The 288358-nt window shown below is 41.5% G+C and overlaps 9 protein-coding genes and 1 non-coding gene across 31 annotated transcripts; 6 read left to right on the forward strand and 4 right to left on the reverse strand.

Annotated features, from left to right (window-relative positions):
* Positions 1-4340: 4340 nt before the first annotated feature.
* Positions 4341-12279, reverse strand: nyx (nyctalopin). The gene is made up of 5 exons (XM_086144905.1): positions 12147-12279; positions 11906-11970; positions 10204-10490; positions 8539-8843; positions 4341-6134 (listed from the first exon to the last, which is right to left on the reverse strand). Exons 2-5 carry the CDS (start codon positions 11925-11927, stop codon positions 5330-5332), a joined length of 1419 nt encoding a protein of 472 aa, XP_086001031.1. The 5' UTR covers positions 11928-11970; positions 12147-12279; the 3' UTR covers positions 4341-5329.
* Positions 11486-11591, forward strand: LOC147234490 (U6 spliceosomal RNA). The gene has a single exon (XR_015106087.1). It is a non-coding gene; the product is annotated as a U6 spliceosomal RNA (small nuclear RNA).
* A 2081-nt stretch (positions 12280-14360) lies between the features above and the next one.
* On the reverse strand, positions 14361-28218 carry ddx3xa (DEAD-box helicase 3 X-linked a). 6 transcript variants are annotated; one of them, XR_015106019.1, is made up of 20 exons: positions 27875-28217; positions 27116-27167; positions 26454-26501; positions 25652-25711; positions 22799-22906; positions 22277-22412; positions 21720-21824; positions 21540-21639; positions 21305-21440; positions 21059-21156; positions 20875-20973; positions 20621-20781; positions 20403-20547; positions 20177-20321; positions 18390-18571; positions 18026-18143; positions 17802-17955; positions 17392-17513; positions 17164-17300; positions 14361-17060 (listed from the first exon to the last, which is right to left on the reverse strand). XR_015106019.1 is itself a non-coding variant. In XM_086144926.1 (20 exons), the coding sequence occupies exons 1-20, from the start codon at positions 27917-27919 to the stop codon at positions 17215-17217; spliced, it is 2151 nt and encodes a 716-aa protein (XP_086001052.1). In that variant the 5' UTR covers positions 27920-28218; the 3' UTR covers positions 14361-17214. The 6 variants fall into 6 exon arrangements, 5 of the variants coding, with proteins under 5 accessions (XP_086001052.1, XP_086001054.1, XP_086001053.1 ...); XM_086144926.1 differs by adding an exon at positions 19896-19946 and having other exon boundaries at positions 14361-17300; positions 27875-28218; XM_086144928.1 differs by lacking the exon at positions 25652-25711 and adding an exon at positions 19896-19946 and having other exon boundaries at positions 14361-17300.
* Positions 28219-34977: 6759 nt separating this feature from the next.
* On the forward strand, positions 34978-38575 carry rpl8 (ribosomal protein L8). The gene is made up of 6 exons (XM_086144906.1): positions 34978-35023; positions 35485-35628; positions 35730-35871; positions 37125-37343; positions 37608-37723; positions 38377-38575. The coding sequence occupies exons 2-6, from the start codon at positions 35491-35493 to the stop codon at positions 38533-38535; spliced, it is 774 nt and encodes a 257-aa protein (XP_086001032.1). The 5' UTR covers positions 34978-35023; positions 35485-35490; the 3' UTR covers positions 38536-38575.
* Positions 38576-39970: 1395 nt separating this feature from the next.
* On the reverse strand, positions 39971-81743 carry usp9 (ubiquitin specific peptidase 9). 4 transcript variants are annotated; one of them, XR_015106016.1, is made up of 48 exons: positions 81501-81743; positions 73787-74055; positions 70897-71039; positions 70110-70189; positions 68481-68593; positions 68057-68275; positions 66375-66490; positions 66032-66283; positions 65696-65831; positions 65459-65611; positions 65115-65219; positions 64825-65031; positions 64587-64723; positions 60496-60629; positions 60313-60403; positions 59386-59499; positions 59070-59298; positions 58185-58280; positions 57883-58094; positions 57119-57359; positions 56866-57015; positions 56459-56579; positions 56218-56348; positions 55590-55868; positions 55346-55471; positions 54954-55091; positions 54570-54736; positions 54337-54445; positions 54079-54225; positions 53803-53949; positions 53502-53709; positions 53189-53409; positions 52891-53078; positions 52619-52792; positions 52381-52522; positions 51425-52181; positions 49307-49430; positions 49183-49222; positions 48997-49043; positions 48744-48873; positions 48454-48639; positions 47429-47649; positions 47248-47336; positions 47006-47162; positions 46568-46780; positions 43785-43814; positions 42596-42694; positions 39971-42069 (listed from the first exon to the last, which is right to left on the reverse strand). XR_015106016.1 is itself a non-coding variant. In XM_086144908.1 (48 exons), exons 3-48 carry the CDS (start codon positions 73886-73888, stop codon positions 41833-41835), a joined length of 7797 nt encoding a protein of 2598 aa, XP_086001034.1. In that variant the 5' UTR covers positions 73889-73934; positions 74018-74055; positions 81501-81635; the 3' UTR covers positions 39971-41832. The 4 variants fall into 4 exon arrangements, 3 of the variants coding, with proteins under 3 accessions (XP_086001034.1, XP_086001033.1, XP_086001036.1); XM_086144908.1 differs by having other exon boundaries at positions 48997-49222; positions 73787-73934; positions 74018-74055; positions 81501-81635; XM_086144907.1 differs by having other exon boundaries at positions 48997-49222.
* Positions 81744-84948: 3205 nt separating this feature from the next.
* med14 (mediator complex subunit 14) lies at positions 84949-99683 on the forward strand. 3 transcript variants are annotated; one of them, XM_086144911.1, is made up of 29 exons: positions 84949-85399; positions 85867-85893; positions 85997-86102; positions 86215-86388; positions 87132-87261; positions 87374-87502; positions 87739-87846; positions 88602-88734; positions 89515-89665; positions 89751-89862; positions 90077-90202; positions 90546-90624; positions 90991-91150; positions 91233-91427; positions 91758-91892; positions 92069-92145; positions 92229-92407; positions 92951-93097; positions 93481-93725; positions 93939-94208; positions 94688-94925; positions 95423-95545; positions 95766-95942; positions 96172-96410; positions 96514-96693; positions 96847-96954; positions 97189-97314; positions 98632-98821; positions 98935-99683. In XM_086144911.1, the coding sequence occupies exons 1-29, from the start codon at positions 85224-85226 to the stop codon at positions 99006-99008; spliced, it is 4314 nt and encodes a 1437-aa protein (XP_086001037.1). In that variant the 5' UTR covers positions 84949-85223; the 3' UTR covers positions 99009-99683. The 3 variants fall into 3 exon arrangements, with proteins under 3 accessions (XP_086001037.1, XP_086001038.1, XP_086001039.1); XM_086144912.1 differs by having other exon boundaries at positions 84950-85399; positions 92247-92407; XM_086144913.1 differs by lacking the exon at positions 95423-95545 and having other exon boundaries at positions 84951-85399.
* Positions 99684-99891: 208 nt separating this feature from the next.
* LOC147234495 (uncharacterized) lies at positions 99892-103727 on the forward strand. 2 transcript variants are annotated; one of them, XM_086144533.1, is made up of 8 exons: positions 99895-100314; positions 100446-100564; positions 101395-101455; positions 101531-101598; positions 101775-101877; positions 102880-102998; positions 103068-103213; positions 103282-103727. In XM_086144533.1, the coding sequence occupies exons 1-8, from the start codon at positions 100254-100256 to the stop codon at positions 103388-103390; spliced, it is 786 nt and encodes a 261-aa protein (XP_086000659.1). In that variant the 5' UTR covers positions 99895-100253; the 3' UTR covers positions 103391-103727. The 2 variants fall into 2 exon arrangements, with proteins under 2 accessions (XP_086000658.1, XP_086000659.1); XM_086144532.1 differs by having other exon boundaries at positions 99892-100314; positions 101395-101598.
* Positions 103728-109409: 5682 nt separating this feature from the next.
* Positions 109410-127381, forward strand: LOC147234496 (cohesin subunit SA-2). 8 transcript variants are annotated; one of them, XR_015106018.1, is made up of 35 exons: positions 109410-109525; positions 109607-109760; positions 109869-109952; positions 110033-110120; positions 110643-110807; positions 111578-111674; positions 111791-111867; positions 111953-112024; positions 112212-112416; positions 112507-112658; positions 112750-112823; positions 112903-113026; positions 113138-113236; positions 113675-113754; positions 113942-114049; positions 114130-114250; positions 115439-115556; positions 117001-117104; positions 117721-117816; positions 117906-117992; positions 118648-118848; positions 120266-120342; positions 120986-121073; positions 121172-121252; positions 121616-121708; positions 121794-121968; positions 123408-123482; positions 124489-124625; positions 125280-125381; positions 125458-125609; positions 125682-125810; positions 125887-126077; positions 126158-126224; positions 126296-126497; positions 126581-127381. XR_015106018.1 is itself a non-coding variant. In XM_086144919.1 (34 exons), the coding sequence occupies exons 3-34, from the start codon at positions 109915-109917 to the stop codon at positions 126417-126419; spliced, it is 3597 nt and encodes a 1198-aa protein (XP_086001045.1). In that variant the 5' UTR covers positions 109410-109525; positions 109607-109760; positions 109869-109914; the 3' UTR covers positions 126420-127381. The 8 variants fall into 8 exon arrangements, 7 of the variants coding, with proteins under 7 accessions (XP_086001045.1, XP_086001040.1, XP_086001042.1 ...); XM_086144919.1 differs by having other exon boundaries at positions 126296-127381; XM_086144914.1 differs by having other exon boundaries at positions 126158-127381.
* Positions 127382-127414: 33 nt separating this feature from the next.
* ppp2r3b (protein phosphatase 2, regulatory subunit B'', beta) lies at positions 127415-149056 on the reverse strand. Of its 4 annotated transcripts, none has more exons than XM_086144921.1 (14): positions 148249-148557; positions 147812-148174; positions 135512-135697; positions 135018-135121; positions 134286-134388; positions 133010-133084; positions 132836-132922; positions 132569-132722; positions 132056-132104; positions 131846-131935; positions 131592-131767; positions 130593-130705; positions 130403-130509; positions 127415-128434 (listed from the first exon to the last, which is right to left on the reverse strand). In XM_086144921.1, the coding sequence occupies exons 1-14, from the start codon at positions 148318-148320 to the stop codon at positions 128296-128298; spliced, it is 1818 nt and encodes a 605-aa protein (XP_086001047.1). In that variant the 5' UTR covers positions 148321-148557; the 3' UTR covers positions 127415-128295. The 4 variants fall into 4 exon arrangements, with proteins under 4 accessions (XP_086001047.1, XP_086001050.1, XP_086001049.1 ...); XM_086144923.1 differs by lacking the exon at positions 148249-148557 and adding an exon at positions 148883-149056 and having other exon boundaries at positions 127416-128434; positions 147812-148194; XM_086144924.1 differs by lacking the exon at positions 148249-148557 and having other exon boundaries at positions 147812-148219.
* Positions 149057-241178: 92122 nt separating this feature from the next.
* shox (shox homeobox) lies at positions 241179-248763 on the forward strand. Its single transcript, XM_086144932.1, is given in 7 exon segments — positions 241179-241628; positions 242983-243191; positions 245569-245626; positions 245780-245889; positions 247839-247931; positions 247933-248052; positions 248424-248763. Coding segments are annotated over 7 exon segments (927 nt in total). The 5' UTR covers positions 241179-241381; the 3' UTR covers positions 248514-248763.
* Positions 248764-288358: the final 39595 nt, after the last annotated feature.

Consider the following 288358-nt stretch of genomic DNA (forward strand, 5'->3'; position numbering starts at 1 on the left):
CGTACACACACACACTGCATAACCTAACTTGCTGCCAACCTGATCTGGGGCATCAGCGCAGTAAAAAGTCCTGAAAGAGAAACGTTTTTACCTGTTTCTTGAAGGTTGAGAGGGATGATGCTAGTCTTGTTGCTTCTGGGAGTTTGTTCCACCACTGAGGTAGTAGAACTGAGAACAGTTTTGCCTGAGATCGCTTAGAGCGAGCAGAAGGTACTGCTAATAGGTTTGTATTAGAGGAACGCAGCTCTCTGCCGGGAACATAAGGTCTTATCATTTCGGTCAGATAGATCCTGGCAGCTACTGGTAGCCAGTGCAACCGTGTTAAAGGTTGCCGACCCCTGGACTGTGTGGTGCCGGGAGGAAAGACGCGAAGCCGTGGACGAGTTCAAACTTTATTTACCAGACACCAATAACCGAATGTGAACTTTCATGGACCACAGCGCCCCCCGACCTAAACCAACCCCCAGCCCCCGGTCCCGTGGGGTGAGAGGCGATGCTCCTTAGTGTCACCCACAAGGTGACAGTAATAAATGTAAATGTCAGCTGATTCTCCGATTCCTTTTAATAACCGAAAAATCTCGGTGTGAATAGAAATCAGACAGCAATTTTCTCTCCTTTCTCGATGACCCTCATCTTCTTTGTGTTGACAAGGGAAAACGACAGCAGCTCTGTTTGGGTTCCAGTCGATAAACGTGCACTCAGCTGAACTCGCCCCACCGATGCATTTTGTGATTTCAATCAATTCAAGTGAGTGATTAGAAAGAAGCAGAGCCGGGCCACCTATTGCATAATCCCATAACATCAACGTCCGAAAACTAGGCAGTTGTTGAGTAGGAACAGTGTGTTTTATCATGTTTGGATTTTAAAAAGCACCACAAACACCGCTCAAACACAGATCCCTCATTTCTGCAGCCCCGACTGTAACACAAGGGAACTGGAAAGCTGGCATGCTACGTCATTTGAGAGTCCTGCTGTGAAAAAGAGGAGATTGAATGTTGCAAGGACACGGGAGGCGGCTGTGTTTGTGGAAGGCGCGTTCAGGTTAAACTCGGGGGATTGTAATTACCTTGGACAAAATCACTTAGACTTTCATTTAGTCTTTTATAAATACTTTGAATCTTGAATGTTTTGGTTGCCGGTGAAACGGAATGAAACAACATCCACTTGAAGTCGTACGAGGCCAAGCCTAATGGCTCTCTGGCCTTTTTTATGAGCAGCCCAATATTCTGAGAATCTTCTTCGTTGTCTTCTCCTTTTGGCTTTTCCCTTCAGGGAACCCTATTCTCTGTATGCTCCTCTCTCACACCAACTACCTTCATATCCTCTCTCACAACGTCCATAAATCTTCTCTTTGGTCTTCCTCCAGACCTCCTGCCTGGCAGCTCCAATTCCAGCATCCGTCTACAAATATATTCACTATCCCTTCTCTGTACATGACCCAACCGTCTCAGTCTGGCTTCTCAGACCTTCTCTCCAAAACATCTAACATGTGTTGTTCCTCTGATCCTATCTATCCTGGTCACAACAGATTAAAATGTCATCCGCAAACATCATGGTCCATGGGGATTCCTTTCTAACCTCATCTGTCAGCCTGTCTATCACCCCTGCAAACAAGAAGGGGCTCAGAGCTGATCCCTGATGGAGTCCCACCTCCATCTTGAACTTCTCTGTTACCCCTACAGCACACCGCACCACTGTCTCAGAGATAGCATACATGTCCTGCACCGGTCTAACATACTTCTCTGCTACTCCGGACTTCCTCATACAATACCAGACTTCCTCTCTTGGCACCCTATCACATGCTTTTTCTAGGTCTACAAAAACACAATGCAGCCCCCTCTGACCTTCTCTGACCTTCTCTATTAGCATTCTCAAAGCAAATACTGCATCTGTAGTACTCATTACATGAAGCCATACTCCTCTTCACAAATGCTGACTTCTCCTCTCAGTCTAGTTTCAACTACTCTTTCCCATAACTTCATTGTATGGCTCATCAACTTTATCCCTTTATAGTTGCCGCAATTCTGCACATCCCCCTTATTCTTAAAAATAGCCACCATCACACTTCGTCTCCAATCTTCAGGCATCTTCTCACTCTCTAAGATCCTGTTGAGTAATCTAGTCAGAAACTCTCCTAGACACTTCCACACCTCTACAGGTATATCATGAGGACCGAGTGCCTTTCCACTCTTCATCCTCTTCAATGCCTTCCTCACTTCACTTTTACTAATCTCTGCTACTTTGTGGTCTACAATAGTCACCTCTTCTACCCTTGCCTGTTTTCATGTTCCACATTCATCAGCTCTTCAAAGTAACCAGGCATACAAGTCATCATACACATCAGCTTCCACCGCTTTGTCCTCTGCTCTACCTTTGTCCTCTTGATCTTCCTCGTCACCAGAGTCATCCTACAAACCACCATCCTATGCTGTCTGGCTACCCTCTCACCTACAACTACTTTGCAGACACAGATCTCGTTCAGGTTACCTCTTCTCTACAAGATGTAGTCTACCTGCGTGCTCCCATCTCTGCTCTAATAAGTTACTCTATGTTCCTTTCTTTTCTAGAAAAAGGTGTTCACTACAGCCATTTCCATCCTTTTTTTGCAAACTCTACCACCATCTGTTCCTCTGTATTCCTATCCTGTACACCAAATCTGCCCATCACTTCTTCATCCCATCTATTGCCTGCATCAAGTCTGCACCAATTAGCAATCTCAAATCTCTGGGGATATTCTGCATCACTTTATCTCACTCATTCTAGAACTTCTACTTCACCTCAAACTCACATCCCACCTGCGAGGCATAGCCACTAACAACATTGAGCATCACACATCCAATTTCCAGTTTCAGACTCATCGGTCTATCTGACATTCTTTTCACCTCCAGAACATTCCTAACAAACTCCTCCTTCAAGATAACTCCTACTCCATTTCTCTTCCTTTCAGTACCATGATAGTACAACATAAAGCCTGCTCATAACCTTCTAGCCTTACTACCTTTCCCCCTGGTCTCCTGGAAACGCCTTCCTTCTCTGCATCATGTCGACCAACTCTCTACCTTTACCTGTCATCGTCCCGATATTCAAAGTCCTACTCTCAGTCCCAGACTCTTGCCTTTCGTCTTCTCTCTCTGCTTCCGAACTCGCCTTCCTCCTCTCCTTTGACCTACAGCAGTCCGCTTTCCATTGGTACCCTGTAGGTCATCGGTACAAATGGCGATTGTTGTTAACCCGGGTCTTGACCGATATGGGTTAGGTATTATCTGATTGTTAGGTTTGATTCGCATGTTTGCTTTTGGCAAAAATTTTACGCCGGATGCCCTTCCTGACGCAACCCTCTCCATTTATCCAGGCTGGAGACCGACTCAGGGAGAAACTGTACCGCGCCGCCCTGAGGCTGCATTCCAAGCGTTGTGAGAATAAATATCTGCAAAATCATTGAAATAAAAAGTGGTGCAAAATGCTCATAGCACCAGAATCCAGTGACATTAGGATTAAAACCAGGGGCAGTTTCTGTCTTGATTTCACCACTTAAAGTCCCCAGTTCATTTACCGGCACAATGTTAGATTATGGAAAAACAATTTGCGATTAAACTGGCCGTCTACGCAGGTAACACAAGTGTCAACAAAAAGTGTAAAAGTGAAATTTAAAAATCTGGTCACTGGAGCCTCCATGCTAAAGAAAAATAACTGAGGAGCTAAAACAACCAAGAACCTTGACGTGTTCTTTATTCAGCTGAAGGGAACAGGAAGTGAGAGACGTTCTCTTCATCCTGGTCACTAGACATCATATTTTTCTACTTGATATGTCACACGTTGATATCGGAGACCAAATGAAGTAACTGATGAGTTCATTTCAAGAGGAAATTTGAGCGCGGAATCCATTAATGTGTGTTTTCTAAAAAGTAAGTCAATTAATAAAACCTGATGTAAGGGTGAAAATAAATAAATTGAAAAATAGTTACTGCCTCCTTATCAGTAAATTAATCATTTCTTGTGAATTACAGGAGTTGGATGATAAAATGTTCCATTAGGTCCCAAATTAAATGGCTTTTCAAAGGAGATTTACCAGGAAATGAGCAGGCTAAACTACTGATATTGTAAACACATATTCCTGCAGATATAAAGAGCCACAGGAGAAATCTGGCAAAGGAGATCCAGTGGTCTTTAGGCCATAATCCCTGACTGAAAGGGCTGGCGTGCAGATTAACGGCAGTTCACTGATCAAGCAGGTCGACCGTTCCATCCGTCCTGAAAGGAGTCACCGAACAGCCGCACAGACATTTGACAGCGTGGTTTTATTTAGAAAAATAGTCGACGGGAGAGACCGAGCACGTAACCAGAGTATTCTCTCCGGGACAGGAGTGACGGTTGGTGATGTGGCTGCAATAATACTAACCTACAGAGATCACTGAGCGGCAAGCTGAACATAATGAACAGAAAAGGCTGTTTGTGTGCAGGAATGGTCGTTACAAGCAACACTGGAGTGTAAAGAAAATATTTTTTTATTTTTTTCTGCTCTGCTTTTCACTCAAGAGTCACATTTATGTCATCACAGATTCCTCGTCCGGCCCTCCGGATGTGCTCTAACTAACCCCCTCCAACCCCAACCTCTCTGCCATCTGACATATGGCCGTCACACCACATGCACAGAGACGGATCATGTCTATAAAGGGTGGGTGGGGGTTTCCATCCATAGGAGGCAGAAGCACGTTGTCACAAACACAAGCAACAACGACTCCAAGCCACATGCAATAAGAAGATTAATGCATTTACGGAAAGAAAAAAAAAAAAAAAGCTGCAAACCTACATTTAGAGCTGAATGAAAAATGAGCGGAGGACATCTGTTTCTAGGGAAATGCTCATCTCCCAGAATTTCACACAGTAATACTAAAAAAAAAAAAAAAAAAAATCTTTTGTAGCGGACGATGGATATTACATAATACTAATTAATTTGAGTACTATGCGACAAAACGTGGAAGTTCACATATACTGTACATTTTCATTACAGTTTAAACTCAACACAAGCCCATACGGCGTAATCTGGCTACCATGAGACGAGATCACAGATGATTCGCCCGAGCGGCTCTGATGTCCATCTCTTGTTCATCTCTCGTATTCAAAACCAAAAATTTGGAAACGTGTCCGACCCCCACGGAGAGAAAAGTCCGGAAATCTTTTTGGCAGAAGGTTCGCGCGTGAGTACCGACTCGGTTTTTTTCGGCTAAACCTTTGCGACCGACGGAGCTCTTCCCGCCGTCTGTGTTCAAAGGAAGCGAAATCCACGCCGGGAAATCTCATGTGCAAAAGAAAAAAAAAAGGCGCACCTTCATTCGTACCGATCGGTGAAACCGAAGAGGAGCAGCGGCAGGAGGGCGCAGAGGAACGGCCGGCTGAACCGTTCGTGTCGCCCCTCGACCCCGGCAGAGAGCTGCCCCTCTTCCACCTCCATCAGGGTTCCATTCCTGAGGCTCTCCGTTCCGTTCCCCATTTCCTCCCGGAGCTCCTGCTGCAGCAGCTTGGAAATGAGGCTGTTGAAGCGGTTCTCTGTGGTGGAAGCCACGTCCGAGGAGGCGGTGGTCAGGTTCAGCTCGGCCGGATCCACGCACGTACCGTTCAGCTTGGCGAAGACCACCTCGCTGAGATCCAGCCCAGCCACGGAGGAGGGGGAGGCGCAGGGGATGTCGCGCACCAGCTTGTAGCTCTCCATCCACTCCTTCAACCACTCCAGGGAGCAGTCACACTCCCAGGGGTTTTTGAAGAGGTAGAGGCGACCCAGGAAGTAGATAGGCTGGAACACCGGAAAGGGCAGGGTGGTGAGGTTGTTGCTATTCAGGTGAAGCGTGATCAGGCTGGTCAGGTTCTCGAAAGTTCCCTCCTCGATGTACAGCAGTTGGTTCCGGTCCAGGTAAAGAATTTCCAGCTCCACCAGGTCACTGAACCAGGTCTTGGATACGTTTGTCAGCTGGTTCCCTCCGAGGTTGAGCATCTTGAGGCGGCTGAGGCCCCTGAAGGCGAGCCGAGGAAGGTCGGTCAGCAGGTTGTCGTTGAGGTAGAAGTTCTCCAGCCGAACGAGGTCTTGAAAGGCTTGGTCGTGGATCACGTTGATGCGGTTCTCTTGGAGGTTCAGGTACCTGAGATGAGGAAGAACAAATTGAATCTTTCCGGAGCAAACAATCACAAATCTTCCCGAGGTGTGACGGCCAGCTACGTGTTCACACATTTACATCTGAGAGTGAAATAAACTTGAAGCCGCTCCTGTTTCAATTTCCACAGGGCGCCTTTCCGTGTGGCGTCTGCGTGGGTTTCCTCCAGGTTCTCCGGTTTCCTCCCACAGTCCCAAAAAAGGCACGGGGTTAATCAGAATAAAATGCCAAGATGTGTGAAGGAGCGAGTGAACGGTTGTCTGTCTCTATATGTGGCCCTCAGGGTCGACCTCGCCTCTCCTAAAATGACAGCCGGGAAAAGCTTCAGCATCCTTGTGACCCTGAGTTCAGGAAAAAGCAGTAGATCAAATGTGCCCAATACGTCGATCGTGATCTACCGGTCGATCGCAAAGGTAATGTGGGTAGCGACCGCAAAGATCGCATGGCATTAAAAGGTAGACATCAGTCTATCTTCCTCACTATGAAATTTGTCACTTGACTGAGTCAGTCTGTCCGATCTGACCTTTTCTGACACAGGTGTCACCGCACGTGTGCACATAACGGCGCCATCTAGCAAGCTAGCTAGCGAGTTAGCGTCCAATTTATGTCTTCTAAACTTATGGGTATAAAATGAGCAGGGGAGCTGGACAGAGTAAAAGGACTAAAATGAAACCCTTCCATACAGAATGGGAGGTTGATTTTTTTTTTTTACTATGTCATTTCAAAGCGCGTTTGCCTCATCTGCCGATCTACCCAAAAAAAGTAATGTGGAGCGGCATTTTCAGACCGCTCATAAAAATTACGACGACGTTTTCCCTCCGAAAAGTCAGCTGAGAAGGAGAAAGGTGAAGGAACTAAAATCCCAGCTGTCAGGACGGCGGTCAGTTTTCTCACAACTAACTTCAACTATGCTACTGACTCCATTCAAGTCATCAGAATAAGGTATTTACCAAAAAAAAGTACTCTGTTGTAGTGTGCTATAAGGGTTCATGCAGTAATGCAAGATCCACAAATATTTATTGCATTAAGTATACTCAGTAGATATATCAATAAATATATATTCAGCATTTTTAGTGGAGATAGATCATTTTCACGTAGTCATTTGAAAAGACCCCTGCTGTAGATAAAGGATGGGAGGATCCAGCCGATAGAACAAGAAGGTCACCTGTCAATCACAGGGACAACCGTTCACACAACTTAAAGTCTTCAGTCAACCAAGTTAAAACATTATACTTGCATCCAGTAAGCAATCCCAGCACCCCAAACTAGCAAATGTCAAATGAACAATATCAGCTGGTCGATTGGGTTTTTTTTAGCCTGACTCGAGTCGTATTCGTCCCGCCGTGACCGAAACATGAGGTGAGACACATCACGCCAACATTTCAACAGCACGGCATGACTGGGATTTGTGTACAATATGAGATGAGGGGAGAAGTAGGCACACAGAATTGAACATGGTGTAACTCCGTGAGAGATCACCAGGTGTGCCGTGGAAAAATGCCCACTTTCACCTGATTGGTCCGAAAATTATTTATCCAAAGCAAATAATGTGTCTTCCTATGTCTATGTGGGCAGCGTGCCTATTCGATGGCAACGGGTAGTGAATTAACCTGTGCATCTGCGTATCAGAGTGATTAGTGACGCTTTGCGTGATACATTTTTAAAATAAAAAGTACTTGTATCTGCGTAAACAAACAGGCAGCAATGTTGAAAACTACCAAGACGAGTGAGAAAGCAGTGAAAGCTTGCTAAAAAGTTGCTGAACTCATCTCTAAATCCAAACAGCCACACACCGTAGCAAAACATTAATACTCACTAAACTCACTAAACCAAGCTTACTGTTCTGTCTATTTCCTGTGCATCTTGTATTTGCGAGTGTTATTTGCAGTCCCTATGTCCTCTATTGTAAGGCGCTTTGGATAAAAGCGTCTGCCAAATGTAATGTAATGTAATGTAATACTAGCTGCCGGCAAAATCATTATTGAAGAAATGCTCGGCTCTCGCGTTGATAAAGAAATAGCCCAAGTTCTCTCAAATAATACCATTTCCAGACATTATTGATGACATGTCTTCAGACATTGTAAAAAGTGTTCTGGAAAAGTTGCACATCAGTGGGAAATTTGCATCGCAACTTGATGAATCTACAGATATTAGATACATTGGATTCCACACTAAGTAAATCGAGACTACGGTTTCATTCTAATCCGTTAAAAAATGTTTTTGACATATTTATTTGGTGGAGTGCCGTGTGATTTTTCTAATGTAAAATATGTGGCTCAAAAAACATTGGGAAACACTGGTGTAACTGATGTCACTTCAAAAGTTTGAACATTTCAGAAAAGGCACACAAGGCTGTAGTGACCAGTTGGTTGCCAGTATGTAGAAACCCCACCTGAGGCTGCCAAGTCCCAGCAGCGAGTTGTAGGCCACCGCCTCAATCTTGTTCCTCTCCAGGTAAATGTGGGTCAGGTTCTCCATGCCTCTGATAGCTCCCGGAATCCTGCGGAAGTTGTTTTGGAAACAGAACAGCTCCTTCAGAGCCGTTTGCTCGATGAAGATCCGGTCGGGGATGTTGAAGAGGTTACAGTCCGACAAGTCCAGGCGCACCAGCCTCTTCAGCCCCGTGAAGGTTCGTGTGTGCAGGTAGCTGATGTACTCATTGTGCGCCATCTTGAGCTCCACCAGGTTGGCGAGGCCCTGCAGAACAAGGGACCCAGAGATAGTGGAGAAGGATGGAGAAGGAACTGGGGCAAAGGGGAAAGACGTACGGGTGGAAAACAACTGCACACCTGGAAGACCCGATCGCGCCTCTTATGAATATTCATGTAACAACTGTATGTAACACAGGGAAAGAAGGGTGCTTTTTGCTGGGTGTTCCGAGCATAAGACCCGTTTTCTTCAGGCGCAAGGAAAACAGCACAACTCCTGTATTAGATGATTTTGTATCAGGGATTTTTGAAGAAACTTTGCTTAATAGGCACATCTCTAAATTGATCCATCTCGTCTCGAATCGTCTCACTCCGGCCCGATTCCCACGACTTCAGGTTTGATGTTCTTTTTTTGACCGTTTCATAGAAACATACTGCTTGATTTTGTCTAAGCAATAAAACACTGATTTCCAAAGGTTTCAAAAGGATACAGGCTGTTGTCTTGGCACTAAATCGTTCTTTCGTCTCCCGCTCTTTGTCTTCAATGGAAACATGTTCCTCATGAAGCTGCTACGAGTTGCTACTATGTCGTATGTATGTTTGAATCAGCAACTGCCTTTACGAAGGCTGGGTGGTGCAGTGGTTAGTGTTTCTGCTTTGCAGAAAGAAAGCCTCTGATTCAATTCTGATTCTTGTCTGTTTTCTCCTACAGTCCAAAAATATACAGGAGGTTCAAAGAGGACCCTAAATTTTTTAATGTGAATGAATGGATTTTTGTCTCTATATGTGGCCCTGTGATCAAGTGGTGAACCCCTCTTACCCAATAAAAGCGAGTATAGGCTCACAGGATAAGAGGTATGCACAATGAATGAATTATAAAAACTATAAAATTACTTTCGAAGCTACCTGGCATCCTTTTGAACTTGTGATGTTTGACCGAAATCTCGAGAGGGAGCTGCAGGCTCGATCGCAATGTGGCGAAAGACGCTGCCCGCTGATATTGACAACAAACTGATCGGAACATTTTCTTCAAGCAAATAAATAAAGGAGATCGAGTGAGAATTAGGAATTTGGACCGACGGCGATCACCGGTAAGAAGGCGAGAAGGTAGTCTGGAAATTAGAAATTAAATATACGCCACGGTGTGCATCTGGGGCTGTGGACAAATGGGTTTTCTTCAGCAGTAAATTAAACAACAGGACCGTTTTATTATCATGGTGCCATTTTCTTCTTGCTGTGTGACGACGATCGACACGCCTTCTGCTACACATTCACATTTAAAAGAGTTTGGAGGACTGTTTAAACATGAACATTTTAATAGAAAACGGACGGTGGAAGACATAATGTATAGACACTTTAAATAGCATCAGATCGCGTTTGGGAGCAGATGTCAGTAGGGGGAGGCTGACCTTGAAGGCTCCGGGAGTGATGAAGGAGATGTTGTTGTGATCCAGGGAGAGTGACTTGAGGGAGGGCAGGGTCCCAAAGGCCCTCTCTGACAGGAACTTGAGTCGGTTCTTGTCCAGGTTGATGGCGGCGGCCTCGCAGGGGAATTCCCTGGGCAACTCGGCGAGGCTGGAGCGATCACACAGCACGGTGCAGCTCTTCTCCTGGGTGCAGGAGCAGGATGCCGGGCAGGCCCTCACGCAGGCCCAGCGGGCCAGGGTCGCCCCCGGCAGCAGGCACAGCACAGAGACTGGAGGCCGGCAGAGGAGAACAAATCAACAGACGCCATCGGACGCGGGCTAGTAGCTCAAGTATCCACAAAATCATAATTGGCTCCAAAACTCTATCTTCGATCTAAGGTCACGTTAACACGCCATCGATTCCCGGAGAAAAATGCGCTCTGAATCCAATGAGGACCAAACTGTTCCTCCAAAACCAGCAAAATCCACACGGCAGCAATAAAAGCAGAGCAGAAAACGATATATTTTTTTACAATTTAATAAAGGAGACACTGGAAGGAAGTATGGAATTGTCCACCTTACTGTAACATCAGTAAAAATATAAAGGCAAAACTATTTTAATCTTGGTTTTATGGCAACGCATTAAGTGTCCCGTTGAGCAATCCAACGCCTGACAGAGATTTTTTTTTTTAATGAAACCTCCTTCCAGCTTTCGGTGAAATTTCTCCAACGATAATGAATCCTTGGTCGGACGTTTTTCCACAAGTATGTGTATTCGATGAAAACGCGCCAGAACAGGGTGTGTTCGAAAGGGGGGTGAGAGAGGGACCACGGAAAGAGCCCGGTGTCAAACGCAAACAAGCATATTGAAGTTGTGTTGACAAACAAATCCAAACATAATTATCCCGGGCGCCATTAAGCTGCATTTTTTAGAGCTTCTGAAGTCCATCTCTTTTACGGCCGCTTCACGATTCTGTGTCGATAAATAAGGCGAAGCTGCGGCGCTTGAAGGTGAAACGCCTGCTCTGCTGAAGTTGGCAGAGCAGCGATTGGATGTTTGAGTCACGTTGAACGTCTCCACCAGCTGCCGGTGAAATGGTGATGTGATTAAGAAAGCACAGCTTTCATCAGAGATTAGCCACACAACAATAGGTACTGTCTGCGCCCAGGATTTCACCCCCCGCTCTGCTCCCCTCCGCTAGAGTTTGTGCGGCCTCTTGCTTTAATCGCTTCTTCTGCTGTTTTCGGACTTGTAAATTCAACTGATCCTTAAAATGCGCAACTGGTGTCGGTTCTCTGACACATATACTGAAATTGGAACGATACAGAGAAGGTTAACATGGCCTCTGCGCAAGGATGACATGCAAATTTGTGAAGCGTTCCTTATTTTTTGACAAATAGGCACCCATCAAAAAATATTTGGAGAGTTGAGGATATTATCTCTATTTGACTGTGGTAGATGTTTTTTTTTTTTCACTTGCTATTGAGGAAATAAGTGAATTGCTAAATGAATGGTGGAAACAATTATACCTATAAAAAATATTGTATAATGTGTATCTTGTCATGAGGTTTTATAAGAATGTGTGTGACTCTGTCAAGGAACTTGTTCTAATAAATGTTCTAAAAAAAAAAAAAAGCGCAACAAGATTTTTAACGTGAGAATTGATTTTTTTTTTTTTTGTAAGAGTGTAAGGGTGAAACTGACCGGTGAAAGTGATGACAGTCATTACTGTGGTTGCTCATCTGGAACATGCCAGGATTACCAGAGGTCTGCAAAGGCATGAAAAAGCATGAATTAAATGGAAATTGCTAGTTGCTGGATGTGGTGTTGATGGAGTTTGAGTTGATTATGAGTTAAAAAAACAAAAAACAAAAACACAAATGATGGAACAGAGATGATCCTTGGTTCTTTATTCACATCAGAGAAAAACAAAAGAGTCTCATACCTGTCGGTCTCTCCAGACAGCACCATCCATGTGTGTTACAACTCACAGACCAAACACCGGCGTGTGTGTCCATCCTGCCGTCCCATATCGGTCTGAACTCTACACCTCCAGAGGGATAACTGACCAAGATTACTGTTCCATGCTGCCTGACATTGCTGGCCAGTCAAAACGTATAAGCTTCTACACTTCAGACCCCATCCCCTTTGCTGAGTGTGTGTTCTATGAGCACACACACACACACACACACACACACACACACACACACCAAAAAGCCATCACTTAATGGCAGTCAAATCCCCTGGATGGAGTGATGGAGAGAGGGCTAGATGGAGATGGGTGGTTGGCAGGATTACAGAAGCACAGCCAAGCTCTCAGATCAAACAGCCCAGGGTGAGCAGTAACTTAGAAACACACAACACTCGGATTACACCCAACCAAACGTTCACACACACACACACACACACACACACACACACACAAGCACAGCATGGAGACAGACAAACTTACCAGAAATGCAGATGTTGAAATGGATTAGGGGATGAGCAGGCCATCAGTGGTGTGATGTGATGGGAGAGCCGATCAATACAATTTGTTAAACTAGATTACTCTACTTTAGGACCACCATGTATGACCGTCTCCCTGTGTGTGTGTGTGTGTGCGTGTGTGTGTGTGTGGACTCTTGACTTGGTTGTCCTTAAAACCTTTTTTTTTTTTTTCAATATGACACAGAAATTACACAACAGGGCTTTAATGGGTGTCACATCATGGGTCGTTATGAAACAGCCAGCACTTTATGGCCCTTTTTTTTCAGGCTGACATGAAAATCCCACCAAAATTGGGGTGAAAAATCACAGCATGAAGAGCGTAACCACTGACTCGCCTTCTAAAAAGCCTCCACAGATGGTCAAATGCAGACCATCTTTACAGACAAAAAAAAAAAGCAGGTCAGGATGTTGATCATTTTAAACTCATTCCAGTCTGAAAGAGGTTTGACCCAACTTACTTGGGCACATCTGGTTACCATGACAACAGACCTCGGGATTCAGTTTTATGGAGAATTTCCACTCATCTGGCCCCCCGCTGCAATTCAAGTCAGGTTCCAGGGATTTTCTCATCTTCAGTTACCACAGCATCGGCCAGCTGACATTTTGATTTGAGGGTTTCCCTCCTTTCACCTTTCTCCCTGGGAGGCGGTGAAACGGTCAGTCAGCAGAAGCACTGAAACGGATGAAGCAGGACGGCTCAAAGCGTTCCTGAGGATCACCAGAACCTTCGGTCACTGCTGAGCCAAAGACATCAGCGCTGTTGGATTGATCTCCACTAAAAGAACCATTCCCCTATTTTTCATCCATTTATTGTTTTGCCTTCAACTTGGTTCTTTTAGTTTAACCTGTACCTGCATCCTGCCAGATTGCTGGATTTCACGTTTTCTGGCATTTCAACAAGACTGCAGTTCCTGTTCCATAAACTCCACCCTGAGAATTCAAATGTACGGGCATTTTTCCTTCCAGACGATGGATTTCCAACCTTTGACCATCCCATAACTAGCAACAGGCTCGCTCACTGGTACAGTCAAGGGATCACAATCAAATACGCATTCTTTGAACTGGAAGCACTTTTTAGTCGCTGAAAATGTGTGCGCTCTACAAGGCCATTCTCCAGAACACAAATGTGTCATAGCATTTCCAACATTCATGACCCATAATGTGGTTCAGACAACTCAAGTGAGTCTTTTGGGAAATGATGGAAAGAGATTTTCAGATATTTCCTTTCCCTGGCTGGGAGATGGGTCTGTGGTCTCCGTGATAATGAAAAGAATTCAGTGTAATCACCGCAGCAGAAATCACAAAGATTTCTACAGTCTTCAGTCTTATTTTTGTAGAACATGATCCCTCCAGGTAATACTTGAAGTTGACTTTAAAACAGGTACATTGTGAAACACTGGAGTTTTAGTTCATGAGCTGCTGCTGTCATTTTCACCTCAGCAAAACTCAAAGACATTGAGATCACAGAGAAGAAGACGATGGAAACGGCTGAATTTACAAATGAAATCTTTATATATTTCTTTTAAAGAACTTAAGCCTTCCAATGTGACAGTTTTAATGTGGCTGCCTGTCTGCCCTGCGTCACACAAGGCCACAGGCCGCTCGCTACAGGCCTTCGTCAGCACAACTACAGTAAACATCAGGAAACATGCTGGATTTTTCCAGGTACTTTGCATTCAAACATTTTATTTTGGTAAAATCATACAATCGCACAGCTGAGTATTTCCCATGCTGCACAGTAGCCTATTAGCTAATACAGAAAGCAAAGTCTACATCTAAAGAGCTCTAGGGTTCTCTGTTGGACGTGGAACAAGTCTCAGGTTCTGCTTTGCAACAGCGGGGCAGAAAGGACAGCGGTGACCCCCAAACAGCTTTGACAAGTGCCAGGGGAGAAGCGCTGAGGACAAACTCCACATTCAAGGAGAACTCCAGAGTTGTAATATATGCAAATACAACAATGACAATAAACCACATGTTTTGTTTCTTTTTAGGATTGCCATGTGCCAGACATTCACTGGAGAAAAATAATCAGGTCAAATTAGAGTAAAGAAAAAATGCACACCATTGGAGAATCTGCACACTTCTGCACTGATATGCTTAGGAAATTTGCTCTTTTGACAGCTTTATTCCAAACCTTGGCATGTTTGTTCAGTTTCATTTCAAATTTTGTTCACCAATTGATATAATCTAATAGATGAGAGGCCCTGAGGAGGCCCTTGAAACAGCTGTGGATATTATTTACCGAGTCAAATGTATCTTAAACATTAAAAAGCTCACACTACCCCGAAATATATAAATTTCACGCATACAGGTGACATTCAACATTCAAGTGCCAGTGTTTTTTGTACTGTCTTTTGGTCAAGTTTCTGAAACTTTCAAAGAATCACTTTGAGGCTTACAAAAATAAATATTTGTCAAAAATGCTTAATAAATTACACAAAACTAGCAGCAAAAGTAGAATCTAGAAATCTGTGCAAATGGCTAAATTCCCAACTGCTAAATCCCCTGGTCCCAAATAAATCCTGGTTTAAACGTTGAGAACCCTTCCCCTTTGTAAACAAGCTGCGTTTTTCCACAATCTCCTCACACACAATATTTGGAAGCTTAAGGACACATATCCAAGACATCTATATAAAACTCTAGATGTGCAATAAAAGAACTTTTGTAAAACTTGATGGGCACGACATACAAGGGTCTACACACCTAAATCAAGTAGCACCATTCAGTCTCAGGTTCTCAACACTATCAGTGCATCCGCTTTTAGTTACTTTTTCTTTAAAAAAACAAAACAAAAAAAAAATTTTATGGTTTCAAGGCACAACACACCTGATGAGAAAATCGAAGCATTGAGGTGAAATGCTCCATCTCTCCTCCCCTCGATGGCTGCTCCTCTTTGAGAGGATAAGCCTGCTCTGGCTTTGTGAAGCCAAAGAATATTTTTTTTTTTCTTTCAAAATACATGACTGAGCAGATAGAACTTCCAGAGGCTCAGCCAGTACTTAAAATGTTCCAAAAAGAAGTGGATGCTCCCCTATCTTTGGCCACCTCCAGTTACACTAAGCAGCAATGGAATACAAAGCTACTGACAACAGCAGTGCACTGAAAACTGTGCCCCACATCTACACGCACCCCATCACCCCAGTAGTCAAGAGTGCTGCTCTACCCCGCTCAGTTCCTGTTCAATAGATAAACCTCAGTGATCGTCCTCCTGCCTATCTTAGAGATGAACCACGCCTCCAACGCAGCTTGAAAAGAGAAAATGTTTGTAATTAAGTTAAGCCTGCGACTCAGTACACATGTCCTTTCTCCTTGACCAAAAAACAAAACACTTGCAAGCGTAGAATACCATGTGGGCCTCGCGGTGGTCAAGTTCATTCAGTTAACACCAACGCCACGCTATGCCCCCTGATGCTGTGGTCCTTGATGCAGCCACTTTGAACTTCTTTCAAGATGGCAAACACTGTTGTGATACATACTTTAATCATAATAATAATAATAATAATAAAAAAGGACTCAATTTTTTCCGTTTTGTACACACCTGCACCAAAAAGAAAGAAAAAAGGCTCAAGTAAAAATAAACACCGCCCACTTTATGTAGCTAGCACATGATACATACTAGCTGCCATAACACTGTCAAGTCAATTGAAAAACGTGGAGTTTGTTCCAGCGCTGAATATTCTTGGTTAAACCTCAGCCACCGTTGGCACTGAGCTTAATGACATCTGTGTTTAGGAATAGGAATGGCTATTTCAAAGACTACATTTCCATAAAAAAAAAAAAAAAAAGGAGCCAGTCCAGGATAGAGTGAGCAAAAAAAAAAAAAAAAAGAAAAAAAAAGTGTAACATTGTCCCTTCTGATTAAAATACGGATAATTCAGAGTGGCCCAGTGGCTCCATTAGCTGTTTGACTATAGAAAAGGCTACATGATGTTTCTGCAATAAATTTGAAATTCAAATGGAGTCATGACTCTCCAGCCACAACACCTCAGTGTTTGCCAAGGTTTGAGTAAGTCTAAACATTGTTTTAACCTTTCTAATATTTTTTTTCCACCAAATAAAACAGTTTGTAAAATAAATTTGGAGGTCTTGGCCATGTTCATCTGGTGAAATAAAAAACACAGATTTCCTGTTTAAATTCAAAAGGCAGAGTACGTCGACATACAAATGATCCTCAGGTTATTAAATTGGGGGTTGGTTTGTTTTGTTTTTTTTTTCCCACAAAAAGAACAAAAATACTTCGAACAATGTAAGTCCGAGGTTGCTATCGGACAATGCATGTCAGCATCCATGCTCACTCTGAGGTGTGCGAAATCTCTGCAATCTCCATCCAGTGCTTTGCACGTGCTGGTGACCTTCCTTTTGCATCGTGCTGCACCACCATGTTGAGAGAAGTGAATGGCAGAGAACCAGGGTTGATAATGTGCTGTGTGTCCGTGAAGCTACACAGGGAGGGTTGTTATAGTCTGGCTTACGTTAACATGTGGTTTCAGCTGGGTTGGCATGGCAACCTACTCCTATGTTGACTAGTTTCCCCACCAATCCACACTACCAGAGTGGCTGTAATTGCCTCCGTAGCCATCGTTGCCATAAAAGTTGCCACCAAAGCCCCCTGATGAAGAAAGGGTCAGTCAGCCAACAGTGACAAGACTCACACACACACCTAAATGTGCCACATATTTCAAAATGTACCAGGCTCTTACCTCCACCAAAGCCACGGTTCCCTCCATGGCTTCCAGGGTTCCGACCTGTGCGGCTGCTGCTGAAGTTTCCAGAGCCTCCGGGTGTCTGACGGTAGTCTCTAGCTCCAAATCCACCAGAGAACCTTGAGGACATCATGTTGGTTTACAATAAAAGAACTGGAAAACCATATACTTGCTTGTCTTTTGATTGCGAAATGATTTGTTTTCTGCAAAACCAATTGTAGCCATTGCAGTAAAAAAAAAAAAAAAAAAAATAGTAGAAATAAGTGCTGTATCACAAATGATTCAAAATGGTGTTCATTCTGTGCATGTACCTCAGATGTCACAGCTAAATATATCAGTGCTCAACATTAAAATGGTGCTGGGACCCACATTCCAAGCATCTAACCTCAAAGTGTGAGTGAGATTACCTCTTAGAGCGGCCACGGCTGCTGCTCTTGTGCTGGTGCTCATAGGCCAGGCTCTCAAGCCAGGAGGGAACCTCCTGCTTGGCCTCCACCAAAATATCCAGCAAGTCTTTGGTTATGTTGCTGTTTTTGTCGTTAAAGAACGACGTGGCCAGACCTGTTGAAAACAGCATGGGGGTAAAACCAACCCTGATTTTAATAATATTTATCTATATAAAAACACATACCAAGGTTTCCCACGCGCCCCGTACGGCCAATACGGTGAACGTATTCCTCAATGTCACTGGGCAAATCAAAGTTTATAACATGCTTCACATTGGAGATGTCCAAACCTCTAGCAGCCACCTATTATGGAGGAAAAGAAATTGATATTAATAAAAGAACAGCAGGATGGTGAAGTATTCTGTGCCATGTACAAATACATTCTTCTGACTGATAATTTCAACCAGTATTGGTAGGAATGGTTAGAACGTGAGCTTCTGATACAAAATGCAAATGTAGCGCAGCTCCCTTTGCAACAATGTGCCCCTGATATACTGAGATCTAGGTTACTGTAAGGGACAGATTGTTTGTTTCTTCTGGATTACATACAGCTGTGGCCACCAAGATGGGGCAGCGTCCAGAACGGAACTGATGCAGAGCCTCCTCTCTGTCTCTCTGGGATCGATCTCCATGAATGCTGGTGCAAGCATAACCCTCACGGTACAGGAAGTCTTCCAAGGCATCTGCCCCTTTCTTGGTTTCCACAAAGACTAGAGTCAAGGAATCTTTTCCTGTACAAATATGTATGAGATAGAAGAAGGCAAGATCAGAAGCTGGAAGACCATTTGAATACCAAAAATTGAATTTAATGGAAATAAGGGTCTGTATGAATTACTGGAGTGATACAAGACAGGAGTAGGGACATAAACAGTCAGCAGTTGCAAAATCGTGAAGTAAAAATAACCAAAATGACGGCACAGGCTGAAAAGAAAAGCTTTACATTTACTGACAACCATTACTTGCCCATGGCTGCTGAATAACACAAACTTGATAATGTAACAATTCAGGTGTCAAAACAGTAATGGCTATCAGAATAAAAGCATAGAGAATTAAAAATAAAAAATAAAATAAAAAAAATGGATGAAGGATAATGGGGTAGGGTACAGGTAATTCACAAACATATTCGCAGGTAATAAAATGTCCCAAAGCATTGGCACAAGCTGGGGAAGGACCACTTTCCAATTTCCAACCTCTCCTTATCACTCAAAGATATCGTTAACAGACACATAGTTTGCAAATCCCAGTCTCATTACATCTAAGACGGGGCAGGATTTGTGTTTCGAGACTTTTCCTGTTCTCGTTTACATTGGGCTGCCTCCTGTATTAACAGCTGTGCTGGGTACAATGGACACTACAAAAAAACCAAGTCATCTTGCAGGAATCAAGTAGTTAATAAATACAGGACCTGTGCATTACATGGTAAACCAGTAATTACACACTCAGTGCCACAAACATTGTCCATTATGGAGTAATCCGGTCTATGACTACACAATCAGCCATATTCTGGACACTAATCAAAACAGACTGTGCCATTAAAATGGTCCGTGGCATCTAACTCATGGAAGCTAAGAGGTCATTCCATGACACCCAGCCAGCATTGGTGACCTTTGTGTAAGCATTCAAAACAAAAATTGGCTAGGCTTTAAAAAAAAAAAAAAAAAAAAAAAAGAATTCCCCTGTTGATACAGGAGACCATACTACCTCATACGGTTTAAAATCAGTTTCCCATTTGTGGAATTAGGCATGACTTTTACAGGCTGATCCTTTACTTAATTTATCTAAGGTCATGCTGCTGTGTACTTTAAATTGATTTAATTTTTAACCTTGAGTTATTCATTCTGACCCTCTTCAATTTCACTGATGGACTTCAGCGTGCCAAGTTCAGGATAATGTACAATATAATGTAACATTTGCCTTGCACTGCAAAGTCTTAGAGTAAATAAAAACAGAACTGAGGCAGCACGTCAGCTGGGGAGCAAAGGGACAGGATGAGCTGTGGGATGTGATGTTTCTGGCTTGTGGGTCAGAAAGAAGTTATTGGATATTCACACTTACCTGGCTTCTCTGGAGTCTCTGTCACATTTTCCTGAACCTCACTGGGAATAACTAAGATAAAACCAAACCGGCCAGTAAATGTAAGCCTGCACAACTTTCAAAGCTTCAGATAAACGGGTTTATACAGACCACAAGAGAAGCAAACTGCTTTATTCACCATTTTTAATGATGTTGCACAGTCTATTTTAGCATGGCATGGGGCAGACTGACAAACACAAGATGATTGTTCACAGCCTGATGAGACCTACAAGGAAGGAAACCCCTGAATCAGCGTATCTTACCTGTAGCATTGAGTAGGTCCAGGAGGAAAGACCTCTTGTCAGTCTCTTCTACCCAGACCACCTTCTGTGTGATGTTCTCTGAAGTGGAACCAACACGGCCAACAGCCAAGAAAATGTAGTCCTCCAAAAAGTCACGAGCCAGGATCTAGACACAAGTTATAGGTGATGAGTATACATTTATGATTAATCTACAGCAGATTATTTTGGTAACACTACGCAAGAATACTTGGATCTCTTTAGGGAAGGTAGCGCTGAACATCATTGTCTGACGAACGCCTTTAGGCGGCATCGTATCTTGCTCCACAATACGTCTGATCTGTGGTTCAAAGCCCATGTCCAACATACGGTCGGCTTCATCAAGAACCAAGTAGCTGCAGAGGAACAACATTAGTTATATGCAGTGCAGAACCCTTAAAAAGTAAGACATCTTTGCATTGTACTGACTTGCAGAAGTCAAGACCAATCTTGCCCCTTTCCATCATGTCTACCAGGCGCCCAGGAGTTGCAACCAGAAGGTGACAGCCTCTCTCCAAGTCTCTGATCTGCTGTCCAATATCAGCACCCCCATACACCACACAGGGACGTACACGAGAGCGATACGCAAACTGGAATCGCAACAGGAGAACAACTTTTAATTTTTTGGCCAGAAATAGTAATCAATGTTCTCCAGGGAAAAAACTGGAGTGCCAAGTGCTCACCTTTCTCGCCTCATCATAAATCTGCAGGGCCAGCTCTCTGGTTGGCGCTAGGACGAGTGAAAGTGGATACTGCTTACGACGTCCATACCTGCCATTGTCCTGTGTGTTAATTACATTTGTATTAGCAAAGTTACATGCAAATCCAGGAGATCCTCTGCTGATATTCGATCTTCGTGCCAAATACCTGTCCACTGTTCTTGGCAGCTTGAAGAGCATCTCCTGGTCCCTCTGTGTAGATCTGACTCAGCACAGGCAACAAGAAGGCAGCAGTCTTTCCAGAGCCTAACAACATACACATTTGTAAACAGGTACTTGGGGAACAAAAAACATGCAGCCAAAGCTAATACATCAGCCCCTCTTTCAGAATTGAGTCACACAAAGTCTTGTAGATAGACTGAGGACTTTTAGTCGTGACAGGAAGAGGACTCACCAGTCTGGGCACAAGCCATTAAGTCTCTCTTGGTTTTGATGATGGGAATAGCATGTTTCTGAACTGGAGTAGGACGAGTATAGCGGCTCAGGGTGATGTTCCCCATGATTATCTCCCCCATGTCCACATCATGAAACTATAGCAGTTGAAATGATGGTTAGCTATGTTCTGTTAAAACTGTATTAGAGGCAAAATCCTTCAAATAATATGCAAGTGTAGCAAACTGCATACATACACTCTCAATGTGTGGTGGGCAGTTGCTTCCAGTGGCCTCCACTGGAATATCATCATATTTCTCAAAATTTATCCCAGTGTTGCTCCCAGAGAACAGCTCACTAGTGAAAATGGATTGCAAACATTCAGGCACAATATATATATTTGCCAGTTCTATTGTAATTACAAGAGACTAGCTTACTGTTCAAGGCGCTCATTGGGGGCAGTAGGCTTGGACCAGTCTTCATCTCTGCCTTCCTCCACCCACCGGCTGTTTCCTCCACTCGAAAATCCACTACGCTCGTATCTGTACATATGTAACACGTAAATATTACGCACAGAAATCCATAACTGCAGGTCTTATTTCATTACTACAGTCTCAGAGCCTTGCTAAGTCAGTGGCTAAATGCAGTTTCCACTGCAAGAAAAATTATTAATAAAACCATAACATAAACGACAGCCACAAGGTTACTAACTGAGCAAAGCCAACAAGCTGAAAGGGTCCAATACTGAAGGACAGCAAATTAAAAAAAAAGATTTGTTAGCATATCGTGATCAGCACTTGGCCTTTAAAAAAATGAAGCCAAAGACATATATTCAATTGACTACATTACTTTTTCAACAGGTTTAAGATCATTAGCTTAGTAAACACCCCCCCACAAAAAAAACAAACAAAAAACATCTAACTCATTGAGCCTTGTGAGGCAAAGAAGACGTCTGAACTTGTTTGAACATTAAATATGAAAAATTCCCCCTTACCTCCCTCTTGGGCCTGCTCCACGATCATTGAAGAAGGAAGACTTTGACCTGTCAGAACGTCCTCCAAAGCTGCTGAAGGCAGCGTCCCTCTGAGGTCCTCCCCAATTGGAATCTTTGCTGTCGTAATTGCCAAACCCTGAAAATGGACCAAGAAACCTTCACTAAAAATACTTTTCATCAAGCTTACACTACTACCAGCAACAGAGAATGGTTTTCCTATACCCATAATAAAAAAAAAAATAAATAAAAAAAAAAAAAAAGAGTTGTTTAAATGAGCTATTCAATCTTGAATTTATCATCCAATGGGATTCTCAAATGCTAACTGAGGACTGCATGTGAACAGTGCTGACCTTGTATCATCTACATGAACAAGGGTGGGGATAGGTCCAAGTAAACGTCTGTAATTCTACACAGTGAGCGACAGTGAGGTTTTAAGGCAAGACAGGTTTTCCACATCTGCATTTTGATATGGCAGATTTAACAAGCCTCCACCACTGTTAATATGGTAGGCACTATGCCCACCTCTATCGTTGCGAGGGGGTCCACGCCCTCCGAAGCCCCCATTTGTGCGGCCGTCGTGGTAACCATTCATAAATCCATTGCTGCGTCCACCATCCCATCCAGGTGAATCTTCATTGGGGGTAGGGGTAGATAAAAAGTAAAAATTAAAAAATTAAAAAAATAGATTGAGGAAAGCACTTTTATTAAACAAATAAAATGGGTGTTTTTTTTTTCCAGTGCTAAGCTTGTTTTAGTTCAATTTATGGAGAAATTGAATGCAAGCAAACAAAACTGAACCTGGCCGGCAAGCTTGCACAATTACCACAATGATACACATTGGCAAATTTACAAAATGGTACATAACATAATGGTATGATGATAGCAATGTTCATATCAGGTTGTATTAATAGTCATCAGATTTATGCAAAAAAGGTTATTCTCTGGGTTGTTCTTTTCATGAGAGGATCCACTGGGCTCTGTCTCTGCTTTGAGGAGAACATCGACCACAACAATTGGCCCAGCTTTGAACAATGGCAGTATCATCAAGCCCATCAGTGACAGCAGTTTTCAGTGCTGGCTGAGTATGAAGCTATTGCAGGTTGGGTTGATTTATGACTGATGGTTAACTGTGCGGTATCAGGACTAGGTGGGTTCACAGAAACTTTGCAGCAAAGGGCAAAGCAGCGGCTCAGATTTATGTGCCCACTACAGGAACTGTTCCATTGAGGCTCATTTATTCTGTACCAGCATAAATAGGTGTTTGCTTGGATCATTGTGCTCGTTCAAGTAAGCACAAAGGAGAGGCCTTGTAGTGTCAGAGACACACCTATCTATGTGCTGTGGTCTGAGCTGGCTCAAGTTAGCAAACTACTGCCTTAGAACTGCACTTATTGCTGTCTTTTCATACATGCAACAAAGGAAACTGAAGGTGCACCCTTCGGCCCAAACGTTTGACAGTTATAAATAATATACTTGCAAATCCAAAAGTTTGTTTGAATTTAGTGACTCAGACCAGTATCAAAATGGTGTGCGATCTCCAAACATGGCAAAGCACACCATGCAGCACTGTCAAGAATCTGTCTACGATGGTGATGCAAATTCATGTCACAAGAAGTTATCAGCAGACTCACATTACAATTGGAAATCCATTTCTGTTTACACTGTGGGCGAATTATAAATCTAATGACTCAACAACACTATTAGATCAAAGTTCTACCAGGGTATATGCTCACAGTATAATATGACTCTGGACATTCTCCAGCAACCCCCTTACAACCTGCTAGAAGCATAAACCCATGATCAAGTTTTTACTGATCTTTTCATCCAAAAATGCCCAAGTCATTTATGCTTTGCTGAAATTCTGTTTAACAACCATAACAGGAGCGTGACACAAATTGATGAGAAGTTTGCCTGGGTGAAATAAGTTGGAATCTTAATTCCTTCAAGATTTAGAGGCCTTGGCAAAGTGAAAGATTTGAAAGAACAAAATTGCTTTGAACTGTTTCACCAAACTATGGGAGCTTTCACATCCATTTTCCTCATTCTGACCAGACCAATAGATCTACCACGTTGCAGAAAACTCAAATCAATGCAACTTCAAAATAGTAATTCAGGAATAATTCAACAAGAAATAAAATTGCATTATCTGGAATGAAAGATAATTCAGGCACATTATTAAAATCAGTTTACTAAAAGATGAACATGCCCAATAGCTTTAAATATATTTGTCCGCTTTTGAATGCCATAAGATACATAAATGCCCCTTTGTACAGACTATACAGGTTATTAGTATTCCATCATGTACCAGAGAGGATTTTACAAGCAGAAAGTTGTACACAACTGCACCATTATCCTTCATAATTCTAAGTCATGGGAGAATTTTCAAATAAACTGTTACTATCAATAGCTGGAGCAAAGGGTGGTATCAACAGAGAACTGTTTAAAAGAGACAAGAGGTAATGATTTACCAGAATTATGTAGTGGGAGGCATGTGCATGAAATAAAATACTCTTTCAAACTACATGTAAAACATAGGTGATGTTACCCCCGCCCCTGAGATACTGTATTAGTAAAAAAAGTCAAACTAGGATTCTGTGCATTATCTTATACCGCATCTTCACCATGCACCAAAGCCTACAAGCTTTGTCAAATATTGTGTTAGGTCCTAATACACTAGTTCTTCTCATAGATGCAGCAACAACGCAGGACCTAGACTGAATTCTGGTAGGTGCCTAAATGCACTTCACAGCTGCCAACAAATAGATGGCATAGCATGCAAGTAGCAGTCAAGGTATACCACTTCTGTTTCGCCAACCCCCACTGTAGGCATGGTAAAAGGCAAGCTCTTGAGAGACCAATCTTGGGTAACCTGAGCAAAGGTAGGGAAGCAGGCTATAAAAAGACACTCGTAATTCCTGTCTCATGCAATATGAGTGTTGAGCTTGACTTAACACTTAGTTACCAAGGCTTATATTCATCCCATTTTGAAGTATAGTTATTTCTGTGTCCTTGATTGCGGGTACTGCTTCTACAAACTTGGGGCACATTTGAGGAGAAATGTGGATTTGAATGTACAGCGGAAGAATTAAGTCTACTCCAATTACATTATGCGTCAGTAGAGGAAATAAAGACAAAAATGTTATGTCAATCGTCCGCCCATACCTTCACATTATAATATGTCAAATTAATTTGACTGCAAGCATTCCAGCAGAAAAGCACATGAATTAACCATGAGCCCATTATTCAATTTTATGATGCGTTTTGGTCTAATCTGACCCTTTTCCCTTCAAACTGGCTTTGCCGGTGTTAAAATGGCTATTTCATGCATCTTGAAATGCAAGTTGCCCTCAGCGAAAGCAGACAGAAGGGACTTACAGAGATTTACTGGTGCCACTGAATAACCGCACTGTCTACCAGCGGAATAAGCATTTCCTGCTGTGGAATAAGAAAACAGTAAAAACGAGAAAAACGTCAAGTGTGTAATTACACAGAACACCAATATCCCAAAATTTAAAATAATAAATTGAGTGTGCCATGCACAACATAAGTATTGATATAGGACTATAAGATGCCGAAGAAAGTGGAAGTAACAAAAAAATAGTTGGGCTTCACAACAGCTTTATCATGACTACGAAGATAAAGTCAATTCTTGTACTAGCACCCCTGCCCCCATCTCTACCCTTCATCAAAGCAATAAATAGCTAGCACTTCTCTTGTTCACACAAGACATTGCACCAACAAACTAACCATGAAAATGCCATGCATGAATAAACACACCAGATTTACAAAACCTGAATCCGCAATTTCAATACGGTCACATTACGTGACTTAGGGGCAATTTGTGGTTACATTTCTGAGTCACAGCTTCTTGCTTTACACGGATATGGAAAACAATGGTTTGACACAGTTGTCTCAATCTGTGCATCATTGACGAAGCAAATGGTACTAAAGCTGGATGGACTTGTTTTTCGAGAAAAACAAAATAAACATAATTTCATTACGTACTACAGTGGGATATATAGACCAAAATGACCTGGATCGAGCCGAACAATAATTTTCTCAGTTGTGCTTGCTTTTACCATGCTCAGATGGGTTTTTCCAAATCAAGATCACATTGTGTCAAACCTGCCTTGATAGTTTGACTGTAGCTTTAGGGTGTATTTTGGGTTTAACTTACCATTTTTGGAAGCTTCTCTGTTTCTCAAGTGAGGTGGAATGTAGCGTCCTAGGAGGAGGGAAAAACTGTCACATAAGCAGAGTACTCTAAATAAGATGTATCTAGGTGAATTTAGCATGTGCTACAGGCTACAATATGAATATATACCAACAAAAGGCTTCTAAATTTACCATAATACAACACTGTCACTGGTTCATGTTGAAATCATGTAATTACCAGACTCTATTATAACTTGCGTTTTTTTTCTTCTAGTATCACGAATATTGACACTCAATAAAATAAGACAATTTGTCCATTTTGGACATAGATCCCAATTACAAATTATACTATACTGAGATCTACTCATCAAAGCATTGGGCAATATGTGGACATAGTCAAGCTAACTAGTTCCAAAAATTGTGATTTTATCGGTCTCCAATGGCTTTGGCCCACTTTCTAGAAACACGCGAATGTTCTATGGCGCCTTTCTTTTAAAATAAATTCATTCTTAAGAAAAAAAACAGAACAGAAGGTTCACCGTGTTCTTTCTTGAATAAGATTTGTATGATAAAGGGTTGACTGGACCGATGGGTGGAAAAAAAACACTCTCGAGTTAAGATCTCAAGTAGCGAAAAGTTAAGACACCAGACTGCAGGATGGAAAATAATCTAAAGATTACTTACTGCCGGTTCCTCCGCCTTGTCCCTCAGCAGAGTTCAAGTCTAGGGCAGCAAGCTACGAAGAAGGTTTTACGTCAGTTAGTATATGTTAAACGCCAACATTAGCATTACGATGCAAGGAGGTGACATTAGCCTTTGACGGTTTCGAGCTAGTCGCCGGTAAAATGTTGACGAATAATAAAAAATAAAAAAAAACTGTTAACCTTCACATTTAAATTAACAGTTGATTCCATTGTTGGATTTTGAACCACTTCAATTAATTACTGGTTCTCAAACGTCAAATTAAATGTGTCGACGAAACCCGCTGCCAACATTTTTTCCTGCGCCACGTTTCAGGCCTAACACTAGCCGGCTAGCGTTAACTTAAGCTAACGTTAAACACCGGCAAGGAGACCAATGTTAGCTGTATGCCTTGAGATAACGATGACGTTCGTATACGTAAATAATTAGAGCGTGCGATAACTTGGTATTTGATGGGAGCTTCTCGGTACTCGCTGGCCAATTTCCAATAAATATGTGTTTGTTTTTTTCCATGACTTCGGTCGGTCGCTAGTCCACCAGAGACGAGCTCCGCCATCACAATCTTCAATGCAGCGACATCACCACCTCCATTTTACCAGCCGTGGTGGTAGCTTTGCTAAAGCTGCCAACGAGGCTTCTTCGGTTTTGGGTCGAACTCTTATCCGTCGCGGGTTTTAAATTCAAAACATAAATATTCACTATGACAAAGAGATAATATTAAATATAAAAAAAAAAACTCACCTGCTGATCTAGACCGTGTGGATTATCAACGACCACATGACTCATAACTAAAGAGAAGTGGGGGATTATTTCTGAAGAGAAAGGATTTTCTTTGTTAGCACGATCGAGCTATGCTGTTACTACTTTCTGTACAAATTACAACTACAACCGATTGTAACCCGTAAACCTGACGAGGAAACTGAGTTTACTTAAAATAATCAAAACGATGACGTTTTATATAAATATAAATTCCGTTCAAGTTTCCAAATGAAGTGTGCTCCCGGTAAGCTTGACCGTGGTGGAATGAAACTGAGTGCTCAGGTAACGCGAGATATTGCCTCCTGTCTACCAGCAATGCGCTCGAAAATTATCGCGATACTTCATTTAATCCCTGATTGGTATGGCCCTGCGGGAGGAAAAGCGGTTATACGAAACATCGGGGGTGGTGCTTGTGCCTGCTGGTCCCTTTAAGTGTAATTCGATCTCAGAAACTCCATTCCTGCGTGTACGTACTCCAATTACTCACTTATATCAACATCAAAATGGTGATGTGGCGTTTGGCCTAATGTTTTTTAGCGACATGTTTTTTTATAATGCCACTTTTGTACTCTTATTATCTCTCTGCCCCCCTCCCCCCAGCCCGTGTGTGTGTGTGTGTGTGTGTGTGTGTGTGTGTGTGTGTGTGTGTGTGTGTGTGTGTGTGTGTGTGGTATGATATCACAGCTTCCCTTGTCCCTGTAATGCTACCGCCTGTCCTTGTGACATCACAGCTTCTCCATTCATATTGTGGGGGAGGCATTCCATAGAGACCCCAACTTCACCACCACCCCTTGCAGTTTTGCACACCCCAATGTCAAGTTTCGCAATCATTTGGTTTCAAATGCTATTTGTAAGGTCAAGCAGTCAAGCATTAGCGTGACCAAAACCTTCCTGCTTCACTTGATAGGCACCACCCCCAATCTCACCCTGCATTATATTCCAGAAAGGTCTGTGGAGACCATATGTCGATGGGATAAGGTACTTATTTTCCTTCTGGCTTTTTCCTTCAGGGGTCGCCACAGTGAATCAACCTATTCTCTGGACCCTTCTCTCTCACAAGGTACAACAGAGGTAATTAGAGAAAAATCAACAAAGAACATTTAGAAACAATAGCTCTGACTAAAACCAAGCAACGCACCCTTTTATATCCTCAAGATGGGGTGTGGAGTTAATGACACTCATCTTGTCCAAATACACGACTATGATTAGCTAAGTTTGGGAAAATGAAAAAAGGTCAGCACACTTGTAAAAGAAACCTGACTTAGTGCGTCACTCTTATTCATCATCATTGAATGCCTTGCACAGTCACATGATGCTGCTGCACAAACAAGCAAAGCGACAAGACATGCTCCATTTGTTGCTTAACCTGTTACCAGACTGAGTGTGAGGTAACATCAGTCACATCGTTATTTAAATTCTGAAGCAAAGGTGTTTTTCTACACCCAATTCCCATCTGTTCTACTGCTTTGCCTAGATAGATAGATAGATAGATAGATAGATAGATAGATAGATAGATAGATAGATAGATAGATAGATAGATAGATAGATGTTTTGTACAATTTATTCTTGTTTTCCTTTTTGCTTTTCTTTCAGGGGTCACCACAGCGAATCAACCTTCTCCATCTAACTCTATTCCCTGTATCCTCCTTCATATCCTCACTCACTACGTCCATAAATCTTCTCCTTGGTCTTCCCGGAGACCTCCTGCCTGGCAGCTCCAATTCCAGCATCCGTCTACAAATATATTCACTATCCCTTCTCTGTACATGACCCGACCGTCTCAGTCTGGCTTCTCTGACCTTCTCTCCAAAACATCTAGCATGCGTTGTGACACTGATAGACTCTGATCCTATCCATCCTGGTCACTCCCAAAGAGAACCTTATCATCTTCATCTCTACGACCTTTAGCACTGTATCCTGTCTTTTCGTTATTGTTACTTTTTCTAGGCCATACAGCATCGCTGGTCTCAACACTTTCTTGTATACCTTTCCTTTCATTCTGGCTGTTAGTCTTCTATCACATAGTACCCCTGACACTCATTCCAACCTGCTTGAACCCGTCTTTTCACCTCTTTTCCACACTCTCTTTTTCTCTGGACTGTTGACCCAAAGTACCTGAAATCCTCCAGCTTCTTGATCTCCACTCCCTGTTGCATCACCGCTCCACCTGGGTTCCTCTTATTCACACACATATACTCTGTCTTGCTGCAAACTTCATTCCTCTCCTTTCCAGTGCATACCTCCACCTCTCTAGATTTTCCTCAACCTGTTCCCTGCTCTCACTACAAATCAAAATATCATCTGCAAACATCATGGTTCATGGAGATTCCTGTCTCACCTCATCTGTCAGCCTGTCCATCACCACTGCAAACAAGAAGGGGCTCAGAGCTGATCCCTGATGGAGTCCCACTTCCACCTTCTCTGTCACCCCCACAGCACACCACTGTCTCAGAGAGCATACATGTCCTGCACTCGTCTAACATACTTCGCTGCCACTTCAGACTTTCTCATACCAAAGTTCCTCTCTTGGCACTCTGTCATATGCGTTTTCTAGGTCTACAAAAACACAATTCAGCTCCCTCTGGCCTTCTCTGTACTTCCCTATTAGCATTCTCAAAGCAAATGCTCCATCTGTAGTACTCTCTTTAGGCATGAAGCCATACTGCTGTTCACAAATGCTGACTTCTCCTCTCAGTCTAGTTTCCACTACTCTTTCCCATAACTTCATTGTATGGCTCATCAACTTTATCCCTCTATAGTTGCCGCAGCTCTGCACGTCCCCCTTATTCTTAAAAATAGGCACCATCCCACTTCGTCTCCAATCTTCAGGCATCGTCTCACTCTCAAAGACCCTGTTGAATAATCTAGTCAGAAACTCTACCACAGCCTCTCCTAGACACTACCACACCTCCATAGGTATATCATCAAGACAAACTGCCTTTCCACTCTTCAGTACCTTCCTCACTTCACATTTACTAATCTCTGCAACTTTGTGGTCTGCAATAGTCACCTTTTCTACCCTTGCCTCTCTTTCATGATACACATTCATCCGCTCTTCAAAGTACTCTTTCCATCTTCCTGTCATTCCTCGGGCATCTGTCAATACATTTCCCTCTCTATTCTTAATCAGCCGGACCTGTTGTACATACTTTCCATCTAACTGGTTTCTCTGTGTGCATTGTATTTCTCCCTGCAGTTCCTCATTCCATACGTCTCATTATCTACTTTCCTTCCAGGTGATACACCAAGTTCTCTCCTACCTGTCTCCCTGATAACATCAGCTGTAGTTTTCCAATCATCTGGAAGCTCTCCCTGACAACCCAGAGCCTTTCTCAACTCCTCCCTGAAAACCATACAACACTCCTCCCTTTTCAGCTTCCACCACTTTGTCCTCTGCTCTACCTTTGTCCTCTTGATCTTCCTTGTCACCAGAGTTATCTAACTGTACAAACCACCGTCCTATGTTGTCTGGCGACACTCTCAGCTACAACTACTTTGCAGTCACTGATCTCTTTCAGGTTACCTCATCTTTACAAGATGTAGTCTACCTCCATACTCCTACCTCTGCTCTAATAAGTTGCCCTTTGTTCCTGTCTGTTCTGGAAAAAAAAAGATTTCACTACAGCCGTTTCCATCCTTTTTCTGCAAAGTGTAGCACCATCTGTCCCTCTGCGTTCCTTTCCTGTATACCAAATCTGCCCATCACTTCTTCATCCCATCTATTGCCTGCACCAAGTCTGCACCAATTGCCAATCCCAAATCTCTGGGGAAATTCTGTATCGCCTCATCTAACTCATTCTAGAACTTCTACTTCTCCTCAAACTCACATTGCACCTGCGAGGCATAGCCATTAACAACACTGAGCATCACACCTCCAATTTCCAGTTTCAGACTCATAGGTCTATCTGACAGTCTTTTCACCTCCATAACATTCCTAACAAACTCCTCCTTCAAGATAACTCCTACTCTACTTCTCTTCTTGTCAGTACCATGAGAGTACAACATAAAGCCTGCTCCTAAGCTTCTATCCTTACTACCTTTCCACCTGGTCTCCTGGACACACAGTATATCCACCTTCCGTCTCTGCATCATGTCGACCAACTCCCTACCTTTACCTGTCAACGTCTCGTTATTCAAAGTCCCTACTCTCAGTCCCAGACTCTCGCCTTTCTTCTTCTCTCTCTGTTTCCGAACATGCCTTCCTCCTCTCCTTCTTTGACCTACAGTAGCCCAGTTTCCATTGGTACCCTGTAGGTCATCGGTACCAGTGGCGGTCGTTGTTAACCTGGGCCTCAACTGATCTGGAATGGTCTGATTGTTAGGTCTGATTTGCATTTTTGTTTTTTGCAAAAGTTATATGCCAGTTGCCCTTCCTCTGCATTTATCCGCGTTTGGAATAGGCTCAGGGAGACACTGGCCCATCCCCACCTGAGGCTGCATTTTATCTCCATCTGCTGGTAAATATGTTTATTTCATGGCAATTCACAGTAGCATTGATAGACAGGATATATATATACCTATAGATACCTATAGATGGATAGATAGATCATCTTTTCCTTTCCTTCAGGGGTCTGGTCTTACCACTGTACCTTTCCTCTCATTCTGGCCTGATACTCTTTTATCATACATTACTCATTACTTTCCTGGTTTTTCATCTCTTTTCCACCCTCTCTGTTGCTCAGAACTGGTAACCCCAAGTGCTCCACCTTCTTTATCTTTACCCTACTTATTCACGCAGAAAGTTTTATGTCGTGTTGCAACTAACCTTCATTCCTCTCCTTTCATTCCTCTTCTTTACCTTTTGATTTTTTACTTTCTCTTCTCTGCTCTCACTGCAGAGCACAATGTCTGTCATCTGCAAAATATCATGGTCCATGGAGATTCCTGTCTAACCTCATCTGTCAGCCTGTCCATCACCACTGCAAACAAGATTGGGCTCAGAGCTGATCCCTGATGTTGTGCCACCTCCACCTTGAACTTCTCTGTCACACCCACAGCCCACTTCCCCAATGTCTCACAGCTGATATACGTGACCTGCACAAGTCTAACATACCTCTTTGCCACTCCAGACTTCTTCATACATACCATACTCCTCTCTTGGCACCCTGCTGTAAGTCTACAACGTTTATAATGCCTATACAATCATAGATGTATATGTGAATAATATCTCTGTGTGTACATTTTAATATGCAAAGTAGCAAAACATATAATTCTGGGTCTTCTGGACAAACAGGGACTTATAGACATTTACTGTTGCTTCTGAATAACTGCGCTGTCAACCAGCAGAATAAGCATTTCCTGCTGTGGAATAGGAAAACAGTAAAAACAAGAAAACGTCAAGTGAGCAATAACAGGGAAAACCAAAATTCCAAAATATCTTCAAAATGCAAAATTATTTGTAGAAGTGTTTGCCAGGCACAACACAAGTATTAATATAGGCCTTTAAGATGCTGAAGAAAGTTGAGGAAACGGGGGGAACCACCTGATGTTTGCCTTTCACAACAACTTCATCTTGGCCACAAAAACAGTGATGTATTTGCCATTATTACTCCCAGACAGAAATTAATGTAACATGTACCCTGACAGTATATGCTCTAAATGCTCTGAATTGTGTAATCTAAATATATCACTTTAATGATCACTCATTATTGACAATTGACTGGGAAAAGTATTTTGATCACAGTTCTGTTCTGTTCTGTTCTGTTCAAGTTTATTTGATTTTTCTATAAAAAAGAAAATATTTTTTGTTCTTCTTATTTTAAAGCAATTTAACCTTTAAAGTGTTTTAAACGTTTAAAATTCAGTGCAAACTGTCCTGAATGAGGAAAAAAGTGCTGACATTGAGACACCAAACTTAAATGTCCTGTGATAAATGGGAAAAAATACACTATTATGCGGACAATAACTAAGAAATAACATTTTGTAGAATAGAATAGAAGAACAGAATAGAATATTCCTTTAATTGTCTCAAAGAGGGGAACTTTCAACCGTACACAGCAGAAAAGTGGACAGTGCAAGAAAAGTTATCAAAAACAGAAGACCTAAGAATAAGCAATAAATACTTTTAACAATATATATAGACAGGTAGGGCTTGTATTGACAAGCTGCACCTAAACAATGACAATATATAAACAGTATAAACATGTGCAAAAGTTGCATCTAGCAGGGAACAACAGCAATACCTGTCATGGACACCTGTGGTGTCCAAGTGAGTGGATGTGTTGGACAGCGAATGAATAGACACTTGAGTAGATGAATGCATGAATGAATGAATGAATGAATGAATGTGAAGTCTATTGAGAGCAGAGCTGGGTGTTAAATAGTCAAACAGCAGCTGGCAGGAAGGACCTGCAGAATCCCTCCTTGGTTTTTCCTGTGTTTAGCAGGAGGCAGTTACGCATCCACAGAGTCCACAAGGTTCGGTATCAGCTCCCTGTATTCTCTGTCATCTTTGTCGTTGATGAGTCCAGCGATGGCAGAGTCATCAGAGAACTTCTGCAGGTGGAGGTTGTTCGAAATGCACATGAAGTCCACAGTGTAGTGGGTGAACAGGAAAGGAGCCAAGACTGTTAACTGTAATTGTATTACTAATTAATATGATTGAATTTGATCATGATTTTAATGATAGATTAGAATGATTTGACTGTTTTAATTATTGTAATAGCTATACATGACAAAGCATAAAAAATAAAGTGAAATAAATGTGGTTACTTCACCACATTAGGAACAACTTAATGATATCTTAAAAAAAATTACATCAGAAAATGCACAACAATGAAAGTTAGCACATGTGGAAATTTCAAAATAACGCGCTTACTGCTGAATTACATGCTGTCTGTAGTTATTTTTTTTATTTTCATTTTTTGTTTTGCTTGTATTATTTCTGATAAACAGTCATATTACATAGCATATTTAGCTTTTTCTTCTAATAACTTTCAGTCAATTGACTGTTTTGCAAATACATATTTTTTCATTTTTTTGCTTTGCAAAATAATGATTGATGATAATTAATATGGGTAATAATTTAAAATCGCATTTATCATACAAATCCCATCAACCACTTCGCGAGTTCTCCGGAAGAAAACCTCTACTTTTCCCCTTCCACTTCCTCTTTCCGTCAACGGAGTATAGGTATGGACATCGGTTCTTCATTCTCGTTCACGAATCCACTTTAAATCACGATTTAATGAAGTCATCCAAGCGAAGTTGACATCTTTAAACGTACAAAATATGTTTATCCATTAAATCACATTAAAATTTTAATCGTTTGTCGAGTTAGTCGAAGTATGTATTCTTAGTAAGCTTATGGATATCATGGCGGTGGACAATGCTAACCGGCAAGGGCGCAAATTTACACAGAATATTATCTACCTTACAGTAACGTGTCGTCTTACGAAGTTATCAAAGTAGTATGGCGATGCTTTTTAGATAGAAAGTGAAGTGCTTAATAGAGGTACTTGGGAAAAATCAAGACTGCCAATAACCATTTAATACTGTTAGCCAAAGCTAGCTAGCTAGCCCAACCGGTAGCACTCGAGCCGAAGTTAGCATTCATGTCATCATACCGGTGACCGTGCTTGTTTGTTTTTCAGTCCACGATGGGTCGTGTCATCAGGGGACAGAGAAAAGGTGCAGGCTCCGTATTTAAAGCCCACGTCAAGCACAGGAAAGGTGCTGCTAAACTCCGTCACATTGACTTCGCTGAACGTCATGGCTACATCAAGGGGATCGTGAAGGTAAAAACTGCACCGATCGACCACAGTAGCTGTGGACATTTTCTTGTTGTTGGGAGACAGTATTTTTCGTGACATTCGTGTCTTCTGCTTTATCCTGCCAGGATATCATCCACGACCCTGGCCGTGGCGCCCCCCTGGCCAAAGTAGCCTTCCGGGACCCGTATCGCTTCAAGAAGAGGACAGAATTGTTTATTGCAGCTGAGGGTATCCACACCGGGCAGTTCATCTACTGTGGCAAGAAGGGTAAGATGCTGGTCCTTTGCTGTTTAGATGGCTATCACAATAGTGAACCAAAACTTTTTGTCTGTGTCAACGCTTTGGCATTGTATGTGTGAATGGCTGGATGAACGAAACATAGAATAGAGGTTGAAGTATATACCAAATGTAGTCATCACAGTGAAAATGCCTCGGACAGTATTAGTCTTTTAAATGGAATAGCAGTTACGTTTATGTTCACGTAGCACATCTTCTTTTTGTAAACACAGTTTATAAATGGGTGAGCAGTGATTTGCAGATACTTGGACTACTTACAAAGGCCAGCTTGTCTTGCAGCAATCATCAAAGAAAGTTGATAAAAACCTCTATCTGGTTTCGCAACAAATTGCACAAATGTCTGGTTGGCATTTATGCCGATCCAAGGTAGAAATTGATATTATTCCATCATGCTTGCAGAAGGCTTTGAAAATTTTAGATTAATCATAAGGTACAAGTTCTATCCAAATTGCCCGTTTCAATTTGTCTACAAAGTTGCAGAAGTGAGTATAATCAGTTATTAATATGCTGAAAATCTAAAATGGTATTCCTGTCATGTATGTTATCAATGTTGGGTTAAGATGGAACTGTCTTCCTACAGACAAGTGAAGACATGAACTGAATATCTCTCTGACCCCCTTGTGGGATTTTCCTCAAATTTAAGTATGAATTTTTGGCCATCATCTCTGCATGCAGAAAGTCCATTTGGCTGTTACAGTTTGATTGACATGGTGTTAGTTCTTCAACAAAGTCCAGGCTGCTACATGGCAGGACGTTGTCCAGCAACTACCATGGGTAGAGACTAGTTGCCTGCCTAAGAAGCAGGGACATGTACAATGTAAAATATTGGGGCCAAACTCATTTTACCTGTGTGTGGATAAAACACCACATCCATGCAGATATTACAGTCTACTGGAAATACTGCTTTAAAATGTGAAAGTATAGATCCAATCTATTGGCAGTCATAATCAGACATTTGAGTCCTCCCTCATAGATGTCTCATATGTGAGATAAAAGTGTTGTATGCCACTTAACTTACCAGTCAGTGCTTTGCTGAACACTTGATTGGTAATTACCTGAAATGTAAACATGGCATCTAAAAAGTACTTCCTATTTCTAATTAACACAATGTTGTTAAAATACTTAATGCTGGTTCTTCATCCCGATTGTAACATTACTGAGTAACAATGGTGTCAGAGTAAGGTGAATGTATACCACTTGACCAACCTTGTAATCCCCTTCAGCCCAGCTCAACATTGGCAATGTCCTGCCCGTTGGCACAATGCCTGAAGGAACCATCATCTGCTGCCTGGAGGAGAAGCCTGGTGACAGAGGCAAGCTGGCCCGCGCTTCAGGAAACTATGCCACAGTCATCTCCCACAACCCAGAGACCAAGAAGTCCAGAGTCAAGCTGCCATCGGGTTCCAAGAAAGTCATCTCATCCGCCAACAGAGCAGTTGTTGGTGAGGCTCATCACTGCCGTAACAAATGATTGGTCTTTTTTGCTTGAATCTTTGGAGATAGATTTTATGTCTAAAGCCTTAACCCTCTCAGGCTCAAATTAAGTTATAGTTGCAGGAAAAATCTGATATTTGGCTGTCGCAAATCTGCAACATCTGCCTGGAGAAGGTTAAGGTCATGACATGGCCATGGAAAGAATGGTGTTAATGGTAGAAGTTTTAATGATGGCCGTCCGTGTTTTGACTGTTTTGCACTGTTTATCGAAGGTGTGGTTGCTGGAGGTGGTCGTATCGACAAGCCCATCCTGAAGGCTGGTCGTGCCTACCACAAGTACAAGGCCAAGAGGAACTGCTGGCCACGTGTCCGTGGTGTGGCTATGAATGTAAGCGTAAATAAGATTATTATGGCAGCATTGAAAAGCTGGCTACATGTTGTCAGCATGGTAAAGGGAATTAATTGAAGAGGAAGATAATACAATGGGCGAGGGTATCGTTCTTTCTTTTGGTCCTGTTGATGCTCTTGGATTTAGGTTTTGACATCAGGCCGAGGATCAGTCCCTTTCTCCAGAAAGTTGTACGTGTAGATGAGATCAAGACCAATGTTTTGGCATCAAATGATTCAGATGAAAGCTGCCTGTTTGAATTCATTGTAGGATTCACTGAAGTGCTGCCCAGAGTCCAGTCATTCTAGCTCCTGTTTGCATGTTTGGTTGCTGGGATAGACTCCAAAGAAACCAAATGATCTGCATCTCTTAAGCTTAACTGATGCATTGATGATTCTATCACATACTTTTTTTCATTGACTTCGTAATGTGTAGAATACCTTACTTTTGGAGTTGGACGGTTGGGGACAGATAGGTGCCTAAGTGAAAGGTGCTGTGCTGACAATGTGTCAACCTCTGCATCTGGACATGTGTTGATAAGAGAACACAGGCTGTTTTAAAACATGACTCCAGAAAAGAAGCTTCAAAGTGAAAGAACGTGTAGGCAGGGATCTTTGTGAATGTTATAACTAATAGTCTTTCCCTCTCCACAGCCCGTTGAGCATCCCTTCGGTGGTGGTAACCATCAGCACATTGGCAAACCCTCAACAATTAGGAGAGATGCACCTCCTGGTCGCAAGGTCGGTCTTATCGCTGCCCGTCGTACTGGCAGACTGCGAGGAACAAAGACCGTCCAGGAGAAGGAGAACTAATCTTGGCTTTCTTGATAATAAAACTTGTTCCAAAAGAAAACCTCCATGCGCTTTATTTATTGGTTACAGGTGTATCCTAATATTGTAGTGGTGATGTGGAAAGAAATAATTTTTTAAGTTGACAATGAATGCACATGAAGAAAGACACAGACACTGGTGTATTAGTGGTTCGGGAGCTGACAATATTTGGCTTGTGGCTCTTCAGAAGTCATCTGCCAGCTTGACCCTAGTAGACTTACTATGGCCAAATAAGCACTGGTGACTTAAACATTTTGTAGCTATTTGTAGTAATTTCTATTGTTTTTTGTGCCCATGTGATCCATGCAGTGTGCTACACATGAGCTGGTCAGCTGCTATTAGCTTCATAGTTTGTTTAAAATAAAACCAAAGTAATATGAAAAGTGCAGTCACCAACAGGCTGCTGTTAACCCTGCGAACCATCTATAGAAACATGACTCCACAGTAATGGATTTCAAACTACCCATTCAGCAGCTATTGGCAGTCACATAACGTCAGGACCCTTAAATAAACTGGTAATTGACTGACGTGAGTAAAGCTATTTGGATCATTTTTCTGCTGGTTTGAACATGAAAGAAATCATGGATCATCAGGATTTCATTTAGAGCTCCCTTTTAGTGTGGGAATAGGTGTAAAGCTCTAACACTTCCATGCAACTTGACACCAGCTTTACACTAAAACTACCTTGAGACAAGTTGTCTGAAGGTTTCAAGTCATCCAGGTGCATTGTCAGAACTTATGACAACTGGACTTAGTTTTTTTCCTTGATAGAGAAAATAAGTCTAGCTGCTACAAGATTTGAAAACCACTGCACAAGATGTGAAGCTATTTGGCAGGTCAAGGAGCTGAATGCATCGTCCAATCAAACCTCAATACCTGAAAAGGCATCAGTCCCAGCATGTTCAACATTAAGCTTAATAGTTTAGCATTTTTATTTTTTAAAACATTTTCAAAAACAAATATAAAACAAACAATTTGCATGTTAATGTTATGGAGATAAAACAATGTTAGTTCTATTCTGTGTTGGTATTTTCAAGATTAAACAGCCTCCTTTTCTTTTTACCTGTATGAAAGCGAAGCCTCCATGAACACCTCTTGAGGTTTCAACAGATCCTGAGTTGGTACAGCCTTGCTTTTCAATTGTCCTGGTGTGTTGTGCCTGTAGGGAGTGCTCTTAGTCAGTGAAGTGATAATACGCCCTCTGCCTCATTTATCAGGAAGCAGAAGAGTCAGGGACACTTTTTTTTCTTTTAACATTTGCCTCCACAATTCTTCGACCCCCTGCACCCCCAGGGGTGTTCTTGAGGGAAACAAATAGTATAAAGAATTTATAGAAATTCAATTCACACACACCATTTACACTTGAGATCTTCACACGGATTCACACTAAGGCTGTAAAGTAAAAATGACACACAGACAAGATTCCATGTTCTTTATTTGCTAAGGGCGCAATGCTTTTTTTTTGTTATATTTCTGTGCACAAAAAACCTCACAAAGTGAAAGTCCACATCGCGACTGTAGCTCCAGAATTCAACGTCACACCATGGCCAAAACAAAAGTCGGCAAAAAACAGGGCGCAGAACTCTGTACAGTCATTATCTTCTTTAAAAATAACACAAGGACAAAAATGTTCCTCTTAAATCAAATTCTATTTTTAGTGAAATACAACAAAATAAATTCTATAAAATAAGAGCAAAATATTTAAATATACGGTGGGCAGAATATTTTCATTTGCAGGAGTATTTGGTATGTTTAGACAAAAATTTTTTTTCAAAAAATACACGCATTCAAGTTACCAATTAAATACAGTATTTACTGATGTTTACCTTTTACTCCTACAGAATTACAAGTTATCTCAAGTTGCAACATGACTAACCAGCCGCTATTCTTACGGTACAACCCTGCTGTGGATCCTGTTCTCCGAGAAGCGAGATAGTCGGGGTCCTGCCACTGCTCAGGAGCGGTTGCTCCATCCTGAGCCGCAGCAAGATGTCGGGCAACAAGTCTGTCTAGAAGGCTCTACTGAAAAGACAGAAGCAAACCACAGTCTACAGCCCAGTGCAGCAATTCTGTTGCATGAGTTTCATTTTTCAGAATTCCTATAGATGAAAGCTTAGCTGTCTATCCCACCGAAACAGTGCCGAATGTGAAGTTGGAGGATTAAATGTGCAATTGAAAAGCCACTTATTCATACATTGGTTCAAAATATTGCCCTCATTGTAGATAAGAGTAGATGGAGTAGAAAAAAAAAAAAAGAAAACATCATCATCAACAACAAAAACAAAAAAAAAAAAAAGAAAAGAAAAATAAAACCTAAGGGTAACGCCCCTCTGGAGATGTGGATTAAGAACAGCTTTAAGTTGTTATGAACACAAGTCGTCTTCCCTTGGGCTACACTATTCTGGTGAGAAGCCATGCTAAATGTTACAGCATATTAACTGGAGCTTCGAAAAGGGTTGAATTCATTACCAGAACAAACAAAAAAGAAAGGCAATGAGTTTCAGAACAATGTTGCATCACTGCTTTTTCACATCAAACACCGTAAAAGTCCACCCAACCATTCCATATCTCACACTAAAACCAACCACAGCTCGTGAGTTGATCTGGCAGGGGTCATCAGTTGCCAAGGAGCTTAAGAATAATAATAATAATAACAATAATAATAATAATTAATAATAATATAATTATGATAATAACAATGCGTCCTTCTGCAGTTGAATGACCAGTAACCATCCGATGGTAGAACAAACTTTACTGTTGAGCATGGGTGATAAAACAAAGAGGAGTTGTCTTCTTACAGTTTTTTGGGGCCTTTTATTTATAATATCCATTTTGTTTTTCATAACATCTGCAACATCTCCCAACAGCAAACCACAAGAGTTATGCTACTGAGGGATTTGAACAGTCAAAAACATTAACATACTATGTACACCTTTTCGTCGTGTAGACAAGCGCATCAGCATCGTCGTCTCTTTTCATCGCATTATCATGTGTCTCTATTAGGAATCGTATCTATTCCCTCCACTCTGCAGTCGCCAGCAGGCCCCCGCCTTGTGGTCAGGCAGCCCCAGGCCAGGGAAGAGCGCCTCCTGTGGGCCAACAGAGAAGGAATGGCCTGAGGAGGGGATGGGAGCCTGGCTCTGCCCTGCCCTGGGAGCAGAGAATGTAAGAGAGACAGAGAGAGAGAGTGGCCTAGAGAGTAGCTCTGTCGACCAAAGGATGAGAGGAAGGAGAGCGGGACGATGAAGGCTCGAGGCACAGCAGACGGGTAAGGGGTTGTTATTCCTTAGGTGGGGCGGGCGCTGGGGTTGAGGTGGGGGTAGGGGCGACCTCCTCCGTACTCTCCCAGTTCTCTTGTGCTCGCGGGCCGGGGCCGGGACCGGGCGCGGTAGCAGGGCCTTGGCTCGGGGTCTGTGTTGGCCCCGGAGTCGGAGCCGAGGCGGGACCAGGACGCTGGGGGTTGTTCATGTGCTGAGCAGCTGGCCCAGTGTATGGCTGTCCGTGGGGGTGGTTGTTCTGTCGAGGAGAAGTGGATGTCAGATTGTGTCTGCGCGTGGCAAGTCTGAGGATATTGGAGGTCATTCATGTACTTTGACACATCAGAGTGACATATTCGATCTATCCTTTTGTCAAACTCTGACTCCGAGTGCCAAACATTGCTTCCCTTTGTGGGAGGGCAGATTTCTTTTTCTATATTTTCATGGCTAAACAACATGGCTAAACTTTTTTTTAGATCTCTTCGGACATTCGGGTTCTCTGTAATACGGTCAAAATTGAATCCCCTGAATAGCCTCAAGACGTCACTAGTTCCCACAAGTGCAATGACAAGATGGGTGCTTTCTGTGTTTCCCAATCACAAACTGACAAACTATGTCATGAAGCAGTTTTAGACGCTGAGTTTTAAAGCGTTTCTCTGTCTCTTGCCCTGCTTAACACAAAGAGCAGAACCATCTTTTTGTCTTCAACACAAGCGGTATGACAATAAAAAAGTAAAATGAGAAAAATACCTCAAAATAAAGGTAAGGTTATATGACTGACACACCTGCTGAAATTGAGTCGTTCCAGGAGAATGTGGATAGAGGGAGGTGTCCTCAGGTGGGGATGAGTCTTGATCATCAGGTGCTTCCTGTTCATCTGGCTCCTATTATGGTCAGATCAATGAATTTTTTTTGTAAACTCGGTATACAGCTCAAGTCTCACTCACAAATACACTGAAATTTCAAAGCTATAAAAAGGTGTACATAGTAAACAAACAGATGTTTGGCATTCCAGTAAGACACACTATAGTTTGTATGACAATATTAAAGATGTGGGCCTATTTTATGCCTGACTATCTATACCTAAAAAGCATTCTCAGGCCATTCTGACGCTGCATGTGAACATCTCTCCAGTGGAGGCTATTTCAGTGTTCCATCACTAATTATCATGCCATATTTTGTGCAGTACAAGCTTAAAGAGACAACTTGTTCAGTGAAAAATATTGTACGTAAACATCTCAATCTGTCAATACATTAATGTTAGTTATTTTTTGTGCCTCTAGTTATACATTTCTTGATTACTAATCTAAAGATGTATATGAAGTTACAAATTATTTTTGACAGACCAAAATAAATTCACAAAATCTATGAGGCCAATTTGGTCTTCATATTGTGAGAATATCAAGAGTTTAATTTTGTAATTCTTACATTACTTCATATTTATGTTGGCGTGAGCTAGCGTACAGCTACCAAATTCTAATTCTGGTGCCGGTCCCCAATTAGAATGAGGAAATTGTCATTAATGTTAAAAAGAGCATTATACTAGATTAACACTAAATTAATATAATTAAAAAAGTCTGGTAACAAGACCGAAATCCGTTTAAGACCACATATTCCCTGATAGTTTATCGTAGAATGATTCCCATGTCATCCAGGGATACAGTGGTAATAAACTTACAATAATTTGTTACTGTTTAAACAGAACTCAACAACAGCTGTCCAGCATTAATTTAAACCTTATATTTCAAACAACATAAGAAAAATAGAAAGATGGGAACAACTACGGTAATTCAACTTTTCTACAATTACGATATTACCTGACGAACAACATCAAACTGGAAATAGTTCAGTTCGAAATAAAGAAGTGTTAATTGTTTTGGAGACCTTGAAAGTAGCCTCTAGTAATTACATTCTTGCTAATTTAGTGTTTTATTTTATTTCCTTCCTTCATGTTGTGGTGCCTGGAATACTGACCTTCCCTGGGCTTTCCTGAGTACACTTGAGCTGTGTATGAAATATTACAGGAGAAGTGTGTCACTTGACTGGATTTTCAACATAAACACATTACATGTGACTTATTTTTAGTGAGAACACAAAATCACATTAACAGACAATGTTCACTGCAGCCACGAATCAATGCAAAGCCAATTCAGTTTGCTCAACGAAACATATGGGGCATTTTCCAAATAATGTCAAAAGTGTCATTGCAAACTCAATTTTGTTTTGAAGTTTATAGCTCACATTTTGCTCAGTGGCTGTGGGCGGATATGACATTTCAGATGTTCTTTGAAATAATGGGCCCATGTACTAGCCATTTGGCATTAGTTTTTTCAACTTATGGGGATGTGGTGGGGTTTTAATTCCCTAAATTTTGAGCAGTTACGTTCAGATTATATATTTCTACGTCTTATCAAACAACCCTGCAACAATCCACAGAAAAAAAAGGGTTTCAAAGGCAACCATGGCCATTAATGCATGTATTTTCTGTTAAATAGCCACTTGCAGAATAGATATGGGGGAAACGATTTTGCAAAATACATTATAAAATTAGTTTGTGTGCATGAATGCTTTTTTCTTTTTTTTTCCTTCGGTTTACAAAACACTAAAGTGTATGCAAGAGGGAGTCCCAACTTAGATTGATATTAATTGTAAAATCTATAAATATGAATTCAAATGGTAGTTTTGATACTGACATGGGCATGACTGGCCATAGCCCTATAAACAAGCTTCCTGGGGATCCTGAAACAGATCAGGACCAATAGTGGCAGGGATTAAGAAGGGACAGAAAATTGAATCAAATTATTATTAAAAAAAAAAAAAAAAAAAAAAAAAAAAAAAAAAAAGGTTGTTAACTGATATGGGTCTTTTATGAAAAAAAATAAATAAATAAAAAAATAAATATATATATATATATATATATATATATATATATATATATATATATATATATATATATATATATATATATATATATATATATATTAAAAAAATATATACACACACACACACACACACACCCCCACGCTCGCACACACACACAACCAGTTGTCTAGTGCATGCTACAAGTCTGTTACTTACCAAGAGCAGAAATAATGGCCAATGAACAGCGTGTGTGAGGAATCATTCAACTGCCTTATACACTAACTAGAGAACTTTTTCTTCTATTTTTTTCCCCACTACTTTTGTCCTGGTGCCTTGTTGAGGCAGACCATCTTGTACTAATATGAAAATGGCAAGACAAGGTTGCATCCTCAGGGATTTAACTTGCTTGTTACTCTTATATTTTCAAGGAGTGTGCAAAGGAAGATTTTACAAGTGTGATCCAAAATTCCTTACTGAAATAATACTTCTATTTATTTATTATTTAAATTTATTTAGATAATTGATACTGAAAATTTGCTAATTCTAAACCTATGATGACATGATCCATTAGGGAAAAGACATCATTGCGTAGGGGGATTCTCTCACTTTGTTGGAGACAGAGGATGCTTCAGTGCCACATAAAACCAGGTGATATAATTCTGTCCTGGAAATATTAGTACCTAACCAGCAAATAAAAAGGTTGGTCCTGTCTATCACTTTGCCCACATTGACATCTCAACTGATGGACCATCATTACTGGCCTATGCAAATTTGCATTGCTTGTGAAACATAACTGAGTTAAGGGGTATAAGGATAAGATAACTGAGGTGGAAAACATGCAGAGCAGACACAATTGGAGTCAATCGGCTCCGTTCAATGTGTTTAGATTCATTAAAACATTTTCAAAAAATATCTATCAATTTTATAAATCATTTTAAGAATTAATTTAGATAATAGAACAAAATATCTGTCAATTTTTCCAAAATAATAAAAATCAGTTAGCAGTATTAAAAAGGATTGAAAGACGGGCTATTAAACTTGAGAATATATTCATACATATATATGTGTTGGACAAACTGTTTTGTTTGCAACAGAATTTAAATCAATCAACTTAGTGCTCTATTTGTTCAAAAGTTGCCATTTTTAAATTATTATTTTTTCTTTAAGTTACTGCATTATATATATGCACGCACACACACACCCACACACGCGCACACATGCACACACCGTAACTAGAAGTGGAGCAGCTCACAAACTGAACCGTTTTGTTCACGTCATGTTATAAGGTCAAGGCTTGGGAGGGGTTTTGACATCTTACTGTATTATTGTGTGGGCCGAGAACATTCAGTAAATATGGTCTTCCTTAAATTTGTTAGAGGGAATATTACAGAGCTGTGCAAGCACTTAAATCACATGCTGAAATCAGACGATGTCCTTGCCTGGAAGACTATACATTTATTAAAGCGAATGCCCTAAATGTTTTCTGTCTGAATATGAAAGTCAAAGCTGTTTTTAATTCCTACTCAACTCCACTCGTTGCCAGCCATGTATCATATTGTATTATAAGAAAACTGTCGCCATAAGCTTTTTCCATCATTGTCATGGTAACAACCCATGAGGCTCAAATCTACACTAAAGAATTCCAGTGGACTTTGCCGTATCCACTTGTTATCTCTACTGGATGGAAGCTTTGGTCAAGGAATTGTCGGTGCACAGCTTTTCTGTTAACTTTTACTATATTATCTAAATTAGTGCACACCACAACAGCCTTTTTTGAAATAAGTCAAATATAAATACATTAAGTTGGAACTGTTCTTTATCGAGGGTATGTGTGTGTGTGTGTGTGTGTTTGTGCATACATGCTCTCATATAAAGATCGGTGTCAGTGTTATTACCTCCTCAGGACAAAGTTCACACGCCTTGGCGAGTGTCATACGTGCGCTGTGTGAACGCTCCAGGAAATAGCCATTTGAGGTCTCGTTGCTCTGAACTGGAGGTGACCAGTTGTTGTAGGTGTACTGTGGGTTTCCAGTGTATGGCCGCCTCTCTAATTCGTCCCCTAACCACTCCACTGCCCACGTCCACTTTCGCTTTAGGTCACCATTACTCTGCAGGCACAAAAAGGAAGTGTAATATTAGCAAATTATGTACAGTTTGTTTTTTTTCCATCCTCCTCTTTAGTTATGTAAAAAAAATGTCTACAGTCATTAAAAGGCTCAAGTCTATGTCAGTGGAAGATCTTCTAGTTTTACATAAACGGATGACCTCTACATTGATTATAAGCTTATATCCAGATTTCCAGAGGAGAAACAGCTTGAAATGAGTAGGTTTACCTGTAGTATCTGATAAGCAACAGAACAGTTGCTGAATAGGGCCACCATGCACTTGATGCATTGGTAGGCCCGTTTCTGATAGTGGTTTTTAGACCGCTGGATGGTGTCAAAAAGCCCGTCTCTGTCATCGGGAATGCCCTTCAGCACATTGTGGATCCTGCAAAACAAAACGGGAAAAAAAACGTTACATTTGTTAAACAAAAAAACAAACCAGTATTTACACATGGATGAATCAATCTGACCTGTGCGTCTGCCAGGAGTCCTCAATTAGTAGAATCTGTAGCAGCAAGTCCAAATAAGGCCTCAGCTCATATGTGTAGGAGTACGCCACCTGCATATTCAAGCGTATTAAATATAAAATTTGACACATCCTTCATTTATTCACAAAAATATGAAAGTAATGATAAAGATGGTGGTTTTTACCTGCCAGAGCAGCTCACTAAGGACAGTGGAGGAGAACTGGGGGTTTTCCCAGCAGCTGAAGCGAAGCAACTTTACTGTTTCTTCAGAGTTGCTACAGTCTTCAATGATTTTCTTCACGTAGCTGGTCCTCACAAACAGAATCTCTGCGACAAGCTGCTGCACAGGCATTACTGGGGCTGTCAGGTTGGGGTCTCCGTACGGGTTGGGGAGAGGGGGGTTACCTATAGAAAGAAAGGAAGACGAGACAAGACTTTCAATAAAATAATCCCCCCTCAAAAAATGGAGTCATCAGATAACCTCTAAAAGCCCTCAGCTCAGAGCTCTGCCAACACAGCAGAAGCATCAGAGTGGCTGCACTGTCAGTCACTAGATCCTGAGCAAGGATGAAAAATCATCATTGGGCTTTATGGGTACTCAAGAATCTACAAAGTGGCATATTTTTGTCATAATAGGTAGAAAAAAAATGCAAAATTGTGAGCAGCGCGGGCGGTGCGTGGCGCAGTGGTTAGCACTTCAGCCTCACAGCAAGAAGAACCCTGGTTCGATTCCAACTAGGGGCCCTTTCTGTATGGAGCTTCCATGTTCTCCCCATGTTTGCATGCGTTTTTCCGTTTTCCTCCCACAGTCCAAAAACATGCAGCAGGTTAATTGGAAAAAATTGGGAAAAATTGCCCCAAATGAACAAGTGACTGAATGATTTTTTGTCTATATATGTTGCCCGGCGAGTGACTGGTAGCCAGCCCAAGGTGGTCCCTGCCTCTTGCCCGATGACAGCTGGGACAGGATGAACGCAAGACGATGGATGGATGATTTACAAGTGTAGCATATTTGTGTGCTTTTATGTAACAGTATGGTGTGCAACTACTTCCTGGTTCAGAAATCATAAGCATTTTTATTTGGGAGTCATGACAGGAAAAGGTTGATGACCATGATGTAATGATAAGCTTCTGCTCAGTTAAGGCAGAGGAACAAAACAAATAAATAAGATTTTTCACAATCCGTTTGACTGAAATGACAAAACTCACCATTGATAGAGGACTGCATGCGTGAGGACACATCACAGCAGCGGACCAGTTGGGAGACAACAGTGTACAGCTTGCCCAGCTCAGCATACTGGTACTTGATGGGAGGGCCGGGACCCTCGTCCAAAGCAACCAACATGAATGTGGCAGGGACATTCAACTTCAGCAGCTGGGTCTTTTCTGCCAGACCTGTGAAAGAAGAATAAATCTATAAAACCTGCCTCTTCAGCCTTAAAAGCTGGAGTGAGGAACAGATGTTGATGACAGGTGGGAGGCTGCTGCATGCTGCTTACCCAGATTGGCGTACATCACAAAGAGATTGAAGTACTGTTGCAGGTGACGGCCATGTTCAGAGACCTCTCTTCTGAGTAAGTTGAGTACAGCCCTCAACAGGTGGTCACTTAAACTAAGGTTATCACAACCCTAATAAACAAAGATGGAAACCAGAGGAATCATACATCAGTAGCAAAAACATGAAGATAAAACTGCTTAATTGTGTCATCTTATGCAAAGCTAAATTTGCAGCTGCTGGAAACCAGTACCAACCTGAGCAGAGGATCCAGGTGAGGCGGTGGGGGAGGGGCAGGGGCCGTCTTGGAGGGAGAAGTGAGCAATAAAGACAATAAGCTTGGCAAACGCACCACGGACCTCAGCGCTCGGGCACTCAAGCAGGTACTCAGAGAACCGGTTCGGGTACGCAAACAGAACGTTGTGTGCAAACCAAAAGCGTACATTCTTACTGTGTCTCAGCAGGATGCAGAGGGCGTCATACCTAAAGCAAAGAATGTTTTTTTTTTAGAAAGGTGGTGAAGAGAGTGGGTGTAAGAAAAGTGGGACAAACACTGAGGCAACTTACCAGTCACTGGCAGGACCCCTTACTACTTTCTTGGTATGAAAACCTGTGCTGAAGAGAAATCTAGCAGCTAGCTGAGCACTTATCATAGCAATCTCCTCTGCCTCTGGCAGAAGATGGTCTTGTCCTGATAAAAACAGAGAAAACATTACCATAATGATTTTCATGTGATGCATGTTTTTTTAACCACTTAAACATGAAATAACAATAACCTGGAACTATACACAAATTAAACCTAACCCAGATCCAAGTGTAAAAGTAGCAGCACAATGCCATTTTTGGTATTTGGTCTGAAAGCATTAAAACAGTGTTATCGTTGTAAACATTTTGAAATGGCTGACTAATTTAACTATAATGCTGTGACATTTAAACCTCAATGCACTTGGATTTTAAAGACATATTAGTGGATTTGCCATCACAGTAAAAACAGTAAAAACACAACTGTTTAAATCAGCCCCAACATTTACATCTGTCCTTGCAGTAGATTTCATTGGTATAGATACCTGAATTTGGAGTAACATTTTATTTTTCTTTGAAACATTACGGGGTCTCTAGTCTATCAGTAATGCACTGGAGAAGTGAAATTCCTGGCAGCTTAACCATGAATTCTTTCCAAATGAACATGGCAATGTGCATTATCATCACCGTAATGCTCTACACAACCAGGTCCCACATGAGCGATAAAATAATGATCATAGGCAGCTACCTAATCTTTCAGAGTGATGCTATGAAATTCACAGTAGATATAATAGCTAATTCATCTCTGTGAAAGGGATAAGAGAAGTGGTACTGAAGGTCATGGTAGATGATTTTGTATGATTTTCTTTATCTCCATCAGCCCCCATGCCTCTAATGTTGTCACCCAAAGTCATGCATACACGGGATTAGTGCATGGACAAGGCGCTATTGCTGCATTCGGAACATTCTTTGGACTATGGTAAAATGTTTATACATATTTTATGTGTATCAAAATAACCCACACATTTCAAATATGTATTGAACTTTGATATTAATTTGGGGAATAATAGGGACGCAAAATTGCTAACAAAAGTTGAACAACAGTATTGTTTAGCTTGTCGGTTATCGAGATCAGCCCGTGACAAGTAGCAAACGAGCACTCTCTTGTGAGATAAGCAGATCCTCCCTTTTTTAGGGCAAAGTCTATCTTAAAATGATAGTAAGTCACAATGCATGGAATGACTGAAAAATACATTCATATCAAATTGCAAAATTTCTTTGAAGATTTCCAACCTTCCCCAAAATAGTTAATTCAAGGACAATGTACAATGCATGAGCAAATTTTGTTTTAGATGCTTCAGACTCTTTGAGACAGGCTTTACCTTTTTGTATGAATATTATGTGAAGTCAAATGTGAATTTAACCATGAAGCTACACAGTATGTTGTCACTCAATGGGCAACATAGATTTTAAGACTGGCTGTACTTTTTACACAGTGGAACAGGTGCACCCCTTGTTACAGTGAAAAGCTGCTCTATAATGCTTCTTAAAACGGCAAAGACACCATTCATTTTGCATTAGAAGTACAAAATAACCATGTATACTATACTGTGTAAGTATTAAATATGGATGGCATATCTTAAAAATCATGCTTTGATAATGGGTATTTACTAACCTTCCCTATACTATCTACATTGCACCAGGTTGTTTTAATTACCGTAATTTCCAGACTATGAAGGGCACCTCAATATAAGCCACGTCGGCAAGCCGATCGCTAACTTGGGCTTCCTCCTGCGCACTAAAATCGTTAAAGTAGTCTTCTTTGGTGTCTGAGTTGAACGGACTCAGAATTTCACGGTCATTTCATCGGTCCGATGTGACAAGGATAAATGTTTATTTTAGAGACGTGAAGCTCGTTAGCCCCCCCAACTCAAATCCATATATTAGCCGCATCGTTGTTAAAGTGAAAAAAGTCGCGGCTTATCATCTGGAAATTACGGTAGTTTTTCAAGAATACATCTGACTTCTACTACAGACTGAACAGACTACCTGTCAAGACTACAATTTGTACTTCCTTTATGTCATAAAATAAATAAAGACAGTGTTTATTATGATTTGTAAAGCATAAACTGTGTTAAGAATGTGCACACAAAGCATGCATACCTGGAGGAGGGTTTAAATAGACACTGTTACAGGTCAGAAGTTTCTTAATGAACTGGAAATATTCCAGGCTGTATTGCATTCGGTTGTGCATGAATTGGACGTTCTGCTTGCGGACGCTGCATTCGATGACACCAGGCATCTTGACTTGATGTGGCTTTGTGGTGGAGATTGTCAACTCTGAGATGTATTTGACAAGCTCACTGTCCTTGTCTAATGAGTCCATGCGCTCATAGAATAGAATGTAGGCATTCCACCAACGCTTCTGCCTCCGATAAGACATCCGTTTCATCATATGATCGAACACTTCGCCCATGTATTCGCCTCCAAAGCACTGGTTCTTCATCTCCTCCTCGTCGTCCATCTTGCACTCAGTCACATCGCCATCATCAAACTTATACCATCGGTTCTTCTCACCATCCCCACCATTCCTTTGGATGATGTAAGAGTAGTAGTGTCCGCCACTGGCCTGGCCGGAGTGGACCAGCACCCCCACCAAACGATACTTGGAGCTTCCAGGGGGTGTCGGCTCCGAGGGCTCGTTCTGCTGGATTACCTGGTTCTCTGGGTTAACATCATCCCCCTCTAACTTAGCCACACCAGCTACGGTGTATGGCTCCATGTCCAGTTCCCTGGGAAATTCAAAGTAGTCATTGAACTTGATGGCACACTCTCTCTCCCAGTCGTAGTCGAAGCGTTTGAGTTGAATGGCCAGGACAGGTGGCAGCTTCTTGATCAGCAGGCGCTTCACAGTGTCCACCTAATGAGGATGGAAGAAATTGCAGATGACCCATTAAACACAGGAATGATTTTCAATGCCACTGAGCAAAAAACAAAAGAAATAAGGTACATACTGTATCAGTGAATTACAAGACAGGGTGTCCCTTATGTAATATTTCTCATGGCACTAAGTATCTCATAACATCGATGGAAAGAAAACATAGGAGCTCCATTCTCACCTTCTTATTACACTTTTCACAGTGATAGGCATTGGCTCCCTCCAGCAGATCTCCTTTAACATATTGTTCCATGGAGTCCAACAGGTTTTGGTGATTTCTGATGTCTACATTAAGTGTTGTGAAGGACTCTTCACACTCGTATCTGAAAAGAAGACCATTATTTGTTAAGAAAAACTGAATATAACTTGCGATCAGATACTGTGAAAATTAAGTTGGTAGTTGGGAGGGATACACTTACCTATGAGGGCAACCCTGGCAGATCTTCTGATCAGCAAACGACCCTCCCAGAACCTTACTGAGCATAGCAGGATGACCCAGGGCTTTCAGAGCTTCGTCCAGACTGTCCACCAAAGAATTAAAAAACTCCAGAGCATCATGCTGTTCCCTCAGATTAACTGGTTCACCCCATAACCTAAAAAGGTCCAATGAGATGAAGCACAGGAAAGGGAGGTAAATTACCTTCTGTCTTAATCATAAAGCCAATCAAGATGACAGATTTTTTTTAAATACCTGAATTGTTTCCAGAATCCTCTTGGGACATAGTACTGCAGTCTGGATGCAGCCAGGTGGCCAAAGATGACTTGCAGGTGACGCAATACCCCAATGTTGTACTCCTTTCTGTCTTCTGACTTACCAGCTGGTTTATCATCAAACTGGTGGTGGTAACTGAACACCTCATCACGAGGATCCACATTACTCTGAGGAGATACAAGGTAGAGAAGAACCTAAAATTGCAGAAGAACCTAGAGATGGTTATTACATGCACTCATTCAACCCAAACCTTAACTTTTAAACCAAAACCCTGTACCTCATTCTCCTGCTTCTCATCCCCAGACATATCATCATCCACATCAGTGCCTGTGCCCTCGATGGCCAAAATGCCATTTCGGATTGGAGGGATCATGTACAGCTGCTGAATGACAGAGTTCATGTAACAAGTGGCTCCTGCATTCTTTAGCCCTACAAAGCCTTTATTAGGACGTGGTCCAACTGGAGGTAAGTACTCCCACTCTGTTAATGTTTCGCAACCTAACAGGAGAAAGAAGAAAAACCTTTAATCTCGACATGCCACGCAAAAAGAAGAGGAATCACCAATCGATGCCACACTGGCGTCTACATACCCAAGTAGTACATGTCAGTTAGAGTGTCAACTATTTGTTTGAGGTTGCGGACACAGCCAACAGCCAGTGCCACCAGGAGCTCAAAACCAGCATTAATGGAAGCAGGGGTGCTACACACGGGGATGGCTTGCTCTGTGGGGAACTCCCCACTTTTCATGTACTGAAGGTAAACATTTGATGCTGGAAAAATGAAGTCATCAATCAGCTCCTAATGAGAGAAAGACATAAAATTGTGGTAAGAAAATGTGGATTCCAAAAGAGAAACATTAAAAATAAGAAGAAAAGTTCAGATTAGTTGTACCTTAATGAGGTTTGCTCCCCCCTTCTCACAGCCGATGTAATACTTCTTCTCTGGTGTCTGGAAGGCTAGAAGCTCTTTGGTGACCCCGAGGTGGCCTTCCAAGATGGTTTCCTCCACACCTGTTTCCCCTGTCCTCTTAACTTCATCCTAAAGAACATACACATTATATTTCATCGATTCCTCCCAAACTCAGTTGTGAGAGCCAAAAGATATCTCAAATGAAGACACATTTTTTATCTCGTCAGTCAGATAGCTTTTATACATAAGGCTTTTTACCCTTATCCTCTTCAGCCAGTCAATCTCATTGTTGAGCAGCACCTCAGCATTTGGGAGGTTAATGTTGCTATTGTAAGCATAGTTCAGGAGATGTCTGAGCAAAGTGAAATAGTCCCCTGCATATTTGGCCCGCTCCTTGGCTGTAGTCTGGACATGAAAGTGATTCATTTACACATATAGCAATGTACTGACACCTAAAATTCATCAGTAAAAATTGTGAAGAAGGTTGTCTTCATAAAAACAAGTCAGATCACTCACTCCAAGCACAGTGAAGAGGAGGGTGATGAAGAACAAGAGGGGCCGATGACCCATACAGCACCTGGTTGCCATCAGGAAAAACTGTTCTTGGGCAATCTGACGTACAGATCTGTTTTGGCACAACATGATATTTGGTTAGAGCTATCAAAAAAAAAAATATAGATTGACCTAACTCCTCAGCTTCAAATTATTTATGCTTCAGCACGTGTTGTGACAGACACTGGTGTCCTTACTTGCTATGGCAGTGAAGTAGCAAATCAATAATGAAGGTCTGCCAAGCCTTCTCTTTGCTGAGCGTGTCCAGAGCCGTGGGCATGAGGGCAAAACACAACGTCATCACCTCCAGGGCCTCACAACACACCTGCTCATCTTCCCCATCTGGCTCCTTGGCTGCATTTGTCTGACAGAGGAGGAATGAAAAAAATATCACTTAACAATAGCCTTTAGTTTTAAACGTACGATTTCTGTTAATTTGATCAGGACAACTCATTTGGTTATGCCAAGGTAAAAAAAATGATTGTTTAAAAATATAGTTTAAGCTAATCAAGTTCAAGCACTTATTCTAAAATATGGTATGGAGGAAAAAACACATTTACAGATAGCAAACAAGTATTTACCTTCTCATATATCTTGCTGATTTCTTCATTAGAACTGAAGACTAACTGCACTGTACCACAGCCTGATGCCCAAACTATTTTCTGTACTGCTCGGATCACACAAATGTCAGGGATGTACTTTGATGCCTGGAAAAAATTCTGGTAAAAACAAGAAATGTGCAATGAAAAAATAATTGCATAAATAAGTTATAAATTCAACTTATTCATTCATTGTTTATGCAGGAAGACATTTCTTTTTAAATTCTTTACTAAAAAGTGTACTAGTGTTGAAGTGCAGACATTTCCACTCAGTTTTTTCTTGAGACATTTACTCTAAATTACAAGAGATTCATTCAACCGTATTAATCTTTAAAACCTTTGCAAAATGCAATGCATTCATTTTTATCAGTTACCTCATCAGAAATTTGCTGAGCTAGGCGGATGGCAACATTGCGCAGCATACATTCCGAAGCAGGGTTAGGGATATTTTGCAATGCACTCTGAAGGACCAGTGCCTGATCATGTGTGGCTTGATTGATCTGTAGATAACATAGAACAGTGAAAGGAAGGTGTGGCAGATAATAAACATGCCCGCAAAAGTACCTGATATAAAACAGTTTTGGGAACCAATTCTCTGTCAGTTGTGTGTGTTCTAACCGGAGAAACTGGAATATTTCCTTCGGCGTTGGGCTGGCAGGCCTCGGCAACTGCCTTCACATGCCCAAAGCCAATGGCTGTAAGGAGGAGTTTGGCAATTTTCAATGCATTGAGGTAAGCACCGCGCCGTGTCTCCATATCTGCTGATGGCAGAAAATTGTTGCGGGTGAGCATGCTCAACACCAGAGGCAACCCGCCACTCTTTAAAAAGTTGTACTGGAAGTCGCTGGCATCCTCCCCAAGAGTGGCACTGGCTGGCATCAGCAAAGCATACACAACCTAGGACATGGGTAAGAACAGTTATTTCAAATATATTCCACACTGATTTAACCACTTCAGCCTCACTGGTGTGAAGAATCTCTATCAAAAATGTCCTTACAAAGACAGGATTATTACCTCCATAAAACAAAAACAAATACTGCAAACCACCTCATAGATCAACACACTAAATTACAGAAGCTAGCTTCTTAACATCATCATTATCATCGTATGAATAGATACTAAAAAAATAACATGCTTTACCTTATTTGATTTTAAAAAGTGACCAGTCTGACTAATAATAAATATTAATACCCATACACCCACATTTAAAGTCAAGCAAAATAGGGCAGCAAAAAATAAGACACACCTCGATAAGGTAGAGGACTTGAGAGGGTGAGGGGCCGAAGAAGCGTGAGTCCAGCGACGGACTTAGGCTGTTCTCACCAAGCTTGGCATGGTCTAGACACACAGCTCGCAGATTCTCCACAGTGGTGTTATCTGAAGTGATAATGCAAGACAAACTTTAAAAGTCAAATTACTATAAGGGTAGCTGTACATTTGCATCTAATGGCAGCTGCAATGTAACAAAAGTACAGATGCATGAGTACCAGGAGGCATGAGTTTCATTAGAACTCTGGCTCCATCTCGGAGTAAAGGCATGTTAAGGTTGCAGCCCAGGTCAGCCACTTGCCACAGGAAGGAGATGTAGCGAAGATGCAATGACATTATCTGCAAAACAGACAAAGGCACGTTTAAGCCACTCATATCTCGCAACACCATGCCCCTCGATAGTAGATTGGCCGGTTATCGTACAAATTACTAAGCTAAGTACAGCTTTTTGGACTAAGTAAATTGTGAAATTATGGGTTCCACATAAACTGTTAGATGACGGGTCCAAAGTACTAATGCCTATTTTTGTAAAATAATGAACAAAACATTCATCAGTATTACATAATCCATTATTCATGTTAAATGAACTGAATTGAAATGTTAAGTATCACACGGCTACACTCACCACACCAGGAAGGCAGCTCTCAACTTCAGGATTAGGACCATCGCTGTAGTGGTTTCCATGGTTACCAGGAGAACCAGTAGATGAGTCAGAGGAGCTGTCTGGGCTTGAGGGCATGTTTGCACTCACTTGGGTCAGCTTGGCTGTGATCAGCTACAAAATACAGAAATAAAAACAAATGTAAATGGGGGGGGGGGAGGGTGAATAGCATCCTTATTCAGATCATTTCTTGCATTACTAAAAAAGAAAAAGTTACCGTTTTGTCCTTCAGATTCAGTTGTCCGATCAGCTTCCTGTCATCAGCTGGGTCAACAACCTCCCCTCCAATAAAGAGCTCTATCTTGGTGTGTGCTGCATTAGCTTTAATTCGGTTCAAAATACCACGCCTGACCGAGCCAATTGTGTCATTGGTGTGAGACCAGATATCCAAGTCATCAACTTGACGGCCTTGGTTTGGAAACCGGACAATCAGTGTAATATGCTTCCCTCTGAAAGCTCTGGAAAAAAAAAGAACAGACTGAAGTAAACTAACAGACATGAATGAAATCTTGTAAATGGCATCGGCTTATTCTAGATGATGCCCTCTCTTAGCACACCTGCTCATTAAAAACATTACACTGGACATCATCGAAGTCAAATACATTTTAATGGTCCACTCTGCATTCTTGGCATTGCAAGCAAATACAATTCAGTACTACTTTTGACTTTTGATTCAAACTTTTGAAAGCACATGCTTTCAAACTATCTGCTCTCATAGTCAGTTCTCTTTACAATCCTAAAGAACCACCATTGACTATGATGCACAATTTTCATGCAGCACTGTGACCCTGACAAGCTAGCCACACAGCAGTTTTTTTAAAAAGAAATTGACCAGTAATGTATACACAAACAACTTGTGATCCACAGGGAGCTTCTAGTGCAGCATGAAACAAGAATGTAGCTGAAGAGTCAAACTTTCCAAAAAAATACACAAAACGCATGACTAAAAGGCAAATGGTAAGTGATGTAGTGCTATATTACCTTGACATGGGCAGTATAGTCCTCTCCTCATGGTAATCACTGTCACATTCATTGATGTACTCTTTCAGGACAGTGAGAACTCGCACCATTCGGATAGCTTCCTGACGTGCACAGTTAATACTGTCCTTGTCACCATCCAAGACACATAAGGTGTCATACGATGCCTTCAGACGGTCAAAACATGACTGGATAAAATCTTCATGAATTTCCACCTGTAGGGAAATCAAATAGAACAAGTTTTTTTTTTTTAATTTAGAAGACCAGTTCAACAGCTTTAACAGAAGAAAGAATAATCTCAGTACCTGGTTGACTTGTAATTTTGGTCCGAGATTGGTGTAGATCTCTTTCAGCAGGTCTATGGCTCGACTGGCTATGTCGTCACTTCCTTGAATGACAACCTGGGAAAACAATTTGCAGTATTTAAAATGTAATAATTACTGACATCAAAATATTTTGCCTTTTTGAAACATTAATGACAGATTAATCCTTTTCAAGGCCAAACAGTTTGGGCGTCTTTGAACTGGTGAACCTTTGCTTCAACATAATCAAGGAAGCAGATGATCTGAACTATTCAATGATAAATTTATTGTTTCTGACATTTAGTACCTCACTGGAAAGACAGACAAAATTAAAAGCTTTTTTGCACCATCATATGACAAGAATAACCTGTAGCTTTCTTTCTCTAAGCTAGCTGGTGATTAACATTACTTTTTTTGCACCCTTTGGGATAGACTGGAAAAAAGGCATATTGGAGGAATATGATACATAGAACCAATTGAACTTCAATCTTCAGCACTGACTAATAATAAAACTTTAAACATAACATGTCCAAATATGGTGGTAAGATCCCTCCAAACAATCAGCATTGTGCCAAAAGCTGATGAAGTCAGAAATTGGCTGAAAAGTGAATTTGTTATAATTTTTTCTTTACTTTTATCATCAAAATGTGTTATAATCTGAAGAGCAAAGTGCATTCACATACTAGCCCTTGTACCTTCAGAGATAAGGCTGTTTATTAATTATCTAAACCGTGACCGAGGAGGCAAATTTTGCTTTTATATCTACTTAAAAATTGCACATGAAACAATGCAACAGGGAAGCAAAAGAATTCCAAAGCTCTTGATATTTCTCTAATTCCGATTAACAATGATGTGTTTATGTATGCCTATTTGAGAAAATCCCCTCACCCTCCAGAGGTAGTCCAAGCCTATTAGTTCTAGGTCATCCATCATGTAGGCCCTACGCTTTGCCACCAGTTTTGCCTCCCTGCAGTTGACAGCCTTGAAGAACCTCTCAAAGCACTTCATGCCATTCTCTGTCAACAGAGATGGATCCAACTGCAAAACATTGTTCTCAAAGAAATCCTTGTTGATGTCTGGGTCCAGGTCAGGCTCATCACCCATTAGTTTGGAGTACCTGAAACAAATATTTAAAGGGTTAATTAGCAAAAGGAAAATCAGTCATTCCTGTCATTGTGAACACGAGATCTAATTAAGTCAGTACCATTTGAAGCAGGCCTCACGGTCACAGAGAAAGACCGCATTCTCAGCCAGACACTTCCAGATTTGCTTGGCCTGAGGGGCACACAGCCACAGCTGGCCATCTTTTAGAAGGAACCTGATAAATACACAAAACAGACTCACACTTTACCTTTGTCCATGTTAGAGCCCTTTCTTTCGATACACCCAAAACCACGTTCACCAATGTTAGAGGATTCAGATGTTGCTTATCTTTACAGTTTTCACTGGCCAGTAATGTCACCTTTCACCTTTCAACTTTTACTGTGGAAAAACTAAGTAATAAATTGCATCCTAGTTGCAAAACCATTTGAGTATGAAAACCTATGAATGAAATGAAGAAAAACCAACCAGAGAACTCCCTTGTAAATGGTCTCTACTTATGTAGTGGTTGCACACCTTATAGTTTCAAAGTGCTTTACACATGATTATATCAACTCGTGCACACACTCACGCCGATGGTGGCAGAGCTGCAATGCAAGATGCGAACAAGACCATCAGGGTCTTCTGATTAACCTTCTGAATAGTGAGGAGCACGCTCTACCAACTGAACCAAAGCCGTCTCTACCTTTGGCGTTTTTCTGATTCTCCTTACATGAGAATGTAGACATTTTTCCTCAACTGAACATGACTATTTCACATTTACATATTTTCATCATTTCCTGTCATTAGTGAATGAGGCTGTAGCATAATTTACCAAATTTATCCTGAAAATGGCCAGACATCGTAACTTTATTAGAAGCTGCCTAAAGCAAAACATAGATGTATAACCCATTTAATCAACCAACAATGCAAATGGCATGTTTAACAGTTACATGTTATTATATTTACTTTGAGTAACTTTAAGTGGCTTACTTTAGTAAGCTTGAGCACCCGTCCTTGAATACATTTCAGTGTAAAGGTAATGATTTACCTCAGGAAGTTGAGTCTTTCTTGTACTTCCTGGACATGGCTGTAGCGGCTTCCTGGCCTGACAGTCTGAGGGTCAAATTCTGCCTGTTCTTCTACAAAAGTACATATGAAACCAGGCACACTTTAGACAGTGTTACTGTTTTAGATTCAATCGATGACATAAGTGATGTACGCCATGATGTACCTTTTGAGAACTGCCTCATTGTCTCCATGTAGGAAGAGAGGTTCTCAGCCACCAATGTGACCAGAGCATGGTTATGTTGCAGCTGGTTGATTAGGTCATGCCGGTAAAATACATGAGGGCTTCTCTGGGTTTGACTGAAAACAGAAGACAAGGGTGATTGACGTAAGGAATCGAACAAAATATAAATGAAGATGCAAGAAAGAATGAAAACCTATGCAAGACTGAAGGAGATATTACTTACTTTTTGTGTGAACAGAAAAAAAATTACAGAAAATATAGTATGACTCAGACAACATTAACATAACGAAGAATAAAGAAATAAGGTTCCTGGTGAATATTTGTGTTTGTGTAATAGTACGGTAAGTCATAAAATAACTAGCAGAAGATGTCATATCAATAGGGGTTATTTCCTGCCTTGCCTCCACAGAAAATAGATGTTATGGCAAGAAAAATCAATTCAAGATATATGGCAATTTATATCTTTAGAGTCATCAAAGGGTTCCAGACTATTATTTTCAAATGAATGCTCATCGCTGAAGAGATACTCATGGCTGAAAACTGAAGGAACACCCGCACAGAATGTCAAGGACATAACATAAATTACAGTCATCGACTTAATATAAAAATCAAGAATCATTTTTTGGATTTCTCAATCTTTACAACAGACAACTGATAAAAAGATTACAAATTCAGAGTACAACAGAAAGGTTACAAATTTCAACTGTTGCAGTAAAATGGCCACATTTTATCCTCGTGACACAGATTATTATTTTTGTGAACCTGGCATTTACTATACCTTTGCACAGGAAATTTTGATGGAGAGAGATTATTTAATTTTTCTCTTGCAGAAACACTAAGGACCTCATGTTATAACATTTAATGGCACTAATTTCGAAACCTGTTACAAAGTATGGTTACAGGTATATAGTCTGAAGCACTGCATTACATGGGCGGGAGACTGGTGGCAATGTAGAACATAGATTATTAATTAGATTTTACCTATGAAACTACTCACTGGAACTCCAGCCTATGACTGTTCAATGGTTACATTATGCTGAATTGGTATAATGACTATACTCCAAAAGCAAATCTACAATGTCATAGAATGTCCCTTTGTCCTTATTCAATACAAAATAAATATAGGTTACAATGACAACTGTCTTAATATGTGGGATCAAGGCATGAAATACCCTTGATATTTGCATTTGAGCTGAAAGGAACTGGCATCAGGAAAAAAAGGGGCTCCATCTCAAAAGACCTTATATTGAATTCTGTGGTCTATCGTCCCAAATTAAAATAGTATTCTGTGATGCACTCTAGCTACAGCTTAATATTTGGAAAAAAAAAAGACATGTAATTAAGGTGTGCTGGGGAACCCCTCTCTCCCCCCATTAACCATTCACTGCTGATCCTGGGATCAATTCGAAAAAATAGTGACATCCATTTCATGGGATTACCAAAGTTCTAGTGCTAACACTGAACATAGATGCCCATACAAGAACTGAATGAACAAATATAAACATTAAGAACATAATTTTTACCTAAAGTGATTTCCCACCTATTCTCACTTAAACTGAACTCATTTTGACCATTCCATACCAGATAATAGTTCCCGCTTACAACAGCAACAAACTGAAATTTCTTGAAAAAACTGTTTTTTAATATACTGTATACTTGTTATGATGGATTAGGAAAACATTGCTGTTACAACCCTTGGCAACCAAAAAAAGCAAGTGCAAGTAGAGTGGAATTGAATGTTCCCCTGCAGCCCCAAGTGTAGTACTACATGCATAACTATAGAGACAGAGCATGTCCCCCCGCCCCAACACACACTGGATAAAACAATCTACTACTTTCCTTAGTTTAGTGTAGCCTCGAGTTCTTTCATTGTCAAAAAGGTCTGCTTGCAAAAGTAGGAAATGCATAAGAGCCAGTAGTGAATGCTTTGCTCTCAGACAAAGAAAAGAAGCCAGATCCAAGCTGCCAAACCAAATAACCTTAGTATTTAGAATACAGCGACTGGCAGAATGTTAAAACTCATTAAACATGTTCACCAACATTTCATCAGAGAAAGCTCTAATCTGTAATCTGGACAATTTACCCTAATCAAGCATTATGACACTATTACATTTGGAAATTTGATAAACCTATGCAATAACATAATTGTCTTTTCTTTTATGCAATGTCAGTATAACATTCACAAGATGTTAATCCATTGTTAAATGGAACTGAGTGCCATCTGTATGTATCTGATACCCTTCATAATCTGCTTCCTTGGTGAAATTTAGAGATCTACTGACTGGCACTCTCTTGGACGACTCATTTAGAATTTGTGTACACATGATTTGCCAATAATCAATTTAACAATTTTCCTTTAAACTATACTAGCATAAGACATTTCAGCTAGATTATAGATATTATCGGATTCAGTTAGATATTCTGTGAGATTTCTTAGTTGATTTTAAACTTGAGTTTGAAAGTTGTATGACAATTGTTTTCTTACAACTGCTATAGCCATGCTCTGCTCCTGAGTTTGTTTGTTTGTTAACTGAGCTTTTAGTTCTTGAAAATTAAAACAAATAGATAAATAAAACATGGTTGTGATGAAATTGTGTACCTGATCTCCACTTACAGTCATTGTAACTGAAAATGATTTTGGTCATAACCAAGTTGACAGGTGCATCCCCAGTGAAATATTGTTTTCAACTTGCTTAGGGAACTTTTCATTGTTCATCATTTAAGTACAGATTGTTTTCCTCTCCAGGGGGTGCAGTTTTCAGAGATAGACATGTGGCACTCTGTCTCTATGAGTTAATATATTAACTGAACCACATGTGCCGGACTTTAAATGAGGAATCAGTCATTTGAGATGAAACCCAAAAGCAGATTAAAGACAGAAATTAATATTTTATAGCAGTTGTTATAAACATGTCAGAGAGAGAGAGCAAGAGAGGGGGTGAGAGAGAGCGAGAGAGAGAGAGAGCGAGAGAGTCAGAGAATTGATGTAACACAGAAGTAGGTAGAACCCTGGAATTAGCACACAACTTACCCCACTAAGTTCGTTTGTATGTTTGTATGCATTTTCTTTCTGAAAAACAACAGGCATGTATACTACATGTTTTCTACAGGGGCTGTAAAATACTACTTCAAATTAAAGTCATGAGTAGTACTGAAAAATGAAACTAAAATCAATCTAGCAATTGCTTTGATTTAGCCTTGTAACTTGATTTATCAAAAAATCTAAGCTGAAGTATTAGTTACTAAAGCTATAGGAAAACTTGAGAGGCCAAAATAGCATGATTATACTGGGTGACATTTTGAGAAATCTTAAGTGATACCATAAGTTCTTTTCATGGAGGAAAAAGGGTCTGTCTTAGAGAGGAAAAAAGTGTGTTATTTGTATGGATTTTAGCACTGACTTTATATGAGGTGATCTATGTTGCAGCTTATAGAGCCTTTTTTTTTTCTTGTGACGGTGCAACTGTCATACATATTTCCATCTCTGAATTCTTGCAGTGACAAGTTCAAGACATACAATATAAGCACTTTACAAGCATAAGAGACTAAAACCTTGCAAATTGGAAACTATTTCCAAAGAAGAATTTCACCAATTTAGGATTGGAGTAAAAATGAATTCAACATAATCCAGAAATGATTTTCTTGGATCAAGATGACCCTTGGGTGAATACTCATTTGGAGATACCTTTGTGACATATGTGCTATAACTTTTGTGCCAAGGTATCAATTAGAATAACACAAAGGCTTACAGTTGTTTTGGTAAACATATATTGAAGAGCAAAAGTCTAGAGTATCAGAACAGCTACAATGGTCATAGGGAGAGCCAGACCACAGACAACCCATTTTAGTTGGTTAGCGCTAGATTAGTGCCCTGGGATGAGACAAAATCTATTTGGTAGCTGTGTGAAATTGCTGAGAATTAAGTATTAAAACAGATAGACAGACTCCTGCCATTGTCCATGACAGTCAGTCAAGTAGGTGGTTATTTGGACTATTTTTCTTTTTTTATGGACACTTGTATAAAAAATAGTGAGTGTGCTCCTGTGAAAAGAAATAGACATGAATGACTTTACCTAAGATTCTGAGGGGCTTCTCCAAAGAGGCTACAGATCTCTCGGATTTGCTTCAGGGCTGGGATGACCCATTTGTCATTGGTTCGTAGCTCTTCTATGAAACGATCTATCCATTGGATCTTTTGTGTGTCTCTGTCCTATGAACGACATGAACCAAACAGTGTAAGTTTAACCACATGTTATTTAGCGTCCTATTTTCCTCTAAACACACATGTCAACAATTTCACCAAAAACCCACCTGGGAGCAACTGTAATCCAGTATTTTTATGTGAGCACTAAGAGCTTGGTCCATTATGTCAACAGGGACATCATCACTGTGTGCAAGGTTCCACAGTAGATTGAGGACCTTGTGAGCCATCACCCCATCCTTGTCGTCCTCTGCCAGACGTCGGATAAGCTCAAGCAGCTTTTCACGCTGCTTCTTGCTAGCATTGGTCCAGCTTGCCTACACAAGATGGAAAATCAATGAATGAAAATGTACAAATAGGATATAACTTGGAAGCGGTAAAAATTTTAATTCAAGCTCACCTTGAAACAGTCGAAAAGGTGATCAAGCTGCTCGGGTGAGAAATCCCATGCCAGCTTGGCTAAGAGGTCATGAACATTCTTAACGATGGCCTCGTGTTTGCCAGCCTGAACGTAAACATAGACAGCAAAGATTTTGACCAAAAACACCATCAGTAACTGACTTGAGGTCCCCATAAATGTCCCCCATTATGATATGTTTGTGGCATGATCTGTAGATAGGAAAATGTGTCCCTGCTGTGCAACATGCCCTCTGTTAGGTCAAAGTAACGTAAGTTACGTGGTAAAAATATCTAAATAAAAAAGGTAAACACACTGTCCTATTGAAACATTTAGTTGTGACGCACCTGTGCAGCCCAGATATTGTCCAGATCCTGCATTGTGAGAGCTTTTTCTTTGATGACGAACCGAAGGATCTTCTCCAATTTCTCAACATATTGTGGCTGGTGCAAGCTGTCCCTTAGGACAATAGACAGGATGTGGTTCTGTTGGATCCACTCCTTTGAAAGAATTCAAAAAGGTCAATTGTTAAACAGCGTAAATAAAGCTCTCCCATATAGAAAATAAATCAGGTTGGAGCTTACCGCCATGCGTTCTGCAGTCAGCCATTCATCCTCTTCAGGGTTGTGGCGATGAGTGTAGTAGGACACGCTGGAGATCACCTTGTTTACTTCATTTAGTGCATTCATTTTGCCATTAAAAGAAGAAATTTGCAATAACCTGGTAATGAAAAAGAATCTCATTTATTTACTTTAAACTGACTGATGGTCAGATTACAATGATGTAAATAAGTGAATTCAATTGTGATGGAGAAGAAAAAAAAAGCAAGCAGCATAATGAGACTATGTCAAATGAATTAATAAAAAAAAAAAAAAAAAAAGTCATTACTATCATTCACGTAGAAAAAAAAATCCTCTCACCTAAGAATCATTTTTAACCTAAAAATCTCTAAATTCTTCACAGTCTCCTCCTGCCCTGGTACACGAGAAGCCAGATTCTTAAGAGACTTGATTATCATGGACAGTGCGTCATTTTTGGCTTCATTCTTGGCCTCTTTCTTAAGTTCCTCATCTGTGAGATTCTCCAAAAACTGAGGAACCATTTCGATGACTGGAAGGAAGTACTTCTTTACTGTGTGCAATGTGAGGAACTCATAACACTGGCCAAAAGGCCTGAAATGAAAAGAGCAAAATATCAGCACACAGAAACCAATGAGAACACATATATTTTAAGTATATTGTGTAGCTTTAGAAAACAGCTCACTTGATAAGTGCTGCGATGATCTGGACGTTCAGTGCTTGGCCACTCATGAAGCGATCGTGCAACATTTGAAACCCGTTTAACGTGCCAAATTTGTTTATCAAATCCACCAACCAGCCCTGTAATTAGAAACAAAAAACATTTAGCTTCAAAACTCAATGTATTATACCCGCAACTATCAATACCTGAAAAAAGCTGAGAATTCTTATTGAACGATGACAACCTTGAGAAAAACTAAACTGCTCTTTGCATTTCCTTGTAGAGCACACAGCTGAATAGGAACAGAGAACCCATACCTTTGATGTGACATTCATTGACATTACTGCAAAGTAAAAAAAGCTGCATTTCATCTTGACTGTAAGTTTTGCTGTCTCATGGTTTTATTACGGAAAATTAAATGGAAAATACATTGCTGTTGTCACTTCTAGCTCAGTTTTCCTTTTGGAAAGTACAGGATGTTAAGTGGCATTGGAATTGAGACAGGTTTCATTCAGAACTTTGGCAAATTTCAGTGGTAGATCCCTTTTCTGATTCAAAATAAAAAGATGTCAAAGCACTGACCCCTAAAAACATCATCAGCAAATAAAATGTCGATTGTTAATTTTCCTCTGATATAAAAATGTCCCCTTCCCCAATTTCTTTCACCAACAAGTGACAAATAATGCTTGAAAGAGGCGCAGTATTAGCTCAAGGAGATTACCCTTTCACCAAACAATATCTTATCAATCATTATCAGTGGCGTAAAACATTTGCATTCATTTTAAATATCGAGGGATGGAAGTTTTGTACCCCAACAAAATTCATAGTAAACCCTTGAGTAGAACCGGGCCCATTGCCAATAGAGGCAGACAGGGAAGCTGCGCTGTAGTGCTGCTCATACTGACCCCATGCCCACACTGTATTCATCACTCTTCCACTAGAAAATCCCTATTCTCTGGTGTATACACCTTCTCTTTTATGCAAGCTGCTATCCAATACAGACACTAAGTGTCTCGTTGAATTTTGTTCCATATTTTTCATTTTTCTATTCCAGAGATGAGATTCTTTTTTTTTTTTGGTACAATGGCCCTTAGGGTAGGACTAAACTGACACTCTGGAATCAATTTAAGAGAAAATAATAGCTCTTACTAACATGTCTAGTGTCTAAATCTAATATGTACTATGGATCAAAACACGTACAGATGAAGTAAGTCACACGTAATATAGACAAGAGGCGGAAGGAACAAACTACGGAACACTATGCTTTATAACTCAACCTTGCCGACTGGAATGTTCTTTGCAGAGGTAAACTGGCAAGGACATGACAATGCTCATCAAAAGAAGCAATGCATTAAGACGTTGAAAAATATGCTGCAAAGATCATATTTGATGGGCCATCACTAAATAACAGTGTGTCCTCTGTTTTTTTTTTAATGTTAGCTGTCGTAGCTGCGAACACAACAGGTTCAATAAGTGAATTGCTGACCTGTGCATAGTGCATGAGGCCAGCCAGAACAAAAATCTATGCTTCAAATTACACTTTGATGTAAGTAATGGTTCATACAGCCCAACTATGATTGCCGTGACATGTGCATCACAAAGTCACATTTTAGTAAAAGGTTCTAGAAGGACAGCTGAACAAACAACAGAGTGAGCGTAAAAACATTTCATGGGCTTGAAATGATATATCTTGTAGGGCAAGTCACCTTAGGTGAGCGTGGGTCCGGTGGTCTGGCGTAGAGCTCATCGTCAGGCAACTGTGCACCAGCAGGGACAGTCTCAGATGGCCTTGTGCCATTGTAGATGTGGAACTTGCATTGGGGATTTGTAGCCATTGCCAGCAGCTCCAGTAGGGGGAACCAGTCTTGAGAGAGCTTGGCCACACACAACTCCACCAACCGATGTGTATTATTGATGATACATCTCTGAAAAAGGGTTTAAGAATGATGTTTTAACATTTGCCTATCAAAAATGGCAGGGAAACAAGAGTTGACAAACTTTAATAGGAAAACTGGACAAATTGACTCAATGTTTTTTTAAAGAAATGTAAAAAGGTTTTTTTCCCATGATAGGAAAACAATGTTTTTCTCTCTTAGATTAAATCGTTGTACCACAATAAAAATTACTCACATGAATCTCAAACTTCCAACCACTGACCGCCTCATCAGTCAGGATCTTTGTAAAGGAGATGGTCAGGCCATCTCGAAAAAACCTCTGACATGCCTCACACTTCACATCCAGTCCTGCAAGGAAACATCCCTCTTTAGTGCAGTGGTGTCTTGAGTCATATTATGGCTACATTCCTTTTAGAACTTTTCAAGAACATAAACAATGACATAATGCTTTGGCAACATCATGTTCTAAGGGAACTGCTGCTGAAAAGCTGAGGCTGAAATATATGTGAAAGGAGTATCTCAGAGTGGCCATCTAATCATTGTAGAATATGTGATGGTTTACTCCAGTCAAATGGAACATTATTTTTGTGTACGAAACAAGATAACATAAAATGATTTCAAATTTAAAAACATTTTTCAACTGAACCATATATTGAACTAATTTCCATCTCCAGTTACAGTCAGCTAAGGGATGACCTGGACTGACACAGATGGCCAGAAATAATGAGAAAATGGTGCTCCTCAAAGTTCTGTGCATATAACAAGTAATCAAAATGCAACATCCTTATTCCCATGCTATCGCTCATAGATGTTGACTCTGGCTCTAGCACTGGTGCTAGCTTAATGCTGGAACAACGATGTTTTTATGTCAATATTTGAATAAAAATAAACAAATAACATTGGCACAGTCACTCTTGTTTCCCGTGGTTCGTCTCATCTTGTGCAAAGTTAGCTAATGCACTGTCATCTTTGTAATGCTTCCATTAAAGGCATATTCTTTTTACCAAATATATTTAACGTTTTTCATAACTTGTGTTTTTTGTTTAATCCAATTTTCTGCATATATATTTGTGTTGTGTCTTATGTGTGCCACCAATCTCACCCAATTTGACAGACAGACAGACAGACAGATAGATAGACAGATAGATAGATAGATAAAAACATTACCAAGGTCACTTTTGCATGACTACTTAAATAGCCTCCGGTAGGAACATGAGCAAATGCGAGGTGTCCCCCTCCCAATGAATTTTAATAATTTATTTTGCCATTCAGACCTGCCACCCAAAACTTCTTAGCTCTCAGCTCAGATTAATGTTAATGCTTTCTACAGCTGTGTGACCAACAGTACACAACAACACTGGATGCCTTTATATCTAAAGGTTTTTTTTAACATTATGGGGACTTACTCAAATACAACATTGTTGTAACAAGTTGAAGGGGCAAACTATTGGCTTTATTGGCTAGTTTTTGGAAAACACTGGATATCAAATTAATCTAACCACATGCATGCTGTCGTCATGAGTATCAAGCAAATATTACAGCCCAATGACTGACATTCACAGTGACGAGAGAACTTCTTTTTTTTACATCATATAGATCATGAGTTCATGAATGTGTAAAATGCTTGTTACATAACATCCATTCCAAATCCACTTTGCCCTTTGCAATAGGTATTTTTAAGGGGTTAGATCAGAACATCCGAAAGGTTCAGGGGAGAGAGGGCCACAAAACTAAAAGGTTTCCACAGTAAATTTACTCTGGAAACTTTGTGAGCAATACCCTAAAAATGTACCTGTATGAATTATTCAATATTGAATTATAATTGTACCTGGTTGCTGAAATTAAACATGGTGTAGATTTATACCTTTTTTACTCAGGTCTATAGCAGCTTCCAAGAGGACTTCCAATTCTCCTTTTGGCAAAACTGGAACAACCCAACGAGGCCTGGGAGATAGAAAGCCACAGTCAGCAGGAAAACCAGGGCATGCATATTTTCCTAGTCATGTATAGACCAACAAGCCCAATTTAACTTCATATATAAAACATTCTATTTTTTAGGGCAATGTTATACTTTCTTTAGGTATTAAATCCTTGGAAAATGTGGCAAAAAGCTTTAATGATCATAATAGAATTAATTGGATGGATAAATCAATAAATGACTGATCACCTACATCCAAACATTTAAATCATGAACAAACAAATAAAAAAAAAAGTTTACAGATTATTAATAGGTGAATACTTTTATATCACAGTTTATATCAGAATGTGAGAAAACAAAAACAATATTCAAATCGCTTAATAATATCCGTAAAAACAGTCAGTTAGGAAACATTTTATTTTATAAAAAAATTCCCATAAATACTTGGATTCCACCATTAAAACTCCCTATACAAATAAAGGTGCTTAGTCAGGTCGGTTTTAATCTGGGCTAAATGAATGAGAAAATCAACTATTTCTGATTCTTTCAAAGGGAGAAGATACCAAGTGCCTTATATTTAGTAAACAACGGAATATAAATATGCATCCATCAGCAATTTACTACAGCCATTCTGTAATGGTTTGTTCACCCTTGCAATGCGAATTGAATTGCTACCTTTTTTGCTTTGCACTGAATTTACAATGACCTGGTGTGCATGCTCTGCCAGCAATACCTGTTGATCATGTCATCTAGCTTTGCTAGGTCAGTGTGGGGGAAGGCAGGCTCTTCCTCTTCCAGCTGAGGGGGCCCATCCCCCTGGGTTTCATCTGGTGGGCTCACCGGAGAGTTCTCATTAGATGAGTTGGGAGATGAAGTCTGGAAAACACACACACGCACGCACACATACACATACACAAAAACAAAATAAGATAAATATATAGAGTACAGAAGAAGAAAAAAAATTATACATCTGATACAACAGTTACAGAACAGTTACTGCTTTTAATCAGTTCCTGTGTGCAGGTAAAATGGACAAGGGCAGAAGAACACATCTGAAAAATGAAAATGTATTCAAAAGCCCTGAATTGTGACATGGATAAGTTAAAATGCATTCATTTTGATAACATTTAACCTCCATGTTATGAATTTGCATGTAACGCACTCTGTGGCCAACGCTGACCGTTATAGGGAAGCTATAACAAAGCTTGATAAAACAAAATAAACAAACAAAAACACAATACTAAAATGCTAAAGCACGGACTGTATCCTCAAAATCCTCAAGAAATTCCTCTAGATTAAGTTTTATCACTGTCTGTATCTCAGTAGCTATCGTTCCATGTAATGTGTACGTTTAAATATACTTTGTAAAGCTAAAATCAAAACTACTCAAGTGTTTGTGTTATGGATCCACTGATCCAACGTGTCTGCGCCATGTCATGTTAATATAACCAAGACCAAAACCTGGCCATAATGTCTGAAGATGGCTGTTGTAACTGCACTTTTAAATTACAAATACTGCCATGGTTTTACTCATGTGAACAGAAACAGTAGCATGAGCCAAAATGCAAACTACCATTTAAATATGGACGTTACAAGGTTTTTAAAAGTTATAGCTTTGTAGCTAAAAATTAGGTTATTGAAGACAACCATGAAGGTTTTCAAAGGGTTCAATACTTACCTTCAGTCTAATGCACATGCTGAAACTAGCAAGAGTATCGAACAGCTGATGTCCTGCTGCTATGTTCAATGATGCTAAGTGTGTTACAAATGCTGCTCCTCATGGTTTGCCCAAAGTATAGGGAGGGTCCATCACTAAGTTGAATAGACTTGTAAATCATTTTTTGCTTGATTAAATTTGTAACTTCCAAGAGTTGGTTTGGATAGTGATAAGTCTATGTCTCTTCTACATTTGGCATCCATGGAGCTGCATTACTGTCTTTTTCCCAAAAATAAACATAAAGGCAAACTGGAAACAAAAAAAAGGAAACTTTTCATCAAAGAAAAATTACAAAAATGTTGTTTTAGATGGGACGATGAAAGTCAGAATTTAAAGGTAGTGTTCATCGTTTGACATCGATATTCTATAATTAAAGCCTGAATTCCAAGATTAAAGTAAGAATTTTAGAAGGAGAAAAGGGGGGGGTTGAATTCTCACATTCAAGTTCTTTTCTCAAAATGTTAAATTTTCACATGTATATGCAGGACCAACATGTGAACAGAGCAAAATTCAAATCATCATGTCAGGCTCAAAAAAACAAAAAAAACAAAAGAAATCAAAAAATTTTAATCAGCATCTAAGCAACCAAAAAATTAATTCCTTGGAAGCTGTATTAACAAGCAGATCAAAAATGAACATAATGAACACATAAAACCAATTGATTGACTGTTCAATTGCAAAAAACAGAATAGAAATACTTAATCATCCCTGGAAATTCTTGTGTCAAAAAAAACAAAACAACTATGCACTTTGAATTTTGAAAACAAATATCTTGAGAAAACCTTGTAAATACGGAAGCATATAACGACCATAATTTAAATAAAAACTTAAATACGTAGATGAGTGTAATGCATGCATTTGCAGATATAAATAGGAATTTGTGGCCAATATTTGCTCATGTGAACACTTCAACAGCTTATAACATAGGAAATGTACTTTGGAAAGTATTCTTAATATTTTTGTTTTTTCATCTCTGTAAAACGTGACTTTCTATAATAATTTCATTGCTTTCTCAGTGTACACAAAACAGCTGAGAAGATGATGTATCCATGGAGGAAGAGATGAAAACAAAATGCATGCCAGTTGGGTTATACATTTTAGTGTGTATAATCAACAGTAGTGGGGTAAGCAGCTGTGAATCTGTGTGATACACATAGAACTGAGAGATGCACAAGTGAGAAATATGAAATGTGGGGGTGTGTAGTGAAGGCTCCTTCTGCTTGGCTGACCTACATAGGCAGCTTGCCTCTCACATCTCATCACAGCTCATCAACACAGGCATCCACATGCACAAAGACACACACATCCTTTATCCATCACTCAGGAGGCTCTGTTCATTGATGCTTCGCTTTCACTCTTTTCCGCTCCCTCCTCCCGCACTATCCAACCTCTTGGGCATCTGTTAGGTACTAGCAACCAATATCTGTTAAAAAAACTGCAATGCAGTGTCTGAACCAGAGTAAAATAAAAAAAAAAAAAAAAAAGAGTAAAATCAAATATAATACGTTTCCTACAACGTGAATTGATTAAATAGTGTTTACTTTCTGACAACAGAAATAAAGACATTAATGAGGGGAAAACAGACACTGCAGTGCATTGGAGATTGAAAAATAAAGAATAGATATGCCTTCTTCATGACAGGGATAAGCACTTAACTCCAGCAGTGCTTTTATGTTTTTATTACCCCAGCATCATACATCGCCTTATGACCTTATGGGATTTTTTTTTTCAGATTTTGAAAAGATGTGGTCCTCGGCCTCCCTATCTAGAGATGTACACAACTGTTTTAAACAAACACAAAAAAAGCCTTGGACAGCAGAAGAAATAGACAAGTGAAAATTATGAAAGAAAATGATGGTGGATATCTAAAAAATAAATAAAATATTTAAAGAAATATCATTCTGACCTGATTTTGTGGTAATGGAGGTTGGCCCTGAGCATCAGGTGCCTGGCCTTGGCCCTGACTGTCATTGCCCCCCACCGGAGAGCCACGCGTGGTGGCAGTCATGCTGGCCACAGGGCAGATTTTGGCAATCTTGGCCTCTTAGGAAGCGCTGGCCAAGAAGGAAATTACAGCCACCTCAGCTGCAGAGCAGAGGGAAGAGACTCCAAACACAAGAGAGTGGGACACAAGCACCTGGAGATCTGGATGTGCTGCTGAGACCATTGCATAACCTGGAGATGGCAAGAGAGGAAAAGGTTAGAACAGACAGCCGACTGGTCAAATTTCTTGAAATAAACACCCAACCTATTTTCAAAGCCTCTTGATATTATGAACAATCCTGAGAAGAAAATTAGCAAATAAAAGTTCTGTAATTTTCTGTTTTGCCTTGTAAGCAACACAACAAAGCATCCTGGGCAGTCAATCAGCAGAGCGCTCTAGTACAAATGGGATGACAAAGATTGCTCTAATTCAAATTTTTGTTGGATCCAAAAAAAATCAAGAGCAATAAAAGGTTTCCTCCTGGCTTATCACTTCTTCAACGTCATGTCAGTAACTGAACTATTCAAAATCATTCCAATTGATCACTGACATACTTTACAATGTCTACCAATATTTCAAACAGGAATATTCATTTTAAACACAAAGGAAATGTAAACAAGTGATCTGATGGTTAATTCAATTCACACTTGGCTGAATATGTGATGCCGTTTTCCTTTTAAGAGCCAAACAAGGTTATTACATTATACATAACTTAATTGTTTGAAGCAGACTATGGAAAAATTGTTGTTGTTTTTTTGTTTGTTTTTTTAATGAGAAATGCTCTCTCAAGCTTTTCTGAATTAGAACTGTTAGCTCTGTGGGGAAGCATCTTTGAAAAATCAATGTAATTCGGATGGTATACAGGAGCATCTTTTTTTCTTGCATTAGTATAACTGGTAGCTATCAGCAGTATATTGAAATACTTCTCAGTATTTTTTGGTGTGTCCCTTATCTATGACAACGTTATGTCATGACCAGTTGCTCAGAGTATGAAGCTTGATTGCTAACTGAGTTGTGCCCTTTGTCTTTCTGTATTTATTTTTGTTTCAAAGTATTTTACTGAAATGGCAAAAATGAAGCAGTGTGAGAAAGAGAGGGCTTGGCTGCGCTGTCACACACTATGCTGGAGTGTGTACTTGCTTGCCACTTCAGAAAGAAAAAAAAAATACATCTGGAAAAAAGAAGGTACCAAAAAAATTGTTTTTTAAATTTGAAGCTCTGCGTACATTTAGCCTCCCAAAAGCAAATGTCAAAGTCAACTGTATGTTCAATTCTGCCATATGTTTCACATACACAGAGGATTGAAATTGCGTTGCTCTCAACGCAGTTGTAAAAAAAAAATTAAAAAAAAAAAACAACATAAATATCACAGTGTTGGTGTCTAGCACTGCCGTCTTTTCCTGTTTCTATTTTGCTGTTTTGTATTAGCTGAAACTGGATGAGCAAGAAGTAGCTTGCGAAAGTATTCTAAACTTTGGCCAAGCCCCAGCACATTAACTCGTACACCTAAACAGCAAATCTTGTCACTATCTTTTCAACTTTGACTTTACACTGTATAAAATACAAACTATGTTAACTTGTGTTTTCTGAAATTGTCGAAGAATTCTATTTTAACATTTTGTAACCATTATCTTCTGTTGCCAACAATTTTTCTCCTTGTTTCAATAGCACCTCATTGATCTTCCCAGGAGGAAAAAGGCCTAAGAACAGTTTGCCTACTTCTACAACACTGGAGAGAGCCTCTTTCCTAATTGAGCTTTGATTAAATCAAATACTCAAATAACTCATGCTAACTTTTGCTTTTAATTCTCTAAACGCAAGAGCAGAACATTGTCGTTTCATGTCATCCGGAATGCTGTAACTGAATGAGAAAGTGAAACTATAGGCTAACCATAACAAAATAATGTTTCCTTTTGTTAGGGTGGTGATGTTGATTCATTGGACAGCAAAACGGATTATAAATCTTGCAAGAGCTTCTCAGCAAATCCAGATGCATTGTTGTCAACAAGAAATCAAACACCAAGTCTAGCTAAGGGCGCCAAACACACACACCATATGGAGGCTATTTGCATTAATGCTACAGTGACACAGTAGTAGTTTATAAAACTTGGACTACTATTTATTTGCTGTCTCGAAGCAATGCTTACTTTTTTCAACATTTCTACCTGCCAACTTCCATATTCTGTGTTCACCTGTTCAACTCGGTCCCTTTTTACGCACACATTTCTCATACACTATAAGCAAAATGGTTAGGTATACCATTTTACCATCTTTCCATGTGAGGGCTGATCAATTTCTTCTGCTTGATATGCAAATACGTAATGCTAGAGAAGCCCATATGAAGTCTCATGAACTAGATTTTGGGCAATACTGTCTTTCCAACACATTCAATCAGACCACATTCAGAACCATGTCCTAGTTGCCAAATTAATATATAGTCGCATATAAGATAAAGGTACAGTAACTAAAGCTCAGCAGAACATTCTACCGGACCTTTGGGACCAGTAGAAGGCCAGTACATTCATATTGGCTCTTATTCTTACACACGAGTCATACTCATGGACTGCATGCTTGTGACAAATGTTCAAATACATCAATAAGTGTGACAGTCCAGTTTCCTTCAATTTAAAAATAATAAGAAAAAAACAACAACACAATGTCTTGCTAGAGACAAAACACCAGTCCATTTCTTTGAATATATTATTTTGAATGGTTATGTGATTATGATACCAAACACAGGATATTATTGTATTATATCTGATTGGTATTAACTAATTACATAAACAAATCCCCAGGATTTTCTCCACCATATCCATGTCAGTATGAAAATGGTAAATGAAATGTGAACCATTGAATCTGTGCAGAAAAGCAAACCCGTTTCCTAAAAATTAGCAGAGGAGAGGTGATAGGAGCAAACTTTAAGAAATGGGGATGAAGCGACACATTCACATTTATCACCACATCTACAAAAATTTTAAGCCTATGGGAAAAAAAGTACAAATGCATTCATTTTCCGAGTGTTGTCTCTTGTCGGTCTGTCTGTTCCGAAATGATTAATGAGTTACTGCTTTTGCAAATCAACAATCTTTTTACATGGTGGATACTTTAGATGTACTTCTAGTAGATGTACTTTAGATCCAGCTGTTGTTCCTTTAGAAAATTTATTGAGAGGAGGAACAAATAATACAGAGCATTTTGATTCGCCACTTGAGATGCACCGTTCCTTTTCAGACTTAATGAACTTTAAATCATTCAATCACAGGGTAATAGCACTAAATCCAGGTTTGAACACACTGAGTGTATTACCACCTAATCAACCAGAACACAATTGGCAGTGGTCTGGTTCATATAAGGTAACATCTCTATACAAGTGTGAATGCAAACACTGCCAGAGCCACATCACAGAACGTGTGCTCCCGATTACATTAATTTTAGCCAAAATACTCTCCAACCAAAGCCAGAGTAATACTATGTAAACTGTAAATGGCCTTAAGAGTTTGTCAAGGAGTGCGTCAAATAACACGTGATAGAGCAAGTCTATTATTTCTCCCTCTTCCCCCTTAGGCAGTGTCCAAGTTGCTACATCTCAAGGAAACAAACAACTTGAGAAAAGTGACTGTCTCACATTATAATTAAATATGATCACATGCAATCGATCACCCCTCTATCTCTTCTGTAATCACCCACTCCAATATTGTCTGCATTTTCCAAATAAATGTATGTACTGTCAACACTATCTACAGGAAAAACAGGATAATAAAATGGAAAATTGTGTTTAAATCTTATTTCACATGCTAAAATAAATTTAAATAAACACTGTGGCTGAATTCACAAGGTTTATTTTTTTACTGGTAAAAATAATAAAGGTGTTGGTTTGTATGCTGACTATCAGTGGAAATGTATCTAGTGACATACAGGACTTACTACAGGTTAAAGCTGTTTACTTGTGATTGAGTACATATTCTTACCCCAGGACTGAAAAGGATATTTGTCTTGACGTTTTAATTTTTAGAAAAGAAAAAAAACAGTTTGTTCAATAAACTATTGGTCCACTTCTTTTCAAGCAACCTTTGAATCATCTCTGAGCTGCCATTACTTTGCAGCAAATGTTGGGGTTCGCCAACTCCATTAAAGTCGGAGAGATTCTCCCATTACATTATTACAAGAAATGTACTGTTCATTGCACTGTTGCTTATTTCTGCAGGCTTTTCCATTTTTAAAACAAATACTATCTAGTAACTAATCGAATTGGCTGCGATAGTCACGTTTCATCAGATAACTATAATGTTTTAAGACATTAATTGATAGACTTTCTTAACCAATAGAAAAATTTGACCAGCTGATCTTAAACAGCTGAGAAGAAAAATCAAAAGGTACAACATCAATATTCCCTCTGCATACAGGAAATTTAGTAAGTGGTCAAAGTTTACTTCTCAACACACTCTGTATCTGGTGAGATTACCAACAGATTTCCATCAAGCTAAAATTGGAAAAACGGAAAAAAAAAAAAGTGTGTGTTCCAATATCGTGTAGCCATGATGCTTTCATAACACTGATAGTTTGTAGGGCGGTGTTCCAATTTTTTTAGAGTCTACTATCAGGCTATGGTAGTCTACTTATATTTCATCAGTTGTATTATAGTTTAGTTGCAATCAGTTGTATTATAGTTTGGTTGCAGCAATATTTACAGACAAACGAAGGATAACTTCTACAAAACGTGGTCACATATTGACGAAATATATAGTGTTCGAAGTATGGGAGGCTGTGGAAATGGAGGACAGAATGACTCAGAGCAGCAGAACTTTCTATCCAAACAGACATTTCCTAAAATCTGATGTTCTTACATCAGAGATGAGGACAACACAAACAGAACATTCATTCATTTAGTCATTCATTATCTATACTGCTTATCCTGCATGCTGGGTTGTGGGGGAGCTGGCGCAAATCCCAGCTGATACTGGGCACAAGGCACGGTACACCCCGGACCAGTGGCTAGTAAATCAAAGGGCCACATATAAAGATGTTCAACCATTCACACCTACAGATAATTAGTCTTTAATCAGTCTACTATGTTTCTAGACTCTGGAATTAGGCCAGAGAACCTGGACAGGCATATGGAGAACACGAGGACTCCGCATCACACAGCTAAAACACTACTCTTATGAGGGGTGCTGCAGGTATTCGTGGTGTCTGGACACAACTAAAAATGGGTGAAGGCCAAAATGCAAAGTTTATTGAGCGAGAAAATATTGGTCCAGCCCTAACAACTTTCCAGATGTACACAACATTGTGCTTGGTGAAAAAGATTCAATATTGTGAACATATTAAAACAACAGACCTAATTTGAACAATGAGGATGACTATGAGCAAAATATGAATACTATGGATATATTTTTTCAGAAATTAAGTGCAGTCTCTGTGCTTTAGTATACAACTGCTTAGGCGTACCACGTTACTCGATTAATTTATCTTTATCACCAATAATGACAAAATTGGTAATGCTGTTTCTAACTTATTTGAACATCTAAGGTGGGAAGTAGCCATCTCGTGTCCAGCTACATTGGAAGCATTTGATGATTGCGTCAAAACAAACTACCTGTTTCAAAGACACTTTATTAATCACCCTTTCGAACAAAAAAGTAAAATCTTAATCTATTTGACAATGACAGAGAAAATCTATTTTCCACAGGTCATCGCGATCCTTGTTTTTCTTTGTCTCTAAATGCAATTCTCCACTGATTTTACAATAAAAAAGTATTTGAAATGTTTCCGTAAAAAACAATTAGAGGTGGTCTGCAATACAAACAAATCAGAGATACTCAGACAGCCCAAAATTTGAGAATCTAAATGTCAATGAGAACAACAACGACGGCTGTTCTGCATTCTGGAAGTCTTGAGATCGACATGAATTATTATACGTCTTAAAGTATTTAACACAGAAGTGCTGCTTTGTTTTGTTTTTTCCTTATTATGTTTTAGAATGTAGGCTTTACATATATCTGTAGCAATACATTGTGTTGCAAACTGTATCACCCTGAAATATTGATATATATTTTTAGTAGGATTCTCCTTATTTAAGAGTAGACTATCTGCATTCACTGGCCCACAGGTGACCATCAACACAGCTAATATCAGGACTGGGGTGGGAACTGTCATTACATATACTAAAATAAAAAAAATATTGCCAAAGCCTTTGCACAACGAAACGCTGTGTTTATATTCGAAACCATCAGTGAAACCACTCGCTGGCTAACGAGCAACGAACAGAGATACGGTTACTTTCAGGACGCGTTAACAGTGCTGTCCTATATGCTGTAATGTCTGAGAGGAAGAAATGGTAACATTAGGTTAAACTGCGGCCTTTAAGACAGAACCGGTTCTATTGTACATTTAAAAACAGGACGAACTAAGAAATCGACAATGTCGCGCTGTATTGTATTGTAACGAAAACATATCAGTTACTCTGTGACATTACACAGTTATCATTAACAGTAGTCCCGTCAATTACCGCTAACAGCTACTGCTTTGGGTAGTTAACGCCTGCTATTTGCTAGCTGCGGACACTATCGTTAGGTTAGCTAGCCTACAAGGCACCCAGACAGCAGAGCAGTAAGGCCTTGTCGTTCAATGCCCATTACGCTGAGACATGCAGGCCTCGGTCAGGCCTGACATAATAACGTTATATACCCAGAGAACACTTGCAAGGTGACTGTCAAGTTTAAGCATATAAATTGTGCAATACCTAAAACAAATAATCCCGATATTCGCCAGCGTAACGTCTGTCCAGCTATAACCCCGTGTCACAATTTATAATGGCCAATGGTCGTGCTAAAGTGCTAACAAGGAGTAATCGGTTAGTGTTAGCTAGCTTACGCGCAAGTAAATACCCGAATGAGCATTGAGCTAACGTTTCTATTTTGACAAGCGGCTGGCTGATATGACTCAACAATTACATTTTCTTGAATATAAGGTTCTCTTGTGCATCGGACAAACGGCAACTGGGATTGTGACACTCTTAGGCGTTTCGATCAGTTAACCTACCTAGCTATTTTTAAAACCGTAATATATGTAAGTGACAGAGGACTCGGCTATTTCCTGACATTCACTATATCATCTAACACTCACTGAACTAAACTCACAAGTTATTATAACTTAACTTATGGACACCGCGAGTAAGATATTTGGTGCCAAAATGGCAGATACTGACAAGAGAGTAAGTTAACGCTATTATCCACTATTACTTGGTGTATATCGATGATCACATTATTTCAGTAACTTGTAAACATGAAACGTTAGGCGAAAAAAAGGTTTCGTCCCAGCTAGTAGACAGTGCCGACTATTTGAGGGTGCTAGCGCTAGCCTGACTTCAGTGAGTCCAACCGGTACAGCTAAGCAGACTAAACAAAATGAGCCCATAAATTGCAGTTTAATCGCATTGACATTGCCATAGATTTAAAAATATGAAGCTAAACGAGACAGAAAACGGCGTGTGGATACCATAGGTAACCCAAATGCAACAATGATAGTTACCTTGCACCCACCAGCAGCTGACGCTGGTAATGTTAGTAGCTGTAACGTTAGCCAGCTAACAATCCCTATAATGGTAGCGTACCGAGCTAGTTAGCGAACAACTCACCAGGAATTTGATATGACTTCCCCCTCTATCCACTGGCTACGTCCAGCCTTGAACGATTGTGTCGTCGTATATTACATAAACGTGGCCTAAATTGGTGACACTTTCGCAGGGAACAAACCTGTTACTAGAAAGATCTAATTCCTACGTTTTGACTCTGCTTCTGGGTGTTTTTCCTGCGTCACCGGCGCGGTAACAGCCCCCTGACTCTATCTAGTCCGATTTCTGGGGCTTGTCACTTCGGTCCTAGCAGTCAGTCACAACTTGAATCACTTCAACATGGCGGAAGCGCAGTCGGATGCAAATGCTGTCCAGTAAAATAGGCCAGACATGTGTGTGAACTCCAACAATCCGCGTTGTCTAGAAGCGAGTTAGCGCCGCGACTGAGAGCAGCCCAGTAAACACAACATCAGCTGAATGGAAAGGGCATAAACCGGTTTCAATTCCGCCAAGTGAGTCCGGCTCCGGGATATCCGGTTCCACAGTTTCACTCGCGCCAAATATACGCAAGTTTGCGGACTAGAACGTCCACCCACCCATCCATCGCAGTGGAGTCTGGGAGCTTTTCTTTTCCTCAAATTTTAAAATGATCATATTTTCCTCAAAATTATAGCATTAGAATCATAGGGCATTGCCATCTAAACTGGTTGAATAACATAGTTCTGAAATATCTCTGGCCGGATGGCAACACTCCACATTCACATCCTTTCTTTGATACTGTCTGTTCATAATGTTATGGAGATCAGTGTCAATTGTGAGCTTCCAAAATTTTTAAAATGTACTCTTGGTCACGGTAAAATAGTAACTGCATATATAATTACCAGGCTGCAAAATATTGACGCCGGCAAAAATTTTGCCTCATCATGTGACTTTGCCTTTTCATCATGGAAGTCAAAATGCATAGAACTTGAAATCGAAGTGTATTACCGCAAGACCAAAAACATTGCAACAAATACTCAGAGGATTATTAGATTAAACATTAAAAGGTGGAAAGTCTTGCCTTTATCATGGTGGGGAAGAGCTGTGGTTATTCAAATTAATTAGTTAGTTCTTCATCATCTATGCCTCTTAAGTTTCCCCTTCCTGCTGGTTTACGGAAATGTATAATGTATTCTGTGACTTTGGGTAGAGGAACATCAAACTAGAATCAGGTAAAATAAAATAAGCCACAATTCAGAGATAGCAAAAGGCCTGGCTACTTAAAAATACTAAAAGCATACATTTAACAATAGTTCCTTGTTTGACCTATAATGATGACAAATACTGTCAAATGGCTTAACAAGAGAATTATAGAGGATTACAAATCGTCATCTTAATCACTTTGATAATAAGAAGTACTGTTCCACAGTTACAATCCAAATGTGAATTGTTTTTCCTTGGTAACATTTTGGTCACTGTGAGTGAATTGAAAATATTGTCTGCCCTGGAAGTTCTCAAAAGGCATAAACAGGAAACAAGAGAGACTGGGAGGATATGCTCGTGAAACTGCTGCCAGGCGAGCTTCAGTGATGTAAATGTTATCATGTACTGCTGCTTTGGTTAAGAGTTTGAAAGAAATGAAAATGAAAGGGTTTTTTTTTAATCACTGGGCTAAAGATTCCCAAGATCAGAAAATGAGATAAGATAAGATAAGATAAGATAAGATAAGATAAGATAAGATAAGATAAACTTTACAGACCCCCATAGGGGGAATTCTTTGAATAGGGGAAATAATTTACTACGACTAATATTAATATTTTAAAATAATTTAAGACCTAACTTACAGTCTGTTCATGTCATTTGAAGTGACACTGTGTCAGTGTATTTTACAATAATCTAAAACCCATGTACCAATTGTAATTACCATAACAATTTACATAGACCTATCACTGTTTGCCTGTGGTGCCCAAATATAACTACACCATGGGCTTAGACAAGTCAAGAGGCTATATGTTGCTTGGGAGGTCAATGATAAATTCTCACCGGTCAGAAATTAACCAAGTAGGTTTTTCACTGACAGAAATGATACAAAGGAGCACCATACTCTTACCTGCCAAATAGATGTTAATGATTAAGGCTAAATGGCGAAACACTGGGCCCTTTATTCTGAGCCCCTGCTGTATGTACTCCTCTGACTAGGCTGCTCAACAGGGAATAACAACATCACTGAAGATACACCAGGAGAGGAGAAATTTAAGCCTTGATTTAGAGTGCAAACGGAGAAATGTAATGCAGTTCCCACTGCAAGCAATGAAATCTTTTTAACAGAGAGGATGGTCAGCCAAATAATGGCTCAGTTGAGCTACTTTGATATATTTCCTTTACAATCCTTGTTCCTTCGTATTTGTGAATGCACAACTCACTCAAGCCCGTTGAGGCCCCAAAGATAGAGGGTGCCTATGGACAACAGCAGGAACTGACATTAGTCCCTATAAGACTTCGGTTTCGCATTTCTCATCACATGTCGTTTCTGATAGTCTGTTCATACGTTCAAATACTGTACCTGCGTATACTTCCAGATGCTTCAAATAAAGCACTGAAAAAAAAGTCTGAAGAAAATAAAGAGTCGTTTTTCGTTTGACGGACTGAAATGAGAGTATTCTGCCCATCTTTTCCATTTTTTTTTAAACAGATTGTTTGAGATGAGAGGAAAATCTTCAGGGGAAGACATCTGTTTCACTCAGACTTAAAGTATACCTCCCTAAAGAGACAGCAAAACAGCAGCTAGAGCAATACAGGAATGTGGTCACATGCAGCCGTCACATTTTATTGTCATTCTGTATAAGGATATCACTGCTATGGTTGCAGGTGAGCTCAGTCCAAAGACATGATCGATTGAAATAGGCTGCATCATTTTAAAATATATTCCAAAAGGGCCTGGTGGGAGTATCATGAGGCCCCTGGATGTGAGGGATCATACGGGGAAATGCAGATCAAATTTCCAACGATAGAAGTATACAAAATGAATCTTATTATATAATAATCTCATGAGCCACTATTTGGATGTTTCAAATGAAAGACCTCATAAAGCAGAGGCTTGCCAGATTTCCCAATTATGACACAATAATTGTAGATTAATAAGCATATCTCAGGAAATGACGGAGGAGAAAGAGTAATATCAGCTGAATTAATTGTCATTACGAAAAATTTGTTGCCTGAATTTTATGAGGAATCTGGGGGCGGGGGAGTAGTAGTCGGTTTGACTTGTTGCATTCGAAATAATACAGTGATGTAATGCAACGAGCCTTCTGACTATAGACGTTGCTTTTCGTTGGCCCGTTGCTATTCATTGGGTGAACGATTCTAGTGTAAAAATGCTTGACGGTTTTTACGAACCCGCCACTGTAACGTACAGTTAAATAAACAGAACCCAGTTGTATCATTTAACCCCCACAAACAAACTGCGGAGTCAGTTATCTGGCGAAGGAAGCCCCGCTCCTCCAGACTCTGGTTTGGGTTTTCTCCCCCGCCGGCGGAACCGTCATCATACTCGACAGCAAAGATGGCGGCAGAGCGGCGTTGAGTCCTCTCCGTAAAGCGTAACACAATTCGCTCTATTTGTTGCGTTTCCCGCTGAATTCGCAACCCTAGTCCATGCCAAGATACTTGAGGAAGAAATGTAACGTTTTAGGGTTCGCGAAGAATATTTTCACGAGGAGTTATCATTTACAACCCGATAGTCTTCCGTTGTCGCGCTGGGTTGTTTAATAGCCGTACTAGCTAACGAGCCTTTGCCGTCATTGTAAAATGGCTCCAGTGCAGATTGGCTCTGATGGGCAACTCGTCCCCCTCGGAGGTCCGGTGGTCTCGGGTCCCCAACCCCCGCCGGCCGGTGCTCCGGCCACACATGGGATCCGACTGAGCCTGCTCATCGACTTTCTTCTTCAAAGAACCTACCATGAAATCACCCTGCTGGCCGAGCTGTAAGGATCACAAAGTGTTATAATTTAGGCCTCGGCGCTAACTAGGATACCTGGCGAGCTAATTTGCTAACCCCGGTGAATGAGGATGCTACCTATCTAGCATTCACTCCAAAGTGGTGTGCTCTTCTGAGAAAATCACCGTTGGGTTTTAAAAGAGAGCTATTTCACGTGAATGCCGATGGGAAAGTGTCAACGTTGAAAGTTTTAACAAAGTTGGTCCTCCTAATAAGTCTGGGATGAGGGGGCGTCACTTTACCGGTAAACAGCGTTAACTTGCTGACGATTGAAACGTCACCGGTTATGGGTCGGAAGAAACTGATTAAGTTGGTACTCTGGGTTTAAAATGATAATGATGATGATGCTTGAATCCCTTTTACAGCTGAAAACACGAGCAAGCATTTATTTAGTTTTAGAATGAAGATCGACAACAGTGGCACTAATTCATTATTTATATGTTCTTTTTCCAGCCTTCCAAGAAAAACAGATATGGAAAGGTTAGTTTCTACTATCATTATTGTGTGCTTTTGCTCAGCTTGCCTTTCATTGTCTTGTTTGACTCTGAATTGTTTCAAACTTTTTATTATGTTTATTTTTCAGGAAAATGGAGATCGTTCAGTTTGCAAGTCGTACCCGGCAACTTTTTGTACGCCTTTTAGCCCTTGTGAAGTGGGCCAGCAATGCAGGGAAGGTTGAGAAGTGTGCGGTGCGTGCAACTTTATTAAATTGTATTTCTGCCTTGGTAGAAGAGTATTGATGTTTATTGAGGTAGATTTTAATGATGTTCAACTGCTGTCATTTGGTCCCCGTGGTAATAGATGATCTCCAGCTTTTTGGATCAGCAGACCATTTTATTTGTGGACACAGCTGATAGACTAGCATCGCTCGCCAGAGATGCGCTGGTACATGCACGTTTACCAAGCTTCGCTATCCCCTTTGCCATCGATGTGCTCACCACAGGGTCATACCCACGCTTGCCTACCTGCATACGAGTAAGTCCAATTTTGAATCTTTGTTCATTGTCTTCCATGGTGGTTATTATGGAATAAGTAAACATGGTAACCAATACCGTGATCAATAACATATCAAAGTGGTTTTTGTTTGACAATATCCAGTAAATTTAAACACCCAGTGTATATCTCCTAATGTTCATTATCAGAATTCCTCCATGATTAATATCCAGTTCGGGAAAATGATTTGGAACTGAGCGGAAAAAACATTTCAAGCTTTCTAAAAACAGATATCACATATTAGTGAAATATTAATGTCACTAATATAATTTGTGCACAACATTATGTTTTGCACGCTGCAAATACACCCACACATCAGCTCACCGAAGCTGCCGACTAGACAACAGTCATGTAACTTTGCAAGTAATTGGCTATATCTCTTTTCAGTGTAATGAAGGTTGTGTTTTGAAAGTATTTCTCAGTTTTGATTGAAAGCTATGCTTTTTACTGAGAACAACAATAACAGAATTTCCATTTTTTTCCCCAACTAATATGCACACATATTAATCAACAAAACTGTTGTAATGTAGGAACAATTTGTCTAAACATGCTGAAAGGTTTTGTTACATATTGTATGCTTCATTCAGCCTATTAACTTTTTGTGGTGGTATAATTTCACTATCTGCATTTTATATAAACCTGGTGTAATTTTGAAGTTATAATATTGGATACAATTACGTTATGTTTTATCACCCTTTTCTGTTTGTTTTGTGTTCTCTGCAAAGGATAAAATCATTCCACCAGATCCCATCACCAAAGCTGAAAAACAGGCTACACTGAACCAGCTTAATCAGATTCTACGGCACCGCCTCGTAACCACAGATTTACCTCCTCAGTTAGCTAACCTCACAGTTGGTAAGCAGTTAAACTACTATGCAGTTAGCTAATTGCTCTAGTTACAACTTCACCATTGTTTTTTCGTTTCACTGAAACTGTGTTTCCTTTCCATCGTTTGCCTGTAATTTAGCTAATGGGCGTGTTAAGTTTCGTGTGGAAGGAGAATTTGAGGCAACTTTGACAGTGATGGGGGATGACCCCGATATTCCCTGGAGATTGTTGAAATTGGAGATCTTGGTGGAGGACAAAGAAACTGGTGGTAAGTCACATGCCTCTGTTCCAAACCAGAATTGACCCTTCTATGCAAATATTATCGTCAAAACCAGTGTTAGCACTCGTGACTCAGTCCATCTAGCCTTCATAGCAATGTCAAAAAATGCTCAAGCAGTGATGTGAAAGTCAAATATTAGATATAATAAATAGTATCATTGTTAAAGTTTGTGTTTGACGTTTACGATCAAATCTTTTATCATGTATTTTAACCTCTACCAACAGATGGGCGAGCCTTAGTACACAGTTTGCAGGTGAACTTCATCCATGAGTTGGTCCAGGCACGTCTGTGTGCGGATGAAAAACCACTACAGGATATGTACAACTGCTTGCGTATCCTTTCTCTGTCTGTCAATGCGCATTCACTGACATTTTGTGAATGTCCTGACATCCGCCTCCTGGATCTTGTCCCAAGTTGCCATGAGCTACTGCAGTCGGGCAGGAGTGTGTTTCAAAGCATATAGAGTATTGACTGGTCAAGCAGATGAGTGTGGCATTCCAATTAGAAACACAGCTGCAGAACTGCATCTTTCTTAGATCCCTCCTTATTCTCCTATTACTCTACAACCTTTTTGTATATGACAAGAAAACAACAGCACTGTTCCAACAATACGTGCCATATACATATGTATAGTTATGGTGATGTAGTTCAGCATCTAATGATAATTTACTATGGGAAATTGACAGCTGCCTTACAGTTTCTCCAAGTGTACTATCATGCCTTGTTGAGGGCTTTTGCTTTCTCTGTGGTTGTGACATTAATGTCACATTAAGACAAAGAACAACTTTTAAACAATCAAGCTAGCCTGAAATATCCTAATCAAGCATGCAACATGAGCATGCTTGCTCATCAGCACATCCCAGCTCTGTTCCTCTTCCCCAGCAACGTTAGCAGTGCTACTTACCATGTCAAAGACCAGTCTGTGTGGGGCACAAATGCCCCTTTTACCAACAAAGTACAGAGAGAGATATGTGCGTGAGAGTGTTTTGAATGCTAATGTGAATGATGTGTATGATACTGTTATTTCTTTTCATGCGCCCCTTAGTATTTTCCCACACCATGTCTTCCTTAACAACATTGTTTCTAGACTCCTTTTGTTTGTCACTGCAGCTGGAGGTGCTCCACTCTCAGACTTTGATGCTGATCAGAGAGCGGTGGGGAGACCTGGTGCAGGAGGAGAGATATGTGCCTGCAAAATACCTCACCCTCACTGTCTGGAAGTAAGGCTTTTGGAGATGTTTTCTGTTAATCATTGAAATTAATATATTTACTTTCATTGTAAACACAAAGTGCACCCAAAGGGCTGCACTGTAAGGACTGGGTGTAACACCCAGTCCTTACTACCAAATTGTTGACATCTAGTTCCTCTTCAATTGCAAAAAGATGGATGATTTCATGTTTTTTAAACCACTAACAGTGTCCTGGAATAGAAATGTAAACTTAACAAATGGTCTATGTCAACGTCGGTGTGCATTAATGATAAATAAAGAAATCTGTCAAGAACCCACCTGAAATTATTTACATTGAATCTCTTTCTGTCGGTGTGTGACAGGTATGTGTATGTGTGTATACATGTGCATGACAGTGGTTACTCAACAATCGAAAAAGCCATTATACTATACAATAGATGCTTTTTAGTCATTTCTACTAATTATAACTGTTGTGAACTTTTCTATTTGCCTGTCTCCCTTTGTAACTATATGTTTACGTACTTAATTGTTGTTGAGATTGAGCTTGTTTACACTTAATATTTATCTTTTCTTATGCAGTTAAAAAAAAGAAAACGAATATGCATGTATGTGGGTAATTCTTGTGCATTTTGTCATGTATGCAAGTACCCTTACCCAAATTCATAAATATTGATTAAATAAATAAATGTCTTCTTAAATGAACGTGGACTGTGCAGGATGAATGCAATAGATAATAAATCAACTCAAACGTTTATCTGTTTGGAGTTTTCATACCAGTTCCCTCTGTGTTCTTTTTCCTTATCTCTTCAGCCAGCAGGTGCTGGGCAGAAAAACAGGGACAGCATCAGTACATAAAGTCACTATCAAGATTGATGAATCTGATGCATCTAAACCACTTCAAATATCTCACGAACCTCCTCTACCATCATGTGACTCCAAATTAATGGAGAGAGCTATGAAGGTGAGTTTCAAATATGTTTCAAGTGTTGTATAGATCACATTACAATTTCACTGAATAATATCATGGACTTATTCTCATATTTTAGATTGACCATCTGTCAGTGGAGAAGCTATTGATTGACAGCGTGCATGCCCGGTCTCACCAGAAGTTACAGGAATTAAAGGCCATTCTAAAAACCAGCAACCCAAGTGACAACTGTATGTATTTATTTTGCTTTATTTTTATGAGAATTAACACCTACGTTACACTGAACTATGGAAGTGAGATTTCTTACAGTCTTAGTTATAATGTGTTGCCTTTCACACATTAACAGTGATCTTCAGTCTGTTACTGTTCGATAACCATGTATTTTGGTCATCTGCAAAATGCAAACAAGTGATACATTTGTTTTTGTACATTTGTTTTTTCCAGCGTTCATTGAGACTGCTTTACCAACTCTTGTTATTCCAATACTTGAGCCATGTGGTCGTTCAGAGTGCCTACATATATTTGTGGACCTGCATTCTGGAATGTTCCAGCCTATGCTGTACGGACTAGGTAAGTTGTGGGAAACCTAAATTGTGTGATAAGTAGCAATATTGACATTTTATTAACAAGTCAATTTGCCTATCCTTGTTTTGATGCCCTGCACAAACATATCAGCTGGATTTTAGAGAGCAAAAATAATTATTCTCTTAAACCAAGGGCCATTTCTCTGCCCCCTTTGAGACTGCTGCTCCAATTGCTCCCTCTCCAGTTAACTTTTTAGATATGAACTCAGCATCCTGCTATTTGATTCAATAAGTAATATTTTGCATGGTCATGTATAATTTAAATGACAAAAAATTGAATCAGGTAAACACTGACTTGTCATTCAACATCTTTTATGGATCTATTCTAGATCAGACAATGCTGGATGACATTGAAAAGACCATCAACGATGATATGAAGCGCATTATATCCTGGCTTCAACAACTGAAGTGAGTTCGGGTCCTTTCTGTTAGGAGTAGTCATAGACATTAAACACTGGCAATATGTAATCATAGTTTACTGAATAAATTTATTCACAGCTATTAAAAAGAAGTGCCAGCTCAGTCGGAGTGGTGTAAATAGTCATCTGTGTGAACATGTGATGCCTGGTTCGAGTGTTATAAACCTTATCTGTTGCAATAGCTGTGATCTCTTCTAAGCTCTCATCACTATTAAGCATAATGCATGTGCATGTAAGATGAGATGGCAGAGCCATGTTATGCCAGTCAACAGACTGAGATTAATCAGCTAGGAGCTGGGAGAATTTGCAACTTCTCTGTCAATAAGTCATCGGCTCTTTCTTTCACTTTCTCTAGATTCTGGTTGGGGGAGCAACGCTGTCGACAGTCTGTGAAGCACCTGCCTACTGTGTGCACTGATGTCCTTCACCTCTCCAACTCTTCTTCTCACCCTGTTGGCAACTTGGCCAAGCACAAACTCTTCATCAAGCTCACGCGTCTTCCACAGTACTACATTGTGAGTTTAATAACAGTATGCTGCGCCACAACATGATTTAAGTGTTTTAACAGTCATTATCAAATTGGTTGTTTTTATTTAGGTGGTGGAAATGCTTGAAGTGCCTAGCAATCCCACAGCATTGCAGTACAAGTACTCCTTCCTGTCTGTATGTCATTTGGAAGGAGAGGATGGTCCCATGTGTGCACAGCTGCTTCAACATTTCAAGCCCAACCTGGAGCAGCTTGTCCAGGACACGACATCCGGAAAAGGTGCCCGGCCCGGATCCAAAAGGAAGGTCAGTGGTGGTTATGCAGTGGGTATATAGAAAGAATTATGTTATTAATGTTAAGATGATTAATGGATATGATTCTGGACTGGGTAAAAAGTTGGATTAGGCAGTTGCAACTTCAAAAGACTGAGATAAATGTTTTAGTTACCCTTAAAGATTTAAATTTTCATCTATCACTGACAGAGCATGCTGGAATAATTTTGCAAAATACTGTGTATACCATAAATGTATTGGGGTATTTGTGCTAGCAGCTAGATAAGTGGTTTAGTTAAATTACTTTTATGAATTAATTTTTTTTTTTTTTTTTTTTTTTTGTCCACTTTTGTCTCTTTATAGATATCTGGGGATCAGGCGGACTCAGAGCCAAAGAAGCCAAAACGGTCTGGGGAAATGTGTGCATTCAATAAAGAATTGGCTCACCTTGTGGCAATGTGTGATACAAACATGCCCTTCATTGGCCTCAGAACAGAGGTAAGTGACTAATTGCTTCCTTTAAGTCATTTCTACATAACAGCAAAATAAAACGTTAAGTTTCAGGGTAAGAGGTTGGCACCTCAGGGTCTGGAGTTCTGTCATATGTTGTCTAACTATTTGATAGACATGTTAGACATTTTGATGTCGAACGAGGTTTGTTTGTCTTGGTGCAGTTGTCCAACATGGAGATTCCAAACCAGGGTGTCCAAGTGGAAGGGGATGGCAGTAGTCATGCCATACGTCTGCTAAAGTAATAAACACAGTCGTCCTCAAACATTTATTTAGACAACCAGTCTCATTCTTAATTGGGAAATACTGAAATAAAAAAAAAAGATGTATTCCTTTCTGTAGGATTCCTCCCTGTAAAGGAGTAGGAGAGGAAACCAGGAGAGCTTTAGAGCGCTCCCTGCTGGACTGTACCCTTCGCCTGCAGGGCAGGAACAACCGAACATGGGTGGCTGAACTGATTCTGGCCAACTGCCCACTCAGTAGCACCAACAGCAAGGAGCAAGGTATATACAGCTTCTAAAGAAAGTGTTCTCACTTCATGTACAGGACTGTCTCAGAAAATTAGAATATTGTGATAAAATTCTTTATCCTCTGTAATGCATTTAAACAAACAAAAATTACTTTTTCATGATATTCTAATATTTTGAGATATAATTTTGAGTTTTCTTAAGATGTAAGCCATAATCAGCAATATTACAAGTATAAAAGGCTTGCAATATTTCAGTTGATTTGTAATGAATCCAGAATGTATGACATTTTTGTTTTTGTAATTGCATTACAGAAGATAAAGAACTTTATCACGATAGTCTGATTTTCTGTAACAGTCCTGTATAAGCCTTAAGACATCCTCCAGAATCTTTATATTGCCTGTCAGAAAATAATTAATTTACAAGGTAATAGTTACCTAGAAAAAGACAAAAGAAAACTTGAAGTTGTGATTATATTTTTTTTCATATAATTTCATCATATGTCATTGTTTATCCAAGTTTTCTCATAAATAAGGAATGAGTCTTTGCTTCCATAAGTGAACTGAATTCTGTCAACAGCCTCTACACGACATGTGTATCTTACTTATGAAAACCCTCTGTCGGAGCCGGTGGGTGGCCGGAAAGTGGTGGAAATGTTCCTGAAGGATTGGAATGCAATCAGCCAGCTTTACCAGTGTGTCCTCAACTTCTCACGGTCACTGCCAGGTAAAAGTAAACCTCGTAGAAACCAGAGATCCAGTTTAGGTCCTAAAATGGGGTGTCATGAGACCTTTTTTGCAATTATGTTGAAGATACGTTGAGACACATTAAATTACACATTTGTGTATTTTTTGTAACATGCAAGCTTTCTTTCATTTTGTTGCACATGAAATTTCCCTAGCGAACAATAGGACCATCATTTGTAAATTATAATTACCTTTTCAAATTTGATGCACTTAGTTGAGCATTAGCCATATACGTCTCTGCTCACAGTTTGCATGAAGTCTTGATTCAAGGCTTTTAACAGTGTCACAGTGCTAGATTGTGAATTTCAAATGGGATGGAAGCATGTGATATTGTGGTTTGACAATGACTTTTTTTTCTTTCAGAGATGCCATCTTACTTGAGCCTGTTCTCAGAGGTGCGGTTGTATAACTTCCGCAAACTGGTGTTGTGCTATGGCACCAGCAAAGGAAGCTCTGTCACCATCCAGTGGAATTCGAACAGCCAGCGTTTCCATCTTGCACTTGGTACTGTGGGGCCCAACTCAGGCTGCTCCAACTGCCACAATATCATCCTCCACCAGCTACAGGAGATGTTCAACAAAAACCCAAATGTAATGCAGCTGCTTCAGGTAAACACAGTTATTTTAAACCATCCCAACCAGCTTCCTAAAAGACAGTGGAGCAGGAGCTTTAGCTTTGGCTTAACATTTACTAAAGAACCTGATAGGTGAGGTGATTAAATTATGCTACGTTATATTACTACAACACACCCTTAATACTCAATTTTTAATTTTTTTTTTCTGTTGAATTTCTTGGGTAACATCTCAATGTCATTTCTGTAGGTGCTTTTTGACACACAGGCCCCACTGAACGCAATCAACAAGCTACCAACAGTGCCCATGCTGGGCTTGACCCAGCGGACCAATACTGCCTACCAATGTTTCTCTATACTACCCCAGTCACCTACTCATATACGGTTAGCGTTTAGAAACATGTACTGCATTGACATCTATTGTCGCAGCCGTGGGGTGGTAGCCATCAGAGATGGAGCATACAGTCTTTTTGACAACACTAAGATTGTAGAAGGCTTCTATCCTGCGCCAGGTCTCAAGGTAAACTACACATAAAGGCAACAAAGTATTTCACTCTGTTTATTTTGGGAGCATGACCGTTTTTGTTTAAAGACCTTAGCAAATACATTTGTTGGCTTTTTCCTATTACTCTTTTGCTTCAATGGTTTTTATTTTATTGTAAAATTATTTTCCTTTAGATCAGATTCTACACAGTACGCAACCTCTACTGTTTAAATTGTGGATTTCACTTCCACAATTTCAAAGATTTCCCTTCTTACAAAAGATTTAACTTCTTACAAAACGGTTTCTAAAGACTAACACACTGCAACATGGCCTGTAATGTTTTTCTTCTTTGTATTATCTGTGACATCATCTGGTATTAGGCTCTTTCATGACAGACATGTAGCACAATACAACTGAGGGACAGAATATATTGATATATAATGGAGATATCCAACCCTAGATTACATTCTGAGTATTATATTGTCAAGTAATTGCCATCTCATTGCCCATTCTAGACATTCCTCAACATGTTTGTAGACAGCAATCAAGATGCTCGAAGGCGCTCTGTCAATGAGGATGACAACCCTCCATCACCTGTGAGTGTGGACGTGATGGACAGTCTAATAAGCCAGTTGCCAGCTCCGCAGCAGCCGCAGACAATGAGGGGTGTATACCCTCCCCTCACCTCACCTCCTCCAAACTACCATACCAATGTAACTCCCTCACCGTCCATGATGCCCACACAGTCACCAGGTAAAAGCAGTGTTTGCTGTTTCCAAGCGTGTGAATGTGTTCTGTTTGTTTTAAATGTGCTTGCCAGCTTGTCATATAGCATTTTGACCAATTAATCTTTTTTTTTTTTTGTTTGTTTTTTTGGGACATTAGTGTCATCAGTGGCCCTGCTGACATCTGTATTTGTTACATGAGCAAATTACGCCCATGTCAGAGAACAAGGAACCATGTGTGCCCATTTTAATTTTGTTGAACCATTAGATCGTTGTGTTTCTCATGCAAAATCCACATCAGAAGCAGGAGGGAACGATGCATGTATCTTGTCCCACTCCTACCATTCTTTCATCTCAACCCACCAGCTAGAGACGACAGCCCCTCTGCCCAGCTTTAGCATGTGTGTTGAAGAGCGAGTGAGTGAGCGTGTGTGAACTTGTCAAACTCAAGAGTCTGACGAGATACTGTGTATGTGTGTGTTTGTATATACGTGTATGTTTGTGTGTGTATATGTGTGTGTCCAGGGACCATCCATGCCTCTGGCTCCCCAAGTGGAGCACTGAGAGCACCCTCTCCTTTCGGCCCTACCCCGTCTCCATCTTCTCTGGGCATAGCCATGGGCCAGACCAGCTTTGCCAGTCCCCATGGTAAGCAGCGTGGTGGCCAGTCTATTAAAATCAGGTGGTTACGCTGGTCTGCTGGGCAAGGGCTGGATGGGGCATCGTAGAGGTTATTCTAGAGCTGCACTCAAACATTTGACAAATTACCTGAAACAATGGGCACACAGTGGTGGTGAATTCAAGCGAAGTGGTTTTATTTGGTGGTTGTAGTGCAATTCGAGTCTGATGGCTTTCTCTCTCACTCTAGGTGCTCTGGACCCAAGCTCTCCATATGCCATTATGTCTCCCAGCCATAGGGGCCAGTGGCCAGGCTCACCCCAGGTCTCAGGTCCTTCTCCTGGGGCAAGAATCCATGGCATGTCCCCTGGTAACCCTTCACTGCACTCGCCTATTCCTGACCCTCATTCTCCACGTGCTGGAACCAGTAAGTTCTACATGAGGATTTACAGTGACTTCAGCTGAGCGGTGCTTATCTACATCCCTTTTTCTCGGTCAGCTTAACATCTGGGGGATGATTCTGCTTTCATTTGTTGTTCGGGTGATGTGGCCCGTTGGGACAAGTTCTACAGGCCCATCCCAGTACTTGCTCATGTGTGGGAAGTATACCTCTGATAAACGCTGTTAAACACTTTTGGACTTGTTCCTTTATCTAGGTTCACAAGTTACGCCTACGAGTATGCCTCCACCCCGCAAGCTACCTCAGCGCCCTTGGGCTGCCTCCATTCCAACAATCCTCACCCACAATGCCCTGCACGTGCTTCTGCTTCCCTCACCTACTCCCTGCTTGGTCCCTGGCCTGGCGGGGAGCTACCTCTGCTCCCCATTGGAGCGCTTCCTGGGTTCAGTAATCATGAGACGTCATTTGCAGAGAATCATTCAGCAGGAGGCCAATGTAAGCATTGCTTCAATCCTCATTTGGAAAAAGAATGGTGTCATCTCTTTTTTCTAATATTATTTGTTTACGCATGCCCCCTCTACTGTCAATCTCCAACAAGTTATCTATTGTGAACTCCAACGAGCCCGGGGTGATCATGTTCAAGACGGAGATGCTCAAGTGTCGTGTGGCCCTGAACCCAAAGAACTACCAGACACTACAGCTCAAAGTCACCCCAGAAAATACAAACCCCTGGTCCCAGGAGGAGCTTCAGGTGCTGGAGAAATTCTTTGAGACACGGGTAGGTAAAAGCAGGCCACAATAATTGTCAAAGTCTTTAATCATTCAGACACATCACTGAAGAATGAGGGCAATTTTATGACAGAAGATGTCATTAGTTGTAGTTTTTGAACACCCACTTCCCCACAGTTAATCCACTGTCCTTTTGTCCAAGGTCGCTGGCCCCCCCTTCAAATCCAACACTTTGAACGCCTTCACAAAGCTGCTTGGAGCACCCACTAACATCCTTCGGGACTGTGTACGAATCATGAAGCTGGAACTGGTAAGCCTTTGGTTCTACAAGGAGTGGCGACATGTCTGATTATGTTTCTGGATGGACCTATGTATAAATGTCTTCTTGCCTAGTAGTATCTCCCCTACCCAGTAAGCCTGTTCTCTTGAATGGGAGCAGTGCTGTCTGGTACGGGCCAAATTTGGCCTGACTAGACAGTTCCAATCTCACGGGGGAAAAAAGCAATCTACCATCTACCTGCATTCTCTCTCTCCCTCCCTGCAGTTCCCAGACCAAGCTGCGCAGCTAAAGTGGAATGTCCAATTCTGTCTCACCATCCCACCCAGCGCCCCTCCCATTGCTCCTCCAGGAACCATTGCTGTAGTGCTCAAGTCCAAGATGCTCTTCTTTGTAAGTTTTAGCTTAGCTTTGTTTTTTTGTTTAATTTATTTTCCTCAAGCCATGTAGGTCAATGTAAGTTATTGAAGTAGCACATCTCAATTAAGTTTCAGATCCAAAATCACAAAGTGGGCTTCAGCAGTGGTCATCCTAACAGATATATACCGGAAACTTCCTACAGTTTGCTTGAAATTAGAAGGCATGTCTTCAATAAGACAAATAAGACAAATAAAATCCAGTTGCCGTGATCAGATTTGACAACAGTAATTATATGTAGAGTCCTGAGACCAATATGTAGAGGCCAATAACATCATCTTGAGGTAAAAACCCATGTCAAAATCTTATTATGGCAACTGGTCTTGATTTTTTTTTTCCCTCAAAGATGTTTCACCTATTTTCCAAGAGGCTTCTTCAGTTCAGTTCTTCTTCAGATAGAAAGTTTAATCAAGCAAATTAGTTAAATAGCTTATAATCCCTCATTTAGTTGTAAGAATAAAGAGTGAAGGGCAGTGAGGGGGTTAGCAAAGAATTCTCAGGTGTAGCCATAGAGGTAGCGTAATCAGACATTTAAAAAAAATTCAATTTAAACACAAATTAGACAGGTCTGCCCCAGTGCAGACCCCAGGTTTGCACTCAAAACTTAAAGGATCAAAAGAGTGAACTTTTTTTATACCTGTTTTCTTTCCAGTGCCAGGCTATATCTCTGCACATCCATTATATAATACAGGTAAAAAGAGCTAGTGACTGATCTTTAGACAACAACAATCGTTGTAAATCAGGGAATGAGCTTTTAAAGCCTTTTGAATGGTAATGAATCATTAGCACTTTCAGATCATTATCTTCCTTCATGTCAGCCAGTCTAACAAGGGAGGTAAACATTGAATGGCAGTGAATGAGTTCATGGATTAGCTTCCCTACAGAACAATTCTCAGTTTTGGCTGTGAAAATTCAGCTGTAGCCTTCATACACAGCTCAGTTGGCACTGTCCGACAATATTTGCAGTCCTAAGAACCTCAATCATGTGTTTAATGTCCTTGGTAGAATTATGTTGCCAGGCAAGCCTCAGCCTAAAACATTTCCGAGGACTCTCATCCACCATCCAGGCCAGATTCACTTGAAAACAAAGTCATAAAAGAGGAATTACTCAAACGTGGCTTAAAACAAAATAAAGTTTTGTTTTGTTTTTTTCATGTTATATTTCTTGCTGACCTTTTTACATGTTTTTTTTCTGTTCTTTCCCATTCACTTTGTCTCAGCCATGTATAGTATCTGTTGGCAAACCCTGTGAACCACCTGACCTCTGTATGTGTTTTGTGCTTTGTCCTACAGTTGCAGCTGACCCAGCGTACCACCGTATCTCAGGAGCCTGTTAGCATCATTGTACCGATTGTGTATGACATGGCCACCGGCCTCACTCAGCAGGCTGACATTCCCAGACAGCACAGCTCTTCTGGGGCCGCAGCATTAATGGTTTCTAATATCCTGAAAAGGTTCAATGAGCTGCACCCTGCCAGACAAGGTGAGGCACTGAAGAACCTTACTTAATCATTTACTGTACAGAAAGAGATCGTGACAAAATATTTGTAAATGATGATATGGTTGACAGTGGATTCTTTTTCCCCTCCTTTTCAGGCGAGTGCACGATATTTGCCTCAGTTCATGAGCTGATGGTGAATCTCACATTACCCCCTGGCACGCGACAGTAAATGGATCACAAACTGAGACTCAGAGGGACAGGTGTTAAAAGTGAGAAGAAGGACAACCCCGATCCTACAATGTCGGCCATGAGTCCTCTTTGCTTCAGCCATGGGACTTTTGACTTGATGTACACTTGCTATTACTAAAGGAAGTAAAATATGCGCAGATGTGGACCATGTTTACTTTTGTCTGACACACAAGATTAGTCTATGCTATATTTTGTGGATAGAGTCGACCGATGCAAAAGGTTATAAATGTTATTTTTTTCCTTCTTGTGCACTTGTAAACAGGATGATTTATTGAAATTAAGGTTGTTTACAAAAATATAATATGTACATTGTTGTATATTTGAGTGTTGAAAAGAATCAGGTGAGTTAGATTTTTTTGCTTGAAATTTATCTCCTTTTTGTTTGTTTATTTTATAGCGCCATACTGATGTTTCGACAGTATCAGGAGCTATATTCTTTAGCACACTATTTAAATGTCCTCTCGCCTTCATTTTGTTAAAAGCTCTGCATTTTATTTCAAGCCTTTCACTTTGGATACTGTAAAACTGTGACAAACTTTATAAGCCAGTTGTATTTTAGTAAAATGCATTTTGAGTCCTGAATGGAGGATTTGAGACATTCTGTCTTGACTTTGCTATTTAATAAAATCAGGCCTTGAGTTGGTTTGTGCCTCCAAGATCGTCCACTCATACTTCAAAATCGGTCACATGAACACAAGCAGCCAAAAATGTGTGTAAATGTAACTAAATATTTTTTTTGAATTTACTCTTAAATATATCCATAAAAATTACAAGCATAATATCGCCCTCAAATGTAGTCACCTACAATATTTATATCGTTTTTTCCTCATCCCTATTAAGTGACCCCCCCCATCCTGAAATGATGACATCATCCTAAGACGCCCAGCCGTTTGTTAGGGCGTCGGCGTCGCTCCGCTCCATCCAGCTGTCCGTGGATCTCCACAGCTTCATGGATCCACGGAGGACACGCATCCGGCTTGCACCCACGACCGCAAACACCCTTCGACTGAGGGGGACATAAACGCACCGCGGGCAACATATATCCGGCCGATCGTCGGACACGCAAACGCGTTAAGCGACATCCCCCGACGTTCCATCTGCCTCCCCGGCCGCCTGCGTGTGTGTCCGCGGTGTCAAACACACACTTTTTGTCTTCGTATGGCTTTCATATCGGCGCGGTGGAAACAGGGGACGTGTGTGTGAGTCAGCCGGTGTGAGAACGGATATGGCAGGATACAGATCGGAGCCGCTCTGCCAGCCCTGCGTCTACCATCAGGCTTTTAAAGGTCAGTCACATGCGTTTTTTCTTGCAGGTTGCGTTTCAAACCGCATGCGAGGGAAGGTAAATACGGTTCTGGACCGCTCCCCTCCCGGTTCTCGGTGTGCATGTAAGTTGATCGGCCTGTTCTGTGATCAGTGGAGCTACAGGTGAGAAGACCCCTGATGCCGGTCCAGTTGAGTCCGGAGCAGGTGGGTCTGGAGATGCTCTGTCTGTGCGGGCAACTGGATCTCCTCATCAGGGCCCAGACGCAGCAGGTAGGGTCACCTGAGAGTCAAACCCGCCGTTTAATTGTCATTGTCCTAAAGGTGCCTTCATTTGATCATTGGTGTTTCATCAATTAAGAAAAGTTGATTTTCTACTCCACTTTTACAGCAATGAAATCAAAGATACCGTATTTCAGTGGTCCCCAAACTACGGCCCGGGGGCCGCATACGACCCACATTTTGCCCGGCCCCTGAACAATATCAGAGATGCATTTTTTTTTTAATTATGGCCACGTAATTGTGACTTGGACACGTGTAGAACGTAACATTCTATCCTACCCTTTTGCAGTCTGTGCCTTATCTGAAACCCCTCCCTCAAAAAAAAAAAAAACAATCCTGGACACACCCCTGTCAAATAACACTGAATTATGGCGAAAAGATTAGGTAAGAGAAAAATAGATTTAGAATGCAGGGTATTTAACCTGCAGTGGAAAAATTATTAATTTTTTGTTCAATTCAAAGAAAAGGCTGTTTGTCTCGTCTGTCAAGAGATGAGACAAAGACATTATTCGTTAATAATGTTATTATCAATTTTCTGTTTTTTTTTTTTCCTGTCAAGATCCCAGAAATGGTTCATTTTTGGTTATGTGTAGCGTTCTGGAAAACATTAAAAGTTTACGTTTAGACACCTTGTCACATTTTTTGTTACAAACTGTCCCGGCCCCCCATCAGAGAAGGGAAAAGTTATTTGGCCCTCACAGGAAAAAGTTGGGGGACCCCTGCCGTATATTCATAAAGGCAACAATTAGTTAAAAATGAGAAAGAGATTTCTTGAATGGCTCCCTAAGTCTGTTTGCCAGTTTGGTCTTTGTTTGTCACAGTTCCAGGAGCAGCTGGGACAAGGCTGCAGCCCTGAGGAGTCAGACACTTTCCAAACTCAAGGTGACTGTGACAACACATCATGCCGGCTTTCCATCCGCGTTACTACAACATTTATATCTTTTCTTTCCTGTGTAGGAACAGAAATTCTGGACCAGATGCTGCAGTGCCTTGAACATCTACCAAAGCCCATGCCACAGCTGGAGGTCACACATTTTGCTTTGAAAATGAATAAGTAAATATATTGAAATTAGGTCGCAACGAGGTGCCAGATGGATTATCACAGATATATAAGCACATAACTAACCTTCTTTTAAGAATTATTGTTACTGCGTGCTGTAATGGTACAGTAAAACAGATGTGTGTGTGTTTCATATTTCAGGACTATCTGGACATGGTAGGTCTGTCCGTCATGTTTCCCCGTGTTGAGGTGTTTCTTATTCAAGGCAGCCCTGTGGAAATGCTGGAAAGGCCGCCGATGGACGGTGAGTCATCCAAATGACCCCCCCCCCCCCCCTCCGATAAAGCTGCTCTTTAATTCTTAAAAGGATCCCTTTTTTTGAATTTCAAAATATTCTGGAAAAGAGAAACAATCTTGTGCTATAAGACCGCGTATATATAAAATCGAATGGTCTCATTTGAAAATTTGATTTATTTTTATAGATTTTACAGATCTATGATGATGTTTTTCACTCCTTGCAAATTAATGTATTTGCCTGAACATTGAAGCACACGCTCTCAGTACAGTAGATGCTTCTGTTATTTAGAAAATGTCATTTGAATGAGAATTTTGTTGGTTTCAGGTCTGGTGTTTCTCTTTGATTCCTGACTGGATTTGTATTTGGAACTAAAATGTTGTAGGTTATTAATAATACTTGATGTTAATAGTCATCCATTGCAGCAGGTTTGTTGAACTGGCCTGTATGCCTGATATCAGCCAGTGTATCCATATTGTGATTTATAGCTGGTTCAATCCCGATGGGAGGGGGGGCTTTTTGTGTGTGCATGTTCTGTTTTTTTTACACCAGAAAACCCACGTTTCTGCCCCGTGGGAGAAAACCAGAGCGCCCCGGAGGAAAGCCCTTGCAGAAATATGGGTTTCCTCCCAGGTTTTCTGGTCACCTCCCACAGTCCAAAAACATGTTTGTCGCAGGTTCATCGAAGGCGCTAAATTTCCTAGAGGTGTGAATGAGAAAGTTTGTGTCCATCGTTGCCCCCGTGATCGAACGATGACCGGTTCCGGGGGAACCCCGCCTCTTGCCGGTATAGGCTGCAGCCCAAAAATAAAACCAAAAACCCTTAATGAGATAATTTAAATGAGCAGTTTTTTGCTTTTGTCCTGTACACATGGAAACCCTATAACCCGAAGAGACACAAAAACATCTCAAGGAGGGTTTTCGAATCCCCTTCTGTTTATCAGACAAGAAACTCGCATAATCCTCACAGATTCAGAACCCAGAGAATTGAAGCCGACGCTTCTCTTGCAGATTATTTCTGCCACATCGCCAAACTGAACCAGCTCCTGGTGCTCAGCCAGCAGTTAGAGGAAGACATCAGGCACCTCGGGAGCCACAAATACATCGCCCACCAACTCTCGGTCATATATGTAAGTCGAATATATGTAACACGTCTTTGTTGCATCGCTGCGCTTTAATAATATTCGTTTTCTACATAGCAAGTCCTCAGCTCTTTCAGAGGAATTCAGGTCTTCTCTGAAATAAAGAAAGACATTGAGGCCAACTTCAAGCAAATGAAACAGTCTCTGGTCACGGAGGGGAGCTCAAGACATGAACCTCAGCTGGCTGCTCACTATATCAGTTGGTGAGTCATATTTAACAGATACCGAGCTCAGTAATAACCCTGTAATAATTATGTTATTCTCCACACAGGATATTAGAAGTAACTCACAATCTGACATCAGTTGTGTTGTCGCTACCGGAGGAGCTAACAGACGACCTGCACCAGGCCGTGAGCTTCGTGTCACAATTCCTCTCTTGACTCGTCTCGAGCGACATTTCCGAATACGTGAATTTTGATTTCGTAAAGGACCACGTGGCTCAGAAATTGTCTTTCTTTCTGACTGAACTGTTGTCATCATGGCAGTGAAATGGTGCTAAAAACAATGACTTGACTGATTGGCGATGGGATTAGAGACTGTATTACTTCTACAGATGCCGTAGTTTTTATAATATATTTCTGAATTTGGTCCATATCAGTGTATGGTGAGTCAGCTGTTTGGAAATGAATGTCAGATTGTATCATAATCTTTGCACTAATGTTAAAATGATCATTGTTTGTTTTTAGCCCAAGTGGGACAATAAAATTGACTGAAATAGGAGGATGAACCTTCCCATTTTTCTTGGTTTTGAGATAGCAGGTCGAGATGGCCCAATACGGCTGTTCAGCAATAATACGCGCGGACTTTTCTAATCCAGTGATTGAAAATGAAAAGACGAGCCGGTGGTTTTAGAATATTAACTGAAAGCAAAAGTGAAACTTTTAAAAACAGTGTTGTGAGACAAATTACATTCATCAGTTGCAAAATAATCCATGGCATTATCACTGGTAATTAGGCTCTATTTGTCATAACCACACACAGGGTCCACAAAGTAAAGTTAAAAGAATAATTTGCTCTTGACCTGGCTTACAAACAGAATTTAAATGTTATTCTACTCTACAGAACTAAAAGAAACAAAATATTAAAATTAGCGATTCCATCCAGGGGGCGGTCGTGTTTTTCCTTTATACACATTCAGCTTAGTGTTCTCTTAGAAATAATGACAGGTATCCATCCATTTTCCGCTGCTTGTCCGAGAAGAGGCCCAGACTTCCCTCTCTCCAGCCACGTGGACCAACTCTTCTATCCCCAAGGCGTTCCCAGGCCAGCCTCAAGATGCGGGTCCTCCCCGTCGTTTCCTCCCAGACGGACATGCCTGGAATATCTCCCCTTTCGAGGCGTTCAAGATGCATCCTGACCAGATGCCCGAGCCACCTCACCTGACTCCTCTCTATGCGGAGGAGCAAGACTCTTCTCTGATCGCCTCCCGGATGGCCAAACTTCTCACCCTATTTTTAAGGGAGAGTCCGGCCACCCTGTGGAGAAAACTAATTTCAGCCACTTGCATCTGCAATCTTGTTCTTTCAGTCATCACTTACAGCTCGTGGCCATAGATGAAGGTAGGAACGTAGATCGACCGGTAAATTGAGAGCTTTGCCTTCCGGCTCAGCTCCTTCCTCACTGTGACAGGATGCATCACTGTCACTGGGATGCATCACTGGCATTCAACCTGTTACCGGTTGAGCACCATGGTCTCCGATATGGAGGTGCCAATCCTCATTCTGGCTGCTTCACATTCATCTGCGAACAGCTCCAGTCAGAGCTGCAGATCGTGGACTGATGAGGCCAACAGAATCACATCATCTGCAAAAAGCAGAGACTCGACCCAACGGCCACCCAACTGGATCCCTTCCCCCAAGCTGCACCTGGAAATTCTGTCAATAAAAGTTTATGAACAGAATTGGTGACAAAGGGTCCAACTCTCATCGGAAACAAATCCAACAGGCGACGGGGCCCAAGGTCCAACACCGGTCATACAGAGACCAAACAGGAAGTATAATGAGGTTCGATACCCTATATTCCCGGAGCATCCTCCACAGGATTGACCGCGGGACACGGTTGAATGCCTTCTCCAGATCCACAAAAGACATGTAAACTGATCAGGCAAACTCCCATGCCCCCTAAAGGACCCTTGCAAAGGCTATAGAGCTGGTCCACTGTCCCACAACCGGGATGGAAACCACACTGCTCCTCCTTTTTTTTGAAAGAGTTGATCACCGTCCCCCGGTCTGCAGAGGCATGTCAGCCAGGACAACCCTACAACATCCAGGACCTTGAGGAACCCAGGGCGGACCTCATCCACCTCCAGGGCCCCGCTATTGAAGAGCTTTCTGACTGCTTCAACAACTTCAGCCCTGGAAATGGGGGTGTCCACTCCTGTGTCCCCTCTGGCTCTGCTTCCTCATTGGAAGGCGTTCTGACGAGATACAGGAGGTCTCGGGAGTATTCCTTCCACCGATCTACAATGTCTCAACTTGGGATAAGCAGTGCCCCGCTCCCGTTGTACAGAGTGTTGATGAAGAACTGCTTACCCCTCCTGAGCTGCCGGACGGTGGACCAGAATCTTCCCCAAACCCTCTGAAAGTTGTTCTCCATGGTCTCCACGAACTCCTCCTACGCCTGAGTTTTTGCCTTGGAGACCACCGAAGCCGCATGCTGCATGGCCTGCCGTTGCCTGTCAGCTTCCTCTGGAACCCCACAGACTAGAAAGGCCCGATAGGACTCCTTCTTCAATTTCAGTTCTCACCCGCTGGTGGACCCCAGCGGTGAGGGATGCCAATCCGACAGGCACTGACCGCCCTAAGGCTGCAGTTCCCTCATTCCTCTCCTTTCCAGAGCATACCTTCCCCTCTCTAGATTTTCCTCAACCTGTTCTCTGCTCTCACTGCACGTCACAATGTCATCCGCAAATATCATGGTCTATGGAGATTCCTGTCTAACCTCATCTGTCAGCCTGTCCATCACCACTGCAAACAAGAAGGGGCTCAGAGCTGATCCCTGATGGAGTCCCACCTTCACCTTGAACTTCTCCCTCACCCCTACAGCACACCTCACCACTGTCTCAGACAAGCATACATGTCCTGCACCAGTCTAACATACTTCTCTACTACCCCAGATTTCCTGATACAATACCAGAGTTCCTCTCTTTGCACCCTGTCATATGCTTTTTCTAGGTCTACAAAAAGACAATGCAGCTCCCTCTGGCCTTCTCTGTACTTCCCCATTAGCATTCTCAAAGCAAATGCTGCATCTGTAGTACTTAGAATAGTTTCAAATGATTTGCAGTATTTTTTGTTGAGCACTAATTTTGAACAACTTGTTTATTTAAGGAAAAGTTCCAGAAAAAAAGGGTTGGAATTTTTATTTATTTTTTGTATTGTGGTTTCTGAACACTACCTAAAAGTTTTTTTGTTGCCATTGAATTCTTTGTGGGAAAATAATATTTTGTTCATTAAGTATTTTCTATTTAAGCATAAACTAATTATGCCTTGGGTTTTGACTATTTAATAATTAAAAAAAGGAAACATCACATAAACACTAAAGAGTTGTGAAAATTTGGTGTGATTTAACAATTCGATTATGCATCCCACTTACAGTTGGAAGAGTATCATTCTCGATATTGGCGATACCATCCCTGTATTTACTTGGTATCGCGTCAATACCAAAACATATAATTAAGATATATAGTGAGGCATTCCTTACGTGGTGGAAGCTATACTTATACAAACAAAGATACAGTATATGGCCAAAATTATTGGCTCACCCATCCAAATACTCAGAATCAGCTGTTCTAATCACTTCCATGGCCACAGATGTATACAATCAAGCCCCTCGGCATGCAAACTGTTTTTACAAACATTTGTGAAAGAATGGGTCGCTCTCAGGAGTTCAGTGAAGTCCAGCATTGAACTGTGATAGGAAATTTCCTCGCTCCTAAATGTCCCACAAATCAACTGTCAGCTGTATTATAAGAACATGGACGTGTTTGGGAATGACAGCAACTCAGCTACGAAGTGGTAGGCCATGTAAACTGATGGAACAGGGTCGGCGGATGGTGAAGCGCATAGTGCGAAGAGGTTGCCAACTTTATGCAGAGTCAATCACTACAGACCTCCAAACTTCATTTGTCAAGAACAGTGCACTGAGAGCTTCATATAATGGGTTTCTATGGCGGAGCAGCTGCATCCAAGCCACACATCACCAAGTGCAATGCAAAGGGTCGGATGCAGCCATGTACAGCACGCCGCCGCTGGATTCTAGGGCAGTGGAGATGCGTTATCTGGAGTGACGAATCACGCTTCTCCATTTGGCAATCTGATGGACAAGTGTGGCAGTTGCCAGGAGAACGGTCATGTCTGACTGCATTGTGCCAAGTGTGAAGTTTGGTAGAGTGGGGGTTGTGGTGTTATGGTGTGTTCTTCAGGAGCTGGGCTTGGTCCCTTAGAACCAGTGAAAGGAACTCTGAAAGCTTCAGCAAACCAAGACATTTTGGACAATTCCATGCTACCAACTTTGTGGGTGCAGTTTGGAGCTGGTCTCTTCCTATTCCACCATGACCATGCACAAAGCAAGGTCCATAAAGACATGGATGACAGTCTGGTGTGGATGAACTTGACTGGCCTGCACGGAGTCCTGACCTCAACCTGATAAAACACCTTTGGGATGAATAAGAACTGATACTGAGTTTTCTCTATATTCATAGCTATGTTATTTCGACTACTCACATGAAGACAGCCAGACGTTTGAGCACAAATGGCCTTCATCCTTAAACAGGAACCTACCCCCATAATCGTAAATTCAAATGAGCATAATTGTGCTGTATGTAGATCAGTGGTAGAGCGCATGGGTTCAATCCCCGGCACCTCCACTGTAAGTCGCTTTAGATAAAAGCTAATGACTGTAACATCTTCGAACAGGAACCTACGCCCATGAATGTAAACAGGAATTACCTTCCCCTACATATGATCCTGTCAACAAGGCCAGTAACACATTGACACAATACACATTCACACGATAAAAAGCCGTGCAAGGAGGAACTCAATGGGATTCTCTAAATCTTGCCTCCAAAGAGCGAGTTGAGTCTCCCCCTCTGCAGAGCTCAAAAGAATAGTCGCTTGTCTGTGTTATTTCTTATGACAACCTCACTCTCCTCTTTACAGGCTTCAACTTAGAATAGCCTGAATTAGAATTACTCTCTAACACTGGGAGCCAGGCCTTTTCATCCAACATCAGTGTGTGAGTGCACAAAAGCACTTCTACGGGAAGAATGGTCAAAAATTCCCATAAACACTGGAGAACAGTGGAGAGTGCGGAAAAGAGGTCAAGAGACGGGTTCAAGCAGGTTGGAATGAGTGGAGAAAAGTGTCAGGGGTACTATGTGATAGAAAACTGTCAGCCAGAATGAAAGGAAAGGTGGACAAGACAGTGGTGAGACCAGCGATGCTGTATGGACTGGAAACAGTTACAATGATGAAAGACAGGAGGCAGAGCTAGAGGATACAGAGATGAAGATGCTAAGGTTCTCTTTGGGAGTGACCAGGATGGATAGGATCAGGAATGAGTCTATCAGAGGAACAGCACATGTTAGATGTTTTGGAGAGGTCAGAGAAGCCAGACTGAGATGGTTCAGTCATGTACAAAGGAGGGATTGTTAAAATATTGGTAGACAGATAATGGAATTGGAGCTGCCAGGCAGGAGGTCTAGTGGAAGACCAAAGAGAAGATTTATGGATGTAGTGAGAGACGATATGATGGTAGTTGGTGTGAGCGAGGAGGATACAGAGAATAGGGTCAGATTGAGAAGGTTGATTTGCTGTGGCGACCCCTGAAGGGAAAAGCCAAAAGGAAAGAAGAAGAGGAAGATTTGAAACTATCGTAATCTCTGCATCGTGGCTTTCACTTCAAATGTCGACGCTTCATTCGCGACAACTTGATACGACTGTGCTTGACATCACTACTTTTACGTTTTCCCATCCTCCTGCTCCAAACCCTGTCAAAGCCGGACCACATCCTGTTTATACAAGGCTGCAGTCCAGTGATCAGCAAAGGGCCGTACAGTGACAGTGAATATAAGGTATAGGGCCGCCCTATACTTTATAATCTGGGGTCGCAACACTATTTTTTGCAAGTCCAATGTGTGTGTGGGAAATCTAACACACAAAAAAAAACAAAATGTATCGGCATCAGCGCGCTTGTTTTTGCTTTTGAAAAAAAAAAAAAAAAAAAAAAACAAGTGAAAAAAAAAATAAACAAAGTATAAACTCGACGATGTTTCTTTCCAAATCAACGTCACGTGGACGTAACACAAGACGCCGGAGGCGGGACAATCTGTGATTGGCATACGTCACAAGCCAATCCCGCGTTTCGTCTCTACCTTCTCAGCCAATCAGAGCGTGTTTAGTTGTCCGGCGCCTTGACTGTGAGAGTCACGGTAAATTGTGAGGAAACGTTTGGAAATATTTGCATTATTTTGGTTGTGGAAGTTGTCAGCTTCGGAAACAGACGTGACTGAAAGGGTGAGACTCACACACGGAGCGCCGGCTAAAATGTCCAATTCGCTAAATTAAATATTCCGATAATTTCTTTTGTCATTTCAGTATCGGGGAAAATATGTCACGTTCCAGTGATAGTAGAGTCGTTTAAGTGTGTTTCCAAATCGCAGGGGACCGAGCGTCCCCCCACCTCCTGCCGGAGTGTCCTTGAGCAGCCCCGGGACTCCACGCCTGCCCCTCCCGGGAAAGAATCACCCGAGTAGGTCCCCCCCGCCCCCCTGAATCCCTCTCCAGTGATCGCAGCAACAACAAAAGCCAACACTCCCCGGTTTTTGCGTGTTTTGAATGGAAATCGGTGACTTCCCAGATGCAGAGACACACACCTGAGTCCCGCACACACCTCAGAGCAGGAGATGATCTCGGAGCCCTCAGCGGGGCCGTCGGAGCAGAGGTGACCCGACACTGCAACACACCGACAGGATGTGGTTGATCGTTAACACACCCTCTCTTATTTTGGTTTTTCTTCCTCAGCAAACATTCCCGAGAAGAAACAAACTCCTCAGGATCTTCCGGACACTCAGAGGAGGAGTCGGGGAATGAGAACAGACAGAAGAGGGTGGTATGAGAATGAAGCTTCATGTGGTGATCCAGTCTCACTGTTTCCCCATAATCTTGCTCAGATGCTGCTTGATATTTGTGTTTTTTTTTTTGGTTCAACACATAGATCGGATAAGATCAAGGAAAAAGTAGTGAAATATGGTGCCTTAGCTGCACTCATACATTTTAATTAGACCATTTGGGGTATGTATCTTGTCATTTTCTTTTAACTATCTGCCAAATTTCAGCTGATGCTGTGTGATATTTTTTTTTCTTCAGTTTTCCTCGTGATTTTTAATCGTTTGAATTGTGGTTTTGCGTGTTTTTTTTTAAACATCCCTTTTGTTCATTTTTTCAGATAACCATGAGGTAGTTTTAAAGTCATTGTTCATCTTCTTTTTATAATGGCATTATAACTTAGTTTGTGAAAACAGCGGGTCCTAAAAAGTTCTTCTCCTGTGGTTTTGAAAGCTATTTCATTCATCCAATTTGATTGAAACATATGATGTGTCCTGACATCCCTCTCTGTTCTATTATTAAACAGAGAAAGAGGAAAAGAGCACACAAGGGTTCAGAGAATGACAAGAGCAAAAATACCAAAGTCAGCTGCCGCAGTGGTAAGAGAGGATGTGGTGGTCAGAGTAAACAGAAGCAGGTGGAGGCTGTCACCCTGTTTGAGGTGATCACCATGGGGAAAAGTGCCATGAAGGTATGATACGCCTCCATAACGGACACCTACAGCCGACAAGATTATGCCTAAATAGAAAAAATGAGACCTGTTACCGGTGACGATGTTTCCTCTCATCCCCTCAGCCGGAATCACCACATCTACCAGTTTGCATTGCTCGTAAAAATCATCCTGAGGGGGAAACACATTTAAATCAATGGCCCTCCTGGGTTATGTTTTTATATTTTTCATTTTGACTAATTGAACACAATTTGAATTGATCGGCACTTTTATCATATTTGTTCATGTCATTTAATGATGCTGTGTTGGCACCTCAGTGAGAGGATGGGGTTTGCTCTTTCCATGTGGTGGTGAGGGCTGCAAAGTCACCTAAATACAGTCTTGAAGTAAAATAATTATGATATATATATATTAGAAAGCAGGTACCAGATATAAGGATAAAAAGATTGAAAAACATGATTTATTCTTAATAATTATAATGGCATTTGCATATACATTGTGCTTTTGTATAAGCAGATATGTTGGTATCATGTCAATTAATGTAGTTAAAGCTGTTACTAGTTAGTAGTAATAGTTTTGTCTGTACTTTGTCCTGCAATGTAATTGTATCCTGCTGTTCCTTGGTTTAAAGGCAGATGTCACAGTTGTGTTTATGAAAGCATCTCAGTATACCTGCTTGGACGACAAAATGTTTTTTGTGTTGTTGATGTTTATGATTATGAACTTTTATGTATGTAGAGATAAACTTGAAAACTGAGAATTGTCAAAAAAAACTTGCGGTTTCTGAACAGTCAGTGATCGATGATTGGATCGAAGCGTATCAGATGGACAGAGACTCCTCTCTCCTTGATCTCATCAGTTTCTTCATCCAGTGCGCCGGGTGCAAGGGTAAGAAACCAAGAACACAACACACACACACACACACACACACACACACACACACACACACACACACACACGTGTGCATGTATTCACTTATTACAAGTTACCTCCTGTGTGTCCAGGTGTGGTCACAGCAGAGATGTGTCAAAGCAAAGAGGACAGTGATGTCAGGAGTATGATGGTGGAGAAGTTGGATGAAGTATGTGAGAGTTCTCTCTTCCATTGTCTCTTAATGTTGGATCACCTGTCAAACTGCTAAAATTGTATGATACCATGTTTTCCAGGACACTGGTCTGCAGTACAAGAAGTTTCTTGCTTTTCCCTGGATCCTCACTGTCACGTGGCCCGTGGACTCAGTCAGTTGTCTTTTTATCTTTTGTTCAGTTTGAGTCAAATGAATTTAATTTGATCAAATCCTCAATCTGCTTTGCAATCAAAATCCATAATTCTTTTCCCAGCACTTTCTTATTCTGCACTTTAGTTTGTTGCATGAAATTGCTTTGATTTGATTTTTATTTCCCGTCTCTCTCTCTTTAAATGCAGGACAGTGTGGAGTATCCTCTAACACAGTCTGGACAGAGTGGCCGCTGGTTCCACTCTGAGTTCTGTGACTTCGTAGCGGTGCTGGTGTTTCAGTGTCAGCACAGCATCATCTTTGACAGCTACCTGATGAACACACTCATTTCGCTGCTGTCCGAGCTGTCTAGTTCTTACATACGCGCCTTCAGGCACACCTGCACACTAGCAGGTAAGGGGTGTATCTCCTCCACACGTACAGATAAGTACATTCAATACATCAATTCGTACCCTGGGCTTTTATTCGCATCTTCCTTGTAAGCGGTGAAGCTACTCAGCTCCCTGGTTGGTGTGGCCCTGAGCCTGAGTGCCGGCATTGAAAACAGTCAGAAGCTGTACAACGTGCAGAAGATGAAGACAGTGAGACAGAAAAGCACAACTCAACTAGACAGAATACAGCGGAATATCACTGAGGTAAGATCTACTCAGCCTGCCGCTCGTATCGAGAAAAGTCAAATCTTCTCTCATAGGTTTGACCGATATCTATTTTTCTCCCTTGTTTAAGCTGCAGGAGAAGAAGGCAGAAGTAGAAAGCATGATGGATGCCATTTTCAAAGGAATTTTTGTCAATAGATATCGGTACACACAATATTTATGATAATATTAACTCAAAGTCAATTTTCAGAGGGAGCTGATTTCTCTCCGTGTGTCCACACAGTGATGTGCTTCCAGAAATCCGATCTATTTGTATGGAGGAGTTGGCTACGTGGATGAAAAGCTACAGCTCCATGTTTCTCAATGATAGCTACCTGAAACACATTGGCTGGATGATGCACGACAAGGTACACATCAGATTATTGTGTAACTGTGTATGAAGTCGACAGCAATAGATTTAGGCCCATTTTACTCACAAAATACTCAAAAATAATTTTTACTGATGTATATTCTTTCAGATACCAGATGTGCGCCTCAAGTGTGTGTTAGGCCTCCAGAGTTTATATGGAGATCCTTTCCTCCTGCCGAAACTAGACCTGTTCACCTGCCGATTCAAGGTAACTAAATTTTCGTAAAGCTCGATTTAAAAGTCTGACAACAAGCGGAAACTCGAACTTGAAATCCAGGTAACAGGCATCAACCATGGAATATCACCGGTTCAGTTTTTTTAATAGGTAATAAAACTGAACAATCCAGAATCCACAAAATTATCAGCTGAGTTATCCTCAATAGTGTTACTCCAGGTTTCAATGCAGCTAGGTAAATCTAAATCTCCAGGTCTCAGCTAACTTTTCACGCTCTTTACAGTGACTATTTTTGCACAAATTAACTAACAAACAACCTAAATGAGGCACTATGTTATTAAATGTAACATAGTGCAGAATCACTGACAACTCAAAAGCATATTAAGGTCAAGTAAGGCTTCTATTGGACCCCAAAATACTACCAATATTTTTGAGACTGTACATATCATTTATGTGACGTGTGTTTGCCAGGATCGGATAATCTCCATGGCTCTCGATAAGGACAGCGAAGTGGCATTGCAGACCATGAAGCTGCTGGTAATAATCTCCAAGTGAGTTGCTGCCAGTTTGTTTACGTTTTGTATTTTCTAGGCTGGTAACCAGGCCCCACCCCCGAGATGTTTCCTGTCGCCTTTTTGTCACTGTTGCTTCCCGTTTGTCATCCCTGGGGCCATCGCACTCTTAACTTGGGACCATTTTGTGTCTCAGTCATTCCCTTCATTCTGTCTGCCTGCTCAGAACATGTGATGAGGTTCTTGGCCCCGACGACTACAAGCAACTCCTTCAGTTTGTTTACTCCTCACAGCGCCCTCTGGCAGCCACTGCGGGAGAGTTGCTTTTCTCAAGGTGGGTAAAGTTGAGTAATTCGGGGGGAAAAAATGCTGTGGGAAAAAAACAACTTGCTTATTTATTTTGGTCACTCTCAGGCTTCTCAATGCCAAGGCCTTGGTTTCTGAAAGTCCAGACGGCCAAACTGAGGAGGAGGTTCATAAACAGCAAACAGTTGTTAGACTGAAGGCTCTGCTGCAGTTCTACCTGGATTCCAAGGTGAAATATGCCCCCTCCTCGTCAAAAGCACAGGTTTTGACAACATTTTGAGGAGTCCACAAGACTTTTTTTAACCGTAGTATTTGTCCCAGACTTTCTGATCCACAGTTGCCATTGTATCTCTTTATAAAATCTTTCTCATAGAAATATGTAAGCATAAGGCCAGTAATTCCTATTGCAACACACTCCATCAGGGATCAGCTTTGAGCACCTTCTTGTTTGCAGTGGTGATGGACAGGCTGAGAGATGAGGTTAGGTGGAAAAAATCTAGAGAGGTGGAAGTATGCTCTGCAAAGGAGAGGAATGAAAGTTACCTCATGTTTGGGAATGAGAGGAACCTGAATGGAACAGTGAGGCTACATGGAATGGAGATTTAAAGGTGGAGGATTTTAAGAATTTGGGGTCAACAGTCCGGACAATGAAGAGTGCAGAAAAGAGGTGAAGAAACACATTCAAGCAGGTTCGAAAAGGTGGAGAGAAGTATTCAGGTAGTGTGTGATAAAAGGGTTTCAGCCAGAATGAAAGGAAAGGTGTACAAAACAGAGACTGGCGATGCTGGCTGGTTTGGAGACAGCAGAGCTGAAGGTAGCAGATATGAAAATGTTGAGGTTCTCTTTGGGAGTGACAAGGATGGATAGGATCAGGAATGAGCCAATCAGAGAGACAAAACATGCTCGATGTTTTGGAGGTAATGTCAGAGAGGCCTCATTGAGATGGTTTGGTCACTTACAGAGGTAAGATAGTTAATTTATTGGTAGAAGGATGCTGGGGTTTGAACTGCAAGGCAGGAGGTCTAGGGGAACACCAAAGAGAAGATTTATGGATGTAGTGACAGAAGACATGAAGTTAGTTGGTGTGAGAGAAGAGAATACAGAAAATAGGGTTCGGGTGAGGAGGTTGATTCGCTGTGGCGACCCCTGAAGGGAGTAACCGAAAAGAGGAAGAAGGATTAAAATGATCCATATCTTCAAAATTAAATCCTGCCTGGAAAAATGGTGGTGGTGTTTGTGTGAGAGGCAGCCTTACAGAGAGCCCGTTTCTCTTTCTGTGGTTGCCATCATTTCATTACTGCTAATCCCTCTGTTTTTCTGAGAACATCCTGACACACTGGAGGATATGACTTTGTTCATATCATCCTCAGGCCAGCACGGCTGTCGATATAAAACTAACAGGTATGTGTCCCCGCAGATGCACGAGCACGTTGTGTATCTCGTGGACAGTCTGTGGGACTGCGGGGGAGCGCTGCTGAAGGACTGGGCTACCCTCACGTCGATATTGCTGCAGGAGCCTTGCTCACACAGCTCAGGTCAGAAAATGTGTGCATCGGTGGTGATGAGGTTATAAATTAATCTTGGAAATGATAAGGGATTGTTTGAAATTCAGTGCAAATTTAAACTTCACACAATGATAGGGTTGATTTCCCATGTGGGGCAAAATTTCCGTCTGTCAGTGGTACACGCTATGTGTTCTCCATGTGACATATAAAGTAGCCCAAGGGCAAAATCCAGTCCGTTTTGCTTTTTTTTATCTGGCCCGCCAAACTATTTTAATAATCACTTTCAATCAATATTGAATTTAGAAACTCCTTATTTTTTCCTTTTGTTTAAGTTTTTATGGATGATTACATACAAAATAATGTTGGTACATTTATATGATCATTAAGGATTTGAAAGTTGAAATAATATGCCAAAAAATGTTAATATTTCAAATGCAATTTTCATTTTGTTCAATATATATGATACCTAGTTGGCCCGCGCATAAAAATTAAATAAGAAATGTGGCCCACCAGCCCACCCCTGTGTTAAAGTATCATTGTTGTAAATTATTTTTGCTAAGCAATCACTTCTTGGTAATAAAGGGTTTAACCCTCAACCATTATCAACTTTTTTTCTAATGCACATATCAGACACATTTAAATTAATGTTAATTGAGTTTATAATTTACAACTCTATTTCTTATTACTGTAATTTCCGGACTATTGAGGGCACCTGAATATAAGCCGCACTGTCTAACAATAACTAAATAAATGTATGTGTATGTGTACATATTTAGCGCTTGTCTTATAAGCTGCAGTTGTCCACGTTGTAACATGAGATGTTCACACAGAAAGGTGTTACACAGAACCATTTTTTTAAACTTTTAATTTAATACATGCCGGTAACGTCCACAAATAGATCCTGGAAATACTTTCTTCCGAACAGTACCTGTAACACAGCTAATGAAAAAGATTAATAACTAATAACGAAAGAAAAAGTCCATCCATCCCCGCCTTGTCCTACTCCAGTTGATAGCTATCTTTGTTTTCATCCTGCGCACTAAAAGCATTAAAGTTTTCTTCTTCAGTGACGGAATTGAACGGCCTCAGAATTTCACGGTAATTTCATTGGTCCGATGTGACGAGGTTAAATGTTCCGGCGGCACGAACCTCATTAGCCCCCCAAAAAAATCCATAAACTAGCCGCATCGTTGTTGAAGCTGCAGCGTTCAAAGCGTGTGGAAAAAAAGTAGTGGCTTATAGTCCGGAAATTACGGTTTTTAGAGGGCGAACGGTCTAATGTGTGTGTGCGTTCCTGTGATTGGCGGCTTTTTGCTCAGTGTCAACTATGACTGACTGAATGAATGAATGGATGTATGTTGAACCAAGCTAAAATGATTTTTCCACTGCCAGTTATAATATTTCAAATAGCTCAGTGTGCGTTAAGCACTGCATCCTCGGGAGAAACAGCGGCACATCATGTTTGTGTGTTTAGGTTTTACTGGGACGGAACAAACAGTGCTTGTGGAGATCTTGGCGGCTTCTGCGCGTCAGGCCTCAGAGGGACCAGCACTAGCGGGCAGGAGTGGAGCTAAAAAGGTTGGTTTAGGTCCGGTTATTTAGGAAATCCATAAATAGCTGAGACCTATTTGTAACACTGACCTGAGAACGGGACATAGAGTGGATTACCATCAACAGTTCATTGTCATCATAATGTGATTTAAAGTGACAGAACGTTCAAGTTCTTTGACACAGCTGGACACTCATGAAAAATGAAGGTACGAGATTAAGAATAGTGTCTAAATATTTCAAGAGTACACAGGCACGTGCCCGATATGTATTACGGATGAAATATTATACCGCTTAACTTCAGCTTTCATGTTGTGTAATGGAATCAGCAAAGTGGCCTACGCGCCATTCGTAGCAGTTCTGCTAAAGCTGAAGGACTACTTTTCAGTGGAACCATGTGAACGGACTGTAGTTCAAGGATTCAGCACAGGCAGGACACCAAGAGGTACCAGGGGTAGATTGGTGTTCAGGCCAGTGAGAGAGGCTGTCCTGGTGCAACCTTTGGAGTATAATTCACTCTGGGAATGTCTCCATAGTCAATATTAACACAGGCACAGGTGCTGTGGAGGCTTTGGGAATACCAGTGTGTTCTGTAATAATATAAAGCAGCAGAATTACAGTCCATAGCACTATATGTCTGATCCAGCAGGTGATGAGTGCAAGAGAAAGGAAAGTTCAGATTGAAGACTGTACAAGACTCACTGAGCACCTCCTCGTAGTGCTTCCTCAACTTCTCTCCAAGGTACCTCATCCATTAATACCGTGGTCTCCTTTTATCGCCTTTATCTCTGAAATTAATATCTTGGGCCGTCCCGATACTTTCCATCGCAGTTCTCGGGTAACATGGATGCTCTTGCCGACCTCATGAAGATTCCCCAGTATTTCCTGCCAGAAAGTCCCAAGGCTGAACTCACTCAGGTTCGCATCAAGCTTCTTGAACCCTCGTATACTCAACACGTTAAGTGTAATTAAAATGATATGTGAAATGACACAGCCCTTATCTTGTATCTTTAAATTTCCATGCCAGTCCAAAAACGAAAATTGGATAATCTAACTGTAAGAGATGGGTGATTACTTGGCTACGCCTCATGCATATTTTGATTCAATTTTCATACGTTTAATTACATTTTTGTCTACATTAATGCATGCCTACAGCTCTTACTTGTTCTATCTTTACTGTCCTTGCTGCTGTTGACACCTTGAATTTCCCTACTGTGGGACTAATAAAGGATTAAACTTATCTTATTCCATAGAAGCTCAAATTAGAGCACAGTACAGATAGGATGCTGTAATTGAGCATGTTTTACCGGCCATGCAGGGGATATACCCTCAGGGTTTTTGCTATTATTATAGTTGATCTATTCATTACTTGCAAGGATTTGTTTCTTCATTTACTCTGCTTCTTCATCTTCAAATATGATCATGGTTACTTTTGTTCTTTTCTGTCACGCTAATAATGTGAAAAAGGGACGAGAATTAAAAAAAACACTAGAGGAGCTGTCATTTAACTTTTTCAAAAAAAAAAAAAAAAAAAATCACCATTGCTCATGTTAAGTCTTCTCCCCTCCCTCAGGCGTTAACCATCCTGCTGGAAGAGATGAAATCTGTACTGGACCTCCATTCGGGCCCAGCTATTCTGGAGGCGGCGGCCCGCACGTACCTCAGCCTGTGTGTGGAGGAGACCGCCTGGTGCGTCGTGGCTCGGCCTGCCAGGGACTCCCTGGTTCAGCTCTGGGTGGACCAGCTGACTGCGCTGCTGAAGGACACGCTCCAGGTGAGGTTATACTGTGTGCAGACAGCCCACCATGGAAACACGTTCAATTGGAATTGCTCTGCTTGAATAACTGCACTAAGGAACAGAGTTTGAAGTGCACAATTAAGAAACGAGTTAGAAAATTCAAATGTAATAACCTTGAAGGGATGTGTGATACTATCAAGCTGAAATTTCAGTTCTCTGTATATATTTAAATCGCTGTCCCAGTTCACGTTTGCTCTTCAATTACTGTTCATTAATAGAAAAACCTCAACGGACTAAACCTTGCAAAAGGCCCATCCAAAAGAAAATTTGGTGTATTATGCAGGCGTTTTAAACACAGAGGCCGGAGAGCTTGTCCTTGTCCCGATATTTGTCAGTCTGACGGTGTGACATGCTTAATCCCACAAAGTTCCAAATAATGATGAAAAAAGGAGAATGCAAGTTTCGTCATTGTTGTGACCCCCCATTTTTCTCAATGAAATATATTTCATGGCTTTTATGGCTCTCCCAGTCAAAAAGGTTCCTGACCCCTGTAATAGATGGATGGTTGGTTCAGAATGACACATATTTTTGATTGGAGGTGACATTCAAACACACATTCAATGTCAAGTGGTACTCTTTCGATTATAAAAATGATTCCGTTTATCAAACTTTAAAATGGCAATGTTCGGCCCCCAGCATAGGATCATAAAACGCCCTGCACTAAAATATTCACAGCACCTGAAAGAAGCCTGGAGAACTTCTGAGGCTCCTTCAATGATTCTTGGAGCAACTATTGAAAAATGCAATCACTTTTGGATGAAAGCTGTCACTTTACAACACAAACATCGGTTGGGAATTTTCAAGTCTTTTGGGAATTTTTTATGACGAGGGATTTAAAAGGTTGCACCAAATTACCTGGATCAAATTTATAACCCTAAGCTGATATCAAATATTGAAATGTTCATTTTGTAATTTGGTGCAACAGCACTGCTTAGTTGGCGATTGTTGAGCTGTTCTGTTTCTTGTTACCTTCATAGCTGCTGATAGTTGTAATACAGTTTTTGATGTTGCAATACTACTGAGTACGGCTAATATGTACTCAAATTCTCCTTTCCAGATAAGTAACTGAGTTCAGTGGTGACCTGGTTTGAGATGTAATGAAGCAACATGAAAAAAAAAAAAAAAAAAAAAAAATGTATTCTGCCGGTCCAATTCGGGACCCGAGAAAATAATTTTTACCGTGATTTCAGCAGCCACGTCCCCGAAAGCCTCTCAGTTATTCTTCTTTATTTGGGGATTATTATCCGTCAAAGTTGACCAGGTCATGCAGGACATCTGTGACAGTTTGTCTTTTCATTTTTTTTCGCATAGCTCAACTTTTGATACGAAACATCCATGAAAGTAAGAGCTGAGGTGACTTGACACGATGGCATACTTTTTTTTTCTCTTTCAGGGCGACGTTTTTTGTGCGGATGAGGTGGAAACCGGGAAAATCGTGTCCACGCTGAGGAAACTCCGAGCTTTTCACAAGTAAGCTTTAACACAGTGGTCCCCAAACTATGCGCTGCCTCCACATTTTGCCCGGCACCTAAACAATACCAGAGATGCATTATAATTTTTTTTTTCATTCTGGCCACATAATTGTGACTTGTACATGAATAGAACGTAACATTCTATCCCACCCTTCTGCTGTCTGTGCAAAAATCTAAAACAAAATCCTGGACACACTTTTGTCAAATAACATGGAATAATGGCGAAAATATTAGGTAAGAGAAAAATAGATTCAGAATGCAGGGTATTTAACCTGCAGTGGACAAATTATTATTTTTTTTGATCAATTCAAAGAAAGGGCTCTTTGTCTCATCAGTCAAGAGATGAGAAAAAGACGTTATTTGTTAATAATGTTATTATTTATTTTCTGATTTTCCTGTCAAGACCCCAGAAAGGGTTCATTTTTGGTTATGGGTGGCTTTCTGGAAAACAATAAACGTTTACGTTTAGACACCTCTGCGATCGTCACATTTTTTGTTACAAACCGGCCCGGCCCCCCGTCAGAGAAGGGAAAAGTTATTTGGCCCTTGCAGGAAAAAAGTTTGGGGACCCCTGCTTTAACAGCTCCTCGCGAAGCCCAAAACTGTCTGCATTCACTGACCATGTGCTGTCGCTGCGTTAGCTGCCACGATCTGTCCCAGTGGAACGTGTTTGAGTTGCTGTCGCCGCTGCTGCCGGTGGAGGGCGGCGCGGGAGGAGCCCCATCCGAGGTACAGCACCGAGTCCAATACTTGGATCGATAGCTAATCCGTGACGCCGATTCCGTGTCTGCTCAGTGTCTTCCCACTCTGTCCGTGTTTGACCAAAGGTGCTGCTGGAAGTGTTAAGGTGTCTGTGTTACTCCATGTTCTGGTCGCTCAGCACGAGCGGTGAAACCTTGACGTCCAGGGTGAGTCACGATGGCTCCTCTCCACCCACACTTTTTGAATAAATTACCAAACAGATTATGCCGAGCCGGGCTGTCAGCAGGTTCTTGAAGAACCGTGAGACTTACGGGATGGTCTTCATCCACCCAGTAAGTAGATGAACAAAATTAAATAGCAGTGATGATGAGAAAGACACCTCCTTGTTTTTCAGTCCAACATAAACATAGCTGTTGATCCACGTGCTAATGTCATCTCCCACAATCTGAACAATCAGGCGGGACAACTGCTGACGGAAGCATCATTGGGGCCTCCTCAGAGATCGCATGTCAGTGTGTTTCGTGCGTGTGTTTGTGTGTTTTGTGTGTGTGTGTGTTTGTGTGTGATAGGATAAGGCTCTAGCTCAGAGGTTGCAGCTACGTCTGTTCAATGACCGAAGTCACCGCTGTCTCTCCCACCCGGATCCTGGCGTGAGGCAGCAGGTCAGACACCAGAAGACATGGATGTTCAGACAACACACACACACACACACACACTCACAACTTCCCTCTCCTTTTCTTCTTCTAGGCTTTCCTCGGGGTCTGTGATGTTCTGACTGCCCACTCCTACCAGATCCTCGTGTGGAACCCAGCCTCCCACGGCCCCCTGCTCTACACCCCCAGTCCCAAACTGCAGATGGCGCTGTTGGCCTTCGTATGCTTGAACGTGTTTGCTGGTCCGGCCGGCCAAAGCCAGAGTCGGGGTGAGCCTTCGTCTGCCTTTGCGCTCTCCTCTCTTCTGTGTTTGGCTGATTTAGATGTTTACTGTCTTGTTTGAGCTTGAAACAGGACACTCGTGAGAACTTTGTGTGTGTGTGTGTGTGTGCGTGTGCGTGTGTGTGCGTGTGTGTGCGTGCGTGTGTGTATGTGTGTGTGTGTATATGTGTGTTTGTTTGCTGCTATGGGTTCGATGAAGATGCAGAGGGATTGAAGCCACTAAAATTAGTATTTGTGAGTTAGATTCCAAATAGGTCATATCAGGAAAATTCAGACAAGTCAGAACAATGGAGGTCAAAGGTGTGCCAAAATCAGTGTATATATATATATATATATATACACAGACATGTAAAGAATTAACTTAAAAATATATATTGCAGTTACAATACATTTAAATATTTTATTTGGTAAGAATATTATTAAAAACTAGCTGTTGATTAAGGGAGTGCCTGATAAATATTATCACATCTGCTTTCTTTTTTAAGCCCACCTCCCAAAGCTAATTGGCTTTGTTTTTTTTTATTCTTTTATTTGATTGTCAATTTTTGCACATTTTTGGCCATGCCAGTTTTCACACATTGCTCTTCCCCCCTTACATTTAATTAAATCTAAAATACAATGCGCTATGGATATTGTGGTGTATTTCGGTGCAACCTGTCATTCACAGCAATCATGGCAGAATATCAGGAAAATGAACACAGTATGCTGTGACTCGTATGCCAGGTTGCGCTGTCGTCCCACACACACACTCACACACACACAAACACAGAGCTAAGCTGCAGCACAGACTGTGGTCACTGAAAACTAAAAATATCCCCCTATTTTGTCTGCAGTTGTATTTTTTCATGTATTAAGAGAGGAAACCGTTGAAAAATGCTGATCTCAAAACGCTGTGCGGTCGCTAATCATCGCTGAGCATTTTCAGGATATGACTCATTTAACGGACACAAAGTTGCTTTATTGTCACATATTTGCTTTTTTATAATTAGAAGCAATATATTTATAACCCCCTACAAATTCTTACATATCATTATCTTGTTCTTGAAATTGTAATGAGTGATGAATACTAATTTGCTTTTATTATTGTAAATGAAGAAACTGGGCCAATAAGCAAACCGTGAGATGAAGAGAGGTGAACGTTTCTATGATCCTTGATTATATGTTATTTTTTCATTTAATTGGCACAGTGTGTGATCACTTACAAAAATATATGGGATTATTTTTAAGTAATTCATTAAGTAATAATAACATAATACGCATACTAATTCGTCAACTTGCTAAATTATTCCGTAGTTGTTCTTCCCCTAAATTAAAAAATCGACTATCCCTGTCTTTGACAAAAAAAAAAACTGTAACTATTAAATCTTGATACTTGAAACGTATATTAAGACACATTGCTTTTATTCACTTGAAGCTTGTTTTTTAGGAAGGCAAACCGCCGCGACCACACGGCCCCTAATTCCTCCAGAGGAGACCCCTGAGAAGGTCGTCTATGTGGAAGGTAAACTGCCAGTTAATGACCCTAATGCAAATAATCCTGCGGGCTGAGGGGGAAGCACACTGTCCATTTATTCCTTCCCCCGTCTCTGCAGGGCCGTCCGTGGTCGCTCTTGCACCCGCCATTTGGACTTTGTCTTAGATATATCGATCCGGAGACTCTGTTCGTGTTTGTTAAATCCTTCGCACGTACCTAGAAAGTTCGCAGGACCTTTAGGAAACCCCGATATTCCGTCCAGTAGACGGCGCTCTCACTCTGCCGGCCCGCAGCTTTCCGGGAGCGAAAGCCGCTCCGGTTCTGAACATGTCGGTTTTTTAAAAAACGCACAGCCACGCGGTTAATATCCAGCCGCACAGCTGAAAGGAGGCCTGTGGGAAACAAGTCAGACGTGCACATCGAGGTTGGCCGGTGAAAGGCAACTCATGGATTGGCTCCGGTCGGGCACAAGTAACACACCTTTATTATCTCCGCGATCGCTCCTGCTTTAACTCACATATTGTGTCCAAAATATGAGGCGGTCCAGAGAAGTCAATAACGGCCCTGCTGGGAATCCTTTAAATGTCCAAACAAATACAATGTAGGATTATTGGTTTGTGAACATGTAATAAAAACCCATTGCTTTATTGGATTTGCCTGGTAACAATTTTGATTTATAGACAGTGTTTTCTATTAGCTGCTGGATCAGAGAGCGGCGGGGGGGCCGGGGCACGGAGTTAAAATATAAAATCAGGGCAATCTCTTTCCGTGAGAAAATTCCATTAACTGCGGCTCACCTCCGAGCCCGTTTTATTAGCCTTGTGAATGATTGAAGCCACATGGTGTCACAACCATAACTCCGCTTTTATGTTATTTTTTTGATTTCCACCTGCTAAAGCCATTGTTCCGAAACGAACTAAAACACGTCGCCGCCCCGCCTTTTCTTCCTCGACTCAGTCAGATTCCTCGTGATTGATCGCTCCTCTTAACTTTTCCTTTCCGCCGCACTCCCTCCTCCATCCGGACCCTTCAGCCGGTGAACCCTCAGAGGTGGAGAGGCTGGAGGACCTTCACCGACGGAGAACCCTGCTGGCGGCCTACTGCAAGCTGATAGTGCAGGGCGTGCTGGAGATGAGCCTGGCGGCCGAGATCTTCATGTACTACGTGAAGGTAACGTCTCTGGAAAATGAGCGAAAACCACTCGAGCTTTTCCCCGGTGCTTGCAGTCGTGCCGACGAGTTCACGAGTTCACGCTCCAACCAGTGAAATGCTAAACTAGACTTTTACTGTTGTATTATGAAAGCTGGTAACAACATATTTTGTCAGATTGTTTAAATTCTTGCTAAATTTGTAACAAGCATAAAACGACTTGAAAATCTGTGTACGATTTTCAAACGGTTTAGGAGAAAATACCATAGTTAGGAATAAATCACGACACCTCCTTAAATCCATAAGTCATCATAAAACTTTGAATTCCCTTTTGATATGACCTTTACATACCCAAATGTTTCCAGAAATCATTTGAAAGTGATCTAAGATCGTTTTGAAGTTAACCCCCTTGTAATCAATTTGAAAAAGTGAACCTAATATGAACGCAGAATTGCCAAAAAAGGCAAACTTCATCTCAGATAATATATCAGGCAAACGTTATATCAAATAAAATCAGAAAGTTGACCATTTCAGTGTATGAAAAAGGGCCGATGGTTTGAAGTCTTAACTATTTAATGGTTTTTAGAAGGGTTTGTGTTGTTACGCTGTGAGAAGTCAGAAGGCCGCTGCCGACCTTTCAACAGTGAGGCTGGTGTGTGTTCGTCCTGTCCGCAGTTCTACAACGACTTTGGAGATATCATCAAGGAAACAATTTGCAGAACCAGGCAGGTGGACAAGATGGAAAGTGCGCGGACTCTCGTTGTCTGCCTGCAGCAGGTACACACACACACACACACACACACGAGCACACTCGCTGTGAGGCACTGAGGTGGTTTTCCCCTTTGTCCCCCAGCTGTTCGTGCGCCTTCAGCGGGAGCAGGGGGACGAGGAGAGGCCTCACACGGGGGTCCAGACCTTCACCAGCATCAAGGAGCTTGCCAGGCGCTTTGCCCTCACGTTCGGGGACGTCGTCAAGTTCCGTGAGAGCGTCGTCCTGATCCACAGGTCGGCCGCTCTCCACCGCCACACCATATTGTTTTTGTGCTCCGGCATCAGCTGTCGCATGTGTTTGTGCAGGAACGGCATAGACTTCGTGTTCCAGGGCTTCAGCCAGTCCTCGGAAACGCCGACCCCGCCGCACCTCTCCTTCCTCGCTATACTGGCCGAATTCTCCTGCAAGCTGCTAAAACCCGACAAGAGGACGGTGTAAGGTGGCGCTTGTTTGCAAGCCGGTACCGAACCGCTTGCTGTCCTTCCTCACGGAATGGCTCTCCGTCCCCAGGTTCTCCCTCTTGCAGAGGAATAACGCGGAGAATGTTGTCAACCTCAGAGACGAGTGCTGGCAGCCCCTTTGCTACTACCGTTCATCTCTGTTGGCCGCGGCCGAGGGGGAGGACGGCGCGTCCTGCATCAGCTCTGACAGGAAGCCTGGCCCACCTGCTCGCTCACCCCTCCTCAAACAAAAGCTAGAGGGTAGCATAGAAAAAACAAAAGCACACACCTATACTGGAGTTATTTTAAGGTCAATAATGCAAATACTCTTGTTTTCATAGGGAGCAAATCTCTGGCCCAACTCGAGTCCAAAGGCACAAAATCTCAGCAACTCTGCTTCAGTCCCAGGTGCGGCTCAGGCAAGATCCCCTCATTCCTGCACCTCACATTCATTCCTCTGTCCTCCTCTGACTCCGCAGCCGTCAGGAGAAGACCCCCCACGCCGAGACATTCTCTTTCCCCGTCGACCCACTGGCAAGAAGAGTGACCGTCCTCGGTGCCGGTGTGGAGGAGGGCGATGACAACGTTGAGGTGGAAGTGTGAGAACCACCGCTCATTTTCCCGGACCGCTATTCCAATTTACGATATTTTTGAGATACAGACACCCGTCTCTTGGAAAATGTAAATTGTCCTCTAAGGTCAACAGGTCCGACGAAAGAATGAGTTTAATCCCTTTTTCAAGTTTTGTTCAACTCCACTTCCAGGCTGTGGGTCACAGCGGGGAAGGCTACGATGAGCCTGGAAACACCAGATGACGTTCCTGATGAACACTGGCGCTGTACAAAATACAGAGTACACCCACAGCATGCAACACATCGCAGTAAACATTATACTGACATGATACCAAAACTAGAGCACCGTATGTGTTAATATGCGGCAGAAATCGAACGCCGATTAAGTGAATTTCGAGTTTCAGACATTCGATAGAAGGGTTGATGCGCCACTGCGGGTTCAACACTTTAATACTCTTATGGATAAATTATTTAGATGAATGAAACCAAGCATGTCAGAAAGGCTGGGAAAAACAAACAAAAACACAAGCGCTTTATACGCCTCAAGTAAAGGAGGACCAAAACTGTTGCCTGTATTTATATATATTTATTTATACACCACTTACGTGTGGTAGCCAGCTGTTTTGGTGCGTTAATGCGGGGCGGCGGGGGGGGTTATAAATTGGGATCTTAAAATATATTTAACCATCTTATTCTCTGAATGTCCATCATGTCACCATAGATGGTCTGCACATCTATTAGCTCTCCCGTTAGGAAATGCTGCTCATGTATTTTGTCCTAACATTGACCTACTTATACAGAATTATGTACAAATACTGATCACTTGCACAAGTTTTCTTATCGTAGGTCATTTCTGTGTTCCAAACCCATTTATGCAAGTAAAAAGATCATTTTGTTAAAAGCTCATCTCACTTTTTCCTTTCCTTCATCAGTTTACAGCAGCAGCGACTGCAAGATTACAAAGCGGCGATAATAAAATTGTTCCATAACAAACTTTTCAAATAACTAAAGCTTTATTATTTATTTAAAGAGAGGCAAAAAAACATTACATTTTTTCTCTCCACATATTACATAGAAAATAATTTGTCTTAAAAACTTGCCCAAATCATTTACATCACAGCAAGCACAAATATGTACAGTCATTTATAAATTCATCTCTAATAATAACTTAGGAGCCACCTCATGCATGCAGTAATGACACAGACCGGGGTGTGTGTGTGTGTGTGTGTGTGTGTGTGTGTGTGTGTGTGTGTGTGTGTGTGCTTGAGAGCTGCAGGTTAAAAACCAGCTTGTCTGTCCGGCATTTACAGTAACATTTTATTAAACCATGTGATTGAATTGATATTCTCGAAAGGAAACTTCAGTTCTAATTAATGGAATGTAAAATTTACAATGACTTTTTTTAATGCTAGTTAAAATGGGAAAGAAAACTTAGAGTCGAGCTCTTTTTAATTTTAAAACGACCGGAGGTTGAAGGTAAAACTGACATTCAGCGGAGGCCGCGCTCGTCTTGCGTCTGCCGGACGTAGGTCGTTTGGTGTGAGGCGAGTGTTCATGTGGGAATGGAGTAAAGGTTTTGGTGTACCGAGATGTGACATCATCACATCAGCTGCGGTGACAAGAGGGGAACAGTAAAGTGCAAAGAATAACCAGCCGGCGCCATCTGGTTCTGAACGAGAGATCCATGATTCCCGTCGGGCATCTGATGGCGCCGGTCATCTCTCCGTCGGTTTCGTGCTGCCTCGGTGCTGAAGCGGGTCCAAGGTGGTGGGAAGGCAACCGGCCCTGGACGTGTGACTCTTGGTCTTTGGCAACCGGGCCGGTGTCGCTGCTGTTCTGGGTTCTGTTTGTGGGAGCGGAAGGTGATCAGCAGGCGTCTTGAGAAAATGCTCTTAGGTTCCGGTTAATCAGTTGAAGTCCTCTTCGTATTCAAACTCGTCCAGGTCCAGGGTGCAGTGAGGACTCGGGATCTCAAAGAAGTGCCTCTTTGTCGGACTCAGCTCGGTAGAGATGAGCTGCCCCAGGGGGCTCAGAGGAGTATCAAACCTAGAGGAAGACGAAGAAGCTCAGTAACGGCCAGGTGTTTTACCGACGTCAAACTGTAATTTTTTTTTTTTTTTTTCTCTTTAAGCGATCGAGCGGTCACACACATTCCAGAGAACGGCCTTCGGGAAGAACGAGATCCAGGAAACGTGATTAGATGAGAAGATCAATACCAGTGAGCAGGAAATATATGGCTGCAGCTACTGGGCTACTTATTTAATTCCAGAAGGGTTAAAGGGAGTCTCCTTTGGCTTCCTGGCAAACGTAAGGTGACAGGAAGTGACGGCACTGAGGAAATAATCGGGCACCTTTAGTCGTTTGAGTCAGAAAGTACCTAAGTATTTCGAGATACCTCAGTATTTGAGTCTACTTTGCACTTAAGTTAAACTTTCAATTCAGGGCTTTTCTTTGTAACCGGATCTATTTTCAGACTACATTTTAACTTGTTCTGAAAGGCAAAGTTTGCTGTCATTGTCTCCTTACCTCGGTACTGACAAACATTTTTGGGTTTCAGGACGCACTCTCAAGTCACAGGAAAATAATGTTCTAAATCCTCCTAAGATCTGAAGTCACCGTGGCCTGATTTTCAAACTTAAAAAAAAAAACCAATCAGACATAAACATCCAATGGCTCCTTGTTCATCCGGTAAAAATCATGTCTCTGAAAACCCCATTACACTTAAGGTCGATGTAGGCCACACATGTAGATTTCCCACATGTATGTGCGACACGAAAGGACGTCGGCCAAAGCCGGCCAATATCTGTGGACCCAGGGTTCATATTCACTCCTTTCACAGACTTCAGCAGCACCACTCAAGCAGGGCGAAGGCGTTTTAAGTTGTTTTTCCCGGTTATACTGTTTGAAAATAGGACAATTTTGACTTCAGTTGTTTGTTAGGGAGCAGCAACAGTGTTTTCCTGTGAAACTTCAGGAGCATTTCTTTAACAAAGGACTCGCTCTCTCTTTCTCCGTATGGAGATGAGTAAATTATGCCTGATTTTTATTTTTTTAAGCTAAGCTACACTGGCTAATGGCTATACTGGTATTGAAGAACTCATCAAACTCTCAGCATGAGAGAGGATAATGTTTCAGGGGAGATTTTCAACAAACCAGGGAACTGGAAAGGACGAAGGAGAACCACATGAAAGCATGAAAAGAAGTGGTGGTGCAGGAGGAGTTCTTTTCGATTAATTTTTCTTCCTTTTTTTAAAGAAATTATTTTAGAGGACAGAATTGAAAAAGAAGCCAGCCGATTCAAAAACGGCATTCCGGCTCTGCAACATGGAAACGTTGATATGATGCAGCGTCGGACGAATAAACAACTCCCGTTGTCAACAGTATGCTCACGTTGGTGGGGGGGTGGAGGAGCGGCAGTGGGTGAAGGCATGGAAAAAAAAAAACTTTTTGTGCCCAGAGTGTCTTACCTGCTCTGGTAGGAGGCCTTTAGTCTAGAAGTCAGTGGTGTTCCTAAAACGCCACACAACAAACCTGTCAGCAGCCTCATCTGACACTCAGACTGACACCTATAGGTTTCGCTGCTGTGACTCTCCATTGAGTAAGGCCTGGGGGGGCTTCTGGACCTTTTTTTGGGGGGGGTCGAGGTTGGACCAAATGTGCTTGTGAGTTATGATTACAAACGTGATGACGTCGGGAGTGACGGACAAGCTGAGGTCCGGGCACGCAGACGTGAGCGGTTTGCGAGAGAGAATTCGTACGACAAGTAGCTCTCCGCGTCACATTAACGGATTTGAGTACGGCTCCGACTGATCACATGTCTTTTAGTTCACTTTCTAGCTCCGCATGGCTGAGATGAAAAATACAAATTAATTAGAAAGTAAGGAAAATAATTACTTGACTGTTCTTAAGTAATAACGAATACATAAGACTTTTTTATTTGAGCGGTGTGATGATTTGAGGTCCGGGTTCGAGCTGCGCTGACACCTGAAGGTCCAGGAGGAAATTGCCACTTACACATCGTTGCACTGGTCATTTGCAGCCTCCTCAGCCATTAAGATGTCGTACTCCTCTGCCGCGTATTTCTCCCAGTCAGACATCTCCTGGCCGTCCGTCTCTATCTCCTTTTAAAACACAACAATATCACATGATTTAAAGTTGTCGAACCCTGCGAGCGTACCCCGTTCAAAGCCCGGCCTGCCCTTACGACGGAGAAAGGGTCCCTCTGCTCGTGGTCCAGGTACTTCTCGATGTTGAAGAAGGTGTCGAAGAAGATGTGGGACAGCTTGCACCTCTTGAGGTCCCGCAGTGTGATCTTCCCTGTACCCGATAGAACACACTGGGTCACGACACACACTCGCGCAGCAGGGGAGGATTTGCAGCGCGGTTGCCGAGATTCTTTAATATTTTGTTCGCGAACGTTGCGGGTTTGCGAAAAGACAAATCCCTTCTCGTCGGAATTGTTTTCAGTCATTTGTTAGTCCAATTTTGAATGACGTCAAACTCAAATCAGCACAGGACAAACAATCGCGCTTCAATATTCAAAACTGATCTTCCACATTAGAGGCTGCCCGCTGGCGTGCACAGCTTAAGGCATGTGATCTGCTTATGATGAAGCCAATGTGCTTCCAATTTGATGAAACTACTCTGAGCCCAATGGCGGGAGTGAAAGGAGCACAAGATGCTGGTGTATCATAACGCAGGTGACGCAAACTTCACCAGGTTTGTTTGCGTAAACAGCGCAACTCATTGGATCCGTGTATTACGGGAACTTCTTATCAGCTGTATAATCTCTATCTGTGGCCGCTCGGCTCTACTAGAGTTCCGAAATTCCTCAAAAATGGATTCTGCTGCAAGGAGCGATTGTTTGGGGGAAAAAAAAAAAAAAAACTCAGCCTGAAATAGAGGCGAAGCCGAGAAGGATCGCGTTACACAGCTCTGGTCGACTTGGGCCTGCGCTCGTGCTGCGATCGCAAGCTAACGCTTTTGCTCTCACATGGAAACGGAGCTTTTCGTTGGCAGGGAGGTGACAGGTTGAAGGGGCTCGTTGACATTAAGACAACAGCGGCCGCTTTTCACGGATGCTTCCGACTGACGGGCTTGAATAGTTCTTCCAATAGGTGATTGTTGTCTGGTCCTGAACATGCGCAGTCTGGCCTGACCTGGTGTGTGTCTAAATGTGCAATGGTGTATAAAAAGGTCTGACCTTTGACCTCAGGCTTGACAAGGTCAAGCATCTGGCAGAGGCAGTCTTCAAAAGGCAGGGGCTCAATTGCCATGGACTCCAGCTTCCGACACTGTTCCTCATAGAAGTACTCCAGCTCGTACATGCTGAGCACGCCGTCGCCGTCCAGGTCCATGCAGCGGAACCAGTACTCTATGCTGGACATGCAAAAGATTAAAAATGAAACTGCGCATTTACCCCGGAGGTGAGGGGGGGGGTCTGGCTGTCTAAGATACCTGGTGTCGGTCTTCTTGTCCTCCTCGGAGAGCAAGAACCACACAAAGTCGGCGTAACTCAGCCGGCCCTCCTTATAGACCCGTCTATCTCTGACGACGAAACGAAGACCGCAATCAGCGAGGAAAAACATGATGCGTGTCTGGTCTTTCAAAAAAATCACATCAAATAATGAAGAGTGTGAAGAGTAAACTAAGACATTGGTCGCTTACCTTGTTACTGTTCCTGAGAATATTCTCTCGATCATTTTACGGGAAATGGCTGGAAAACAATCAGGAGCAGATTACTTTCAGCTCTTTGCTGTACACACCCTCTGAGCTGAAAATCCGCTGTAGCCCATGTCCCTTTTTTTATCCTGACAACGCTGTAAAATTGTCCTGCCGTTGTTTTTGACCGTCTAGTGATAGAAATCACTCCAGATGTAATGTCTTCTGAGCAAAATACATATGCTGCTGTCTTACTGATCTTGCGCGTGTGTGTGTGTGTATGTGAAGTAAATAATGAGGAAATAACATCTGCAAATACTTTTTATTGCTCCACGGCCTACCGATTGCTTCAGGAAGGCCCCGGAGCAGTTCACTTCCATAACTATCATCTATGCATATCTCAAACCTCTAGTGTCATTTTTATAAAAGAAATGAGACAAACTCATTTAAATTGGAATATGTGATGAGGACGTGTGTCTCTCTAATACTGTGTGTGTGTGTCTGTGTGTGTTTGCGCACCTTGGTCATTATGTTGTGCCAAGTCCTTCTGGTCTATGGAGAGATCATGGTCGGTGTCCAGCTCCCAGAACTTACAGTAGATAACATAGAAATGCTCGTAGGAGAAGAAATCTGTCAGCTGGTTCACATCTTCTTGCTCCAGCAACGCCACATGCTGGCAGAGAGAGAGAAAAAAAAAAAGGAGTTGCCATTTGTGATAAAATTCAATATTGCATACATGTTAAATTAAAGGGAGTTTAGTAAAATGCATAAAAAAAAGACAAATACCTGAAGGAAGTTGCTTTTCCTGAGCTCATTACAAGTTACTTTTCCAGTCCATGACCGGTTCACATTGTAAAATATCCTTTGAATGACCTGAAAAGAACACAACCCTATCATTATTAAGTACGAAACACGTAAACGCTAACTAACCACGATGTTTAGTTTGCTGTGGCAGGTTACCGTGGTGATGTATCGTGAATGAAAGTCCGGAGCCTCTTTCAGAAAGACCAGGCTTGGGTGCGAGTTCACTATATCCTAAGAACAACCAATTACATCAGGTCAAGAATAATAAAAGATGAAAAAAAGTCTACACTTTCATTTAAATTCAGAAATGACTGTCAGTGAGGAATTGAAGGGATGTTTGTGATGTTTTCTACATCTGTTCTCATCTGGGCTGGGCTACATCTATTTACTGGTGTCTGTCGACATGAATTTCAGCAAAGGCTTTTAAAGCTCCTGCCCAAAAGGAAAAAAAAAAAAAAAAAAAAAATCCTATACATCCTATTCAAGGTTATTGAGTTCAAATGCTTCTTTTTAATGCCGCGAAAAAACTGGCTGAACTTGTTTTAAGATGGGCTTAATTCCCTCTTGCTGACGGTGAGGTTGTGTAAAGCAGGACATGTCGACGTGATTTTTACCGAATTTCTCCCTTGTCTCGTGCGATAAAGTCCCCTTTTGTTTCTGCCCCATTTTAGCCCCCTTCTCTTTTTTTTTAGCTGCAGGGACGGGGGGGACGGGGGAACGGGTGACATTAATGCTAAGGCAGCAAAGAAATTAATAGCCCTTATTTCAGGGCAGCGGCTGTGCCTTTTGCCTCTTACGGAGAGAAATTAAAATCATAGAGAAACATAAATCACTGGGCACAGGAAACAGGCAGCGACAGTCAAATGTACTCTGCTGCAATCCCCCTTTCATTCATCAAAACAGTCAAAAGTGATTGGCCCGGTGGAGAGAACACAAATTAAACGGCGTGTGCCACCGGGCTTCTCTGCTAGCGGGGGAAAAGCGTTTGCCTTCGACCAGCTGACAGTGCCAGGTAGGAAATTAATTGGGTTGTAGGCGGGGGGACAGTGGAAGGGACAGCGTGATGGGTGAATGACAACGCAGGCAATAATTCTCGATGGTAAGAAACAATAAACACTAATTAGTTTTTCTATTAATAAGAAAAAAAACAAAAAAAGGAAGAAAGCAGAGTGATCTCCATCTATGTGTTTGCTGCTATTAGTGTTGATTTGCAGGAGATGCTTTCAATCACACTAGATAAGTGTCTGCACTCTAAATGCACTCTTCTATGTTATACAGCCAACCGTATATCAGTCGGCTACAACATGAAAGAGCAGCGCTTTGGCGGGACAGGCCAGAAATTAAGACCAGCTCGAGCGACTCGGGCCGATACGATTCTGCCATCCCCGGCTGCCAAGTCCGGCCCACTCCCTGGGTGTGCTGCAGCCGGTACCTGCAGGAATGGAATAAAGTCATCTTGTTCCAGGTAATTACAGCCAGGCTTGGCCAAGAGATGCACAAATTTAGAAGCGTCATCGTGACAGGTCTGCAGAATTCTGAGGGGGGGGGAGAGAGAGAGAGAGAGAGAGAAAAGAGAGAACAGATGGTTTGCAAGGTTACTCCCTCATTTGCTCTTGTGTTTCTTATGCCTTTTTTTTTTTTTTTTTATGATTCTCTCAAGAACATGTGTTTGAAAAGGGTTCCTTGAAAACGAGTTAAGCGCAGGTATGATACATTGCGAAATTAGGACCCTGACACGTTGCTGGGTAATTAAGCGTGGGATCTTCTAGGAGCAACAGGGGGGAAAGCCAAGCATCTGTTGTGGCTTCTCATCTAAGGACGGCTCTGCAATGAGCTTGAGTCAAACGCCGGGCCTGCGCGGCACACAAATCACACAAATCCAGGAGCGTGCCTCGAGCGCACAACGGTATTCACAGCTAGCCGCAAGAGCTCTATGGTATTCTTTCATTTTTGCACATAAAGACGCTGAATGGATGTTTTGGGGTTTCGGGAACGGTTTTCTATTACCATACAAATGTTTGCGAGGCCTTCGTGATCGGTCATTTCTTTTACGTGATCTAATCTAGAGAGTCATAATGGGAGATGTTGTTCGGAGGAGATTGTAAGGGCCTTCTGAGTGACTGCGCCAGTGTCTGACTGAAATTTAGAGGCCCCTTTGTCTTACTTTCTCCACATAGCCACGAACTTGTGAACGGACACGAAGCCCGTCCTGTCGCCTCCAGCCAAGCAGAACAAAGGGACTTTCCAGTAGAGGGGACACTCACAGGCCTGGGGGTGCCGTGGCAGGGAGAATGGTATATTTGGTGTGGTCGGAAAGAAGAAAAACAGACAAAAAGGAAGAAAAAAAAAAATTAGAAACTGAAAACTTTACGGTTTACATGCAAGTTTAAATGTCGGAAAAAAAAAAAAAACACGAGACAATGACTCATGTCAGCGATGCATCATTTAAAGGCTTTCTCAAGGAAATCTATCCGCTTTTTCTCGGTGCGCTCGGGTTCCCTGCAAACCGCTGTAGACATTCCTCGGGGAGATGGAGATAATATTTTCCGTGGGATTTGAAATGAGCAAACAGTTTTTCAAGCCAGGATCTAAATAGCACTAATGAAAATAATTTGTTGGGTGGCAGCTGAACCTCGGCGCTGCAAATCACTTTCTCACCTTGGCAACCTGCCCCATGTCCTCAATGGTGGCCCTTTCATTTGGGAATTGGGAAAATATTTTCTCAATTTTGGAAATGAGGCTGTCAATGTTGAGGCTGATTTGGGGCCGGCCCCGTGGGAAGTAGAACTTGGGAATGGTTTCGCTCAGTGCAGTGGTGACGGGCTCCTCTGTCCTCACCTGCGCCTGAGGAAAATACAGAGGAGAAATCTGTTAGCCGGCGATGCTAGGAAATGCTAGCCCCCCCCTGTACTTTATACATTACAGCATGTGAAAGTATTTGCCTTCTGAGAAAACGTAGAATTATATGTTTAATCCGCATTAATATAGATTACTCAGCGGAATTGAATATTATCCATTCATCTGTGACAGCTATCTCTGCGTGATCGTCATCCCGTTCGAAACGACCGCCCGGTCCTAACTGAGTCCAATTACGACCTGTCAGCTGACGTCTTTATATCAAATGGATGACTGGCCGTAAATGTGGTCTGCCGAAGGAAACCATGATTCAAATCGTAATGTTTGTATCTGTCACATATAATTCTGTCATTCATTTATCAAGAGCTCGGAATTTGAGGAAAGTAAAGGACATAATAACTAGATGGTAGTAAAAGGAAGGACTGAGGGCGTTCAACAGTAACTTCTTCTTTGTCTTTGTGTGGACATGAATAAATAACAGCCATTACTCATCTTAGTTGAGTTAAGCAAATGAACTACAGGGTGCTTTGTTTTTGTTTCTGAGAGGAAACACAGTGCGAAAAGTGAGGAACTAAAACACGACCAGAGAGCTTAAAAAACATGTCGGGTATTACACTTTTGAGAATATCTTGGGCAATTAATCATGAAAAATATCACTCAAACAATTTAACATGATGCAATGCAACAGCTGTGTCACAAAGTTTTTGGCCTTTTAAGAAAGTCATATATCCGGGTCGGAGAGGTGATGAATTACACTTGATTATTTTCAGGGTTGACGCTGGCAGTGTTAATGGACTGTGCTGTATTTTACCAGAGTGTTTTAAATAGTTCCATCCCAAAGCCTCATACTAAAGTGGCACAATAAAAAAAGTTTAATCAAACAGTATAATTATACATTTAGTAGTGTAAAGCACACTAGTTTGACTTCACTTTTACAACTAACGTAAGATCTACTTTGGGACGATGACAACGAAACAAACAAACAAAAAAAAAGTGCAATTTCATGTTCGGCTACAAAGCTATTATATGTATGTTAAGTTGCTTTTGAACACTTGGGTGTCACTGATGAAGTAGCCAGGGTACTTATACATCATATATTTACATTTCAATTGACACAAAAGCTCAACACAGCCTTTCAGTGATTGTGTTAAAACTGCAGAGGTGGACATACTCCAGACTATCATAATACAAAAAAGTTAAATTAATCAAATAAGTGAATATACTTGTACATTCCACTATCCGGCTCGACAGCAGGAAAAGTTTGTGACAGTAATAGCATTAACAATAGCACCTCCCTGTCATGACTGCTGGCTATCGTGCTAAAGTTTTACGCGAGGCGGCGCAGGCTTCCAGGAAGTTCTGGGCGGAGACTGGAGTGCCTTTGCAACCTATCTGCTCTTAACACTCAAACTACTAAAAGCTCCAGTCTTCCATGTGTTCCCCAAATCCCCCCCTTCAGCTGGAACCCTCCTGGATCTCTTCTGCCTCTGGGTTCACCTTCGATTCCGACTGACTCAGCTTTGACGGTCCCGGCGGCAGCATAAACGGACAAGTAGTGGAACTGACAACCCCCAGAGGAATAAGGAGATCATTAATGCTACAAATGACTTCAAGAGGCGAGATCCTGTTCCCATGGTCATCAAGTTGGTCTTTTTTAGCGGATTTTAGCTGGCCTTGACAAACGACCGTAACGATGATGACATTTGTGACTTAAAACTAAGGCGAAATAGGGAAGGCGACTGTAATTTGGTTTTAAGTTTGTTCCCCCGGTGCAGACAAACAGTAATTGCCACTGACAGGCCCTGAGATAAGAGCATGTTCAGCATGTGTTCTATGCATGTATGTTTCTTAAGTATGAAGCGTAGACAGGAGGTACAGTAGGGGTTTGGATTATTGAATACAGGCCAAGCGACAGAGCTTTTTATCCCCGTGCTCTCCATCTGTCACGCTTCATTCTTACTAAGTCTAATGAATGTCAAAATGCCACACTCCGGTAGCATGGATGTCAAAGCTTGGACATATCTGTATTCCCTTTAATTACACTAAGCAAGGACCCAAAATGAGAGGTTTTAAGTTTCGAGTGTGAGACCTTCGCCAGCATGTGTTGTTGAACTAATAAGAGTCTTCTTCTCGGCTGAGGTTTCTACAGCGGTTGGCGCCCCTCGGTGCTCAGTGCTGTCAACCTTCGCTTTCAAGTCCAGTTGTCCTTAAAATGCAAAATATACATTTCATCCCCGTATCCCTGACTCTGTATCCCAATTTGCTCATCGAGGTCCGTCTTTCACCTGCTTAATAAAGGAACATGCTCCGCTGATTCAGCCTCAGCGCAAAATATTCTCAGAGATCTGAGGGATGAAAAGACTCTGCCGAAATATCTGTTTCCAGTCCAAAAACCTGCTTATTACTGCTTTTAGTTTTTGTGTCCCTCTACTTCAAATGATTCTTGCAATCTTTGAACAGAATGCAAATGTCACTCGTTGACTGCGTCAGTGTAATTACCCCATGCTATGTTCTTCCCCTCTGACATTTAAAATCCTGTTGATTTCCACTGCCTATGTAGTGACTGCTTCTTTTGCCATTATGTCTGCTTTATTTCCAATTATGCCAGTAGAAGTAGGAGCGTATGCAGGAATAGATTTTTTCTCTGCCAAACAACTGTTGAGTAGGTAAACAATTCCTCAGAGCAGATTCTGATGCCCCCAGGATGTAGTCTTAATGACTCTGGGAGCAGATATAGTACTACAACTGCTTAATGCTTTGCTGCAGTCTGTTCTGTTCACTCCATTCTAATGACATCTGCACTGCAAACACACTCAGATAATCACATCATTGTGCATCAGTTGACAGCCAGGGACAACTGCAGCCTGGACCCTTGTTTGAAGCTACTCTGATCTAACAGGAAAGATCAGTATGTGGTCTTTGTTTTTAAACTGTCTATAGCTATAAAATACAGAGACTACATCTGAAGTCAGATCTTTTTTTTTTTAATGGGATTTTATGTTGCTTTGTCAAAATATGGATTTACTGAAGCCTGAACAGGTCTCACAGGCAACTTTTTTGCGACTAATTTCTCGAACAATTGCTAAATTTTGAGCCCCCTCACTTTCCCAGCATGGCTGAGGCTGCTCTTTAACTGGCTGGCAGATGTTTTACCCTCCTCCATTTTTTCCTGTAATTGGCCACCAATGGCCTTCGCCACAAATTCAACGACATTGCATTTGCACCGAGTTGAAGTCACATGCTTGGGAGTTCTGACTGCTACTGAGCTGAAAAATCTCCAGACCCGCAATGTAGGTCGGGCTGCTGAACTAAACACTTCACTTCTATAGTCTGTCATCAATTAATGAGGCCATATAAATATGCTGCAAAATGATAAATATTAGTTTACTGTCTTTTCTCTTTATTCTTCCTGCTCAAAGAAACATATAACTCTGGATAGCTCCTACCCTTCTGCCAGGAATCTCCCCTGTTTTCAGACTTTGGTAAAGGTACAACGTGATATGAATTTTTCAGATGTGGTAAGGAGAGGAATAGACAGAACAAAGTGCTTTTCTTTAATAAAATCTATTTGTTATGTGTTACAATGTTTCGTTCTCCATTGAGAGCACTAAATAGATCCACTATGTCATGTCCCCTCCAGTCCTCCTCAACCCACAACATATCTATCTCAGTCGTGTTTCCATGTATAATACATTCCTTTCTCAAGTCTTCAATAGAAATTTCAAACCGGTGAGTGATGCGATAATATGAATTCCACACTATCCATTCAACCACTATCGGTCGCTTATCCTGCAAACAGTGTCGTGGGGATGCTGATAATCACGCCCACTTGTTCTATCCTGGTTCACCCTAAAATCCCAGACTGACGGTATGGTGTAAGACGCCAATATTTGATCCAATACTGGTTCATTTCCTGAAGGAACGTCCATCGGTGGATCAATCCCATCATTTAAACAAACTCCGATGGTTTATTCAAGAGCTCCTAAGTAAATTACCAGTGGCTGTTCCATCCCACCTCCATTCATTGTTGTGGGAAAAAAGCAGGCTTCACACAATTGCCCAACTTCCCCTGTCCTGTACTTTTATCTTCTCAAGCTTTCAAAGGGCCGGGCTTTTAAAGAGTTTGGGTATTTCATAACCAACAGCTCTTTCCATTATGCCTGAGCTGTCACTGATAAGAAAAACCTTGCTTGATAAGTTAGTCTAACTGACAAGAGGTACATTGCTTTGGTCCTACATTTCCACAGATCTAAAAAGAAAAAAAAATGAAAAAGTATCTTCTATCTAAATTGATAATACCATTACTCTTAATCAAGTTCTTGTTGATCGCTAAGACCAGCGCACACTAGCTCAGAAGACTGTGCATTATAGTCTCTGTCAAATGTGACTCCGAAGCACTATTGTTTCAGCAAATCCTGATTTGTGAAGTCTAATTGTCCCGCCATGCTTGGAATCATGCTCAACAGTGAAGATATTTTTATAATGACACATAAAAAGCCGGAATGCGTCGAGAGCCACAAGGGCTGTTGTACTGCACAAATAGCTGGTAAAAACAGAGTAAGCAGCTTTGGTCTCAATTGTCATCTCATAGCCAAATACTATTTCTGTGACTCAATAATTCACAGAGTGGTTGATTTTCCACAGCCTTTAGTAATCAAACAAATACATACTCCAAATCCTGGATTTCTCTCCAACTACCCTCTTTTTGTACCTTTGGGCAAAAATGATCAAAACACTAAGAATTGAGATGAGAGTAACTTCTCCGCGCACTTGTTTTAGCGGTGATAGCTATGAAATGCAATGCACTGTGTCAATGGAAATCTGCTAATTTTAACACAATAAATTGTACTAATCCTCCGCTGTTGTCTGTACTGTGTGGTGTCAGCTATGGCTATAAAAGGACAGAACCATCTTCTGTTGCCCTGCCCTGCACCGTCCCCTCTGTCTTGCTTCATGCTAACCACTAAAAGAGCTCTTGAGCACAGCCACTAAGCCCCATGACATTTTACACATTCCCAGTGATGTGGTCTGGAAGGGTACAGTAAAGCGCCTGTACACAACATACCACACAAGGTGAAGCATCATCCAACAACTGTGCCTCACGTCTATTTTCTCTGTTCCACCGACAGATGTAATTCAACAGTGAATTCAACCTTTCACATAGCATTGCAATATGTGAAAACACTTGTTTCACATATGCTAAGAGAAAGTGATGCAGCTTCCTTTTTGCAATGTGTGTTGAGGACCAGGTGAAACCATAGTTTTGGATGGAAACATCTCCAAGAGTATGTGGGTAAGAAATAAGATTAAAATTGCAGTAGTTCACAGAGAGAGGCACCGCAATACCATCAAAATGCCGAGACAAAATATGCAATTACTAAGTCACAATAACCCACTTCTCGGATGAGAAAGTTAAGCATGTGAGGTTGACACTCAAACACCTGCCTGTCCTTGTTGGAAGGCTCGGAGCCTTTTCTTGAATCGGGAGGGCAAAACAAAGTCGCAGCCACGTGCCAGGAGAGCCAACTCCTTTCTCAGGTCAGGATCCTGACGCAGGGACAGCTCCCTCATCCTCATCCTTGCACTGGACACGATGGAGAACACATGTAAACCAGGCACAATACAGTCCAGAGTTATCCAGTTAACTGCACAAAGTTGCAGTCAGTGCTGTGTGAGCAGGAGACAGCCGTGGTTGTAGAAGTTCTCTGTAGTCCAGTGGTTGTCCTCTGTCAGAGTGAGAGCCTCTTAATGCAAGGCAGCAGCTGCTACTGTGACTCCCTCTCCCATTTCAGTTCGGGTCGCGCAATCTTAACTCTGCCTGCTGCTCACTTCAAGCTGGGACAGAACAAGCACATACGCACAAACACATATACACCACAGGGTCAGGGAGCCCTTGCCTCCGAGCTGCTGGGGAGATAAGGAATGACAGGGTGTGTGCGTGTGTGTGTGTGTGTGTATGTGAGAGACTCACTTAGCATGGGATGGGAGGGGTGTGAGCAATGGATCTGCCCTTTCCAGTTTACATTCCTCTGTGTTCATGTGAGGTTATGTAAAGACACCAACCTGTTGTAGCAACTTGCAACAGCCGCAGAGGCCAACTGAAGGATGCACCTAAATACCATCATGAAACCACTACTGATGTTCATCCAGTTCCCATCTGAAAAAGCTCCCAAATGACCAAATCCACAAAACCTCAATGATTCCTACAAACTAGACTCTTAGTGTTCGGATGGCACATGCAGACACTGTACTAATGGGCAAACTTCATAAACCCCAAAAGGATGTAATAGAAGCCATGTGTTTCTTGGAGGAAAGGGGGGGGGGCGGGCATGTCAAATTCAGAGAATGATGTCTGAACCGGTGTGTGCCTATTAAAAGCACGGGCAAGCACTGTTTGGGCAATTCAAGAAACTAGATCTGGAGAAACACGGGAGTACCTTCAGCAAACACCCACTTCCGGTTGCCGCTGTGCTGGAGTGACGGCAATTACATCAATTCTCGATAAGATAGCTGATCTAACACATATTATTGCTTACTGGCAATCCCTTTGCCCAGGAAAGGCCTATTGTCGGTGTATTTTTTTTTTCCTTAACGCTAATAAAAAAGAAACAGCATTCATCAGAAGTCACAAATAATATACATAAACCGCTATTTTCCAAATGATCCTGTTATTGTATACAGGATTCGAAAACAAACTATTTTTAGATGACAGGCTCTGAAGGCCTACAGTCTCACTTTTTCTGCACAAACCTAGTTCCTATTATCCCCCACAAAATACACTGCACACACTTGATAAGCTCTACGAATGACGACTTTCCACTCAGGTTGTCCTTTGGTACTATAAATCAATTTAAAGCAAACGTGGAGAAAAAGCACAAGTGAAAAAACAAAAAACAAACCAGTAGATCATGAGACCTTCTAATCACATACACGTGAGCGACAGTACGATGTTGCTTTACGCGGAAAACACACAAAAATGTTGCAACGAGTTTTTTTTTTTAATGAAATTTCCATTTAAAAAAAAAAAAAGGACAAGATTGTGTAAGCATGATCACTGTAAGAAGAATATTGTTCTTTGATCCCGAGATACGATTTAGTGAGAAATTCTGTCAAATTACATCCACGTTTTAACAAGCAAAGACAAAAGATGAGAACTTAATTTGAACCCTGCAAAAGCTGCTAAATTTGATTTGTACATCAATGTGTGTCTAGTCATACTCCCTTCATTACAAAACATGTGAGATGTGTAAACGGCCCGATCATGAAACAACCTGCACGGCAGAGAGGAGCCACAAAGCACAGAGCTATTACACAACAGTGGGGTGAACCAGAATATATTTACCCTAAAGGCATCAGACACTTGTGAATACAGGCATATATAACATCCCACAAATACCGTAGTTTTTAGACTTCAGTAATATGCACAGCTGGCTCAGTCCATCAGACAGGAGTGAAGGGAAAGCCACAATTGGCTCATGAAACCACTTGTGCTGAAAAATCCAGAAAGCTCCAGCTCAAGCTGCAATCTGATGTCTGAGACAGGGATTTGGGATACATGTAGGCCAAAATTAGGTCTGATTGAAGGACAGCATGGTTGACTTGGGGAAGGTCAACAATCAGAACATGACATGAAGCATTAAGTAGTTAAAATACAGCCAGTCTCAAAGTTATTGATAAATAATCTTTGTAACCAATTACACAACTGCAATTTTCTCAGTGCTAATAAATATTTTAAATGCAGTGGTATTTTTATGCATAGTTAGTATTTCTTTGTTTAATGTTTCCAAGGCACTGGCACAACATGTAGATTAAGTGACAAAAGTATGCAACTATATATGTGACACTCACCGCCACTGACCAAGACCCCTGCTTTAAATAGCTTCAATGTTGCCCAATCAAGAACATAATAGGGGGTCATCCTCAGAAATAACTTAGGAAAAGCGAGCAGAGATTGAAAAATATATTTTTACACGTGTAAAGTTTGTAAAGTTGCGTTACTAAAATCTTTGTTAACTACTGTGCTCAAAACAGACACGCAATTGTAGTGTGGGTTTTCACAACACGGTTCAACTGAAAGCCAAACCTTCATGGGGAAGTAATATGGAATGGGGACAGTATCAATAAAAGTTTGCAACTATACAGTCTGAAAAATGACAAACTCATGGGAGGTGGTTTCAAAATAAAATACACAGCTAAAGAATGTGCTGCCACACCTCTAACTGGCAGCGTTGCGGGTATTTAATGCCAACACAAGGGAACGAAGGCTATCTATATCAGTGTCTGATGTCAAAGTCAGCCCAGCTGCTCCTGACTGCATCACCACGAAATGAATCAAATTTTTAAGTAATCCTCTAAAGAATGCATCTGTATGGGGGAATTTATGTTGTTACCTTAAAATAGAAGGATCACTTTAAATAACCTTGCAATCCTTATAATAGTGAGTGACATGCGGCCGCCACATGTCACGGCCCATTACGGCAAAACAGGCAATCTTTCCAACAATTGCTGTGAATCAATCAGGAGTCACAGTGTTAATCTGTGTGAGGGGCTGAGAGGGATTTTATTTCAGATTCTCCATGCTCACAGACACAAAGTGAAACTCATTCGCATTCCACATTGAGAACACACATGCATCCGTCTTTCTACACCACATTGAAACACTCATGCCAACAATGAATAATTTAAAATTAACTTAAAATTACTGGAAAGCGCTTGTAAAAAAAACAGAAAACAAACAAACATAAATTCTATCCACTATCCCATTCTGCAACACAGAATGCTGCAACACTTGACACAACATGCACAAGACTATTGCATTTTGAACAATCATATTATGTCCTGTTTCAGATCTCAAACATAAGCAGATTAAACCCAAGAAGTAATCAAATCCAAATGATCACCTATAAGATAATCTTTTATAACCTTCCTCTTGGCCGGGCAGTTTTAATTACATGAATCATTTCTCATTAGGTAAAAAGAAGATACTACCTGGACTTGGGTTTCTATCTGGACCACATAATGGTAAATTTTTCAAATTTCCTACTGTTGAATTTACTAGATCTTAATTAAACTCATGGGCATTTAAATTTGCATATCAAAATAAATGAATGTGGAAAAACAAGACTGTCACATGACAGAAACGGTTTGACAATTAAACTGGACATTTGACTGCTATTAGCTCTCATGACCAAATCGATTTTTAAACATTTTTCGCTGTTGCATCACAAACAAGCGACATTCAATACATAAGCACCATAATGCAATACCAATGTTGCAATGTTCACATTCATAATCATAATTATAACAATGTTTACACTCTTCTAAGAGCACATATCCTAATGCACTGCGGACAGCAAAGTAGGAATTTCACTGTAAAAGGAAACTTGTTTCTACACTGTAAATGCGACAATAAACACTTTGAATCTCTTGTATCTTTTCTCCATATAACCAAATCTTCTTGATCTTAACCTGTCACTCTAATCGTAATCAAAAACTTTATTGTTTGATGTGTTTTACTGTGCTCAATCTAGAAATGACCACCTTTTACTATTAAATTTTAATGTTACAATGAACAGAGGATTGGAATATTCGATCACAAATGTGACAATATGTAAAGTTGCATTATATGTTTCAATTTTAGCTCGATGGTACTACTGAAATATTTCTTAATCACATCAAACCAGCAATACAACACTGTTAACTGCAAGTGTAGTTTTGAATTGGCACTCCAGTAAACATGTACCGTGTGAGGCGACATACTATTTGCTCTTAAGACAGGAAAACTGTGCGTCATAATTTGCTATATTGAAAAGCAGCCCATATTATGTTTCAACATACTGTATATCCCTGTCCTGAGGACATACAAAGCTTGGAAAGGCCTTCTTCTCTTTTGCTCCTTTGTGATCACACCAGTGACCACTTGAACACCTCCTCATGACTGTCTTTCCTATGTCATCGACATGTATTCGGAGAGGTTTCTAAAAGCATGTGCCTCCAGCTGTCTAGCTCTCTCACTGTCATCACACTCAGTGAGTGGCCCAAACCAACCACGAGCACAGGCTTTATCATGGCAGGGGGAGTCCCTGCACAAACAAACTAAACATTTCCCGCCTCAGTGGAGTTTTCAGCTTAATTTCTAATGCAACCTAAAACATTTAGGTTAAAGCAAAAAAAAAAATCTCTTCTCATCTCCAGAAACCCCTGTCGAATTACGATAAGATCGACAACTCACAAGCACAAAAGGGAAAACGAGGGACAAGAAAGTTGAAGACACACCCACTCATACCACACTAATTCATGGGTGAGGCTTCAACATTTGGAAAGTATTAGAATAATAATCACTACATATGCCACTGCCCACAGACATTGAGCCTCCACTGTAATAGCACGCTGAAGCCCGTCTTTGACTCCACATGCTATTCAGCAGCCTCTTGTGGCCACATTGAGAAAAATACCCCAAAGAATACAGAAGACAAAGTGCAAAACAATAGAAATTAACAGCTGAGAAATTATATATAGATTAAACCCAATGCTAACATAGTCAAGAAAGTTGGTGATGAATGCCTGTAAGGAAAAAAATGTCTCACAGAGGAAAAAAAAAAAAGTTATTATGCATAAATATAATAATAATAATTTAGACTTTATTAATACCTCTAGAGGATATTTGTTCCCTGCATTTAAACCATCATGGATGAACCATGAGCAGTTGGCTGCTGACCATTAGCACCAGAGGAGCAGTTAGGGGTTCAGTGTCTTGCTCAACAACACTTTGACACACTAGGAGAAGCCGGGAATCCAACCAGTATTGTTTCGTTCCAGAGACAACTACGCTACCTGCTACGTCACGCCGCCCCAATCTATAATTTTCACAAAAAACATTAGCTGTTATTCATGTCGATACAGACCCGAGAATGAATAATAAGATAATTAGAATGTTTATGATTTAGAAGAATATTTTATTGCCACAATTACAACTAATTTCTCTAATTATTGTAATTATCAATGAAATTGTTTATTATTTTGTCTATTTAATTTAGTAGACTGGATACAAAATGTCAAAATGCCAAATATGGGCCTCAAGTCCAAGATTAGCCCCCCAAATATACCAATTTTAAAAAGTACTGAACACAATAACATAGGAAAGAAGTGACATATTAAAATTGCCGACCTACAATTTAATGGTTTTGTTTTTAAAACCTTGCTCATAATCAAATTGGTTATTAAAATATTTGCTGATTGGTTCATTAAAAGTTGACACCAAAATGGAGTGGCTGTTGCAGTGCTATTATTCTCGATACCTCTTTCATATTGAGGTGCCACAGCGCTGATATTCAAACTTGAGATTTATCCAATATATTAAACTACTAGTGCAAGAAAGAGCAACTTACTACACATGCAATTGAGCAACATTTTATTTTTGTATAAGGTCAGTGACGTCAACAGCAATTTTTAAAAGGTCACCCTCTCCGAAAACACATAATGTTAAGACATTGCTACTAAATAGCGACGCAGTTATTGTTGTCAAGGGTGTAATTACCACAGTGTTCAGAAATGTAGCTAATTGTAGGCTTGTATTGTTGTATTGCATCATCTAGTTCAAGTGTTAATGGTATAGCCTAATTATTGTGCAATGCGCTATGTGGAGTTTACTAAAATACAAGACACACATTTCAAGTTGTATGTTTTTGGGGATCTGAGAGTTTACTTTATTTACACAGAAAACACTTACAAATGATATCCCATCATTATTGCTCTTAAGATGTAATGGCTGTTTTCTTCTTTTTATATCACATCCCAAATTTCAGAACATCACCTTATGGTGTCACCTTTTCTTTTTTCATCAAGAAGGTCAAATACATGCAATTAAATAATTTGCTGTATTTTACAAGAACAAGAAGAAGACGTCGTGAGAGAGGATATGAAGGTAGTTGGTGTGAGAGAGGAGGATACAGAGAATAGGGTTAGATGGAGAAAGTTGACTTGCTGTGGCGACCCCTGACGGGAAAAAGCCGAAAGAAGAAGAGGAAGAAGAGGAAGAAGAAGAAGAAGAAGAAGAAGAAGAAGAAGAAGAAGAAGAAGAAGAAGAAGCTGTATTTTGTTTACCTTTTTGCTGCTGATAGATCTCCGGAGTATCCTGCCATTGGGTCCCGTCCCTCTCCCACCAATACCTGACGGCAGGGTGCTGGGCGAAGGGGGGTTGGATATCGTGCTGAATGGAGTAGGCCTCTTCTCTGCAAGATTCTTTTGGGATGCCACATTATTGTTGTCGATGAATGACCCATTCTCCTTGGCATCACCGCTGCCTACTTCACTTTGCTGTCCACTTTTGATGAGGTCGAGGTGATATTTCAAAAGTGTTTGGGTGGCAGGATCACTTAACCAGTTGAGAAAGAGTTCATCCACCTTCATTTGAAGAACTGGCTGAAGAACTGGTTGCGTCGACGGCATTGTTGTGCAGGATGTCGCCTACAAGATGTGAGAAGAACCTGTGGAGTCATGGGAAATGATTTCAAACGTTTATTAAGGTGAATGCTAATTACCGATTGATCACCGTGTGTCCTTAAGAATAATCTGAAGGTTTGAAATCCATCGGCTGTACAAATTGTAGCCATGACAGCACTTAAATGCAATGATAATTCGCGTAGTCAGCTGCAGATGATCCACGTAGGGACCAGTCCACCGCCGTCTCATCGCGTCAGGACACGGTAAAAACCGGCAGCCCCACGTTCACTGTACCCATTTATAACAACAGATTGATCCGCATTCCCAGCACACTGTCTGTGAATATGGTGGATGTAACTTGTTAGAAACGCAGACACAGTTAGATATCGACAACCGCTGCGCTCTGGTGTCAGCCACTAGCCACACCAAACAGCGTCACTGACGTTATTGAATTTTAGCGCGAACAGTCAATGCTCTGAAGCCTCGAGGCACAAGTAAACATAAACCGAGATCGACCCACTGTAGGTCCAGCTGTACCCTTTACAGTCTTTATAACTGTTACATCCGACTATATACACTATAATAATTGTCAAAGAGCTATAAGGTGGCAGCGTAAAGACCCGGTGCGCAATGCAACGGTTTGTCTGTAAGCACCAAGTGGTCGTCAGTTCGGGTAACTAAGCTACAATAGCTTTAGCAAGCTAATATTAGCATGTATAGTAAGGTACTAACCTTGGGATGAATTGAAGCCGATGCCGTGTTTGTTGATATAATTCGGTATTATTGTCTTCATTGACGACTGCGAGGCTGATGAAGGCATGCTATTTTCAATGCGAATCACATAGTGTATACTGTTTTACCGGTGTTCTTCACTGAGCATTCAAAGTGCAACTTTTTAAGATCGCGTTCCCCTGGTAACCACACGTGATCACGCGAGATCTTCAACAGGATGAGAAGTGCGGAGAGGCTGGTCCTTCCTCACAGAGAGAGTTTTCACATGTATGTATACAATTACCCATCTGTTGTTCTCTGATTCATTCAGTCAAACCATTCCCTCCCCCGAGAGGACTCCGAAAACTCCCCTCTGTCTATGATAATTATAAAGATGTAGCTTGATTTGCCAGAACAAGAGAGTCCTCGTACAAGAGCCATTTCTTTTTGATTTAGACGTCCTATGTGTTTAACATCACTCGGAACACACAATTAATCTTTGAATGAACATAGCAGTATTTTCCTAAAAGCATTACGTATCATGAAATTAATGGTTAATGCGTTTGTTCTTTTAGTTTCATGAGGTTGTTTGCAGACTTTAACAGTTATATTCCTGAATCAAGAATTTGTTTTTACTCTGTGCTGAGTCTGAGAATACAAGGGTATCACAAATATTCTGAAGGCGATCCAACTCCGAGCATATGGCTCCAAGGTAAATTTTGGAAAGTCAAGCCTTCACCTCACAAATAATCGACTGACCCTTATAGAGTTATAATTCTTAAGAAGGCCATTTCAACTTTGATATGAAGAATATTGCGTACTTCTAGGTTCTGTAAGTGGGAATATATGCATACACATTAACACATTCATGGAGGGAATAATTTAACTCATTTACAGCAAGAAAAAAAATCAACTATAGACAAAATTGTAAGCTAAAACGGGAACTCAGGTATTACTTGATCAAACAAGCTTAGCAATACTTGATCAAGTCTAGTCTTTGGCTATACTATGTCAAATACTATACTGTCATATATTCTATGTTCCATATTGTTGTTGTAATCAGCTAAAGATAGTGGCCTTATACTTCCGGGTTAGGAAATGTTTAAAGTGGTTGAAACCCCAACTTCCATGACCCAGTAGATATTTGACTGAGAGTTGGAAGGGCGAGCATGGAGGAGGGACCTCTCAGAAAATATCCAGAAGCTCTGCAAGACTTAGAATGTAATCTCTTTCAAAACTAGAGCAGCTCGTCTCGAAACTTGCCCACTGGGAATTGGGCGATGGCTTGGCTTACAGTTGTGCTGGCTGAATCACCCTGATCCTGGCGTTTCTCCATTGGCTCCCTGTTTTTTTTGTGGTATTTTTTTTGCTCATTTGTGCTGGAATAATTGTTGAATTCCTTTGATTTCTATTGCTCTTATAAATAGCATTTATATATTGCTCATATAAATGGTGCAGTACAAATCTTTATATTTTTTATTTATTTTTTTCAGTGAATGTGTTTTTTTTTACTGCTTTTATTTCTGTTATTCATTTAATATTATTTCCTGTCTCTTCTTTATTAATTCTTTTAAACTCTTTTATTTTAATACATTCATGATTTTTTTTGTCTCTGTCAAAGCCTCAGACTGAATCTCCTGTATCTGGTCATGCTTCTGTTTGAGTTCATTCTCTGTTTGTTACTGTTATTGTTCTAAATGTAATCCATATTTCCCCATTAATTTGACCATATTATAAGATTCAATATCCAAATTTCAAGCTGGTCTTTACCCCATTGCTAATTTCCAGGAAACCAGTCCTGTGCGTTCAATTAAGACTCTTACGAACTTGATCCCGACTCTCTCTGCATGAATAAAAACATTACATCTGTGCCTAATTCGACTCTCTTCTCTCCTCTTAACCTTCTCAGAGCAGCCAGGCAGAGCACATGGTGCGTATTGAGCTGGACATCCTTATTGATTACTATGGGGAGGAGTGGTCCCAGACAGTGAGGCTCCCACACTACATGCTCTACATAAAAAGCAAGTACCGCAAGGTCAACTTAAATAATGGACACCATATTGGACACTTAAAAAAAAAAAGGATTGTTTTTTACAAGAAACTTTTGGCATCTCTTCATCTCATACTAAAAACTTCAGTTATGAAGTTTTTAACTCCATACCAGTGTTTCCAACTTTTCAACTCTGATCTCCCAAAAAAAGGTGCCAGAGACCCACATCCCCCAACAATCTCCAGAGGGATTTGATGCAAACATGCACATGTGGACTTCCAACATTTGTTCAAAAAAAGGATGAATAGGCTTTTTCTAAACATTCTAAAATGTTATTATATTTTCTGGAAATACTCTCACAAGCCCCACTTGGAAAACCCCTGATAAAATGCATATTAAAGAGACAGAAAGGCGCTTGACTTTCTCTTATGTGGTGAATATTTGACATGTGCGTTTGCGAAATAGATTTCTGATGCCAAATAATTCATTACTTTAAATGGAAGTATTAAACAATCGTAGCCAGTGTTGGACTTAAGTATGAGTGGGAAAAAAATATCAGAAAATTGCATTAATTGTTTTATTACGCCAATAAATAATAGAACATATTTTCATTTTTAATATTTAATGTAATTATGAACTGTCCTATCTATCTATCTATCTATCTATCTATCTATCTATCTATCTATCTATCTATCTATCTATCTATCTATCTATCTATCTATCTATCTATCTATCTATCTATCTAGAGATTAGATGTTGTTTTTTGCCAACATTGCTGTTGGTTTAGGTACTACAAACGATTAAAATATGTTGCGCGGATCTTCATTTTCCGTTGTGTTGACTTAAATACAAAAAAATACAGGGAGAGTTCAAGAAGTAAATTCTAGTAATTGAGAAGAGTTACAAATCACTTTCAGAAAATGTAAGAAGATATCTGAAATTGATATTTTTAAAAGTAATGACCCTGGTTTTTGGATAACTCTATTTTAAAAAGGAATCATCATGTATTTACGCATTCAGATAATTTCAGTTCTATTCAAGCCATTGCAGGCGGGAGCAGTGTGATGATCTATGCTTTTTTTCTAGAGATGATTTGAAAGTAAAAAAAAAAAAAAAGTTGATTATAATGAAGACCATCTTAAGGAAACAAAAATGACCTGACATGAACTTTATAGACGTGTTCCTCTTAAAGTAGCACGAAGGACATGAGGGACACTAATAAGCTTACACATCTAACCCATTAATCAGAGGGCCTGTAGTCGAGTGCCTGTGGAGCCAATTAATTGTGGTTACATGGTAGTGGAATTATTGACTGATTTGTCCTTATTGCATCCCTTGACAACGCTAGTAAATAAAATGTGAAACATTCCGAGTTGTTTGAGGCGCAGCACGTAAAGCAAAGGCTCTTTGTTCTTCTGAGAGCGTTTTTTTTTTTTTTACACGTGTATTAAATCCTAATCAATATCAGAAATGGGGAGATAAAAAGTGAAGGTCTCCAAACTTGAAACTTAGCAACTTTTCAAAGTTCAATTACAGTTTACAAATATGATTCTACCCAAAGCTTTAAGCATGTTGTTTTTTCATGCCTTGAAGGACATTTCAAAGGTTTGGCCGAGGCAGAAACCACAGGGGTACAGCTGCTTAGCGTAGGAAAGTGTTAGTGAAGAGTTCATGTATGCAGCTCTGCCTTACTGCTGTCAGCTGTGTTATACGGGTCCTCTGTGAGGAAGAGGAAAAGCAATCTGCACTAATTAGGTGAGTGCGTAAAGTCGAAAGCATTGTGTTGTATTACTTTTTGCTATTTTGGTTGTTAATTACCGTTGTTGATATTCAAAGTAAAATAATATTCTCTACTTCTCTGAAATATCGCAATATTGCCGTATACAATTGCTACTCTTCAATGTGGAATTCAAGTGACAAAGTGGAATGTATATATACATATAAAGCTTTATCACATAAAGCAGAATACTTTTATACAGGACACACACTCGAGATATTAGCACATTATTTAAATAAAGAATAGTGAATATCTTCTGCTGGGTACATATGGATTTTTATTTACATATTACCCTGATTTTGTTTTTAAGCCCACTATTAAGTTTTGATCTTGACACTTTTGCAACCCATTCGCAAACAACACCGTCTACATCCGCTCAGATGAAAAGAAAAAAAAAGTTGCAACAAAACAAAATTGCATTCCATATCCTTTTGTTCCCAAATATTCCTGTCCATATTCCTAACATATTGTGTTTGTCCAAAATTAACTTGAAACAATTTAAACTTTTTTTTTTTTTTCCAAATCACTGAGTGTGCCACTATTTAGTCCCCCCTCATCCCCCCTGAGGTTACTCACAGGTACGTTGATCCAAGCACCTTAAATAACCCTCCACAAATGTGGTTGTGGTTTCAAGTTCTCATTCTATTCATGTTAACTCAGACTAACTGGATTGGACACTGGAAACCTAAATGGGATGAGTATTCAGAGAGGGGTTATTTTACATTGAAATATTAGGAACGTCATGAAATGTGGTATTTATTCACTAATTAGTCCAAGCTGTACCACAGCTTTTTACTTCTAACTACTACTTCTTGCTGACCAGGTGACATTTCTGCAGAAAAATCTGAAAGACCATATATTGAACACATATTAAGCTTATTGTCAAAAATGAGTGTTTTTATGCCTTATATTTATCTTTTTTGGTCATCTCTTCATGTCGAAGACAGGAACTTGGTATTAGTTTCAGAAAATGAAGGGTCATTTTAGACTGTTTAACTTCTCTGTTACACTTGCCAATATATTGTTTCTTTGCCCAGAAATAATAAGGGTATTACAATTGACTGTTCTTTTCAATCTGGAAAATGTTTCCAATTTATCAAATCTGTATTTAAAATCTCCTCTTATTGACACACACACACACACACACACACACACACACACACACACACACTACCTTACGTGATTAGATAAATGGGATTTTTAAATGTGTTGTATTTTTTTTATAGCTTTTTAAACAACATATTTTAATTCTTTATATTTAGTTTTATCTTGGTCTTGTCTGTCAAATGTAGCCGTTTTAAAAAAAACAGAAGACAGTTCCATGTGTCCCTAACATGTACGTGAGGTATGTGCTCTGAGACAATAAAAGCACTTCAGCACCAGAATCTGTTTTCATCCCATACATGGCGATATAAAGTTGCGCTTTCACATTTCTAAGGAAACAATCTGAGTTGATGACCTTTTTGTTTTTTTGTTTTTGTTTTTCGTATTAAGGAAATAAATTTGTCAAAGCCCGCAAACCAAATCCCCAAAATACATCCAGGTTCTGCCTTGAATTTGAATTAATACCCACTGTGTAAACAACACAAAAAAAAAAATAAAGCAAGAATTAAAATAATAATCTTATAAAATTCACATTTGATCCTCGGCTCTAGGATGTTTCTGCATTCAAAACATATTCCATCTCGCCGTACAAGTCAGAATGAGTTGGTGGGGAAACAAAAGACGTACATGTTACTGCTCGCAACAGACCGACTTTGAATTTTTAAGAAATTTGCACACATGGTACACCTGATGTACATGATGAACCACAATACACTTCAACTGAATCTTTTATTTTCTTATTTCCACTGTTGATTGTGCACAGTACACAGCATTTCTTCAAAGTTACATTAAGAGCCGAGCCAGATTCATAGATATTCGTCTGGTTTCCAATAATAGCCAGACGTAGTTGAAATAACTGCTAGCATAAAGCCATAATCTTATAATAATGTTGCTGGTCTTGCGATATTTTTGACTGGGGAACGCTTTGATCTAGGTCTTAAACATCATCTGTTTGATATGGCTTTCAAATGAACTGTGGTATGAGCCTAACTTTCCGCCTCCCAAAATGGCATCGGGTAGCGATGAGCCTTCTCATAGCTCTTTCATGGCTACACTGTAAACACGCTACATTGTTTTTATTCTTTAAGAAAATCAAGGACCGAGAATCAAACTGTCTTAAGTCAACATTTAAATTCCTAATACGCTGTGCAAAATGGAGTAGTAGAGGAGACTTCTTTCATTAGGCACTTCACAAAAGCTCTGAAGTTTGCTCCTTCTGTCTGAGATGACTTGAAAAGAGAAACAATACCTCTGCCTACTGAGGTCTTTGGAGATTTTCTCTCTTATCACATATTAATGAAAGAGGTGGCACATATAAAGTGGGGAGAACTTCAGCAGGAAAACCTGGTTACGAGGAAGAAAAAACACTTTTATACGCAGCGCAGATACAAGACAGACACGTTCGCTTTCTCCAGGATATGCGTTTCTCAAGACTTCGGGGCTTGGTTTCACTCAAACCGCAAAGAGATGCGGTACATTTTGTCACTGGCGTGTGTAGAAAAACTAAGAGTTGCCTGTAGAGGGCAGACTGCACCTGATGTGCATCTCCGACGAACCTTTCCGTTCTCCTTCCATGACTAGAAATCACACGACCCCCCCTCCTCCGCATTATAATCACCCACACAGTCAGCACTGAGTTCAGGTGAGTTAAGCCCAGTTACTCTGATGAATGTACTTTACATGAGGTTTCCTGATTCTGGCCCCCATTTCTCTTTAATGAGACGGGCCCGTCAAGAGGGAGGGGGAGCCTCGTGATATTCTCCGAGGGGCACGACGTGCAGGAAACATTAATGCTTACGATTTGTAGCAAATCAAGAAAGATTTCGTTAGAACAGATGATCACACCAATTACCGGTTGTTTATTGTTTGCTGTTGTCGTGTTTACGGCGGTCTAATCACGTTTGGAGGTCGGCCACGGCGCCGCATCAGCTCCGAGTGGAAAGGCTCTTTTGAAGCCTTTCATTTGGTTGTGCCATATTAGCTGCACGGAGCAGCCCTAGACAACATGCTGCCTTTGTTTCAAGATAAAAAGAAAACAAGCATTACATCACTTTTCTAAACAACTTCATGAATTAAGGAAATAGCATGTAAATTGGTCACCTAAAAATGACCAGCCCATTAAGAAATATGCGTTTCATCTATAAGCTCACTTCAAGATAATGATCATTTCTGTAATGAGGTGCATGGGAACAAGGGTTTGCGTTCGATTCCGGACGGAGGTTGCGGACTGCTAATGTCTGGCCAGACAAGTCTCTCTTTTTCCTTCTTGCCCCTCCTATGGAATAGCAAATTCATGGCATGAAAGTAAGAAAATCATGGAAATCAGCGAGGCCTTCATTATACCAAGGTCATTACAACTAGCTTTTATCCTCCTCTGTACTTATAGGAGGTAAGGGAATCCTATTCTCCATCACCCAAGGCCTCACCTTTGAACACATAGACATCCGTGTGTGCACGCATACGCTCGCGTTCGCTCACATGCACACAAACGCAGACACACGCGGGCGCGCGCGCGCGCGCACAGACATACAAGCGCTGGTTTCTCTTTCATTTGGCCTCCTTGAATTTCATCATTCACTTTTACATCACATTAGCGTGGCTGTTGGTGGGAGGTGTGTCTGCGTGTAGAGGGCCGCTGCTACTTGAGAAAAAGACTGAATAATGCACAGGAAGAGGCAGTGGAAGACTTGAAGGGAAGCTACAATACAGTTAATTTTCTACTTCTAAAGTCTGAATAAATGAGGGTGGAAACACACCGGATATGTTTGCTTCAATACAGAACGGCGAGCTCGCCGAGCGGTTTTTAAGAGTATCAGGATGACGTGAATTTTCTGGCGTTCTGGTCAGCAGTGGAGCATCTCGGGTCAAATTTGGAAAAGTGTGCTGGACAGCAGGCCCAGTAGTAGAATGTGGATGCGAGTGTTCTTGGTGGAGCGGAGATGAATGGAGGGGAGACTAAGGAAGATGCCCTGGTGATGCAATAGCGGGCTAACAGCCCTGACGCTGTTTTTCTTTCTCTTAACTTTTATAAAACAGTCATACAAAATAAGAATGATAAACTGGACATTCTAGGATTTCTGCATACTGAACCTAATGTAGGTCAGTTTTTTCCTTTATTGAGAGTTTGATGTGGAAAAAGATACCAGTCGGAATAAATGTCACATGTCCGATGTCACTTCATACCTTGTTACACATGCCACTTCAAGATAAGAACAATAAAACAGAACATAGTGTGGGGTAAATGATAGTTTTCCCTAGTTTGTTTTATGGCAGCCAGTTCTCGAGAAAAAACGCGGTTTCGTAAGTGGAACCCGAACCAACGTGGACGAGAAGACCAATTCGGTTGTTTCCAGAGATGGGCACAATGACGCGTTATGCTTGCAATTGATCAATTACCTACAATAAGCAGCAAAAAATCTTGAAAAGACCATATTATTTATGACCGTCACAAGACAGTTGGTTCTTACTCATGAAAAAAGTAATGACTGTGATCTTGAGGGAAAAGCGAGTATTCTCTTAATGTACGCCAAAGATATTCTCCTCAGTCTGTCTCGGCGGCTGTGTCTGATTTGAAAATCTCCATTGATGTGATACCTCTAAGAGCTGGCCTGCAGATTAAACCAAAGCTGTGATAAAATTCCTCCGAGACATCGGGCTCGTGCGCGCGCGTTAGTATGCACAGTCTATACTAAGTTCATGGTTGTAGTCCAGGTTGAGCCAATTACAAAACAAGTCCGAGGAAATGTATTCAGTTATGTGCCTTCCATTGATAGTTGTGCAAACTGTAATATCCCCTTAGAAGTCCTGGATCAGCATCTGCTAACACACACACTAGCCTTTACTTCTGATGCTGACATCATGTAATCTTCAGGAGGGGTTTGGGCTTTCGGTCCCAAATCCTTGATCTGTTTCACCTTACAGGATGGGCTTTGCGGTTTGTCCTCCAAAATAAACAAAGACTTTACTCTCTCTTGGCTAATACACACAGACTTGTCTTGTCCTAAGGCGATAGAGTTCCTCTGTGTTGCATCCCATCCATCCACAATGCACTGAAGCTAAAAATCTAACACAAATGGCCTCATCTGGTCTGCATGGGAGCTGACAAGAAGCCAGGAAACATCTTCTTTCATGGAAGTACACGTGTGAGCCAGTAAACACACAAACAAATGTTTTCCTCGTAGGGATTTTCACAGAACCTCTTCGCCGAGTACGAAAACGAAACGTTCGCTTTCTCGCTGCCTCTGCGTCTCGGCATTTTATGAAAACTGAAAGGGACGTACCATTCGCGGATCAAGACCAGTTGATCTTGGAAAAGAATGAGCATTAGGCACCTGATTGGACAGGATCAATGAAAAGCAATTAGATGATAGGGCGGTGGGAGGAGGCCCGCATGCTCCGACTGCAGGGGCCTCGACCTTTACAGCGGCGAGAGCTAAAGACCAGTAATGCAAGGAGAACGGTTCGATAAACCGTAAAAGTACTTTATCTGTACACCAGAAATGAAATGGTAAAAGACCTTCCTCTTAACATGTGCGGGTGCGTGCACAGCTGTGATAATATGCACGGTGTACAGTATTTACAAGTATTTGCTCGTGCTCCTGTCTCCTTGTGTGATTTATGTTTGGCTTATGTGTTTTGCCTAACAACTATTGTCATAATGATGTGCGATTATTAAGGGAGCAGGGTTTTCACAGCAGGGAAAAAAGGGGCTGAGTCAACAACAGGTTGGGCCTCCCTTTGTGTCTTTGTTTGAGCGCTCAGCAAATACATATTCATGCTCCCAATATACACACAATGGCGCACATTCGGGTTGCATACATAGTTACGTTTTTGCTGCAGTTTTAATGAAATAGATATTGGAGCGGAAAATGACTCCTAAAAAGCGTGCCTAGTCCTCAGGAGTTGATGCCTTTTGTTGCAGTATTTCCTCAGTAGAGGGGAAGCTACTGCAACCGACTGGCTATTAAACCAACCCAGGGTTTCGCTGCGTTACTTTATGTGTGGGCTGAAAGTTCTGACCATTAGTGTCCCTCCTGCGTTTGAAAGTCTGTATTTAAATTTGTTTGTTCAATCATGCCACAAAATAACCCACCCTTTGCTAGTTCATTGTGGTAGGTGTCTGTTCTCTCTCTCTCTCTCTCTTTTTTTTTTTTTAATTTTTTTATCAACAACTAAAATAAGCCCCGTTTTTGACACTTAAAACTAGATCCAGTTCTGAACATTCTGGCAGCAACAAAGCGCCCTTTCTTTCGCCGGATTCGTGCATCTGCTTCGTTCCGACACTAGATGGCTGTCTGTCCTGTGTATGTTGGGAATCATCAGCATTGTGCTCTCAGCAAGATGTATTATTGGCTCTGCGAATGCAAGGCTGAGCACAAGAATTTTGTTAATAATGCTTTTAGACACTCGGGTTATGAAAACACACAGCTGCACAGACATAGCGCCCAACTTCATGTTTTGAAGCTTGAAATTTCCAACCTTTCTTTTTTCATGGAGTCATGAACAATAGATTATATGTATTGTCATCAGTAAAGTCAGTTACCAATTCACACTCACAGGTGAAAGTGCATTTGAATAGTTTTAAAAATACTTATTCCAAACTCTATACACTGTCAGGATTAATATATACTACAAATCAAGATTTGGTTTGTGGATCAAGAAAAAACTTCAGTTGAAATGACAGGTTTCAAAACAAGTCAATGCACTATTAGTGACAAAAGAAACCACTGAACACATGATTTATCTCTCATTTTTTTATATAATTATTCTGACAACAGTGAAATGTGTGTTTCTCTCTTTTATATTAGTGTTTCCACCGTGTGTGTTGTGTAGGAGGCTATTTCTAGTTTCATTATGTGCAGTAAATGTGACCACATAGAGCACTTGGTTGCAGTATTGACTTTGAAGACCGCCTTTTTTTCTTCTTCAGAGGCCGTTCCTCTCTTTTGCCCGAAGCTCCCAAACCGCACAGCCGGACAGTTTGTGGTGGCCTTTTATTATGATGTCAGCACTTCGCTTAAAGAGCATTCAATATCTCCAGGATTACTGTTGCTGGAATATCAATAGAAAAATACACGCAAACACTGAATGGCTATTCCTCGTAGCCGGTCAGTTCATTTGCTGATTGATTTATCGGTAGCTGACAGTGTGATATAATTACGAGATTATCGCAAAACAAATGTACTTTGCACACACGCATTCGATACTGTAAATGCGCTTGAACACAGCCATCAAATGGGGTTTTATAAACCGCCTGAAGAAAATGAGAAAAGCTCAGCAAAGACGGGAGACGAGAGAGAGAGAGAGCAAAGAAACAAATGAGAAAACCGCTGGAAGAGTGGGTTGTTCGGCCCAGTCTAATTTGCAGGCTTGTTAAAAGCGTGTGATTTTACTCTGCATCTTGTGCATTCGTACCAAAATAACCCATAAACCATAAATCAAGGTGTGATTACTTTAGGAGTCAGAGTTATTGGGTGCTAACATTTCTACGCACGCTCTTTAACGTTATTAACACTCTCAACAGTCAGTAGCAGCTTGTAACAGAAGCCTTGTGTAATCCCAGTCTTCCCCATATAATCCCAAAGACGGGGCGTGAAAAAAAATCAGTGTGGTTCATTCAAACGATGTCGATCTTTATCACCTAGATTTAGTTACCATGGCGCCGTAATGAAAGTCAGATTTGAAGAGTTTGAAGATTCAGAGCTGGATGTTTGCCTGAGTGTTTGTGCGCGATCACACCGACCAGCTCTGATCTACCACCGCATCTCTCTCTCGGTGTAATTCATGCAAAATGAAATGAAAACCTTCTTAGCAATATGCAGATTTCTTTATGCAAAGCAGCATTACCTATGGTGCACGGACGGCAGCTAGAGCCTTTGATCAGTCTCTCTGACATTCTCTAACTACTGAGAAGAAAAGAACTTAAAAATTGTAAAGGCTCCTAATTGAAGTGAACATAAAAGAAGATACATGGTGTTAATTGGTATACGCTAAGAATAATCTAGACCTTGGAGACCACTGTCCCTTACCGGCCCCCCTGCCAAAGTGTCAGGATTTACATCTTTAATTCAAGATTTCCCCACATTAATTACCTCGCAAGCAGCAAAATGCTGATCTCTTCATTTTAAAGTATAATAAACATCCAAATAGTTTCTCCCTCCCTCCCCATCCATGAATATTTTTTTTTTGGTTACCGAGCAAAAACCTTATTCTCATGCCCTAATGGAGGTGGTTCGGGAAAAGTAGCAGTTTGCCAATGCGGTAAGAGGAAGAAATGTACATTAATTGAGATATAGCTAAACATAATTTATGAGCACAACACTGGATAAAAATGTAACTTTAATCATGTTGTTGAAATATTAACAAATATATACCAAAAGACACAAGAGAGGCAGAATGGCTTCATCTATAAAACCAACTTAAAACCATTCACCGAATTGGTCGGCCGACTTGGTTACCCTTCACATCCACAATTAATCGACACCTTATAGTTAATTATAATTACAATGCAACGAAAGCTTATGATAGCCTTCTGTTCCAATAAATAAAAATCCCATTTGAATGAGAGTTGAAACTGTTAGCCATTAATGTCTGCACACAACGTTGGTTACGCCCTCTCCTGCCCTATGATCTTACAGGAAGATCACGTCTTAAAGAAAAAGAAGGATAACAACAAAGTGGATGCTCTTAAAAAAAAAAAAAAAAAAATCTTACAATATTTTGTTTTGGGGCTCTTGCAGTGGGTTTGTATTCGACAGCTTTGATGCCGCTGACTGGAGGAGAGACAGTCGTCGAACTAAGATAATCTCAGGATTAGCAGTTAAAGATACGTTTTCCTGGACAAGTTTCCCGGATGTAGGGCCCGGGCCTGAATATACCTCTATAATCTTGAAAGATAAATGCTTTCTTATTAGTTCAAAATTCAGCAGAAAGAGGTTTCATTAACTCGGAGAAAACACAAGCAAGCAAATAGCATCTATAGTTCTTCAGCCCATCTCCACCCAGCTGATGCCAACATGGAGCAAACTCATCAGCTTTTATTGTTTAAACTTATTCTATTATGTTTATTATAACGTGTAGTTTGGAATGTATGTAAATTTGAAATAAAATTAGCAACCGTAACAAGATACTTGGGTTCTAATTAGGAAGCAACTTTCTTAAGGACAGTGGACAGTTCCATATTCCATGCGCACTCTAGCAGACAACTATGTAGATCTGCTGTGTAATTTTACAAAATAAAATAAAATAACTTTATAAAATAACCATAACTTTATACTCATTGAAGGGATAATGAATCTGGAAAAGTGAAACATGAAGAAGAGCTTGCTTCTCAGGAAACCAACCACTGGTGAAATGCTATATTTGCCTCATATATTCAAAGGACATGAGCACTGGGCAGGATCTCACCCCCGCTCCTTTATCCCCCCTTTTTTGGGAACCATTCCCTCATTTCTTTAATTTAGGGATTTTCATTCTTTATATTGCACATTACAGTTATTCAAAAAAAATGAATAATTCCACCTAGGAACAGATAATGGGTTGTTTAGATACTGAAACAGTGTGTCACTGCTTTAAGAGAAACTACAGCTTGTTTAAACGCAAGAAATTTAGCTTTTCCCTCGAATTTTTTGTTCTTGGGTGAAGCTGCACCTATCAACTGCAGCCTTTGTTTGCCCTGACAATATCCAATCTCCTTATTTTCATATCCAACAGTGCCAGAGACGGTGCTGCCCAGTCTCCAGCCCATTATTTATAATAGCTACTCGCTACAAGTTATGTTCCTACGGTATTGTTCATATTCTAATGGACTAACTTTGAGTGACAGAGAGCACAAGGTCTCATTATATGTGGATGACCTGCTTATTTATTTCGATATACCATAAATCTACATCTACCTCGATTCATTTTTCAACTTACTTTTCTACTCGGATATGTTTTAAATTTTGCGGTTACACAGTCAGTATATTGAAAGCACAAAGCACATACATTCCCATCACGTCATCCGTAACAATTCTTTTTAGCAGTCTGGTTTTAATCTATAATATTCTGTCTAAAATCTTACCATTCTTATCATGGAAGGAAATCTTTTTTTAATCTATTTTTACAAAGACTCAAAAATAGGGAGTAATGGGTTTTTCTGACAAACTTCACCACCACCGGGCAATTTGCATGACGTTTTTTGGGTCCGCCAAACTGACTGTAGCTCATTTTGATGACAGGAAGTCTTCGCCGGGTTGTCCCTTTGTTTCTCCCGATGAGCGAGAAAAAACACGTCACATATCAACCTTTCTTATATCATAAAAATCTGTTACCCATTTAGGAAACATTTGCAGATACAAAAATTGCAGATCTGCAACTTGTGACCCTTTAACACAGACAAACCATTGTAATGGCGGCATGGAAGTGCATTTAGATGATTAAATAGTTACTTCCTATGAATATTCTTTTCTTTTTTTACATCTCAGACTGTCTTTACAGGATTATATTCCAACTACTTGGTGGTCGTAGAAATTTTAACCAAAAGAAGCGTATAGATCGACTGAAGAGACACTCTAGAGATTGACTCCATATTATTAATCTAAAAATAGACAAGACGTCTCAGAATGTCCTCGCCTTCTTAAAAATACACGCCATATGCCGAAACAGATGTAGTTGGATTTTACGCAGTTCTAGAGACATTTTCTGGAAGGTAATTTTATGCTTAATATCAACCCAAACTCTTTCTTGGATATATTTGGAGTCGAACCAAATGACACTGTAATAAGAATAATAATAATGTCATAATGTTTTGTGTTATTACAGCTACAAAAGTATTGGCAAAGCAGCTAATTATCTACTCCCACACATATAATGTGTGGAAGACGTGATGCTTCATTTTAAACTGGAAAAGATGAAGTACATTTTGAGAAGCTCCATTAAGAAGTTGCATGAAAGTCTCCCTTCTTAGCCAATTACAACAGAACAGAGCATTGGCTGAGGCACTAGCATACACTTAATAGACATTTCAAACACATCAATTGATTTTTAGATATATCTGCCCTATGACACACTAATTTATTCACCTGTCCTTTAAGATCTGGTTTATTTTATTTACTGTCTAATGTTCTCAACATCGCCATTTTTTCTTTTTGTCTAATCTTTGAATCTCCTTTTTCATTCAACACACTATTGTATGCGGTAGATTATCAAAGTGATACATGACCCATTCCATCAGTTTCTTTTATAAAAAGATTTAGGCATTATGGACTAATATGTTCCTATTCAATTAAAAAAAAACTTTGGTTTTCCCTTGGGGCAATTACAAGAATATATTATTATATTACACATTACTATTTCTGCAGGCAGGTTTCCATTGTTATGATTTTGACCTGGGCTAGAAGCTATTTCTTTCTTTTTCACTGATGCAATGGCATCCCGTTATACTTTCTCAACACAATATGTAAATGATTGTATGAGGCAACATTTTACTTAAAAAAAAAAAACAAAACGGAAAAATTAAGAAAATATCTCATTCATGAAATAAAATCTTGTTTTGTGTCATACTATGTTGGCAACTACAGAAGTTGTGGGAAAAATACCTGAACAGAGCAGGATATAAATAATGGCATCACTTTGGCACGAAAACTAATTTGTATGTGTGTGTACTGCTTGTTTTTTACTGTGTGATTCTGTTTTGCAGTAAAGCAAAGCAATTTGAACACTGATCCCCAGCATGACCTTTGATTATGAGAAGAATACAGCTGCGCTCATATTCCAGGCCGCTTTGTTCCCTCTCAACATGATAAATGGGGAACCCTGAGCTGGACAGCACTATTTGAGGACAGAGGGTGACACACACACACACACACACACACACGCACACACACAGACTTTGTTAGAAATGCTGACAGACAAATGACACTCTGATAGAAAGTGAAGTCCTCTTAAGTCTTTAAATGCCATCAACAACAACACACACACACACACACGCGCACACACGTACGCATGCGTGCACATCCGCGCATAGGGTATTATGACAGGATCGTTATCTATGTTTTTATCACATTTAACACTCCACTGCCCTTGAAAATAACAGGCTAAAGCTTTTGTACTTCTATCTAGTGAGCAAGTTCATGAATGAATTTATGTGAAGAAAATAGGAGCATATTTTTTAAAGGGGTTATAGTAACACTTTCAAATGCATCCCAATGTGGTTAATATCATGCAGTTTATTAAACAAGAATAGGCAATTTATGTAAACATAGTTCAAATGAGTGCTGTTGCTGTACATCTTCAAACCCTCTGTTATTTGAAGGGGTCTTATTTTGGGGCTCATTTTAATTTATTGTCTCAAAGTGCGCTGCATAGTGTTAAAACAGATTTGATACGGAAACCTGTAGAGACATATTAATTAAAATAGCAATCTAATTAGCATTCCACTGTGACCTAAAAGTTGAATATTATTAGAGCTGCAACAGTTGGGTGTGATGAAAAGAGCTTACATGACAGTGAAATTGAAATTCAAAGAGCTGGAGATAATGTACACACAGATCAAAAGAACAAACGGCAGGGAGAAAAATAACACACCAAGAAGTTTTACATTTCCTCACAGGGGGGAAAAGACACTCTTGAGCCCAGATACACACACACACACACACACACACACACACAGACACATATTGGCGCACAAACAGACACACATGCATCAGAACACACATTTGCACAGAGGTGCCCACATACTATGACACACTCTTGCTATACAACAAATGTAAACTATCAACTAGCGCTTCATAAGTAAGGCAGCATCACATCAATGATCTGTAAGCAAATGCAATATGTTTCTACAAGTCTGTTTTATGGCAACTTTAACTGCAGGAAACATTTGAAGTCGAAAAATAACGTAAAAATTGAATGATCAATATATATATATATACACACATAAAATATGCATATATGCATTATAGAGATATTGCCAAAGGCAGATTCATACTGCAAAGCTGCATCTAAATAACAAGGAATTGTAATAAGAATCAAATAATTGGTCTTGAGTATCTGCCAGTTCACACTGTTTGCTCATGAACAGGCACGTAAAAGTATATTGACATGGACCAATGAACAAATGAGAAGATGAACGAATAAATGAATGAATGAGTGATTGAATAGTGTTGTTCGGTTAAGATCACTGGATAATGCTACGCATCCAGCGGTATAGAATAACACAACGGTCCATCAAAGACGTAGTGCTGCAACTCAGAATGTCAGATAATAACTTTTACTATATTCTTCATAAATGCTAGTTCAAATTTTGCTTACACGTGTTTTCAAAATCCTCCACCCCTGCATGTGGTGGCTGCTTTAAGATGCACCACCATGTAATATGGTCTTTTGCAGATGGTTGTTATTTTAAAAACATCTGTTGAGCCAGGCTCCAGATGAATAATCACACTGACAACTTCACTTGGCAACTTCAAATTTACATTTCGTTGGTTTGGCTTGAAAGATTTTTCAGCTATGTCGTTGGATATTTTAATTCATTAATTTCCTCGTCAGATGTGCTGCATCGTATTCAGAATAGAAAATACAGAAAACGAATGCGCTGTATTGAGAATAGAAAATACAGAACGTTATTAAAGTATTAAGCTCTTTCAATGTTAATTAGTTGCATTATTAACAGTGCCGCACGGTGAAACTAGGATGGTAACTCAGTAAGATGTTTAGTTCCATCATGCCAAACATGAATTGTGACTCAAGAATGAAAGTCATGCCACAAGATATGACCGGCATATGTTTATTTATTGACATTTCCACTTTAATTTTTGCAGCTAAAGCGCAGTTTAAGTTAGAGCTAGTCCAGATTGCGGGTTGCTAACGCGCTCTTCGTACTGCATGCAATGAAAAGCTCGGACTCTCTCAGCATCCGGTTAACCGAAATCATCCGGCACGGCAACTCCCGTATACTGTACATAAATCCTTATACAGCTCTTGACAATCAAAACAGTCCTTACAGGGGTCAGCACGCTTCCGTCTGCTCAGTTATTTAACCTTGAGGGCTTCTACGCATCCACCGGGCTCCTTCGGGGAGACTTCCATGTTCCGCGGCCCGGTGTGTCGGCCGAGGGGGCTCTACAAGCAGCTCTACAAGCGGGTGGGTTAACATGTGTCCCTGCGGTGGGCCGACACGCCAGCTAGCCAGTGATAATTATTCATTAGTATTCATTAGTGTGAGGCGCTGGCCGGTGCGGGGCTCATGTTGAATCAGTGTTCTGACGAGGCCTTGGCCCGGCATGGGTCAGCGAAGAGCCGGTAATTAGGCCCACCAGTCAGGAGGCATTTTCCTAAAGCTCAACACATGACGTTGAGAGAGAAGATGCAACCGCCAGGAGACGGTCTGCGGAGCGAGAGAGGAAGAGAAAGAAGGTCAAGAGAGGGTGTGTGTTTTTTTTTTTTTTTTTAAAGGGAACCAACCCTGGCAACCATGCTTGATTGTCTGGGTGCCACTGAGTGCCTTAACCCCTTTCCATCACTCACTCTATCAGAAATAAAATTGCAGGATAACCTCGGTTGTCTGCTTTGTTTGTTTTGTGCCCTTTCTCTAATGTCTGGGCAGCAGCGGCTGCTTGCTGTGCCTGACGGTTACTTTGCTGACATTTTGCAGATAACATGCCTGTGGACAGACAACCTGTCTGCCTTATCTGTCTCCCCTGGCTTTGCTTTTGATAAGTGGCCAGAGAGAATATGTTCCTTTTAATGCTGTTGGAAATTTTGATAATATATGGTTTGGGCTGAACAGGGTATAAAACCATATGATTTTTGAGGTTGAAATCCTCTCCTCTCCTCTCTTTTCCTCTCCTGCCTGCTCTCTTCCCCTCCTCATTTATAGCTCCTTGCATGTTACACGGTCGATAATAACAGCAGTTATTATCACTTACAGACGTAATTGTGTAACGGTTAACATGACAGAGTGGTCGCCTCCCAGGAATGCTGTTAGTATTGTAAATGCAGCCGAGGCCTAACTGAATTAATCTAATCAGAAGATAATTACACTGGCGGGAACAACGCTGGACCAGATTTATCATAGTGTTTCCTGCGCCCCCCCACCCCCCCGAGCCAGCAAAGGAAAAGATCTGCAATCCCGGTCAGGTTAAAGGGTCCTGGACGTCTTAAAGCTGCCCGTGCAACAGCTGTCAACGATCTGCTGCGGAGAAGGGGCTCTGACATTGACTGACAGCAACGGAGAAAACACGGGGGTCAAGTGTTGAGCTTTTTTTGCAAGAAGCAGATACGAACCCCCCAGATTCAAAATCTCCCGGAGCGAGGCGGAACCGAAGGAGATGATCGCTTGTCCTGTCAACACCTAAGGTTAGTTTACCTTGAATTTAAACAAAGGGTATAAGACAGCACGAGACTGCCTTCGTAGCGTTCGATCTTCTGTTTTTCCCCTCACTCTCGTTCCTACATGTGCGATTACGCGTGGGAGGGGGAGCCGGAGCACCTGGCGTAGTCTCACTGTATCCTGACAAGATTCCCGATTAGACAAAGTCCCAAAACTACAAGAAGATGGCTTGACACCCTCATTCTCCTCAACATACCCCTCCCTCTCTCTCCCGGATCCCCCGCTCTACCTCTCCTCTCCCCTTCAGTCTCCGGCGTGCACATTCTCTTGCTTCAGATTTATGACACGGCATATAGAAGCACTTGACAGCTCTCAGATTGCCGCTGTAAGAAGAGGGAGATCCCAGAGTGAGACGGGTTAGCCGGGTAAATCTATCACGGGTCCGTCCGGGAGGAGGAAGAAGGGGAGAGGGATGAAGAGGGTGGCGGCGGCGGCGGGGGGGAAAACCAAGAGAGAGGTGGAGTAGGGGGAGAGGAGAGCAAGGGAGAGAGGCTTGGTGGGGCCCCGCTGGGCACATAAGCTTCCATGCTGAGCACAACCGTGGCTGGCTGACAGTTGTGCTCAGCCTTCACTGTAATAATGAATAAAAGGAAACTCCCTGCAGATTACACATCTTCCGTGTTTTGACATTGACCTTAATACATAATTTAACCACAAAGCCTGAAGTGTGTGTAATGAGATAAGAGAGGACCAGAGGATAGAAAAAAAAAAAAAGATACCCAGGCTAAAACATACAGAAAAACGCCTCAGTTGGAACGGTTTTAATATGATCAAGCCTGAGATGAGCTGTTGCCACCAGTAACTTTTCTCTTTAACAGGATGGGGAACATTTTTTTTTTTTTTTTTTTTTTTTTTTTTGGAGGGGCGTCATTGGAAGGAGCAGGAAATGTATGTGTGTGTGGAAAAAAAATTGAGTGATTTTACAGCTTATTGAATTCCCAGTGGGGGGGGGGTAGTTAGTGGTGCTGCTAAATCTAAATAGAATAATAATGCGGTTGCTGGGTGTGCATGTATGTGTGTCCATGTGTGACACTCGTGCACCTCTGTAGCCCGCTTGAGCGTGTCGCCCCGAAAGAGAGGTATTTGTCACTGTCAGCGTCGTATTTGTCACTTGTCACTCCCGCGTGTCGGAGGCTGTGTGTCGAGCATTTTCCTCCGTGTGTGTGTGTGTGAGTGCGATGGCGTTTGCTGAGCCAGCGCTCTTCGCCATGTCACTTTGGATGAGGTCACAGTGTCTTGCACACTGTAAGGATATGCGGGGCAGATGGAAACTACCGCCAACAACAGATAATAACGTTTTGCCAATTTGAGTTTTTTTTTGTCTAGTTTGGCATATTCACCCGCGTGTTATTTCAACGGGAGATTTTTCCCGAACACGATTTTTACATCACCAGCCAATTAAGGAGGCGATTACGTCACTCCTGGCTAGCTACATACTGTGAAACACAGTTACAGATATCAAATATAAATTACAGAGGCTGGATCTGCAATCCCCCTTACCACCCTCCTGCCCCCACGCCCACCTCCTCCCCTCGGTCTCTCATCCTCTTAACTCTTCTCAAGCCCTTTCGTCTTTGGGCTGTACAAAGACAGACTGTTCTGTAATTGAAGTAGTGTGTCAAAGCCATCTTCCTGTCCACGTGTAACCCTCTGATTCACACTCATCTCATTAGTGTCATAATTACTTCTGGTAGAAAAGCGGAGGCCCGAGCCCCTGGGTGAGCGTCGAGGTGAGAGCGTGGGCCTGCGGTGCTCTCAGCTGGGGGTTGAGGTTCACCTCCAGCCCAACAGAGCGCGGAGGAGACGTACACTACCCCGATTCACTTGGCGATCGGCGGATGATTTTTTTTTTTTTTTTTTTTTTTCCAAGGAGGCAAGCTGCTTTACATGCAAAAAAAGCGATGTGAATAAAGATCAGAATGGCTTATAAATGAAATATGAAGAACCGCTACGCAGAATTGTTGGGATTTGCTTCTTTGTATTCCCAGATTCGCCTGCTTATACCACACACACACATCATGGATGTTTTTCCTTTTTGTTTTGATGCTATGATTCATACACCTGTCAGTGTGTCCCCAGGCGTTGGCCAAAGTATGGGTCTGTAGGCTGTTGGAACCCTTCAGGGGATTTACTTGGCTGCACTGTAACTGGCCCACACTGAGTGCGCATAGAGAGTGTGTTTGCAAGTGTGTGTGTGTGTGTGTGTGTGTGGATGCATGCCATTGTGGCTCCGTTACCACACCAGCCACAGATAGGCCTGTGGTGGCAATAGTACTTTGGTGATTTGCCATCAGGCTTCCCTCCAGGGTCTGTGTCAAGACAGAGAAAGCCTTGGTCCTGGTGTGCCTATGTGCATGTGTGTGTGTGTGTGTGTGTGTGTGTGTGTGTGTGTTTGTCTGTGCATTGCAGGGCGGTGCTCTACTTCTCCAGCAGTAATCTAATGAGCCTGTAAACACACTCATTTGACATCATTAATTGGAGGCAGATCAGAGATCCGAGAGGGGTGTGTGTACTGTGTGCGTGTGGTAGCGGTTGGAGGGTTTCTCCCATCAGAGAGGGTTCTCGCAGATCAAAGATTTAGTGTGAAATCCTTGATTATGCGACAGAGAGACATATTAGAGGCAGTTTTCTGCCAAGCAGAGAGCGCCAGAGTGTTCGGTCAGTGCCAGCACAGGGCCTTGATTTCAGCACTGAAACTATTCTGCCCTCTGTTTTGTCAAATCCGGCCACTAGTGGACGGATCAAAGTTCCCCCCCCCAAAAAGGAGTTATATATATTCTTTTACCTTTCGTTGTAGATTTTTCACCCTCGGCGATCAGGGGCTCTTCCGGCACTTTGGGAGAAACTTTGTCTCTGTCGCAGAGAGCGATCCATTAGCCGTAATTGTGCCGCCATACCGGTTCATCTATTCGTCGGCGGGATCTGAGTCGAGGGAAAGTGAGGTGCGGTGAGAACCTAGCACGCAGTCCTACGCTCTAAGTCTAACACAGTCCGGTCCTTAATGATCCGTCTACCACCCGCACAATGGCTCGCGCCGCCGTTCGCTCTCATTTACGGCGTGCCAGTCTCAGAACTTTCCTCATCAACCCTTTGTTCTGCGCCATTTCATGTTTCCATGGGAGTTGAATGGCTAGGTTGTGTATGGGATAGTTTTTGAGCGAGATGTTGAGAGAGACAGCCGGAGCGGGAATTTTTTTCAGCGCAATACATTATGAAGATTTCACTTTCTCCCTTTGATTCTGCACTGACAGTTATCCTTCAGCCTTCCTTTAAAGTCCCACTTTCAATCCCTAATGGCTGTCATGTCGCTATGCTCTCTGGACTCTTACTCAAAGTGTCATTGGCATAATGGTCGGCAGCCGTTGGCCTCTTTTGATCATCCACGGTGTGTGCGAAAGCAACCGGAGTCGAAACAGCGAGGTGTGCGAAGTGCGTGCGTGTGTGTGTGTGTGTGTGTCTGGTGTACGTGTGTGTGAGTGCGTGCCTGCATTGCTTGCACCTTTGCTCACCTGGCACTCCCAGGCAAAGCTCCACGACCGGATATCTAAAATTCACTTTCAAATAGTTTTCCTCCTGTTCTCGGTGCCTAATAGCCAAGCGAGTGGAAAGTGTGTGTGCATGCGTGTGTGTACTCATTAAAGGGAGTGCACGGGTTTCTACTGTATCAGCATTTTAGCCTCAGTTTGGCATCTCTCAGTGGTTATGAATACTCCAACAAAGGTATGAATGTCTGCAAGGGAACAAGAGCCTAGGAGAGCGATGTGTGTGTTTGTGTGAAAACAGCGTGACAGTGTGTCGAGGCCTTGAACACACCCGAATCGCACTCGAGTTCAAACACCCTGGTCTATGTTTAAATGTATTAAGCTAGTCTGAGAAAAAAAAAAAAACAACAAAAAAACAAAACTGACCCTGCTCACTAGGCTGGAGAGGACACATAGAGGCAATCAGGGCCAGAAAACACACACACTGACACACTCCGGTAGAGATGCGCTTTTCGGAATACAGTTACGCTCAAACATCCTGGTTTGAACATTAATTTTATGTTCCCGTGTTCGGCTTCACTGTTCCAGGATCAGTGTGCTGTCACTTCCTGTCCAGTGGACCTGCCCGGCCCACAGTGGGGACGGATTCTGATCCAGGTGGGCCAGTTTGGGCTCTGAATCTCTGACAGAGAATTAAATCCTAGTAAGGCCCTGGGATGCTGTGCATTATGGAAGGGATTTTCTGACGCAAGTACAGTTTTTCCTTTTTTTTCCACTTTGATATTATTCATTCAGAATATGAATGGTAAGTATGTACATGTGTGGCAGAGGAATATAATTCTCTTGTCTCCACGTCCTCTCTAGGCCTTTCTTCTTGAATTTTTCATTTCCTGGATTCTGTTAATATTTCAGCTTTCTCCCAGTCTTTGTTTGATTCTGGAAATCTTCCTCCCATTGGTAAGCAAATATTGAATAATACAAAACTCACCTCCGCTCATAGTTTGAACTCTGAACTTTCTGCATGTGATTCATGCAGCAGCAGTTTGCACAAAGTCTTTTTATCTCGCCGCTTCCGTAGAACTATTTATTTTTCTCTAGTTTCCCCGCCAAAGTTCTACTCTTCTGCGTTAATCGATTTGTCTCTGGATTTATTTATTTAATACAGGCATACATGTGCAGCCCTCTCCTCCCCTTTATCCACAGAGGAATTCAGATCAGAGAGATTGGTCGAGATCTATGCGATGTAAAGTTCTAGAGAATAAAAGATGTCTCTTCCAATATCATACTTCCTGCATGTATCGAAAGATGTGTCAATTTCACTTTCACCTGGCGCAGCGGTCTGATAACAGAGAGCTTTTCCCTTCTAAAAAGAAAAATACGGGACCAGTCACTCCAAACCTGAATGACTGATACATTAAACATGCAGAAAACAGCAGGAGGACGCTTGGGAAAGAGCATCCAAAAGTGAAAAAACAACACATCCGAAAACACGGGAGAAAAATATGTCGTTTTCTAGGGTAATATACAGCACATCTGTCTCAAGCAGCACATTTAAAAATTTTCAGTGGAGAAGGTTGTTTTTAAGGGAGCGAATGACAGGAGACGAAAAAGCGCCGGCAAAATAATTTCGAAATGGATTTACTTGGTCCATTGTTTCTTTTTCAGCCGCCACTTGAAACTATTTCTGCATTACTGTCCATGTTGTAATTGGTATTTTGAACAATTCTCCCATTTCTGAGAGCTATTTCAATCAGATAACACACACACACACACACACACACACACACACATGCGCGCACGATTAATAAGATTTTCCAGCGAAGCTAAAAAGCTCCAGTTACATGCAATAAGCCTGTGAATGACCAACCATTGCTCAGTTGGACTAAACGCGGCTCATAGGTATCTTTTTTTATTTCTAAATGTATGATTCTTTTTTTTTTTTTTCTTCCACAGCTAGCAGCTTCTCCTGCTGGATGTACATTCAGATCCGAGTCTTAATCTTGAGTCTTTAGTTAGGCCTTCGGGAATCCTTGTTAATAGATCTTCTTGCTTAGGGCCTCTGGCTTAATCCTTGCCATTTACCACTTCCTATGCTAGTTTGCTAAATACTTTCAATTAGGTGGCTGGCGGGGAATTTTGTATCCGTCCGTGTTCTGACCACACCTCCCTTTTTTCTGGTAATTTTTTTTCGGCGAGGGGAGTGGTGGGGGATTGACCTTGGTTTTTATAGAAATGGCCTTGATGGGAACCTTAGTACTTCATTTTCAACATCTCTTTGGATTTACTGCTAACTTCATACGGAAATGATAATTAACTCCCAGCTCCAATTAGCATTCAGCGTGTAGAAGGGTAACGAGGAGTCAATTACAAGAAAATATACATAATCAATTATTTATTCATTTTTAATTACAGTGAGTTTTACCCTGTTATAGCAGCGGCAGTTCATTAATGACCTTCAGCTATCTTCATTTGAAATTGCCATGAAGCGAAGGAATTTACCCGAACCCCACAGAGAAACAAACACACACACACACACGCACACACACGCACACACACACACACACACACACACACACACACACACACACACACACACACACACAAATAATAGAAAAAGAAACTGAACACATGGCAGAGAGGAGAGAGAAGGAAGGGAGAGAAAGAGGGGGAAAGAGAAAGCCAGAGAGAGAGAGTTTAAGAGAGTGAAAGAGAGAGTGAGAGAGAGAGTGAGAGAGAGAGAGAGTGAGAGAGAGAGTGAGGAGGCACTGGCACTATCTGTCAGTCAGATGCCCAGAGCTGCGGTGTTCACGGTGTCACCCTCACAACGGAGCGTCTGTCGAGGCCACCTGCCTCATTATGGGAAATATATGCATCTGGGCCAGGCTCTGGCTGGCTCATCCTCAACATGGGCAGGCAAAATGGCACGCTGGCAAACTATTGCTGCATTATGTTTGCAAGCCGTACCTGCCGCGTGAATACACGCCGCCCTCGGAGGGAGAAAACGAAGGAGCCAAGCCTTTTACTGAATGAACTGGAACATTTTGGAATGGCCTCGGTATGGCTTCGCACTTGTAGTGTTCTTGGACCGGTGCCTTTTTAAAAGGTCTGGGGTTTGTATTACTCATTCCTTGTTAAAGTTTAAAACAGTGATGCATCACTTAACTTAATTTCTCCCTCAGCAAATGTCCGAACATTACTTGTGACATTGATTTTGCGTTATTCCAGAGCCCCCGATACCTCGTATGGCGAATCATCCTCTCCCTACGCAATACAAGCTTTATTCCCTCTTCAGACTTGACCTTGTGCTCTTTTGAAAAATACATACTTCCCAACCTGTCATTCACAAGAAAGACCTAAATAAGTATTGAATGCGCTGAGTGTCGTCCTTGAGTATAAAGTAAATGTCCCTCAATGGGGACTGTGGGGGTAATGGTAATACAGTATATAATAGTTAAGCTAAAATATTAAAATGGCCCCAACCATCCCCAAGTGAGACCTGAACAGTGTGAGCTGTGGTTTATACGGGTTCATGGGGGATTTAGGAGATTTATGGAAGTCTCAACATACTGCAATGGATACATGCTGATTATCAACGACAGTTCTTGTTCCAATTTTTAGAATTAGTTTTCCATTTGCTTGTACTGTATAATAATCTGCAAAAGTTAATTACCATAGAGCAGATGTAAACCATAAAAGCAGACACCATTTTTGTGTATGATCTTTATGATTTTTGTGTGAGCTAATTATAACACAAGTAGAAATGTTTTTTATTTGATCAATTAATTGATCAAGTGAAGTAATCACTTTGTTTTTAACAGTAATGCTTGCCGATTGTATGCGACTTAAAGGAGAAACTTGTTTCACCCTAAAAGTCCATCGTTTAAGGCTACAACACTTTGAACTATTCAAAATAAGAACAAACATTTTGGAACTGGATCGGACACTAAAACATTGAAATTGATAAAGGCGGACTCCAACATTTGATGCACTTTTCTCACAAAAGCATAAAATCTCACTAGTAAAATGTAAAAAAATGCTGACACGGCAAGCTATGATCTAATAGAGCATTGGCGTCAAACTCTGGCCTGCGGGCCAAATTTGGCCCGCAAAGCCGTACCAAAGGACGACCTTATAGACCTCATGGCGACCTTATGCTAATACTGGCACCCTGCTACTTAGGCAGAAAACAGGGTTTTGCATGTGTGCAATATTAAGCTATATATTGTATAGTATTAAGCTATGCTTGTTTCATATTTAGTTTTTAAGCAAAACTTGTTTGGGTCCATATGAAAAGGTTCATTGTTATACCTGGGGGAAATTTTTTTTCAATAAATATCAATGTTGGCACGCGATTTTAGCCCACTGTGTATTTGAGTTTGACACACCTGTATTAGCGAGTATAATAATGGGTAAGTAATAATCCTATATATTGATTTATGTTTAGATATCTATTTTGATCTGTGTTGTGTATACACTTGAAAGACAGTATGAGAGTAGCACATTTGACAGCCGTGTCGCAGAGACATGTCACAAAGCGGACAGCTGAATATAGTGACGGCCCGAACCCGGTGTCAGACCCCTCCTCTCTGGCTACGGGGTCCTTCAGAGACTAACACACACAGAGATACGATAGAACAAACCGATCACACCGGGAAACTTTCACCCTGTCCATCCTTGCTCCCACCTCCGGCCCCTACCTGGCCTGAATACCATTAGAGCCAAATGAGCAGTGTTAGGGACAGCCAATCATGACGGCGTCCTGTCAGTGACACCGACATGTATCTTGGTGCTCATTATCATCCTTGAACAGCGCCAATTTACATCTGATGGTCTGACTAATTCTGCTCCAGTGTTGTCATGAGGCATAGGAAGTGGCCTGGCTGTGATGACAGCGTGGCTGTCAGGAGCCGGTGGATGGAGGATTCCTCGGGGCATGATTTAATGCCCATGTCAAGCTCTGCTGTCAGCCTCTCTTGCTCCCCGCGCTCCCTCTTACTATCGAGCCATTAGGATTCAGCCAGTGGAGAGAAGGAGCCGTAGCCCTGGCAATTGGTCTGCTTAGGATTCACACTCAGGGCAAGAAAATAACACGCCCTGTTTCACAAGTGATTACCCTTTCACTGTAAACTGTAATTAAGGCTAAGAAGGGCAGTGTCAAAGAGGTGATAGAGAAAACAAAACGTATCTGGTCGGCGAGTCGAGAGAAAAACCTTGAGCTTTTTTCTTATTTTCTGGCTTCAGCGTATTCACCATTTTTCGATTGTTGCGTTTTTATTTTTATTTTTTGCTCCGTATATTTATTTTGGACAGGCTATCGTGGCATGTCGTGGACTAGCGGTTAAAGCGGGTAGATTTTTTTTTCGTCTTTTTCCGACGATGAAACAGACACCTATTCATCTGAATCGATAGCCGAACTTGAGAAGCCTGACCTGTATTGACCTCTCCAAAAGGTCAAAGGTGAGAAGGACCACAGATGGCTCAACATGGCAAGCTGGGTCAGAGTGAACCGAGAAACAGGGCGCAGACATTTCTGATTCTCACAATAGCAGAGAGGCGATGCCATGAGTCTGAAAGATGCATCTGCAAAAATAGACATTTCGGTCATCAGGTGTCAGTGTGATAATGTTTCTTCAATATGTTGCCCGAACCAGTCGCTCCCTTCTGCCACGAGACGATGACGGACGACTGAGGTGCCGCTCGTCTGAGAACATATGGTCGCGTTCGCCGCATCGCAGCGCCCGGATGTCTTTCTTCGTGCCATCGGTCTGGAAGATCACGGTAGCATAAATTAACCCGGTCCTTTCCCCCCCGTCTTTAACTTTTAATAGACGTTAATTAGATTCAGTCGGCCTTACGCATGTCTTGGCTCTTTTTCATATCCTCTTTGGCCACTTTACGTTGTGCTTGGCACTCTCGATTATAACACTCGCAGCGTTTCGGTCGCGCGTGAAAAATCATCGGGTTCACGGCATCAGCGCTGGAAAATAGTCAAAAAGGAGCTCGTGTGTGTGGATTAGGTGATAGATGATAGGCACTTTCATGAAGTGCCTTTTTGGTTTTCTTTTCAGCTAGTCTCAGTGTTTGGCAGGCACAGGGACCGGTTTCGGGACTGGGGTTATTGGACCGGTCGTACGATCTAACCCGTTATTCATCCATTTCTCCATCGATGTCGACCGCAGCTGTTTGACCACAAAACTACGAGGTATTCACGCTCATGGCTATGATACAATCTTACACATGATATTCAACAGAACATGAAAAGAATATGAAAAGATATTCCACAAGGAATGCACTACAACAATCCTAACCCTCAACCAAATTAACTAGATAGAGGAAAATGTGTAATATCTCAACAAAGAAGTTTCGAAATTGTAATTTAAGGCACGCTCATTTATAGTACCGAATGGTACCCCATAATTCATAACAAAACATTCTGACTCTATTATCCTTTAAGTGGGCTTTTTCAGTTCTCATTTGCTATCATCACTTGCCAATCCCAATAGACTCCACAGACAAAAATGCCAACACATATTAGCGTGGAAGAACTTTTTTACCGCGTACGCTTCCAAACACAGGGTACTGCACGGGTTATTTTTAAAAGCTTAGTTTTTCCGTGTGCATTGGCCACGTGCAAAAAGAAATTTTGTTCCTGGAAAAAATCTTTCAGGGAAAAGAATACTATAAACACAGTTTTCACTTGTGTGCTTTAGACAGTAATTAAGACACCCATCAATGTTTCCTGATCGTGTCTCATGATTCGTCCTTTCTCGTTTCGTTAGGAAATACACCCTTATTTTTGAAGCTAAAGGGAAAAAGAATCAACATAGATATATAGTGAGACAGCAATGACAGCAGGGATAGGCTCCAGCCCCCACGCGACCCTGACTGCAGGGATACTGGTACAGATAATGAATGAATGTATGAAAACAGGGAAACCTGATGCAGCTTTACTGTCTGTGCAAGCAGATGTAGATTATTTGAACTAACAACTACATTTTGTTATGAATCCCCATGTTATTACAGGAAAATCCTACATGCAACAAAAGATTTTGACAACTCAAAATTAAATATTCCAAAGTATTGTGGTCCCAACACTGGCATTTGCATTTCCTGTACAATTCAGTTGCTGGTTGGTGCAGGAAGCTGGTAAAGCATTTGTGTTCGGTTTCGCTTATGCTGATGTCAACAGCTTTTTAGCACCATTTGCAAAGCGTGCCATGCTAAGGATTACGTTGCTGAAAAAAACGGTATTCCTATGTTCATTCTTTTATTCATTTTCGACAATATTTAGACAATGCAAATTATCTTACAGTGTGATGTTATTATTGGTTAAAAAAAAAAATCTCATCCTTTAACTCCACAAAAATTTTGCCATTTTGGCTGCAAAGTTGTCAATGAAAATGTTTCCCCAATGTCAGATATCTGCATTCTGTAGTTAAGATTCTAATGATTTTGAAGGTTAACTCTGAAATCCCCTGAAATACATATTTTAAAATACCCGCAATTGAATCGTTTAGTTTTTTATGTGAAGTCATTAATTATTTCACAATTTTTTTGTCTCTATAATAAACTGTATGAAAGAAGTGTGATATCTAAGGGCCGATGTAATTAATATATAACGGTTTTTACATCTGGCTTTAATGACACCTTTATATCAAGATCCGATGCATGGGGGAAGGATTTAAGAGAAAACATTTCAAATGATGACTGGAACGAAGCCTCCCAGGCTCAGAAGCAAACAGGCAATACTAATTAAAAACTACTTCAATACTACTCGCCGATGTGGACTCGTGCAACCCCTGTCAAACCGAATGAATAAAACAGCAATGCAACGCTTACGTTAAATGCAACAAGGCTCGGGAGACGTTTACACATTGCATTATCGATGTGTAAAATAATCAATAAATTATGAAGGAGGCGATCACGATTATCACGATTTTCTCATTGAATATTCCCTTTGACTATAAGATGTAGTCACACCTATATCCAAAATATTTTAATTTCAAAATGAGGCAACATAAATCAATTGATGTTTTTCTACCGCAGTCAATACAATGATAGAATACTGATGATGGAGATCCCATCCCCATACATTTTTATTTTCCGGCTGTCCGAGCAGGTGGGATTTTAAGAGAACATGTTAAATATTGCACAATAATCCAGATGTTTGGTACAACAAAACCATTGATAACAAGAAAAACTATGAGAAAAAAACTTTTCTGAACTTGATCTTTTTTGATGATTAACTTCACAGCAACGCTCATTTTGTAAATTCTTTTCAGAAGCTCTCTGCTCCGATTGGTCTTGTGACTTGATCACATGATCCATCTTATCTTCACTATTGGTTTCCGTTTTCTTACGATAGGCCGAAAAAACAACCCGCCAATATGATAAAGATGATACTGATATGCCCGGATAAATAATCATCACACTGCTCTCGGACCGTGCCGACCGCACCAAAGGGACCCGTGGATACTGGGCTATTTTATGAATAGAGCAAGTAAAAGTCAGCGTTGGTCTGAATGCTGGGGTGGTATACCACACTGTCAGGTGGTAGCAGTCACATACACAAACTAAAAAAAAGTTAATATATGAGGCCTTTTGGGAGTGGCTCAGCAAAACTACGCACAAAATATATTCCTACATTCGTTAATTCAAGTAAAAGTCCTATGAGTGACCAAAACTTCTGTCTAATAGAGATAAAAAAGACTCATTGGATTTTTATTATTTGAAAACATCCCCTGTGGAAATGCCCACTCTGATTTTACCAACGTATCTGTATTTTATGAACTTTGATGAAACCAAGGGCAGTGATTCACGACAAAGCAAAGCATTCAGAGGTGAAGTCCGTGACATTAGAAAAAAATAATTTTTGCAATATAAAGAAAATATCGCAGTCAGCTGACCTCACTGTGCATAACCTCAGAAACCCTTCATAAACAACCTGGCTCTTTGAATAAAATGTTCAGAGAATGCAGTGGGTTGGCGATCACAACACCCGCCCAAACAGCAGGAACTGTTTCAACTGGTGAGTAAGACAGAAAGAACACGGGGCAATCGAGTTTTCGGACCACGCAAAGTGAGGTCAACCGTTGAGGTATTTGCTGTTTACGAAAATTCCGAGTCGCTCATGATATCATGGACCGAAGCTAGAAACAGCTAAATTTCTAAAAATACATCAGATTGTATAGACATTAGTTTCGCATAAATGCCAAACAGATTTCAGATTAAAACACAGAAGAAGTCGTTCAGTTATTAAAGTTCTTATTTAGTGGAGAGAGAGAGGGATGCATCTGGGGACTCAAATGTATCTCTGTGTTATAAATATAAATATAAATATAAATATAAATATAAATATAAATATAAATATAAATATAAATATATACATTTTGTTTGTAATGCCAAACATGCAAAAAATGTGGGAAGCATGAGCAACTCAATGAGAGGTGCAAATAATTGTTTCAAAAAATCAAAAAGTTTGTGCATAACTTTGCTTGAAGATGATTGGATGTCAGGATACTATCCATCCAAGAGTGTTAAAACCTTCGCGCGACTGATGTGTAAATTAACATTTATAGAAGTTGTCAAGGGTTCAAGGCCTCACGTAATTAAAGCAGTTATCGTTTCTAGTTTGATGTTAATGTCGTGTCTTAGGGTGGGACTGATGGAAACCCAAGGGCTCTGGAGTGTCTAATAGGGAATTATTGATTGTTGTTTCTGTCGGTCTCAGCCTCCGTTTTATTGATCTTGTGATGAAACCCCAACTTCAAGGATCACAGAAATGGTCAAATTCAAAAGTCTCAGAGAAGAAAAAAAAAAAAAAAAAGAAAATTAAAAAAAACCAAACAAAAGTAAATTTAGAACCAACAACCTGCTGGAGCCACATGGCATGAAGTGTTCTCACTGTGGCCTCAGCGCGGATTAATTTGTCATATTTTTAAGCGCCAGAAGTATCTTTGGGCGGCGATCGGGGGGGGGGGGGGGGGGGGGGATGCCTTGGAAGTGCACAACACTCAGCAATTTTGATAATGATCCACTCTGAATTGTGACACGTTGGCTCTCCGTTCATTTGCTAAATTGTGTTTAGTGTCGTTTTTATTGCAATTTTCATCAATGCTTTTTTCCTGCCTTAAGAAGAGAAAGGATCATTAGCCCAGGACTGTTCAACCATGCACAGAGAAAAAATGCCATCAAAGTTGTCACAGGAAATGTCCTTGTTCTCTAATTTATAAACAAAAAACACAGATTTTCCCTTTCATGTGGCTTCTTGGAGATAATTATGACAAGATGAAAGCAGTTAAATTCCTCCCTCTGTTCTCTGCTCTTCAGATGGTTCCCCCATTGTCAAAAATGGAGATTAGATTTCATGTGGCTGTCATTGCCTGTGTCCCTGTCTCTCTGTCTCCCGCTCTCGCACTTTTGTCTCTTTTTCCTCCTCCCCTCTGTCTCTCTCCTTTTCTGATTCGCTGTTTCGCTCTTCTTTGTCAGTTTTTATTGAACTCTGATATCCGAATCTGTACCGGTTTCAGTACTGTCAATCAATCAGTCACTATCTGTCTCCGAGGTTGCTGTCCCTTAATAGAAAACAATGATTAGCTTTTATCATCTGACTGATTTATATAGTTTAAAGCTTTTGCACACAATCAAAGGCGGGGATAAATCTTCTTGCACGCATATGTTTCACACACGCACACTCACACACACACACACACACACACAAAAACGCGCTCATAGTGTTGATGGCATGTCTGCCGACCCCTCCCTGCCTCACTCTGTGCCGACAGGCTTTGAGTGTGTTGTGCCACTCCGTGCTGCCTGCAAGTTATGTGTGTGTGTGTGTGTGTGTGTGCCCTCCTGGGAGGTAATTACTAGAATAAATACAGTAGAGGCCATGGCTGCTAATTTATGCCTGATTGTTGACAGTCAGAGCAGCCCTTGGTGTTTTGTTTCATGATCCTCCTTGTATGTATATGCTGCTGTGAGTTTGTACGCAAGTTTGTGTGTGATTGCGAGCTTGTCCGTGTTTGCGTGGGAGTGAAGGGGACAGTTATCACAACGCATCCGTGTCTTTCTGCCTTTGTCCTCATATTAACCCTCCCGTCTGCTGTGAAAGGAATACCGTCGTTTCTCGTACCCTTTGCGATGTTCGGGGCATTCGCGAAGATTCGAACCGCGTAACGTTTACTTTGCATAGAACGGGTGCCTGTTCGAGCTGTGCTCTTTTTTTCCCGTGTTTAAAAAAGACCCGTCTTCACCGTGCACGAGTTCTAAGCCGAATATAAACGAGCATGTAAATCTATGAAGATAAAAGTGGCGTGGACTCAAGTTACGAATGCATACACTACTGTAAGGAGGCCCAGGTGAGAGGGATAGAAAAACAACCGGGTTTTAAGGAACGGACACTATGCATAAGGAAGGGAGTTGGGTAAAATCGATGTTGAACTTTTTTCTCACTAATTTGCACGGTCAGCAATGCCAAACAATTGTGTCCACATCGATAATGCAAAACAGCTCCGCAATTACAACATTGTGTTCTGTGACAGCGGAGTCACTGTGACAGCAGCTGCTTCGCAGACCACAGACCCGAAATAACAAGCCACATTGGGTTTCCAGCTAAAGTCCCTTCTGTTCTTTCTCTAACTTTCTGATTTTATGAGCAGACTGTTAATGATAACCTTTTAATGATAGATAGAATTTCCCCTTTTAGGACTGAAAGGTAAAATTAGCAGAACAACGTGGACTTTTCAATTGCGTAATCGTGGCCCTCGCATACGAATCCTGAATATCTGAAGTTTTGTTTCTTCTCGCTGCGGTTTCTGTGCGCTCCGAATCGAGAGACGGGATCGTTTTTGTTTCTTGTGTTTCATTTTTTGCAGCGACGCCACACTCACGGCCTCGCCGCTATCACGGCCCACCAGTCTCTGGGGCGCGTGCGCGTGCACGTTGAGTGCGTTGCGAATGATTATGTAATCGACGCATGAATAAACTGCATCCATCACTGAATGGAACGCCGAACAGGTCAATCCACACTGAAAAGGAAAAGTTTAGCGATTCATATAAATCAGTCTCACTCATCAAATGGTGATATAATGCAAGGCAGTTTTTCTATATCGCTAAAAAACAAACAACGAAAACATAATGGCATGTCGGCCCAATGCGTTTTTTTTTAGAACAGAATGAAATAAGCAAAAATGTTGTATTTTTTTTTCCTTTGTTGGGATCGCATAAAAATGTGCTTCTGATCAATACCGTTTTCTATTTGTGTAGAAGTGTATGATGTGAGGAAGTAATTTGATGTAAAACAAAACGAAAAAAAAGTTTCAGTTTCTTAGAAAACTGAACGTATATCTGAGCATTGACTCGGACTTATTTTGCTCCGTGTGCCTCCAACCGTCCAGAGACTCCGATGTTAACCGACAGCAGGATTTTAAAAAGGAGATTATTTTCTCTCTGGTTTATTACACGAGTCTCTGTCGAACGCGTAACCCGACAACAGAGGAGATGTCGCAGTTCATGAGCAGTCAATCCGGACTTTACATTTTCTTTCTTGTTACAAACTAGTTAGTCATTTGTGGATTCAATGACGGAATGGTGCCGGATTCGCTATTTGTTTTGTTTAGTTTTAGACAAAGTCCGGGGATACAAAATCATATTAGTGACTACGCGTGGCTTCATTTACACCGTGTCCATCACATCAACGGTAAGAGCCGTCTGGAGACGGTGCCGCCGGTCTAAATCTTTAGGATTACAGAATACAGCATGTCAATCAAACAAAGGACCTTGTTATTTGTACCTCTAAAAATAATTCTCTTGGCGCTCCTCGCCGTAGACGTTCGGAATATTCGAGGGATACATTACATCCCCCGTCTTGGGGGACGGTCTGTGCTCTCGGAGTTCCTCTTATCAGAACGTCCAACCGCGTCTGCGAGGTTACGGGGGGGTTTTAAACAACTCGTCCGCACTCCGTGACCCGGGCGGACGCGAGAGGAACGAGAAAACATCGACCGGTCGAGCCGCCGAGACCGACCCCAAATTATCCGCCGTAAGTCGCCAGAGTGGAATTTCAGACGCTGCCGCCCAAATGAGATTGGGTTGAAGTCAACTCTCGGCCCGGAACTTTTAACGATAGCCCGAGTCTACGCGGGATATTGGATATTAATTCATTAATAATAGATACTAATGAGCTTTGAAGTGGCTGCACTGTTGGACTTAAGAAGCCCCCAGTGAGTAATGAAGCCTGTGGAAACACCTTTGAGGTACCGGAGCCCCGTGGCACGGCTCGTGAAAACACTACAAGTCTTTGTATTAGAGCTGACTGAGCCGGTCTGCGCCCCGGCCTCGTTACTGTCGACCACTTAAACGCCCCGAATTCTACTGAGGGGACCGCTGATGAATTTGTTTAATTGAACGTAAATAATGAATTCCCAAGGAAGAGATTTAGCCCAGCTGTAATTGCCGGAGATCAGAGGGCACAATACCCGACTTCAAAACGCCAAAGCCAGGCGGTCGTAAGAGCCGTAACGATGACTTCGAAGAAAAAAGAAAGGAGCGATATAGGAAAAAGGGGGTGGGGGGGGACAACAGAGGAGGAGTAACAGAGACAGAGAGGGAGAAAAGAAGACCAACTAATGAGGAACAAAGACCTAACGAGTTTTGCAAGGAAAATGAAGTGTTTCCAAAGTCGTCTTTAAACTTGGCGAGATGAAACGGGAGAGCGGCAGTTGTTTTTGACAGCTCGGGACGAGATGGGCCACAGCTCAGAGAGAAAGGGGTAATTCCCTATTCCTTTATATTACCATCTCTCTCTCCTCCATTCTCCGACTATGTCTCTCGCCCACCCCTCTCCCTCTCCCTCTCTCTCTCTGCTGGGAGCCCCCTCATCCCTCTCTTGCTTCTCTACATTGATTCTTGAATTAGACCGTTTTATTGAATAATTAATAGACCTTTTCCCATGATTGATGATTTGCATGGCTTGAACATTAGCTTTTCAATCAAACGCAGCTTGTTCTAATGTAACCATATTGAAAACATGTCAAACACTGTTTACCCACTTTGCGCATGATGTTGTGTTAAGTTCCGGCTGCCGAGGCCTCACAATGCTCCGCGTCGGGGAAAGGCCTTGTCGAGCGGCGGCTCACCGCTGATTACAAGGCCCCCGAGTTCCGACGGTCGTACCGAGCGTGCATACATACATACATACATACATACGCGGATGCGCTGTCGGGGCATGCTAATGCGCATTTCACGCTGGGAAAGACTCACAATTCCAGACCTACATGTTGGCGGGAGCTTGCGCGGGTGCGTGTGCACATACATACATACATACAGCGAATGCGTAAACCCGTGAAAACACACACACAAAAGAGCTCCGGTAGTGTTCTTTCCGCCCGAAAAGCCATCAGTTCCCCAAAAGAGCCTGTCTAATAGCTACGGTAGGACCGCGCTTAGTTTGAGTGGCAGCCAGGACAGTCTGGGAATAGATTGTCAGGCATATTGCGCCTACCATCTCAGCGCCATATCACAGAGAGAACACATCAATGCTGGGAGAGACACATGCATTAAGATTCCCTTTTAATTTGACTGGGATTGAAGTCGAGCGCTAAATTACGCCGTCGCTCCCCCTCCGCCCTGCTCCTCCCAAGCTTGTTTTTTGTTTGTTTTGCTTATTTATTAATTTCTCCCCTTACTTATTCATTCATTCCAAGTGTCCGATTTTCTAAGATGGTGTCAGTTTGTCGCTCGGCACATGAAAGCATTTTGCATGGCATTGTGTCGGGTGTGTTTAGATGCCTCCAAACATGTGCACGGTTAAATAATTTACAGCGTAACTGACTAATGACAGGCAGCGATCGTGTCGAGACGGAGAGGCCTGGGTGACTGCTGATCAGGGACAGAGCCTGTCTTTTCCCCCCACACTCAGTGTTTGTGTGTGTGAGCGTGTGTGTGTGTGTGTGTGTGTGTGGCTCTGGGTTCGGCGATGTTGTGGGGTGCGGAGAGGGAGGATGTTTACGTTGCTGTCTCAGCTCTGCACAGAAGCTGAGCAGATTATAGATTCTGCTATACTGGGAGTGGATGGATTCATCCCAAGACACATGCATAAATTTGATTTTGAGTTCTATTCATCTGCAGTAATTGCATGTAAAAGTAATCATTGAGCAGAGTGCTGAGGTTTTGCTGGCAACGGAGAGGATGTATGTATCCTTAGAAAATGCCTCATTTTAATTTGAATAAAGATCGAATCAAAGATTAAACAATATATCCATCGTCCCGAGCAGCCGGAAAGTTCACCTGTCCTTTTTTCGAGAGACGCCTCCCCTCGCGTCCGCAGTCCTTTTCTCACTCCGCACTATTTCTGTCGCTTCCTAACCAGAGACGTGACTCAGGCATGCATGAGTGTAAGCGGTTCCTATCTGACCTCGAATCATGATCCTTCCCGAAAAACCGACCGAGTGTTTTTTGTGCCAAAAAAACCAACCCCACCTTAACCGCCGATTGCAAAACGCCATTACTTTTCGACAGGGGGTTTGTAAACTTTTGAGGGAACCGTCTCTCAATTCTGTTTACGCTCTTCGCAGCTTGAGGTTCGTCTGCGCTACCTAATCTGGTGTTTTTCTTCGTGACAGTTTATTACTCATTTCGGTCGATCAACAGTGTATTGCCAGCGCCGAATCCCAAATCGCATAGTTTCCAACTAAGTCTTATCCCTCTTTTATACACTTCTCAGCTTGTCACGCCATCTGCTCCGCATCCACATATAAAAGTTCGTAGTCTATTAACAGGCCTGCGGAAAGCGGTCTTCGGTTGAGGAAAGGTCTGAAAAGACAAAACCGAAATGCGAAAATGGTCTGTGAGCGCCGAACAAAAAACACATGGTTATTTACCATATAACAGTGAACGATCTGTGTTGTTAGTTTTGCGTTTTATCCTGAAATGTGCAATCTTAAGCTAGGAAAGTACCGATGCCCACTCGACACCACAAAAACCTCTCCGAGCCGATCATATCCATAAGACTAAAATTAATATCGCTTATTCCGATCAAACAACAATTCCACCTCTGACAGTTACTTGTCCCGCTCAGTCAGTCAGAACCCTGGTAGCAGTTGCAAATCACTTAAATTGCCATCTTCATTGTTTCCCCTTTGCTCATTGATTCCTTTGTTATGTTAAGCTCAACATTGTGGTTTTGTTGTGTTGTTTTTCATTAAATTTGACCAACTAAAATGATGGAAAATGTATCTTTTTTTTTTTTCGCACAACAAGCTCATTGTCTGCAAACGGAGACTTGAACTTGTGTACATTTGTACATTTCTAAAGACAGAAATTGTTCTTTATGGATGTCCTGCATAGTATGTGCACATTAATAAAAATCAATTAACTCTACTTAAACTGGGCACTTGTTGCTATCGCAATGTTTATAATAAAAGTATTTAACTTACAATGGGCCTTCCGTCGATTGACTTGCTTTCTTTCTGTCAGTTTGATCAAAACTCTACAATGTACCAGTTAAAGGATTAAAGGAAAATTTAAAGGAAAATTAAAAAACAAAAAGTGTTAAAAAAAATTATCAGAGAATCATTTATTTCAAAGCATTTACATGCTGCTACTTTCCACAGCACAAAGACTAGGTGAGTTAATGACAGTTTTATTTATTTTATTTTTAAGGAAGCACCAACTTTCGCGCCTAGAAATACTTTTCAACTGCTTTTAACTGCTGTCTTAAGGTTGTGCCGAAAATAATTTTTCGTTGCATCCCCATGTCGGCTGCGCTGGGTAATTGTTCTCGAATCAAAGACTTCCAAATGTAGATGCAATAATGAAGTACACCACCATGTGCATTTACAATTTTACATTTGAAAACTGTAAAAACAAAAGAAACTATCAGGCGATAATGACAACATTACCACAGTCTTGTTAAAAAAAAAAAAAAAAAAAGGTGACGGAAGGGTCTTGCCTTTCAAATGCGTAACCAATTCCATGCAAAGATATTTAATAAGGCCTAAGCAGGCTAAAGAAAGAAAAATCTGAATTAAACAAAAACATCTATAGTACAAAAACAACCGCCTAAACCTCAGCTCCTCTCACTATAAAGGCACCTTGAAGAGAAGAGCGTCTCCCCAGGGCCTTCCGAGTATCTGATCTATTATGCAAAAAATCATTAGGCTAAATTAAAAAGCTGTTTGAGGGTAACCAGATCCTTTAATGAGGTCAGCGAGCAGAGGAGCGACATTAAAACACAACCTCAGAACAGAAACACTAGACAACAGGAGAGGGAGGCCATCGATTATCAATCAAGTAGGTCATTATCTTCCTGACTCTCTTTCTTTCTCTCTCTTTTTCTCTGTCTCCCACACACACACACACACACACACACACACACATACTCAAACAGATTCCGGTGCTCTCATTGTCTTGTGGTGTCTTTATTTACCTTACTTATACTTACCTTACTGATTCTTATATTCTTTTTCCTCCAACTTTTTTTTTGGTCAGGGCATGACAACCGCAGTCAACGGGACGGATTCAGCATCACTTATCGGCGGCGTTGTTTATTTTCAGACGTATCTTGTGTGCGTCTCCAGGTCCATCTGACAGTCCTCAGAGTTCCTGGGATAACACATCAGTTTATTTGGCATGGCGAGCGTCTCTGTCTTTTTAATTAGCTGCACAGAATCTCAAGTAGGCTATGGATCTAAAAATATAACCAAAATGATGTTAAAGAGACAAGATACAGTAAAGGCTGACAATTATGTTAATACGGTTCAGTTTTTATACAGATATTCGGCAAGATGTGCCTCTTGAAGCAATGTGTTGGGGGGGGGGGGTTCCTGCGTGCACGTATGAGTTACAACAATAGCTTTCTGTACATTAACAGGAGCTATAAACAACACATACCATCCTGATTATATTTACATCTCATAACCGGCAGACAAGCAAATGATGTGAATTTTAATTGGATGACACCTAAAGCTTTGAAGCTTAAATTCATTTATTTATCCTGCATCAAACAGCACAGTTGAACAAATGACATTATGCAGAGAGCTGTTTGAGTAGGTTAAATCAGTTCAATTTTGCAATGTAGCGCATGTAATGTACTTTTTTTTTGAAGCTGTACTGCAAAAAAAGTTACACCATCTTTTATTTTGAGAGTGAAGAAACAAGCATAACCCATGTTTCTTATTGAAGACCACTAATAGTGATAACAATAACAACATCTGTCTTGCACAAGTCACATGAGGTGAACTGAAAATGAATGTTTCACTCTTCTTCCAAATTCTTAAAACTATTTCTAATTCTCAAGAGCATTCTGGTGATATTCTTTTTTCACTTCTGAAACTGGCTATCATTATTCGGACTATTGTGGCATATATGTATATATATATATATATACACACACAGAAGAAGTCATTTTCAGATTTTCACTCAAATGATGTGAGCTGTCACATTGTGAGGTTAGTGTAAATATTAGACAAATAAATTCGATGCGCTTAAGTTTATAAGGGGTCAAAGGATATCAAGGCTATTGATTGTAAAGTCCCTGAGGCTTTAAGACCTCAATGATTTGTGATATTCATCATTAAACATACAATTGACTTGATTTTGAATGGAATAGAAGGCCGTTTATTGTCATTATACTGAATGGACAACAAGATTGAAGGATTTGATATGTTTAACGTGACATTTCATTCGAAGTGAACACCAGTGATTTCTGTGTAAGATCAAAATAAGCCAAAAAACCCAAGAAACCTCTTCTTTTGGCTCTGTTTTGAAGAAAAAAAATACACAGACTGGAGTTAACCTCTGGGCGACCTCACCCTGCGTATCCTTCGTGATAAAAACACACATTGGCATTGGCAAAATGCAATTTTGGACTCAAAACCATATTATCACTTCCAGAAAAATCCCCCTATTAATCGTCCTTGCCATTTGGCTAAAGGAGCAGAAGAAGTTGTGTTATATACAAAGACTAGCATCATCTATCTCGACCTTCAAGAAACAGGTAAAAACTTTTCTCTTTCAGGACTTTTTACTGCGCTGATGCCCCAGATAAGGTGAGGCACCAAGTTAGGCTATGCAGTGTGTGTGTGTGTGTATGTGTGTGTACGTTTGTGTATGTCTTTGTCAAAAAAAACAAAAACAAAAAAAAAAACCCCAAGCTTACTGTTCTGTATATTTCCTGTGCATCTTGTATTTGCAAGTGTTATTTGCAGTCCCTATGTCCTCTATTGTAAGTCGCTTTGGATAAAAGCGTCTGCCAAATGTAATGTAATGTAATTTCTGAACTGGGCTGAATTAATCTTTTATTAAATATTACTGCAACTATCCAATCATTTTTTTTCATCGGTCACTAGAGTGTTTTACCGGGAACTAATTCTTTGCTGTGCGGAATCGAGTCCTCTTGCACTCGATCCCAAATAGAGTGAAAGCATGTGGTTCTCTGCTCCTCTGCCCTGCCTTGATAGTCACATCTTGTGTGTGTGTGTGTGTGTGTGCATGTATCTGGTTGCTTCGTGTTTAGAGGGTTGATTAAATCTAAAATAGCAACCCGCTGATATATCCAGTCAATCGGTATCACCCTCTCAAGCCTTTTGACCCTCCCTCGCCTCATCTTTCTCTGGAACTCTCCCTCTCTTTCTCCCCCCCCCCCGTTGTCTGGCTGAATGTTCATGTCCATTTTATCATCTGGCATCTCCTCTGCTTCACCTGGTCGTGCTCAGGGGACAGTTTGTGCATGTCTGTCTGTATCAGTCGACCCCTTGACCTCTGGGGAGCTGAGTGAGAGATCTCGGTCTGGGCCTGTATCAAATGGTACAGTTGCCACGGCTCAATCACATGCAATTACAACAGCTGCAATTGGCGCTGTCAGTGCGAGAGCGGGGGCCACGGGTAACGCTGAGAGCGGTGAATAATGGAAGAGCCGGCACTCACTGGAGAGAAGCAACGGCCTTCAAACACCAGGCGCTCTAATACTCTCGCCCCAATCAGTCTTCACCTGAGGGAAGGGGTTACCCAGTGTTTTAGCGGCCTGTCATGATGTTACGTGCAGTTTTCTATCATTGGCAACTGTCAGCTGTAGGGGCTGTGAGACTGATGAAATCATGAAGGCTGAAATACCTAAAAGGACACAGCATTCGTTTCACAGACCGGACGACTTTGACAGCAACAGTTGTCAGTTGATCTGAGGACAGTTATTAGAACACTTGCTCGGTGCTTTTGGTTACATGTGTCCCTCTCTTGGTCTCATGATGGCTCTCAAAAGCCTGACTGGAATAACACGGCAATATTCGCGGCATTTCTCACATACACGTTGTATATCCGTTACTTTAGGAGTGTACATTGCTTCTTGTAAGTCAGGGGTCAGCAACCCAACCTGCGGCTCTTTCATCCTTTACGCTGCGGCAATTGAAGTGTATTTTTTTTTTGTTAGTTCCTTATTTTAATTTTAGTTCTAAATCGGATGATCATTGTGATCGTGAAATATTAAAATAAAATTATTTTTATTATTTTTCCACGCGCAAAATATACGTCACAATCACGCAAGCCGGTATACTTGCCGAGACGGCGTCAATTTGGCTTTCAACACCAGGTAGGCAAAATATGAAAAAGCAATATATACAGTGGTACTTTTATTTTTGACGTCAAAAAGTAACTGCGGCTCCCAGTGTTTTATTTTCCGTGGAAACCGGGTCCAAATGGCTCTTTGGGTGTCAAAGGTCGCCGACCCCTGGTCTAAGTGGTACTTGGCTCTCCTGTCAGCCTAAAAGATACACTAGATAACGCACGGAGCAGGTATTCTATACTGTACCGCCAGCCAAGAGGGGTTCTTCTTTATTTCTTTTCAAATATTATGAGGAAATAATACATCCAATTAAGATATATTTCCATGTATCTGCTGTTTTTTCTTACCGTATGCTGTGGCCATAGAGAAAATACCGTAAACCATGCTGTTGCATGCAGGAACCAAATTTAAGCAATGGTGATGTAATAGTTCCTTGGAAAATACTCTTCTGAATTGACTTCATTGATAATTTTACTTTCCTAAGACCAATGTGTCACAGGGATCAATTTTTGGGTCCTATTTTGCTGTTTTGCTTTTATAGAAAGGATTTGCCTAATGTTCGCAGAGACACTGAATGTCAGATGTAAGCTAATGACACAGTGTTTTATGAATCGGCAAAGGATCCCAATTAACCCTCTGAGATCTTAAACACACAGATGGTGACTGTTTCAGACTGTTTGGCTGCTTTTCTATATGAAAGAAAGTGATTGACAATTTCCACATTACCACTTATGCTAAAGTGGTAAAGTGTTAAATGAGTTTAAATACTCAAGTATCACCTTAGACCTATAACTAAAGTTTGATGCACACATATAGTGGTTGGCCAAAACTATAAAAAAACAATTTGAACCGCTTTAGACTTATCAGGGCAATCTCCCTTTCAAGGCTGCTCATTTATATTTACATACATTTATATTACATTTTCTCACATTTGTACCACTTCATCACTGCCTGGGGACAAGCCACTGATTCAGCAATCAGACCTCTGTCCTCACTTTGGAAAGCAAGCCTTGAAAATGTCGGATGAGAAAACACATAAAATAATTCAAAAAGATAATTTACTAATCGACTAAATTTATTTTCTTTCCAACCTAAAATTAAATCTCAAATGGAATTTGAAGATGCGTAAAATGTGGCTTTAGCGGCGAAAAAGATATGAACATTAATGCTCACATCCGTCTATGGACACGAGAACACCAAAAGCTTCGCTTCACACAATGTCAATATTTTTTACCGTTGCATTTGTATTAATTTTAAATGTCTATGTTGCTTAAATGCATCCATTTTATATTTTTCATGACAAATACTGCAAATTAGCTTCAGCTAGACATGTTATGTACACTGCATTTTATCTTTTTTTGGGGGGGTTCTATTTTATATGTATTGTCCCTGTTGAATAAACAAGATATAAAGATCAAATCTTCCACAAAGAAATGAGTTGGAGGTGAAGTGTATGATTTTGGAGGATGAAAAATTCCATATATGGACAATCATTTTTAGTGGTGCAGGATGTTCGAGAGTGCGCTGGAATTACTGATGATATGCATCACTCACTCTTTAACAATAGAAATACAGAAAATTCAATTGGTCAATAAATTCAAAGAGGAAAAATAACTAAAATGCTGTAATTGACAGGAAACAGTAACAGAATTTGATCCTGTTAATTCAGACATCTCAGCATGAGTAGAATTGTGCATGGTGGCTAAAAGTGGCTAAAATTAGTGATACATTTAAATACAGCAGATTCCTATTTGTGGTCAGCATAGACAAAGAACGATACCATCAACCTAACAATATCAACTAAATAGAATTGTGTCAGTGTCTTTTTGTCATTCTGAATATCAAGAGGGCGCTCACTTTTTTGTACGACGCATCATTAAACTATATTAAATCAAGAGACTTAGACGTAGGATCGACCTATATTTCTGAGTTTATCACTTTGTCATGAAATCCTATTGTGTTTAAGTACGAAACACTACGATTCCCCGTGTTCTCCCCTACAAAGATGTCTTAGCAATATTTAATTACTGACACATTTGGTCTCCTCACCACCTGTCCCCCTTCATCTGTATTGGTTACACATCTTATTCAATAAGCCCGTCATTATTGTACGACTACTACTTTTCCAATCATTCCCTTCACTTTCCCTCTAGATCCCTATAAATCCCTTACCATACATAACCTCCGCCATCTGTCAGCTTGGGGTCTTTCTCCTGCGAGGTGCGTTGAGGACTGGGGGGTCAGAGCCCAGCGATGGTCTGGAAGATGAGTGTGTGCTCTAACCACGGGCTACACCTGTAGGTCACTGCTAGGGGATGCTAATCCTTCAAGCCCCCACTAATACTGATGATCTGCATCTGAGACCCTCTCCCCTGGGAGTGTGCACATGATGTTTGTGTGTGTGTGTGTGTGTGTGTGTTTGTGTGTTGGCTTGGAGGGGCTGACAGATGAGGCTGCAGGGGACCCGGCAACCTGTATCTGTGTGTTGTCTGGATGGGGGTTGGTTTAAACGATTTAATTCTGCTTGTTTGTATGCAGGTTCAACAGGGGTTTTGCAACCTTTAAGGGATTTCGGGAGGGTGACTGGGGCATTTCCCCAGCCTCCACCTGCGGAGAGAGCTCGGATGCTCAGATCTTGGAATAATTTGTCACCTATTTACATTCAGCCAAGAACTTGAGACATAACATGAGCACTTCATTGTGCCACAGACAGATGTTTCTGGCTGCAAATACCCCCCAACCACCCCCGCTCCCTTGTTTTCTATCGGGGCTGTCTTTCAATGAATTGAGCTATTGTTCGCTTATTCCCAGAAATATGTTTTTTATGTGTCCATATTATGAGATGTTGAGAGTTTTGCAACCTTTCCTGAGAAAATAACATTATGGAAACAGAAGCATGTCTCGTTTCAGTAATCAATTGGTTCGTTAGAAACTTCGATTATTATTTTTTGCTCCTTACCAGCCTCCTTGTGTGAAGAGTGATGTGACAAAATCAGCAATCCCTGCAATGTGAGCAAATGCTAAAACGAGAGTGTGTTGGATCATTTGAATAAAGTCCCTTGCCGCTCTCTGCATGGTTTGTCCCAACTTTAATCCATCTGGAAACCCCGGAAACTTCTTCCATGACTGCACAGAAAATACAGGACTGTTCTATGCAGGGAAACTTCCGAGGACCCCGCTGATGTAGTTCAGCTCAGATCGCTTATGTTGAGCCAAATCTTTGTGTGCGGCATCATGATACTGTCTGTCGACTAAAACGACTCCTGTCGGAGTGATTCAAATTGTGCTTCTCTCCAGATTGAATAGGTTACCCTTAGAGCTCAGATATAACATATGCAGTTGTCTCAACATCTTGCATAACATACATCCAGCAATAATTGATAAGATCAATAATAAGAGTCATTATTTGGGATTATATTCGATGTTCTATAACCCTGTGTTAAGTTGTGTTTACCAAGAGAACTATTCAAGATTAGCCAAAATCTCCGCACTTGACTGAGGTTGGGAGTGTCATGGTTTGGGGAAAAGTTGGGAAATGAAGTGCGATAAAGATGAGTAATGCCCCCTGTAAAGTCTGCTTACTCACAAAAAAAAAAAAAAAAGTGCTTTAAGAAAAAAAACGTGTTAAAGTTGTGAAATGAGGTGAAGAAGACTTTCATGGGACTCATACAACATCTGCTGCAAAACCTTGGGTTTGTTTGTCCCAACTGGCCTCCCGATGTAGGCCTTCTCGTGTATTAAAAACACTGCCCGTGATATGACGTAATTGAACGATGGAACCCAAAAAATGGATTTCTGTGGTGTTTCTGTGACAATATTATTACTTTGTGGTCCGCCGTTACATAATACGGTGCAAAGAGTTTGCGGTCTCCCCGTACGTTTTCCGAGAGTTCTCTCCGGTCACGCTGCGCCTCGTGCACGGGGGGTTAAGGTGGGCAGGGGTTGGCGGGAAGGTTGCATACGTGCAGGGGGTTGAAACGACATCATCTCGCCAGGAAGAAACGGAGAGTGACACGGAAGCTTCAAAGTGGAGGATATTTCCCCTCCGAAGTCACATGAAGTGGACAGGAGTATATCGTTTCCGGCTACTGTGTCGACCCGCTCACGCCGCGACATACTTTTTTCAGCATTCCCTTCGTGAATGTGCGTTGTTTGTCCTTCTCGAGGCAGTTTCAGAGCCGCTACTTCGGTTAATAACTGAGGAGTGATGTTGGTAAGAGTTTAATGTTTGCAACAAGCGTCAAACTGTCATTCCTGGTGTGTCAGGTTAAAGATATATTTGAAATTGAAACCTGTTTTTTACAAACATCAGTGTGAGCGCTGCATCAGTCAACCTCTACTTTCTGCTCCGTAACATTAATCTTATAAGTAAAAGCCTCAATTTGGCTCTTTGTTTTGGGCCCGTGAAATAGCAATTCTTCGGTATTTGTGCGAAATTGTGTAAGAATGGCAACATGTTCCCAGTAGAATTATGTGTACTGTCACATGTGGTAAAACATTGGAATTATGACAACTCAAGGTCAAAAATATAACAGTGGAACAACAACTTTTATGGATTGACAGGGTGGCCAACAATTTTGCTCTTTTCCCACAGAATACAGGAAGGATGAATGATGCCACCTGAAGAGCATGGCAGAAAACTCCCAGGCTGTTTTCTAGATGTTGTAAATGCATTTTATTTCAAAAAAAACGAGTCGGAGAGAAAGTAACGCACGAGCTTTATTACCGGACCTAAGTTCGATTTTGAATAATTCAAAATGTGTGTTTAGCGAGGGGAATGAACCGTTGCTTAAATACCTTCCTCTCTCTGTTTTCCATTTTATTTTCCTTTGTCTGGTTCCTGAAACTTATTACATTTTTGGATCGAACGGGGGATGAAATGACAGCTTCATAAACAGACCGTCAAAACCGTGTGAAGATGGAGGGAGACAAGTAAAGGCCCTTTGGTGGTTAATGCTTATGTTTGTTTGCTGTAATATTATCTGAACCTGGCTTGTGTTGTTGCCTCCCGTCGGACTCGCCTCATTCTGTTGACATTTTGCTGTTATTTGTACATTGCAAAGCGGTCCATTTTCCCCGCATCAAAAGTGCTTTTACGCGGGTGTGTCAGGATGTCTTTGGTGCTTACCTTCAGCTCCTGTCAGAGAGCGAGAGCAGGGCCTCTGCAGCAGAGGGGGGAAGGCAGGTTTGTGCCCTAAGCGTTTTTTAGTGAAGGCGAGAACTGGCTCAAAGGCTGTCAACGCACACGCAAACACACATCAATACACACACACACACACACTCACACGCACACACACCGACAGGCAGTGTTTTCACTCTTAGCTGCACTGTCAGTAGGAACCAAGTGTTTGAAATGAACTCGGATTTATAAAGAGCGCGAACACACAAGCATGCACACTATGCTCATTACACAGTTTCTCGCCCGTGTTTGTCTTTCTCAAAGGCTATAGAAACATGAGGGTGGTGAACGCAGCCCTGATCAAAGAGTGTTGAGTTAGGACTTAGGACCTGACAAAGGAAAACAAGCCACAGTGTGAAATAATGTGTGTGCAGTGAGCGGAGTACCAAATGACACGACCATTCCTTATGATAACGTAATTATAGAAAGATGTTGATACGTCCTCCCAGCCCCCAGATGGAAACTGCAATCTGGCCCTCTTAATGGTGTTTTTTAGTTGTATCTATTATTGTGGAGAGGGCAACAGAGCCAAACTATCACTGTGAACTCTGCAGATGGTAGGAATTCAGTTTAGAGAATTCATTAGGCGGCTATAAGAAACACTGCTCCCTCATACTACTCATGGTAACTCAAGGGAAAAAAAAAAAAAAAAAAAATCTACGCCGTTATTTTTCAAGCACGAGCTTCCAATTTAAAATGTTTTTTGGCTCCTTGGATGTTTGAACGCTATTTGATCCGATTGGAGGCTTTTTGATATACTTTTAAACCCTTTTCTGTTTTTTTTTTTTTTTTTTTTTTTGGTCTGTCCCTCTGACTACCCAACAAATCTTTGTCTGATTTGTGGGGCACCACTGGGTGGCAAAAGATGACAACACATGTCTGCGCGCCGCCGCTAACCCAATCAAGGTCTGTGCTCCTTCAAGATGTTCTGTCTCGTCTAGGTTTTGTTGTTTTCAACAGGATCAGATCCACGAACAAGATCATCTAAAGTGATCCCCATCACACTGAACATTACAAATCATAATGTAACAGCAAGTTAAACATCATGATTGACTATAATTTTCGATCGACCGATTCAGTCACTGTCGATTGGCTATATTTGTTACGTGATAATTACCCCAAAAAGCTGTTATGTCACCATTTGCAAGGATTGTTTTTTGTACTTACTCATTAAAGGGTTTGAAAGACTCCCCAATAAAACAGTGGAAACGGCTGTAACACTATAATTCAGACGGTCCCTTTGGTTTCGGGTCAGATCGGTCATTGATAATTACACTATGCGGGTGTTGATATAATGGCGAAAATAGCAAAACTTATAGAATGTAGTCATTTATCCCTGTAACGTAAAATGATTCTTGATTTTTAATTCTCACTTCTCATCAGATTTGATTATGGTACTGGCACTAGAAAGAAATGCCTCTTCTATTGCGCAATGCAAGTGGCAACATCTGTGCTGCAAAATATACAAAAGAGCAACTTATAAATAGAGACACATTGTTTTTGTTGCTAAGACTATTGCCATATAGATAGATTGTGTAGCATTCCAAAATGCCTTGCAATAGAGATTGTGAGATATGGAGGGATATAGAATTGGGACACGCCAGGAAAGGTACAATTTTGCAACTTTTATTTTTGGGTGACTCATCTTAGCAGGTTCGCGATACAAAAAACACTTATTCTGACAAAGGGAAAGAATATTAAGAGCGGGCGTACCAGAGGGGCAAACAAATGCTAACCAACGAAACCAAATAATAACGCGATGTATCAAACAATATGAGAGAAAAAGAAATAAGCCAAGAATGATTCTCTAAACAAATGAGGTGGAGAAATGGATGGAAGGGATTGAAAGGTCCATCTGATAAGACTCCGCCTCACACCTGGTGTTCGGAGGAGCAGGTGTCGCTGCTTCCCGAACTTTTTTGGACGAACATACAGCGGCCTCTGGCTCGCTCACACTAACTCCGGGATGTTTGTTTATTCATTTTGAGATTTTAGCCCCGGAACACGTACCTACCATCATCTTCCTCGCTTCACATTATGTATGCAAACCAGGGGAGGGATTTACCCTGTACTACTAAGTAACATGTGCTCTGTCTGTGGAATTTGGGATTTCAAGCATTTCTTCCCAGCAAATGACAGCAGTGTACCCCTGGTGTGTTGGAGCCTGCCAACCACTAAGCAGTCCTGGCATTCTGCAGACAGGCCAGACTTGTGGTTGCTGTTTTGCTTGCTCCCTCTCAGTCTTTGGCTGCAGGCTATATGCAGAACACAGACAGCTAGCCTGTTCCCACAACAGGGCTCAGCGCTGAAGGTACTCAACTAACTCGGTGCTCCACTCTCGCTGTATTAGCGAGAAAAGAGAGCTGACAAAGTCGGGAAAGGGAGCACGACGAGTGAAACTCTTCAACTGTTTGGTCTTCCCTATGAACGAGAAAGAAAAAAAGAGGGGTCGCGAACGACGTGTACGTTCGAAGGATATCGGTCACCGGACCGCCGACAAAAGCGCAGTATTAGGATCGCTTTCTTTCCCAGGGCATCTTTTTTTTCTTTTTTGGTCCATTTCATGCTTTGGTTTTCATCGTCAAAAATGGCTGACCACTAACTCACATTGTCTCATGTCACACTCCACAAAAGGACCATTCTGGACTATGTTTGGGTTCCTCGGTGAGCCACAGCCAATTGTGACTCAAGCTAAACATCCCCTGTCATATTCTTTCAATTAGAATTGACACAGAAGCCAGAGTGATGTCTGCAATGTAGTATTTTTCAGTAGCAGCCTGTTGTTTCCCTTAGATACGACCTTAAACCCGCCATTTAAAATCGATGTTAAAAATAATCGACCTCAACAAATGCAGCGATGTCGTTCTCGGTGCAAATTTCTCATTCTCCTCCCGTTATCCGCCGCCTCGCTCGACTCATTGTTCGGATCCGAGTGTTTTATGCCCCCCCCCCCCCCCCCTCCGGGTCTGACTCTTGGCTCGCTTTGCATAGGCCGACAGACAGACGGACCTCTCCTGCCCGATCCTGTTCATATATGCAGTTTTAATTGAGCGATAATGAAGAGAGCTCGTCTAAGATGAGGTTAACAGGAGTGTATTAATTTGAATAGGGCCCTCTGGATTATCCCGGTTCTCTCGGAAATCCGAGGAATCGGCGCTGCCGTCCACACGGGGAATCCGGAGTGCGGAGCAACATAAGGGTCATTAGCATGGGATTCAGACTTTGTGTAATGAGTGTGCGTGTCACACACCAAATAGGGTTTATCCATCTTCCTCGTCGACTTCAATAGTTGACGTTGTGGAATATTTGACAGGCAATAACCGGATACAAATCTACATCGGTCACTTACAATGTAGATTTCTATCTTTCTTCCTTAGTTCTTCCCCTGACTGTCCGTTTTCCTTTCTCTCTCTATCCTCCACCATTGTTGTTATCGCATAATACAGTTGCTCAAGCACAGCGTTTGAATCCTAAGGACCTCTGGGAGCAGATTTGTCTCCACCAAGCCCCTTCTAATGGGGATTAAGAGGATTAAAAACCATAAAATGACCCCGGCTCCAGGTCCCCAGAGCAAGGCCCAGCTTGCTCGAGCCCGGCCCAGCCGCGAACGCGTCGCCGGGCCGCAGGCCGTCTTTACCGACGGCCCCTTAAAGCTCCCGGTTAGCATGACAAAGGAGAAAGCGCTCCCCCGGTCTGCCGAGGACGCGGCACAATGGAGTCGCCGCCTGCTTTCTCTTCGACTCATTTTCATGGAGACAAACAGCATTACACTTGGCAGTGACATTGTTCTAAAACTCCAACATAGAGCCCGTCTTTTTCTCCGGAGCTCAAGGTGTCATATTAATTATTTAAATCTGATGTGGATTTCGGCGAGGGATCCCTCCAAGGCCTTACCCACAGCCAGAAGGTTTGGGATCTGCATTCATTTGGTTAATTAGACCTGAAACCGAGCTTTGATCTCCACCAAAATCGGAAAAAGGGGAAACTTCCACGATTAATTATTTTATCCCTAGCCTATTTTTTCATTATATACTTTTCCTACTCATTCTCATCCCCTTTATGATGCGAACAAACCCAAATGTGTGTTTGTCGCCCAGCGTGTAGCGGTGCATTAGGGGGGAATAACATCTCAGTTCGGGGTTGAGGAATTTGCAGTTAACCAGCTTCATAAGGTCAATGATGAAGGTAATTGAAGGACACGTTAATCCACTCAGGAGGCCTGACAGAAACACTTACTCGTGTTGTTGCACTAAAAAGGTAGAGTCGGGATCATATGAAAGAGGAAAGGAAAAAAAAAAAAAAAAAAGAGGAGGGGGGAGGTCGGGGAAAGTCTCGCGGGGGGGGAACGTTCGAGTCGATCCGGCGACGTGTTTGGCCGAAAGATACGTATCACGGGTCTGGGACGCGGAGGGTCAGATACGTTAAAAACGGCTATGTTTAATGATAGAGATCAGAAGATGGGCCCCACAAGAGGGGCTGGGAATCAGAGGGACACTCAACAAGACAGGCATTAAGCTTCCTGTTGTCAGCTGAGATATGCCTTCAGACAGCCCTCTCTATTGGATTCCGTGTCATTCCTCTTTGAATGGCCAAATTGATGAGGTTATTCATAATTGAAGCTTTTATGAGGCGAGAACTAGGGATATGTCTCTTGTCTGACTGCGAGAGGAGGATGAGCCCGAGATGAAGGGGGAAGGAGGAGGAAAGAGTGGCAGCTCCATCCCGAGCCCAAAGCGACTCGCGCCCGTGTGAATACTGGAGAGGGGGAGCGGAAGCCGTGATGTGGCGAGGAAATAAAGGAGGAAATAGTCAAAGGTCAAAGGTCACGTCTAGTCTCGCATTGATACGCCGGGTCAGCGGAAAAATAATACTCTTAAAAAAAAGCCGCAATTTAAAAATGTCCTTTTTGCTCGACACAGACGCGTGGTTCGCTCATAAGAAAGTGTCCGGTGAAACAAATATCAATTTTATTTAATACCATGAAGAAATTCCCTAGGCTCTTGTGCGAGCGCGTTATATCCTGATATACGGTATCATCCAATAGGACATGATTCTTTGTATTTTTCAAAAAGTGTAAACGCACCTGGAGTAACAAATGCCGAAATAGGGCCGTGAGAATCCATTTGAAAGGTACGATCTGCCCGCCCACCCCCGACGTCTCGCCGTCGTTCCATCCTCGGACGGCGGCCAATTTAACTCGTTCCCATTTGCTCCGTTTCTCAGATGTTGATCAAACTCGCGCAAGAAATGTGTCTTACTCTAATCTCCTATTTATTGACACAGGATACCTCCTAACTCAAGCATGTTCGCTCACGTGCGCGCACACACACACACACACACACACATACACGTGCGTGCGCGAACATACACACTGACTCAAGCAAAGACTTAATGACAGTGACAGAGATAATCACTCACCTCGCCTGTAGCACTGTGGGCTTGAAGTTGACCCCCTGGTCTCAACACACACACGCACACACACACACACACATACACAAGCAAACACACACATACACGAGCAGCGGGGCCCTCTCCTAAGGGCCCATACGACCAACCCTCAATGAATACAAAGGATTGTGGGGATTAGCCAGGCATTTGGTCGGGCATTGTTCCGGCCTTCTAAATGAGGTTTGGCCGGTGGCAGCCGGCACTGAGGCCCGGTCCTGTGTGAATCTGAGGCGGAGGCAGCGGCCGCCCCTCGGAGGAAGAGTGATAATTACCTCTTCCTGAGAGAGATGACAGCTTTGGCCTCTGTGTCCCTGAATCTTGGACATTAGCAACTGAATAGAGAGCTTTCATACTGTATATCATTTTAATCTTTCATGTTCAGATCCAGCAGATGGCTTATTACTGGTGTGGGTGAGGAGGCAGCTCGGGAGACAAATGGTTCGTGTCTCTTTTAAGGAGGGATGCCGGGGAAATGGCATTCATATAGGGCAAGAGCAGCGGATAATTGTATATCTGGCTTTTTGGAAATACGGCGGTGCTCACACTCTGCCAGCCTATAAATCATAAAACTATTAATCTTAGACAAATCCCACTTGGAAGGCTTGACGGAGGGTAGGGAGTTTGGAAAAATGAGATCCATTGAACATTTGAGGGATTCTTGTATGACAAGCATGTTAAGTCTTCAGGTATGCTTATGCAAGCCAATGCATTTTAATTTGTTTATATTTGCATTTAACCTTCCTCCGTCCGAAACAATCTGATAAATGAGATTGCCCGCGATGATCGGGGGGTTCCAGTCACTTTATCATTCACTTCAAATGGAAATGATCCACTTTTTACGTGCTCTCATCACTTTTAGGGCCGCACGTACAAATCTGACAATTGATTTATTCATGATATTCATTATCAACCATGTAGATTTCTAGAGGAGACTGCGGTGCAACACGTGCATTATGATTTAATAACGTGTAATAACAGTGCCTGAATGGAAACAAATAGGAAGGGGGGGGGGGGGGGGGGGTTATCAGAAGATTTTGGTGTATTTCAGTGTACGTTGTATTTCGTGAGGATACATCTCTCTTCCTCTTCGTCCACTGCCTCATCATCCCCGCTTGTCTCATTCTCTCCCTTCAACCAGCTGTCTCTCTTTTGGCATCGCCCATCCGAAGAGAAACAATGCAGTTTCATCTACCACCCTGACAATGATGCATGGGCCTGATGGAAAACACTTTTTCAGGTGTTGTCATTATAAAAACATTTTCCATAGGCCCCATGTGAAAGAAATAAAGACAGGGTCCAAAGTGTAATACTCTAATATCTCTGAAGCTTTTCATTGGCATCTGTGGAGCCTTGGCTGCTGGATTGTCTCCTTTTCAATTACCTGATCTTTTCAACTCGGTAGGAAATGAAAAATGTGCTGCGCCGTTGGAGCGCCAGAGCAAAAAGGTTTCGCTTCACCGTCGCTCTCTCTCTCTCTCTCTCTCTCGTTCTCTCCTTCACCTATAATCTGTCTTACTGGCTAAATGTGTTTTGTTGAGTGCTAAGGAGTATGTGCCGTTTGTCTGTCCAGTACATCGGTAATTTAAACAGGAAATAATCTGAAACTTTCTTTGTCATTCCCCCGATTCTTACTTTTGCCCCTCCGCAGGGTTGAAAAAAAAAGAACATCTGGGCAAATCAACTGCAAAGTTTCCTTCTAATTCCAATATAGGTACAAATTTTTGGTTTGCGCTTAAAGCAAATGATCAGGTTACATTAAAATCTTAAATAGTGGGATATAACGAATTGATAGAATTGTCATATCTTGCACAGTCACATCTTTCCTCATGTTTTTTTTTTTTTATCTTACTGCAAAGAAACTAAATTCTCTTAGGATCAAACCAGGCTGCTTTCTGTATGTATGTATGTATGTATGTATGTACACTGCTCAAAAAAATAAAGGGAACACTTAAAAAAACACATCCTAGATCTAAATGAATGAAATATTCTTATGAAATACTTTGCTTTTTACACAGTTGAATGTGCTGACAACGTAATCACACAAAAATGATCAATGGAAATCAATTGTATCAACCCATGGAGGTCTGGATTAGGAATCACACTCAAAATTAAAGTGTAAAAACAAACTCCAGGCTGATCCAACTTTGATGTAATGTCCTTAAAACAAGTCAAAATGAATCTGTGTTGCTTCCCGAGTGGACACTATGATTTCACAGAAGTGTGATTGACTTGGAGTTACATTGTGTTGTTCAAGTGTTCCCTTTATTTTTTTGAGCAGTATATGTATGTATGTATGAATGTATGTATGTATGTATGGTTTCAGTGCTTTCATTTAAAGAGAGAAGCGGTCAGCATTGCATCCGTCCCTCCTCATACATTCATGCCTGTTCTTCTCTACACGAGCATCCAATAATTATGATAAATAGTCTCATTAATTTCCTTTGACTTTTTCTGGTCTGAACTTTGACTGGCACACCTCCAACTTCTGACTTCACTCTTCTGTCCAGCTGCATCGCTGAAGACATTGTGCAGCAGCAGATTCAACGAGGCGGGATGTTGTAATGCTTCTAAATGACACCGTGCTCGGAAGGAGCGGGACAAGCTGGTTATTAGCGCAACAATATCCCACGTGCGTCATGTTGAATATTTGAAGGAAGCCACGGCAACACCTGCATTGAGCTCATCCTTATATCCCGATGACATCAGCTCTATCCTCCAATGTCATGCAAAGCGATAAAATTCCATATCGCGTCTCTTCTTACTAATATTTGACAGGTAATTCTAATCAATGAGACGTAATGATTGCCATGTGGTGGTACGTGTAATAGCACTATATATAATCAGCGGGTGCATCGCAGTTTGTAAATGGTTCTTTGAATCCAGTCAAGATGAAACCATCAACAGTGACAGCCCCCGTCTGATAGACCTACTGCACAGGAATCAGCGTAAAAAAAAAAAATGCTTAACAGAATCAGAGAACATCAATGCTTACACCTCTGCAATCCACCACCAAAGCAGGCTGCATGCTGATTAGGGCCTAATACAGCCAGCTACGGCTTTTTGATCTCAACTAAAAAAAAAAAACAAAACTGCAAGAAAGAGAGCTTTGCTCCCTGTCTTGTCAATGCTCCTTTCAGAGAAATGAGAAGGTTTGAGTTTTCAAAGTCTCATGCAACCGCAACTGCATTGTCTTTCAACTGTGGTTGTAGTTCAAAACCTCGCGGCTCCTTCGATCGCGGCAAAGCGAATTCGCCCGCAAAGGCACGAGGGAGAGGAGAGCAACCCGGCCTCCTCTCCCCGGAACTGCCGGAGTGGGATGTAAAAAACAGCACATCTGCAATAAATAGCAACAACTGATGAATAGGGTAGCATTATTTCTTTGTTTGTAAATATCTTATGATTATCCCATTAGCTCTCGTATATAACAAAAAGGAGAGTACCGCTTCAAACCGAACGGTCATATCGATCGCATTCGATGCTTTTGACGTTCGGCCGCAGAGCTCCTCCCGTCACATGTCGTCGTTAAAGTTAATCCAGCGCCAAACTGTCCCCCGAGACTAACTACGTCTCAACTCTATTGTTAAGTAACGCATCACCTGGTAGACGATGCTAAAGGACGGGCTGCTTCTAGTCGCTGAAGCGATACGTTTAGTTGAAGTGTATCAATTGTCGGAGCGATTTGGCTGACAAATCGGCAAGCGCGTGAGCTGGTTACTCAGATCGCAGCGTGCGGAGGTTACCTCTCGCCGAGCAGCTTTAAGGAGATCTGAGGAACGGGAAAGTCGACCGGTTGTCCCGCTCGTTGGCCGAGCCACAAGCCAAGTTTCCAGTCTCCTGTGCGCGAGTCATTAGAGAGCTGCGGCGGCAGGAGCTGTAGGGTGTCTCTGGTCTACAGGGTGATCCAACGATGACTCTGAAATTGAGCAGGACCATGGAAGTACGGCGGACGGACACAGAACAAGACAGAAAAGGAGAGAGCTAGGCGCAGCAAGCCTCATTAGCACTATCCCAAAGGTGAGGTGAGGGGAAGGGCGGGCTTCCCACTGGCCTCTCTGTGACTGTTGATGTCATCAAAATGTTCACATTTGTGACCGGGGTTGTGCGGGGATTGAATGGGAACAGCTGGAGCCGAGTTTTTACTCGGTGACCCTCTAATCATGAAGCCGCAAGCTTACCACCTAAAGGTCACATCGAACTTCTTGATCACACTCAAAAAATGATAACACAGATAGGAAACAAGCATACAGGCCTTGTCATACTTTTAAAGTGTGTGAGGCTCAGCAACACACTGCCTCTCACACACACCCTTAATCACTCACACTTTGCTCTTGTCTGCTATCGCCATCACACATCGGATAGATGATCAGAAACAAGTGAGCCGCATTGTTGGCATACGCTCACCTGTCAATGGGAAACAATGTCATGGAATTTCTTAATTGGATCATATTCAATATAGTCGCGCAAACGGAGGATAATATTCGAAAGCCTGTTCGACCCTGTTGTGTTTACAATCATTGGAAGATGTGGTGTTTGTGTGTGAGCTTTTGGGTCAGAAATTTCACACAAAAACAGACGTCTGCTCTTAGCGTGGCCTTTTGGGGAGAAAAATAACCCTCTATATCGTAAGTTACATTACAGAGCAGTGACTTTATTTACAATTTTGAGAAACAAAATCGGGTTGTGATCTTGTTATTGCACCCACCGAAAGACGGTGTCCAGTCTTACAATGAATAGTAGAGTTAATAACCGTTAACTTTTATAGCATTTTTTTTTTTCAGACTTTTTGGGAAACCACTCAAAATCAGGAATAATTTTGAATTGATGTGACATTCAGGCTGGGAAACGTTTTGCTGGTCTGAAGTAAACAATGGTTTGGGTTTTCCTTATAGAAATACGTCAAATGACAGTTTAATGTCAGAAATACTGTTGCTCGAAATGATCACCGGTCTGCTTCTCCTCTCTGCATGGCGCGCCTTCATGGTGACTTTCAATTATTATCTAGTGATGTAGCAACAGCCTCAGTGCTATTGCCCAGTGTCAATGTACTTAAAGTGTCCTTTTTCGAAAAAAAAAAAAACTATCCATAAATGCTACACATGATCAGCAAAACCCATCCAGGGGAACGTGATAGCTGGGCTCAGGTTCACCTTGAACAACTCGTAATGAATAATATTGCTGTTTCATAAAAGATAACGAAGTGACAAAGTGTCAGTTTCATGCTTGCAACCTATTTTCTAAACGACAAGCAACAGGATGTAGGAAATATATTGGCAACATATGATACATTCTGGTCAGTCTTTGGCACTTGTATAAAAGCCTAAATGGCAAAAAAACCCAAAACAAAACAGATACATTGTAGTCTTTAGACTGCAAAGGCTTGTCAGTTCGTGCATGAGTTGGGTACATAGAGTTTGCAGAATTACTCAGCATGGATATGATGAACAACCCCAGGTTTCTATAACAATGCATTCGTCACAACTGTCGCTTTGCATGGGAACTCCATCGTAGACGCTCATTTTTTGTGAAAAGATGATTCCAAATTTTCAGCAATAAAAAGATGAACGGAGCAAAAACATCTTCCAGAACATCAGCATGTTTGTGTCCTGTGACTGGGCTTGCTGACCAACGACACACACCCACACACACTCACTCACACTCACACTCACACACACACACACACACGCTAATCTAATTTCACCCCAATCACTGAACATGCATTCATATTTGGAGGTTTATTCCAGTTGGCCATTTCAAATTATGTATGTGATTCTAACCTCAGAGCACATCAGGTGTTTACGCTCTTCATTGAAGCCCTGGATAAGTTGAGAGCAGAAGCTAAGTGTACTACAGTCGATGGCAGAAGAATAAACATTTTCCTTTATAGCCCGAGGACCCACTTTTCATCTGTCAAGCATGTTTTAATAATTAATCTGTTTAATACACACACAGCATCTGCCGGGTACAACTCCCATCCTCCCATTCAACCCGACTTATACAGCTGCCACTGTGTGAGAGTGTGCTGTATAGGTCTGGAATATGATAAGATGTTTTTATTTTGGCCTTTGCAATACTCAGACTGACTACTGCAGCGCTTGTTCTGACATCACACGGAGACACACATGAACAAACTCCTCCGTGCACGGTCTCGCAAACTACGCGCGGTGGGCAAGAGCTCCTATTGCGGGCTCTACTTTCCCTATGTATTTCTTCTTGGTCTGGGGGCCAAATGGGGATTGTGTAAATTAAATACATTTCTTTTCCTGGCAGCAGAGAGAAATGATGCCAGATTAAGCCCATGAATATATACATGGGCCAGAGCTGACCTGTCTCCAGACGCCTGATTTCCCTGGGGGGTTGCTGACATGCTGAGGGGCTCCAGGGTTGTAAAGGTGTGTGTATGTGCATCTGAGTATATATGTATGCCTGCGTGTTGCACAGAGCACCTCAGGCAGAGGTGTGGAGATCTCTTGAACAGGTCCAAATTGAGCCTAATCTCATTCCTCATTGTGCCGGAACAGGAATGAAATTGCACAATTGCGCTTGAATCGATGATCGAACACCCTCTCCCCCCTCCTTTCTCCGTTTCTCCTTTATACTATTTCTCTTTCTCTCTCTCTCTCTCTGCAACTCCTTCCCCTTTCTCTCTCTCTCTTCCTGGCCTTAAATTCCTTACACGGGCCAGTGGGCATAATTGCCTGTTAGCCTCTATTTTCTCCTTTTTCTTTTTGTTCCAATGGAAGCATCTAAAAATGTCTCTTCAGGCAATCAGGAGGTTAATGTGGTTAGGATAAGGCCAATCATAAACCAATAAATGCCATCCGGATGCCCCGCTTCGCTTTCATTCTGCGGGTAATCCTGGAAGATTGTGATTTTGGTGAATCTTGCGCTGCATCCGTTGCAGTGGAGCGCGTCTCCATCATGGGCAGGAAGGATTCAGTCAGTCCCCTGGGGTTGATTACACAGTCATCTGGGGCACACAGGTGCTTCTGATTATTTAAGGTAGGAAATCTTTGGTCAGCTACATATTAGCCATGTGAAGGGAATTTGCCTTTCGAACCAATTTTTTTTTTTTTCTCTCTCTCTCTTTCGCCGACGGGCCGCTTCACGGGAGGGGGGGCGCGTTCGGACGCGGGGATCGCTCGGAAGAATCAGATAAACCAGTCTTAAATAATATAAGGGCGACAACCGGCGTCGATGAAATGACAGCAACTGTGCAAAGATCACGAGGATCCTCTTTGGTTTAAGCGAAATCTGTTGTGACTGAGCGGTCCTTTAGACCGCTTTCCTTGCTGATTAAATATCTCTTCTATTAAGCCGTTGCCTCAAAGTTTTTGGAGTATCAACTCTATATGATTTCTAAGTGCTCCAAGGCAGTGGTTGAAATTCATAATAAGATAAACAACGTCTCTGACAGGCTACTCAGTTGGCGGAAAAGTCCTGGGTTTTATTCAGATGAATCAAAAGCAAACCGCCGTGATAACGTGGCACAAGTCGCGTGCAGGAAAGCTCCACGAAACAAATCCCAAGCACCGTTCCTCCCTAAACAGCCTTGCTGATGTTTCCTCGCGCTCCAGATGACTCGCAAACAGCTACACATTTAACAGGTGGTGTTTGTTTTCTATTGGGTCATTTCTGTGTGATGCAAGAGGCCGATGATTTTCTTTTTACGTTTAGATTCTTTTCTGAGAATTCTCTACTGTTATGTCTTTCACAGAGTTTTATTATGATGATCGTATGGAGATTACAGTATATGGTGTGGAATATGAAAACTCAGTTTTGGAGGAAAACAAATGACATCTTTATTTTTCCCTGCAGAGATCACTATTAAATGTGCAGAAAACCACACAAAGCACTGGGAGAACATGCGAACCCTGAACCCAGAACCCTCCTTACTTGAGACATCAGTGTTCTGAGCAGTTGAGGTCAACATTTCTGTGGTGGTAACAAAACAATGACATGATGAAATATTTAATAGTTACACAATGTCTAACATTTCAATTTAGGAAATGTCATATTTTCATCTGTTGGTTGGAATATTTGCAGCGCTGGGTATCATCGGACCTGGATCTCCTACAGGAGCTCGATTGCTTTCTCGCACCGATGATTTTTGCATGTCAAACTATAATGAAAAGAAAGTGTGTGGAAAGATGCGCCATGGAAACGTCTGTGCCTGTAACACACCGACTGAAATTATGACACTTGAGCCATGTAAAATGTGTTGATTTGTTGCACAAGGTGTTGGAACAAAACAATCCAACAAAGGTTCCTGGGCTGTTGTATCTGGAATGAATGTTCTCATTATGGCCCATAATGAAGGGCCTTGCTTACTGCTGTGCATCTACTCAGCAATGCTGACGACCCGAACACGCATACACACACACACACACACACACACCGACACGCATGAACACACACTCATGCACACACATGCATGCACACAGGCCTGGCCGTTGCCAGGCTGTCAAGTCCAAAAATAATTAGGCATCAAAATAAGTTTCCCTGTTTTTTTTTTCCTTCCCTTGTTCATTTTATTCATGTGGCGGACTCAGGAGACTGGCTAATGCAGTTAACATGCTCTCATCATGAATTTTCATTTCGCCATTACATTGCTACACACACACACACACACACACACACGCACACACAGACTGGTATAAACCATGCATTTATTCAGATGCACGGAGACATTCTGTGGGTATTCTGCGTGTGTGTCCGCGTGTGTGATTGTGCGCTAACGATACATGTAGCTTTTTGACACACAATCACCCCCCCGTTACCGGCAACGCTCCAAATGATAGTGAGACATTTGTTGCAATGAAGGCTTTACATGTTTTTTTTCTTCCCTGATATTTCTGTATTGAATTTTGAATTTAATGTTTGCTGAATGTTTGTTTATTAAACAGTGATAAAGTCCAGAATTATAAAAAATATATACATACACTTGAAATAGTTTACATCAGATTATATCAGGCTTTAGCTGCCCTTCTGTCTGTTTTTTGGCGGATAAGTACCATATGTTACCCCAGGACCCACGTCATTCACGAAATCTTGAGGGTTCTGTGAGAAGTTTTGACAGATGAAGGGAGAGGGGTCTGCTAAGACTGGTTAGCAGTGTGCAAATTTTCACATTTAATTTAGATATTAGCAAATCATGATCAATGATCATCATTGATCAATAAAAACATTACCATTTTTACCCCGGGGCCTAAATGGAGGGTGTTTGTCCTGCAAAATTATGCTGTCAGGGAGACTGCTGAGAAAATGCCTCCTGACGTTCATTGTGTTTGTACGTGCACAATCTCGTAATAACTGGGAATAAGAATAATGAGGTTATGGCAATGATCATAAAAGAATGTGGTTTAAATAGCTCCGTCAAATTTAGCTGATTTGTCACCAAGTGCAAATCTGGGGCAGACATCTTTTTCAAAGAAAACTTGGCCGCAGACGTGCTTAAGTAAATGGATTTTCGGGTCAAATGCCCAATTATTGACATTAATTGGTCAATGGAAATCAATCAATGATGCTTAAGTGACCAGTTGAATGAATTGGTTACTTTCTAAATCTGATAATGATTGCTTCATAAGTGCACATGTAAACACAGATAGTGATGGCCTAATGGGGGCTGGAGTCAGTGTTTCCCCTCGTGTTGCTTTTGCAATGGATTCTCAACGAGTGACATCACAAGGCTATGGTCTAAATTGCTTACACACACTAACTGGACTCCAATTATACGTGTTCGATTTGTCCCACAGGAGGATTAACACAACGGTCATAATGCAGCTGTCTTTTTGTGTCATTTACAACTGAGCGAAAGGAAAACGCACACCCTCTTTTCTACATGGTCACCGCAGAGGGCAGTACATGTGTCACTGAACATGTGCAGATCTGTTTTTGTGTCAGTGGAGGTGGTGTGGCATTTTAGAGGACTGTGTGTGTGTGTGTGTGTGTGTGTGTGTGTGTGTGTATCCCCATGTAAAATGGCCTTTCTTTTGCCGATCTGCTCATGCTCAATTACCCAGAGTCTCCTGGGGCTCAGAGAAGGTAAACACACATCAGCTGGACCTGATTTATTTCCCTGTCCCTCTGCAGCCAAGAATTAAGGCTTGAATGCTCCGCTTTTTCGTGCACACACACACAAATCGCGCAGATCATCAACATCATATCTGTTGCTTTGGAAACTGCACAATGCTATTCGGACAAACATCTTGAGTAGTCTGAAGTACCAGACACACAATGCCAAGATCAAACAATTACCATCAAACAGCAATGCTTACACAGCTAACTAATACCAGTCTCATGCCATGACAGATTGAAAGCGAGTGAGAAAGTGCTTGCGCCTTTGTTACCATGCCAAGGCATCGCATCCCCTAAAGCCTAAATCCTCTGCCATCCCTCGCTCCCTCCTTCCTTCCTCTCTCCCCGCCTTCTGTTTTACTTTCCTTTACCCAACAGGTATTTGTATATACTGTACATGTACCTCACCATCTGAGTAGGAAGCTGACCCCATTAGGTCATCTCTGAATGATCTGAAGCTAGACACGAGGCCGGCTCAGGGTCCTTGAAGAACGCGGCTCGCTAATCGCACGGCTAATGTAGGCATGGCGGGAGAAACGGTAGGGGGAGAATCCGGGGGAAGGTTAGAAAGTAGTTATTGGGGCACTTGTACGGTATTATTATATTATTGTACCCCTGCTAACCACCAGCATGCTAGCATTTTCATGCTGACATTGGCATTTAGCTCAGTGCACCAGTGGGCCTATTTGTAGACTCACATAGCCATTGCTAACCATTAATCTGATTTAAAATGCACACATTTTGATGAAAAAAAAACACAATTTTTTTTTTTTTTTTTTTAATTTTCCTAGGATAAAATTGTTCAACAGGAAATTCTATATCTTCTTTTGCCAGGGTGATTTGCTTTCATCCCGACTCCAACCATTTGTTTTTCCAGGGTAGCCATTTTTGGGACAATCAAGGATGGATGCCCTTTCTTATCAATAACACCATTTATTTTCCTCTACGATTAGTTCTTGTTTAGGGTTGAGTTATTCTCTCTGATCCAACTCCAAAATTAAAAAAAAAAAAAAAAAAAAAAAAAAAAATTAATAAAGAAATACCCAATGCACTCAGAACTGCACAAAATCCCCAAATTTCCAAAGAAGAAGTTCATTACAACTATCCAATGTAATTAGTCCATTATTACACTATTGATACACAATTTTAATTGGCTACCTTTGTTTATTTTTGTTTTAATTTAATCACATCTCCTTTTCAAAGAGACCAATTTGCAGTATTTATAATGCAGTCCCTTACCACTTTCAACACAAAGGTGAGGAAACGTGAACAAAAAAAATGTTTGTCCGTCTGGAAAAAGGGGCAGATGAGCTGATGAGCTAGAGGTCAAAAGAAAAAGACAATTTTCAATTTCAGCAGACACAGAGAAGAACAAAATTCATTATTTTTATTTTAAAAGTATCCAGGAACCTTGTTCTCAATTGCTCTTATTCTCTTCATTGGCAGCAGCGGCCCGTAAACATGAAATTATCAGAAGTGTAAACTTCGATGACAGGCATTTTATCAGATTAGATTCTTAATTCCACATATGTTTTAGGGCTTGAGCAGACTGAGACTGTCTGATCTAATGCACTTTTTCTTCTTGCTGACTCAATCGTCATGTTGGAGGAAAACTTCCGAATAAAGTCCCTTGAGCCACGGAGGCAACTTCGGATGATTCCAGTTCACTTCTATTCACTCTCAAGTACTTATTTTAGGTATAAATTTACATTAGAATCACCAGCATTATCTTCAAATTTAAGAGTAGTGCTTTCAAATTTGGAATTTTACTATCCATCACTGTCAAATAGCTTCTGCTTGCAGTCAGACAGGCTGACTCTTTGCACTCTAAAATTTTCAAATCAAGGTACGGACCAATCAAACAAACTTCCCCAAAGTATTTTTTTTATTGGGATAAGCAACACAGCATTCACATATACTCCTCCTCCTCCTGCCTGTTTGTCCGCTTACTCTCCTTTCGCCATTTCAAAGCTGTCCTGAGTGATATTTATCTTCAGAGCCCTGCTTTCTGCCACATAGGACTGTAACATCAATGTTAAGAAGCATTGCTTTCTGTGGTGTAAGGCTGCAATGACAATGTCTGCCATGTTTCACTCTGATCTCTCCATCAGTGTGAATAAGTGTATCAACATGCTTCCTCAGACTGTCACTCATTCCTCTGGGGAGGCGCACACACACACACACACACACACACACACACACACACTGCTCCTTATTATCTCCACCAAGATGGACACCTTCAAATGGAAATGTGTCAGAAATGAACACATGTACATATTGCATGTAGTATCTGACACTATGTTATACACATAACACCTTTCAGTCAGCAGTGTCAGCCAGCATGGACACGAGTGAGTATGAATGCGCATCTAAAACACACACACACACGCACACACACACACGCACACATACACACACACACACACACACACACGCACACACATGGTTTTTGAAGCTCAGGTTGATAAGATTACTTATTTCACTAAGTCTTTTTGGCTGGACATAGTGCATTTATTGGGTATGTGTATGTGTATGTGTATGTGTATGTGCATGTGCATGTGCATGTGCATGTGCATGTGCATGTGTGTGTTTATGTGTGTGAGAGTACGTGTATGTGTATGTGTATGTGTATGTGTGTATGTGTATGTGTATGTGTATGTGTGTGTATATGTATGTGTATGTGTATGTGCATGTGCATGTGCATGTGCATGTGCATGAGAGAATATGAGAGAGAAGCTGTGACAGACGGGCCATGGCCCTGTATTAAGTGAGTTTGTGCATATTGAATCATGTTTCACTGAGAGTTTGCAGCTTGTCACAGCTGTGTGTTCATGTGCATCTTTTTGTGTGTGTGAGTGTGTGTATGTGTCTGTGTATGAGTGTGTGTATTTCAGAGAAAGAGGCTGACCTGAATTGCTGCCTCACAGCAACAACTGACTACATTTTGTTGGATTTGCATCACATCAGTACACCTCATGATATCTGAATCACCTGCATGGTATAGAAAATACAGTCACTTGGCATTTTGTGCTGCAAATTATTTGATTAATAATGTACTGGAATAAACATATTATCCAACCTAGGTCATAAAAGAACTTGAAATGTTGTAAAACAAGGGTAATGTCTCTTCCCACTGTACCTGTAAAACTTAAATAGGTTATATTGTTACAACAGTCATGATTTCACATGAAAGAAATTAGGGTTAAGCAAGGCAGAATATATGTGTATGAATAAGAGGGGCCCAGGTGGAGCATATGAGAAGTGGAGATAAAGAAGGTGGAAGATTTTAAGTACTTAGGGTAAACAGTCCAGAGCACTGAAGAGTATGGAAAAGAGGTGAATTGTGTTTAAACAGGTTGAAATGGGTGGAGAAAAGTGTACTGCTGTATGTGATAGAATAATATCAGGCAAAACGAGACAAAAGGTGCACAAGATAGTTGTGAGACCAGTGATGCTGTTTGGTTTGAAGATAGTGGCAGTGAAGAAATGACAGGAAGCAGAGCTGGAGGTTGCAGAGATGAAGATGTTGGGTTCTCTTTGGGAGCGACCAGGATGGATAGAATAAGGAATGAGTCTATCAGAGGGACAACTCAGGTTAGATGTTTTGGAAAGGTCAGAGCAGTCAGACTGAGATGGTTTAGTCATGTATAGATGAAGGATGGTAAATCTATTGGAAGAAGGATGCTGTGGAAGTAGCTACTAAGCAGGAGTTCGAGAGCAGTGGTCCCCAAACTACGGCCCGGGGGCCGGATACGGGCCGCCGCCACATTTTGCCCGGCCCCTGAACAATACCAGAGATTCAATATGATTTTTTTTTTCTTTCTGGCCACGTGATCATGACTTGCACATGAATAGAACGTAACATGCCATTCCACCCTGCTGCAGTCTGTGCCTCATCTGAAACCCCTCCCTCAAAAAAATAAAATCCTGAACACACCCCTGTCAAATAACACGGAATAATGGCGAAAGATTAGGTAAGCGGAAAAAAGATTGAGAATGCAGGGTATCTAAACTGGTAGGTGTTTGTATCAGTTGGGTTTCATAGCCTGCTTGCATTCTGGTTTTCACAGTGAATTTGATATGAGAGAGCTGCAAACAGTTGTTTCTACAGGAAAATTAATGTTTTCTCGGTCTTTTTATCTGTGAAAAGCTTGAAAAGGGTTATTTGATTATCATTTATTCCATAAATAGTGTTATTTATTTAATTAATAATGTTATTATTTATTTTCAGATTTTTTTTTTCCTGTCAAGATCCCAACAGGGTTAATATATGGTTATGTGTTGCTTTCTGGAAAACAATAAATGTTTACGTTAAGACACCTCTGCGATCATCACACTTTTTGTTATAAACTTTTGTTATAACTTTTTGTTATTCCCGTCAGAGAACGCAAAAGTTATTTGGCCCTCGCAGGAAAAAGCTTGGGGACCCCTGGTTTAGAGGAAGACCATCGGGAAGATTTACAGATGTAGTGAAAGTGGACATGAAGTTATTTGGAGAAAAGGATTAGATAGAAGAGGCTGGTTTGCTGAAGGGAAAATCCCAAATTAGAGGAAGAAGAAGCCATGATTTCACATGAAGACACACAGTTGTACTCTCAACCACCCTTAAGCCCACAGAGAGACAAATCCAAGTCCTGGAAGACAATCGTAAACAGTTATCAAAGTAATATCATATGTGCTATATTATACAGCAGTGACGTGCGGTAAGGTTCATGGCTGGTGAGGCACTGACGAGTAGCTTATTCACAATTTTATTGGCAGCAGTTGACGTGTTTTGTTTAAAATATCATATCATTCTTTACATATACAAACTGTAGCATAGCACCGTTTGTGAGCTATACAGCCCGATGAGATCGGCAAAAAAATGGTTGGATGGCTGCAGTTGACTTGCTAACTGTAGCTAGCGATTGCTAATTCTATTATTCTGTAGCCGAGTGGTAAGAAGGATTCCTGGGATCAGCGGTGCCCCCTACCATGAGGCACCGTCACTGCGTGCCTCACTTAACGTCTCTTTGCAGTCGTTGTATGATTACGAGAAACAAGTCACAGTTGTTGACGAAAAACAGTAGAAATTGAAATTTGGTTCATATATTAAAAGTGTTTTTTTAATCGTGACATCAAAAGAGACGGCGCTATGGCCTCAGTACATAGCATGGCAGCACAGTCAGCAGAATCATTGCGCAATCCATAGTGGGATCAGCTGGTTGCCGCGTTACCGCACATCTCTTCTTCATATTCGAACGGTAAATGTGAATTTTTTAGGCGATTTTGAAACAAATAACTAAAATGGTGAAGCTACGAGGAAAATAACTTTATAGTACAAATCACTGACTAAATATAACCATTTAATTTATTTTTTCATTTTGCATTTTTTTTTCTTTCCATGATGACAGGTGAGGCCCGGCATCCCCTGCACTAACTGCACGTCAGTGTTATACAGTGGTCATCTCGCATCACATTCACACTTTAACTATATAGGTAATGTGACAATTGATGTGGGTGAAAGGTCAAGGTCAACGTCTATGACAAATCTTACATTAACAGCGATCACTTTGAATTACAAAGATGTTTGTTTTGTCATCATGCAAACATGCAAAGCATACTGGACATATTTGTTATCCCTAAAAGGTTAAGCTTTACAGAGTGGAAAGTTTGTTCAGAAAACATCGCAATTTAGACAGGGTTCTCCATTTTTCAGGGAAGATGGTGAGGGCAGCGATGAAAAGCTGAGCTCTGCTATGTGATCGATGAAGTTATGCCTTTTCACGAGCCTGCCTTAAAGCAACTTTAAAAATGCTGGAAGTACCATATTTTCCACAGTATAAGGCGCACCAGAGTATAAGGCACATGGAATAAACGCTACAGTAGTGGCTAGGGTTGTGTTATGCATTGACTAAATGGAGCTGCGCTAAAATGTCAAAAAAAAACAAACAGTCAGATAAGTCAGTCAAACTTTATTAATAGAACACAAACCAACGTTCTGAACACCATTCACTCCCAAAACAAGTTAGCGCATTCACAATACGTTACTGTACGTACCGTTAGCTCTTACCGCTATTTGCCCCGCCTCCATATTTCAGTTGATTTGTATTGAATCTAGAATGTATGACATTTCTGTTTTTGTAATTGCATTACAGAAGATAAAGAACTTGATCACAATATTCTAATTTTCTGAGACAGTCCTGTATATCCCAGCATGCACTGCGCGTTACTTCATCGACGGGAGAAAGCGGAGTCGGCGGCTGCTTCCCGTAGTTGTGAGACCTTTTGCGACTCAGTATTGACCCATGTATAAATTATAAGGCGCACTGTCAGTTTTTGAGAAAATCAAAGGCTTTTAGGTGCGCCTTATAGTGCGGAAAATACGGTACATTTAACCTCTAAAAGGGGCTCGGCGTACGCTGTGTGTTTCATGGCTAAATATAACTGGTTGAAAATATAAATCAAATATATGATTTTTGTCCTTTAGTTCGTCACGACGGTGCAAGGGCTGGGACGGTGGAGTTGGCGCTTCTGACTCGCGACAAAAACGTCCCTGGTTTGATTCCAACAGAGGGCCCGTTCTGTGTGGAGTTAGGAGATCTCCCCGTGTTTACGTTGGTTCCTTCCGGGTTCTGCGGTTTCCTCCCAGAGTGCCACAACGTGCACAAGGTTCAGCGGCGACCTTAAATTGCCCAGACGTGTGAATAGATGAGTTGTTTGTCACCACGTGTGATCGACAACGGGATAGACTCCAGCCCTCCCCAGGACCGTGTCTGCGGAATAAGTGGTAGAGATGATGAATGAACAATGGCGCAAGCAACCAGACTTAACAACGAGGGGCCGGACTTAATGAGTTTGCAACATCCCCTTCTATTAATTGAAAACAATATTGATCATTTGCTGGAGGCAATCCCTCTAATCATTTGTTTTGATTAACGGATGGTGAAGTCATGACAGGGCATTTTGAGCCAGATTTGTCCGCAGAGGTGTAGTAATGCAGACCTGCAGGCCCCTCAATTACTCTGAATGTAAAACAGGAAATAGGAATTACTTGAAACAGGAAGTTCATATTTCCCAACGAGAGGGTCCGTGTCAGCAGTGATCAGTCTCTCCTTATTAGGTTGTAATTTCACCTCATCGAAACGTCCGTACACGCACAAACCCCACCTGTGGTCCCGGGTGTCAGGTGTCTGCAGGACGGATCGCTTTCCCCACGCCTCATTTCAAGTAACAGCTGTGATTCACCAAAAATCCACCCGGCTGGAACTTCCTGTGAGGAGCCGCGTTTCCAACTTTCTTCACAGGATTCCTTTTCCGTATTACTTTGGCGAATTTGTACAAACTATCGAATCCGTTTCACGCATGACCCGTTATTTTCGGATAGATGTCGATAAAGCATATGCGGACGGACACGTTTAATAATCAGTTGCTTTTTTTTTTCTTCCGGCTCATATCTTTTTGATGGTGGCTGAAAGGTGACACGCTCTCCTCCCCCTCCCCTCTCTCTCTCTCTCGACGTACAGGATGGAAGCCTTTTCCTCCCTTCTCTGGTTTTTTTTTAAAAGAGTAGTGCGGTCGGGCGCAGGGAAGGTGATAGCCCCTTTGTTTAGTCTGAGTTCCATCACAGGCTCTGTCAAGCCCAACAGAGCTGTGACAGGCCCGCTAATCCGACAGCTCCTCCACATCACAAAGCAAAGAGCAGCCATCACATCAAAGTGGCACGAGAGAGGCGCCAGCGGTGTGAGATTGACGCCGTTTCTTTGCTCTGCCATTTTCACTGGTGTCTTCATAGTGTCTCTGACATGCTGCACACCAGGACCCTTCAGAGGAAATATCCAGGTGGCAAAGGGGGAAACCAGAGTTAAGGGACTCCCCTCTGGCTGTGTTGTGAGTGTGAGTAACCTTACCGGAGGATGAGTTTGTGATATGTTGAGAGGACATGACAATCCATTTATTTGGATTGGTGTTTATGTTTGCGTTTGACATCTTCTCGCTGTGTGGTTTCAGCCGGGAAAAAATAGAGAGACGCCGTCCCGTGTTCATCTACCGGAAGACTATTGCTTATCGATTCCGGGATTCTGGTTTTTGTTCGACCGCTCTCAAAAGATTCTCATTCGTTCTTGCGCTCTGAAAGACAAGGAATACTGAGGGAAGTCATTAAAGATGGATGAAAACCTCCTTTCGCACTCCTCCGTTCAACTCTGACATACTTATGGGGCTTTTTATCGGGACGTCTTAACCGAGTTGAACGTTCAATTCTCGACTGAGCCAAGTCTAGCAAAATGCTCGATTCTTCATTGTCAATAATCAAACCTGCTTTATTTAAATAATGACCCAATGGTTCTATGGCGGCTGAAAGAATTAGATTCCTGCAGTCTAAATTAATTTTTTCTATGAGTCAGAAGTTCACGCTGCCACAGTATATTATGGGATAGGTGTGTATTGTACAATTTCACCACTGGGTGATGAGCTTTGTTGAGAGATACAAAACAACACCAGCAGTACTTACTGCTACATTGTTGTAGTAATGTGTTGCTTAACTAGCTCGAGAATCAAATCATGTCCATAAAATACTTAAAAAAATTAACATGTAGATCAGTTCTTTCCAAGATACTTGGGGTTCTGCGAGTATTTTATTTTATTTTTTCACATTTTTTGAAAATTTAATGTAAACATCAATTTGCCCTATTTCTTAAAAATGCACCAATAAAGTATCTTATAATTTTATTTTACCTGCTTTTGAAAATTTAATGTAAATATCAATTTGCCCTGTTTCTTAAAATGCACCAATAAAGTATTTTATAATTTTTTTCACCTTTTTTTGAAAATTTAATGTAAATATCAATTTGCTCTATTTCTTAAAAAATGCACCGATAAAGATACTGTCTTTTTGAGCTCCCACTTGTGTTTACTTTGATAGTTTTGATCATTTTCGTGAAACTAATCGTTTGTTTCCCAGATGTATTTGTGAGAACACAGCTTAGACAGACAACTCTGTTGTTGTTGTGACAGAAACTCTTTTATCTCCCTCACTTTTGCTTCATGGTTTTCTGAACAAGGTTTTTCCAGAGTCCTCTTTTGTGTTGGTTCGCCCGCTACAAATATGCATTTTTTTTTTTCCTGTTCTAATTTCAAGAATTTCTGTCAGATGAAGAGGATATTCAAATGTTGCATCAATGCCTTATTCATAACTGCAAAAAATTACCTGCCTGCCACATCATAACGCTTCCTGGTGTTGTTGTCTGGTTCATTGTAGGACGCAGGGTCACGCATTAGTTATGTGGATCACATGTGATCATTCTCATCCAGATGGTTTGCCAGATGCAGAGGTCTTCAAAGCAAAGTCTCAAGGGATCTGCACCAAAGATGCACATTGGGAAGAATCTCTTGGCGAAGAGAGTAAAGTTGCCGAAAGTCTGCGCAAAACATTGTGAATACAAGGTCGTTGGTGGGGGACAAAGAACTGACACTTAACCTCGCTTATAAACAGAAACCGGCGACGCGTTTGTGCAAATGCTTCCTCTAAATTCCGGATCAGACGATCACGGCCTTTTATATCCATAGTTCCAGTTTTGGCTTTGAATGTTTCCATTTGCACACTGAACTGAATTCTTAATATTCACGATTCTAAGCTTTTTGAAGTTAGGGGCTTCAGATATGAGGTCTTTGGTCTTAAATTGTTTGGTCTTAAATCATTTCCACATCACGTATTTGACATTTCCAACATCGCCATAACAGTTATTATGCTCTTTAATGAAAAAAAAAATCATTTTAAGTGCTTGAAGAGGGTTGTTTAAGCACCAGCGAAATGCTAAATTGTAAGTATGACTTGACAAAGTGAATTACATGAATAATAAATCTAAACATCCATATTTGTTGCTACATCTGAACACTTGAGTCTAAATCAAGCATCATGATGACCTACTTCCAGTGACCAGTCAGTTTAGATTGCTTTACTTTGCTGCTGTGAAACTTGCTTAGTGTATTTGCGATAACCTCGATACTGAATACCGTCACTATGATTCTCTATTCTTTGAGATCCATTTAAATAAATAGACCGTCTGACTCCAACCTGCAAAGTGTAAATGCTAACATCACATGAATTAAGTAATAAACATTTTAACATTAGTTCTCAAAAAAGCATAGCATTAAAAACCAAAATATACATCATTGGATAGAAACACCCTTGGCACTTTATCATTTTTTACCAATTTGGTTGAAAAATTGACGGGTAGAGATAAAATATCCTCCAAAATTAAACCGCATGAACTTGAAAGAAAATCCTTAATTCCTTTTCTAAGTGTGATATGTAGAAAAATAAATCTAATGCAGTAAAGCATTTAAAAGTTATTGTAAATGAAACTGTGCAGCCTAACATAAGACATACAAATACATTTGCACTTATCTTTAAGCCTGATTAAAATTACAGGCACAGCAATAAATTTGTCGTCCCGATCACTACACTGAGTCAGCTATTCCTGATTTTGTTGTTGTTTAACCAAGTCAAATGCTGTTTTCACATTTCATTCTGAAATAAGATGCAAAATCACAGATGTGAAATTATGGTATCAGAAACATTGCGCTAAGTTCTTCCAGAAGTTGTCCGTCTACAGTTTACCTGGTTAACTTCTTCCATGCGCCATCTATTCCACCCTGAATCTAACTGACTGTGGCATCTTTAATAAACCTGAATACTCAATATAATAATGTATTTTTCACAGTGTGACCTTAATCTTAATCTTATCCATAAGACATGCAAGAAAGGCTTATTATACAATGTGGAAATGTTGAATCTAAATGTGCGAGCATTGTTGCAGTCTGCAGAAGTCGCCGCGTGTGAACTGAGCACGGAAACACCATATAAATGTCATTATTTGAGTCTGTTTTCAAAAATACCTTAAGGCAGCAGTTATTATTAACGTGTTGAGGTTTGAATCCCATAAATGGTTTGGGATGTCTGATCTACTCCATCCGCTCTGCTTTACTTCCAGTTGCCATAAATCTATTGACTCATACTTATTTAACAGATGCTCAGACTGGTGTAAAAAATGTTAAAAAATGTAAAATGTTTGGGGTTTTTAAGAACATTTCAGGTTAAAGTTGGGCTCCATCGCTGTTAACCCGGTAGGTCGTCTTTGGCCTGCCTTAGGCTAACATGGTAAATATGACACCTTAAAAATTGTCAGTCTGGACCGCGTGCTTGTTCATATTTACCCTTATTGCTTGCAGAATGCCCATGGTTTTATTACTATTTCAAAATTGTTTTGTGAATAAAACAAAGCCAAGTGAGGTGAGCTTCCACTTTTCCAGACACGGCTCACACCCAAACTGCGCACAAAAGCAAACACGCCGAAAACAGAGAAAAGCATTCATCAAAAATCGCACTCCAACATTGAACTATGTTTTAATAGCTGCTGTTAAGTAGCGAAGCTTGCTATGTTCAAAAGGCCAAACACCTTTAACACAGTTTTGGTTGGTGAGTTTTGGCGCTGTGATGAGGTAATGGTCTCGTAGCACTCCGAGGTGCCCTGAGACCATCTAATAATGTAAAACATCACTAATTTGAGAGAGCTTGCTTGTTAATCAATAAACTCATTACCTGCAGTGCTTAGTAAAGGATTCCCTGAAGCCTGCTCAATGATGTGGGCAGAAAAAAAAAAAGCAATGGAAGAAGGAAGATGGAGATGAGGGGGAGAGGTGGAGAGAGAGGTTGATTATAATTACAGATTTTAGCAGCCTGTGCCTTAGCATAACCTCCTCATTACAGTGAGGGACCGTGAATGTGTGTGTGTGTGTGTGTGTGTGTGTGCGTGCGTGGCCGCATTGCTCCCCAGCTTCTCCTTCTGCGGAAAGCCAAGAACAGCTGACACAAGTGGCCCATTTAGAATATAAACACACAAAAACCTGTTATTTCAATTGACCTTCGTCACATCAAGCTGTCAATGATCTCAGCTCCGTATTCCTCGTTGTTTTCTCCTCTTCCTTCTCCAAGGCGGGGTGCATGGTAATGAATATTTGGTTTTCGGAATAGGTAAGAGAGAGAAGGAGGGATATTATATGCCGGGACATTTAGCCGAGCAGTGTTTCTGGTGTAGGTGAGACAGCCAGAAGCATTTATGGAAATGGAGCGAGCTGAGGGAGGCCCCGCGACTGCTGTCTTTCCCCGCGAAGTCCCCGCAATGAGAAATTGTCCTTAGCAAACTTTCAATTTTTTATTTTTTTTTTTTAACTTAATTTCAGGACTTCTTTTGTCTTGAATTACTGGCGATTTTCCCGGGTTCGCTCATCTCGGAGACGAGATGCGGCACAGCTGCGGTGACGACATATCTCAGACTTTGAAATTTCCGCCTCAGCTGTGGATCTGACAGTGTGTGTGCATCTGCGTATCAGACAGGCATCCCTGGCCTGATTCTGGCTTATGATTAGGAGATAAGAGCTGTTTATGATTGACTCATCCGCCGTCACTGTACACATCCATTAGCATAACTCACCAGCCGTCACTCTTTATCCACTTTCTCTACGGGAACTATACAGGGGGCTTCCGAGCCAATAATTACGAATAAAAACGTCCTCTGCCTCCATCCTCTATCAGAACTCGTGTCATTTTAACTGAGGCTGACTTATGCTCAGCTTATGTTCGGCTCCACTTCCCGATGATGTCTGAGTCGGTTGGACGTGCGCCTTCACTTAAAATGTTCTCCTCGGGACAGGTAACGTCGTTGACGTGTTTTTAGCGGAGGGAGTCAGCGATGAGATTAGGTGATTAGAAAATGCGACGTCACAATCGGTTTTACCTTTAATAGTCAATGTTTGTACGGCTCACATGAGGAGAGAGCCGCTCGCGGCTTTTTGTTTACCGCTGTCAGCATGTGAATAAAAGGTGAGGTAAATGGAGGTAATGGAATATATATCTGCATATAAAACTCACTTTGAGGTTTTAATGGTGCTCGGTAGTCTCATTCGAAATCCATTAATATTCAGTTTAATAGGGCTAAATGGTGCTAACTGTTTGTAACAGTATGAGACTGTGGGCTGTCTGTGTTTGTGCTGCCAGCACGTTCACAACATCAGCTTGGTGGGCAGAAGGCTGTAAGTGGCTGTGACAGCCCCGTTTACAGGCACTTTACATGTCTCGGCTTTTTCACAAAGCCGCTATATGTCTGCGAGCGGCGGGAACCGAATTCCCCCAAATGTGGCGAGAAATTGTTGTTTAAACACTGTTGCGATATATTAGACTTAATAACTATACGCATTTACCAGCTGCCGCATTTCAATTACGCTGCGATGTACACGCGCGTGTATTTGGGATTGTTAGTTAAAGTACCGTCGGCTAACATAGTTCGGAGCGAGGGGAAACCGAAGTTTGTTCAAATGTTAATCGCCTGTTTCAAATCCATTATGTACGAGTGAAACCACCGGGTTTGGTAAGTGTTAATGTCTTCGGCTGTGGCTGATTTTTTTATTTCTTCCTCTGCCGCGGTTTGATAATGAGACATTTCATTCATTGTTCATGCTTCTGGAAATGAGCATCTGGTTCTTCTTTCCCCACCAGGTGTGTTTGTGTGACTGTGTTCATGCATAAAATCCCCAGGACTATGTATAGTCTCATAAACAATTAAAATTGGAGAAAATCCATGGGATGAACAGACACTCCATATAGGTCATGTCAAGTGTAGAGCAATTAAATAAATGGATCGCAGAACGGGGGGGTTTGCAAATTCTGGCAGCTTTGGCGAAGGACCGTTTCAAGCCTTTAAAGCAAACTGGAGGACAAAGAGTAACAAAACACTGGCAAACAAAGAAAAATGTACATGGTAGAGCAGACTGTAAGTCAGACATGTGCTAGTTCTTAAATATGTAAGTGATCCCGAGCTAGACTCGACCCGACCGCGAAGACGTTCAATCCACTATTGCGATCACGCACGCAACGAAAAGGCGAGCCGAGACGGCCCGCGGCAGCTCTTAACGGTCTTAAAACTCCAAGTCGGTGAATCTTTTCTGCCTGACGTTTCTGAAGAAGGGCAACGGATCGATTGATAAACACAGGAGTGTGTTTGAAAAGTTGACGCAATACATGAATCAGACATTCGGGAGGAGAGAGTTCTGCGGTCTTTAATTTCAGACAAAGACACGATGAGATGCTTTTGGATTATCTGCCAAGCCCGGCTAACGTTCGCACGGCCGATAGTGGCCCTGTCACGCTGGCGGCCTTTACCATGCAACGCCTCGGGAAGCTCAAAAATTATGTCATTTCTGCTCAAAAGGTCATCAATCACTGCAAGAATAAGGACAAAAAAACAGAGACAGTGCCGTAAACTCTCTGTTTATGTCTACGTTGTTACTACCGATAGAACATGCTGTATAATCTTCATACACAGAGGTATTGTTTAAATTGAGGTCATATTGGTTGGCGAAGCGGTTCGTGCTTTGGCCAAACAGCGAGAAGGTCCCTGGTTGGATGTGTGGCGTTTGCATGTTCTCCCATTTCCTGGATGGATTTCATCTGGTTTACTCCGGTAGCCCAAAACATGCAGAAGATCCCAAAATGGCCAAACATGTGAATGATTTAGAGAATGTCTGAAAGTCTTGGTATCTGGTCCTTGGCGGAGCGGCAACTGGTCCAAAGAGGGCCTCTTGCCCAATGACAGCCAGGAATAGGCTGTATCACCGCCACAACCCTGATTGTAAGTAAAGATAAAGATAATAAATGAATGATTGTTCATTATTACTGTTCGGATTTGGAAAAAAAACGAAAGATTATATTCATCGTGAAAGAAGAGGCTAAAATTCAGTATAAAAGATAATACAGTCACTCTCCCCCCAACAGCATATGACCGTGAAGGCACTTTTAATAGATGCGTTATGACATATAATTGGGGATCAGTAATTGTTTCTGCTGGTCGAAAATTGGAATTCCTTTCAACTCAGTGAAGACCTTCGCGTCACGAGCCGATAACCGAACGCAATGAAGCCTTGTTCTCTCTCACACACACACTCTGCTCTCTGCTGATGATTCCTGACACAGCGCTTGATGCCCCTACAAACAGCTCCCGCTGACTTACAGGAAGTTCATGCAGAGCAGTGGAGGAAGAGACGGCCTGTGAAAGAAACAGGGCCCATAAAAGCAGAGATAAAGTTTGGCACAGCCCTCAGAGAAAAAGTTACATTTGCCAAAAAAACGAGAAATCATAAAGTAAATCTGATAGGTGGTAAGTGCATACAGGGGGAAATACAGCTGTGAATATTTTGGACGTGGTATGCAATAACTTATTGTGCTTATTATCCACCTAAAAGACACTAGAGAATGTGAATAAATTGAAACTGTGAGGTTCAACACTAAAAAAAATACATTAAATATGACTGTATTATTACAAAGACAAGTCACATGGATACATTCATTTTGGCATTTTATTATGATCACATGAATTAGATTGCTTAATGGGCCCTTTGCAATGAAATTCAAAGATCAGATGTATTTTTCAACAATAATGGATATTGTTAAGAGTTGACTCACACATTGTGTCCAAGATGCTTCATTTATTCATTCATTGATTGTTCACTTTTGAATAGATAAGTACAAACATGATTCAAGCTATACAAGAGGTGAAAAAAATAGATTATAAAAGATGTTTGTGATATTGTTGCGATGGGTTCGCAAAAATATTCCAACAAGGAGTATATGGTTTTAATTTGGTTTTAGTTTTTGAATCTATTTTTCACATAGTGCTTTTAAAAATTCCATGAAGGGCCTTGATCAAGATGCACTTAAAATCAATAATGCTTAATTGTCTAAACTCATTCTCTCTTCTACCAGCATATATCTTAATGCACTGCGGACAGCAAAGTAAGAATTTCACTGCACAGGGAAACTTCTACATGTACATGTGACAATAAACGCTTTGACTTTTGAATCTTTGAATCTTATTCAGTGAATTGCGCTCACAATATAACCAAGTTTAATAACTATATTAGATGGACTGGAATAACTTGCCATTGGGATAGCAACACTACTAATGCTCAGCATAAAGATAAATGCAGGTGATAAATGATGCCATTACACTAAATATTTAGCATGCATTTGTCATTATGTGGTCTCGGTCCGTGGATTGATTCCAACAGGACGCCTTTCTGTAAGGAGTTTGCGTGATCCCCCCGGGTGTGCATAAATCTCCCCGGGTCCAAAATCATTCAGGATTGGAGATCCGAAATTGCCCGGATGTGTAAATGAGAGAGTGAATGGTTGAAACACGCCTCTCGAATGATAACATTCATTTATTATCATTTCATTCATTTATCATACAATCCAATCGGGTTTACATCTAACAATATTCACAGGCAAAAATGTAAAACTGAAAGTTGGAAGTTCCTGTTGGTGTTGCAGCATGTTCTTGTCATCTCCATCGTTAGCTATAAGGTGGTAACCTGAGCAGTCTCAGAGGTTTTTTTGCTTACAACAATATCAAACGATATTATATTGATCAATTGATATTTTCGCAAGTCTTTCAATCTGTACTCACAATCAACAACCAATAGATGAGCTCGAACAAAACCAGAGAGAGGAAACCTGGAATCACCAGAGTGGTATTGGGGGGCAGAGATGGTATTTCTTTGCGGCTTGGATGAACGGAAACAGCGAAATTTTTCCCGATCAGTATGAAAAGAGGAGCCCGGCTCGTACGATGGAACTCTCCCATGTATATCGACCGAGTGGAGAAGAAGAAGTGATGGACTAAAAAAGCAGAGGCTCTGCAAATTCTTGTAGTCTTGTAAATAGTGATCGTGTTTGATTCACTCATTATAAAATCTCAGGCTTAAAACTCTAAAAAATAGACATTATATGTGAGCAGGTGTGAGAAGATAGTTTTAGATGTATGGGTAGCATGAGGGAATAAATGGTCTTAGATTTGATCCATTTACCTGAAACCCTACATCCAAAGGGTGGTGATACTCCTTCAGCTTGACCTTTGACCCTCGGGGCAGCCCCCGCTTGATAAACACAGTCAAATTCATGCATATTGGTGACGGTCGTTTTGGCCGGTCAAAGCATCGACTTCGCTGACCTCTACATTCCTCAAGTGCATTTGAACTTAATTTCTAACTCCTGACGTTCCGTCCACAATCGAATGGCGTCCACGCCTATCACTGCCATTTCTTCATTCCGTTTCAGCCGTGGGCTCCCTGTTCGACTAATGCTACTTTCTATTCCGTTACAGTTCAACCGCCACCGTCCCGTTATGTTCAAATCCACTAAAACATCATTGGTAATCCGATTGTGTCTCAGTTTAGGCCGGGTCAAGTCCGATACTGGGAATCTTGTCAATGAGTGATAAATCTCTGTGTGTGTCGGGAAGCTAACCGTCTCCATCCATGCGGCGAGAGCATCATCGCCCCGTCACCGTCTGCGCTGTGAACACACACGGACACGGAAACCGCATGGTAAACCACGATAAGTAAAGGATTTACCGCCGGATGTGTCGCTGAGATACCGAACCGGGAAGCTGTTGCGAAAACGGTAACATTTCCTCCTTCTTCGTGGATTTGTTTTCCCCCCAACCTCTGCTCGGTGCAGAGGAAGCTGGCTCTGCGGGGACATCTGGACACGAGAGGGGAGCGTCCATACAGGCGAACTACAGGGATAGCCGTGCCAGAGAACCAGGCCCCTTGATCTGACGCTAGTGTTATGTTAATTTGATTTGTTAATTCAGTGACCCTGTTTGAGGGAAATCTGCCACCAACACCTGCCACTGCTTCCAAAAGCAGCGACTCACATCTACTGTGACACTGGCTTCATTAAATAAACAAACCAGCCCCCTCATAACAGCATTTGGTGGAAGGCACCATCAATTCTTATACATTTAGATCACAGCGATTAGAGTTGACACTGAGGAGCTATATCCCACTGTCTCGCAGACACAAGGGGTAACGCTTTCCTGCGACTAAACGTGTCTGCGAGCGCGGTGTCGATGACTGTTCCTCTGTCTTTTTGCAGTTCCTGTGTGCCATTGTGTGCCTTTTTGTGTTCCACATGTTTGCAAATGTGTGAGCGTGACAGGGTGTGCGTTTTTTTTTTTTTTTTTTTTTTTTATTCCGTCTCAGAGCGTCCCCGCCAGAAAAGATGGTGACTGATGTATTTTTCAGGCATAGTTCCACAACCAAAGAGGCTCTTGTGGCCTTTTTCTGATGCGTCATGTAAATTTCATAAAGTGTGGAGGAGAGTCAGAGAGAGCAACAGCCGCTGTGAGAAGCCTAATGCCTATTTGCCTTTAACTCTGACAGGCTGTCTTTGCTCTTGTCTGTCTCGCTTCCCCTGCACTTACTCCCTCCTCTGCGGATCAAGGCCGGTCAAGGAGCGTCTCGGCAACGGGGCCGATGTCGGGCCGGGTGTGCGGATGTCGGAGCTATCGGGAGAGGCGGGTGGCGGAGGTGTGAAAAGATATCAAGGCACAAAGCCTAATATCGGATTCGCATAATGGAAGGATGACTATACTATGCGGTGAATGTGTGTATTAATGTGTTTAAGCGTCGACGTGGTCACGTGTCTCGTCTCGGACAGGGAATTCAAGCCCTCGCATATTTTCCTCAGCTGCAGTTCTGGCAGGTCCTCGGCCTACTGTGCGCTTTTCTAATGATTCAATTGGCTCGATGAGCATATGCTCTCTTCTGCGTCATAAACATCAATTACATGTGTTGTAATGGGATTTGAGTGTGTGTTTTTGCTTGGGATCTCATGTGTGGACGATCAAGTGGGAGAGAGGAACAGAAATATGCAGTTCGTGAACTGTATTTGTTTTGTAAAATGTGGGAACAATAAATCATCTGGCAAGTGACACGCAAACATGCTGACACTAATACACTTTGGAGAATAAATCATTTTTCATCATCATGGACTTTGGTGGAATTCCAAAAATGACTAAATTCTTATTGATCAATAAGTTGTCTGTGTTAAATCACCGGGCGAATTCAACTATGAATCAATCACTTTCTTTGCCGGAGCTCAAAAAAGCAAAGTTCAACTGTTGCGACATCGACGGGATTCAATTTTTCAAATCGTCATTGCTCAACCTTGACGCAAATATTGGGGAATTATCCATAGCATTAATAATTTCATCGTGAAAATCAAATATTGCCATTTATTGTGGCAACTCCTGCAAGGCGAATAACCGTCAGTGAGGCGTTTCGCTTTATTTGTTCCTTTTGCTTGTATTTCAACATAATCTTTTCTTGATGTGCATTCGGAGAGCCGGACTAATCATGAAACGTGATACAAACGCTCACATGAGGTTAAGTTAAGCCTCTTAGAAGGCACACAACTTAATAGCCATGTTCGTAAAATCACCCTCTGTGTGTTCAGTGGAGAGATAATAATATAATTAATTGAAGGAGGAATTACCACAGCAGTTAAATCCTGCTTCGTTCTGTCAGATTACAAAAGAAACGGGGCAGCTTCATAAAGGGGCATTTTCCAAATGAACATGTCAGTAGTACGTTTGTATTGAAGTATTTGAACATTCGAATCATTTTCACCTACTTCTACAAACATATTAACCAAACTAGCAGCACAAATGGGATCGGGATTCAGGAATCTTTTGCCAAAAAAATGGAGAGGAAAGAGGAAAGTATCTTGCCGCTGCTGATGAATCCAGGGGTGAAAATTGTCACAGCTGTGGTTTTTACCAGCAGCTTCTGGAGAGTTTTACATTCCAGTTTAACCAGTTAAAGTGAAGTCAACAGTTCAGCTCTGCACCACCTCATGTTCTCCGCTGCCATTCGCCGCCCCTGACTGGCATGTTTGCTGCTAAATATTGATAGACATCTGGAGAGCCACTCACCCACCATCAGACTTCAGCGTGCCAGTGAAGTAGCTCAGCCCTCTCTCTCTCTCACACACACACACACACACACACACACACACACACCTGGGGGCGAGGTATTTTGGCATCTTTGCAAATCAGAGGCCGAGCAAAATCATGTCCCTGAAATGTAAAAAGATTGGCTTCCGTCTCAAAGGAACGGTTTTGGCTAAAAAAAAAAAACGTACGGATGAAAACACCTTTGTTTGACAACTGTATTAATGCGGAGACTTGATCACAACATCCGTGCAAACACAGGTGGTACAAATATTGTTTCGCGCCTCGCCTTACTAAGCTTCGCAAACATCGTTTTGAGAATAAACAACAAAATTTAGATCAATTTCTTTTGTCTCTATGCAGAACAAAACAACGTTCCAGCGCTTCGCCACCGAAACTGCATTGTTTGTGTTTTGTCATGGCGAGCAACGGTGGAGGAAAAGACCCGATGTTTGAGGGAAAGGGATAAACTGTCGAAACGCATCAGTGGGATTGACAGAGTTTCAGCAATTCTGTTTTCACCAAAAGCCTCTTCCCGTTAGACAGATACTTATCCAGGGTCAGATTGGAAACATGTGTTGTGTGAGCACCATGGAGAGAATGATCCTCCATCTTATTAGTGGAGAACTCAGAGTACACTACACTGGGGTTTACTAGACGCACAAAAGAAGGGGAAACAGAAGGAAAAAAACAAGGCTCTTTTGTCTTTTCTTAATTATTCATGCCCGGGAGGGATGCTCTCTCTCCTTTGTTTTTTTTTTTTCAGCTGACATATGTACAGGTATGATGGCGCAGGCGTGGTGTGTTTACGCGTGTGTGTGTGTGTGCTGGTATATGTGTTCTTGCCTGTATTTGTACAGAAATTGCCAGGTAAAGACACAACAATTTTTTTTGTCTGCTTAACGTGTGAGCAGGTGTGGCCCTCTACGTTTGTGTGTCGGTGTGTGTTCCGAGCAGACAAAACGTATCAGTCGGTTTCTGTGCACACGGGTGACATCGAGACCGTTCAGCCATGTTGGAAGGAGCGGCTTTTCTTCTCCGTCAGAATCAAAGTGGGGAAAGAATGAACCAATGGTTTCTTTAAATCCGTCGCAGACAACGCCGACCCTGTCCTACTCTCTAATCGCTTCAAATGAAGTCATGAAGGAGACACGGCTCAGCCGGTTGGAGCTTCCCTGTTCCACAAGGTGCAGCATCACTTGTTTGTGCAGAATGTCTGGCAATTAAAAATAATTGGGAAGCAGGTTTGCTTGCGAATCTTCCAAGAGTGCCAGTTATGATCTAATGAAGCTTCATTAGCCATGCTGAAAGCTAAGAGCGCCATATGACAACTGCAATTAGCCAGGATCATAGGCGAAAAAAAAAAAAAAAAGAAAAATCATTATAAAATACCTCGGCCAAGATTAGCTTTTCACTTAATGACCAATTCATTAGCTAATTGATTTCTTATTAGTTGCAGACAGAGATGACTGTTTGGGGTACTGGTGCCAGTAATTAACAGCATTTACGCCATTAGTCAATTGCCTAATTGTCCGGGAAAACAACGTCGGAGGAGAGCGTAGCTGCAGGCGTCGGGCCATTTGCTTTTTGCTCCTCTGCGGTGCTATCTCTTTAATTTGGAGAGGGTCCTCGTCTCTTTGCTTAGGGGCTGTTAAGGCGCACCAGATACCTACGGATTGCATGTTTGCATGACGTGACCCGCGTGTTCGGATTCCCGGATCGACCCGAATGAGATAAATGTGTGAGAGAATATGTTGCGAGGGCGGATGGAGAAGCTGCGGGGTATAATTAAATTACAATAAAATGCGTAATTCCACGGTAAATAGCTTGTGTTCTAAAATTAACATGACATATTACTTTGGAATTAAACTTTGCATCTATAGATGTGATGAGTTAAATGAAAAGACAGAGAATTAGATGACTTATTTCTCAAACCCTGCGGAGCCGCTGTGGCCTTCCGGGGGCCGGAGTCCTTTTTCACATCGGACCCGAATGATGTCTCTTGGCCTTCAAAATAAAGGTGCACGAGTTAGATCAACCACTTCGGGTCGCTACCGGTGAGTTGAACTCTCTAACCAAATCAACCAATAACATTCATTTTCTCCTCGCCTAACTAATCCTGTCAGTCGACAGTTCATCATCGTCGTCGAACAAACATTCATTCGTTCTGCATCATTTACTACTCACATTGTGTTGTTTGCCGTTGACCGGCTCTTTATTTGTAATTAATAATTATATGAAATATCTGGTGTGTATCGAGAGATACCAGGGATTACGACATTTGCGTATCGATGCTCTGTAAAATAGTGTGGGATATTTTAATATTTGTGTGTTTAAGGTTATTTGTAAGCATCACCCGCTCTTCTTTATTTTGATAGTAAATTACTAATCGGACAAAAAATATAGATCGCTGTCCGTTGGATTCATTTCTTCCCATTGTCAGGCGTTATTGTGCCGTATTTGCAAGAAGCGTTTCATCAGCGTGTGGTTTCGTGGCTCCGGCCTTCCTTTCCCCGCTGAGAGCTTCTCCTCGGCGAGCAGGGCAGGACCCGGCCGCGTCCGAAATGCCGAGCTCGACGCGACGTGACGCGTCAGAAAAAAAAAACGCGTCTCCCTTTTCTCGCTTGAACTTTATGAATAAATGCCACATCTAAAGATGTCAACTCCGGTTTGCGTCGGGAGAGGAGTGGACCGTGGCTCGACGGCAGTCGCCGCGGCCGCGGCCTCTGCGTCTTTGGGAGGGAGATGCAAAATTCAAAGGGGCCGAGATGATAGACGTGTCTGATAGAAGAAATGCACTGATTTTGCCCATCAAAGACTGCCTTCTGCCAACAGACACAGCCCGCGGCACATGCCAGATCAGTCTCGCACTGAACACGTCCGTGACACTCCAAACACACACGTATACAGCGTGCACGTGCGGCGCTCTCCCGAGCGGTCAGCCGAGCTCTAGCGTCGACCTACTCCGAGACGGGATTTCGCTAAAGCGACGCTATATTTACGTCGACTGATGTTGTGTACCGCCTCTACCCGGTAGTGCGCGTCGGGGAATGAGGGTCGGGGGTAAAGGTGAGGGGGGTCCCTTTCGAGATACTCACATAAAAGCGAACCTCTTAATCACAATTATCAACTAATCTCTGGCATCTGTTCTCGGTTTTTTCCCCCCCACTTCTGTACCCCTCTTTTCCTAGGTGGACCCTCTCTGTTTTTTACTTCACCCAATTTATCCCGCTCTCTTCCCCTCCGCTGGCCACGTCTGCGCTGTGCGCTCGCGGTTCTTTGGTTCTGTTAATTAATTCTAATGAAGTTATCCATCAAGGGCTCCTCTTTTCTCAACACCACAACATGAATCACTGTGTGTAAGAGAGTAAAAGACCCCCCCGCCCCCCCTCTCTCTGTAGCAGTGCAGCAGACAGCCTCTGTCTCCCCAGACCAGGCTTTAATTGTGTGATTGAGAAAGTGTAGCATCACTCCATAAAAGCCGGTCTGCCTCAAATGGACGCTCTCCGGCTGACACCAGAGGGACCCCTTATAGCCTGCTGTGGTGAGACAGGCGCACACACACACACACACACACATGCGCACAAAACAAGTGACTTAAAGCAGACGCTTATTGTAAATGGGCCTTATTGGTCTCTGAAGACATTGTTAACATGTCTGTGGGATGGTTCCCCCGCCAAGAGAGAACTTGATCCATCTCTACATTTACAAAATTAATTTCGATTACAAGCTGTGACTGACTAACAGTGTCCAAATTGGGATTCATTTGCTCCCGAAGGGGTATCCGCCGCAATCATCATTTCAAATGGACAACACTTCAGGATCCTAACTAAAAACACAATTAAACTGACTGCTGTGCTGATTTTTTTTTTTTTTTTTTTTTCCCCCATGTACGATATCTCTCGTTACAAGAATGAATAACCTACACAGTGAGCGTTTGGGAATTACATATGTAGCATTTTGCTCACTATTGTTTCAGGTCATCGCGCTGTGGACCCTCTGGGGATGATGATGCAAACCTGATGTAACGGAAGGTATACAAGAGCCCAGACATGACTAAATAATGTATAAATGATACGTCTTGTTAGCCTTGACTCACAGTTGTCTCCTCGTGCACCAAATGATCAATGTCCTCCTATTATCCTCATGCACTCTCTCCAGTTCCATTCCCGATTCTCTCCGCCTCTCCCCAGATCTTTCATGTTGCCCTCTGGGAGCCAAACAAAACATGTTTTTTTTAACAGCAAATAAGGAGCTAAAATACCATGTGATCAGTCATGAATTATTTGAGGGCTATTGATTTGTGTAAAGTGTTGCATATCCCCAGAGTGCGTGACCACAACGCCATCCGTACGGAGACTCGATTTGATGAAAAGCTCATATTTTTCCTCGGTAAACAGAGAGGAAATGAGTCCATGTTGATGCAAGTAATTAATGAGTAGATTTTACCTAAACTGCGAATGGAAGCTTGTTGAGGAGAGAGAGAGAGGGAGCGGAGGGAGACGTAGACCGTGTTTGATTTTTTTTAAGCGTCGCAGCTTGTTCTGTTTTCCGTGCAAATCCATCACGTATTTAAAGGTATAATGTCAATTTCACGCATTTTTTTTTTTTTTTTTTTTCCCGTAAACAGGCTTCATTGCCCTGTGGGGGAGAGCACAGTTAGAAAAAAAAATATGCAGGGAGAAAAAAAATATCTAGAGAGGAGAACCAACATATTCCCAAAACATCCCAGTCGAGTACGAGCTAATGCTCCGCACATCGCGGCATCTTCGTGTTGATTTTTTTTTTTTTTCTTGCTTTTTTTTTTTTTTTTACGAAAGCCTCATTTCGACGGCAGATGAGGCTTTTGAACACAGAACAGCCTGCGGTCTCTGTGGACCGTTGCAGTGTTGCAGAAGGACGTAAATAAAGGGGCAAGACAATGTAGAAACCGCAGGATCCCTGCACCCCTCGCGCCCCCGACGACGCCTCCAGACAAGCCAGCGGACTCTGATCATCCAACACATAATCACTTTCATTAACATCACATCCTGTTGTGGAGAGGTTTTGGATTTGTCAGAATTACGGGAAGTTTCCCGTTTTCTTCATCGGGGCCAAACGTTCTGTACCACCCATCTGCATCAACAACTCGACAATCGATCATCTTTTTCTTTTGTTTAGCTGCTCCGTGTACCTGACCACGGTTTTTCAAAAGTAAATGTTTCCACTCTCGCACCGTGAGAGCACAGTAGTCGGTGCCGAGTTTCACTCCTTAACCTCACACTCCCCTCTTTGTAAGCAAACCGAATCTGTCAGTTATTAGGATTAAACCGGGACTGACGAGTGACTCGCTGATGTCTTCAAACGCACATGGTTACAGCCAGGTTTGTAATTTTTCCAGATTATGCGTAAATGAACGCGACGGGAGGCGGGTCGAGAGTTGCCAACGGCTCCTTCTAGGTCTCCCCCCCCCCCCCCCCCGGCCCCCGCCGTCTCCGCTGATGTCCGAGGGGGGGGGGGGGGACCTGCACGCCTTCAATTCGGGAATATTCTAAAAGTGTTTGTCTCATGTAAGATCAGTGGGGGCAACACAGTCCAAACCCACTGGCGGCCTGCGCTGTTACACTATTCCTTCTTCTCTTACGCCCTCCTCCTTGCTACACCCTCCCTCTCTCACTCCCTCTCTCGCTCTCCCGGGCTCTGCTCCTCCAGCCGGCACAGACTCATTTAAGCCTGCTGATGTCTTGATAATGATCCAAACCCTTCACAAGCAGGTAGAGGAGGAATTCCTCAGCTCCCTAATTATCAGCAAATGGATGATCAGATCATCAGCCCATTTATGGCCAATAAATGACTACATTTCCCACCTCCTGTTTGTTTTCTCTTGGAGCTAAAAGGAAACGTGTCACTCTATAGTAGTAGCCATCCATGGAATCACTCAAAAAAAATGTGCTATATATTACATAACTTTGACACGCTGGATTTTCTAGGCTGTCCAGTTTTAAAGTTGATTTTAACAAAAAAACAAAAAAAAATAATATATGAACAGATGAAAAATTTGCAACTAATCAGGGCTGATGATTAGAGTTGGTATCATCATTTGAGATTTGCTGCTCCTGCAGAAAAATACACACATCCGGATTAACAGTTTTCCTTACACAAAGGAACCACGTAACATGAAATACATCCAATCTACCATGGATGATGGGCTACAAATAGGTTCAGTTGTATAATAATAATGATACTACAACTACTACTAATAATCATAATAATGGTAATAATAGTGGCAATAATAATGGCAATAATAATAATAATAATAATATTAATAATAATAATAATAATAACAAGGGGGAATTCAATTGCCTGCAAAAATGACTGCGGTGAATCCCGGGGTGCATTGCGGGAGGGGGGGAGGGTAAAATGTGAAAATCTGATTGAGGCTCCTTTAAGAGTTTGTTGGCTCCTAAACTGATCTGACACCGGCGCGTTCAATGCGACGGTCCTGTTTTTTTTATTTTTGTTTTATTTATTCATTGATAGTCACCAAAATTGCAGGTGATTGGACAACCCGTCGATTTGATTAAATAGAATATAAATCCAATGTGTGAATGTGTGTGTCTGTGTGTGTGTGTATGTGTGCATATATATATATACGTATATATATATATATATATATATATGTACATACATATATGTGTGTGTGTGTGTGTGTGTGTGTGTGTGTGTACACACATATGGTGCTGTAAAATCATGTCATTTTGAATGTCGTGCAGAAGAAGAAGCAAATATAATAAAAATGTGTAAAAACACACACGCACACACACGCACACGCACACACACACAGAGCCGCTGTCTGAGATTCGGTCGCCATCCATATTAAAGCCCAGCGCCGGCAGGGCCTTGTGATGTTGTGTTTTCCTTTATTATTCCGGATGAATATTCAGCTCCAGTGAAGAATAATAAATTAACCTTGTTATGCCGCCGTTCAAAATACAAAACACTGCGTTTAAAAATATTGCCTTAACACCATAATGCAGCCTAGTGTTGGAGGTTAAATAATAAATGTTCCTGCGCCGTTTGAAATCTGCTCTCAACTCTCTCTTCTCCTGGATGTTTTCAAATGACGCAAAATTAAAGGCAAATTACTGCTCTTTTTTTTAGAGAGATTGCGCAACGTGTGCATACAAAGAGGAACGATATATTTGTTTCCAGGACATTCATTCGATGCGGTTATTTAATCGATGCGCTCATTTTTTTTTATTTGATTTTATATGTTGTTTTTTTTTGCACAGACGCCTTGGCGACGGTGCCAGACGCACGACCCGGGAGCTTCGATTTGCGCCTTAAAGAGGATTTAGGTCTGTTAAAGCGTAGTTGGAGGTGGTGCAGGATGGAGGTGTGTGTGTGTGTGTGTGTGGGAGGGGGGGTGAAGGGGGTTGCGGGGGAGTGTGTGCGCGTCAGGCCAGTCGACGTGAAACGGCTCACTGATAAATGAAGAGACACCAAACCGAGTCATTAGAGAGCTGAGACAGAGGCTCCGCCGGGGTCGGGCCGCTCAGGGTGGCGGACCCCGGGGATCACACGCCTCCCCCCGGCCTTTTGTGTTCGTGAGCCGCGCCGATCAGCGCTCAGTCATTCAGGGCTCGCTGATTGCACAAAAAAAAAAAAAAAAAAAAAGTGCAAACATTTATTTATTTTTTCCCCAACTGACCACCGTCCTGGATATGTGACAAAATAGGGATGCGGAGTAAAAATGCCCTGGAGAGGGGAGGCAGATTTGCAGAAAATACATGTGTGTGTGTGTGTGTGTGTGCGTGTGTGTGTGTGTGTGTGTGTGGGGGGGCACTGGTGAACCCGCCGTGTTGCGTTTGAGGTCAAATATTTGCAGCCAACGGGAGGCGTGGGGGGGGTGGAGGGTGAGTTTACGCACAGAAATTCAGCATAACATGTTAACGCCTCGTTAATTTAATTTTACTTCTTTATTTTACTGATAAGAAAGTGTTTTGAAAACAAGATGAGATTAAAAGAGTCGGTACATTTTCACATTTTCAACCCCCCCCCCCCCCGGTGAACTACATAATCCGGGGGTTATTACCGTCCTCTCTCAGATTAGCTCTCAAAAACAATTTGGAGACAAATAAAGGGACAATCTCGCGATCGTCCGTGTCTCCTAATCGCGTTAATTCCATTTACGTGGGATTAATTAACGGATCCGTTTTAATGACCCCCGTAATTCATTTAACCGCCTCCATCGGCTCCATCATTGATTTATAGGGGGGGGAGGAGAGGAGGGGATTTGGGGTGGAGGTGTGGGGGGGGCGCTGAAAGTTGAATTCTGCAAAGTCGAGGCGGCCCGTAATTGCTCAAGACACGGGGATCGGAGGGGAGCTGGTGGTGGTGGGGGTGGTGGCGTGCGGGAGGGTGCGGGTGTGTGTGTGTGTGTGTGTGTGGGGGGGGTGGGGGTGGGGATGCGGGGGCTGGGCCGAGGTGGCCGCGTATAAATAGTGCGCTCTCAAATACACAGTCACAACAGCAGGAGTGATCTCACCTCCTCTCCACCCCTTCTCTGTCTTACCGCCGCCAGCCAGCCTCTAGAATTAAAAAAAAATAAAAAAATAAAATAAAGAGAGGGAGAGACACAGGCGTATCCACGGCGAGGCTCAGAACCGGGGGTGTGGAATTCACGGTGGATTTCCACGGCCGGGAAGAAGCAGCGGTGAGCGGCGCGCCATGGAGGAACTGACGGCGTTCGTGTCTAAGTCGTTCGACCAGAAGAGCAAGGAGAGCAGCAAAGAGAGCATCACGTACAGGGAAGTTTTGGAGAGCGGCTTGGCCCGGGCGAGGGAGCTGGGAAGCCCGGAGAGCAACCTGCAGGACATAACGGAGGGCGGCCACTGCCCGGTGCATCTGTTCAAGGAGCACGTCGAGCTGGAGAAGGACAAACTCAAGGACTTTAACGTGTCGAGGGCGACGGAAGGTATGCTTCTTTTTATTTTTTTTTTCTCTTTAAGTTGAGCCTCGAAACCTGGATCGACCCGTTTGAATTTAATGGCGTGCGTAAAAATAAAAATAAAAATAAAAAATAAAAAAAGGATTGTCGCTTCCGGTTTGCGAACTTTACACAAGATTCCGTTATTAAAAAAAAAAAAAAAAAAAGGCAGTGTTTGACATGGCAAGAGGGAGGCGGGCCCTCCGCCTGCTCACCTCCTGGGTTTAACTGTTTGATGAGTTCCCATATGCAGGATCTAAAAAGTAAAAAAATGTATAATATCCGTTTGTATCCTATAAAATAAAATACATTTAATTCCTGCGTGGTTTCATTCGTGAATCTTGACGTTAACTCCATATTTTCGACCAGCTGGCAAAAAAAAAAAAAAATCCCACGATCGCATCGCAAGTGTGAGTTTATCTTTATTGTAATCGACCTGTGCTCAAATATATTGGATAAGATATTTTTTTTAAATGGTGAAATAAATCAAGGATGCGCTTCGAGCTTTTTTTTTTTTTTTTTTTTTTTTTTAATCCAACGGATCATTTTTGTATTACGCACCAAGAAGTCGCACTTAAATTCTATTTTCAGTCGTTAAATATATTTCAATTCGTGCTTTAAATAGACGTGCCTTCAAAAGACAGTTTTAATTCCTTCACATGTTCGTGATGTTTAGAGAAACAACAGGACGGGCCTTTTATCACACTTTAACTGGGGGCACCGGCCGGAATTTGGAAATCATTTCATAAAAGATCATGTAAATGGTTTCCATTCGTGGAAAAAAAAAAGTTTTTTGTTTTATTTCATCTTCCCGCACAGGCAGACTACGCACAATAAAATCGCGCCCGAACACACTCCAGTAATTGCAGCAGCTGTCAATAACACAATAATAACACTATAAAACGTGATAATAGTCTGCGTTATAAGGTGATAAATAACAACCGGCGGTGCATTGACAGAATCGATCTTTCAAATGGTTTTTATTTATTTATGTTTTTTCTTTTTTTTTTCCTCTGTTACCCTGAAACGACCCCCAGACTCACAGGGGCGGGGGAGGGTTTTTAGGCCCCGGGTTTTTCCGAACTTGACTCATTAAAAGCCTCGTAGCATTTATCAGGATTAAATGTGTGTGTAGCGACTCGTTTACCTCAGTATTGACTGGGTGGACGCGTGTGTATGTGTTTGTATCTGTGTGTCTGTGTGTGTGTGTTATCAGGCCTGAGCCCCCCCCCCCTCCCTCGTCAAGGCCCAATTAAAACCAGTAATGTGTGTGTGTGTGTTGTCAGCGCACAATGAATTCACAACCCCCCCTTCCTCTCCCTTCCCCCGAACACACACATAGGAATATACGAGTGTAAGGAGAAGAAGGAGGACGTGAAGTCGGAGGACGAGGACGCGCAGGGCAAACTGAAGCAGCGGAGGAGCCGCACCAACTTCACCCTGGAGCAGCTCAACGAGCTGGAGCGGCTTTTCGACGAGACGCACTATCCGGACGCGTTCATGAGAGAGGAGCTGAGCCAGAGGCTGGGGCTGTCCGAGGCCAGAGTCCAGGTGAGTTGTTTTTTTTTGTTGTTTTTTTGTTTGTTAAATTGATTTTCTTTTCCAAAGAATGACCAAGCGTTACCCCGTGACTCTTAACTTTTTAGATCATTTATTTTTTTATTATTTTTTATTTATAAAAGATCCCTACATGCTTGCCTGAACCGCCTCATATAAAGGAAAAACACCTCTATTATTATTATGACGATGATGCATTTTTCTATTATTATTATTATTGTTATCATCATCATCATCATCATTATTATTATTATTACTACTATTATTATTATTATCATTATTAGTTTAGTCTAGAAAAATGCAGAATGTATGTGGAAACAATTCGTGTGGCTTCACGCAGGTTCCTTTTTTTAAAAATCCTGCAAAACTACCACCTCTTTATGGCCACAACAAGATCTGATACTTATTTCAATTTGATAGATTTATTCTGAAGGTGCACCGCGTAGGAAAAGAATGAAAGAATGAGGGCACAAAGCATCTCTACGTGAATTCTGAGAAAAGTTTAATAAGCTTCTGGCATGGGGTGTGTGGTGTTAACGTTTATTGCGACTCATTGTGTAATTACACCCTTACTACCGTTACACAAACAAGAGCCGTTGAGTTTTTTATGCGTTCGGACACGAAAATTAAATCGAGTTGTGAACAACTCGATGCGCTAGGGTGGCCTTTTTTGTGATGCAATAAAAAAAAAATAACGGAGGATAAAATATGTGTGTGTGTTTATAATTCCCTCCCAACCAAACTACAACCCCCTTAGTTGGTTGCAGTGTTTAAAATAATCAAGAGCCTTGACGGGTGCTTCTCTCCACATCCTCCCCCTTTAGATTTAGACAGATTTGAAAAATTTGGGACGCAGAAACCCCGCAGAAAGAACATGGTTATACATGCGTAATAAACTTTACCGCGCGTAAGTCCAACGTGCGTAATCTGCGGGCGGCTGCCGGCGGATGGAAAGGCCGGGAGATGAGGAGGAGGAGGAGGAGGAGGAGGAGGAAGAGGAGGAGGAGGAGGAGGAGGAGGATGCTGGAGGCTCGGAGCAGCTGTCAATGAATGTAATTGAAAGTTATGAGAGCTCGGTGAGGAGCAGGCACTAATTCACTTACGACTAATATCTCTGGCTTTCCAGCGCGCCGCTAAATTAAATGTCATTATTCACTGTCTCTAATAAAAAATCAAAAAGCAAATGAGATTAGGGGTATTTGTGAAGCGCATCATTGAGTGGCCCTTAATGAAGAAATAACTGTCTGAACCGCTGTAGTTCACTTTGCTTAACATACTGGCGCGTAATTGGAATTGATCTCGGGCCCGTCTAATATCTGGGGGAGCTCTGCATCTATGCAAAAAAAAAAAAAAAAAAAATCACCTGGGAATTTTAGCACCTTCTCTGTCATCGTTTACTGCCGTGAACGCACCGCCTCCACCCCCTCCACACACACACACACACACACACACACACACACACACACACACCACACACCCTCACCCATACGCATAACGACTACAGCAACAAGCACAACAATAATAATAATAATATTGAATTGCTGCGGAGAGAGATAGGCTGAAAAAAAAACCAAATATATCATCCCATGGTTATTTTAAAATACTGCGTGAAAAACGAAGATGATGCGTTTTTAACTTCACGCCGGACCCGCAGCACATTTTGTTTTATTCTCATCCTCATCTTCACGCTGCGTCCTTTGTGGTCCGATGATTTGTTAACTTCGCATCTGCAAGTTATAATGCATGAGGGCGGCGGTGATGGTGTGTGTTAGGTGTCAATTTGTGTGCGTGTGCGTGTGCGTGTTTGTGTGTGGGTGTGTGTGTGTGTATGTGGGGGGGGGGGGGGGGGGGTTGAGGAGATATTGTTATTCACAGGGGCAAATTAGGTTGATGATGATTAACAGGAACCGCAGCCTGCAGCTTCAAAGTATTTTATTTTATTTTATTTTATTTTATTTCATTTTATTTTATTTTATTTTATTTTATTTTATTTTATTTTATTTTATGATCATGGGATGTCATCACAGTGATGAAGATACTGCCATATATCTGAGATTGTTGCCACTCCAGTTCTGGCTAGGCATTGTTTTCATTTGCTATTAAGAATAATCGATCTGGATTATGAACCTGCTTATTGAGAGAAATATTTTCTATGGATTTTAATTAATAATATTATAATTCAACTGCATTTGGGTTTTTATTGTAAACCTAATTCATATATTATTATGGAATAATAGCCTTGTCATGAACGTGTTACATTATTCTTAGATTTCCAGCTGACCCATTTTTTCATTATTTGTCATATCATTTGAATTTGATATATCTGGTATTATATTTTTCTAACACATTCGCATTCCTTTTTCATTTTCAGGTTTGGTTTCAGAACAGAAGAGCGAAATGTCGAAAGCAAGAAAACCAGATGCACAAAGGTAAACCCCTCCTCTTCTATAATGGGAATAATCTTAAAGTTTGTTTCTTTTTTTTTCCGGTTATTTTGTTTTGAACTTTTCACACAATTTGACCATATTTAAGTGGAAAACCCCCTCATCTCATATAACAACAACTGTCTGGCTGCCTGACAGACATCTTTCCCTTCTCCCCAGGTGTCATCCTGGGCAGTGGCAGCCACCTGGACGCCTGCAGAGTAGCACCGTACGTCAACATGGGTGCCCTCCGGATGCCCTTCCAACAGGTAGGCCGCGTTCTCATATTTTGCTTGAAACGCACGGAGAACTTGCCGCTGAACGCGTGACAGGCAGGGGCTGCTGTGTCCAACTGAAGTGGAAGAGTTAAAAAAAAATGTAGGAAAGTTGCAAAAAAAAAAAAAAAAAAAAGATTACTCAGCAACTTGTAACACGGAGGGCCGTGATGGAATATATTAAATCAGAGCGAGAGCGCAAACAGGATTTGTGTGTGACTTGCCGTGGCTGAATTGCCTTTATGTGTACATTCGCATTAATCCACAGGGCATGTGCGCTTATTAGACGCAAATGATGAAAGAGCGTGTGTGTGTGTGTGTATGTGTGTGTGTTTGTGACGGCTGCGCGGAGGGGGGAGGGAGTGGCTCGGACCTCGGTGCACCTTTCACCTTCTGGCTGTGCGGAGAGCGGAGGCTCGGGAGAGGAGAGGTTGACGGACATTTGATCTGGCGATATCTGCTTTTGCATCCCGGTTGCTATGTTGTCTGCTTGACCCTTGTGAAAAGTAACGGCCTAATTAAGCCAACAGTGCAGCGGGCGCTATCACATAAAAGAGATGATGAAAGCGGGGAATGGAGTGGGTTCTGATGGATATTGGCATTGAGCTGCACCGCTAGGGGTGGAGGCCTGTGCGCTGAGAGAGGCTCGCGGTAATAAGTCGAAGCAGGCTCACATAGCACAACACACTTTTGCCGGTATAAAACTACGGACCGCAAGTTTTGCTGGCTAGAGTTTCGATGCGCTCTAGAAGGGCCTGAATCTGGCGGCTCAACGGGTTCTTCTCGCGCTGCCGTACGTTGCGTTATTGTAAAAAAATAAATTAAATTAAATAAGGTCATTCATCTGTGCGTGGAGACGTGATGTTGGGACGCCCTAGAGCACTAATCACGTCAAGCATCCACCACCTGTTTAGTGTGTTTCTGCCTCGGCCGCGGTCGTGTCTCCCAAACGGGATTAAACCGGTTTTCCAGGAGTTCACTTGGCTTTCCATCGACGCGTTTTAATCAGATGCCGCAGAATTAGGAAATTATGAGTCAAATCTGCAGATTATTCCTTGATTGTTCAGACTTAAAACGGCTTCTTGTTTGCCGGAGTTTCTGTTTGTTTGTCTTCACAGTGCTGGGCAACTATGACCGCTGTCACTCACTACTCATTTTTGGTGTTGGAGGCTGACAAAAAAAAAAAAAAAAAAAACAGTGGAAAAAGAGACACTTAGTCAGTTTAAAGCCTTTACTTTGTATCATTGTATTTTGGTTGGAAAAGAAAGCATGAAATACTTTCACACTTCTTCCTGTGGTGTTTGAATCACATGAGAAATGGCAATAGGCTCAGCTCTCTCCCTCTGAAGTAAGCGGATGCGTAATTTTCACCTACTTCTTATAAAATAATTGCCAAGAATGTGAGAACTGATATTCTATGCTGCTTATGGTTTCTTTTTTTCCCTTGACTCAGGAATATGTCTGGATAAATATTTATAACTCCAAATATGTGAATATCTTTTCAGTGCAAAATTGTTTATTTATGCAATTGAATACATAATCAGGATAACAAGACTGCATATTTCCAAGGGTATAACGGAGTCCTCAGTCTGAATTAAACAAATCTGTTCTGGGTCCAAGGAAGACTTTGATTCTGGACGATTAATTTGGATGTGGTGTCTGAGAGCAATGTATGATTCATTAACTTTTAGAATAGCTGACATGAAAAAAAGGCCTAAAGCGCAGAGTACGGCTTAACTATTTTCATAGAAAACACTCTGTAAGCAACAGCTTTGAGGGGGTAAAATTTGAAGGGGAATTTAATAGTGTCAGACTGTGAAACTTAAATCTTCAAGCCTCTTCACACACACACGGGCACGCGCACGCACTCACACACACACACACACACACACACACACACACATGCATGGCTCAGCTTGATTGTGTGTTTGGCTATCCTGCAGGTTCAAGCCCAGCTCCAGTTGGACGGGGTCACCCACTCGCACCCCCACCTGCATCCTCACCTGGCTGCTCATGCTCCCTACCTGATGTTCCCGCCCCCCCCCCTTCGGACTACCAATCGCATCGCTGGCCGACTCGGCCTCGGCGGCAGCTGCAGTCGCGGCAGCTGCCAAAAGCAACAGCAAGAACTCGAGCATCGCCGACCTGCGACTCAAGGCAAGAAAACACACCGAGGCTCTGGGACTCTGACCCCACCGGGCTGCCCCTCCGCTCGCCTGATGCCCATAATCGCCTCTCACACAAGACTGAGCCTGTGAAAGGGCCGTGACACTCACTGCTAAAACTAAACTAAACAAAAACACTGAGTGAGAGTGAAAGAGAGGAACACATGCAGAGAAGGGGGAGAGAAAGTGTGTGTGAGAGAAAGGGGGAGAACAGTGGAGGAGGAAAATAAAAAAAAAAAAAAAAAAAAAAAAAGAGAAGGAGGGAGCGAGAAAATTGTCACAAAACCAGCTGCCAAAACAAACCACTTTTAGAGAACGGTAATTAAATACCAATGAAATCACCTTTTACTTTTTGCCCAACAGGCAGGACTTCTGCGGGGCCAGTGGCTCAGTCCACTCCAGGCACAGATCACATCCCAAGGACCGTACAAACACATGTGGATGTCTGTCTGAGGGCCAGTCCGGGGCCTGTCAGACCAGAAGACGTTAGAACAAATCAAAGTGGCAGGCAGCAGCAGGGCCAAAAGCGGGGCCCGGCCGATGCTGGCTGCCGCCATGTTTGACAGTGCAGAGGGTTTGAGCATGGGGAAAACAGATCCACACACCACCACTTCACCGAGGCATTGGAACAGCTCTCACCTTTTACGCTAAAAAAAAAAAAAACAACGAGGAAAAAAAAAAAAAAAAAAAAAAAAACGAGAAAGCGTTAAGAAATGGCCATATTTGTCTCCAACCACTGTGTTCCCTGCCGCTGCCAAGTGCATGAGCTCTAATGGAGGACTGTTCCGGGACTGGCCTCCATCCACACCTGACATAAATGCTCGACAGCTGTTTTTAACACTGCCATTCAACACGCCCACAATGCGCCAACACCTGCAAAGTGAAGGGTCTCCATTACAGTTTGATATCCCTCTCCTCCCGGACTCGTGCTGCAACAAAAAAGCAGCTCCTTTCTTTCCCCAGCTGCAGAGGAGAGACCCGATCCGATGTTCCTGGGCATGTGTCGATGCTCAGTCTATTTTTATTCCTTTCTGTTTATTATGTTGTATCCTGGGTGAAGAAGTGAAGATAGCCTTTGCACTTCAGGTCTTGTACGTGGGTGTTTACAAATGTCACTACAAGCAGATACTACTTTATTAATTAAAGGGTGGGCGGGGGTTGATATTGTCATGTGATCGGCGAAAAAGACATTATCTTGGATAAAGGGTATAACTGCATTTTATTTTTTTCTCGTTTCTTATCTTTTTTGTAATTCTGAAAATATGAAGAAAGCATCAGTCAAACTGAAATGCAATGGTGTGCAGTTTAAGTGCAATACTGTAAATAGCAAAACGAAAAAAAGTAAAAACAGCTAGCAGTTAATCCTCAACGATAAAGAGACCCAATGATTTTTTTTTTGTTTTTTCCTTTTTTTATGCACTGTTTGGGTGTTGAATTTATTTGCCAAGCCAGTTTTTCTAAGGCCTTGTATATTTTGTTGACTCAAGAGAAATCACTCACATCCTTCGCAACCTCCTGTGTATTAAAGCGGTTTTGTGTACATCAGGTCGCCTGTCGAGGAGAACATGAGCACATTTTTCATACGCGGCGGGAACTGCACAGTCCAGTTCTAAATAACTATGATGATAAAAAAAAAAGTGTTTCTTCACAGCTTTACTGAGGTTGAAGGAATTCCATTTACATATATTCACAATAAAATGGACAAATCAGCATTCTTAGCCAAAACGGAGCAGTTGTTTACCATCCAATTAGCTTAATTCTGCATGTTTTATGTGACATTTCATTGTTATTTTCCCAAATATCTTCTTCTTCTTCTTCTCCTCCTTTTCCTTTTTCTTTTTCTTCTTCTTGTCCTTCTTCTTTTTTTTTTTTCAAGAAAAACAACCAAATTGCTCTGGACAAAACAAAACAAAACAGGTGTTTGATTGTTTCGAGAATCTTTTAAACACTGCTGTCAGCAGAGCTGCGCTAACCACGCAAGCCTGCCCGAGGTCGACACACAGCTCCCAAACATCACGAACGTCTCTGGCGACAGACCTCCAGGAGGAATCCTTTATCTATGTCTCCATTTTTAAATTAAACATATGCGTGTGTTATTTATTATTTTGTCTGAAAGTTTATGAAAGATGAAATAGTTGAACTACAAGTGTACATTTTTACATGGCTTTTCATTTATTTTTGTATGTTCCTTTTGATTGTTCTCTCAAGTGTTGCATTTGAATTCAGAGGTGTGGCTGTAGTGCATTGTTTGCCAAAAAACAAAAAACAAAAAAAAGTAGCGTGTCCAAGTTTACAAACATTTCAGGGATGGTTGAATTTAACGGTGCCCCATCGGATTTGTTGTACCCATTAAAAACGATCATTATTTCTCATGCAAGCATGCCGAAACATGAATCATCCTTCAGTTTGTTTTCCCCTTTTGATTCACAAAATATGAATGTACATCTTGTACAAGTAAACTATCAATAAAGTTATAAATATTTGTACACGAGTTTTAAGATACTTTTAAACTTCGCCGCGCCGCACGAGGAGGTTCGTTCTTGAATGCAAACCTACATGTTATTTTGCGGAATCTTGGTATAAACAAGGACGCGAACAGATCACTCTTTTTGTAAATATTTCACATAAATAAGAGTCCAAAGCAAACACCGATGGTGTTTGTGTTCAGACGCAAATCCCCGCTCTCTCTTTGTCTCGCACCCTGTAGCGGCCGAAACCTCTGCAGCCGCCTCGACCCGCAGATCGATATCAATATCAGTCTGGAGCTGACGTTCACACAGCCTCCGCGTCGGCCGACCCGACGCATCACATCCAATCTGCGGAGCTCAACAACGGAGAAAAAAATGAGTGGCTATAAAATCTAGATCCGTCAGCTCGACAGCGTCCCTGGAACCGGACCCCCCCACCCCCTCCGGCCCCGCTTCATGGAAAGTCGCTCCCCTCGTGTTCGTCAAAACGACACAGATAGTATTGTTAAGGTAAGTGGTGGCTGTAGCTTTGTCGAATAGAAGCAAGATGGCTGTAACCGGAGTTGGGAGCCTAGACGTGAAAAGGGAGAAATAGAAGGCAAACAAGATTTTTGGTGTGTATAACATGTAATCTTCTACCAGCTTGATGCTCAAAGAGGATCTTTTCTCCTTGTTTCGATGGTGATGATTAACTTTGAGCAGATGACATGAGAAGGTCACGGGGTGGCGCGTGTTCATCAGCGCTCACATCTGAAGTCCACCGACGGTGTCACACTTGCACGTGCGTGCGTGCGTGCGCATACGCGCGCACATGTTGCGACCACAGACGCATGTTCTCTCCTCTTGTTCTACGCACACACACTCACTTTTGAAAAAAAAAGTTAGCCTCTTTTTTTTTTTTTCTTTTCTTTTTTCATTTTAGGAGTATTAGCTTCCTTTGAGAACTTAATTCCAGATGTGTGTACACAAAGTAATTACACCATGTGGTATAGTGGCCTATTGTCTGAACCCCATGCAGGAATTAGCCCAAATGGCGTCCTGTTGAGTGTAGTACCCCCTAGAAGGTCGCTACGCATTTAATTTGTACCTCTCTGCTCATACATCAAGATTGAGTGATATAGTCGCAGACTGATGGCTCTGTATTTACCCTCTGGCTGGGGCCTGCTGGGCCAGGTCGGGTAAAACAGCATCCTTTTATGTGTACTAATAATTAGCACGGCGCACACAGCCATCCATCAGCTGCCAATGAGGCTTCGCTGCTTTGTCAACATGTTCCATTGCATAAAGCTATTTATGTTGGCCACAAGTAACAAATACACAATAATATATTAATGGTGGAGGGGAGTGTGTGTGTACTGAGATTTAGAGGGCTAAACTACCTTTGTAGTTTTTGTTGTTTTTGTTCATCTTGCTTCATGAAGTGAATGACCAAGAAACTCCTCCCTGACCAAACATTTCTATTTGGGTCCCCCTGAAGAATTACCCTCCGACCCGGTGGCTTTTATTATCAAATTCACCAGCTTTTGAATCCTTTTCTGTCTAGTTTGTGCAAGCACACACACCGCATGCAAGTCCTAGACACCGCGGCGATGGTGCTATGCCGCGCTAGCCCATCAGAGGTCAAGTGCTCTCAGGTCACATGAAAATAGTTTTTATCACATTTCATTCTCATAATCCTCTTTGAAATGTCACACACAACTATGATCAGACGGAATGTGAGCTGTCGCAGCCTCGACCTAAAGCTTTGTGAGCCGCTGGTGTAAAATAGCAGAGATTGACTTTCGCAAAAAAGACACGGCGCTGGAGCTTTTGTCATTCTATATCACGATAACTCAAGGGGCTACTTGCAACGACACCGAAAATAAGTGTCTATTTAGTTTAGCCCGGAGTTTTTTTTTTTTTTTTTTTTTTTTTTTTTTGTGAACCTACTTTGCGGTCCTTAAATCCCATGTAAATCCAGTTCCGGCAGTTTCAGTTGTAGTTTGAAGTGAAGCCACCCAGAGAAACCTCAGCTGAAAACAATCGAGCTGAAGTGCTGAAGTCACTACAGTCGGCCGCCGATCAAAGACCCCCTTTCATCCCGGTTTGTTTGGGCTAGACTCTGGTTTGCTTTGTCGGCTAATGCTCATAAATGTATTTGGAGTCATCAATAGCGCAAAACTATATTAAAACTAACATCTTGAGTCTGGGTCAACACCTCTTCTCCCTTTTTTTTTTTTTTTTTTTTTGCAAGGGGGGGTGGAAAGTGTCAAGAATTTAAACTTAGAAAATTGAGGAAAGAAAAAAAAAGGAAAAAAAAAACAGCGGGGCATTAAGTTCACATTCCAGTGAGCCGTTGATGTCACACTCATTAGCAGTTTATTTTCAGTTCAAGCGTTCAGGTTGTGTTATTGTAATCTCTATCTCTATCTAATAAAAACACAGTGTTTTCTGTCTTATTGCCGTCTAATGTTCCATCAATTAAAGGTTATTACTAAACATCTCAAAGCTAAAACTTTGTTTCATAATAAATAAAACGTGATCTTGAGAATGAAACGTTCGCCGTCTTGTGAACTCCATCGTGCTCATTTGTTTTCTGGACACACAATGATTTGTTTTACTTGCACTTAAGTAAAAAACAGATGTAGTAAGAGATATGGCAAATCCTCAAAGTGACTTTGCTAAACTTGACTTCAGCCCGATGTTTTGGTTCGGCCTTTTATTTGCCGCTTGGAGAGCCTTTCTCCGTCGTTGCAGCTCCATCCAGTGGGCTCAGAGCATTTATGACCGGTGTTTCCCTCCTCCTCGGCCGATTTCTCTCCGCCGCCGAGGAGACGGCTTCTTTTTTCCAGCATCAGAAGACAAAGTGTCGCATGGCTGCCAGTCAAAGTTTAACCCGTTTAAACACTGGACAAACACACAAGTATCTGGCCGTAGTTTCGCACTGGACTTTCTCAAATGAAACCCTTTGACACGACGCAGTAGCGATAGCAGAGGCGTGAACGTCAAAAAAACTATTCTGCTGCCTGGGATTCCGTGTTTTGTTTGGACATTAACTTTCACATGTTGTCGAGTGTCACCAGAACTTTTCTTGAGTGCCTGCTGTAATAAATAAATAAATTCATAGTTGTTTTTTTTTTTTTTTTTTTTTTTTTGCACAAAAAGAATAAAATGCATTCTGTTGGGTTTTATTTAAGCACTATAATTATTTGTGTAATAACATGTGTAATAATTCTCCTGATTTTCTGTCTCCTGAAAGATTTCTTATCAATGTAAGAAGCTATTCAGAGCCATTAATTGCAGAGAATAAATAAAATATTTTGTGCTAATTCTTCCAAGCGTGCAAAACTTTCTCACATTTAACTGTTCTTTTCTTCTTTTTCTATCAGTAAATATCAGCGACGAATGGCATAATAAAATCTATTTTCCATTAAGAGAGTTTAAATAAATACTCCACAAGCCCTGTTCTTTGAGATGCATACACTGAAAACAGTCAGGGATGTTTTTTGTCAAAATGAAACCTCTTCATTTTGACCCGACAACATCCCTGCAAAATGATGCATTATTATTATTATTTTCTAACCATGGCGAATATGGTATAAATAAACATACGGCGGCATTTAAAATTCCTAATTTATTTTGAAACCTCCCTCATTGAAGTGCTGAGTAACAAACACTTCACTTAGATCTGTTTTCTAAAATGTTGTTTCTTAAATTGTCAAATCCCTTCACAGGAATCTTCTTGAGGGACTATTTTTAATTATCCAACTTCAAACCAGTATTTAGACAACAAATTCACCCTGAGAAAATACTCCTGGCATAATAATGTGATCAATAATGCCAACCAAACAGCAGTTTGATTTCCAACCGGGGGCTTGTTTGTCTGCGCTGCTGCTGACAAACTGCCCCCCTGAAAAGGCTGAAATACACTGGATACCGTTTTGGGTTGTAACAGCAAACAGTTTAGCTGACGCTCATATTTGTAAAGAAATATCTAAATTGGAAACCAAATCCAATCAAGCTGAGAAATTGAAACGGATGTCAACATGAAATGTTCGCATCCCAACAGACCATCAAAGTAAATTCCAAGACTATTAGTTTTAGAAGCTCGGACTGCCAGCAGGTTTCAAATTTGCATTCTTCATCGTTGTGTACATTATTCCAGTTGCGGAGTGAAGAAGCAGGTGGTTCAGTGTCATTTGTCACAATCAGGAGCATTGCTCAAGTTCACCATTAAAACACCCGGCTACTGTGAAAAAAAAAAAAAAAAAAAAAGGGTTTTAATAACAGAAAAGCTTGAATCATCCTTTCATGGTTTAGTTCCTTAGAGAATCAAAAAGTCTTAAATTCTTTATTTTGTAATTGGGCTCCTCACCTGACCCGGACCAATGCAGGTATAATGATGTTTTGCTTCCTCTTTTTGAAAATAACATTTTAGCAACTACTGTGATGGACTGGACTGATTTGGGTAAAAAACATCTGATGTCCGTGAAAACATTTTCAAACTTTGTTCAAACATTCCTTCATTGATACAACAGTATGAAAGTCAGCTACATTTTTGGCCACACATCTTCCCACACCGGCTAACTTACATTTATCTTGTTTGTCAAAGCTGGTTCCGCTCACAGGAAATAGCTCTTTTTAAATAACATGGAAACGCTGTGAATTAATGTGTCCTTCTGGTTCCAGACTGTGGCCCCTGAGTGTATTACTGTTGTATTCACTGTCATCCGATGGAGTTATAACAAAATACCTCCAATTTAGAGTTTGTTTCCCAACATTTTAAAGTATCTACTAATGATCTAAATCAGACTGGCTATTCTTCTTTTTTTGTACCTTATAAGCAATTCAGGCATTTTCGCTGTAAAGTCCCCACTGATTTTGTCTTTTCCTGTCTTTCTTTATTTTTCTTTCTTGATTTATTTTCTCACACGATCTGATTGTCATTACTTGTTGCCTCATTTTATGCCTCTACATTCAGATTACACCGGATCGATGAGATATAAAGTGTTTTCTATCAAACGTGCAGTTGAGCCCTCTTATTTAAAATCAAATTTCTTCCCTTATGTGTACGAAACTGATACAACGGTAGCTCACCATTTCCGTCACTCATACTCCAGTAACACTATATAAAACATGAAATGTCAACAGTACCGAGATGAAAGTTATTTCTAACAACAAAATTGAAATTATTTTAAATATACAGTTAGCCTGGGGGATATAAATAACCATTTAAAATGTAAAAATGTAATAACAACGCTAACATTACTGTACGTTGTGTTGTTACATTGTGTAACGTTCAATTGATGATGTTTTACGTAACACTCTTATCTTATCTTATCTTATCTTATCTTATCTTATCTTATCTTATCTTATCTTATCTTATCTTACATTGAGGCTTTTAGTCCCAGTGTATAGGCTAAAATAAGCCTGCATTGCTGTAGTTTTTCTGCAGGCTGCAGTTTTTACAGATTGGGGGCATTCAGACAGAGGGTGAATGTTAATGAAAAAGCAAACAGCCCACCACAGCAATTTGTGCTGGAAACCACGTTTAAGCAATTGCCATGGTTCTGTACTCTGCTCCGTTCTCCCTGCAAACAAGGAACACTTGAGGGAAAATAATTATCTGTCATTTCCAGACTGAGGGTCAAATGCATTTAGATGCAAATGAAAACAACTTCTGGTTTTGGAGTCTTGCTAATGAAATGGGAAAATGCAAATGTTGAGGAGAAAAACATTTTCGCTGTGATCAAAACTGTCCGATCACTGGAAGCCTGGTGGAGAAACCGGCGTCTTTGTGCCAAGTTTTGCCCCCTCAGTCTAAAGAGGGATCATATGAGCGGGAGAGGGCTGACAGTGATTTGTGTTGCCTGATTAACGATAACAGTTTGCACGGCGCAGGACGAGGCTGGACAGAAATAAAGATATGCAGACGTGGGAAAGGTTGGCCTCAAAAATGTTGCTCCGTCGAGGAAATACACAGCGTAGGCCATTAAGCATAAAACAAGGAGATTTAAGAGTGGCAGAACAGATTAAGCTTTTGAGTCTCTGGTCCGGAGTTGCAGTTCTTTATGGTCAGAAGGTCAGATTGGAGTGGTTTTAGTCCTCAAGGAACTTTCTGGTCAGGGATGAAGTGGAACGGCATTCGTAAATTATATGGATATGGACAAAACTAAGATGTGGATGTATAATTTAAAAGTTAGACGGTACAAATCACCAAATAGCTTAACCCCACTTCAATCTCAAAGGTTTGGACTTTAGTAGCATGTCTTGTGAATCACACAAATGTGTGGAATGGTGAAAATGGGATTATTTTGCGTAAAACAACGACAAGAAAACTGGACGCTCTTATTGGATGGCTCATGCCGAAAGGGAATAAATATCACGGAGATAGACCGTTAGCTGTATTTAAAACTCGTAAATCACTCCTGTGACATCACCTTAGGTTAACTTACCTGACTAAACATGATCACAAGGTGAAAATCTGGTTGGTTTAGTGACCAAACAACCGGCTGATGACTTTATGAATATTCTGCAAATGTTAAGAAGAATAGTTTTCAAGACTGTAGCTGGGAAGTTATTTACCAAGAAAAGAAAAAATCCAACCCACTAATTGAGCCCCTTATTTCCAGTAATCAGTCCAGTTCCTAATTAGATACAATGACAAATTTTTGTTTCAATAAAAAAAAAAAGCATGTTTGCATGGCGGACTTTTCCTCCTCATCCCTCCCTTTCTTGAATAACCCATACAGTTGTGCCCCCCCCCCAAAAAAAAAACCCAAAACAACAAAAAACATCAAGCCAGATGAGAAAATAACATATGATAATTTAGAAATCTAGTTGGAAAAAACTCTTTGCTTTTGTCACTTCAGTGGAGATTCATCATGATCAGCAACAAAATGAGGGTGAACTGCTACAATAAGCCTACACAATGCAAGGCAAATTAATCAGAGTTGGCCCAGGGCTCATTCTGGAGAAATGATCTCATTTGACCAGACAGATCGGGGCTTCGCTCTCTAATCACATCATCCCACACCACCATGACTCCTCATCTTTTCTCCGGAAAGTAAATAAAAACAGTAGCTTTTCTGTCAGATTCTTCATGAGTCTGAGTTGAGGCCAAACAAAACGGCTGCTGCAGTTTTGTAGTGATTATGATTACAAACGTTTGCGATTATTCGAGATGTACATTCAGGAAAAATTTACCGTACAAATGTGAATCTGAACTGATTGTGATCCAAACAACAAGAAGTGGCTCCATGACATCGTGCCTGATTTATTATGAAAGTGCTACTTTGAATTAATTGCTATCCATCAATATATTTGTTTTTTTTTTTTTTTTTTTTTGTGTGGCATTTTGCAACAATAACATGACAGCGTTGATGCTACTGTATGTTTTTTGTTTGTTTTTTTTGTACATCGGATATCTGGTTTAGAAATAGACATGGTTTTGCGCTTCGCTGAAGATCTTTTCATTCTCTGTGGCTGGGAGGAAACTGCAGTGGTCAAACTATTTCGGGGCTCGGGCAACTTCTTGGATTTTTTTTTCACATTTGCAGAAAAATGAGGCCCCCCGCAAAATGATCAGTCGGCTGATAGTGTACGGCACGTGAATGCCAGATGAATGTTGTCGTGTCCTTTGAATGAACCACAGTCACATATAAAAGGAAAGTTTTTTTGGGCGTAAGTGATGAGCATTGGCTGCAAAGAGTCCCGCTGTGGTGTCATGAGGCAAAGCTGCTCGCTATTGTGTTTTAGTTTAAATCTAAATGATTGGCTTCATCAAAGAATCCAGCCAAAGTCAACTCATGCATTTAAAGAACCATTTTAAGATGAAGTGTTGGTGTTTTATGGTTCGGATGGCCAAGCAGTGATGAATTGTATGAATGTATCAAGCAGCCATTCTAACTTTGCATTAATTTGTGTATATGAACGAGAGTAATTTTTTTTAGTTCATGACTCAACGACTCTAAAATAAATACAACTTTGCCTTTAAATATGGGAAAAAGAAACTTAAAAACAACAATTAATGTGAAGTTCTTGTACTTGGCTATTTGCATATTTTTTTATTTTTTTTACAGTACACTGACTCTGAACCACGGCACAGTTCAAAAACTGTTCATGAAATGCATTGACTGCATTTACTACTTGATTATCTTTCCTTTTCTTTGCACACGATATGAACTTGCATCATTAAAAGTTAAATAGCGACGCAGTGTTCGGAAATTAAAAATCAATCACGGCTCCATGCTAGTTTTGAGTGTGTAAAAGATCACACTGCATATGCATCACACACTTCCAGAAGGCCTTGTGACCTCGCCGACGCTTTAATTCTCTACTAGCTTTATCTTCTCCCACTTAGCAAAGTACATACAACTTTCTGAGATAAATATGAATATAAATGGGACAAAATGCATTCAAGAAAACTAAACAATTCCCATGACAGCCCAGTGGGGTTATCTGGAGGCATTTAAAACAACAATATGTCATACACACACACTGCTGACCTTTCACCTGCTGAGGATTTAACTGGCAAAGAGCAATGCCTTGAGGGGGACACTTGGACTACCGGCACATAAGCACACACTCTTTCACAATGGGCTTCTTATTGGTTCCCCTTAAGGTGAAAAATGGAAGAATATTTCATGCGATAAAGGCAAATGGTTCTATAAATCGCCTGAGGGGAAGCTAGCTATCCTGATTGCTACTCATCTCACTGTTTCCCAAATGTTTTATGCTTCTCTGACTGGTAATCAATAGCTACACATGCAGCCTCTCAGCTAGCACCAGTCTTTTATAGTACGCCTAAGGAGTAATTGTCAGTCAATGGCAACCTTATAAATAGACCGAGGCTGCATGTGGACAGATGGATACGTTCCCTGTCAATTGTGTGATGCCACAGCAGAAAACCATCCGAGCGGGTTGTTTTTCCACACTGGGCTGTTTCATTGCAGAATGTGTAGAATCTGGAAGAAAAAAAACAAAAAACAAGAAAAAAAAAAAAAACCAAATATGTAGAGAAATCTTTTTTTTTTTTTTTTTTTTAAGCTTTCTCAAAGTTTCATGTTAAGCCACACTCAGGCTTTACTATTTCAGCTGTTCTATAGATGAGCTGTAGGCTATTAATAAGCATGTTGTGGCTTCAGCTGTAAATGTTATTAGGTTGCTAATAAACATGTTAGCTCAGATGCTCCACGGGGCTTTACCACAAGGTAAATTGGAGAAGGACTTCCTAATTAACAATAGAGCCAGCTAAAAGGAAAAGGAAAAATCCTTGTTAATGACCAGTGAGGCAATTTACCCCATTAAATTCCCAAACTGACCAATAAATATTTTTGGAATGAGCAGTTGTTAATCACAGCAATAATTAAAAAAAACAACAACATTGCACTTGGTGGTATCACATTGACACATATATTTCAGTTTTGTAAAAAAAAAAAAAAAAAAAACATGGCAAAAAAAACACCTTTTTTTGGGTATCTGCAGGCATTTGTGTGGACACACACAAATTCCTGGCACTGCAGCGATGATTATCCCACTAGTAAAAAAAATAAAAAAAAAACAACAACCTACATCAGTTAAACCAGCAAGGCTGCTGTTTGCTTTGAAGAGAACAGAGTACCTAATTACCCTTATTTACAGGACGCCTCTGAGTAAAGCATCATATTATCTCGCTGTGACAGATTCACTTGCCTAATAAACACGATCATTATGATTTTCACTTCTCCGGCTACACCTCACTGATATCACTGCTTTGCTGCAAATCCGATGCGCGCAAAATAACATCTTTGAAGTAAAGGGCAGACAACCCTATCGTCAGTTATTATGGATGTGTTCAAGGAATTTATAGAGTGTTATTGACGCCTGCAAACCCACTGGGATGGCGTACAGACACACACACACATACACACACACACACACAAGAATACATGAACAGACAAATGAATGTGGTGTATAATCAGCAGCGGAATAAACCGAGAGTGGTTTTCTTTTGCTCGGATGACTTTTAACTGTGCAGAAAATAAACGCCGTATTGACACGATGTGGGATAAACTGATAAAAAGAAGCCTTACTCTTAAGCACTGTATATTTTTGTCCCCACAGGCTGGCCTTTGCAAAGGGTTGGATTTGACCAAAGAAGCCTCTTTTTAGCTGCAACTAAAAGCAATTCTGCCTTGATTTCAAAAGCGCACTGAATGACTGTCAATGGGAGGCAGGATATCGAAATATTTCAATGAGCAACATAGCATTAGATTCAAGTCATCGTCACTCTGATGCTTCCGCTTAAACGTAGAGGCAAACATTGTACTCTTGTGTTGAACGATCTAATGTATACATTCAAGCGGATCTGCTTTGAATTCCTTGACTGAAGCCGTGTAGGTTGGAAGTGAAACTTGATGAACCCGCTCTCCTCTCTGCTGTTATTCTGAGACCCAATTAAATGTACATATCCTACACAACACTGTGGTTGGAGGCCAAAGTGCGTCTGTTTGTCCAAAGGGAAGAGGCGTGGGAGAAACACATAGTGGTTTTACCCGCCAACACACTGCACTAGGCATGTTGCATATCAATACCAGCAGTATCTAATAAAACAGGCTGCAGGTATGTCTCCCAACATCAGAGAGATGAGTGCAAAGGTTGTTTCATCTTTTATAGATCCCGTTTGAATCCAGCAATTGCCTCAAAGATAGACTGTCGGAGGAACCAGAGAGTAAGAACCAGATCGCGCGCCTCTCCGCGCGTTATGTGCATGTAAATGGTAACTAAGTACATTTTATGTGTGGAAAAACACCCCAGCAGTACAACTGGGATGTTTGCAAAAAAAAAAAAAAAAAAAAAAATCCTTATTTAAAATTGTTTATGTGAGCCCAGATCCCTACAGTTGGATAAGCAAGGGGCTGCAGAGTTCCCTGTGGAGGTCAGCCTTTCGAAAGCCCCCACCCTTGCGATTTGCCCTATGGGCCGTGTGTGCAACAGCACCCAGAAGCCTGAGAACACAGACCCAATGTTCTGGATGGATGGTGTCATGAAAGAAGACAATTACCAGGCAGTGAGCGAGGTCTCCCAGGGTTATGGTTTTAGTCAGATTATTTGTTTTATGTAGTATTTGAAGCAGGGGCTTTAAAGTTTAACAGCCTTGGGGTTCCTTGTTTTTTTTTCTCCCTTTTTTGGGGGGTTGTATTTGTGTGAGGCTCTTTTGCTGGGAATAGAGTTTTTGATGATCTAATTGGCTATTATTGAATGTTTTCAGGCAATAATGTGCCTTTTTTTTTTTTTTTTTTTTTGCTTTGTTTTAAGGTGCATACATTCCAATGAATCGACTTCATGCAGGCCTGAACTAAAGCCTTCAGTATGTTGGCCACAGCAGCTGCTGTGTTTATACACTTGAGAAATAGAGATAAGAAACAAGACATGGGGATAAGCTGCGTACTTCTTTTGTTTAGCGAGAAAGTGCTCCCTTTCTTTCTCTCTCTCTTCCTCCAGATTGTGTAGATTTCCTCTCACTGATGAAATAGCCAAGTGACAATGAAACCTCTTTAGATGTGTATAAATATGAGTCTGTACTGTTGGGAAATGCACAAAAGGGAGGAAAGAGACAATAGACAACCAAAGCAGGTGGATGGATATAGAGGATAATAATAATAATAATAGTAATAAATATCTGAAGGTAACCAGGAAAAACACTGATCTCCCATAGCTGAGACGAGCGAAGCTGTCTTTTCCTACTGCTGCTACCCGGCAGTTGAAACGAATAAAGGTGTTGATCGCTTTTGAGACGTTTTGTAAAACACTGATATACAGTTGAAGGTTGGTGTGACAGACCAACATGGTTCATTTAAGACCAATAAAAAAAGATACTGATCATGAAAACACACAGAACTAATGAAAACACTGTGATGGTAAGTTTTAGACACGCTGGTGGATATAAAAGCAAGGCTGGCACTTTCTCTTCTTCTGCCAGTCTGCATGTAAAGCACATTAACCCACACTCAAACTTCCAAAGAGAACTAGATCAGCAGATATTAGAGTGAAATTAATCCGCATGTCTTATCACAAAGTTTTTGGGATCTTCTCAGCATATTCAGCTGCGTATCTGTGTGCGGTGGGGAGGATTGCAAAGATCACACTGTTAATCTTTTTGAAAACCAGTTCTTAATGGTTTGCTGGACAATTTTCTTCCAAATATATGCATTGAGGAAAGAGTGGGCATGTGATTTTACAGTTATTGTCCTGTCAGGTTCCATATGGTTATTTAATGCTCACACATGATTCATAATGGAATCCTGCACACGCTCAGTGATGTGTTCATTTAAAGTGATTAGCTCTACAGGTGAGTTCTGAAGAACACGTGCAACACATGTGGAAGTAAATATTACCGGGAGTGGCTGATAATATCACAAAGAAAAAGTAGGAGATAAAAAGCGACGCGTCATGTCGTACCCAACGGTCACGGTCAGACACCTGTGTGTGTTTTTTTAAGGTCAGGACTGCATAATTTGTTTCTGCTTTTCCAAATTGAGATCCACAAAGGGCTTAAAATGTGATTTTTTTTTTAGATGCTAATGCAACGGTTGAGGTCCAGTGAGGTTAAGGCTGAAAAAAAACTTAGTCGAGCTAGTGGAATATACCACATCCCGTTAGAAGTAAAAAAAAAAAAAAAAAACAACAACAACAACACATGGTTATGGTTAGAAGATGGTCATATTTTTTTTCTTCTTCAAAGTGTTGACTCATTGTTGGAAATGAGAAACTTGAATTTGGCAATGAAAAATGAATTGCAATCTCCCATGTTAAACCCCAGTGTTTTGACTTCCCTGCGCCGACTTTGTTGCTATATAATAATAACATCATCTCGGTTCCTCCTTTGCTCTGATCCTGATTACCAAGATTGGGAAACAGCTTCTGTCAGTTGGTATAAATAAAATTTCATTTTGAAATAGCTAGGCTCCAAAAACGACACAGAAGCGTCCACTTTGAATGTAAGCGATCTAAAAATGTATAATCTCTGAATGAAACAAAATGTCCCATTGATAATGAACAAAGCCTATTGTAACAAAATGTTGTCTCTGCAGGGTATCTGCCTTGTGTGTTTTTCAGATAAAGAGAACGAGCAAGCGTGGAGTGTATGTTTGTACACGCCTTGTGGCATGCTTCAGGCCATGAGCTAAACTACTGGATGCAAGAGAGTTGCAAAGTCTGCATTACGGCGGTTATGCTACAATAATCACAGTGGTGTACTAATCATCGTTACAAATGCACAAATTAGTAATTGTATATGAGCTGCTTAATGTAAATGAAAATGAGTGTATATTTTATGCCGGTTCCACAGAGCTTCTTGTATAGAGTCTTTCGTGGCGGCAGATCACAGGGGCTTCCCGTGCTCGCCTACTTCCTGCGCAATCAACCTCGCTACTTTACGAACAAATGGCCCCATGTCTCCTGCAATTACATCCTCCCTCTGTAATCGCTACTTCCATACAAATGAGACCGGCCTGAGTAATTTGCGTGAAGATTCGCCAAATTAAGAAATATAATGGGTGAGAATCCGCCCCGTTTTTCCCCGGTTATTGAATACGGCGGCGCCAAAAGCGATGATCTTTTTGTACCCCGTCGTTTCTTTCGGGTAATCGCGTCCGCCAAGTCCCGACCCTGTGAGCTGACAAGTTTCTCAAATGGAAATCAAAGGTGGTCATGACAATCTGTAATATTAATCCGATTGGGTTAACGGCGTCTCAGGGGCTCCGGCGAGCCTGACTTCTCCGGTACCTGTGGCTGTGTTTTAATCTAATTGCACTAATAGCATATTCAGAATCAAGACCTTGCCACCATCCCCCACACTTACACATAATGTCTAATAGAACATCCTGTATTTCACATGGACACACACAAATTTGTAAATAATTACTATCACATGGGGGGAAAATAATAGGCAGCCTCAATTGAAATTCACTAGCTCGAGGCACTGTGGTAATCATGGAGGAGAGCAGGCCAGACAGAATAGGGGGTTTGTGGGGTACGGAGGGAGAGGAAGGTAATCACATTGTAGAAGAACCACAGAGTCTGACAGTTGATAAGACAAAGAGTTCAGACTGAATAATGAGCAACTTTGTACTTAGTACTTATGGCTTTATGTGCTACACCATTTGTCAGTAACAACTGCCTGTTCTTACTTTAAAATGCCTGTTACACATTGTTAAAATGAACTCGGCACAATCTAATGGATTCGTCGTACAAATAGGCACTGATCCACACAAATACCCTATATTTCAGTTGCTAGGGGCCTATATTTGTTACTTAAAAGCAAACAGCGCACAAATTCTGGGAACTTGGTGATGGATTGAATGTGTTATCAGCCTATTAGCAAAACAGGCCATTATCAATGTGCCCGGGTTCCTGCGCTGGCTGTAAAGCAATAAAGACAGGCTAGCCACTGCTAAGTAGGAGTTCAGTGGCTGCCTGCGTCCTATCACTTTCAAATGAGCACCACAAATCACTTCAGCAGGATGCCTGCACCAGTAATGTGGCTATCAGCATATGAAAATATGTATGGGAGAACATCCAATTTACTGCCAGCAGATAGAAGCAAGAAACCTGCAGTGTGCTGAGTGATTGTTAGATGGATGGTTGCTGTGCAAACATACAGCATCTGAATGTTTGACTCTGTGTGTGCATGTCTGTCTCAGCTGTTGTTAATAAAAGCAGAACAACGTGCGATTGCACGTTTTTGGTGTAAACAAGACAATCAAGGGAAAAAGTTGGGCCTGTCTGTGTTCATCTGCGATAACTGACGCATTTGTATGTGTGCCTGTGTATGCGTGTACATATATATATATATATATATATGTATGTTTGACTGTGAGTGTATGCAGAAACCTGCCAGTCCGCTTGTGACTGTGTGTGTGCGTGCGCGCGCGCGTGTGTGTGTTTGTGTGTACATGCTCGCGCAGCTCATATTTTAAAAAATTCAGTCCGATCGTCACGAGGGTGTTTTGTGTGCACTTTGTTCTCTGCACTGATCCTGTCCCTGGCAGAAAATAATTACAGTCTGTTTGTGAGCTGCTGCGACGGAGGAAGGACAACACAGAAGCCAGCCTCATTTTAGCGCTTCAGAAGACGTTGCCCAGGAAGAGGCAAAGAGAGGGGGTGACAGAGAGAGGGGAGAGACAGTGGCAGGAGAAAGATGAGACCATTAGATGAGAATGCTAATTACTCCACCTCATATTGGACGTCTGTCAAAACCACCCACTTCTTGTAATACATCTACAACTGCGTGCGTATCACACACACACACATTACATTCTAGCTCATAGTTTAGGGCTCCAAACAGCTGGAATAATAAGGTTTGTCTGAACTAATGAAAAAAATAGAAGTTCATTTTTAGCAGACAAAACATGAGCAAAAAAAAAAAAAAAAAAAAACATAATAGTGAGCGAAGCATTCGCTGATTTCAAGATAAATCAGAGAACAGAGCGCTGGAGACAATGCTGCCTTTTTTATAAAGATTTATGACACACATGCTCACATACCCACACCCACAGACAGTGTCAACTCCCCTCTCGATCACTCAACGCAATGATTTACATATTGTACACTGAGACATGCATACACACTCATTAGGAGAGGGGGCTTGTGCATGGTATATGCTAGATGATGCTAGATGATACCCACCTCCTTGACAAGAGATCTAAGAAAGATCCCCGTGTAAGAGAAAACAGCGTTGAAGGCTCCTAATATCTTTGATAGCATCGTTATGGTAATGATCAGGCATAATGTAAAATTCATGAAGTGTACCTAGTATTTGAGGATTGCCAATACTTGTTCTGCTGGCAAGAAGGAGGAAACAGAAAACACGTTACAGAATGCATGCAGATGTTGTTATGCTTTGCCCTAATTGTTTTTCGACAGTTAAGTGCAGCTAAATGACTTTCATGTGTTGGCGTGTGTACACAATGAGGGGATTACTTCTTACCTTTTCTTTCAGTTGTTTGGCAGAGTGCTTGTTGGAACAAGATATTGCCCTCCTAATTATTCCAACCATTAGACCTATTAATTTGCCCAGTCAAACAACTGAGGCAGACAACATTAAAAAAAAAAAAAGAAAAAAAAAAAAAAACAGTCGTAGCAATATTGTGATTTCCCAGTCAAGATCTAAGCTTAGCAAAATAGAAGAAAAATGCAAAACAATCAGACTGGGCTTGCAGCGGAAACCTGGTCCATCCTGTCACTTCAAACGCTGTCTTCGTCAACCTGTCCATCATTGACAGTTATAAGTTTGGACTGTCTCTCTATAGTCCGTGCCGGCTCGCGCGTGTGTGTATATGCATGTGTTTCTGCGTGTGTTTGTGCAAATGCCTAAAATCTCCAAGGAGTGTCTCTCAAACAAATTTTCACCGAGCACTCATCTGTAGGAGGTCCGGGTCCATTGGAGTTGGCATAGTCATTCTGAAATCACACGGCTAACCGGGGATGTCAGCCGATCGGGATGTTTTTGATTTTTCTTGAAATCAATGCTCAGCTCAGATTAACCTGGACTTCGACACGGACATCACAACGGTGTGTGATTAGATGGCTGCGGATGTTGAAATCTGGGGGGCAATTAACCCACATGCACAGCCGTGCCGTGGTGAACAGAAGTGACAGTATTGTCGGGACTGACAAGTGAGTCGAGCTGCTCCAAATTTAGAGTCATTGAAGTAACGGGAGGGTGAAATCGGAAACAGGTCCGCGGAAACAGGTCACCTGTTTAAGGGAACTACTGTCCCCTCAGAGAAGGAGAGCTGCAATACATGTAAGAATAACTAAGTAGGGATACTTAGTAGCATAAGACATAGTGAAAAATTAAACAAAACTGTCCACTGCCTTGGCCGCTCCAAACATTGCTGATATAAAATCAGAATATGAGGATTGTGGAGGGGGGAAGGGCACGACATGTGGTTTTGCATTTGATCTCGGGCTCATCTGGTCTTTACTGAGAGACGTATGCCGAGTTTGACCCCCAAGACTCGTAGACAGTACCGTGCCGCAGATGCTTTCATCGGCCCGCTGATCCCAGGTCAGTGTCAAGACTGTGAACATTGGGCGAATCCCTATGTTTTATGGATCCCCGCGATACCTGCAGTATATGTGCGTGATCTTTTTTGTTTTCCCCTGCCAGGCAACTGGTTCAGGCACCTTCGGCAACTTCCTGTTCTGGCCCCGGATGATAAATTGTGCTTCTCCCTCCAGCACTCCGTTCAGACTCCATCCAGCGACGTTATACGAGTCACGGTTTTACCGTTGTTTCGTCTCACCAGGTTTAGAGTTACAGTTTTGATTGTGTTTTGGATTCTGCATCATCACTTTCTGAATTATTGGGTTTGTTTTAATTTGTTTATTTTCAGCCCATTACTTGATTAAAAGACTCCCCTTTGTTACATTTATCTTCATTAAGTTAACAGCACATGCAAAAGAGTTAATCTTTGCATTTTTTTTTTTGACCTTGAACAACCCCACTCCCTGTCATAAAATCATTTTAATGACATAACCTCGTTTTTCCACACTCACATATCTTCCGATTGGTCGGTCTTGTCAGGGTCTCCCAGTGTGACATAGTACTGGGGGGTCCGAAAAAAGGTAACATATTACATTCCGGCGAAATCCAGTATGGACTGTAACATGCGCATCTTTTTTTCTTGACCAAAGCCTTAGTTACCGTTCATTGCTTCTTTATAACAACAAAATATGCTATTTGGTGATGATGCCGTAACCGATTCAGCGGCAGCTGGTGGCACACGTTTCTCGGGTGGCACTCATACCATCCTGTTTCTTGTCAGACAGAAAGTTACAAGGCTTTTTATTGTGAAAAAAAGGAGAAATCAGCGATATGACAGCGGCAAGATGAACTCATACAGTGAAAAATAACCTGAGCTTGTGAGATACATCAAGGTTGGCAAGGAACCGCCCGATGTTAAAAACAACTCGGTCCGGTGAACGAGTCCATCAAGGCTCTCGGAAGGAGTTGATCAGCTTGGAAAACGATCTCTTGCATCGTTTTTGACGCGAGTTGGCCCGGCAACTTTGTGAACCTCTGATGAATGAGGAGGAAGTATAATTATATGGAGATACTCTGCTGGATCATAGAAATTGTGCGATACCGTTGTTGAAGGACGTACAAAATAATAATTAAAATCAGCTATGATGGATTGAAAGCCAGTGCAAATAGTATCCTAGGTATTAAAATGGTCTTAGATGTGTCATCGCTGTTTAACAAAACACCCAACACGGGATCGAATTCCCGCACACAAATTGGCCGAACCGACGCAACTTCCAGTTGGACATGATAGCGTGGTCAGACATCGATACAAATCCATTAAGCGAAGGTTTCTGTCACATTATTCATGAGAACGTGTCAAGGAATAACCGCGTGAGTACATTTTAATGACGAAAACAAACAAAATCTGTGTTAAAAAATGTGGTACATTAATACAGTATCTGTGGGTAGATAACTGTATATACATAAATAAATGAATGGTTTCTCAACGCTTAGGCGGCGGCACAATGCAATATAAAGATATAATATAATTGAAGGTTTTCTTCTCGACTCGCTTTATTGAAATTTGTTCAACGCCGGAAGTTCCCATTATGTCATTTCAGAAGAGTTACAGGCACAGAGACAGATTAAAATAAAAATTATTGAGACGAGAAAAGGTTCATGAATAGGTTAAAAGTAAAAGTTTTTAGTCATAACACGAGGGAGACTTACTGGTCCATTCTTCCTCAATAAGAACTGCACTGTCCAACAAGATATCTGATCCAACTGTTACTTTTTTCTGTATTCCTACCATTTAATTGATCAAAAACACTTGTTTTTTTGTGTTCTGTGTAAACCCACATAGAGGGTTAGGATTTAATTTGATTTAGTTTACAAATCTGCGCCTGAGCCTAGTGAGAAAAAAAAATACACACCTTTCACTTATTCAGAGGATACCGAATATCGTCTCGTCCGCTATCAAAGCTGTCGCCTGAAAAATGAAAGTAAATGATTTCTGAGCAGAAAGTGGACACGGCGAATTGGCAATGATGAAATGACAAGGCTGTCTGTCAATTGGATGTTTGATGCGGGCTCAAACTGAATTAGAGGCCGCGAGGAAAGGAAAACAAACACGCTTTGATGTGAATTATTATATGACAAGCTGCATTCATTGGTGAATGTAGTGAATTAATGAGACACGAAAAACTGTCAGTATTTTCTCTTAAATAGACTCCAAAATCTTAATAAGAGTGGAACCTGCGACCGTGGGCGGACGCTTTACTACAAAATGTTTGCATTATCACAAGATGAAATTATTAGTTGTACTACAGTAATGAACTGACAACTAATTATCAGGTGACTTTGCAATTTATGTTTGTAAAACAAGGGAGCAACAGTTTGTGTTAGAGAGAAATGCTAAAATACGCTGTGAGCACTTTGTATGGGGTTTCAGCGGCGTACGGAGGTAAACAAAGTCGGGCTCTCTGGAGTTTTAACGTCCCTTTTTTCTCTATTCATAGCATGAATACATGAATATTTTCTTAATTTCTGCTTTTTCCCTATGATGCTACCGCTGGTTTGGGACAGATTTCCCTCTGAAAACAGATTTCCTGGCTTTACCATAACACAATTAGTATCAGTCATCATTACCTTTCTGCACCAGCGGGAACCGCTAGGAATTTTTTAAAGCATCACGTGCTGCCATTCCATAAGGAAACTCCATCGGCTCAACCTCATCTGGATTTTAACGTCCTTATAGCTTCGGCTCGAGACCGTTATCATAGAAACGGCCGATGAACCCCCACCCAAACCACCCTCCGCCCCTTCAATGCCCTCCTCTTCACCAGTTTGACCCAGTGGGGTCTGTCCCACACCTGTGCACTATTTCCCTCTCATAGTTCCCACTGTGGAAACATATTGACTGACAGCTGCACTTCAAAGAGCTGCTCTGTCTCCTGCTTTCATGGTTATCATCTGTTATGGGAGTTTATGGTAGAGAAAGAGAGAGAATAAGTCTCTAGCAGGCGATTTTGTTGTGCGGCCAATTTGGATGATTGGCCTTGAAATGCAAGCTGAGACGGGCTTCCCTGTGTTCTTTTAAAGTGACCCGTGCCCGGCAGTGTAATGTAAAATTATCCTCGCCATGTTTGTGTTGTGTCAGATGTGGTGACTGGCAGAAACTGTTAGTAATTGTCTAAGTGCTCCGGTGTGTCAAAGCTGTCTGTCACTCATCCCGGCCCCCTCCTCCTTAGCTCCGCTTCTTCAGCTTCTCATAATATTTTCTCTGAATTGCAGAGGACAAACTACTTTCATTGATGGAGTTGTCACTTTGGTGCTTTTGCTAAGAAAAATATTTTACCTTGGGAAGAACACACAACCAACTGACATGTGTTCCTGCTTTTTGGGAGAGAAAAAAATGAGAGAGGCATACTTGTTCTTTCTTTTGTTCTTTGATACTTTTACAAATTCAAGACTATGAGCTTTTCTTGTCATAACTCATTGAAGTTGAAGCTAACCTGAATGTGACATTATGAAAATACATTCCTAACTAAATCAACTCTAAAAGATTGGACACACATATTCTTTATGTGTGCACTTAAGATGGAAACTATTGACTGAATGCCTTGAACACCAAAGTATCATGAAAAGACCGAGGATGAAGTTTCACTGCGTTTGGTTTCTTTCCTTGGAATATGTTCAAGAGACATTGAAGTACGGCACCGACTATCACACGCAGTACACCAAAAAAACACCCCGTATACAAAACATGTACTGTAAGCGCAATGCACGAAAAAAAGGGTGGCATTCGCGTGCACGCTTGTGTGTGTGTGTGTGTGTGTGTGTGTGTGTGTGTGTTGGGGGGTTGTAACTAAGCAATTCCGGTAGTGAAGTTGCTATTCTGACAGGGGACTATCGCCGTTTCTTTATTTTTATGTGGTCGGTCTATTTTTTCCCTCCGTACATGACCACTCGGCCCTCAAACAGCCCAATCTGTTTAAAATGATTATAATGTAGCATGGCGGGTATTTTCCATTACACATTAAATTATATTAACTAAACCAATGTGTATCCATGTATCTAAGAAATAAAAAATTACTATAATCCACATGTCAGATTTTTCTGTCATCAAATATCAAATCTTGTGCTCGTCTGTTTGTCCCGGGGAGCGGATGCCTTTTCTGCGGCTCTTTCTGAGGTTTCTTTCACTTTTATTTAATTTTTTTCCCTTGTTTAAAGTTTTTTTTTCTTTTTTTTTGGTGCCATTTAAATAAAATTTGACTTGACTATCCTACATTCCCATCACTGTAACCACTCCAAGAATGTTTGTAAGGCATGTTTAAGGCAATGTTATCTGGCAATCTGACATTAGTTACATAAGTGTGCTACCCTTTGGTTGTGTGGCGCCTGATGCGCGTCTAAAAATATAGAACATTAAATATAAAGGTGGCACCTTACACTCTTTCAGAAAAGCCTAGCAGATGTAGAACAGTGTTGAGGCCATGTGGAATTGTTTATCCTGTAACAATCCTCCGTTCTAATACAATATAAGGGTCAGTGTGAAAGTAAAAGGTTCAAAAGTTCTGTGAAACCATTATGCCGTAAAATAAACCAGTTGGTCACATATGAGGACATCTGTTGTGCCAAACCTTTGCATGTCAAAAGATGATGTCTTGTATTTTATCAATCTATTCATTTCTTTTTTTGATCTTTGATTAAAAACAAAAACTATTTTTCAAGACAGGTTTTAAAGCCTTCCGACCCAAAGCTGCAAGTTCCGCAAAAACACCGACACTATTTTATATTTTACACAATAACGTGGTATTGCAATAAATGTAATTTCAATTTCTTGTATCGTTGTCCCGCATAATTGCGCTATTAATAATTTGACACCTATTCCTGACATGTCTAGTTACCAGATGAATATCGATATGTTTAGATGGGCGAATGGTACAATTTTAAAATCTGAAATTTAACCTTTCGATGTGAATTTGGGGGAGACGTAACCTTGGACTGGATTAAAGCTTTCAGAGATCGCTTAATATAGCTGAGACGATGTAGACCAGTGGTCCCCAAACTACGGCCCGGGGGCCGGATACGGGCCGCCCCAACGTTTCGCCCGGCCCCTGAACAATACCAGAGATGTATTATGATTTATTTTTTCATTCTGGCCACGTAATCGTGACTTGTACACGCATGGAACGTAACATTCTATCCCACCCTTCTGCAGTCTGTGCCTTATCTGAAACCCCTCCCTCAAAAAAAAAAAAAAAAAGAAAATCCTGGACACACCCCTGTCAAATAACACGGAATAATGGCGAAAAGATTAGGTAAGAGAAAAATAGGTTCAGAAAGCAGGGGATTCAACCTGCAGTGGACAAACGATTATTTTTTTTTGTTCAATTCAAAGACAAGGCTGTTTGTCTCATCTTTCAAGAAATGTGACAAAGACATTATTCATTTATAATGTTATTATTTATTTTCTGATTTTTTTTTTCCTGTCAAGATCCCAGAGAGGGTTCATTTTTGGTTACGCGTAGCTTTCTGGAAAACAATAAACGTTTACGTTTAGACAACTCTGCGATCGTCACTCTTTTCGTTGCAGACTGGCCCGGACCCCCATTAAGAGAAGGGAAAAGTTATTTGGCCCTCGTAGGAAAAAGATTGGGGACCCCCGATGCAGACATTTCAGGGAAACTCGAATCATAAAATACAAATGTTTAGATTACAGTATATTTCGGCATTTTGTTAAAGTTAAAACCTCTGATGAAATTTTGCAGTGGGTCCTTTCGATTGTGTTTCTCTTGTTCATTAATATGAGAATTGTTAGTCGCTTTCAAAAGAGATCATAGTCTTTTTTAGATTCCATCAAATGTCCTCTTGCAGGGTGAACAAGATAAGGCACAACTGATCTTTAATGAAATCACCCGGGGAAAATGCACGAAATCACAAGATTCATTTTTGTATATTACTGAGGGACAGAGAACCAGACATTTATTTGTCTAAAAATTATGATCATTAATTATCATTTCATGTCGTCCAGTTTATTGCTTCCCACCGCTGTCAAACACATTTTTCAAATTTGTGATATAATGGGCAGTTTACTCAGCGAGCTGTGACCGCGGACGCAGGGTTGCCATGAAACCCCCCTCCTTTCCTGTCCCGGCGCACATTCGCAGCCTTCTTCTTGGGAGGAAAAAAATCATTCGTTATTTTAATGGGTGTCAAATATGTTTTCCAAATCTACTAAAAGGTTATCGTTGTTACACGCGGACAAGTGCTTATAACCGAATCAATGTTAACTTTGTTACCAGGGAAATTTACTGCCTTCCCGGGTGACCACAGTGCACAAACTTAATCGGCATGTTTTTACAAAGTGCAGCTTGAGGGTCATTTATTTGGCCGAGGTGACTGACTGCTCTTTGACTGAGTGGGAGAAAAACACATATCCAAGAGGTGCGATTAAGGCATAAATAACTCTCTGTTTTTTCATTTGAATGTTTGACACATGACGATTATGTATTGTTGGTGTTCGAACGGCAGGGGGTTGGGAATTAGGGTTGGCTCGCGGTGAATGTGGTTATATGAATGAATGACACATGACTCTGCAGACCAACTCTGATGGTTTATACCCTCCAGACCACATCCTACCGCTGGTCTCTCCTCACCTGACGCTGCAGAGAACGTGGCCCTTTTTCAAAGATCCCCGAATGATGAACTGCACCCCTTCGAGAGTTTGGGAAAAATAATAACAAACAAACCCAATACGAGCAAAACCGACGTCGATTTGAAAGAGCGTAGAGACAAACAAATAGGAGGAAGATATAGAGGAAGAACTGGAGAGCTGCTTTTACTCCACTGCTAAGGCATCACAATTTGTCTTGGGCAAGTTAGCTTTATCTAATAAAGTGTCTCTGTATTAAGATGGATACTTCAAACGCTCTTTTGTCTCTATAATCACAGAGGAGGGAGGCAGAACTCACACATACCTCGCTCAATTTATTATTAATAAGTACATCAGTGGGAGAAAGATATCCTGGGGACCAAAACACCCGCCGAGTGCAACATTCATCAAACGTAAAAGAATATCACAATACACAGGATACAGAGGCTCCAATAACAGATAATTGATGAGAGAGGTCTTTGGTTGCACTAGATCATTGTTGATGGTTATCATTATATAACATCATTTTATACTTTACACCAGATGATGAACTGTTTGTTGAAGGGGAACATTTTCCGCCGCCTTCTGTATGCAATTAAGCGCTCCGTTTGCGAGAGCGGGGTCATTCTGCGCTCTCGTGATTAAACTGTGGTTAGCGGCGTGACTACGTCCACTCAATACCACTCTTTTCTCACAAGAACATAATCCATTGCAACCACAACAATTACCCTTCTGACAGGATAACGCAACGCAAACAAACAGCGCAATAATATCCGAGGCTTTAATTGATAACCTCTCCCTATTTCAGCTTTGAATTTTTAATTTCCTTTTTTTTTTTTCGGCGGGGGTCGAACACAGTGTCACTCGTAACTGGATGAAAGATACGAAATAAAATGGAATGATAAAAAAAAAAAAAAAAAAAAAAAAAATCCTCAGACTTACAAAGCGGTGTTTTGCGACTATCCCCGTCGCTTTTTGTAAGCGCCACCGAAGCTCTATTTTGCAATTTCCCGACAACGGGAAAGCGCCGTTTCATACAACAGATGGGACTAAGAGCGTGACTATCATAATATGCCAGTCCCCACCCTTGTGCGCAACCTGTGTGCCGTGTTGGGTTTCTGACAGCGAGTATTAGGACTGACATATGTAGATATAAGACCCATGTCTGAGGGCAGGAATTCAATCAATACACCTCGCCCCTCGACAAGCTATACCATGTCGCGGCAGAAACACTTAGAGACAGACTCGGCCATCTGTTCCTCTCCGCTCCCCCTGTCACATGTCAATCTGTGCCGCTAATGTCCAATATATTGGGTTATCATTCATATAGTTTAATCCGGCTTCGCTCGCTTTCTGAAATGAAGCCGTAACTCAATTGGCTTTGGTTTCACCATCCCCGTTGTCTGCGCCGGCATCAGTCCGCATCTGTCTCCCTCCCCTCGGGGGAGCCGAGCATCACCGCGGAGCCATTGTCACTCTTCAGGTGAAAGGACATCACAATAGCACTTCATTAACAAGCTGCGTGAGCGTCTCATCAGAGAGCCGTGAGCATGATTGATTCACTTGATTTTATCTTTTTTTTTTTTTTTTTTGTTCGACTTCCCCTAACCCCCCCCCCCCCCCCCCCCCCCGTTTAATTATGAGGGGTCTCTTAATCTGGTTTTAATTTCTTACAACCAGGTAGTGATTTAATTGCAGATGGAGGATTGTTCTTCACATTGAAGAAAAGAATAAATAAGAGGAGCACATGTGAGGCAGGACACTTAACTAATGACACAAATCAGATGATTTGACCCGCGGGGCCGGTGAGAATACTCCATCTTCGAGAGCCTCTTCAAAATCAGCTCTGCTTTTTGAGGCAAACAACCGAACCACCTACTTAATGAGTGCATCATTATTCACATCTCTCACTATTTATTCAGGTCTAACAGCTCAGTGGGAGTTGAGGACTTGTTTTTTTTTTTTTTGAATAAACTTACATTTGAAACAATATGACTATGCACAGGAAACTACTTGCTTGTCTTTTTTTTTTTTTTCTGGCGGTTACAATTAATGATAGATAATGAAAATAAATAAATAACAAAAAAAACGGATTACGAGCAGGTCAGATTTTATAGTGAACCTTTTCTAGACACCGATTGCAACATTGTGATTTATTGTGATGATAAATAACAAAAAGGAATAAATTAAAAAAAAAATGGATCACGAGCAGGTCAGATTTTATAGTGAACCTTTTTTAGACACCGATTGCGACATTGTGACCTGCAGGGTCCAGTTTCATCATGTGTCTGTTTGACTCCTGGTGCACCACCTCGCTGCACACTTTATAATTTGGGGTAATATCGGACTCTCTGTTGTGTCAGAAGAAGGCGTAATTCTTGTTGTAAAAACAATGTGACTACTTCTCCATCTGTTTGGTGTAGGCTTTCAAGCTGCACTTAGCTGCAAACCCAAAGTCGTGCGAGACATCTACTGTTAATTAAAAAAAGAAAGGGGAAAGTCAGAATAAAATTATACGGCTATAAAAGAGTCTTGCCAACAATAACATTATCGTTTGACACGCAGCATGTCAAAAAAAAAAAAAAAGTTTCATATCACAGTAAAGAGAAACGACCTTTGAAGAGTGCGCGCGCCTGTGTGTGTGTGTGTGTGTGTGTGTGTGTGTGTGTGTGTGTGTGTGAACCGCTGATTTTAAAGCTTCAAAGATCGCTTTTAGGATACCACAAAAGAATAACCCCTGACACCCAAACAAACAAACATAAGCCACATTTAAATAGCACAAGTTGGAAAGTCTGAAAGCTGGGTTCTTTGGTGCTTTTGTGTCAATGCTGTACTGCATGTGTGTGTCATAAAGAGCAGGAACATGTCTATTATGTGCAGTTTGATTAAAGCATGATGGCTGGTGTCCAATCTGCTTTCCAGGGGAGCGGCGTGACAGCCAGCAGCGTGTCTACCTGCTGCCTCCTCTACGTGTTAGGTGATTTACGGCTGACTCCCTCCGTTTATGTACTGCCTTATTTTCATTTCTACCCTGCTGAGTGCCAGGTTCAGAACTCCTGAAGAAATATTATGCTTTGCTGACAAAATACAGTGACAGCCATCTCCCGATCTTAAAAGAGTGCCAGAGTGTTTAACAGTACGAGAGCCTGGGAGACAAGGCGAGGTTGAAGGCATCTGTAAGCGCGCGGGCCATTGAAATAACCATTTGATCTAAACCAGCTCTGATTGGGTGGAATGATGTTTATAGCCAAGTTAGAATCCACTTTCAATTAAAAAAATGACACAGGGGGGAAAGGGGAGGTCTGTAAAACAGACGGTAAAATTTATTGAACAACTTTTACTGGGGTCTCGTCTGAGAAACATGTGGCGCACAAATGAAATGTTTGTTTCGACAGACGGGTTCGCCCGCAGACGAGCAGGTAACTTGACGCCAGGGACTTTTTCATTAACCCCGAGTTCAAACCCCGCTGCTGTTTTCAAGCTTTTGTGGTGAAGCAACAATTTGATGTAAACGGATGAATATAAATACCGCTGTTGTTCACGTGCCGCCATGTTTCCTATCTATTCCAGCCTATTTTCCCCTTTACAAGAACTACTCTGTGCCGTAATGGGGTGTTGTAGCATCCCGAGGCGTTATCATTTGCCGCATTATTATTTCAAAAGCTTCCACAACAGAGCTGTCTCTGATGTAATTCTCATGCATATGGAAGGTGTACCGGTGACTCGATATGCCGGTTTGGAAAAGAAGACTACCCTTTTGCTACGTTCAAAATAAGTGATCACAAACCTAATGAGGCAAATGAGTGTCCGGAGCGTCATCAGATGGACGCGCTGTTGTCTGTTATTAGCCTCCAGGTGCTTGCGTATGGCTTGTTTTTATTTAGATTCTAACCGGTAAATGTGAATCTGATGATGTAAAAAAAAAAAAAAAAAGCCATCCCCCTCCCGGCGTAGAGACAGACTATAAATAAAGATTGTCATTGTAACCTAATCAAATTATGAGACATATTTTGGTTAGGCTGTCAGTTGTCTAATGCGCTCTCTTTCTCTGCCTCTCCTTCTCAGGCAGACGAGGCAAAGCAAAGTGAATCCCCTGAGGTCCACTCATCTCTCTTCAGGAGCTGCAGACTCGCTTCTCTTTATGGCACACCCAGAAGGATTAAGCACAAGTGGCATTCACATGATTTCAATAAGCTCAGGGAGACAAGAACCAGCCTTTCAGCACATTAGCTTTTTAGCTGCCGAGGACACTGAGCAGAAACCGAGCTACGGCAGGGGGAGGAAAGAAGAAGAAGAAAAAAAAAGATCCCGCGGTTAATAACGTTCATAATAATAAACCAGCATGGCACTGCTGGAGAAAGGAATTCCGCCAACCCCCAAAAATCCCCCCCCCCCTGCCCCCCCCAAGTGGTGATGTCATCAGTAAAAGGCCAGGTTGGTGTAGAGGTGAGCCTGAGGTGACATGGCCATAGGAAGTGACTCTTCTATTGCAAAGTCAAGGTTTTTAAAAGTGATTTAAAGACTCGCTGAGACGGGGGGGGGGGGGGTCAACATATTTGAGCCCGGGGGCATTTGTTAAAAAAACAGCAACCTTTGTCACCCGGCACGGTGAAAAACCGTTGTCATTAAAATAGAACTGTGTCGCATCACAGTTCGGTGGAGTCGACGTGTTTAAATGTTAAAACCGAATGGCTTTACTTCAATGACTCCAACTGAATCCGTCCCGTTTGTGCAACCGCTAATTTGCCCCCCGCTGGCCGTTTAATGCGTCGCATGTTCACCAAGACTTCCGTTTCAGCATCACCTCCCATAATCTCTTCCTCTGCATTTCATACAGTCTATGATCCGGCAGCTCCTGAGGGGGAGGATCTGCTTCTTTGTTGGATGCTTGGCTATGTTCAGCCGCTAGTCGCTAATTCTGTCTGTCATTTAGTGTCGGGCCGCTTGCAGTAAGTGAATATTTGAGGCATTTCTGCTGATAACGGGTGCGCCGACAACACCGGCAAGACTAAACCGTTACGCTGGAAGAAAATGCGAACGGTCCATTAAACACGAGAGTACCGAAATAATAAAAATGTACTGTTCCCGCTTTTATCTAACCGATTCGATGATCCGTTTTCATGTGTTGTGAAACACCGATAATCCATTTTAAAGCTGTATTAAAACTCATGGCCGCTCCCAATGTGACTGACTATAAAGTTCAAGAATCTGACACTTATATTAATTTGTTTACTCTTGCATCCCAGATTGGGAGGTTTGATATCTTTTTCATTAAAGTATGATATGTGTTTTTCATAGTCTTCTAATTATGATTATAAAATGACTAATAAAGCAGTGCACGATCACTGGTTTAATATCACACCCCGACTCCTCTGCAATGTCCATGTTTTGGCAAAATACTTGAATTAACCATTGAAATTCAAAATAAGGGTCCAGTGTCAGACACAATGTCCTCTTCATATAATATCATGCCTTATATTATTCCTAAATGTAAATAATCATTTTTGCAAGTAGTTTTAGTTGCAAGTTCTAGTTGTATGTGATATGCAAGTACGATGTTATTCTTTTCCGCGCCCACCCCCGGATGATGACATCATAGTTCGTGTTGTTGCAGTCGTCTGACAAAATAGGTCGCCCGAACAAGAAGAGGAGATGTCATAGCCCACGTGTTCGATCTGAGCTATGACACGTGGAAATGAAAACCCCTTGATGACCAGTTTTCCAATTTTTTTTTTTTTTTGTTAAAAAAGTGTGAAATTCTGCTTTTTGGGTCTGAGTCATGACTCTTGGAGATTGTTCACTAGGCTTTCAGCGGTTCAGTTAGTCGCTGTTTAAATCAAGATATCGCTTGCTGGATGGCAACGTCTTGTTCAAGAGAGACATTGTGGCAGGAATTAAAATACCACATTTTAAGACGGAAGTTGTTTCATTATGACCCGAAAAAAAGACAAATGAATTTTCCCTTTACCGAAGATCTCCGTGAATATGACCTGTATTTGCGGAACCTACACTCGCCATCTCCTTTCTGTCGGCGTGTTTTTTCGCTTGACCTCATACTTCGCACCCTTTAATCTGTCTCCCTTTTTTCGGTTTTCATTATCGCTCGATGTCCTTTCTCGCCGCAGCGTTCTCCTTGTCTACGTCTTTCTCTTTTCCCTCCCTCGTGAATGTGACTAATCGTCTCTTTGGGCGAGGGAGAACGGCGCCGGGTCTCCACCACCCTTCCCTCCCTCCTCTCCGACTCTACCGCTCCACGCTCTCCAACTCCTGCACTGTCAGTGATTTTTCATCACTCTTGTTGGGCCCGTTTTATGCATTGTTTCCCTGATTCGGTGATTGATGTCAGAGGCTGGTAATCGGGGGGAATGAGAGGCTGGATGGTGGCCACTGAGTCCCCTCTGTCTCTGACACGTGTCGGCTGAGCCGCGGCGCGCCGTGCTGTGCTGGGGCCCCGTTTGGCTGCGGTCACTGCTGAGGCTGCTCACTTCACTCCCTCAGCCAGCCCTCATTTCCATTTCAATCTCAACCTCATGAATGCAAAAACTCCGGCCGAAAATTAATAACACCACACCGGGGAGAAGTGGGCGCGAGGGGAGAGGGCCAGGAGGAGAGAAGGAGATGGAGAGTAAAAAAGAGAATGGGGAGCCGGGATCTTTCTCGCCCCCTTTTGTTCCTCTAAAAGTGCCCCTTGTTTTATTCCCTTCTTTCTTTCACCGGGATCCTCCAATGAATGGCATTACAGACAATGCCATATCCGGAGTGACACAAATTTATTTCGGTTGCGGCGCCATAGTGTATTTCCACAGAACCAGAGGCGATATGTCTAGGGACAATTTGGTTTCCATAAAGGATTTAAATGGTTTCTGTGGAGATAGTGGGGTGAAATTTAATTTGTTTCTCATTTACTACAGCAGGTATGAAAAGGAGAAAAATTGGATGGCTGATGGGCTAAAAATTGGTGCTGTCCCTCTGCTGTATCCCCAAAGGACTAAGGCCCTGCATCATATAGATTGAGTTCGACCCCCCCCCACCCCCCCACCTCCCCGGCCCTCCCAATCACAAGCCGAGCCGGCGCGCGCGCACACACACACACACACACGCATACACCCGTCCTGCCTCCCGCCCGGAGAGAGCTGTAACCTTAAACCAACTTAAACAGTAACCTTTGGGGAGGCTGCCAATCACTCCTAAAACAACGTTTCCATCGATCGGCCTGTCTGCGTGATTTATGGCCTCATTTTACACTAATTGAGAATTAGAGGGCGGATTAGTGGGCCTCAACACTTGGGCCTGATATGCACTCTGAGCAGTGTAATCTGTCACGCCGAGATGTCCGACACTCACTTACTCACAAAGGAGGCGAGGAGGGAGGGCGCAGGGGAGGAGAGCGTGCGGGGGTCCCTTCTAATTGAATTTCCAGATAACGCAGAAATTAATTTGACACCGCTGAAATTTGACTACAGATCTGGTGCTGCGTTCACTCGCTCCCCCACTGTGGGGTTTATGTTTTTTTTTTTTTTTTCTCCTTCCTCCCGCCCTCCTTTCTCCCTTTATTTCCTGTTGTGCCTTGCAAACGCTATTGATCCAAATCACTCTGACATGGAGACCGTCTGAGGCATGGAATCTCTAAATCCTATTTGTGCTCATATTAAGGCTGTTCATCTGTCGCTATCTTCAACTAGATAAAGAAAATTAACTTTCATTTTTTTGACTTCTTCTTCTTTTTTTTCTTTTTTTTTTTTTTTTTGCAAGGGGAATGTCTTTTTCCAAGACCAGCGAATGCATGCGGGCGGATGCCCAGAGTCAACAGTTAGAATTGAATTAGGGTCCCGGCTCGCCGGGTCCATTGTCTGGGTAATTTGTCGTATAAGTGGCAAAATGAAAGCACTCTCCACGGTTCTCTGAGCACCTGCTGTTGTGTCACTCGTCACTGCAGATACAAAGAAAGAGAGGCAGACAGAACTGGTGTCTCAAATGCTATCAAAGATCACATGTTAATTTGCGTTGTCATAATCAAATATGATGTCTTTACCGCTTATTAAAGCCTGTTTTCTCACAGATACACAACGACATCAACAGCTTATTTCACTTTTCGTGACGAAAAAAAAAGGTCACAGCCGGTGCTTTTTTTTTTTTTTACATATCTTAGATGACAAATGTAATGCCATGAAAAGTTCAATATTCTGTTTGAAATATGCACCGTAAGGGATTTAGGAGTTGCTCGCTCTTGGCCTTTGCTGATTTAGTTTGGATAAATGCTAACAAATAAAATCATGTTGTATTGTGTGGGAGTTTAGTTTGCAAAGGGGCTGTTTAGCAGGCTAAGAGATGCATTTATCTGCTTAATGAACTTTGGAGGCCGGCTAACTTAATCCCAGTAATGCCTGCAAGAGTCAATTAGCGCAACTAAATTCAGTGAGGTATTTATCCGACGGAGCGGAGCGGGAAACTCCGCACACCAGTGCACCGGCGCCGCGTTGACCACGTTCAGCTTATCTTTCGGCGAACGGCAACATGGGGACTGTCATCGACTCCGCCGTGGAGCGGCGAGTTGGGACGAGTTTTAAAATTGAGCGGCGGTTTATCTGGGGCGAGTCATTTAATAGTGGTCTTTTTTTTTTCTTTCTTTTTTTTTCCCTTCCGGATAATTTCCCTTGTGATCATGTGATCATGTTAACCGCTCAATCAAAACACACGCCGTCTCACGTAGCAGCACGCAGGTGACGGTATATCGCAAGATCCGTTCAGGGTTCCTCCGAGGTCTCCGTCTCCCCAAAGACAGGGTCTGCTTTTTGGAACAGAGGTCTGAATAGGGGAATAATAAATGACAAGATGTGATAAGACGAGGCTGTTAGCAGGCACGGTCATGGTCTACATTGCCCTTTGTATGTCTCTGGGGAACGGTACGCGTGTGTCTTTGTGTATGTTAATGTGTGTGTGTGTGCGCGTGCAACCCCTGCCGCGCTCACTCACAGACCTGCTTAACTTTTGCGGCGGCGTCGGTGTCAGGCATTGTTTCGTAGCAGGCTGCACGCGACGGGTTACAAAGGTCTCTATCTGCCTGCTTTCTCATTTCTTATTCAGACCCACAGGGACGTGGGGCAAGTAGGGCGGAGGGAGGAAGGGGGGAGAGGAGAGGGAGAGGAGAAGGAATGGGGGGATAACTGAGAGGCTGATGGAGACTAGGTGACAGGTTGAAATAGGCCATCAATAGATCCATCAGGCGGGTAATTTGGAGAGCGCTTAACATACATCAGTAGAGTCGTAGGAGCTGGTATCTGTCTTGTCGTGGAATCAGAGTAAATAACAGTTAAAGATAGTGTCAGGTGTGACCTGGCTGACCTCCCTGTACACACACACACACACACACGCTCTCCTGCAATAGTCACTCATCCACAGAGCAGCATTGAGAGGGGGGCACAAATGCAAAGAGATTGTCACATAGATTAACAACATTTATTCATGCATTTAATATCCACATTCAAACTCCCTATTTGACTCCACAGCTTTAGTCTTAATCAACAATCTATACAAATATAAAACTCTCGGAAGATTAAATCGGTCATTTCCACATTGATGTTTCTGCCTTTTTGTGACAATAAACACAAAATAAAGACCCTTTCTTTTCCATAAAGAGAAAGTCTAGAAACAAATGGTTGGTATTAGTATTATGTTTCAAGCAGAGGAAAAAAGAAACAATTTGTTAATGATTATTCTCCATGGAAATTGATATGTATTGTCACAATCCAACTGTGAAGGGGGAATTCTGCTTCGTTATGACTTACTGTGTTTGTCAATGGCAAGAAATTTAACTTCAAAGTGGATTCTGGTTAGACTTTTTCATTTAGGAAGCTAAATGATAGGGTAAATAAAACAACTAAACCAGCAAATAAATAGACAAACAGGCTGGATCATCCTTCATTGACAGACAGTCTGAGAAAACAAATGCTGCAGGTGCTTTGAAAACAGTGTAAAACACCAGAGGGCAGGCAGATGAGCCTTATCCCAGTGGAAGATGTGCCTTCCCTTGTTGTGTGTGTGTGTGTATGTACGTGTGTGTGTGTGTGTGTGTGTGTGTGTCTGTGAGCTAACAGCAGCTCATGCGACTATAAAAGTGAAGCACCTTAGGCTAACTGCTGTTCCTGCCACTCAGACACCCCTCTAACCCCTTCGATCACACACCATCCAGTCTCGGTGTGTCATCTCATATTTAAGGGTTATTTAGTGGAACAATGTTGTGGAACCCATGAAATTAACCTGAACTGATTTATTCATATACTTTATTATTATCGTCGCCACCGATTCAATTGAATAGTACATTTGGCTATGATTCCACTTGCATTCTCGATTGCACCCCTGAGTTTTTTACATTTTGCATTGTCGGGATGATTTTTTTATTACAGAAAAGTGATATTCATCCGTCGTTTTCAGTACACCTATAATGGTCATTGACTTTCACTTACCTTACATACAGTTTTCAGAATACAATAGTTGGTAAAGAATGGATATTTTTATGGAAAAGGTCATCACATTGTTGCGCCAGCAATCCCGGCTGAACAGATGCGATGTGGACGTTTGCACTTCAATGTACTTTGTGACTTCAAAGATGGGATATATAATTTAAACCGTCCACTCCATGGGATTTTTTTAACTTCCTTAACATTCAGTCTAAGCCTGGATTTTAACATTTGTCTGATGTGAGTAAAAATATAACTTTTGTCTACTTTTAAACAAAAATGGATATGGTTCTGTTCTTAAACTACTGGCCAATGCAGGTGGTTGTCAGAGAATATGGGGTAGAACGGTGTGTTGACTAAGCGCTGACATTGCAGATTTTTTAATGGCTTGATGATCAAAATAGGATTTTTTCTGCTCTAAAATATTATATATCTCAGTATATATTGTCTGAAAATAAAAAATCTAGGAGGTGGAATAATTTGACTGTTTAGATTATCATGTTTTACCTTTGTTTATATTTTCCATGCAAATCTAGCGACAAAATAACAAACATAATTGTCACAATTGTCATTATAGTACTAATATACGACAGTAGTTTATTCTTGGATACGTTACACATTATAGCAGTGAGAACTCAAGCAGCAGATCCAAAGCGCGAAAAAAAAACCAAACAAAAAAAAAACGTATTTATGCTGATATGCATTTTTTTTATCGAAAAATTATGAATTACATGGTACCAAATCTACATGTCCAATTATTTAACCCAAAGCTGAACACACAGACATACATACGGTCACAAAGGGCAAATATAACAGACACCAGAAACAACAATGCATCATTTTCTCAACTCCCTTTTTCCAAGAATACAATTTCACTCTGGCTTCTAACAAGAGGCAGCTGTTTCAAAGATCACTGGCGTCTCTAAAACCGTGTTTTAATAGTGAATTCAGGTTTGACAATTTGGAATACACATGGGAAATTTAACTAAAAGTGGACCAATACTTCCAGGTGATCATGTGACACTGTGGCTGCAAAGGCTGCCTTCTGTGGTCAACACATTCCCAATGATACCTTGTCAAATCAGCAGCTTGCGCTATGAAAACAAATTGAAACTCAACCTGTGAGAAAAAAAATGAGACCTGGGTTTCAGTGTCTACTTATGCAGGTCTACATTTGTTTGGATCGCAGTAATAACCGTGTTGTTAACACGCGAGGATTATGGGGATTTTTAAAGTGACTCTGGACATGGAAATAGAACAGCGGCGGTCTAATGTTTGTTTGACCTCATTTGTCCAGAATGCCCTCTGACTCGTCCTTTGCTCGGGTGATAAATGTCACGGTTACCGCCGGACATCTTATGTGAAACAGCAAAAAAAATGCCAAGCTGGAACTGGAGGAGTAAGAACGGCACCGTTGCTTATTTTCAGCTTTTGATATGAATAACTAGCAATAAAAAACATTAATTACACCTTGTTAAATTTGCGCACACACGCACTCACATGCGCAAAAGTGCATAAACTAGCTACGACGCTGATCTGTTCCTTTGTATTATTAAGCGTGTTACATTTCCTCCCGGTCCTGCTTTCATTAAACCCTATTAGTTAGTCAGTGTTCCACGTGCACTGATACTATTACGCTGATGGAATTTAGCCTCTGCTTTTAGCTTAAAGTGTGTGCGGCAACTAGTTTTAGTAATTAAATTTAATTGGAACTTGTCACTTCTTGTCCAGACAGCGGTTTGATCCTTTTTGACTTTCTGCTGCCTGACGTCATAGCGGGTTTATTACAGTTTTATAATAGTCTCACCCGATCGCAGATGCTTTTTACCTTTAGATCCTTCAGGTCAAAAACATTGAGCGTGAACTTCTTGGAGATGCGGCGGGCAGATTCTGCCCATCATTTCAACTTGTCAAGTGAAAAATTCATTACCCATAATGATGTATTTGGGAAATTGATGGCGCATTTTGGGCATCTCAAGAATTTTCTTGTGCTAATTTTATTTATTCATAATCTTCCGCCCGGGTATATAATCATAGTTTCATAGTTGTGTTCGCATCATGTATTCATCAAGGGACTGTGTATTTATTTCATATTGACATGAAGTGACATGACTTTTAGATTGTGCGAAACAAAAGTTAAGTGTTTTTTTTTTTTTACAAAAACGAGGGAAAGATTAAAAAAAAGGCTAAATAAAGGAGATAACAACGACTGCTGACATCTCCATACATCGTTCTAAACGCAAAGATACGGGGGAGCCAAAGGTGGAATAGCTTTCCCGGGGCGTTGGTTTCACGGCCAGGTATTTGTGTTGCCAGAGGAATGAAAAATCTAAATGAGATGGTCAGGATGGGCTCGGCAGCGCCGGAGCGACCTCTCCACCTCTAGACTTGGGAGAATTTCGCGGAATTGAACATGCAGCCATGCTACCTGGAGGCAGGAGTGGCGAATCTTTATTCACTGAGAGCTGCTTGCTGCTAAAGCACATTCCCTTTCAATCCATTAGAGCTCACCGTCCCCTTCCCCTTCATCACGCAGTGCACCCCTTAATTTGACAATGACAAAGAGCCACTTGCAGATTTTAAATTTCATAATTTTAATCTGTCAAGTCTGACATTTAATTAGAGGCTTCCTAACCTGTGTCTGCCTCGCTCTCTGAAGGGCACCGTTTGTTCTGAGAGCTGTGCAATATCGCGGCGAAGGAGGAGAGCGAGTGGATTAATATATATGTACATTACCAGCTGCTGCAAAGACAATACATGCAGAGGGAGGCCATTAGGGCCTAATGCAGACAGATGAGGTTAATAATATTTGGGAAGTGTTGCTCTATTAAGCGGAGCACTGATGAAGACCTGAGTGGGATCCCGGTGATTGGGACCGGGGCTGCCTTTTGTTCTCTCGCTCCCAAAAAAAAGGGGAGAGAGGGAGCGTAGCGGAGGAAGAAAGGCCGGGAACAATGTTTGCTGACTTTGTGTTAGCGCTTACAATGGAGATCGGCTTAATGAGAATCTTTACAGACCTGGACGAGTGTTTATAAAAGTCCCAGCCCCCGCCGATAACTTCATTACTTCCACAGAGCAAACAGATGGAACCGGCCGAGGACTCTTTCAGATCCCCCCCGAAGGAAGAAATTCATAATTGCTTAAAGTTGAGATGTGATTTTCTTTCTTAGTCATTCCAGATAACGCCGGACTGATCTCGTTCATTTATCAACGATCTCAGAGCTGTGGTTCTTCACGTCCACTTTAAGGTGTCTTTTTTCCTTAGAAAAGACGTTTTTTTCAGGCACAGACGGTTCCGGTAGAGCCAACATTGATTTCGGAATCAATAAAAGTGAAGGGGAGATGGGGGGGAAATGGTTTGGAATTAGGAGGGGGGTGTCAGTAAAGTGTGAGGTGAACCAGCTGTGTGTGGCTGTCAAACATTTTCAAAAAAATTTTAGCTTTTTCCCGGAGAATTTGATTGTATGGAAATCGAACCTTTTATTTTCTTCATGATTTAAGTAAATTAAAATATCATCTATTTTCCTGGTCACCGTGCTTCCGCAGAGAGAGAGAGTCAGTGGTACACCGGGAATGGGGAGGAGTGAGGACGTCTTCCTGGGGCCCACTAGTGGTTGCTCCAGGCCTCTTCAGCTGCCTCATCAGACGGGAACAGCAGACGACAGCCAGAAGGAGAAAAGATGGATTAAAGAATAAAAGAGAAGGAGAAAATAGATCCACAT

The sequence above is a fragment of the Fistularia commersonii genome, chromosome 4, assembly GCF_037954325.1.
Source record: "Fistularia commersonii isolate RoL2024-O1a breed Wild chromosome 4, RoL_Fcom_v1.0, whole genome shotgun sequence".
Taxonomy (NCBI): domain Eukaryota; kingdom Metazoa; phylum Chordata; class Actinopteri; order Syngnathiformes; family Fistulariidae; genus Fistularia; species Fistularia commersonii.

Coding starts and splice junctions, on each gene's coding strand:
- med14 (XM_086144911.1), top strand. CDS start 85,224: ATGGCTCCAGTGCAGATTGGCTCTGATGGGCAACTCGTCCCCCTCGGA. Junction 93,098..93,480: donor CTTCTCACGGTCACTGCCAG/GTAAAAGTAAAC, acceptor TTTTTCTTTCAG/AGATGCCATCTTACTTGAGC. Junction 96,411..96,513: donor TCATTCAGCAGGAGGCCAAT/GTAAGCATTGCT, acceptor ATCTCCAACAAG/TTATCTATTGTGAACTCCAA.
- nyx (XM_086144905.1), bottom strand. CDS start 11,927: ATGACTGTCATCACTTTCACCG. Junction 10,491..11,905: donor GACTGTCATCACTTTCACCG/GTCAGTTTCACC, acceptor GCCGGCCTCCAG/TCTCTGTGCTGTGCCTGCTG. Junction 8,844..10,203: donor TCACTCCCGGAGCCTTCAAG/GTCAGCCTCCCC, acceptor CTTGTTCTGCAG/GGCCTCGCCAACCTGGTGGA.
- LOC147234495 (XM_086144532.1), top strand. CDS start 100,254: ATGGCAGGATACAGATCGGAGCCGCTCTGCCAGCCCTGCGTCTACCAT. Junction 100,565..101,394: donor TCAGGGCCCAGACGCAGCAG/GTAGGGTCACCT, acceptor TGTTTGTCACAG/TTCCAGGAGCAGCTGGGACA. Junction 101,599..101,774: donor AGCCCATGCCACAGCTGGAG/GTCACACATTTT, acceptor TTCATATTTCAG/GACTATCTGGACATGGTAGG.
- ppp2r3b (XM_086144921.1), bottom strand. CDS start 148,320: ATGGCTACAATTTGTACAGCCGATGGATTTCAAACCTTCAGATTATTC. Junction 148,175..148,248: donor GGACACACGGTGATCAATCG/GTAATTAGCATT, acceptor CACATCTTGTAG/GCGACATCCTGCACAACAAT. Junction 133,085..134,285: donor ACTTTATTCCATTCCTGCAG/GTACCGGCTGCA, acceptor GGTTGTTCTTAG/GATATAGTGAACTCGCACCC.
- ddx3xa (XM_086144926.1), bottom strand. CDS start 27,919: ATGAGTCATGTGGTCGTTGATAATCCACACGGTCTAGATCAGCAG. Junction 26,502..27,115: donor ACAAGGCGGAGGAACCGGCA/GTAAGTAATCTT, acceptor CCCTCCTCCTAG/GACGCTACATTCCACCTCAC. Junction 20,974..21,058: donor CTGCCAAGAACAGTGGACAG/GTATTTGGCACG, acceptor ATTAACACACAG/GACAATGGCAGGTATGGACG.
- LOC147234496 (XM_086144915.1), top strand. CDS start 109,915: ATGATCTCGGAGCCCTCAGCGGGGCCGTCGGAGCAGAG. Junction 112,824..112,902: donor ATTTTTGTCAATAGATATCG/GTACACACAATA, acceptor GTGTCCACACAG/TGATGTGCTTCCAGAAATCC. Junction 125,610..125,681: donor AGCGTCGTCCTGATCCACAG/GTCGGCCGCTCT, acceptor GTGTTTGTGCAG/GAACGGCATAGACTTCGTGT.
- rpl8 (XM_086144906.1), top strand. CDS start 35,491: ATGGGTCGTGTCATCAGGGGACAGAGAAAAGGTGCAGGCTCCGTATTT. Junction 37,344..37,607: donor CGCCAACAGAGCAGTTGTTG/GTGAGGCTCATC, acceptor TGTTTATCGAAG/GTGTGGTTGCTGGAGGTGGT. Junction 37,724..38,376: donor TCCGTGGTGTGGCTATGAAT/GTAAGCGTAAAT, acceptor CCCTCTCCACAG/CCCGTTGAGCATCCCTTCGG.
- usp9 (XM_086144907.1), bottom strand. CDS start 73,888: ATGACTGCCACCACGCGTGGCTCTCCGGTGGGGGGCAATGACAGTCAG. Junction 53,950..54,078: donor ACTGGCTGAAGAGGATAAGG/GTAAAAAGCCTT, acceptor TATGTTCTTTAG/GATGAAGTTAAGAGGACAGG. Junction 47,650..48,453: donor CATGCAGTCCTCTATCAATG/GTGAGTTTTGTC, acceptor TTCTTTCTATAG/GTAACCCCCCTCTCCCCAAC.